Source organism: Lepisosteus oculatus, chromosome 7, assembly GCF_040954835.1.
Source record: "Lepisosteus oculatus isolate fLepOcu1 chromosome 7, fLepOcu1.hap2, whole genome shotgun sequence".
Lineage (NCBI taxonomy): Eukaryota > Metazoa > Chordata > Actinopteri > Semionotiformes > Lepisosteidae > Lepisosteus > Lepisosteus oculatus.
Window position 1 is genome coordinate 29,759,347 of NC_090702.1, and position 288,358 is coordinate 30,047,704.

The following is a 288,358-nucleotide window of genomic DNA, read 5'->3' on the forward strand; positions in this document are numbered from 1 at the left end:
GAGTTTGATTACTAAAGAATGCATCTGAATTGCAGAACGGAGAATTTGTATATCCGACTGCACATTTAAGAAAAAGGAGATGTTATGCCAGTTTAATTCATCTCAAAAGACTCTGCAGTAAAACGGCACTGGGGTTATGCTTACAACCTAACCAAGGACATCCTATACTCCAGAAAGAAGAGCGTAAACCGTTCGGTTCAGCTGTGCTCAGTGGTATATGTGAGAATGAGACACTAACCCGTGATTGGTGCAGCAGACCGGGGGCGTTCCTAGTGTTTGATGTTGGCTGGAGGGGTGCAGGGGTGTTCTATGGATGGCTAAGGAAAAGTTTAGTTGGCACCAGTCCCGTCGTAGCCTAGAAGTAGCTCACACAGTCACTAACTCTTTGGAATGTACAGCAAATAGTAAGTTTTTGCTTAAGGTAGTGGATGCCTTCTTGGTAATGCGATGAGGGGAATGCACTTTGCGAAGCTTGTGCTGCAGAGAGGCTTCACGGACCATACGACCTGTTGGTGCTGACAAGCCGGGAAAGGAGGGGGAGAGACGCCGGGTAGTTTGAGAAGGTACTTTGCCGGAGAATAAATCCCTCGCTTCTTTGCTGTGGAAATCATGCAGTTTACAGTCTGGCTGGCTGGACTACTGTGTCACCTCTCAGCACTTATCTGGAATTCACTGGAATATCGATTGCATCCCAAACAAGGTAAATGTCTTGCTGAGTGAGGGGGGAGTATTTCAGGGGCTTTACAAACTCTAGGAAAAGTTTGCTAGTGGGGCAATGGCGCTGTATAGAAGGTTGAGTATTAAAAATGTGCAATTAAAACAGCCCGAGAGGTGATTTTGTTATCTTTTTATGAGTGCAATGTGCACAACATTCAAAATTAAAATTATGTTAGCCCTGGCATTATAAATCCCAGAGATGATCGAACTTCTGCCAGTATTACTATTATTGTGTAAACACGCAACTACAAACATTTTGTTCCATTTAAACTGCATTTTATTATCATCAACATTTTTCTTTTAGAAAAGTTCGTCAAACAGCTGTCATCCTACGAAATTATCACGCCTCTCCGTGTGAATGATTTCGGAGAAACGTTTCCACACACGCTGCACTACAGGAGGAAAAGAAGTGCGGATGCGAGTCTTTGGGGGTCAAGAGCGCACTACAGAATTGATGCTTTTGGACAACGCTTTCAATTAAATTTAACTGCTGATTCCGGATTTATAGCGCCCTCCTACACCGTGACACATTTAGGAGCAGAACGTAGCAATTCATCAGAAACGCAAGAAGACTCCACTGATATAAGGCATTGCTTTTTCAATGGGCATGTCAACGCCGAAAGTGAATACATCGCTGTCTTCAGTCTATGCACTGGCCTCGTGAGTATTACTTTTTCATCTGTAAGACACAGTCCAAGGTCTCTCATAAATCAGTTTAACTGTAAACCTTTCAAGAAATATGAAAACTCTGCTTTTATATACAGATAATGTTAAAACGAAGTTCATCAATGCCGGTGTATAGCTGTCCATGCTTTTTGACTGCACACGAGCGCATGCGTTTCTAGTTCAGGGTCCATGTAGTCTAGGACAGATTCAATGTACTTTGGCTGCTACAAAATAAATCTATTTAAAGTCGTCCCTTTTTGATCAAGTGAAAACTACTAATACCATTGAAACGTGTAAAAATATTTTACATGAGAAGTACGATTTTCACTATCTTCAGAGAGTGAAAGCTGAGCAGCATGTTACTCCTACCCACTTTCAACACGCCCTATTAGAGTTTAGGCGGCTCACTTAGTTCTAGTTATACTTTTTACCCGAAGTGATAAAAAGCAGCCATTCGACTGTATCCTTTCAATGATTACAAATAAGTAAGGAGGAACCATTAAATAGAGTATTTAAAGATCTCAGGGGTCAGAAATATGCTTTAATTCATAAATTCGGTTACTAGAAAGCAGCTCTAGGCATGATAAATTTCACTTTGGTTACTCCAGTCAGAAACGATACATAATAAGGTGTCCTTTCTAACTGGTGCATTCAATTTGTTAAATTATGGGTACATTATTGTGTTCTTTTTCTAAGAATATAACAATAAACTCAAAAATAATTTACTGTGCAGTGAATTATTATGGAAAGGTCACCAAGTCTGCCCATACCTAAATTAAGTTGGAAAGATCCCCACAAAATCTCAAAGGCTTTTTCAGAGCAAGCTGTAAAATTAGATAGTGTGTTAACATTAATTCCTTATTGATCTTGTGGTCACAGATGGATTTTCTGGCAACTCCTTAAGCACTGAAAACTACCCTCCTGTTTACTGTTTGCCCTCTGGATTTGCACTGTTTACATTTGCTTTTGCCCTTGCATGCTTTCACAGTTTCCTTCCTAATCTTTAGACTGCTTAAGTGCTAGGAAGTAGAAGCTATTATGAATTACACACCAGTAATGTCTTTAAATTAGTATAAAGAGGTGCATAATAAATCATGTACATTTCTGAAATGGTGCTTAAAAAATATGTCAATTTTATGGCATGAAAACCATTTCACAGATTAATTTAACATGTCTTCACAGTAATGTATGAAAAAATCACTGTGAATGTGCATATTAGATCTTGCATTTCAGTATGGATATTTAGGAGGTCAGATATAGCTTTTGACCAAAGGCCAGAACAAGCAGACCTTTGGTGCATGATATTATTATGTAGACATTCACACAGAAATCATTAGAAAAACCTTTGTCTTCGTAAACAGAATATTAAGGAATGGTATTGGGAATAATATGAAATTGGATAAAAATATGTGTGTTATTAGCATAACAATAAATGTGCAGTGTTTTTATATCTTGTTGTAGTCTCTTCATGAATTAATGTATATGAAACATTTACATCAGTGATCTAATGATAATTAGAAAATTGATCACATTACTTTTCATTATGTCATAATAAATCCCAATACTGTACACCTCTGATGTTATGTAAATTCATATTTCCAACAGCATTAAATACATCATTTCAGGGCCTACCAACTAGCATGTCATCATTGTATTGGTGTTAAAAAACATTTTTGGTGCTGAATATGACTGGTATAAGCTCCATGTACAAAAACTATTGTGAATCATAGTTCAACAGAATCTGAAAAAAATAAGATTGTCAGACTTTAGAAGCAGCTGCATTTATGTGCATTTCTACTTCTCAGAGATGTGTGTATTTGTATTCTTATTACAGTCTAACCCTAGTATTCGAAGAGGCATTAAAAATACAACAAGTGCTTTTGGGACTAATAACATTTGTTGTGTTTTTAATTTTTCACAGTACATATAATTAAGTTCTTTGTAAGGTTCCTCAGATTAGTTGTTGGCAGTTCTTCAGCTTCTCTTCTAGTGCACAAGACATCAACCATTATTCAGGTACAGTAGGTTTAAGCATGTACCTTAGAACAGCAGTCATGTGTTAAAAGTTTGGAAAGACTCAGCAGAAATTGGAAAGGTAGGTTATATTTGTCCTGAATGTACTTGTAAGGAAAGTTATCTTTAATGGATAGAAACACCCACTTATTGTGGGATGATGTACAGTGGGAATAATTCTATACAGTAAGTGCATTAATTGGCCTCCTGTATTACAACATATTGTCATGCAGAGGGACGACCAACAGTATGTTATATGGAACAAGTAATAGGTTTATTCCATGCTGAAAAGAGAAGAAAGAAAACACAACGTTTCGGCCATGGAGCCTTCTTCAGGTGTGAGGCTCCACAGCCGAAACGTTGTGTTTTCTTTCTTCTCTTTTCAGAATGGAATAGACCTATTACTTGTTCCTTTGCAGCCTACGCATGCTGACGCAGCTACCCACCTGAATTATGTTATACAGTATGTACAGTTATTTAAGTTAAAACAAAATTTTTGGCTCTTCCATTGAAAACAACTTTTTTTTTCCCTTTGTTTTATTAAAGCTTCCCATGTTAACTATTATGTATAACAGTGTAGCGATTTAATGGTTTGAACTTAGATACAGTAAACAAATAGAAATTGGGACAGCAAATAGGGAGTACCTTACGGCTGCTGGGATTCAATCAAAACAATAGTGACATACACACATGGATTCCTGGAAAACATTCTACAGTTTTATTAATACAATGATAAAGTGTGCCAAACAAACCTTCTCTACAGTAACAGTACAGGCTGAATTTTATGTTTCCTATTTCTATTTTTCAGAGTGGAAGTAACCTTTACATGTTCCTTGTAGCCATTGCATGCTGATGCAGTCAGCTCGCAGCTCCCCAGTCGAACATCGTCAATATACAGTAAAAATATATGCACACCTGTTGTACATTGGGGTTTGCGATCACAAAAGTACAAAGAATTTTGAAATTACTCATAATGGGGAATTTTTCCCATTTTAATAATATTAAATAGGGAGGTTAGTGACATTATCATTATATAGTGCACAGTGTTTTGAAAACATTTTTGATAACCTGTATTATTCTTTTTAATATGTTAGTAATAATTTTATTCCACAAATGTATTCTTAGAGAGCAGAACAGAATATCAATTCTAAATCAATATCAGCATATCAATATAATCAATAATTATATAAAACATTTTACTTGACCAGACTAAGGAGAATGATGTTCTTGAATGGGTTTGAGCATTGTGCTGCAGTGCTAAAAAATGTCTCATAGCATCGGACAGTAACCTCCTTCAGTTTGGAAATGTCATTATTTCATTATATTCATTTTTCTGTTGCTGGAATAGCAACCCTGTTGGGATGTGTCATCATGTCATAACATTCTAAAGTTTGCAGGCTCAACACTACAAGTTCATCATTTCTTAAGGGCATAGAATGTGATTCCAATAACTTTTCATCCTCATCATCATCTACATTCACATTTTCAAAACTATTACTACATCTAACTCTGTAATGGTTGTGGTCAGACTGTGCTGGTTTTAGTCATGTGATTAGTTAGCTGTCACAACTGTGTGTCCAGCAACCTCTAATCCAGATCAGCATGGGTGGTGATTGGTTGTGACATCATCAGGTGTACTGTGGGTCCCTGTTATAACTTTAGGTTATGTTGCTAAATAATACATCTTATAGGGAAACGGCTTTATTACCGTTATGTAATGCTTGCAGGTATGTCCATATTATAATGAAGTTGCAGTGTGTTTAGAACAGTGTGTTTTTTGCATGAGTATATGGATGTTGAATGACTTAATTTATGAAATAAATTAAACAAGTAGCAAACCTGGGTGTCAGGTGCTCATCTACTGTCTACCTGACAGTAGATAGCAACATCTTAGTGAAAATACAGTTTAGAATTTAGAAGCCCATTATCACACTTTAATACAGAATACTGTACCACCATCTCCCTCTGCGTTGCTCTGTCTGTGACACCAATATTATTATGACTTGAAGCAAAAGCACCAATGCCCCCCCCCCACCACAATTGAACCAATAAAAAACAATACAACAGGACAATACATCAGAGAAATAAGGAAAAGAAAACAAATTACCCAATCAAGAATATTCTAGTGAAGAATGCAAAAAAAAATCAGCAGTAAGGGAATAAATATGCATGTAGTTAGTTACCACTGCTGTAAAAAAAAAATACACTTGTGCCTTTTTGAATGAATATTCAGTTAACAAAGGATTGTGAATTTTACATAGACAAGGAAACAAAGGCCAAGAGATGGAAGAATTAAAGGAATATATCTTTCTATTTCCTCCGTCACTGTCAGTATACAGTGCCTTGCGAAAGTATTCGGCCCCCTTGAACTTTTCAACCTTTTGCCACATTTCAGGCTTCAAACATAAAGATATAAATTTTTTATTTTATGTGAAGAATCACCAACAAGTGGGACACAATTGTGAAGTGAAACGAAATCTATTGGATTTTTGAAACTATTTTAACTAATAAAAAAATGAAAAGTGGGGCGTGCAAAATTATTGGGCCCCCTTGCGTTAATACTTTGTAGAGCCAACTTTTGCTGCGATTACAGCTGCAAGTCGCTTGGGGTATGTCTCTATCAGTTTTGCACATCGAGAGACTGAAATTCTTGCCCATTCTTCCTTGCAAAACAGCTCGAGCTCAGTGAGGTTGGATGGAGAGCGTTTGTGAACAGCAGTTTTCAGCTCTTTCCACAGATTCTCGATTGGATTCAGGTCTGGACTTTGACTTGGCCATTCAAACACCTGGATACGTTTATTTGTGAACCATTCCTTTGTAGATTTTGCTGTATGTTTGGGATCATTGTCTTGTTGGAAGATAAATCTCCGTCCCAGTTTCAGGTCTTTTGCAGACTCCAACAGGTTTTCATCCAGAATGGTCCTGTATTTGGCTGCATCCATCTTCCCCTCAATTTTAACCATCTTCCCTGTCCCTGCTGAAGAAAAGCAGGCCCAAACCATGATGCTGCCACCACCATGTTTGACAGTGGGGATGGTGTGTTGAGGGTGATGAGCTGTGTTGCTTTTACGCCAAACATATCGTTTTGCATTGTGGCCAAAAAGTTCGATTTTGGTTTCATCTGACCAGAGCACCTTCTTCCACATGTTTGGGGTGTCTCCCAGGTGGCTTGTGGCAAACTTTAGACGAGACTTTTTATGGATATCTTTGAGAAATGGCTTTCTTCTTGCCACTCTTCCATAAAGGCCAGATTTGTGCAGTGTAAGACTGATTGTTGTCCTATGGACAGGCTCTCCCACCTCAGCTGTAGTTCTCTGCAGTTCATCCAGAGTGATCATGGGCCTCTTGGCTGCATCTCTGATCAGTCTTCTCCTTGTCTGAGCTGAAAGTTTAGAGGGACGGCCAGGTCTTGGTAGATTTGCAGTGGTCTGATACTCCTTCCATTTCAAGATGATCGCTTGCACAGTGCTCCTTGGGATGTTTGAAGCTTGGGAAATCTTTTTGTATCCAAATCCGGCTTTAAACTTCTCCACAACAGTATTACGGACCTGCCTGGTGTGTTCCTTGGTCTTCATGATGCTCTCTGGGCTTTCAACAGAACCTTGAGACTATCACAGAGCAGGTGCATTTATACAGAGACTTGATTACACACAGGTGGATTCTATTTATCACCATCAGTCATTTAGGACAACATTGGATCATTCAGAGATCCTCGCTGAACTTCTGGAGTGAGTTTGCTGCACTGAAAGTAAAGGGGCCGAATAATTTTGCACGCCCCACTTTTCATTTTTTTATTAGTTAAAAAAGTTTCAAAAATCCAATAGATTTCGTTCCACTTCACAATTGTGTCCCACTTGTTGGTGATTCTTCACATAAAATAAAAAATTTATATCTTTATGTTTGAAGCCTGAAATGTGGCAAAAGGTTGAAAAGTTCAAGGGGGCCGAATACTTTCGCAAGGCACTGTATTTCATGCATATGTGTTCATGTTTCATGCAGTTTATGTGAACCATGCACTACAGTGGATTGGGATTTTTCAGCATTAAACACAATACTTTTTACATAAATATAATAAATAATATGTTTAATTTTAGTTACTGAGTAATTCTGTGCTTTACATTTGGAATTCATAGTTTATTTGTTTCAATAAAATAAAAAAATAGGGACAATTAATTAAGTTAAGTACAGTAGTTAAGTCATACTGTACCTTATGATATTAATGGAATTTATACTTTTCTTTTTTACTTCCTTTATGAAAAAATGATGTTGCATTTATCTTATATGGCTTTATAGTCATATACATATACAATATAATTTGTGATGGACTGGCTTCCCATCCAGGGTGTATCTTGCCTTGCACCTGATGCTTGCCAGAGTAGGCTCCAGCTCCCCCATAACCCTCTATTGGGTAAAGTGGTTAGAAAATGGATGGGTGTTGGAACAGGTATCTCCACTCTGTCTTCTCACATGTATACGTCTTATATGTACAATATTGTAGAAACGTAATCTAAACTGAAATAGTAAAATTTTAAATACAGTCATTTCTGCTCTAACATATGTTCCATACCATGAATAGGCCACAACTCGATAGATTTATTGGGGAATGCTTTTCTATAATGCTTTTGCGTGATTCAAGTACTACTAGACAGACGTGTAGAGGAAAAATGGTTGTGTGGCAGCCTTAGCGCAGGGACACATGCTTGGGATGTGTTGATGTGTTCTCTCAAGAATTGGTCTAACATCCCTATGCATTTAAGTTGTGCATTTGAAAACACTGTATATACTGTTGTTGCAATGAATGGCAAGGGTAAGAAGTGTTCTGCTTGTGTGAAAGAAATGAAAAACCATTACTATGTTAAAAAGTTATATGAGAGAAATTAAAGAATGTCATTTGTATACCATTCATGCTACTGGGCTTACTGTAGTGTGCATTTCTAAAAAAAGGTTTCTTACAAAAAAAAATCCTTCACTATAGAATTACTCATCGCTTATTAATGTAAATTCTGATGCATATTATATCTTTATGTTTTCACTGTTTTGTTTCAAATTATAATGAAACACATTACATATTGTGCAAAAGTAATACATTCAAGCTAATAATATGATCAGTTGCTGTAACACAATTTTCCATAATGTGGTGTTTTCCAGGAACACAACTATCACATAATAGCAGAAACGCATATATTAAATTTTGTACAGTGAGATGAGAATCATAGGACTATCTGATACAGGGCAACAAAGAACAGTCAATAGACAGTACCATATTGTTGCTTTTAAATTGAGACAAACTCAAGCAAACAAGCCAATTTTAACGTGTAAAAACTGAAATACTAAATAGTCATTAAAAATCCTTCTGTTATAAATCCTTTTATTTTATGTGATATGTCATTGTTTGTTAAATGATACAGGCTACACATTTTAATGAGCTCATATCTACTTAAAATTGTTAGTGGGGAATTATCTGGAAAACTAGTTTTGCTGTTTTTGTTGTAAATTTTGTCTGTTTGTGTTGTAAATTATTTTGCATTCAGTAAGAGGAGGAGAAAAGTAAACAGGAGATCAGGATATGGATGAGCCACATTTTTCTCATGCTTAGTAGAACCAAAACAGAGGGCATGCTGATTGGAACACCTACTCAGATTGTGACCAGCACATTCACCGTTGTTGGAAATGTTATCCCCCTGTCCTCAGTGGAAAACAATTTGGGAGTAAAGTTTGATGTTTCTCTCAAATCTTCTGGCTAAGGTCTCCTCTCAATTCTGTAAAGGAACAGGTAAAGATTTATTACATGCTGAAAGGAAAAGAAAAAAGACACAATGGGTTGGCCTTCTTCAGGCTCCACAGCTGAAACAATTATTAAGAAGAATAAAAATAGTTGTATCTCTTTTGCTTTCAACACGGAATAAACCTTTACCTGTTTCTTTGCAGCCTACGCATGCTGATGCAGCTACCTGCTTGAACTTTCTCAATTTTGTAGACTCTTAAAATGTAATTCATGCCTTCATTTAATCTCACCTGGATTATTATAATGCTCTCCTTTGTGATTTAGCACATTAATTAAACAATGAATTATTCAGAACAGAATTGCCAAGGTACTCACCAGAGCAAGGAGGTCAGACCATACCACCCCCGTTCTAGCAGAGCTCCATTTGCTTCCTGTCCATCAGAAAGTGGATTTTAAAGAATTGCTTCTGGTTTTTAAGAGTTTAAAAGGCAAAGGCCTTGTCTATCTCGCTGACCTTTTTGTTCAAACATCACCTGGTCCTTTTAGATCAGGTCAAATTAATCTGCTGCACATCTCCAGAACCAAACTATGTACAGTACTATGGGTGACCGTGCCTTTTCAGTCTATGCTCCTTGCTTGTGTAGTAGCCTACCTGATTATCATGAAATTTAAGAGAGAAATTTAAAACCTTCTCTACCAGCAAGCCTATCAATGTCCAGTTTTATAAATTCTAATGATCTAATTCAGTGGTTCTCAAACTTTTTGGACCAAGTACCACCCCTAATCCAACCAAAGCATCCAAGTACCACCTACAAGTCATCATCTCATAGGAACCCCAGAAATTATCAATGACCATGTGCACACACACTCACACATACATATAATAAATATCATAATAATAAACTTTGATATATTAAAATGTGGCTTCTCAAAGTGTTTTACAGAAAAAAAAACAACACATAAAAATAAAAAAGCACCATTTCAGTGAGAGGGGTGAGCCTGTTTAGTCGAGCAAAGCAGATGTGAATTAATTTTTCGAGCCTTGATACAATTCACAACAGTCTAACAGATTTTAAATCGTCAGGCATTTTCTTGACGGCAAAGATCTCGCGGTGGATGTTGCAATGAAACCATTAATTTCTGGAGCAACTTCTCTAATTCGTGCAACTACACAGCTGTGTCGGCTTGTCATTGCTCTAGCACCGTCTGTACAAACTCCGACACATTTTATCCAGTCGATGCCATTCTCTTCGATAAATTAATTCAGAAGCTGAAATACGTACTCTCCTGTAGCTCCTGTTGGTAGCGGCTTACAGACCACAAAGTCCTCACGGGACGTACCCTCAAACTCGTAACTAACGTAAATGAGCAAATTGGCCAAATCGACTATAGACTCATCTAATTGCAGTGAAAAACAGCTGCTTATCTTAACGCGCTCTGTCAGTGTACTTTTGATATAATCCTTCATTTCAATAATTCTATGAATGACTGTGTATTTCGGGGGGGGGGCAGCAGGTCGAGCTATTCAGCAGCTTTTTCTCCACACATAATAGTGTGGGGCTTACCTGCTTTAGCAATCCGCAAGCTTGCATTTTTCCGCGTTTCCTTTTTTATTTCAGTGTTTATTTTAAGTATTTATTTCATGCGCATGGGAGAGAAACACAGAGACGCTCGGTGTATTTTTCTCAAATTAACTTAGAACAGTTCTTAAATATTTTTCTGTTATTTTTCACGCTTTCCTGTGCTCACAAGATTACCAGCGTTTGTAGCACGCATTTCTATGCATTCCTGTGTTTACAACGTTGGCATTGTTCCAAAATCACCCACATTCTCCTTTCTCCCTATTTGCTGGAGATACAGTAGCTTTTTTTAAATACAATTGGTCACTTGCGTCCGTAGCACGCATTCCTATAGAGTGGTATAGAATTACAGAGTATCTCTTGTGCCCACTGAAGTATTAGCGCGCACTGTATCGTAGTACGTAGGCTGCGTATTCGACACGTATAAAAATACAAAATATGAAAACCCGTCCCGATTTTTTCAGCGCACACAACACAGTTCCAGGGTCATTTGGCGTACCACCTGGCGGCCCGCCACGTACCACTGCCGGTACACGTACCACAGTTTGAGAACCACTGATCTAATTAATAAAGTATCTAATTTCCTATCTTTATCCTTCTTTGTAATCTTTATGTTCTTTAGGTTTAAGTAAGTTCTTTAACTTCTTTTAGCTTTTTCCTTTATGTGAAGCACATTGAAATTCACTGTAATTTAATGTAAGTAAATTAATCTATTATTAAATGGGCACTGGTTTTGTTGACATGATTGGTGCAGATTGAGGATATATTTAAGTGTTCACCAATACACTGATGAATCCCTTTAGCTGACAGTTTATTTTCTGCTCTTTCAATCTAATTCTGAATTGATGATTTTGTAGTGGGGCAATGCAAGATGACATAGTACTAGGATTACATGGCAGAAGTTCAAGAAAACAATGTAAAGGTCTTGCTCTTGTATCTCTTGTCCAGAGTCAGAACATCTGTGGGTCCAATTTGCAATTGCCATAGACAGGGGACCATAGTGACAACATATTAGTTATAATTTATGCTCCTTTTATTTTTAACAGTTTGTTTACACTAGGTTTGGTGCTTTTGTTTAAAATATTGGATTGAATACATTAGACCTGGTTTGTTGTATTTGTTTTGTGCTTCAGTACAGATTAAATCATTGTTACATAACTTGCAGACCATCCAATAAGATCCACTTCTGTACTGTGTTGCAAACAGTTTCTTAATTACTGCATTGTTCTTTCTGTTTATCAACTAAATAATTAAACAGCTGGCTATAACAAAATTCAGCATTGGAGCAGTCTGTAGACACCGTCGTTACCTTGGTTTAAATGATTACAGTATTTAAATTGATAATTTTCTAATCAAGGAAACAAATGAATGTTTTAATTTACCAACCCAGGGCCTTGAATAATCTTTGATAATATCTATCGCTATGAGCCTGTGATCACATTAATTGGGAAAAGTTTAAGTTTTATATATCTTTTTCATTGTAACATGATTCATTGATATTTTAAAAGCCTTCAACCATGTTCAACGATTGAAGGTCCTTATTTTGGTTCTATATAAGCAATAGTATCACAAATCAGATAAATGGCTTTTGAGTACTGTCTCAAATATTCTTTCATAAATACATTTTACTTTGTAGTACTGCACTTGTTCACTGTATAAATAGGATCAAGAGCGTCTTATCATTGCCATGCACATGTTCATTTGAATTTTGGGCCTCAGCTTTTTCTTTTGTAAATGACAGCCTGTTGCCTAGTGGTTATGTTTACCTTCAAAGAAAAACATAACATCTTAACAATAGAGTAGATTTGTATTGTACAAATCTGCAGTGGGAAACACTCCAATTTGCAGAAATGGTCTTTTGCTAATTAGGGATTGGGCTTTATACATTTAATTCTTAAGCAGACAGATGTTTTTTTTCTAATTCTCAAGCCCCAGTGTTGTGTCTAAATGTTTTCTTTGAAATCTCTGTTGTACAGCAAAGATAATATAAGATGTATAACTTGACTAGTTAATTAAAAGGGAGAGCTCCACTAAGTACACTGAATAGGGCAGTGAGGATTATGAAAGCATTCGTGGTCTGTGTAGAGTTTTGGAAGAAGATTTCTAGTTAGTCAAGAGCCATTTTGATCCATGTTTGTCTGTCATAAATGTTTAAATTTGCTGTCTGAGGTAGTACAAAGACAGAAATTGAGATACAGTGTTTCTAAATGTGACCATGTCCAATCATAACAGTTTTTGATCACAAAAAAATTTCACTTGGTAAAGGAAGAAAAATAATGAAAAGTCTGAGGAATATCCCAGATATTCTACCTATACTGTAACACAGTGTGTTGCTTAAAGTGATTATATTTTTCAGTCAAAACTGATCCAATTGCTATGCATAAATTGATATGCTAAATATCTGACCAGTATTCACAGAGTACTATGATAGTGTATAAGACACTTCTAGTTACACCTCCAGCATGTTGCAAGATACTGTAAATTATCTGACATGTATGCATTGCATAAAATTACAGTTTTTAACATGCATTACAGGTAATATATCAAATGAAAAATACCTCTATATAAATATATAAATCAAACTTCAAAGATTACAACAAATGAACACAGTGAAATAAAGTCTTAAAATTTTGGTAAGCTTGTTGTATTTAAATTTATTCCCTATATTATTATTATAATATTTAAACAATATTTCTTACACTGCATACAATCAATATGTGAATATCATAGACTACAGTAAACTTCCAAAATGTTTATCTTTATTGTTATAAAGATTTCCAAATTACTTTAGAAGCTAATTGATAATTATCTCATAACAATGTTCCCACTCTTCATGCAGAGTTTACATTTGAACAAATAATGGAAAAATAAAACAAAGAGCTAAAAGAAAGCCTAGCTCTTAGTTCGAGTTCCTCATCAAAATACAAGGGCAACTAACCTGCCACTGTTTTTTTTTATGAAAAAAAAAAAACGTGTGTCCAAAAAAATTAGTCTTTCCAGACTCACACTGTGGACGTCTTTTTCATGTTTGTATTATGTTCAGCATCCTGCTCCATTCCTCAGACTTGGTTCAGATTGCTTCCTTCAGATCTTCTTTATTACAGCCTTTTCTGTCATCTCGAGTCTTAAACTTGTTATGTTGCTCTTTCCTGCCTTGTAGAAAAAATATACAAAATATAATAGCTACAACAAAACAACAGTTAGAGTGTAGCAACCTTCTCTCACTCTGCAGTGCTTCCCAGCTACAGGTGCACCTGCTATCGGCTTGATTTTTTATTCATATAGGATGGAACAAAGCACACAGCTGTTTCCTGTTCAATTGTGCTGCTGGAATTCTGTCATGGCCATTTTAATGCTGGCAAAAGTATTTACAAACTGAGGGACACTTCACAGCAAGTACTGGCCTTCAGGAGTGGCAGCCCTTGCAGCATCACAATATATATGTATTCAAGGCATAAGCATTCAAGCCTAATTTAAATTACAAACACAAAACTTCTTTAACAAGCCATACTGTTTAGTGGCCTCTGCTGGTATGCAATAGAGCAATATTACCTTATTTCAGAATAAATATGACTGTTTCTATTGGTTCCTTCAGTAACCAATGATGAGTAATAAGCTTTTAAAACAACTCAGGGGACAAGAATTTTAGGAAGCCAAGAGAAAGGTAATTTAAAAATTAAAAGAATGTCCCTTAGAGCACAGTGAAGTCAATTGTTAATAAGTAGAAGGTGTATTATACTATCCAGGGAGCCTAAATCAGCGCAAGGAAGGAAGAGGCTAGGAATGCAAAAGAGACAACCAATAGTGACTTTGCAAATGCAAAATAAAATATTTTAAAAATGTGTGCATCATTTTGTAACATCACAAAATCATATGGTATTTGATAGAGTCTGAATACTTTTGCAAAGCGCTTTAAATTTGATGGTGCTATATTCTTTCTGTAAAACAAAAATCACTGTAAATCAGTCCTGGTGTGTGTGTCTGTGTTTTTGTGTTTGTGTCTGTGTGTGCACTGCATACAGACTGATGCTCCATTCAGGGTGTACCTCAACTTGGGCCTGTTGATTGCTGAGGCTCCCCTTTTGAATTGAATGAAGTAGTTAGAAAATGGATGGTTGAAAATGTCACTGTGTAACTTGTATACAATTATAGGATTTGTTATTGAACTTTATAAATGTTTCCGTTGTTGATCTGTCTTCCTAAGCCTAAAACCTTAGATATTTCCTTGTATGAACTCCAACTGATCAGCCTGTGTAAATTGTTACATGTTGAAAGCATACTTCTTTACCCTTCCACAAGCACTATTTATTGTTTTTCAGCCAGGTGAGAATGTGTCAGAGAAAACTAGATTATTAGCTGACCGCATATACTTAAGATCACCCGACTAAATAAGTGTCTTTCATTGAGTGATGCGGTGCTAACAGACATATAATATAATGCAATAATGTTATTTATTGGCCCTGTGTTGTGTCTATGTCCTACAAACTGTGTGCAGTGAGTGATTTTAAGTACTTTCTATTAAATATAATTTTTATAGAGAATTGAAAAGAGTCCTTAAAATTACAATTAGACTGTTCCTTTTTTACACCTTCATGTGCCTGTTCAGAGAACATTCAGTAGCACATCTGATGTGGTGGAGTGTACAGGTAGGTCAATGCAATTACTCAAGGCCCTAGAGCAACCAGAATCCTTAATCAGTGTTCCTCTTTCTCTCAGTCTCTGAATAGGTTAATTTAATTAATTAGTCAGAAATTAAACATTGTATGCTGTGTGTTTGAGAGAGGAGCAAAATCAAGTGTATAGGTTAATTGGATATGTTCAGTTAGCAGATGTAGTGCCATTTTTCTGTTTAATCAGAAGATTTGTGTTTCTCCCCTCAGATTGGAACATTTAGAACCGGAAATGGAGAATATTTTTTAGAACCACTGATGATTTCAGGAGAAGAGTATGAAGATGAGCACAACAAACCTCACCTTATGTACAAACATGAACCTAAGAGGGAGACACCACTGAAAGAAGATGTTAAACCTTGTGCAGTGTCAGGTAAGGTTATTTAACCTGACTTTTTGTGACATGTTTGTTGATGCCATATTTGCTGTTCAAGGTGAGCCCTCTGTATTAGTCAAGAAGTTTCATACTATTGATTACGTTCTATTTAGGAGTTGTATCAGCATGTGATCTGCAAAGAACAAGTACGTGTTAATTCCAAAATGAAAAGTAGAAAGGAAAAAAACACATTGCTTTTTCTGTGGAACTTTCTTCATCTCAATTTAAGGTTCCACATATCTGAATAAGGTTTTACACCTGAGGAGGTGTGCTTCGCATTTTTTCAGCTTTGCAGCATGGACCTTACCTCTACATTAGGCTATTAATTAGTTTTTTTTCAGATGGTTTGCTTTAATTTTTGATAGCATTAGGTAAGTAACACATTACATAATATGCCCATCACTGCTCATCCAGTTTATGGTTGCTAAGTAGCCATCACACGCCAGCAGCCATATCACCCTGCAACTCACAACTGGCAACCCACTGAAGCTAAGCAGGTGTGAGCCTGGTCAGTACCTGGATGGGAGACCTCCTGGGAAAAACTAAGGTTGCTGCTGGAAGAGGTGTTAGTGGGGCCAGCAGGGGGCACTCACCCTGCGGTCCATGTGGGTCCTAATGCCCCAGTTTAGTGATGGGGACACAGGCGCTGCTTACAGTACAGCTGTCCTTCGGATGAGATGTAAAACCGAGGTCCTGACTCTCTGTGGTCATTAAAAATCCCAGGGGATTTCTCGAAAAGAGTAGGGGTGTAACCTTGTAACAAATTTCCAATTGGCCCTTAATAATCCCCATCTATGAATTGGTTTCATTACATTGCTCTCCTCCCCACTGATAGCTGATGTGTGGTGAGCGTTCTGGCGCACTATGGCTGCCGTCGCATCATCCAGGTGGATGCTGCACATTGGTGGAGGGGAGTCCCCATTACCTGTAAAGCGCTTTGAGTGGAGTGTCCAGAAAAGCGCTATATAAGTGTTAGCAATTATTATTATTATTATTATTATTATTATTATTATTATTAAGTGAAGGATGTATGGTAACGACTGTTTGCAAATGCCCTCAGTGACACAGGATCCACAGTATAATTTGACAGTTTGTTCCATTACCATGTGGTATACCATATGTGGAAAGTAATTGAAGTTAATATAAATTAACACCCTAATGTTTTTTTTTTACATTTACAAAATGTATCTAGACACGTCTGAAGCAATAAATTAAAAACAATTGTTAAGGAAAATTACCTAGCACAGTTACCTAGCATGTACATACTGTAACAAGGTCACACTCGCCTTTGCCTTAGGGGTTTTTGCTTCTTGTTAAATTAAAGGTTTTTCAGATGCATACAATTACAGTATATCATGCCTTTTCCTATTGACTGCTAATAAGTTTAGAAAATGCCGTTTGTGATTTTAGGCTAGAACACTTTTATACTTTTAAGGTTAGTGTCTGTGGCTGGAGACTTTTTATAGTAACCACGTCCAGATACCCTCTCTGTACACCAGTGATAAAAGTGATAAAGTAACAGGGACAAACAGATCTATTAGGTGTATCCACTTTTTAAATCTTTTTTTTACAAAGAAAGATTTAAAAACCTTTTTTACTTAAAGCTAATAGAAGGCATTTTAAAATTACATCCAAATTTTTCGCTTAAGTACTTTAAATTTGTTTCTGCTTTGTGATAACTTATATTTTCTTTAGGCAGACATGCATGCATCACTAAAAATGTCAAGTGTGTAAATATAATTTTCTGGTATAAAAAGCCCCATAACATTTTGTAATTAAAACAATATCATATCTTCTCCTTGGAGAAAAAAGTTTAATGTTGAGTGTTTTTGCAGTAATATTTTAGTAGTATCAACACTATAATCTCTGACAGTTATGTGACATCTGATTGAATTCATATTCAATTAAACCTCTAGTTAAAAACAGCTGTTTCTATCTAAATATAATTATGTAGTGAAAATAGTATAATCTTTTGTTGATATTTGATAACCATTTGAGAAAACATAGAGAAGATTAGTTTAGGTGGGTAGCTGCGTCAGCATGCGTAGGCTGCAAAGGAACAAGTAATAGGTTTATTCCATGCTGAAAAGAGAAAAAGAAAACAAAACGTTTCGGCCATGGAGCTTTCTTCAGGTGTGAGAAAGACAGGGCGGTAAGCAAAGGTAATGTAGTGGGAGAACAAAAGCTGGGACAGAGGAGGAGCGGGAGGCGGGAGCAGGGGACAGGCAGAGTGGCCAATCAGGTGGTGTGAAGTCAGGGTAGGTGAAGAGAGGTGTGAAATGAAACTTCCAATGAATGGAGAAAATTAAGAAGAAAATGAGTCTGTCGTTGAGAGAAGGGGAAAGGTTTTTGTAGTCTTTCTGATGTTGGAGTTAGGAAAACCATCTTTGAGAACACAGACGGAGAGATTAGTGTGATCATGGCCATCAGAGGTGAAATGAGAAACAATAGGCTTAGAGAAATCTTGAATCTTCACAGCCCTAACATGTTCTCTGAAGCGGTCTCAGAGTCTCCTTCCTGTTTCTCAAATGTAGATAGCTGGGCATTTACTGCAAGAGATACAGAAAATAAGGTTGCTGAAGGTACAAGATGTCATCTGAGTGATCCGGAATTGTCCTGAGGGCCTTGAATGAGTGTGGTATTAGATATGTACTTGCAGGTGATACAGCGAGCTCTGTTGCAGGGGAAAGTGCCTGATGTGGATGGTGGCTGAGGATGGTCAAGGGAGCTGTGAACAAGAAGGTTACGCAGATTAGGTGGTCGGCGATATGAGATGATGGGGTGGTAAAAAAAAGGGCCCCAATGGAGGGATCATCCTGTAAGATTTGGAATTTGTCATGAATAGTCCTGGGGATAGGAAGTGTGTTGGGGTGGTAGGGAACCAACAAAGGAATATGGTTGTTTAGTTTTATGAAGATTAGTTTTATTTCTAAAGATTTTGAAACTAGTTTTTGTTATACTTTATTTTTGCAATCAAAATTTAAATTAAAAATATTGGATTAGATCTAGCGATTACTTTAGCACAATCAATAATTATAGGATAAATTTGGATTATGTTTTAACCATGTACATGTATTTGAAAAGATCAGGATTAAGTCCAGTATTTTGCAAGATAATCTGATAAAATGACTCATAATGTTTTATTGCTAACAAATCTACAAGTATGTAGCTAATGAAGAACAGAAATGCTTTAGGGCACTGTTTCATTAATGTTTTGAAGCATTTCTATTCTGGTGACGTAAGATGTTTAATATGGTATATCCCAAAAGAGTACCAATTTAAAAAATAATTCCTTTCAAGATTGTGTAAAAAACTTGGGTCCTCTGTTAAACTGACTGTTAGAATTCTGCCTTTTCATTTGACTTTTTTATAGCCTTTCCCTCTGTGTAGAGCAGCAGAGCACAAAAGGAATCCTTACCCTGCAAAGTTCACCATGGCATAAATCTGAAAAGATCACCAGAAGAAATCTTTGTGGGCGGCCTCTTTGTAGACAGCATACATCTTTTATCAGCAGGGAGCTTGATTTGTCGGTTGTCTGAGCTCATTATCATGTATTGTTACCTGGTAATAGCAGAAGTCAGCAATAAGGGTTAGAAGCCTAAAGTGACCCCTGGGTTTTTGAGAGATTTTCACAATTTATGTATTGCTTCTTTTAGGCACAGAATGTCCTAAAAGGGTGTACTCTCATTTAGAGAAAAAGTTATTGACCAACATAACATTATTACCAAATCTGAAAACCATTTAAACCCCAGAAATGCTTCTATGAATGAAGTTTGGATTTATTGAGATGCTCTAAAACTTGTGCCAGAAGAGATGCCTCTGCAGACACTTCTTAAATTCATAGAAGAGGTGGTGATAATGATGAGATAAGGAGTAAAAAAGAAGACACCTGCATCAAGCATCAAAGTACAAAATGCAGACGATGAATCAGAATTTAAAGGGATTTGTTGGAGTAGGTGTCCAAATCGATGGTTCCAAACTCCCATCAGATAGCATCTGTTTTCAGATGTAATGATAAAGAGGCCCTTTGAAGGGTAGGCCTATGTAGTACCCCACTTAACCCTAAGCTATTATGACAAGGCCGTGCGAGAAGGGTTTCTTTCTCCATATGACATGCCAAAAGAGGAATAAAATGCTTGCTTTGTAATATGTTACAAATATGTTGCTGCTTCAGAAATATGGCACTGCTAAGGGATAGGCCAAAACCCCTCAAAAGGAGTGAATCCTTACAGTGTTTTCTAATGTTCAAATATTTGTGTGGTCTACTATGTACAGTTAAAACATTTCAAGTTAAATAACTGAATTTACTATTTCAAAATACTTTGTTGCTGCCATTGACTATGTCATTGTCAGTGTTTTCTGAAAAGTGTAAATTAGCTTTGTGTCCCCAGCACCTATTTTCACTGAACTTGTTTTCACCTTAGAATCAGAGTTCTGTCCTTTCTCAGGAATAAAGTGGTCAAAGCTGTAAACCAGTTCATTTCCTTGCCTGAAGCATTGACCTAATTAGAAGTCAGTGTGCTGACCTACTTAGTTTTCAGCCTTTTAACAGGTCCAGAGCTGGTGAAATACCCTGAAGCAGAATCTCTCAACAGGTACAGTGATATGCTTCAAAACAAGTGTATAAAGACCTCAGCATTGAAGTCATGGAATGCACTTATGGATTCATAGTTAGTTTCTTTCTCATTTGTTCTTGAGACTTCAGGTTGTTGTAGGATTATTTTTACTGACATCTGTTCAGACTATTCGACATTAGTAGTTGTATGCTTCCCTGTGGTCACTCTTTAAGTTAATTTCTTGTCCCAGAAACTGCTTGCCATAGATCTTTTATCATCACTTCTTCTCCTCCAATCCAGACCGCAACCCAAACTTTTTAAACCGTGATGTGAGTAAAGTTCATGACAGGCACCACTGGGATTCTTTGCTCTTTGCCCACATAATTGCTTTAAGACATTACATACATGGCATGACATTACATGACTTACCTGCTTAAATTGACTTAAACAATGAGCTGTTGTGTTTGGCTTTGATTGCTGCGCATCAAAGCAGTTTTTACAGTTTTTGGCCATCATTGTCAGAGCAAAATAGCAGGTTTCTCAGTTGCGAACAGCAGGACGCACTGTGTGATTTCATAAATATTTTATACTTGTTAAAGGTAAAAGCCAGGTCTTGGTCTAGACTGGTGCTTCCTCTGCCACTCTTCAGGCCATGTATTTGGCATAAGTGGGTGCACCCAAAAGCGGGATTTCTCTGGCAGTGTCCTGCCTGTGTGTATCACTCCCTGCTGGATAGACCACCCTGATAGTTGAGAGGGTAATTCAGCCTCCCGCTTATTCAGTTCGGGCACATTTAAGCAAACACTGCCAGTTGGAGGGAACCATGCCAAACTGTGTGAACATTTTTATAATGTGAACCATAGTCTATAAAGGACCACCAAGCTCACTTTGCTAGTTAGGGTAGCAAAGATAGTAATAAGAAAAGTAATTATAATTTAAATGTAATTAAACGTCCTGTGAAGGTTCAGCCTCATACTATCAATTAAAGAAGAATGTGAATTAGGCAAATGGAATTGTTTCCTTGTATTCAGCCAGTTTCCTTCCTGACGAGGTCTAAAGCACTCTTTGTGAAGGTCAGTGATCTCATGGCACTTGCTCTCAACTCTTTATGTTTCCTTGAAAGAAACGTCTTGTCTCACATTGTAGTTTGTAGCTTAAGTTCGTTTGCTAAGGTTGTTGTAGGCAGTCTCATCCGGCGAACTGTCCCAGTTTGTCAGATACATGAGAATGGCAACAGCTAACAATCCCTCAGACAACAAACACTGCAAATTTAAAGGGTGTTTGTTTTGAGTCTTTTTTTCAGTCAAATGGTCTTCTGTGCCTTGTACTTGCTGGAAGCATTTAAAACAAGAAAAGCCATTGGTGTTCTCTGGGAGTTCTCCAAGAGACAGTCAACATATACTATCATCAATTATCTCATTGTACTATAAAGCATTACTTTTATGTGTGTCTGACATAAACTAAACATATCTGTTGCATTGTAACTTCCATGAGGGTTTTTCTGTTGTAAAATAGTGAATATAACCTTTTGTTTTCAGTGTTGTATTATAAAAAATAACAGTGAATAATAATCTGCCTATGTTTTATTAGTAATTAGATTGTTTATATGCTAGGGTAAGAGAGCAGTGGGATCCACCCAACACATGGAAAAGAATAGGAAGTTTGCTTAGCAAGTGTGAACCTCTTGTATCATCTTGTTGCTAAGTAACCTGTGGGCCCTTGCAGTAATGTGTACAGTTCTAGATGTCTTTTGTACAATATTCTTTATTCATATTGGATTGCATTAGCAAGTATAGCTAAAAGAAATGCAACACAACATTTTGGAGGCTGACACACCATTGCACTTTAATTATCGCTCTCAAGATCTTTCTAAATTTGTTCATAGAACAATTTAAAACATTGAAAATATCCATACATTGGTATATGTGAAGCTTGCCATTGCAAGTTCAAATAACAGTTATTGTTACCTTTATTTTGGTGAATCTGTTATTACCTAAGAATATTTTAAGATTGTTTAATTTCTGAATTTGGAACTTACTATATTTGAATGTGGAACTGACTGACTTCTGTGACTATAAATTGCAGTTTTGCCAAAGCTCTTCTTGCATTGAGAACAAATGTGCTTATTCGCATATCTATTCATTTCAAAGACCTTCCAGGAAAATGAAATAAATTACAATGCCGAGAAACCTCACAAGTCACAAAAATCATAGCTGTTGAACAGAGCTCCTCATCACAGTAATGACTAGGAATTGCAAGAACAGATTTAAAGGCAGAGAAGCATATTTTTGTTTTGTCATTGGAACTTTTGTACATTCAAGTAACGACAAACAGTTATTTTGAAATTATGTACTGTGAAACATCAGTAAAGAGTGGTAGAGAAGATCAGCAAAAAGCTGGAAGTGTCATCAGGCATTTAGATCATTTGAATATGAACATCGGCCTTAAAGTGTTTGCCTGGGTAATGCTTTCTTCACCAGTCTAAGTAACTCACGGTGTTATGAAATGTTCTTCCTTTCATTCTTTATTATTGTTATTAAATAGTGGTTAATGACATAACTGATGCCTTGAAAATGTTCACACCTTAAACCGTTATTAGTTGCAAAGTAAAGCAAAGTCAAATAAGTTAAAAAAACAGGGTTATTGCCGTATTAAAGTTAAAAGTACTATACAAGAATTTATATACTCATTGTAAGATCTTACAAAGGGACAGATAATTCAGATGTTTTCTTCTTGCTCAGAACTGTCCTCATGCAGTGCTAGTGAAAATTTTGCTTAAAATCATAAGCGTGTGAAATCTAAATGTTGTGGAGAAAAGTTGCACTCCTATGAAAATGAATGAATTATTATTAATTAACAGAGGAAAGTCATTACAACTTATAAGGTATAAAAAAATCACAAATGAAATGTTTATGGTGTCCATGACAGCTTGAACATTTGTATAAACCAACTTGCTTAAAGGATGTATCACATCTTAATTCTTGGTCTATATTATTGTATTATTGTATTTGGTGATTCCCTGGACTTTTTTATGTGGACTTAGATATTCCTTAGCTTGTATAATGTATAGTGGATGTATTTTATGTGCCTTAAGTACTAGTGCATTATATTTATTTTTTAATCTTTTAAATATTTTTCCATAAATCTCTTTGACATTTGATCACTGAAGTTTGTTATTTTCCAAGGAGGTGCTGAAAGAACAGCATCTAAAATAAAGGCCTTTAAAAAAAATGTTTCGGATCTCAAACCTTTAAATATTTAATTGCTAATTTCTAAACAATATTTGTCACTATGAGGTGATAAGTGCACCATCATGTAACCTTCTCCACAAAGGTCAAAATGTGGACAGGCGAAATCCTACGGTGAAGTTATCCCGAAAAAATTCTGTTTTGAAATCACACTGGTTGTTTGTGAAAGTGAAGTCACTTAGCTTCTTCTTTTTGTGACTAGTGTGTCTGTCTCCAAATACCATTAATCCATCTAAATCACAGATGAGAATCACAGAGGGTCAGGAAGTTTTACAAAATGTACACATTAATGAATTAATGATCCTTTTAGGAATTTCTACTTTTAATTCATTACACAGACTTAACAATTATAAGGACCCCAGATAGCTTTAGGTCTACATGACTCCTAAACAATGATATTCTGAATAAATATATTTGCTTATGTTTAAAATGTTGTATACCTATGAAGCACGCAATGTTTTATGAAATCCAATAGCACAAATGGATGCCCTTTCACTTAGATTGCTCCAGTAAAATATTCCAGTGGTGTAACATGTGCATTACATTTGAGTATAAATATAAGTTGCTGTTGATAAAACAGCCATATATTCCACTTTTCCTTTTTAAGTGCTGAAGGAGTGATAATTATGCAGAATACCAGAAATGTATTACAGTTTTACTTACATGACATAATTGTTGATCTGTGTTGTTATGTCATTCTTTACAAGATACAGTCTTATATAATCAAATGTTTTTTATGCTCTTCTGAATAATAGCAGATAATAATTCACTTCAGTCTTTATATATGGCTGTACCTTGAATGATGTTTCAGAAGTTTAAATAACATAATAGATAGATAACTGCATTAACAACCTTTTTTTAGCTGTCATTGTAATGCCATTACTTAAATCATGCCGGCACCAGAAACTTTCAATCTGCTTACATTCAAATCCCCTTCATAAAGGAATTAGCTGCTACTTACACTGTGAGAATGGCAATAGGGCTTCACAGCCAGATTAACTTGACAAAAATAGTTATTGACCTTTTATACAGCTTTGATGTAATATATGTGTATAGAGTACTTATAGGTTCCTTGACAGATTAAATTAAACAAAATGTACTTGGCATACAAAAGTTTTTTTAATACCTTATTTCCTTTTTATAGCCCATTCCACATGTGCCAAAAAGAACAATAGACAAAATTTATTTATTTATTGAATTAATTAACATTCTTTCACCACCATAGCCTACTGAGAAAAAAAGAGTTGTACCACTAGGGTGCCAATGAAATTGGCAGGACATTTTACATTAAGAAAAGGTAATTCTTACCCAAATAAAACTGCTTCTTATCATAATGTTCATAATGAAAGCATTTAGGAAATTTGTAAAAAGTTTTAACAATATGCATAAATGTGTTCCGTATAAAGACATCTTTTGCCTGCTTAGTGTGGACTTTTTAATACAGAATACATTTGAAGTTGCAGAAAAGAGGTTCACACAGAATATGCAAACATCTGCCTTTTTCAAACCAGTGAAATGTTAGGTTTAAAATGCTTAGTTTCAGTTTATTGCATTCTGTGTCCAGGGACTTCATGAAAAACATGGTTATCTGTTATAAGATAAGTTTTATTTATTTGCATAAACAAACTATTTAAGTTAATTGATTATTTTGAGCTGTCAGTAGAAACATGTGCAAAGTAATACTAGACAAAATCTATCTATCAGTCCTTTTTTTATTGGGTTCATCCAATTCAGGGTCATGGGAGAGCCAAAGCCTATATAGAATGCAACACAACGCAGGGTACATGCTGGATTGGACCCCAGTCCATAGCAGGGCACACACAGCACACAGACACAGGCACTCACACACTGCAGGGACAATTTCCCCAGAAGCCAATTAACCTACTAGTAAATTCTTGGGCTGTGGGAGAAACTGGAGCACGCGGAGGAAACCCACATGAACATAGAGAGAACATACAAGCTCCACACAGATAGTATCACATGTCCAGAACTGAACCCAGAGCCCCAGTCTCTGTGTGCCTGTCCTTCTTCCTTCCTTCTTTTTCCATATCTGAAAAACACAAACTTCACAATATTTCTTTCAACCTCACACAGCAAAGTTGGGTGACAAAATCCAGAATGACTGTCCTTTTATTATACTCTAGACTGTTGGCAAAGTCCTTTGCTTAGCAGTAAATACCATGAGACATTAACCAATAGGTTTTTGTCTGTTCTATTTTGCTTACTTAGTTGGGACACTTAACTGCTGATATGAGAGTAACATACATTTATCTAACCCATTATTAAGGACTTGCTCACTGTACATTAGCAAACTCATCAAGTTTTAAAAAAATAAAAATAAGTGTTACACTCTGACACTTTTTGCCATGTAAAATGCAAATTTAAAAAAGGTACATTCAATATGTTAAAACTGAAAAAAAAAATCAGGTCTTGTACCTGAAGATATTTATAGAGTTAGGTCAAATGTATTTTTAATAACACTTTAAAATGTAAAATAATATTCTTACCATCAAACACCATAGGCCAAATAAAAAAAAAAACCTTTAAGGTACAACTTTGCTTAGAGCTGCTAAATATGTGTTGAGTAAAAAAATAGTTTCCTCAGCATTTCCAATTTATAAAATATAGTTCATTTATCAATCTTACCTGTGTCACACTAAATGATCAATACTTAAAAGAGAACATAGGAAACACATACTAGAATAAATTTCCTGAACAATGGTGTCTCCCAGATTAGTAACCTAACATATTCAGGTTACTAAAAAAAAGGATATTTTTCTAGACTGAGAGTGAGTCAGTGTAGGCAATGATATTAAGACAGCTGAGAAAGCAGTTAAGGATTACTGACACTGCTTTTTACTCTAAACAGCACCTTTGGTGTCCTGTGCTTGTGAAGCAAGCTCTTGTATATGAGCAGTTTCATCCTGTGAGTTAGAATGGCAAACACAGATCACACAAACTTAAAAGAGCTGCTGGACTTATAGAATTTATAAAACATTGGATAACTTACAGTTGCCCATGTGAAGTAATGGAAAAAAAAACATACAGGAAACAATTATTCAAACTATTATATGCTACAAAATATCTAATTTAAAAAATTGATACCTAAAACAAGCCTTTTTCAGTTTACTTCAGAACCGATAGGCACATAGTAAAGAAGGACATCACGAAGGAGGTCTATCCAGGTATGCCCATCTTTCTTATTAGATAAAGAACTAAGTAATTTCTGGTTAAATAATCCTCTCAAAACTGAATTCAAGTGTACTGAACCCCAAATCAACTCCTTGACCACATAGATAATTGAAAGTGTCAACACCTACAGTTCATAAGCTATAGGCCGGTCTTCGGCAACCTATGGCACACATACCTTTAGATATTTTGCACTGAGATTTTTCTATGGCAAGCATAAAGCAGCCATATATTTGGAGCAGATCAGATATGAATTCATTCATTGAGCCTTGATAGAATTCACAGCTTTGACAGCAGAGTCTAACAGATTTTAAATCCTCAGGCATTTTCTTGACTGCCACGGCCTCATGGTGGATGCTGGAGTGCGTTCATTTCATATCTGGAGCAGCCTCTCTAATTTGTGCAACTACACCGCTGTGTCTGCCTGTCTTCGCTCTAGCACCGTCTGTACAAACTCCGACGCATTTTATCCAGTCGATGCCATTCTCTTAGATAAATTCATTCAGAAGCTGAAATATGTGCTCTCCTGTAGTTCTTGTTGGTAGCAGCTTATAGAACTTAAAGGCCTCATGGGACATGCCCCAAACTCGTATCTAACGTAAACAAGCAAATTGGCCAAATCAATGGCATCTGCAGACTCATCTAATTGTAGTGAAAAGCATCTGCTCATCTTAACGTGCTCTATCAGCATACTTTTAAAATCATCGGCCATATCAATAATTCTATGACTGATTGTGTCATTCGAAAGGGGAAGCTGGTCGAGCTGTTTAGCAGCCTTTTCTCCAATTTCTCCAAATATGTGTCAGCTCTTTCACCAATGGTAAACAAAGTTCTTCACAAGTAGTGTGGGGCATACCTGCATGGGAGCAAAACACAGAGATGCTCAGTGTATTATTCTCAAATTAATTTAGAACAGTCCTTACATGTTTTTCTGTTATCTATCATGCTTTCCTGTGCTCACAAGATTGGCATTGTTCCAAAATCACGCACATTCTCCTACCTCCCTATTTGTTGGAGATAACTTTTTTAAAATACAATTGGTCACTTATGTTCGTAGTACATATTCCTATACAATGGTATAGAATTACGTAGTAGCTCTTGTGTCCACTCACATACTAGCACATGCTGTATCGTAGTACGTAGGCTGCGCATGACACAAACTAATTTGATTAAAATAGTAAATATGAAAACCCGTCCCAATTTTTCAGTGCACACAAAGAATTGCCAGGGTTATCTGGTGTACCACCTGGGGGCGCTCCGGGTACCAGCAGTGGTAAGCATACCACAGTTTGAGAACCATGGCTATAAACTATACATAGCTCAGTGTTCAGTGCTTCACTCCACAAATGCCAGGGTTTTTTCAGTCTGAAATAGGAGTGTTTCCGATGTTAAAAAAATGATATTTATTTTCACAAGCAACATTCGGTACAGTATCTTGTACAGAAAATAAAGGAAATTAACATAGTAAAGACAAAATTCTACTGGCTTTTAGAAATGATCTTAATGGTACAGTAATTAAACAGGATTAAAGTTCTCTCTTTTTACTGTTATTTTAAAATATTCCTGACTTCCACTACGGGACACCTCATAACAAAGCATGGCACTGACTGCAACAGATACCTTCACCAGCATAATGAAAAAGTTGACACATTAAGTGGCTGTTAAAACTACACTGTACCAACTTTTAAACACTACAACACTTCTGTATACTTTACATTCTCTATGTTAAGCAAAACAAGTAAAGATTTGTGAAAAGGCTTCCCCTTTCTTATGAAAAACAGAAGTCATTTCAGTACAACTACACTGAACAGAAAGCAAACTACCCTCATCACTGAGCACACACATTCCTTTGGCTGTCTTCAATGCTGTAAAACACAAACATTAACACAGATGCAAAAAGATAACCACTTACCTCATAATTTCAAGCCCCTATGCAGTGACTTGAGTCAGAGATACCTACTTCAAGCACATTACATGTCTAACAACTATAGCTTTACCAATTAAGCAAAGCAGTCAAACAACAAGTCTTGTGTGGCGAGTCCAATATAAATGCATAGGGTTATGAGTCCAGAACAGAAACAAGAAATTCTTAATGCTCCATGTGAAGACTAATAGTCCATCTAAATTTGGTTCTCAACTTTTAAACTACGCCATTAGCAAATGCATACGTTCAAGAATACAGAACTACAAAACAAATTAAACTGCAGTTTCTGTCTCTAAACTAAAGGTGTCAGAAATTTCAAATACATAACATTTACAAGCTAATAGAGTCATAAATACTAGCTGCACACATGAAATAAAAATGTAGTCTTCCTTTGTCTTCATGACTCTCAAGTGGTCACATCTGGAAAATGGCAGAGTGAAACAAAAAACATTTAGGAAATGTCAACAAGTCTCACATATTTAAACATTATATGGGTCTAACCTTTCCCTTACTAAAATATTTCTAGAGGAAATAATATGTATTTCATGGTTGCATGAGAATTATTAATAAATGCAGAAAGTCCAATATGTTGTCTTAGACTTAATTCTAGCTCAGTATCATAACACACTGCTCTGACATACTTATTTGCCTATGTAAGAATCACAGGAAAAGGATGTTTATTCCAGCAGTCCAAAAACATTGCCCTTTTTAGCAAAACAAGTAAATAAACTGGGTTTGAATACTTGCCCTACTGCAGAATCCCATTTGAGGATGGCGGGTGTGTCACACATCAGCATCTGTTCTGGTTGTGTCCTGCGAGTATTGCTTGAATAATCTTGAAGAAATCTTGAAGAATCTTTTAGCTTCCATTCATAGGCATGAAACGGCAAAACTCCATTAAGCTGTTCCATTCCATGATTTTTATACTTTGTATAATAGAGATATCAGATGCAACATTACAAAAGTTGTTGTTTTCTCTTTTCAGTGATTAGTTAAAATATGTAATCACCTTCAGTGCATTTCAGTGCAAATATTCTGTTAAATAGTATAGCATGTTAGCATGTTAAATCTTAAATGCATTATGCTATGAATTGTAATATATTTTAGATTTTTGTGGTGAAGTATATTGAGATATCCCTACACTTTAGAATTGACTGTGAAACATGAACCAGAGGATGAAAGTGGAAACGCAAGTGTGCAAGTACATACAGTACAGAGTAAGTGACAAGAACATGAGGCATTTGTTTTGGAAGTATGGAAAAACCCAGGCATGTTGTTGAAGCAGATACTCTGGCTTATTTGAAGAAATGATAGATGAGATGGTTGGAATAATTATCTTCTAACTACCAAAGATGGGTCAAAAGGCTTCCTCTTGTTTGTAATGATTCTTATGTTCTCTGAATTTATTAATAGAATTATTGTATTCATTATTCTATGGAAGTGCTAAACATAGTTATTTATTGGATTATGAAAGTAGATTATATCCTTTTGAAGCAGTTCAGGTGGGTAGCTGCGTCAGCATGCGTAGGCTGCAAAGGAACAAGTAGTAGGTTTATTCCATGCTGAAAAGAGAAGAAAGAAAACACAACGTTTCGGCTGTGGGTGTGGACCCGAAGAAGGCTCCACAGCCAAAACGTAGTGTGTTCTTTCTTCTCTTTTCAGCATGGAATAAACCTTTTACTTGTTCCTGATATCCTTTTGTTTTTTAACAAAGTATTAAAGATACTTTAAAAGTGATGACTTTAGCAAACAGTTTTCTGATTATCTTACAGTACAGTCACACATCTATAACACTAATGAAGGGTGTTTCAGAAATGCATAATGATAAGATAAAATGAGCTGTAAATTATATTTTGCAGCATGTAATCAAGCTACAGCCTTGACATTAGCCATTTAAAACAGAAAATATTCATAGAATGATTTTGTTCTTAATATGTGTTAAAAACTCCTTTAAATATCTTTGAATATACTCCCTTCTCTCTATCTGCAGGGGAGAACTGTTGCACTCGCTGTTCTCATAAAATAAGCAGTAGTGACATAACCTGGACTTAATACAAACATTTAAAAAATGTGAGTTCTGAACAAACACTAAATTTACTCTTACAAAACTAAGATTGATTAAATAAAAGCAAATCTCTAATATTTTCACAATTCTCCATATTCCAAAAAGTTTCTCCTAGTGTTCCATAATCAGGGATCCAGAAGTAGGTCGATTTGATTTAAGGTTCTTGTTTGCTTAAAATGGGGGGAGGGGTTCCAAGTTGCTATATAAATATGTTGAAGTAGTTCAGGTGGGTAGCTGCGTCAGCATGCGTAGGCTGCAAAGGAACATGTAATAGGTTTATCCCATGCTGAAAAGATAAGAAAGAAAACACACCGTTTCGGCTGTGGAGCCTTCTTCAGGTGTAAGAAGGCTCCCTTACACCCGAAGAAGGCTCCACAGCTGAAATGTTGTGTTTTCTTTCTTCACTTTTCAGCATGTAATGTAAATATATACACATTTGTTGAAACAAACATTATTGGTGGAATACGATTCTTACAAACAAGGTATATTTTCTTTTTTTGTTAGACATTTTAGGTGTTCTTTAAGAATTGGATAGTGGGAAAATAAACTTGAAACAAAATATGACGGAACAAATAGATCATATCACAAAATTATTATTATTTTGGTGATAAAGGTATGAATTCTTCCAGCTTAGTATGACTATAATGAGCTTGCCTGGCAATCAGGCAATCAGCTTTTGTGATTTTATATTTCATATGTTGAGTGGCATAGTGAGTTACAATTTCAAAAGGCTATTCTAAGAATAATACAAATATTTATAATAATAATTGCTTACACTTATATAGCGCTTTTCTGGAGACTCCACTCAAAGCGCTTCACAGGTAATGGGGACTCCCCTCCACCACCACCAATGTGCAGCCCCCACCTGGATGATGCGACGGCAGCCACAGTGCGCCATCAGCTATCAGTGGGGAGGAGAGCAGAGTAATGAAACCAATTCATAGATAGGGATTATTAGGAGGCCATGATTGGTAAGGGCCAATAGGAAATTTGGCCAGGACGCCGGGGTTACATCCCTACTCTTTTCAAGAAACGCCCTGGGACTTTTAATGACCACAGAGAGTCAGGACCTCGGTTTTACGTCTCATCCGAAGGACGGCGCCAGTTCACAGTATAGTGTCCCCATCACTATACTTGGGCATTAGGACCCACATGGATCACAGGGTGAGCGCCCCCCTGTTGTCCCCACTAACACCTCTTCCAGCAGCAACCTTAGTTTTTCCCAGGAGGTCTCCCATCCAGGTACTGACCAGGCTCACACCTGCTTAGTTTCAGTGGGCTTCAGTGGCCTACCAGTTGTGAGTTGCAGGGTGATATGGCTGCTGGCTGGTGATATGGCTGCTGGCTTTTGCAAATGTGACAGAATACAGGCACGTATAGGTAACACATGCATCTTTACAAAGCTAAGTTTTTTTTACCATCATTGTGCACTTAAATTGCGTTTTGACTTTACAACAATGACCGCATTGTAAAAAACCTAACATAATGTGTAAAATATGGATGAAGATTTTGTATTGAGTGCTCAATTTGTTAGGGCAAATGGACTGTAGAGCATTAATCCACTGGTGCATTCTTCCTTGACCTATGATTTTGGATCCATGATTAATGATGCATATTACAAGCTTTATATTAAAGGAGACAAGGCAAGTGTTTTTTTTTTCTTTTTGGATAACTTTTGTGGATATTGCTATTAAATTACATTCTATTAAAGCACTACATGTGTTATTTTTATTAAGTAATGTATTCTGGTAAGGTAGCAGAACAATTTTCAGAACAAAATATCTTAACTATTATTTTTTAAAAATAAAACAATCTCTTTACACAATGGGCATGTTTATTGATGCCAAGTGCAAGTGGGGGAGAATGTAAGAGTGTATTTGTGTTGCAGTCAAGTAGAAAAACCTCACATCTCTCTCTGACATTATGTTGCTGGCATTTGGAGGGAATAAAAATGCTGTTATGCTGTAACTGTCTCAACACATTATCCTGTCTTTCAAAGCTTTTTTCTAAATTCTTTTCAGATAAAAAAATCTGTGAATCATGCTCACTGGAATGAAATCAGTAGTGCAAATCAGAAATTAGAAGTATTTTTGTTAGTTGGAATTAAACTACTGAAACTTGCAATGCAATGCACAAAATTATACATTTTTAGAAGCATTAATATAGTATACCCCATCCATATTACTGCAAATCATCAATAATAATTTTAAAACTTGGTTTGATCTCCTTGACAGCTTTTTTCTTCCGACTGACAACATATTGTTTCACGTTCACAGATAAGCATTTTGAAAACCACATTCACGTAAAAAGAAACCAAGATATTGGAGAAGATCTTCTTTCTGTACATGAAGCCTTGAAGTCAGTTCATCCAGCATTCCATTCCACAGACTATGCTAATGGAACCCATTCACGACGGAAAAGATTTTTATCATACCCACGGTTTGTTGAAGTGATGGTGACCGCCGATTCTAAGATGGTTCAGCACCATGGACGAAATTTGGAACATTACCTATTAACAATTATGTCAGTAGTAAGTAAAATCTTTCTTTACCTTTAAGTAAGATTTACTCGTCTTACTAAATATGCTATATTTATTGTATTATTCTACATGACTTACGTGTAATAATTGACTTGGATCTGTTTAATTAAGATGATGCAGAGTGTTATTATTGAACCAGTACAATTTTCAGTGATGATGCAGTAGATTGATATGACAAAATACTGTAGGTTCTTCAACCAAGAAGTACAGATCTTTTTCTATTACTGCTTTTTAAAATTTATGGCCTCATTTTTTTAGATGTAGTTTGCCGTTGTGCTATGTTTTTTTATTTACACATCGAAACAGTCTTTATACAATGAGTAGTGATCATTTTGATTGACAATGAAACTTAAAGTACATAGTTAATGAAGACTGCATTTTTTTTCAATTTGATGACTAACACTTAAAAGAGGTGTTTTTTTAAAGGCCTAATTAAGAAAATGAAAGACTTTGCAGCTTTAGAAGAGAGTGAGCTGGTTAACAAAGCCATGCCTATCAAACTGTAATTACAGTACCTTTTAATTAAATTTTCTGTATTTTTTATTTTTTATAAATACCAGTGTATTTTGCCTCACATGTTTTTCAGTTAAGGCTATGAAAGTGCCACTTCATGTTTTTGTGAGCTATTACTAAGGGGAAGCCTTTTTCTTGAGCTTAGGTTTGCAGTAAATGACTGGATATAGAGGTACCCATAGCTCTGAGTAACTGATAAGCTGTATTTCCTTTCTGTTTCTCAACATTATGAATTGTTGCACTTTTCTAGAATAGTAAAGATGCTTATTGTTTAATGATTGAGTGCTTTAAGATGGTGATTCAGTAATAACTACCCTTCCACAAGTTAAATTATAGCAGGTGAAGTCATAAAAAAATCTTAATAGGCTCCATTAATATTAGGCATGATAATTTAGGAGGCACCGTAGCTGTCGAAATGACAAATTTCCAAGCTTAGTTAACAACAGGTGTCATGTGCTGTTAACTCAAAGACATCCAGATTGATTTTCAGGGAGGCTTACTCAGGCAGTGAATGTCTAATCGGTGTGCTAAAACTTTAAGTCAGAATTTAATATGTTTTCTTTTAACGTTGCGTAAGCTGAAACACTATTACATATTAGAATCCATTGTAGACATTATGCTGGTGACATGATTTATGTGAGCTTCATTTCCCACACAGGTCCTTTCAAATTGGCCTTTGTAACAGATCTCCCTCAAAGGCATGACAAGCCAAATGTTTATAGTCTGCTAATTAGTTCCTGTCAGGAAGGTTCAAGTGGCTAGGGACACTAACAGAACTGTGTCAAAAAATATTTTGTATTTAAATGTGTTAATTTGTTGTAGCTAGACTATGACTAGCAGTGTTTAGCTCTAATTTTGTATTTTGTTTTTCTTAAAATGTATTTACATGTATTTATTTTAAATCAGTTTAACAGCTAAACAACTAGTGGGTGACTCCTTTGCCTTTCCCTGAAATTGCTGTTTCCTTTCATTTCCTGTAAAAGCAGTTGGTGGCTGTATTTTATTGCTGTGGGGGTATTGTGGGCTCACCTTTTAAAGTGTTATGCCATTTAAGCCAAACTGCTGTTACACCCTCAAACACAATAAAATGGAGCAGGAAGGATTTTAAAACCTTATTCTTCTTATTAAATTAAAGGTTTAATTTCTTCCTTGTAGCACCAAGAACCCCGTGGTATGAACTGGCAAGCTAAGGAAATCCCGCTTTATTAATTTTTTAACAGTATTTCTAAATGTTGAAGGGCTGTGGATTGTTATACAGTAACCTTTTAGTAAATCTTTGCTAACTTATTTCTATAATTAACCATTTCTGCATATACTGAGAAGTAGTTATTTTCCTATAACAGCACATAATAGTCCTGCTTTTTTGTTTGCTTTTGTACAGGTACATTTTTCTGTAACAATTGTGATGTTGCAATTCCAGCATTTCTGAATGAGTTTAAAACCTGTAAAAGATACATTAAACAAAACAAAAAAAAATTCAATAGGTAGCTGGAAACAGTGAATGTAACGATATACTGGATAATATCTACTACAATAAGTAAATATTAGCAATAGACATGCATTGTGGTGGTGATGTTGCACCTTGTGATTTCAGGACAAGCATCTTGTAAAAGCCTTGAATATGTCATTATGCTCATAATGGTTTCATTACTTTTAATAGAAAAGCAAATTCCTTTTTTTCCAAGTTCTGCAACCAGGATTTGGACATCAGGTATTTTCATTCTTTCCACTGCAGAGGTTGTTTCCGGTCTGTAAAATCTTTCTAGATTGATCAAATTTGATTGATTCTAATAAAGCATCTGTGCATTTACAGTGCATCTTTTGCTGCAAAAACAAATTATCAATGCATGTTGTTTAGTAACTGTGAAAACAACTGCATTATTCATCCGCAGATGGTGATAGGTTTGGCATTAATTAGCAGTAAATTTATATGAATTGCAAACCCTAAGTGTACTTGTTGCAGAGCTATTCTCATAAATAAATGGTTGAACAGATGGAAAGACAGTGATTCTGTACAGTAGGTCCTGTCTTAGAAAATGCTTAGAAAAAAGTTTTGTTTCTGGAGTTCTATGAAAAAATATTTTTCTTGATCAAATTTTAATCATAGTGTTATTCATAATTTTGGACTGGTTCAAAGAAACTAAGGGGAAACACTATATAGGAACATGTTTGATGTGTGAGAGGCAAGTAAGAATGAGTGTTTATTTTATAAAAGTGTTTATAGGTACTGTAAATTTCTCATATAATAGTCTCGTTGATTGTACCTGGTTATCTGGTTGTACAGAGTTGAAAGCTTGCATAAGTTAAGTAAAGCTTACTCTTCTGTTTTGGATCTTATCTTTTTAATATAAAAATATTTAATTAATAGTGATATTCTCTGTGCTCTAGAGCTAGTATGTGAATTATGTAGATTTTTAAGTTGAATTCAAAATTGAAATATTAAAAGAGCTGTTAATAGAACTTTTGGAACTTTACAATGACTACAGATTATTTATTTCCCAAAGTTTATTGATAGGATAAACATGAGATGCATCATCTTATTTTCACGAGGGGGGGGTTGAATACATGTACAATACCTGTAAAAAAAGATTAACAAAAAACAGCAAAAATATCACAAAAGAAAACAAAAGCAAAAGTAAATAAACATACAAACTATATAGCTGCTATTAAATTAATCCAGAACAAATACATTCTGAAAATAAGAGTATGTGTTTTAAGAGTTTGTTTTTAAATACATCTATTAAACTCTGTGATCTTAGTTCAGACGATAAGTTGTTCCAAACCATTACAACCTTATAGCTAAAAGCCTTCCTTCCAACCTCATAATATACTTGGAGAACCTTTAAATATCTCTGTTCAGGGTGTCTTAAATAGTAACCTATATTTTGCACTGATAAAAGTTTTGAAATAAGTAGGATTATTGAGTTGAATACATTTAAAAAGAAACTGATACCAGTGCAGCTGTCACCTGTTGGAAAGCAATAACCATTTACATTTTTCATACATTGGCAATGGTGAGTTCTATGATGACATCCAAGAATGAATCAACATCGATTGTTGAAGCCACTTCCAGGGTGTGCATGTAAGTCTTAGATGCATTAATTCCCATAAATTATGTCACCATAGTCTAAGAGAGGCAACAATAACTGTGATACAAATGTTTTTCTAATGTTCACTGTAACATTATTTAGGACTTATTCCAAGTTAATAATTATTTTTTAAGATAATCAATGTGTTACACAAAGTTTAATTAAGTCATACCTAAAACTCAAGTATTTTATGCAATCAACCTTTTTTAAATGCTGTAGCATCAGCTGTATAAATAATAAAAGCATCATTTACAGTTCTCAAACTTTGCCTTTATCCAATTTAAAATCACATTATTTGTAAACAACCACCTGCAATAGTTTGTAAAATAAAACTTGTACAGTAAGATATGTTACAAATTAGAGATAGAAATATAAAACACAATATCATCTGCATGCAAATAAACATTAGAATTTTTTACATAATAAAGGTAAGTCATTTATAAATAAGCAAAGATTAAAGGACCTAAAACTGAGACTTGAGGGACACCTCTTTGTAATTCAAGATTAATTTAGATTCATACCATCTATAATTACACACTGCTGTCTACTACAAAAGTATGCATTAAACCAAGCCAGACATCTCTGGGGATTTTTTTTTAACTTTCTTAAAAGCATATTATGATTAACCAATACAAAAGCTTTTGCAAAATCAATAAAAATAGCTCCAGTTAATTTACCATCATCATAATAAATGTGTTATGGTGGTATCACTGTGAGTAGTGGGAGTGGTGAACCCTATGCGGAGGTTTGTGAACAAGGTATTGTTATTGACTCTAATCGTTTGGTGATTCGGGCGAAGGGAGAGAGTACTTTGTCAAAAGAGTTTTCAAGGAAGAGCCAAGTTCATGTTCCAGAAATCAGAGTCAGTAGAGAAGCCTTAGTCCAAAAACAAGGAAGAGTACGAAAGTATATGGAAATCCAGTGAAGAACCAGAGACATAATCCAGGAATCGTGGTTTAAAGGTAAGCCTTAGTCCAAAAAACAGGAAAAAACTAACAAGGAAGGTACATGCATGAAACAGGAAGTGAAGCTCACCGGGTAACACTAAATACTGAGGAAAGTAGCTATTGTGAGCTGGGCCAAAGTACTCATTTCATCAGTGCTGTTGTGGTTAAATAGTTTGGTCGAAAACCAGACTGAAATGGTGATAATAAATTGAAGTCATTAAAAATAATCAGATGTTTATAACTGTATTAGTTTTTCAAAAATGTTTAGATCATACAGATTATTAATACTTGTCTATAATTATGGAAATCTGAATAGTTACTACCTTTATAAAGTGGGGTCACTCTAGCACATTTCCACATAGATGGAATCTCACCGGTTGTTAATGATACATTAAACAAATCTGTTAAAGAGTATTTCATTATATTAGAATCCCATTTAATAAACTTTGGCTCTAATCTATCTAAACCTGTTCCTTTATTAATTTTAAGTAGTTAAGACTACACCTGTCTTGGTGTATTTTTATTTAACTGAAATGTCTGTCTTACACTATTGCTATTCTGGCGATAAGTATTTTCAACAATAGTATACTTATTATTATTTATTATTATTAAAATTATTTCTTAATTGTGCTATGAATTCAGTTTTAAATGAAGGATATTTACTTATGTAAATTAATGATTTCATGCAACATTTCTGTGTTTCTTTTTAATGTTGCCAAAACAAGGAACAAGCATCTACACATTTTTGCTTTCAAAAAATAAATACGCATTTTTGTCTACATCTTTGTCATAGGTTGCTGCTATTTACAGAGATCCAAGTGTGGGAAATCTGATCAACATAATGGTTGTGAAATTAGTGCTTATCCATCATGAGCAGGTACGAGAGCAGTTAAAGAGATTCACTTCCTTTAAACTCCAAAACCTTCACAAGTTCTTTTCCCTGAACTGCCATCTTCCTATCTACCTTTTTATAGGAAGGACCATCTATCAATTTCAATGCTGCTACTACCCTACACAATTTCTGTGTATGGCAACAGGCACAGAATGTTCAAGATGACAGCCATCCTTCACACCATGATACTGCAGTTCTCATTACAAGGTATTATTTTTATGTTTGTTTTAACATAGTCCAAGGGATTGATTATAAAATGATCAGGAGCAGTTGATGCTAATCGAATGCTGGATGCCTTACAACCAGCAAAGCCCACTAGAGAATAGAGTACAACTTTCCAAAAATAGTGCTCAATTACAACAAATCAACACCTAACAAAGCCTAAAACTCCTCACATCCTCAAAATCCTAAGACTCATGTTCAAACTAAAATTTAACTCATCTTCATTGACAGCTTTGAAAGGCTGATTCGCTGCTTGCTCAGTTAGTCAGAGTCAGGCATGAGCCTACATTCTCATTCTGGTCTAACAGCCAGTTAAGCAGCTGAAGCAAGTCAGAACCCTAGCCACATTAATTAATTACGGTTTGCAGGCCACATTTGTCACAACTGGTTTACATGTTATTGAAACATAGGATTTTTTTTTCTTGAAAATGTAAATCATCTGTGCTAATTGGAGATTTGGGAGGATAGTAAAGACATCTTTAAAGGCATTTGAAAAATACAAGATGTAGTTCAGCAAGGCAAGCTAAGTGAGCACAAAATTAAATTATAATGGAACTGTGGTTTAATCCTGAAAATGCACTAGAAATTTGCAAATGTACATGTCTTTCATTGTAGGGAAGACATCTGTAGAGCGAAGGACAAGTGTGATACTTTGGGTGAGTTATTTAACTATCGGTTAAATGTGTGCCTCTTGTTTGACACAACTATGTTATCACAAAATTAAGGAATTTATAGAGCATGTGAAGCATGTTTGGAAAGTCTTAAAAGAACATGTGGTCAGCTTTAAGAAATTATTCAAGAGTGCTATGCATCATAAACTGTTACTAATTGAGTGTTAGATAAAAATGAGCTGCATTAATTTAAAGATGATACTTCAAGTACTGTACAGACAATAAATAATTTACATATAACATATCACATATAACCTTAACAGATTTTGATTTTAATGGACAAGCTGAATGGAAACATAGCAATGCTTTGAAAAATGAAAACTTTTTTTCTGAAATGCAGTTCTTGACAATGTAAAATTATACTTGGCAGACATTGTTAAATTACAGTCTTACGGCTATCCTGTTGAAATTATATGTGTGAGGTTTTTTTGTTCATTTTAGCAACTGCTTTTTAATACTCTTCCAGGCTTAGCTGAGCTTGGAACCATGTGTGACCCATTCCGTAGCTGTTCAATTAGTGAAGAAAATGGCCTCAGTGCTGCCTTCACCATTGCACATGAGCTGGGGCATGTGTAAGTATTCTTGTGGCTGTGTAAGTTAATAAACAAAATAGTTTTTTATATGAAGTATGTGCAGGTGAAAAATCCATTAACATGCCAGAATCAATATGGGATCCTTCCTCAGTTTTTTTCCCTGTTGAGATAACCCCGTAGTTATTAGAATTCAAGTTTGCTTTAACAATGCAAGTTTGTTTGTCCAAAAGAATGACATTGGGGAGTTGAAAAAGCAGATACAAGTACCAGAGATGATGTTGGATTGCTGGCAGTGACCTTCAATGCTCAGTTCACAGGTGGTAGTGTGGATTAGGTTCAGAGACTTGAGCACAAAACGTTTTCAATATTGTCTTAGATTTTTACTATGTAAACTGAAATAATTTTTACTACTTTCAGCTCTGAAGAGTAGTGAGAGCAGTGTGCTGAAGCTGACAGGCCTCTAGTTTTATTGTAGTCACCTGTGCAAGAACCATATTGTGGTGAATACAGGTGAAAGTGGAATACATGCTAGTCACCATACTAGTCTCTAAATCATAGTGGGCAAGAGTGTATTTCAGTCATGGTTAATGGTGCTGTTTTGAGTTTTAGTTATCAATTTTCTTCCAGTAAAAATGTGACTATTTGAAACTTATTCTATTAATGCAGTCATTTTTGTTACAGAGGGGTCCAGCATGATGATACATTTAGAACCAAGCAGGAATTTTAAAAATAAAGAAATTGTGGGGAAAAAAAACATTTAATTTGTTCTCATTGATTAATTTTTCTAGTCAAGATACATGTAGCCTGGCTGTTGTATCCAGTGAGGTTTTCCCTGTTTGTTATGATGCACGTGCTTGGTTGACATTGTGATGGTGTGGACTGAGGCTGATGATGGTAATTGTAGGAATGGGTGATCTGAGTGGAAACAGTCTCTGTAATTGGCGTTTACAGCACTGCTGTTTGTGAACACTATGGTGGATCACCACTTTTCTATGTATGGGTCTACAGTTCCGACTGATGCTAAGTGTGGGAGAACTGTAGTCAATTAGTCAACAGGGTGTGAAAAGGGGGAAAATTGTTGATTCTAGGATTCTAATTTAAAACACATGCCAAATCAAAACATATGTGAAATATTCCTGAAACAATTATTTGTAAAAGCTCTAATTTGCAATGCTAATGTAAAAGTTCTCTGGAGTAAAATCTGACACAGGTGAAGAACCTGTTGATTACATTTTCTTAGTCCAAAGTGCCTTAAATAAAATAAATCACTTCAAGCTTTATAACTTTAACACATTAATTGTAAATAATAATAGTAGTTTCAGAAGAGGATAATGTGAATTGTCATTACCATTTCTGTAAATATAATTTAAAATGCTTATATAAATAGTACTAATAGTCTTTCTATAGAGTAAATATAGTCTGTATCAGTGAAGACATAAGAATGACAGTTATTCTTTTCACCCTCAGACAGCTGCAACATTCCAGTACAAACTGGAACCCAGCTGTAACATTTATTTGAGCTCGTGCATGGAAACTTCGTAATGTAGGTTGCTAGTTACTGTATGAAGTGGAATGAAAGAAATAAACTTTCAGGGTTTCATAATACATTGCTTTGTTTTCTTTTCAATGGGAAGACATTTGCAAATATTTACATGGAAAAATTTTGTATTGTAACAGAGATTTTGTTAGACCTTTCAAGAAATATAGACATACATAAAGGGTTTATTGGAAATGCAATACTACTGACACATATGGAAATAAAGAAATAGATATACAACTGAAAATATTACAATATTGGAAATAAACACATAATTTTATAGTTGGGCATGATTATGTAATTCTTAATTTTATGGCTTATCTGGGCATTTATAATATTAAGAAAAACAACGCTAGCATTACATTTGTCACTGCGAAGCCACTGTAGGACAAGGTACAGTTTGTTAAGGTTATTTAATCATGCATATGTTGTATTTACAGTACATTCTTAAATTATTTATTCTCCCCCATATTTATTCCATTTGCCCAGAAATAAAAAATCTTCTGGTCAACGTCAGGTCTGTTTTCATGTTATTAATTGACTTTTGTACTTTTGTTACTTCACTTTTTTGATAGCTGAAGTAAATGTATTCTTGTTTTCTATTTATTTCTCTTATTTACACAAGTGATACCAATACGTTAGAAACACAAGACACAATTGACTTCAGAGGCATAACTGAACCTATGTACTGTACTGTACCTGCATCAGGTTTCTTAGTAGTTTAAGGTGTTCTCTGTAAAGACGTTAAAACATACTCAAAATATGAATGCCTCAAAATACACAAACTCTTGGGTCTGGGAAGGGCAATCAAATAAAAGGACAACAAAAATAAATTGCAAAGGAACAAATAATAGGTTTATTCCATGCTGAAAAGAGAAGAAAGAAAATACAATGTTTTGTCCATGGAGCCTTCCTCAGGTGTGAGAAAGACAGGACAGTAAGCAAAGGTAATATAGCATAGGAGAACAAAAGCTGGGAGAGAGGAGGAGCGAGAGGTGGGAGCAGGGGACAGAGTGGCCAATGAGACAGAGTGGCCAATCAGGTAGTGTGAAGTCAGGATAGGTGAAGAGAGGTGTGAAATGAAACATACAATGAATAGAGAGAATTTAGAAGAAAATTAGTCTGTCTTTGAGAGAAGGGAAAGGGCGTGATCCTAGCTGCAGGATAATTTCAGTTTCTGTAGTCTTTCTGATGTTGGAGTTAGGAAAACCAGCTTTGAGAACATAGACGGAGAGATTAGTGTGAACATGGCCGTCAGAGGTGAAACGAGAAACAATACGCTTGGAGAGATCTTTCATCTTCACAGCCCTAACATGTTCTCTGAAGTGGTCTCCGAGTCTCCTTCCTTTTTCCCCAAATGTAAATGGCTGGGCAACTGCTAGAGATACAGTAAATAAGGTTGCTGAAGGTACAAGATGTCATCTGAGTTATCCAGAATTGTCCTGAGGGGCCTTGAATGAGTGTGGTGTTAGATATGTACTTGCAGGTGATACAGCGAGCTCTGTTGCAGGGGAAAGTGCCTGGTGTGGATGGTTGCTGAGGGCGTTCAAGGGAGCTGTGAACAAGAAGGTTACGCAGATTAGGTAGTCGGCGATATGAGATGATGGGGTGGTCAGAATGTAGGGATCATACTGTAGGATTGAAAAGTTGTCATTAATAGTCCTGGGGATAGGAAGTGTGTTGGGGTGGTGGGGAAGCACCAAAGGAATGCAGTTGTTACGGCGGGAGTTCCTGATTGGGTTGATGATCCGAGGGGTGTTTTTGGCACGGGCAAAGGCCCTGTCAATAACACTGCTGGGGTATCCTCTGTTGATGAAAAAAGAGTACATTTTGAGGACTTGGTTCTGGAAATCGATGTCGTCGCTGCAGAATTGTTGTAGCCAAAGGAACTGTGAAAATGGCAGAGGGTTTTTAGTGTGTTTGGGGTGAAATAAACTATACAGGAGATAGTTGTGTGAATCAGTGGGTTTGTAATAGATCAAAGTAGAGAGTTGGGGGTAGTTAATGGAGAAGTTGATCTCTAGAAATGGGAGAGTAGTGGAAGATATGTTAACTGTATATTTGAGGGACGGGTGGAAGTTGCTGAAGTGATGCAGAACGTGCTCCAGCTTGAGAGGATACCCTAGCTGTGTTATTGACAGGGCCCTTTCCCGAGCCAAAAACACCCCTCGGATCATCAACTCGAGCAGGAACTCCCGCCGTAACAACCACATTTCTTTGGTGCTTCCCCAACACCCCAACACACTTTCTATCCATAGGACTATTAACGACAACTTTTCCATCCTACAGGATGATCCCTCCATTGGGGCCCTCTTTTCTGACCACCCCATCATTTCATCTCATCATCTGTGTTTCTCACACCTGAAGAAGGCTCCATGGCCGAAACGTTGTGTTTTCTTTCTTCTCTTTTCAGCATGGAATAAACCTATTACTTGTTCCTTTGCAGCCTACACATACTGACACAGCTACCCACCTGAAAAAATAAATTGGTTTGATTGCTGCAGTGGTGAACACCACAGTAATTTCTCTGGTGCATCAGTAGGTTTCAGCCTCATTTGTCTTAATGCTTTGCAAGGAGGATAGACACACTTCATACTTCGTGGTTACCAGAATGTTCTCGCTAAAGCTAATATTGAGCTCAAGTTTCTGGGAGTCTTTTCCCTCCTAATGACAAATGCCCTTACATTTAATATAAATCAGCACTTGTCCAAGACCACTTGTTATACCAGTCAGCCTGTATTGCAGATGCCCCCTGCTGCACTTATCCTTTGACTTTGCAACCATGGTGTAGTAATGAATGCCATAGTAACAATGACAAGTGTGAATGAGCCTAACTGCAATATATATATTTTAAAAATTTATCAGGATTTATACCTTGGCTTAGCTTTGTCCTGTCCTGGACAACCTCCTTACAGACCACATTTTTGATTCAGTACCAGTAGAATTAAAATCTACTTTCTTTAAAGTGTGGATAATGAAAACACACCCACAGTTTTAAAATAACAGAGGACGTTTGTTTTTTGTCAATATGATACAATGTAGATCTTAAATTAATTGATTAGCTGCCAGCTGGATAAAAAATCTGGGCTTTTAGAAGTTTTCTGAGCCTAGACTTGGCGCATGGACCATAGAGATTAAAGTTACTTTGTATTATGAAGCTCTTTAAAGACAGCAGTATTACTCCATACTGTTTTAACCCACTCTAGACAGTGATATTTGTGCAGTTGAGCCTAGTAACAGATCCTGGATGATTTGTGCAGGTTATACTGTACCCACGTTTTACAATCTGCACTAATGTTCCCTTCATCCCCTGAAATACTCTTTACTTTTCCAGGGGGGTTACAATTTAACCCTTAGACAGGTCCTAAATGTACAAGATCTGTTAATAACCCATTAAAGATTAAAGACCGTAACTTGCATAGCTCATCGATTCATTTATCGGTTTAAGAGGGTATCAACATTTTAATACTAAAATAGAGAACTGACCCAAATATAAAAAAAGCAAGTCCACTGAGGAAACGAGAGTGGGTGTTCAGCACTCACTGCTGCATGATGTGTTCTGTATGGTCCACCAGTCTGACACAAAGAAGACCAGTATTATTTCTTTAATCTCCTTTTTAGTTTTAAAGACCCATTCTGGAAGCTTCAGCTTCACAATTAAGCAATTCTTAACACATTTTGTAATGATAGCTTGGATTCTTAATCTTGATCTACACTTTTTTAAATTGTGTGCACTATTAAAATTATATTTATTATTTAATTCTTTGTGTTAATAAAAAGAGAATATAAATTCTCAAGACAGAATTATACAGTGTTAGGCAGTTAAGAAAGTGAAAAAAATAGGTATATGAAAAAGTCAATGTCTTTAGGAGATTTTTAACTTGTAGCAGTTGATATCTTAATGGCTAAGAGTGTTCCGGACCAGAAGCATTTGAAATGTGAACATGTGAGCTAAATTGTGTTCTGTGGGCTATAGTGAAGGTAAGGAATAGAATGCTCTATTTTAGGAATAGAAGGCAGAATATATCATTGTATTTTTATATGATATATACAGTATGAGATGAATGGAAGTACATACAAAATTGTTTATTTGATTCATGCAGTTGTATTGTTAATCCTAGACAGATGATAAAATGACTTGTAAACTGAACACACCTATTTGTTTGAAGACCTGAAATGTTTCTGAAGCAATATCTTATTTCTTTACAAATGTTATTTTAATAACTTTCTGTTTTTGCTGCAGATTCAACATGCCTCATGATGACAGTTTCAAATGTAAAGAGGCTGGAATGAAACATCAGTACCACGTCATGGCTCCAACCCTCAACTATGACACAAGCCCCTGGTCATGGTCCAAGTGCAGTCGCAAGTATATCACTGAATTTCTTGAGTAGGTATTTTCATCATACATTTAACATTTTGACATTTTATGCTAATAGACAAAACTACACAGTGGATAATCTTTAAGAATGGAAACTAAAAGACATTTTATATTTCTTGTTTCAAAAACCTGCATTGAACCAAATACAGTTGAGAAGTCTATGGTTATTGGTCTTTTGTTATTCTTTATTCAAAATAGCAGGAGGTGTTAATTCAGTGCCCTGTAGCAATTTCAATGTAATAGAAAGATGATTTAAAGATTTAATAGATGAGTTACAATGACTTATAAGATTTCTTGAGTTCATGATTTTGCATCGCAAAATTAAGAAAATTTGAAATGACCAAATTTGTCTAAAACTGTTTTGTCCTTTGTTTTACACTTCTGAAAAACTTGTACAGTAACGTTTCTGATGTTTTTTAAGTTCCATGTCAGATTCTTATTGCCAGGTTAATCAATACATACGTATACTTCCTATGTAAAGAGATATTGGTGATATCTTCTTCCATTCTTCAGTTGTTACTACACTAGGTGGAATGATGGTCAAGCTCCTGGACAGTCATTTAGCTGCTGCATACTTTCCCTTTCAAAAATGGTAACTTAGGCAACCAGAGTCTTTCACTTGTTAGAAGGCCAAGTACTGACCACAGCTTCTCTGAAGGGTTTTCATTTAAGATGGGAAATGTCATTTATAATTAGATTTTCCCTGACGTGACCCTTTGATCCTTTCTCCTGCTTTGTTGATTGTGAACCTTTACAAAAGGCCGCCTTGTTGACTACTGCATCTTGGGATCAGTTAATTCTGAATGCACTATATGGGGTTTAAGGTTATGTAGGCCTGCACATATTTTCCACTGACTGTTCTAACTTGAGTTCTTTGATGAAACATGTTTTATCATATTTATGTAAAACAAATAAAAGCAATAAGCTTTTCTTTTCACTTTCAAATACACAACTCTGGTAAAGGGCAGGAAATGTAAATTGAACAGTAAACTAACCTTTTACACAAGGCTTGGGAATCAAATTTGCCTAACAATGGCAATATTTATAAACATTCAAACCCTAGGAACATACAGTACAGTATTATGGCCTAGTGGGAAAAACTCATAAAAGAGAGCAGCCTACAGCTTTTGAAGCCTGTGTTTGTCTAACAATGAAGTGCATTGATTAAAACTGCACACTTATGCTCTCAAGAGGGGTTACTTGGTCAAGTGCATCAGTGTTTTGACTGGCTGTTCTTCATTAAGAAAAGTCTAATATTTAACTCGCAAGTTCCAAAGTATACTTTTACATTTTTAAATTAAGGTGTAGTCTCTTCATTTTTTGGGTACAACTATGGTATTAGCATAGTTTCTTCACGAAGTAGAAAAGCAAAATAATAGATTGCACATTCAGTTCATAGAAATGCATAAACTGCTCCTATTTTCTGCAGCAAGCAATGTTTGATGAGCGAAATAATTTGCACTTGCAATTTTCAAGAAATAATTGCTGGAAATTGAGAATGTAATAAAAAAACAATAATCATGCCTTTCACTGGCTTTTTGACAAAGTCTAATCTGTTCACATTTTACATTTAAACCATGTAAATGAAGATTATGTGCAAAACATGAGTATGCCACCCACTAGTTTAACTGCACATATGTATTTACTACATAATTACTGCTGTCAAGGCCCTGTAATTTACCTCTTTAACACAATGCATTCAGCAAATTAAAGAAGCCATACAATTCTTCCATACAATCAATGTATTCATTCAATGTCAGAACTTAAATATAACCTTTTTTTCTGACAGTACTTTTGCATTAATACTAAATTTTAAATTACCTAGAATACAAGGAACTACAAAAATATAGGAATACAAGCAAAATTAATATAACTTGAAAAAAATGAAAACAGTTTTGTAGATTCAGGTTTATTCTGAATGTCCTAAACAGAAACAGCAGCAACAAATATGTAAAATGTATTTAATAAATCAATAAAGGGAATAAAAAAATAAATACAGAAATGTTCAAATATGCCATTTTTCCTATATGCCATTGTTTTTAATGCTTTAGGTTCTAGTCCATACATTATCAATATTTTAGCATTTGTTCACCCTATCAATTATTCAGGGATTTCTTACTTACAAAATTCATATTCCTTTTATGTTACAGTTCCAATGTCCATGGCATTATTATCAGTAATATCAGTCTTAGACAAATCTTTCAGCAAATAAAATAATACATTGAGAGCAGAAAACTGAGAATTATTTATTTTCTGTGAAAGGATACTGTACATTATAAAAATCTCATACTATGTCAAGTTGCTGGTTAATGGCATCTTCCTATGTCAGCTCCTTTAATCTTTTTCGTCAATGGTGAAGGACAAAATTTAATGGTACTTATTACAGCATTAGAACACATGTTGAAAGCTGTATGACATTTCAAAGTATTTTTTAGCAAATAAGTTTACTTTATTTTTGCATGCAAACATTGATGACAGCCAGGTGCATGCCTTGGAAGGCAGCCAGGATAGATGGTCTACACTGCTTTTTTAAGTCTTCAGTTATGACCATGCTTCAGGCTACAGTATCATACTGCAGGAGTGCGAAGGAGTTGCTGTCATAGATGTCCTGTTATAATGGACTCATAAAGGTTAGTTAGCATTTGATGAGCTGATGACATCCTTATAGACAATAATAAATATATGGCAAGTGTTAGATTAGTATCAGCTGTATCAGAGTTCAGTTCTTACTGTCTGTTCTTTCATTGCTCCTTCTAAAATAGAACAGTTTTAGAGAGCACAAATCTTTAATGAAAATAGAGATTTTTTAAAATGATTTAGACAAATATTAAAGGTTACAAGTTATACTCCTTGGTGCAAACTTGATGCAGCTGGTGTATAACAGGTATCTTTTGTCTTGGCACCAAAAACTTGAAATGCTACATCAACATGATAGGTAATTATACTGTACATTTTATAAGGTGAAGTTTAGTTTAATGTTTTTTCTCTTCATAAGGGAGTTAACATAAAGTCTTTAAATAGTTATTTGAACTTTAGTGTTTTGTTTTCACTGGTGTTTGGTGTGTTGCAATATTTTTATAAGACTTAATAAAATACAGCGAAAACTGGGGTGGTCTTTTTCTGAAATCCCCGCTATTGTTAGATTTTGAATTTTGATGTGTGTTTCTAGGCTGGGTGTTGTGGACAGCTGAATTTGCTTTAAATAATCCAGCAGACCTAACTTACTGATATGACATTTAAGAAAAATTAAGTTCTATCCAGTTAAATAATTTTCTAGTTTTACTCTTTGAAAAGAGAAAGTTGATCTAAGGGATCAACTGATTACTGATTACTAACTTAGTTTGATTTGTTACTCCTCCATGAACATTACAGCTCTGTCTGTATTCAAGCTCACAGTATTGGGGGGTGTGTAATATTTAGAAAATAGAGTTGCGCATACCTTTCTAAATTTGTTAACAAGCCTCAACAAAAAGCTTGGTTAATTATTCCCTTTTCTTTTCAAGAGAGCCTTTGGAAGGAAATTAAAGACTGAATTATCCATGCATCCATTTTCAGTAACCACTCAGTCACGGTGTGCTGGAGCCCAACCCAGCAGCATAGGGTGTAAGGTGGACCTACATCCTGGGCTTTACTATAGTACATTACAGGGCTCAAATACAAGTGATAAGATGAAACACATACAGTACATTTTCACACATATGAGCACTGGTGGGCATACAGTATGTCCGTAGACAATTAAGTCAATTAGAGATGTCAGTTAGAGATGTCTTCCAGTACCCACAATGACTGTAATACCCACTACATACATACAAGTGAATGTAAGCCGAAATTGTACTTGAAACTGTATTAGTTGTAATATTTATTAATCACCGTACTATTTTTGCACTGTTCCCTGAATTACTTTTGCACTGTTTTTGTCCTGTTGTATTCTTTCTCTGTTTGCGTATTTGCACAGTTTTGATTACACTGTTATGTTATTACACTGTTATTGTTATTGTGTTACTGTCTATTGTCTTATCTTCTGTTCTATTTATATACTGCACCTGAATGACTAATGAGAAACACTTTTCATTATACTATGCGCTTGTGTAAGTATAATGACAAATAAAGCTGAATTGAATTGTTAACTTGGACAGCATGCCTTTGTAAGGTGGAAGGAGACAAAAACAACACCCAAACAACATGAAGGCACCTCTGGTTCAGAATTGAACCCAGGAACCCAAGAATTGTGAGGCAGCAGGTTTTAACTGCCATGTCACTTTGTTGCCAAGTCTGGATTCTTTTATGCAAAAATAAAAATGCACCAGCCGTTCCATTAAAACCATAGAGAAGCTTGTCAGAGCTGCATGGGAGAAAAGTATTGGGAAGCATTGATATTGCACACACAGAAAATCATGATGCTTTACCTTTGTTGTAATGTACTTTCAAAGTACCGGTCCTATTAGTTAACTCTTACAGTTGTACTCGACTATTTTTTTTGTCTGACCTAAAGGGCTCAACTTTAGAATTAAAGAGCATTTCCATCACCATGGAAATTAAATACTATATGAAAATAAATTTGTTGGAATACTATTTATTTCTTATTCCTCATTGAACTTTCATTTAAATCGATTTTAGGAGTTGGTTGTAATACAAATGTTTTTCAATATAACCTAGTTTTTGCCTTGCTGCAATTCACCTATTTTAGCATAGCCAATTTATTGGAGCATTATAAGGAAACTGACAGGACTAAGTATACAAAGTTTTGAGAAAGATAGCTAATTTCCTGAGAATGCAATTCTTCACATTTATAAACCAGTATCCATTTACTTTTGCAAGCTAACTTTCAAAAGCTGCAGACATAACATACAGTATAACATACATATTTCGTTTAAATAATATAAGTAATTTAAATGAAATAAAGTAAGGTCTATTTACTGTGTGTGTTGACTTCCAGCACTGGATATGGAGAGTGCCTTCTTGATGAGCCTATCAGCAGAACATATGAGCTGCCCCCTCAACTTCCCGGTCAGCTCTACAATGCTAACAGCCAGTGTGAGCTCACGTTTGGGCCAGGATCCCAAGTTTGTCCCTATATGGTATGTCTTATCTTTCAATCTAGACCCTTCTGTTTTTACTGTGTCTGCTGTATTTCATCCTCAGGGATTTCTTAGAACACACATACATACTTTCATCTTGTAGTTTATTTGCTGTTACAGCCTTTTCAGTTACATAGATTTTCAAAAATAATAGTTTTTCAGTTCTGCATGGTTCTGCAAATATACTGTAATGCCTTGTCTGTATTTTGCTGTAGTGCTCAATAATAAAACATTGTTGGGAAATAGGCTTATATAGTGTTCTTTATTGGAGCATTTGATGGTAGAAGAGGTAATAATTATCTGGAATAGGCAATCCGATACATACTGCTATACATTTGACAACATTCCTGGAAATCTTCTAGCGGAACATCCTGAGACAGTACAAGGAGTCTGTTCATACCGAGTTCAGCTCTCAATGGAGCTGATTTCTTAGTTCAGGTGCAGACTTCTTTTTGAGATTTTGAGTATAGTTGTTCAGTTGTCAATGAACTGACAATAGAAACAGAGACATCCATGTTAGAGTGTGCTAATATATTTATTGTGCTTGAATTTAACTTCTGTCTTATATTAAACAAATATTCATAGACATTTTATAATGTCAGTTTTAATACTTGTTCATTTTAATGCAAACAACATATTTTCAGTTTAAACCATACTATTATGGTCATAACATTATTTTCACAAATTGATTAAAATTTGAGGGGTAGAAAACATATTGGTGGTGTAGCTGTCACGATCGTTACTCCTCCTCTTAAGGGCGCTCCAGCCCTTCCTCGTTCTGTCCCATTCCCCACATCTGTTCCTTATTCCAGCCCCTCTTTAGTTCCACCTTTAAAGCCAGACGCAGGCGTTTGCCCGGGGCTTCTCATTGAATCCCGTTTCGTGAGAGCCCGGGGTCCTGCTGCGTCTGGCTCCGTTATAGTTTTAGTTTCCTGTTCCCGATTCCCTGTCCAGCCGGTCCCGACCCGGTTCTGGTTTTTTAAATTACTTTGGATGGATCCCCTGGTCTTGGACTCTGCCTCCTATTTTGGATTTCCCTTTTGGATTTATGCTTGGATTGTTTGCCCCGTACTCACTTCCCCTGGACACCTGCTCACCTCGGACACGCCCCCCTGTCTCCTGACCGACTCCTGCATGATATTTTTCCCTATTGTTTCTTCACCTTCCGGATCGTGTCGTCCGCATAGGGCCCGGAAAGAACTGTTCCTGACAGTAGCTGCTTCATATCCTGTAATTTTCTAGGTAGAGATGTTATAAAATGAGAAGAAGCCCTATTTTTCTTTTTCAGTTTGCTTGCAATTCTATATTTGTGGTAGAACAATAGCCTTTAAGCCTATAGTATAAATGGCTGAATTTTATTTTTTTTCCAGTAATGGCATTTCCAGTAACTGCATTTTTTCCTCTAGAATATATTCAACTTACTTTACATGGTTTATACATTCTGCTGTCAATTTCAATTAAAAATAGATTTTTCTTGGATAGAAAAATGAAATCAGCTGTGCTCAATGTGGATGAATTTCCTTTCCTAGTCTTTACCAGCCTGAATAAGGTGGAAAATAACCTGAATGTTGATTCATTTAACATACAGACTGACAAGTCTTTTTCAAACATGTACAAAATCATAAAACATATATACCTGTGACTCGGTTTGTTAAATACCATTGAAGCCCATTTATAACTACCTGCTTGGATAAAGTATGGATAATTAAAGAGGGGAAGGCTGCCAAGTTGGCATTAAAGTTTGTGTTTGATTCCTGGCAGACTTACTGTCCAATTTGATCATGTATTTCAACAGAAAAATACTAAAATAATTACTCAAAGTTTGCTACCTATTCAGTCTTCTTTGACTTTTACCTGAAGTTAGACTGTAAGATCTTTGTTTTTGTTTTTATCCTTGCAATCCTCGGCATTCTTTTTTCAGAAACAGTGCAAGCGCCTGTGGTGCACCAGTGCAGAAGGGGACCTTAAGGGCTGCCGTACACAGCATATGCCACTTGCTGATGGTACGGAGTGCGGACACCGAATGGTAGGACCTACAGGGGAACACAGAGGGGAGCTATGGGGGTCTTGCTGTACAATGCATGACTTTTGGGGAAAAAAACAACATAATGTAACATTAATTAAGGTTACTTCTCTGACAAGAAGTGTTTAAAGTATTTTGAAAAAGTATTATTTAGTATTTAGTATTAAAGTAGTATTTCTATTTTCAATTTCCAAATGACTGGATCTTACCTTTACTGTGTGAAAATAATAACATGGTAATAAAATACAACTTATTCAGCCCCTTATAACTTGTTAAGGGCATTTGATTTAGTCTTTTTTCAATTTCTGATACCGGAGTTTATTGTTTCTTATAGTTTTCTGTGCAATATTATAAGCTTTCTTTTGTTAATACAATATTTAGGTTCAGCTGAAGGTTTTAAGTGATTTCCGTTTCACCAGTTTGCTTTCTTTTAAAGTAATTGCTGTAATGTTTTTACAGGAATGACTGCACTGTTAATGAAATATATGTGCTGTTTTAATGCTTAAGTCTTACTTGAGACAGCTTGTAGTGATGGCATTTGAGGCATTGACCCAATAATGGGGAAGATTTCTTGTAAAGAGAATGTTCTTAAAGAATGTCTTGGAACAAAGTGAGTTAATAAATGTCACATCTATCATTGGGAATGCTCTCATTTTGCTTCAAAGTATGTTCAGTTAACACCAGCAAAGTTCATGTTTTTTAAGTGACTGTGCCTCTTCCCAGACAAAATGGTTATTTTGCTAACCTTCAGTGATGCAGACAAAACAGTGCTTTTTTGGGTGTAGATAGGAAGGAAAGTACGACAGATACACTGTAAAAATATGTTAAAAAAGGAGTATATCTTGGGTATTCCTGGGAAATTATTTTTCTGACTGTCCCCACCGGTTAAATTCAGTCCTTAAGAAACAAAAAACATGCTCTTCTGTCACTTTGAACTTTTTATGTTTTAAAATATGTAATTTAATCTTTGCTACAGAAATAATTTAATACTCCTTTAAGACACTCCAATTTGTCATTGTACAGTAAGAACTACACAGACATTAAAATATGAAACAATTTCTGCTGGGAAATTGTTCATATACCTGGTATTATGGAATATTACTGTAAATGTGATAAGAACTGTTATGTTGATTTATTTTTAATACAGAAAATATACATACACTATTTAACTTTTATGTTCATGGCCTCAGAGGAAAGTGTGATTTGAATAGTGGTTTTGGTGTTGGCTTTTTAAAATTTGCAAATATCACACATAGCTTCTGATGAATGAATAGTAACTAGAATAAATAAACTTAAGAGTCTAATGATACTTTTTTTTAGAAATAATGCATTGAGGTGTTTTACTATCTTTTATTCATAGATATCATATACAGTCCAAGATAATTTAGGACTGTATGAGTGAACTGGGATGGATAGGTGAATAGCATAATAACATCTGCCAAACGTAGATGGTGAAGTTGTTTTTTTCTTTTTTGGGGGATTTGGACTTCAGTTAAAAACTCACAGTTCAGTTCAGAGGCGTTCAGTTATAATCTCACATATGGTGTCTTAAAACCATCTTTTAATATATTTCTTTTAAATTTCTTTTAATATTTAGATGCCAGGTTTTGCTTCTGACAGCAAATAAAAAGAATTCTGAAATCCAACATAACATGAGATTAAAGTGAAGTATTGTTTTTGAAAAAGAAACTCAGTCATTACCTTGTTCTGAACCCTTGACCTGAAACCTCTATAAAAATAAGAGCTTTTGGGTCAATGGTTAGAGAAAGTAATGGAGTTCAAGGCTGAAGCTCACTTACACAAATGTTGCACTCCAGTGATCCAGATGAAAATGGATTCTTTACTTAACTGTTTCATTCCTACCATATATTTTAACATTTTATTAACAACAAGAAAACCCCAAAAGGTAACACTACTGTGTTGGTCGTGCAGTATCAGTATCTTGTTACAACTCTTTCTGAGTCTAAAAAGTTTCAGTTTTTGAGGAAGACTTTCAGAGGCATTTGTGAAAAGAGGAGGATTTAAAATACAGCATTGATGACTAAATGTTATTTGTTGAGAACGAAACTGTTTTTTAACATCCTGCTTTTTATCTGTAGTAGTGCAATTTCAAGGACTGGTTGTTTCACACGGATTATTCTAGACCGTAATTATTGTACTGGGTTATCATTAAATGCTTTTGTATAATAATTTGATTAAAACAGATTTGTCTGTTCATGTACAGAAAAACTCTTTAATATCAAACAAGGTTTACATGTAATAGTACAAATGTAATTGGCTTTTTTTATGTCTTTGGGGAATCTGATACATGGGGAAGACTAATCTACAATTAGGGAATTGGAGGGACCTAAAAGTGCTGTCTGAGGAATGGCTTTGACCTCACCATTAGCTAGAAATTCTATTGAGTGTAACAGTAATATTCGAACACTGAAATTTATTGGTATTGAAAATGTCCAAATAGGAAGAAGAGGCGAGGATATTATTAAAATATTTAAGCATACTGTAGAACTTTCTGGACTCAGCCCCTCAATACTACCTTGTACCTTTTGAAATGAGCATCAGAATATACTGTACAGTGTAGTTCCCATTGGAAAACATCCAATGCTCAAAAAAGGAATCTAGACTCTTATTTCTTGTTTTCTTCTGTCAAGATCACATTTAAACTTGTAACTATGAGTTTCATACCTGCAAACTCTGTTGTACTTAGGCTGATAGTAAGATGAATCTTAACTAACCTCAGTATAACCAGAGATTTGTTTTAAGCAGTCCATTAAATATCTATTGATCTGGAGAACCTGTGATCTAACCTTGAACTGAGCTGTCACTAACTTCAGTTGGCAACACCGCTTCAAAATGACTTTCTACTTTTACCTGTCCCATACTGCCACAGAGATTCTACATCACCTACATCTACATAAAAGCCACTTTTTCAAGTTTGAAATTTGAAACAGAAGTACTGTCAAAATAATGAAATTGTTGAGATTTTGAGAGTTTAGATTTTCTGCAGAAAAAAGCTCCTGATACTTTAATGGAACTGACATTAGATTCAATGCACATCTTCACTTAAGCTGTGCATTGAAAGCGTTAAGCTGTTGAAACATGCATTAAGAACTGCATGCTTACTCCGCTATTCTGTTCCTGATCAGGTCATTTTTCTTTGAGTAGATCTAGATCTACTATTAACTCAAATAAAAGGCAATTGTGCCCTTGAAACTTGAGAGATAAAATTCGTTACTGGCCTCCACAGCTTTTCCTTTGGATGCAGGAATTATATGAACCTAACAGATTTTCTGGCTGAAACTTCCGTTCCTTTGACTTTTCATCTGTATTTCTGCTTTTGCTCAAGTTTTTCAAAGTACAGAGTAGTTGCATTAAGGTGGACTTTTAGTGCAATTAGGCCCATTAATTTTGATGAAACCCATTTACTGTAGCTGACTTTATGTCACTATACCTTTCCAGTTCTGTATCTAATGTTTCACACATTTTCCCTAAGCTGTTGTCTTCTTTTTGGAGAAAAGTATAATTTGAACAAGTTCAAGTAGGTACAGTAGCTGTCAGCATGCGTAAGCTGCAAAGTAACAGGTAAATGTTTATTCCATACTGCAAATAAAACAGCCTCCCCTCTCCCTCACACCTGAAGAAGGCTCCACAGCTAAACGTTGGGTCTCTTTTCTCTTTAGCATGGAATAAACCCTTACCTGTTCCATAATTTGAACAAATTATATTGGTTTTCAAATTTAGCAAGGTAATTAAACAATTTAATTGCATCTAAAATACAGATGCAGCCATCTTGAATGCATTTAAAAACCTGAGTAAGCGTTAAGCTAGGTACAATATAATGCGGTGTGTTTTGGCATGTTGAATTTAGCCCTTCACTGTCCAAACAAGATAGATAGGTGGCACTTATGGTGCATTAGATGTTAATGAAACTGTAGCATCATTTCATTTGTTGTAATGCTTCTTTATATCCAAAATTGAATATCAATATGGAATCATGTAACTAAAGGGAAATTTTGGTAGCCAAAAATAATAACTGAAGTAAAATAATATTTAGGAACATTATTAACAATATTAATTTATTAATATAAACATATTTAACATATTTATATAGCTGGTAGTGGTAGATGAAAATGAAAATAACATTCACAACAGCATTCCACCCTCTTTTCCTTCAACATTTTCTGCATTGAATTATTTAACTCAGTTACTGTGGTTATATTGAGAACGTTTCTATGTGCTTCTTTTGAAACTACATTTCCCACAAACACTTGCAAGGCTCAAATTAAAAGCAATAAACAACATATACTTAAAATTTAAAAAGCTTTTTTGAGTAATTAACGTTAATATTTAGGCTAGAATTTAGTTTTTTACTGTACATTGATACTTTGAATTGATTTTCTGTTACAAAACGGCCTCTCTTGGCACTGTTAATGGATTTTTTAGGATGTCTGTGCGGTCCAGGGCAGCTATTATCACATGAAAATATTATCAGCTATTTCATGAAACCTGTTTGATGATATTCACTAATAGAGTATATGGTTGTGAAACGTTATGAATGCTGACAAGAACTGTTTTAGTGCAAACACTACTTTCCTCATTGCAGGACACGCTGTCACTTAAATGAAGCGCTCTGAGTCACGAACTCATTAAAAAACTACACCAGTCACAAGGAATCTTTCACAGAGTTTGAGATTTTTTTTTTAACACTGAGCCATAACAAGCAGTATTAACAATGTGTGGGCATAAGAGATCATGCATGTAAAGCATACCCTGTCTGCTGAAACAATGTCTTCAAAATCAGCCACCTGTAAAGGGTCTTGACAATCTCTAGACTTTCATTCTCCTGAAAAGCTCTAATGTTTTTTTTTTATTATTTTTAGATTTGTTTGTAAAACTGTAATGTCATCTGGATCCATGAGGAAATATGACATGGTCACATTTTTTGCAGGGGATTGATTGGTTTGTGAGTCTAGTGTGGCATTACATGGGCCCTTTGTAGTCCCAGCTGTCCCGGCTTCTACATGATGAGCCACAGCTGTGCAGATCCTATAAAGGCACACTGGACACCCTTCGATGGGACTAGCAGGGCCACCCCCGGAAGGGGGGAGTTTAAACCGACAGTCCCAGAAGGGATTGCAACCGCATAAGGTTTTCTTTTTCTTTTAAGTTTTGTTTTTGCCTGTCCCATCACACACTTTCACTGGGGCAGGCATACACACGCATTTTTGTTATGCAGTAGTTCTTGTTTTGTTTTTACTTTATGCGCCCTGCTCACCAGACTGGACCCTGCTGAATAGGGTAAGTCCAGTCTGGTCACTGCTGTGCTAGCGGCTCTTTTTTTCCCAGGCTGGACCCTGTTTAATAGGGTAAGCCCAGCCTAGAGGTAGCACAGCACAGTGCTACACTTTCTTTTTGCTTTTCTTGTTTGTTTTTTCCACTCTTTTTGTATTAATTTTGGTCCCTGCTAGCTTCAGTGGTGCTTCCGTCCCCTCACCCAAGGCGAAGACTTTTTACCGCTGCTCGTCACAGTGCCGCCCGCCCACTACACACTGTCACACACGTTCTTAACCACAACATCAGGCTAAGCTGACATACCCTGGAGCAAGTTAAAGATAGAGGATATGTTGCTGTTCTTACCCAGACACAATTCAGTCTTGCTTTGTGAAAAGGAAACTCCAGACTTTTTTTAAAACATGTTTACTAAAGTTATCTGGTTAACTGAGTAATCTTGCTTTGTGAAACGTCCAAAGGGAATTCCCTGCAAAGGGAATTAAGGAGGAATCACTGTAGTATAGTAAACAATGTGTTGATTCCTTCCAATAGATGTTTTGCTATTGTTTTTAAGTACAGAAATGTATGAAAATAGACTAGTTTAAGCAAATGCTAAAGCATGTTCAGATACTGTTTGCACTCTGCTATTTTGGGTTTTTACCAAGGCCCATAAAGATTCAATGAGATGTGGAAATTGTAGAGATTGCCTTTAAGGAGCAGAAACCACACAAAGCCACAATAATCATGACTAAATGTTGTTGATATATAATATGCTGTTTTGGGATTTCTCAGTAATTTTAAGTTTTTTTTTATTTTATTTTTGAAACAGTTCTTTTGGTTTGAGTTCCTCTGACAGCAATTATAATATCAGTAATTTCCATTATTTGTTGTGTTTATATGTAATGTTTACATATATGTTTATATATAATGTTTTTTTGTAGTGTAAAGGAAAATGAAGCTTCCCGTCAAAAAACTCATCCCAGTATCTGATTTGTAGTCATTTGTAATAATAAAACATACAGGTTGTGAGGATAAAAGGCATGTTAATGTTGTTACAGTGAAAGCAGAGCTCCCAGTCACTGGATCACAAGACCGACAATCTCCAGAATGCCTGGAGAGTAAAGGAATTTAAAGATACTCTTAAACAAAATAGCAATTATGGTTTTTACATGTAAATTTGCTTTTAAAAACTGATTTTAAAGCTACTATGTATATTTTTTATCATTAAAATATTTAATATTGTTTTTTTCTGTTTCTGACCATTTTCTTCTTAGTTGTTCATTTAGTTATAGTTTTTATTAATTTGGCTTCACCAAAGATGTTAAAGTGCTTTCTCTGGCAGAGTCTTGTTTCAGCATAACTTTTCTGATGTAATACCGGAGTGTCCCATGCCTTGATGGTTACATTGTCTTCTTGTGTGTGGGGGGGGGGTACTGGGAGTAACCCTTTTATAATCTTTGATGTGTGGAGAAGCATGTACTGAAAGCTTTTTATGCTGTACAACTATATGACTTCGGAGCAGTTTGAAACCATGTTTATTATGTGTATAATACCACTTTGAAGTGTAATGGAATATATTAAAATAATTGTCAATAAAATGACTGCTAGACCATTAGACCACTAGAGAGATGAATTTTAATTAAAATATGTTATTTTCAGTTTAATACTTCATGCACCCCCAATACAAATTGTGATGCAATCGTGTGAAACACTTACGTGAGCTGGGCAGCCGCTAATCGATTGCTGTGCATCTTGTTTGATTTTTGGTAGCAGCTGGTGACAAATATATTTTTTCCTGTATTTCAGAAATTATGTAATAATTTCACACTGATATGCTAATCACTTTTCAAATATGTAACTCTGCCCCCCTCTAGCAATTGGTCCAGGAAAGTAGGGTTCATTCGCATCTAAAAAACAATCTGGTGCAGAAAGACATTTCCCTGCTTTTCACTGTAACAACATAAACATGCTTTTTATCCTCCTGACCTGTATGAGTTATCTATTACAAATAACTACAAATCAAATATTGTGTTAAGTTAAATTATGGAAAATTAATCAATTATTCAAACCAATTGCAAATATGATTCAAATGGTGATTCCGTTTATTTATAATTTAGTAATTACTGGATTCATTATTATTATTTAACATACTGTTTAACATAAAATGAATAAAAATGTCTATATAGTATACTTATTATTTATTATATGTATTCTATTTTTAGACAAATTGAGTCTTTTGTATCCCCAATGATCACTTTGTAAACAAAGTACAGCTTTTGCATTGGCCAGGAATCAAATCCGGGCCTCCCTTGTGGAAGGCAAGAATTCTGCCACTGAACTGCCAATGTGTCACTCTCACTGGATGACTTAGTGTATGGGGGAATGTAAGTTAATGAATGAGAAAGATGAGAAGATGTTGTAATGTATTTGTTCTTTTTCAAATTATAAGTTTATATAATGTTAGAATGAAGCTTCTGGATTTTTGAAAGCAACTGTTATTTAGTTCCCCACTACACACTGTTTCACTCGTACCTCTACATCAGGAAAACATAATTTCTGTGTTATCTCATATACACAATTCCGCACAGGCTAAAATATGGCATAACAGTAGTGTACATCTACTGTGTTCATACTGTGAGATTTTCTGTTCAACAGGTATTTACCCACAATACCTGCATATGACCATATAAAACAGAATACCACAAACTCAAAATAGGTTACAATTATGCATTTTGTGTACAATGCAACTTACAGTAAACAACAGACAAAGTCATTCAAATCTCTACTCAAAACATATTTTAATCTGACCTCTTTTTTGTTATTTTATATGTATACTTGCTTTTAAATATGTTTTTAAGCTACTGTGTATAATATGTTTTTAATAATCAAAATATAAAATGTATCTAATTCCTAATTCACTTTAATACACAATTACTTATAATTCTGTACACTATTTGTAATTAAAAATAATACTTCTGTTTGTGCTATACAGTATTGTGACATACAGTATTGTATCTGGAGTTGTGGTAGCAGTGTGGTAATATTATGTCTCAACAATGAAATCATTGTATTTAATGAAAGTGCACTAATGTTCTAACAAATCTGATACTGTACTGACAAACACACACAGCTGCTTTACTTTAAGGATTCACCGTGCCACCAGGCATAGTAGTGCAGCCCTGTATTGGGTTATTTGAAGAAATAAAAACATTGTGATGCCATGCCTACTGTGGTACTGTATACCTACTGACACCACTCACATTCAAGATGGTTGCATCCCATTCTAGACCCCATCATTACCACAGCTCCATCAAAATGGAACTATTTAAAACTAAATAAGCCCCAATGCTTAGTTTCAAAAATTGATTGTTACTCAGCAGATGAGTTGTTTTAAAAAGACATATCTAACCATGTTTTTCTACCTTAAAATCAATCTGCGTTTTGTGTGCAATACATTGAAAATAAATTTCATACTCACATTTCTTGATAAATAGTTGCTTGTACCCAATGATTTCCTGAACATTGCTTACTAGTTCATAATCAGCGAGACTGGTTTTCTTTGCATCTGTATAACCTAGTGTTAAAAAGATACTGTATCATATATTTATAGTGCAGCCGAAGCACCACTCCATTTATTTTTGTCATAGTCTTTTACATTGTGAGCTATATTCTCTCATTAGGAATTTCACTTGACATGTCTTTCACACTTTTAAATCTGTATGACATCAGTTTTTTTATGCTGCTACTATTTTTCCACATAACCTGTACCTATCATTCGTCAGTACTGTCTCAGTGGATAGTTTTCTGTCAATGTGTCCTTTTCTTTCACCGAACTACTGCTCTGTGTGTGACGTATTTACTACATAAAGCAAAAGTCAGTAAACTGTCAACATAACATACAGTAATGTAATATAATGTAAACATACGAAAGTAGTACAGTTGCTTTTGATTAGGTTGTCTTTCATTATTATTACAATTATGGACTTACATTAATATACAGTAACTTCAAATATCCTGCTATGTGATTTCTGCCGTTATAATTTTGTCATAACTGACAACAGTTCTGAATGTGTTGCATTTTAAGATGATAAAATTAAAACTATTTACTAGACCTATTTCAATGATTGTGTAGACATTATATTATCCTTCTTATGTAGTTAGCCTATGGATACTAATTTATAAATACACAATCAATGAGAAATCTTCAAAAATTATATTGCCAGAACGTCGGATAACTGATTTTTTTCCATTTTCTTTTTATCTTTTTTGGAACATAGTGCTCACATTGAATCTAATGCAAAATGTTTGGTTTTATTCAGACTTGATTATTGTAATGGGTGGCATGGTGTCATGGCAGACAGTGCATGTGTCTTTAAATTGTCTGATTGTCTAAATTGTCATTATGTGTGTGTGTCCTGTGATGAACTCTGCATCTCTTCCAGGGTGTAGTCCTTCCTAGCACCCAATGTCAACTGAGTAAAGCTTAGTAAAGCTCTGGCTCACCATAATCTGGTGACCTGTAACCCGTAACCCAGAGAAGGTGCTATGGGGTTAATGGTAAATATAAACATGATGTTAAGAAGCTGCAGTATGTTCAGAATTCAGCTGCTTAACTCCATAAAAAGCCAATTGTTCTAATGTTTGAGCATCCTTGCACTGCCTTTCTGTGAATTTCAGAATACATTTCTAAATTTTATTCAGCTCACTTTGAAAGGCATGAAAGGTTTGGTATCTGACTACATCTGTGAACAGTTCTCTGAATCTTCCTATAATTCTATCCTGAAAGAGTTTAAGACACAGGAAGGAACCAACTTAATACATCAAGTGAAATACATTCCTGGTTTATGCCATAAATCACGAGTAGCCCCTCTTACACAACAGATCAGAAAAAGTGAGAAATTGCTTCTTCAGCTGAATTAAGGGATAACATTAGGTTCGGAATATTTTCATAACAAGATAATGTACAAAAATAAAGTATTAGTTATTGCAGTAGTATCTTTACCATTCGATCTCTGAATTTATTTCAGAAGCATTTCTAACAGTGAATGTCACTGGGATCACCAGTGGAGAATAGTAATCACTATACTGAAAGGTAATTCAAGGGACCAAAGGAAAATAATTTCTTGAACTATTGATTCTAACATTTTATTTCACCCACAATCTAAAACTTGATCTGATCTTATTAACAGTGAAAATTGAACAGAGTTTCTGTGTTAACTCTGTTAATTTAATAATGATAATATGTTTAAAAACTGTATTTTTTTCACAACTTCATTAGCAACATCCATTATCTTTCACACTGGCTTTATTCTAAATCACTTCACTTGACCTCTTAAGAATAAAGGTTTGAACACTGCATACCCATATTATGAAAAACAACACCATTTTAGTCATGCTCCTATATTTTTCAAGTCATCCAAACGAACAGCCAGTCAGAATAACACCATCAGGAAAGATATGGTTACACAGTATTTTACTGTGTCCTTCAATGCAAGAAAAAAATACAAAGATCAAAAAGTCATGATTTGGGGGAGGGGGTAAAAAATCACTATGATTGTTTTTCATGCTGAGGATTTCACATCATCTTAGCTGAAGCCTTTGAAGTTTAAGAAGTTACAGACAGAAGGGTGCTTGACTGGCTCACCTGCCTATAGAGGACCTTTTATGTGGGTAGGTTTAGTGTGTGTGTGCACAACTTTAAGCTGGAAGTCTGAGCTTCTCAGAGGTGTTTGTGTTTCATTATCATACTTAACATTGTCTGCTCAAAAAGCCAGTTGATTTCAAGGTAGTTTAACTCTCTCAGGTTGAAGAATGAGACTACTCTGGGACTCTGGGATATATGCCTGATTATAAGCAGCTAAGTGTTGGAGTGGGACAATGTGAGTAAGGTATTATTACTATCAATGAAGTAAGACCAATTAAAAGTCTTAACACAAGCCCTGTTTCCTGAAATGTAACTGGTATTGCCTGAGAAAATAGGGCTGCTCTTCACGACCTCAAAACTAAACCTGTCATTACAAACTGCCTGCTGTGTAATTGTAAGTTATTAAAAGGAAAAATCTTCTCCCTTAGCTATTTTTGTTGACTTATCAAAACTTTAATGAGTCACTTTTTATGGATGTCATTCCCAAATGATTTGTTTCTTGAGAAGTATTTTTTTGTCTTTCAGTTTGTTGAGTTCTAATGTTTGTAAGGTATGTTTACAGGTGGTTTTTCGTTAACGTATTTATTTGAAAAAACTAAAAGAAATATCATCCTCGGTGGCTGCACGTAAAAGCACACATCTAAGTACAGGCTGAGCTCTGTGATCATGGGTAAAACCCGCCCAGTTAGACTGGGATTCCCCAAGTGGTGATACACAGTTGGCTGAAAGCAGCTGAGTGTAGGGTGAGATTAGATGCAGCCATTCAAAATGCAAAAATAAAACCAAATCAGTATGAAATTATCTGCAGAGTAGCATGTTAAACCGCAGTACGTGATTGGCTGGCCAAAATGACTGACAGGCGGCACTCTTGGTGCATTGGTTGTTAGTGAAACAATTGCTTAATTTAATCTCTTTACTTTGCATGTTTAAATTCGCTTAATATTGAATATTAATATGGAATTTTACAACTAAAGAGACATTTTACATAACATCTCTGAACATCATAAGTGATATTAATTAAGGAATATAAACATATTTTGTAAACTGTATATGGCTGCTATTGGTAGTTTTAATAAAAAATACACACCAGTATTCCACTTTCTCCATAAACATTTTAAGCATCAAAGTCTTTCATTTCGTTACTTACTGAGGTTATTTTGGAAAAAACTTTACGTGCTCCTTCTGACTATATTAAGTTTATATACTTTATAAAAAGTTATAATGTTTTAACCTTATCTATGAATACTTGCACTTGTTATCGCAGTAAAAAAAGCATTCTTTTTAGAATTTGATTAATAGGGAAAAAAATATGGAATCGCGTATCTAAAGAAATTAATATTTAAGGATTTATTTTCATATAGCTCAAATTATTACCGTAGTCCACTTGCTTTGTAAACATCTGACCTCTGTTTAATTTCTGAAACACCCTCTGTATTTCCTGTTTTTACACAGATAAGAATAAACTACATATGCAAATCTTTTCACAGCCGGAAAGATGTTCTGTGCTCTTACCACAGTATGCATTGTTACATTTTTAATCATCAGTCGAAGCATTCTGAAGTCTGTCAAAATCATAAAGAAATGTTACCAAATAGTATTGGTGAAACTGTTCCCTGTCCTGGATAAAGTGGTTAGAAAATATTTGAATTTACACTTGTAAAAAACTTTAAAATTTAAATGCGATACAGAAGATATTATTAATAATAAATGACCTTCGACGGTTTGTAGAGGAGACACATTGAGTGTTTTCTTTCCAGTTTGGAATTCACTTTTGCCTACTAGTATATTCCATTGCAGCCACTTTTTGTTAACGCAGCTCCATACTTCTCACAAAGGCTAGGAGTGTTAACACCCAACTGTGTAGTGTTATGTAGAATAGACAGTTCTACTGGGGGAGGGGAACTAATTTTCTTACTATTTTTTTCTTAACACTCATTTTTCCATACTGTAGTTTTAAAACTTGAACAAAGACATATAGCGTGATGTTGTATAGTTTTAAAGCCATTACAGTATAGCTTGTGGGAAATACATTTGTTTGTACTGCATCAAAGTTTAACTCGTTCAGAGTGCCCGACATTACAAACTCTGAGCGTTTCATTGTCTATTGCAACAGTATCGACAGCAATGTGGTTAAAAGGAACATCTCAAAACCAGTTTTTTACAGCTTTAAAAGACATGCAATGTAAGGCAGTGTCATGTCATTGTATATTATTTTTGATTTTGTTTTTAAAACATAAAAAAAACACATTTGCCCATTGTGTTGATAGGCTGTTTTCTGATTACTGGCAATTGTAAAAAAATAACCATTCCCCCCTCCCTTGTTTAACTTAAAGATTTCTGTGAAGAAATCCTTAAACACAAAACCATCACATATAATAATTCATCCAGATACACACACCGGAGCCAATTTTGCCAGAAACAACCTCCCAGAGCAAATCAGCCAGCTGGTTCCCCATTGAATGATGCTTTCAGACTGGGTTAAATCCCAATATAGTACAGTTTAAAGTTTTTTTTTTAATTCCAAGTTAAATTGTTGGCTGATTACTGGCTGCTGACGTTTGGATTAAGACAAAATATAGATTTTCTCAATATAGATGTAAACCAGAAAAAGAACACATCATGTTCACAATAAGATATAATAGTGGACTATTTTTATGCATTCAGCTATATAAGAAACAAACTGTAAAAGTAATGCTATGATTGTGCTTTGAACCACCTGGGTGCAGCTCGCTACATTACAGTGTTTATTACAACTTCAAGGACAATAGAAGTTTTTTTTAAAAAAGAAATTGATGTCAAAATGTTTCCAAATCATCCACTTGTGATACTTTAGCTGCTGAGTTACATGATTCCATATTCATATAACTATCAAGTCATGTTAAATCATTACAACATTTATCCTTTTCCAATAACAGCAAGTAGTGTTCTTACTACGTATTCTTAGAAAAGGATAAAACATGATAACTTCTTATGAAGTACAGAATATCAGCTTAATTATGTTAGAACAAGTACTTTAAACCAGAACCCATGTAAGTTATCAAGTTAAAGACTTTGATGCATAAAATATTTATTAAGGTCGAAGGTTGTATACTTTTGTCCAACTGAGCAATCTTGCTTTAAAAAATATACCGACTGTTTAATGTTTAATGATTAACATGCTGTAATACACAGTTTAGAATTATTAAAATTCTAAAGAGTATACAACTTAATTGTAAAAAGATTGTCCCTGAGCAATGACCGGGATTTGAAACCGGGCATTCTCTGATTACAGCTCCAATGCTGTACACGAGACATTAAGCTGTATTAGCTCTACCTGGTGGTTTTACAAGGTACTTCCGGATACTATTTTCTATTTTCAAAAAACATTCGGTATGTTGCGGTATGAGGTGATATGTTGCGCTACGTCCACCTCGTTTTAACGCAGAGTACTTTGCTCATTTTGAATGGCTGGATCTGTAAGACTCTTGGCTTCGAGTGACACAACAGCCCAGCTTTTTGTCCCAGGAGGGATATACCCCTCCTTGATTCAGAGATGGACCTCTGGTACTGGGCTGTGTTGTCTGTGATGTGCTAAAAGACAAGTGGCTTGAAGGTGGGCATGTTGTAGGAGTCAACCTACACTTGCTGATTTTCCCATGTGTGGTCACAGGATTCATAGCTGCAAGCTGAGACCTAAATAACACACAATTGGCTGTTAAAACTCAGGTGACTATAACAAAAATAAGTAGCAATTCCAAAAACAAATAAACTCATTTGTATTATTACTTAGTTGAATTACTGTAGGATTTTGTGAAAACATTTTGTATACCATAGGTCCTGTTCGTGTAAAAAGAGGAATTTCTACAATATTTAAACAAGACACATCTGTTTTCTGCTTGTACCATCTATCTTGAAAGACTCAATGTTAAATGAAGTGGACTAAAGGTGTATTATTTCATGAACTATGTTCTGTTGAGTTATTTTGTTTGAGTAATATAAAAAACATGTAGTTTATAGTTCATATAGTTAAAATCTGTGGTTTATAGGTCACAGGTAAATTCAGTTCAGGCAAATGTGCCTTAACGTTATTTAGTAACGCTTTAGTGATATTTTTTGTTGTTGCCAATATAAATTCTAGAACAGTCCTGTGTATCATTTAAATGTCTTTGATAACATTATGTTTTTTTCTCTTTTATACCTGACACAAACTGTGTACTGTGTTCTGTATAATTTTTTTGAAAACCAAAAAAGCTATTACATATCCATTCCCATGTTTTCTATAATAAGGAGTAATCTGTTCATGCTGAATCAGGTCATTTTAGGCCATAACATTAAACCAAAACTATATGAATTATTATGTTGTCATCAAACAATACTGTGGCAATGTTCTATTTGGGAGTCATTATTTTCTGACATTGGGTGTTTATTATATGAGTTGTGGATACCATAACTAAGAAATTCCTAAGTGTTCTGAGAAAATTCACAATTTTGAGACCAAAAAATTAATCCTCGGCATGTTTAACTTTTACTAAAAAAAATAAGGCAAACTATTATTTACTTACTAAACAGGATAACTGAACAAGACATTCACAGATGAAGAAATGATTGGTGCAGAGTGTTCAGTGTGTGAGGCCCTTCAGCACTTTGCTGTGCCACCAAGTTCTATCATGTGTGGTACTTCCTGGTAAACTGCTCTTCCTGGAGCCGCTGAGTGAGTAACCATGCCATATGGTCAGCGGTGCTTTGTCATCCCACTCACTGAGCTGTGTTTTAATGAGGGCATCCCATCTCTTGTTGTCTACAAATACCTCCGCCTCCCTTCTTTTTCAGTTTTCAAAGCCTTTGTGATACTTTGGGAACAGCGAGGCATGATAAATCTAGCTTCTTTCCTCCCTGCTATTATAGTTGTATCAAAGACAGTTTTGTCCCATTCAGAATGTATGTTTTTTATAAATGTATGTGTAAACGTTTAGACTACAAGAATGTCAACACAAAATTGCTTAATATCTGAATTTGCTGAGAGCTATGACTATTTTTCCACATCTAAAAAGCCATTGCTGTTAATTTAAGATTTTTGCAAATTTATGATCTTTCCAAATATTTTAATTTGCAGATTTTTTGTGCTTTTTTTGGGGAATTTGTTGGTTAAATTTTGATACAGACTCATCCTTTTCCAACATACGCTGAAATGTAATGAGAACCATTCCTTAATACATAACTTTTGCCTTTTTATAATTATTTAATTAAAATTGAAAGCAAAATATATAGTTATTTTTACATGTGCGTAATGCAAATTGTGAAGCTTTAGTATTTTTTTATATAGTAAGTGCTTATATAACCCTGTGTTTTAACTTTTTTCATAGCTATCTGTGGTTGTTGGCTGCAATGTAGCCCTAAAGGAGACAGCGTTCCTTTTTCTAAATGTGAATTTATGTTGTGATATTTCTTTAACAGATTCCAGCAACCAGCAAATTGATTAAATCAATCATGATATCCTCCTTGAAACCTCATTGAAACCATGTTTTTCATTATTATCTATGCTTTAAACTGTATAGACTTGCCTATAAACACTTAACATTTAATTCTATGATATTTGTACTTATAATCTTAAGTGAACTGCATTGAAAATGTTAATTATTCATTTTCAATAAAGTGTACACCCAAAGCAAGCAGATATCAGTCTGAGGCCCAGGTTAGTTAAAAGTTTCAAATGTGTATATCATGGTGTTAGAACACTAAAAGAAGTTTAAAATGGTCTTTGTTAGATGTTCTCAGAGTTAACTAGCATGTTACCCCATTTACCCTTTGTCACCAATTATTGGTAAACAGGTGAGGGTCCACAATTACTGTAAATATAGGGAGTGTGAGCAAAAGTTTGTAATTCCTGAAGGAACATGGCAACATTTGCTCAGCAAGCAAGGATAAAAGACAGTCTATAATTACTTTAAGAAATGAAGGCTAATCTTTAAGACAAATTGCAAGAACTTTGCAAGTGTCAGTAACTGCTGTGGCCAGGACTATCAAACAATATGAAGAAACTGGCACTCATGAGGACCGAAACAATTTAGGCAGGCCAAAGGTGACCTCAGAATCAGACAATATGTTTATTAGAGTCACAAATCTGCAAAACTGGTGACTAACTGCCCCTGAAGTACAAGCTGAGCTCAATGCAAACAGAAGTACAGATGTTTCAACATCAACTGTTCAGAGGAGGTTGCGTGACGCTGGTCTACCAGGAAGAATTGCTGCAAGGAAACCATTGTTAAGAGTGCAGAATAAGAGGAAGAGACTTGCTTGGGCCAAAAAACACAGAAACTGGACCTTTGAGGCCTCATGAGTTCCAGTTTCTTCGTATCGTTTGATAGAATTGGCCACAGCAGTTACTTATACTTGCAGTTTGTCTTAAAGATGTTAATTCATGAATTATAAACTTTTGCCCATGCCATAATTGGTGACAAAAGGCAAATGAGGTAACATGCTAGTTAACTCTGAGAACATCTAACAAATAATTTTAAACTTCTTTTAGTGTTCTAACATCATGTTATACACATTTCTGACTTTTACCTAACCTAGGTTTCAGACTGAAATCTGCTTTCTTTGGGTGCTCATTTTATTGAAAATGAAAAATTATAAGTACACATATCATGTAATTAAATATTAAGTGTTTATACACAGGTTTATACAGTGTAAAGCACTGATAATCATGAAAAACCTGGTTTCAAGCAGATGTACTCAAACTTTTGACTGGTACTGTATGTTCTACTAATATCTGGCATAAAACAACATAGGGTATGAAAGTACTTTTAGAACAAATGCAGTATATCCCGTCAGTTCTTTTGGTGATTGTAAAGACTGGATCCAGTAAGAACATCTGTAACCTTAGTTCATGAATGGATTGATTTCGCAATATTAGATTATCTCCGCACTGTGATAATCCTGCATTTTAGCTACTTACTGCAATTCCTTTTCACATAATTTCTCCCTGTCTCTCTAAAAAGATGATTATGCACTCATTGTGCAACCCTTAAGACACAACATAAAAAATGCTTACTGCTGCAATTTAAGGTTTTGTATGGAGCATTTCTGAGTACACAACACCTGCAGAGTACTGTGTTTACAAATTTGTCCCCTAGTTTTCACTCATTCATAAATACAGGGCCCTGACAGGCAGTTTATACTTTTAGAGCAAGAGAATAATGACAGAATGCTCTCTTGACGAGACTTCTTATTCTTATCAGGGTTTAGTAACCTAATAAGGCTTGTTTTTTCTGTAAAATGAGTGGGTAAGAAGAAGGCTCAGCTGTACAATTACACCTGAACTTCAGAGAGAAGAGTTTGCCTTTGGTGTTTTGAAGTCAAGCATAACATTACATAAATAAGCGTCAGTCTCTGAGGTATTCCATTTGCAGATGGCACTTTATGTTGCATCGCTGCCTTTTCAAGCAACCTCCTCTTATAAATACATTCTTTTCATAGCTCAATGTAACCATTATGTGATTAGTTTTTGTTTGGACACAGGAACAAGTATGAGCATTTTTCTCCTTACATTGTTTGCCCTGATTGCTATTTTTCATCTGCCTTGCAGTTGTCACTCTTGTCATTCTCACTGTAACATTCCTGCTGTATTCCCACATTTGGAGAGTGAAGGTGTGTTTCGCATGTACTGTATAAAGGTGTAATATTTTTGTTTTGATGCGTGCATTCGAGGGAAAGTTTTAACAACCTTTCATATTTTGAGTGTTTCATATGAAAAAACTAATTTATTTTACAAGACCTTAATAACAATGTCATTTAAAAAACAACAAAAAATTACCAAACATAATTGATTCAGTACACTCGGTTTGTTCTGCGGTTGTTGTGGTATCAGACAACTATTTTTGTGTGTCTGTGCCTATAACTTTCAAATGTGATGATGCCTAGATATACACTTTTCCACCATCCAATCAATGCAGTAATTCTGTAATTCATGTCTACTCAGGGTAATACACAACCATTACTTCTCTGTCTACATACAGTAGTAATAAGACAAGTTGCAAAGGAGAGGGTGTCGTTCTGCGTTTCTTGCCAGTTCCCGCAAAACAGACACTCCCATTACCTTGCAACAGCAAAAAGCTGTGATCCTTTTAGGTATACAATTTCAGATATATATTCATGAATAAGATATCACCTTCACATAATGAACTGCTGTAATAAAGCATAACTTTTATATCAGTATCAAATAAAATAAGTAGCACCTGGAAATATAAATTATTTTAGTTCTTATTTTTTCTAAAGAGCCAAACTATTGTTTTTTCAGTCATAGGTTTTCTTTTTAGAATACTGAACAATCTAGCTCTTTGTCCTTGCAACTGAATCAATTTATCATTCAAAAGGTGAATCCAGATACTGCCTGTTTTGGACACCAAGAATTCAAACCCTAGGTCAGGGGTCAGTGACCTTTAAGAAAGGATGTGCCAAGAGTTGGCTCCTTCATGTTTTGTTTATTTGCATGTGATCGATACTTTTTTATCATCAATAAAAGTCCTACTTACATTTTCATTAATAAAAAACAACATTAAAATATGATAATATCTAAATTAATAAATTAATATGCACTTCTCACTATTAAGTGTGAAATTTGCCCTTGCTATTCCTTGCTGAGCTACACGAAAGCAAGTTGTTAACCAGCTATGACAAAGAACCGAATGGTGAAATGGTGCCTGTTCACAGTGGTATGTTGATCCGAAGGCATTGAGCAGTGAAAACGCCACTTTCATACATTCAGATTTGATACATTTAAATTTTACTGGCAGGGACTTACAGCAGGTCAAGACAGAGTCCGTGGTTGCCGTGGTTGCTTTCTGTAGCCTCAACTGTGTTGAGGAGATCCCAGAACTTTGGTTCCACAGAAATTAGTAAAGACGGTGCTTTTTTTCCGGACATTGCTATGGCCCATTTGATAGACTTAGCCTTGTCTGCCTCATCCCTGAAGCATTTGTCTGTCGTGTTTTGTCTGAAAATATCATTGGACACTTGATGTGTGACAAACGATGCTCTCACAACATAGAGCACAAACAGTATGGTCTTTATGTTGAACAAATCCGTCTAACTTTGTTTTCTGAGCATCCTCCATTTTGTCCAAAATGTTTGATTTCACACTTAAGTATGAAAAATGATATAATCATATCATGAATTGTGAGCTTTCCTGTGAAAACAATAAGCTACGTGGCTAAAACAATGCAGTAAATAAAGCAAGTGAATTGTTTTTCTTACACAGAAGAGCTCTCATTGGGTAACATGTTGTAGAGAATTCCAGAACAGTCAAGCAGTTTTATCATTTTTAACTGAATTTCATTGTAGCTTTTCAGAATTTGATTGCACATCCCTCTTTCATTTAACAGTAGAGATTAACTTTGTGTAACAGGTGATGAAAATTTATAGAGAGATTATGTTCTTGTTTCGCATTACAGTATAGATGTTTTCGAGCAGTATAGGTGATGTTTCCCCCTTTTTAAATCTGCTGACACGTTATATAACAACATTTTCAATGACAGAAACCATACATGTTTTTTTTTTACTCAAAACATTAAATAGGAAGCACATGTTAAAAACAGCTGGGGATTTTATTTCACATGTCCTTGAAAAGTCAGAGTGCATTCTTAATTAGGGGGCCTGAGAGTGTTTTCTAGGAAAAAGTTTGGTTTTGTTTTTAATTGAACTCTGAGTTACTTTTCTTTATTTCTTTTAAGTATTTCATTTTTCATTCAGTATTTCTGTTTCCTTTAGAGAATTAATTGGGATTAAACATACATCCAGGTGCACTCATTACAAACACAATTGCTGAACTTATACACATGGCAGATGTTTCTCATTTTTTGACTTTGTTGAATAAAGACATCGTAAACATGAACTAGCAGCAGGGAATAGAATGTAAGCAGAAAGCTTACATCCTGATTCATACAGTTGTCTTTAGATTTTCAGAACATAAAAAGGAAACAACTTTTTGCCTTAACAGACAGCAAGTCACTTGTATTTGACAGTCATTTAGGTCTCACAGAGAAGTGCCCTGGTGGTCTGACAGGAATCAAAATTGTAGGACCACCAATACAGCTAGGTGTCACTACTGGCAGCTGATATAGCTTTCTTAGGACAGCACTAAAGTTTCTAGAAAGTTAGAAGTAAGACAAAAACTGATGTAGGTGAGAGAGTGCTGACATTAAAGAAGTAATGCTGTGTGTTCCTGCTAGGTGCCATTGTCTTGATTCTATAGTGCTGTCAAGTTGTCTGCCTTTTGCCTTTTATATAACTGAAATAAAGTGGAATAAAAGTGTCAATCTATTATGTTATTATGTTAATAACTTGGTGAAATATCGAGAATGCCTATTATGCCTTCTAAAACAGCATTCATTGTTTTCTTTTTGGCTTTATAAAATGCACCTGCATACACTTTTCTCATCCCTCAATCTAGAAATGCACTTCATTAAATCTTTTTGAAATGTACAGGAAAGTTAATCCTATTTGGCACACATGAAGTACCCTAACTCTTTATGTGTTTATTTCTCATAATATAGTTTCAAAACTGTCTTTATTATATTAACAAAATAACATTATTGTTCTTAAAAGTATATATGGAAGATATCCCTGGGTATTAGTGCAGTCATGTAGGTCTGGAAAGGAGGTCTCATTTTCTATTAAAGACATGCTATCTTAGATCAGGCTTTTGTTTTCCTGCTTTCTTCTTTTAATAAAATGACACAAAGTATTTTTTATAGTGGAACAATTACTCATTTATAGTAATACTATGCATAGAATAGTAGTTTTGTTAAAGAATATGTACAGTATGTAATGGAAATACAGTATGTTTGACATACAATAATCCAGAATAATTTATACCACACTGCACTTTATACAGAGGTCATTGCCAAATACTTTATGCTTCAAAACGTCTCTGTAACACCACACATGCTAATCTCACAAATTGGTCCACTCAGTGCTGCCTCTTGTGCCAGAAAAAAGATTTCTTTACTAAGTGCTAGGAGAGGCATTTGTACTACAGTATTGTGCCATATCAGCACATCTGTCACAACACCCATGGACAGATTAAAACGTTCTTGGAGAAATAAGGCTTTAGACAAAGAGCAACACTGGCCAAAAACTCATGCATTACAGCAGGGGTAGCAATATTCCACATTCATCCGTTTAATCTCAGATTCTCCATTCACAGAGCTAAATAATGGGGAACTTCAGCTAAAGAGTAGGTGCATAAATAGTGCATAAATAGAGTATGTGTTTAATGAAGAGTAAAGCCAGATTAATATAACATTGGTAGTTAATTTAGGTAATGCATTGTTTTCATATTGGCAGTGAGGCTTTGTGGAAATGTTTTTAAATATAAATTTATTGTACAAAAACCTATGTTTGGAGCTGCAGATTTGTATGCATTTTTGTTTTAGACTGAATTCACTTTTAAATTAGAAGCTTTGAAGAATAAATGCACTTGCACTAATCATTCCATTTTTTCTTGTTTGGTGTTCCAGAGGGAAAAAAAAAGAAAAGCATTAGATACCCAGCACTGACTTTTTAAATTATCTTACAGTTTAAATAGTATTTAAGATTTAGACAAGTTTGTTTGTAGGAAAGTAAGTAATATACTAGAAATCATGTTTCCTGTACTTTCTTATGGCACATCAATACAAATCAGATTTCTATTTTTCCTGACTAATAATATAAAAGGATCTTTAATGTAAAAAGATTGTTTTGCTTTGAACTGTAAAAACTGGTTTAGTTTAAATTTCGATGGTTGTTTTCTGTACCATTAGAGAACATCTGGACTGTCTATCTTTTAGCCATTAGTGGCTGAATGTGTATGATTTCTCTAGTTTATTGGCAGAAGGTCTAGCAGCTGGAAAATTAGAACTACAGAACTAAAGCTGATTAAATTACAGTGTGTACATTTTGCGGTTAACTGTTGCTATGGTTACAAAGACAAGTGGGGTCTCAAAATAAAGTTTAATTATAAACCATAAAGCATGTTAAATATATAAACTAGCTTGTTCTGCAGCTCTTTTCTGTATCATTCTTATCAACACTAGTATATATACAACTCTGATAGATATGATAGTCCTCAGGCAGATACTCATGTGTTATTGTCCAGCTAGACATTCAGTTGTCATCATCATTGGATCCCATAATTAAACTAGTAATCTGATTTGAAGTCCTTTTAATTTTTTGTTTTAATGTTTTCAAGCAATTTACTGTAAGCATGTTTATAGGTAACATAAAATTTCTGACATTTCCAGAACTGAATACAATTCAGAATGGTCTAATTAGTGAATTAGTCAAGAGAACTAAACAAAAACTCACCAACGCCGAGGTCATGAAGACATGGATTAGAAAGCTCTGTTTTATTGTATTCCAGCAGGGATTTTATGTGTCATTGAAAGGAAAAAAAAATATTCTGAAATCCTAGACATCCAGTAATTTCAAAAAATAATATTTAAAGCATGAAAAAAAAGTTTGCTTCCGATTTTTAAAATATCTGATTATTAGTTCAATTGAAGGCCGAATTCAGCAATTGATATCCAACAAATAGTAGGGTCATCAGGATTAGACTTAAGAAGCCCTAAACTCAGGGGGAAAAAAATGGCTATCAGTTGTTCAAATATAAGTAATCCAAGCTTCCTAGCAAACATATGAGTTCACCCATTGCTCATAGACATAATTCTTTATTTTTGGCCAAATGTGCAATTAGTGTAAATCTTTAACTATTGTAAATACAGCATTTCTGTTCTTCCTCAGGCATTACTTCGTGCTTGTCATTAAATCTATGAAATGAAAAGAGAAACCCTCACTTGGCAGATAGTATGTTTATTTTTCAAAATACTTTGTAATCTAATTTAACTTTTTCTTGGCAATATTTTATCTACATTCTTTCCAGAATTGCAATACAAGTTGAACTCAAATTGAGGTAGGTACAGTATTAGAAAAGCTTTAACATTGAACATCTGTAGAGGATTAACAAATTAGATCCAACAGCAGTGGTTAGGTTTCATATCTAGAAGGTTGTGGGCTCAGATCTTAGGTGGAACACTACAGGTGTGTCCTTGAGAAAGTTGCTTAAACAGAACTGTTTCAGTAAAATACACAGCTGAACTCGCATGAGTTCTTGAAGCAGTTTCCTATGTTGGTGCAATGTGTGGACATCTTTTCAGGGGAAGTCAAACTCCAAAATGCAAGTATCAAAAAATAAAAAGGCATGCATGCTGCAATTATATAGGAACTATAAAATATATTTTAAAGGATTTTTGCTGCATTTTTAATGTTTTATCCATCCATTTTCTAACTGGTTCTTCTAATTCAGGATCATAGGTGATGACACTGTAACTTTGATTCTAAAATTCCCTTCAGTTCCTCGAGTAATGTAACAGACTGTTTTAAAAACATCTCATAAACATGTCTAATAAACTAACACTAACACAAATAACTTCAGTTTACTGTGTATCTATGGATATTTAAAAATATAGATATTAATCCGTCTTGAATAATTAAATTTGAATATTCAGATATTCAGCAATTAATAAGAATCCTTAGTGGTAATGTACTAGTGCTTAACCATATTTCGAAATCTGTTGATTTTCCCTCAAAAGAGTCCTCCACAAGGAAAATGTATGTGTCAAATTTGAAAAAACAATAGAGATGGCCATGACAAAATTGAGCTGATTTCACACAGAATGACCCATTATTATCATTTTAATAGTGACCATTAGAAAAGGACAACTCTTTTGGCACTATGGAAATAGTGACTTTCAAACAACTTCTGATTAATAATATCATTGCCAATCCAAAAGGAATTTAGTTTATAGTTTATAGTATAACCCCAAAGTATTGTGAAGTATTGGTACAATGAAGGCTAAAGTGAGATGTTAATTTAGTCACCAGTTTTGATTAAGTCATAGTCTTAGGCAAATCAAATAAATGTATTTTATTCATAGTCACTTTCTCTGCTTCCACTTTCAATTTAGTCTCATCAACTAAATTTTGACTATGGTTAGTCAACTTAAAGTTATTAGTTTTAATCACAGTTAGAAAACAAAAGAGAAGAGGAGACAAAGTGATACACCCTGATACTTATGAATCTTGCACAGCAGTAGCCCTGAGGCAATATGCAATGCTCACATAGCCACAGCCCTGGGATTGTACCTGTAGCAGCCAGCCTGCTGTTGGCCAGACAGAAAGTAAATGCACAAATGGTGAATCTCATTTGACAAAATTTATTTCAACATGAGTTTAGTCAAAGAATACATTTCATCTCGTCTTAATTCACTCAAAGAAAAATGCAGTACAATTAAGTTTTCGTCATCAGCGTTGTGGATTATTTTCATGAGTGTTTCGTGATTGTTAATTAAAATGAAAAACAGGTCATTGACAAATATTTTCATCAGAATTTGTATTGATGAAATTAACACTGGATTTTAACCATCAAGTCGTATAAGAATCAATTCTCATGAAAAATAATTTTATTTTGAAGACAATTCATTTTGGGTCAGATCAACTAAATGATAGTGTTGAACCTCTTAATTTTGAAGGAGCATAAATATTGGGACAATTGACTAGCAGGAGTATCTTTTAGGTCACATGATTATTGTTAGGCACAAAAGAGGTGTGAGCATATGATCAACCTGTTTCACTTTACCTTTACTCTTTGGATTCCATAATCTAAACAAAAGTGAAATATAATTTTTATTTGAGAAAAAGGGGAATTTTGAAGCTGAAAGCAAAGAAAAATACAATCAGAACCACAACACATAAATTAGGCAAACCAAAATCAACAATTTGGAATATAATAAAGAAAGAAACCACAGGTATAATTACCAATCATCTAATACCAGGCTGGTCAAGAAAAAACATTTAGCTTTCATAAATGTTTATGCTCTCATTGTACAATGTAAATATTATTTTATTATATTTTAATTTCACAGACAATACAGTATTGGTAGGACCATTTATTTGTGTGCAATACTATACACTGTGTATAGAAAGTCACCACCACCTTTCAAAATGTGTACCATTTGTTGTATGACACTTTGAACATAAAAACAAATTAGATTAGGCTTGTTCCATTTTTATTTATACACAGTAACCCACATTAGCCAAGTAAAACAAAAACACCCCCACTTACAATTGCATTTGTAAACTTGCTCAGGTATAACCAATGACTTTACAAACTACACACCAAACTAATTGGCTCACACCTGTGATCAATTGTGGTGATTTCTATTAGTTCAGAATAAAAGCAGCTGTTTCTAGTGGATTCCATTGCTTGAATGTGCATTTCAAAGGAAAGAATCCACTATGGGTGGAAAGGTGCTTTCAAAAGAACTTTTGAGATAAAGTTGTGGATGGGTATAAAAACATTTCAAAGGCTTTAAGTATCCCTTGGAGCACAGTGAAGACCATCCTTATGAAGTGGAAGGCGTATGGTACCACCCAGACCTTGCCTAGATCAGGCCTTCCCTCCAAACTGGATGACCAAGCAAGAAGGAGACTGATCAGAGAGGCTACCAAGAGGCCGATGGCAACTTTGAATGAGCTACAGGCCTTAATGAAAAAGACTGGTCATTGTGTGCATGTGACAACAATATCACAAGCAGTCCACAAATCTGGCCTGTATAGGAGGGTGGCAAGAAAAAAGCCACTCCTTAAAGGTCACATCAAGTCTTGTTTATGTTTTGCTAAAAAGCACCTTAAAGATTCTGTGGCTGAAGCCGAACTTTTTGACCGGATGCAAAACGGTACATCTGGCGAAAACACAATACATCTTACCATCCAAAGAACACCATTCCTACAATAATGCATGGTGGTGGCAGTATCCTGTTGTGGGGGTGTTTTTCTTCAGCTGGGACTGTGGTACTTGTCAGGATAGAAGGGAAGATGGATGGTGCAAAATACAGGCAAATTCTTGAAGAAAACCTGCAGCCAGGAAGTTGAAAATGGGAAGACGGTTCACCTTTCAACATGACAATGACCCAAAGCTCACTGCCAAAGCAACCGTACAGTGTCTGAAGGACAGGAAGGTGAATGTCCTTGAGTGGCCTAGTCAGAGCCCCGACCTAAATCACATCTAAAATCTTTGGAATGACTTGAAGAGGGCAGTCCATCAATGGTCACCACGTAGTTTGACTGAGCTTGAACAATTCTGTAAGGAGGAATGGGCAAATATCCGTGCCTCTAGGTGTGCAAAGTTGGTAGAGATGTATCAAAACAGACTCAAGGTGTCATCCAAGCAAACCACCAAGTATTAACTCAGGGGGGGTTCTCATATTCAAACCAGTTATTCTACTTTTTTTCAGAAGTTTTGCTTTCTTTTTTTAAGATGGATGTTGCAAGGTACAATTTGTAAGTAAAAGTGGGAAAAAGTCTGATTTTATTTGTGTTCTTTTTTGGCTTTAGGTCAACAAAAGGTGAACTTTTTGAAAGGGTGTGGTGACTTTCTATGCCCACTGTAGATATATACTGTAGGTATTAATGGGTGACTTTGCACTGCTACATTCACATATCCTTATTTATTACATGAGGTGTTAAGTTTCTTCAATTTGGATTTGCCTAACATGCCACTTTGGAAATATGTAGCTAATGTGCTGGGCAAGGGTATTCTATACTAACAGCCTTCTCTAATTTATTCATTTATTCAGTTTAGATGCTCAGCTGCATCAAAAGCAACACTGAGGTCAAGAAGGACAAGAATGCATAAAATATTGTTACACTCATCAGTAAATAATTAGTGATTGTAACAAGAACTGTTTCAGTATTATACATCAATCTGACCTCAGAGTAAAATGTCTCATACAGTTTATTTGCAGATAAGTGAACTTGTAGCTGAATGTCAAGAATTTCTAAAAATTTAACAATATGCTAACTTAGCTATTGGTTGATAATTGCTAAAGCTCTGCATTTTTAACAGAGGTATCAAATATGTAAGTTTATGGACTGAGGAATCAATTTCATATCTTCATGACATGTGTGACAATGGGACAGAAAACATAGTAATACCTAACAGACATTCTTTCTCTGTTGTATTTAAGAAAGCAGCACACAGGGATAAAAAATTGGCAGCTGCCAATATCATATGGAGGTACAATGTACTGTAATTGTCTAATGCACAATTCAGTGAAAGTAGGAGAAAAGAACTGTTGCCACATCAGTTTCTATTAAATAATGAGAAATGGCCAAATGCAAATGAGAAAAAAGCAAAGGTAAAGGTAAATATAAATAACAGGAGGAGCTGCAGATGTGAATATGTCATCAGCTTTCATATTTTAAAAAGAACGACAATTGATAAAGTAGACAATGAAAATAAAATTATATACTAAGAACATTTAAAACACCATTTTAGCCTTGTTAAAAAATCATAAACCTGGCTGATTTACCTTAATATATTCCCTAAGATTACACAGACACAATTCATGCATTTTAAGTCGTGAAATTCTTGCATTATTCAAAACCATGGTTTATAATGCGAACAGGAGAGATTACAACATTATTGAACCTTTCTTTGTTTGGTCAATGGTGATGTTAAAATAAGAATGTATTGCTATATTACATATAACTCCTAGAGTGTTTTCTTTGGTTAGTTTGATCCACCTTTTGTTTTTGTTTCTACATTTTGACCACAGTGACAGCCTGTATTGTGAAAATCCCAGTATGTGCACCTCCCAGCTCTTGGCTTATGAAGTTTAAAAACGATCATATGACTTGGCTTGTTGCTTGTGTGTTTTTCTGACAGACAGGAAGCTTCTTCTCACCTTCTGTATTCAACATCTACTGTTGTATCCTATAGCAAAATGTGGTGATTAATATCCAACTGACAGCATTTAATACCCACAATTAAGTGTCAAAAATTCAAAGTGTCAGTGCACTAATTTGTAGCAACGTTCTAGGTTTACATGAGGGCTACTGTTCCTTCATGGCATTTGTCATAATCTTCCCTTTGTGGTAATATGACACAGAATATAGACTTTAAGGACATTGATTTAGAAAGCAGAATGAGTGAAGGACATTTGTAAAATCAGAAGCAGGACTGAATTAAACATATTTATTAGGATGATTGAATTGCCAAAAATGTACTGCAGCTGTGGTGCATTTTTACACTGTTGAAAGAGAATGGAAACTAAATCTAATCAGGTATGTGGAAAATGATGTAATTGTAACTGGAACATCCATCTGCTCTCCGCAGATCAGTGTGATTCTCAGTTTTGTGTTGCGTGTCATAGTTTCAAAAATATATTCCATCTGCTTTTAATGGAGCTTTAACAGTGACTTCATTTTTTAATGCCTGACGATGTGTAACTTTTTTTTACTACAATATATTTTATTAGTCATTTTATATACAGCAAAACTTACAAATTCATTTTTGAATAACCTGAATAACATTTATGTTCATGTGTTTTGTTTAAGTTTTATTTATTTTTTGTGTTTTGTTTGTTTAAGGTAATCTTTCACTGCTTTATTTTTTTGTATTTGTAAATATTAATTTAGTTAACCTTTACCTTTAGAGAGATAACTTACATATATATATATCTATATTTGTCTTATGATATTATGTGGTATTTTAAAACTGGCAATAGAGAGTGTTTATTGCAGAATTATTTCTCAAGAAATGTCATTGGCAGGTCTAGATGGATATGCTGAGGTGGACTTTTTTGCACTCAAAATCAGGTCTGATTATAATTCAGTCTGTAGCTCTTTTCAATAAGGCCTTAAAGTTATTCATGTTATAGCACATAATAACATTCTAATCAGAAGAAAAATGTTCTTTAATACCTGAGCTGCAGAAAGGTCTGTCATTTTTATTTTAATGTCTCCTTATCAATGTTTTACAAGACTTTGCTTCTGTGTCCAGACTCTGTTTTACATCTTACTGTATGCCAATTGCAATTATGTCCTGGATTCCACTGAAGCAGAGATTAAAGTTGTCTTAATAATAGTAGTGTTGAAAAATCCATTAAAAGGATGTATTATAGATATTAATATATAAATGTTATTCATAATATATATATGTACATTTTAATTATACATGAGGATGTGGCACTGAGAATGTAATGCTTATTTTCATACTTTAGTTCAGTGTATGTTTACATTGATGATAGTGTGACATTTTTAAAAGCTACTAAGGCAGTATAAAGTCAAGTATCTACACATGTACTTCTAAAGAGTATTTCTCCATAAATAAAATGTGTGCTATATTTATAAAACTGCTTTTGGCCAAGTGGTAACATCTTTTGTCTTGTGTCTTGAAGCACAATTACTTGATAACAAGAAAGAAAACAATAAATAAAAATGTCTATTTACACGTAAGTCTGACAGGGTTTCTTTTACAACAGGACATTGCAATGCAGAGCTGTTCTTAAACATAATATAGAACAGTGCCACTGCTTCATGAACACTGGCTCTCTAAAGAGATCTCCTGTCATGTTTGCACTTCCTGTCAGTAATTCCCTCACAAACAACAAAAAGCTTTATCTGCAGATAAAAATACACATCCATGTTTCAGGTAGACATTTCATATCTGCTTCATATAAGACTTCTGTGCTATATAAAATCTTGTCACAAGTCTTATGTCTTCTTCCACCCTCTTTTTGGTGACGTCTTCCCTGTCTGTCATCATGCAGTGTATAGACTCAAACTCAAGTTTCCCTTTCTTATCTGGTATCTCACATCATTTTAGAATATATGTCTACGGGTCTCTACTTTTGCAAATTTTACAGTGTGGGATTTAATACAGGCAGATGATTTCCTAAGTATATTCACCATTTGACATTAGAAAAGCAAATCTTGAGGGGATATAAAGAATCTTTTGTTAGTCGACCTTTTCCTGATTTTGACTTCTGTGATGTTACCATTACGGAAAAAAAAAACTGTAACCAATAATCTTGGATTATTGGAACTAGGAATATGTAAACCACATATACAAGAAAACAGAAACAGAAAAGATGATCATGGGAAAGCTTGGAAATGAAATGGATGGATAAGCAGAATTTCAAATCCTATAAAGATAATATCTCCACACAGCCTTCCGAAATGACAACTCTTTCTCAGAGTCACTGTTTTATTACCATACACAGCACTGTCGGCATGGTAAATGTGTGACCAAAGAAATGGAGGTGCGGCCAGTGCATGGAGAGTGGGGGCCATGGGGTCCATACAGCACCTGCTCCAGATCATGTGGAGGAGGAATTAGAAGTGCAGCCAGAGACTGTAATAAACCTGAGTGAGTTCTTTTTTACTGTTCTCTTTTTTGTTGCTTGTGCCTGATGCTTTATACTTTTTTTTACCCAAAGTCATATTGTTCTTTAAAGTCAAGATTGTGGAAGAAAAGAAAAAAAACAGTTTTTGAAAAATATGTTGCTTTTTTCCCTTTGACAAAGGTATTAGGAACTTTGGACAAAGCTTAGCAAGAATAATAAGAACTTAAAATGTCATGCTATCTAATGGAATTCTGATCCATTCATCTCACAAAGTCTGGACAAGCATATGACACACGGATGTCACATATCATAGCATCTCAAATATGGAGAGTAGGGCATCCGTGCCATTCTCACATTTCAGCCTCTCCACAAATCACTGCTGCACAAGCAGCAAGAGGACATTGTCCTGCTGCAATGCTGTCATATATGGATAAGCCTACAGCAATAAGAGCAGCAGGTAAGGTCTTGGAACATTATCATGGTAAACTCAGGTTGTCTTCATCTAATCAGTGCTCTGTGGTGACTAGAGATTCCTGTTTCCATTGCACTTGGACCTCATAATCAGCTAATCTGTAGTACACACCAATTTAGATGACAGAACGTAAAAGGACTTGACTTCATTGCTTTTAAGGATTCTAAGGTTATGTAGTCCAGCCTGCAAAATAAGAATTGCACAAAGGTGTTGTTCATTTGATAAGCAAGTTATGTTGCTCCCCTTTCTGTTTTACTTTCTTGATTTTTTCCTGGCATCACATGCAGCTGGTTAAATATTCTCTTTACCTGTGGCCTATTAACCCACTCACCTTTGAGGTGACTTAGTGTTTATGCAACTCACAGAGTTACACTTAATTTTTCTGAAAACACTGAAATATAATGTTGTAATTCTGTTACTGCTCTGTGTATAAATACACCATTTTTAATAATATATTAAGTTTTGGAGATGATCTTAAAATATGTTTTGCAGGCCACGAAATGGAGGGAAATTCTGTGTTGGGCGGCGTATGAAATTCCGATCGTGTAATACTGAGGCTTGTCCCAAAGGATGGAAGGACTTCCGAGAGGAACAGTGCTCTCAGTTTGATGGCAAACATTTTAATATCAATGGTCTACCTCCCACTGTACGATGGGTTCCAAAATACAGTGGCAGTAAGTAGTACTGAAAATGGCACATTCACAGTGGAGCATATTCAGTTACTCACAATGGAGGAGAGCTTGAATTTTAAAACTTTTGAATTGTTTCCATTTTGTGTTATTCAAGAGTATTCTTTTTCAATTAAGTCTTGTGTTTTTAAAGCTTACGAAATACTGTGAAAACTGGGCTTTGGTTTTCGCTGATAAACATTAGTTCTGCTCAGTGTGTCCCACAGCAATGACTGTGGTTTTTGTTCTTGGTCACTGGTCAGCCCGCATGTCTACTAATGCAGTGGATCTCAGCCCTGGTCTTGGAGGACCCCTGTGTCTTCTTGTTTTCATTCCAAATGAGCTCTTAATCACTGAGGCTAATTGATGCTTTAAATTGTACTTCTTGCTCGATTAGATCTTTTTAAGTTGTCTCTGCACTCACATTGGTTTCAGAAATCTGCTGCTGAAGTGTTTTCACCAAGAAATTTAGCTTTGTTGAGTCTGTTCTCAATTGGCTTATGAAATGGTTGTTTCCTTATTTCGAAAATGGTGGCCAATGAATGATGTCAAAACAGAGGTGGGAATCACATTTTTTTTGCATAGCTTAATTGATATACTTTTCACACATCTGAAAACAGAGAGAATGATTCATGGTTGATGCAAATCACTAACCCTATCCATTGGCTTAAGAGTTTTGGTAATCTTGCAAAGATAAGTTATCATTGTGATAGAGAGTTCAGTTGGAATGGAATGTAAAATTGAAGACAAAGATCACCCAGGATCAGGGAAGAGGACCACTGTACTGGTGTATAACCAGGAAAAGGAAAAAAGCTTTCAGGTAATTTTCAAAGCTCCACATATTCAATAGTCCGAAAATCAGAAGTGAGAATGTACTATTTCTACAAAAGCATTATTTTTATCAGACCGAATAATAAAGAATTTAACATTACACTTACTTGTGCAGCTGGACATGATCACTTTCTGGCAAAGCAAATGACAGTTTGGCACAGTTTTACATCAGAAGAGAAAATGTCGGAAAAACTAAATTTACACTATAAAAATACACTTTAAAACTTTTATTGCTTGACCTTTCCAGAAATACAAGTTATGAAAAAGGAGATCACCTCATGATAAGGGGAGTATAAAGCAGATCATTTTCAAAGATTGTTGTTATTTTGCAATGCATTTTATCATCTTAAAATTCATTTTATTAATAAAATAATGTTATCTCATTCTATATAGATGAACATCTTTAAACCTTTATAAGGTTTAATTTATAACCTTTAAACATTTGATGTAATTAATATTGACAATAAGGCTGAAACACATCCTCCTTAATTGGTAGTGTAACAGGGAGAAAATGCACATCAACCATCCCTATAGTGTGTGTGTTGAGGAGGTGTCTGGAACAAGTTTTCCTTCCCTCCCTACACTTGCCTTACTCCCACTTCACCCAAACACATATCAGTGGAAGTCCCAGCCCAGTCAATTCTGTGTAGGGCAAGTGTGCTCAGTAACTGTCTTCTAGCTGGCAGGACGGCATGGTAATGATCAAGTCTGCTACTCAAACTAAAGAAATGATGATGTCTAATTTTTATCCAAACCAGAATATTTTCCAGGATGTTTACTATAACTGTATTCCTGAGATTTAAGATCTAGCCCTCCAGAGACTTGTGAGGGTCTGATTAGACAACCCCTGTCTATTCTGATTGTCTGTCTATAGGGAACTGTGGCCACAGTGCATGAGAATGTAAACTTTTTGTAACACCCTCTACAGCTAGAGGACGCTCTTACTCTGTCTTGTCCCTAGTTTCCTGTGCTTTGCTTGTTTTTCTGGTGTGTCTCTGTCTGGGGCTATATACTTCCGGGTCACGCTTTCCTCCTCGCTCGTGTCCGTGGCCTGAGGGCATAGGTTTCTATACGGCATTTCCTGAACAGCTGAGCCCGGGCTAACCCCCATCCCGCCTCTATGTATAGGGTCTTTTTTCGCTCTCCTGCCATTCGTTCGTCCTTTCCGATACCCATGACAGAATGCTGAGCCATCTCCTGATCCCGCGAGTGGTGCTTTTTGTTTTTTCTGAAGTGTTTTGGGCCTTTTTTTTCAGTTCTTCTATTCTAATCATGGGATGCTTCTCCCAACATCCGTGCCTGTGAGCGGGACATTCAGCAGTATGCCATCCCGACATCCGCGTATATACCTGGCTTTCCTCAGGTTGTCACTCCTGGCATCCATGATTGAATGTTGAGCTGACTCTCCTATTCTCATTGCGGGATGCCACTTCCAACATCCATGCCTTTTTTCCCCTGCTCTTCTATTCTCATTTCTGGAAATCATCTCCTGACATCCGTGCCTGTGAGCAGGCCTAGTGCCTGGCTTTCCTCGAGTTGTCTACTCCTGATGTCAGTGATAGAATGGTGAGCTTTTTTCGGTTCCTCTATTCTTATTGGTGGATACCATCTCCCGACGTCTGTGCCTGTGAGAGTGCCTGTGGCTCTCTTGCCATTCCATGGTTCATCACTTCCGACATCCATGACACTTTTCCTGCTTTGGGGGTGTCTCAACATCATTCTCAGACAACTCAGCCCCATTTTTATACTTTTCTTTCACTAACTTGTTACATATCCTCCCCATCTGTTCGAATCCTAGGATAGAGTGCTTGCCAGTGCCAGGCAATGTGCTCTGGAGAACCCAATCACATTGGCAGTCTGAGCTCTCACACAGTGCTATATGGGGGAATGAAAGGAATTGAGTTTATATTGCAGTGTTGGCCGATATTTACAGCTGCTACTTTATTTCACATGGGATTTTATGTAGCCCCTTCCAGTCTTATACTCCTGGTAGTTACTGTTATTGCAAATGATTACACCAGAGGGTGTCCCGATATGATTCTTTGCACATACTCAAGATGGCAGTTTTGTGTTCCTGAACTAACCCGAGGCTCCTTTTCCTATTCCTTCTATGTTTTATACACTTGCTTTATTTGCCCTTCTCTTTCTGGTTCTTCCTCGTCTTCCTTATATGGCGACAGTCTGAATCAGCACTGTGATAGCCACCTCCAAAATTAGGGTTTAAGCAGAAAACAAAATCTGCTTTTGAATGTTATTTTGAGCGGTATCCCATCACCGTCACCAGATGTAACAGATCTCACTTAATAGCAGGGAACCTGCTCATAAACAGTCCAAACACGTAGCAGTGGAAATTCCAACCCGGTTGTGACCTGTTTAGGCCTGTCCACTCAATAACCATCTTCTTTCTTAGCCGTGGGTTCGATCGAGTCTCCAATTCAAAGTAAGGTAAGTATTTGTATGTATATGTCTAGTTTTTGTCAAACCTATTTCCCTAATTTGTGAGGGTCTGGTTAGACAACCCATCCCTATTCTTGACTGTCTTTTTATAGGTCTTCCCACATGTGCAGCCAGTTTAATGAATTCCTTGTGAGAGTGTCACAATTTTCTTGTCTTGGGGTTGCCTCAACGACACCCTCTGGTACCTCAGCCCGTTTTTATACTCCCTCTTTGACTCTGTTAATAGGTATAATTTCAGGCAAATGAGTTCTGGCACAGCTCTGGCGAAAGAGTAAACCAGATCAAACATATTAATTAATTATAGCACAACTCACAAACAAAACACCGTTATATTATATATATATATTATTATAAACATTGAGGTATGTAGAAAATTGGAATGACCCTGAAAACAAAGAATGCTAACCATGTAATGTAAAAACCAATACAAAACCTAAACAAATGACAGACCTTGCTTCCATATAAAAAAAATACAACCCAGCATTATATCTCCCTTCCTTCAACCTGGAGGCCCAAAAGTAAAAGGGAATCTATCTCTGTTTTCTAAAATCACCAACTTGTAGAGAACGTCTTTAGCCTGATGATTCCACAGTTAAGGAAATCGGAGTTTCGTAAAATAAAAGGAAGGCAAGCTGTCTTTAGTAAGGTTCAAATTACTTTTAAAACACCTGGGCTCCAAGACTGATCAGCACAAGGGCATCTTGCCTGGCATGAGCTTAGAAGAAGATAAGGTGCTTCTCCCTTCCTTCATCTCTCTCTTTTCTGTGCTGTGTTTTTGGATGATGAACACTCTTAATGATTTACCAAAAAGTTAATTAACTTGAGTAAACCTGAAAATTCCCTTTGATCCTGTGTTTACCTTTAACTGAGTTTAAGTTGCACCAAGGGGTATTTAGCCAGGGCACTGAAGATAACATCCCCACTCTTACAAACAGTACCTTGGGAATTAATCACCAAGCGATTAGGACCTAGGTTTAAGGTCTCATCTAAAAATAGCATCTATAGTGCCCCCAGTCACCACACTGCGGTATTGGCTTGGAAAGCATATACTGATCCACCAACAGTGGCAACCTGACATTCTAACATCTAGAGGTTCAGAATTCCAGTACTGAACATGCCCAGTCTTACTAAGATTATAAGATTATATGTGATCATGCTGCCAGACCATAACACTCATAAATGAAGGTAGCATAATGAAACATTTTGGTAGTTTGCTCCTGGAAAGCTGATGTAATGAGCTGATCCTCAAGATTTCATGCAGAATTAGTGTTTTTTTTTAACACTTCTTACACCCAGGCAAAGGTGTGAGGAATAAGACAGGCCCTGAGCTTAAAGAACATTGGTACACACAGTTTGGTGGTTGAGGCATTTCCCACTCATTACACAGGGAATCTTCACATACAGATAGATCACAAAAACAGTGCTGGCACTATAGTGGGCAACCACATCAGCCACCAATTCTGCTTCTTTTAAAGTCTGGCTACTCGGCTTCAGTGTATTAAGATTGATCTGATTTACTCCATTGGTTTTGCTACTTGTGTTCACTATGTTCCCCAACATAGTATTTACTTGTAATACTGATGTTATCATACAGACAAATAAAACCTTAAGATACTCTCAGTAAATTATTCATAGAAAAGAAGCACGTTTTCTAAGAAAATTTAATTGTTTTATCTATGACCAGTCCAAAATATTTGTTACCATTAACACACTCTGCAGTTTTACAAATTATTATAGTGGGAGACTAAATTATTCCTAAAGTCAATGATAAGTGAATTTGTTTTCAAAACATTTAAAACCAAAGAGAACTCATCACAGCATTCAACAAAATCATTTAGAATGGACCATTCATCATTCTAAAGCTATAGTTTCCCTACTGTTACCTGTTGAAACATAAAAAAATCAAAAGCTGTGTTATGTCCCAGTGTGTGGTCTGTGTGTGTTTTTTTTATGTTCCACACTGCTGACCCTTGATTGTTCTCCCTCCCCCATTGGCCAACCATCACACCACTGTTTCAGTATGATGTCATCATCAATTAGCACTCAGCCAATCAGAGTGCATCTTATTCAGCATATAACATGGAGGTTTTCTGAAACAAGAGGCCTTTTGTTTGACTTCGGCCCCATTTGGTTTTGGTTATTGCTTCGCTTCGCTTCGCTTTTGGTTATTGCTTCGGCTTTGTTGTTTTGTTGGTTTTCTTTTAGTTTCTTTGTACTTTCACTTGTTTGTGTGTTTATCCTTGTTTTGCCTTTACCCTGCCCCTGATGTGTTACATGTTCAACCTTTGTGTTCTTTTGTACCCTGCTCCTGTTGATTTCTCTTGTTTTCCCTTATTTGTTTTCCTAGTTTACTTGTGTTTTTGTGTGAACTTTGGTGTATAAGGTTAGTTTAGGTTATTGGGTACACTTTACACACTTAGTTGATTCTGTATTAGTAACACTAGTTTACTACAAAATAACCAGTTTACTATTTAATCAGAAAATAAGAAAAAAACAACATTCTAAAACAAGACTTTGCTTGATTAAGATGTTTATAAACTGTACTGTATGTAACAAAGTGATGATTGCATCATCTACCCTTTCCCTATATGAAAACAGCAGGGAATCAGTAATGTTCTGTGTTTCCTTTATAATATGTTGCTTCAGTATTATCTCCAAACTTTTTGGTAGAAAGCAATGTGAGAACCACATTAACTCATGTGACCTGGCAGTTTTTGTGATGGGAATAATAACACATTTCCTCCACAGAGATTTAAAGAAATCTAAAAAAGCAGACAAAAAATATCATATTGATCCACACAAAAAGTAAGAACTCTGCCAGACACAGTATCTGGCATGCACTCTTCTTAACATTGACTCTCCTAAACTGCCTATGCACCTACTACATCTACCGTGTCATTCTTATTGACGTCCTCATATCCAGTAAAGTCAGTACTGTTATCTGCAGTTATATTCAAATTCAAAAAGGGTATAAAACACATTTAGGTCATTTACTAGATGTTGACTATACATGTCACTTAATACTTATTAAATATTAGTTATTCTCAGTCATTCTGAGAAATATTGGCCATGGATTTAATGCAAGGTATCAACCATGGTCATGATTATACTGTACAGTACTATTTTTGTACTGTACCGAACATTAGCTTTCCTTATTTCCTGATCTCCCTTTTCATAGCTTTCTGACACTTTTATGATACATTTTCTGTCATTTTTGTTTTGCAAAACTTTTCAAGACAAGTCTCCATGAAGCCTTTTGTACATAGGCTTATAGTCAGTGATGCTTACAGTACGAACAATATCATTTAAGATGCACTGACTAGGAATGTCGACTTTTTAGTTCTGCACTTACATTACATGTGTAGCTATACTAATGATTTCCATTGGGCGTGCTTACATTAGGGGTACACACCTTTGTGATTACTACCTATTATACCTGTCTTTTTTAGACATTTACAAAATCTTTGTGAATGAGCCTAGGGAGTTTTGTAGATCACACAATTTGTATTTTATTTTTGTAAATAGATAATAGTTTTAATGAGCACTGTGCATTTTCTTTCAGTTCTCATGAAGGATCGCTGCAAGCTGTTCTGCAGAGTTGCTGGAACAACTGCCTACTATCAACTGAAAGATCGCGTCATTGATGGAACCCAGTGTGGACCAGACACACATGACATCTGTGTACAAGGATTATGCAGGGTATTGATAAGGCCTCCTAATGCTATGAGCAATAAAATACTTTGTACTAATATAATAGAATCTTTTGCATTTCTCTGAATATCCAGCTTGAGTTAAATAATATCCTTTTAAAAAATAAAACATTTGGTTTCTCAAGTATTGCATTTGAAGAGATGAAAACACTCTTCTATACAAAAGTATTTTGGAGAAGTATTTATCTAATACCTTTGCTCATTCATGCATCAATTTCTTCTCTCACTTATAGCAAGCTGGATGTGACCATGTGTTGAACTCCAAAGCAAGGAGAGACAAATGTGGAGTGTGCGGTGGTGATAACTCATCATGCAAAACTTTAGCTGGGACCTTCAATAGTGCTCAATATGGTAAGCCTGATTATGACAAACTATAATAGATTTTTTTACATTTACCCTAAAACTGAAGATAAGTTAATAATATTAAATTACGAGAACACACGTATATTTTTCTTATATTACAATTTTTAAATATCTATAGATGCACATGAACAGTAAGCTAACATACATTGAACATACAGTACACCTATATTTTGTTCTGGAGGTTTTAAGATAAAATCATATATTCATGGTAATTGTATATGAAAAACTGAGCCTCACTTTAATGAAAATACAGATGCAGCCATTCAAAGTGCGCGGTACAGACACGTACCGGAGGTAATTGGCTACGGTGTCGCGCATTGTGACGCACGATGACGCGCGGTACGCGGTACGTGATTGGTTGACCGACAGGGGCACTCGTGGTCCGTTGGTCTGTCGTAGAAAGATTTACAGTAAAGGTCTTTACTGTGCCCGTTGTAGTAATGAATATTTATATGGAATTTTACCACTGAAGGGAAATCTTAGTAGCTGAGCATAAAAGAATAGGAGCATATGTCCGTTGCAGTTTTTTTTAAACTGAATCAGCGCTGAACTTGTTTGAATTGACTGAGTTCTGCACCACACAATGATCCCCCCATTGTTATAGAGAAACATGATAAGATTTTCCCCGGTTCAGAAAAAAAGATCTAAAATACTGTATACTTGTTTGTCACTCTTCTCATCCCCTCTTTGCTAAATGGCATTTGAATAGAGTCACATGAAGAGAGAGGTGAAACAGCCCTACACAGCCCTGTCGCAGTACACGAATATAATTATTTCTTATTAATTTCTTTAGATACACGATTCTTTTAATACAGTTTTTGCTGTGCTTTAGAGGACCCTTGTGATATTTCGAGCTCTGGTTGAATGATAAGTGTCACAGTTTAAATAATTTCCGTAGTTAGAAATTTAACAGAACGCTCTGTTAAAAGCAAGGGAGTTTTTATGTCCGTTGCAGTTTTTTTGCAACATGAATATAATTATATCGTTATTAATTTCTTTAGATACGCGATTCCATATTATATTCCCTTTTAATCAAATTCTAAAAGTATGCTTGTTGACTCCGGTATCACGTTAGTTAAAGACTTCGATGCTTAAAATGTTTAGGTAGAAATGGAATACTGGTGTGTATTTTTTCTTTAAAGTACCGAGACCAGCCATATACTGTATGTTTAAGTTCCAAAATTAATATCGTTTATGGCCTTCACACGCATTACAGTATGCTCCTATTCTTTTTATGCTCAGGTACTAAGATTTTCCTTCAGTGGTAAAATTCCATATAAATATTCAATACTTAAACGGGCACAGTTAAGACATTAAATATACATATACATACTGTATACAGTACAGTTTGCATATGTTAATATGTTTATGTTCCTAAATCAATCTCTTTTATGAGCATGTGAAAGGCATGGTGAATCACTTTACTTTGCATGATTGGAAACAAATGCGTGATTGCGAAATGCTGTGGTGTTACTTTTACAAAGACGGTCAATGAAAAAAATAATGTGGACCAGGGCAATACTTTGAGTTTACAGCTTGTCCAAGGTCATTCATTATTAATACTATTAGTAATATCTTCGTTAAAAATTTTGATGGCAACAGCTCAAACATGAGAGGTTGAGCTTTATTAGCTCCACCTTGCGCAATTCCAGATATTATTATTTTGCTTGCGGTATTATAGGAGAATTTACGGTAACTAGCGGTATTTACCGGTAACTCGCGGTAGACTGCATAAAGCGCACCGGAAAATAATGTGGTATCGCCCGCGCATTTTGAATGGCTGCATCTGTAATGACATGTACTTAAAACCACTTGTATGCACTGTGATCTGTGTCCCTTTAGTACATACATGTTGGGAAAGTCAGGGGTTGTGCTCTATTTGTCCCGGGCCTATGTGTTTCTTGAGTAAAGCCCAGAACCATCCCAGCCCCACATACCAATTGAAACATTAGCTTTACTCTTAAATGTCATGAACACATGCCTGTAGCAAAACAACAGCTCAATGTTTTAGAGTAGTTCTGCACACATATTAATTTATGGCTTCTCTTCTCCAAAGTACACTTTACATTTGTAGGTGTTAGCTGTTACAACTATCATGTGCTGTAAAAAAGCTGTTGGAATTAATGGAATACAAACTAATGTAGTTTTTACTAGGCAAACACACTAGTGAGGGACCGTGTTAGCCTTCACTGCTTTGGTCTCTTTCCTTCTCACTTTTGATCAAATCAAAGTATTTTAGCAGATTTTGTTTTTGTGGAGCAAACCACATTTTTGGAAGAGTAACCAGATAAGGCAAGCAGTTACATTTTACTAACAGTGCAAATAAATTGTCAGGTCCTTTGTAAATGATTAGGTGTGCCCCTGAGGCTTAAATGTAAATTGCTTCACTAATCCAGTTATTTTGCAGCAACTGCAAAGTATCTCTTTTTCCCATTTGAGGTAGCCTCTAAAATCCCTGAATGCCAAGCTTGATTGAAACAAGATCTTAAGAGTCTTTTAGGAAGTAACTCTCAAAGACTATTGTGTTATTATTTGTGGTTGTGGTAAATGATGTGTGTGGTCATTGAAAAGAATTGTGTGGTCATTGACAAGAACTGGAGTTTGAAATCCTTCTGGAGCCTAAGTGTATAATGTGGGTGATTATTGCTGTGGCTTTATAGTTCACTTATTACATGTACTTATGTACTTATACTGTTAGTTGAAAGCATTTGACATTGTATTTATAAAGTCCTTTACTAGGCTTTCAAATTTGGTTAATTACCTATGTTATCAATTGTTACTTGAGTAGTAGGGAAAAGAGGGACTTTTCATGATATTTAGTTTACATTTAGGAGTATTAGAAAGGAATGTGGGAGCACAAGAAAACTTAAGCTGTACCTGTTTGTTCTGAAAGGTTATAACACTGTGAAGAATATTGACAAAGTAAAGTTTTTCTTCGAGGTGTGTGTTTTTTTTTCCACAAAACAATCTAGCATTTTCCTCTGGCATAACAAAAGTCTGGAAGTCTGGAATTCTGAACAGCTGTTGCAATTTGTTAAGATACTTGCTTAATGCGAGGTTCTTTTCTCATTGTTTTTTCTGCTTCCAGTGTCACCCTGCTATTAGTGGAGTTACTAAATAAAGTGTTAGCTAAGTTAAACATAAAAACCTGTTGTGAAATTTAATCTAGTCATGTTTGCTGCAATTAAAATTCTTGTCCGTCTTGTTAAAACAGCTTAGGTTGTAATGCATCTATTTTCAGATGTATGAGTAAAAGCTAAAACAATTATATGTAATGACTTCAAAGGCTGACTCTACGGCAGCATTTTAAAAATCTTTGCTGACTTGCAAATGGAGCCACCCACCTGATGTAAAAATGAGATCTTAGAAAAAAATTGATTTTACATTTTTTATTCGATTCACGGTGTGCATGAGACATAACCTTTACAGATGCTGCCCCCGAGTGGTGGAATTCGTTTAATATCTTTACTCTTGAGCAGTCCATTAAGGATATTTTTTATTTACATTTTTAATATAATTTAAAGATCTTAGATTTGTTTAGTCTAATGCTTGTCTTTGTGATTACAGTTATTACCAGTTTACTTCTCGTCCTATGTTTTAATTCTTATATTGTTCTATCTTGGAACATGCATCAACGTAAAGTAATCAGTTACTTGACAGTTTAATTCTGAATACTCCTTAGGTTGTTAAGCAAGTAATGCATATTATCTGTACAATACCTGTAAAACTGCATTTAAGACATCTTTAATCATAACAAATACATATTATTACATTTTTTTTAATGTACTTTTATTCAATGTCCATTTTAGGTTATAATGTGGTTGTACATATTCCAGCGGGAGCAACTAATATCGATATAAGACAGCACAGCTACTCTGGTAAGCCAGAGGATGACAACTACCTCGGTAAGTGTTGCTTACAAAATAAGAGACATTACCTTTTTTGCAATCTATTTCACCTGGCATATTGACATTTATTGGTATTTTAATGTAACCTTGATACAATTTCACAATATAAATATCTCTAGTGATTATTGTTACTAAAAGAAGAAAAGAAAATTATATTAACATTAACATTATATTTACAAACCTTGACACGCAGGCTTGACCCTGTGCTCTGACCCTAAGCTTCACTCTCCCAGTCTATGTTCCTGTGTGTCTCATTGAGAGCAAGCTGGGGTATGCAAAAAGACAAATTCCTAATGCAAGAAATTGTATATGGCTAATAAAGTGATATTATCTTATCTGTTCATATTTATATAAAACAGTTTTCAATAAAAATATGATCACAGAGCACACTTGCTTGTGATTATTCTTTTAGAATTAGTTCATGAATGACCCATCTAGGTGGTTTGGAATGTCTTCCAACATTACATATTCTTTCATCTAAAACTTCCTTTCATTGTTTTAATATGGTAGCAGTCATGTCTGTTTTTATTTATCTAAGGTATTACATTACATTTAGTAATACGTTAACCAGGTTTTCTCTGGTACAGTAAACTATCCAGAAATTAGGATTTTGTCAGTATGACTTCATTAATATAAACTGTAATGCATATAGCATTTCGGGGAAACAAAGCATATACAATTATATAGCTCCTGAAACCATATTATTATATGTATGTATGGTTTCATCTCTTAAAATAACAAGTAAACAGCGTTTACCAAGAATAAAATGGTACATTACAGAATACTTTGAATTAATTAAAACAATCAACCCACTTACTCAATCACAAAATATAATGTTATACTTCTAAATAATTTTCTAATTGATATATTATTTCACATTTCATATCTACCAAATAGAATCATCTACCTGATATCAGTTTTGGGTCTTGTAATGAGTGAATGAGTGGGTAGAAATTGATTTCTTCTGAGCTCAAACCCCTTTATAACTTTAAAGAATACATTTAGAACAATATCTTCTTATTTATTATAGTAACAACCAAATTATTATTTTTTGTCCGTTATGGTTTTAAATTGCACAATGCCATATGAAGACAGATACAATTTTTGTTGCGTTGTTTTGTTATTTAAATGTGTGATTTTCACAGTCCACATAGTTCAGTGCTAGATGAAGGAGACTGAATGAGACCAAGATCTGTGTGGTTATGAGAAAACAAATAGGTTAGATAAGCAAACCAAGTGTCACTTGCTAAGAAAGATGAATGAGTCTAAAATAGGTGATAATTAGAGACATGTGTTCCTGACAGAGATGAAAGGGGACAAGGGCCAAATAAGATGTGTGATGATAAACACCCTGGTGTGGAAATTTGTAAGCAGTGGCAATTGAACACATAATGTTCGCTTTTTGCTCTAAAGGTCTTGCTTTGCACTATAAATAAGCTTAGGACATTTTATTTTTTAAACACATTTAAAATAAACTTTGCCACTGCATGAATTATGCTTTCATAATAAAATACCATTTGGGGTTTGGGTCTTAAAAGTACATTTTTAAACAATTCACAGTTAAAGATGGTAATGACTTTCTAGTATTGAACATTTTGTATTAAAAGCACTGTTTTTAACTGTAGCTTTATAAGGTAGTATCTGAAAAAGCATGTTGTAGAAACTGTTTTCCTATTCCAAATCTTTTGTTTAATTTACATTTAAATTTAACCAATCTTTTAACAGTATAGTATTTTGAAGGAACAGTTAGTGTTCATGTCTGACTGACCTAATACATCAGCAGAAAATGACACAATGACAGTGGTATTTCAAAGTCCATGCCATTTTCTCCCATAATGGTTTGTTTTTCAACATTCCCAACCCTTAGTGTAGTGAAGGCCCATCAGAGGCATTATATTCCCTACTACACCAATAGGTAAGAATCCTAAAAAAACAAATTAAATAATTGTGTATAAATGACAATGATAAAAACTCCATATTATAAAACCAAGATACCGAAATATTTGTATGTACTTACACTTTTTTTGTTTGTGTCTTTTTTAACAGCATTATCTGATAGCCAGTCCAATTTCATTTTAAACGGTAACTTTGTGGTGGCCATGTTTAAAAGGGAAATCACTTTTCAGGGAACTGTTGTTGAGTACAGTGGATCGGACACCAACGTGGAGCGTATTAACTGCACTGACAAAATTGAAGGAGAACTTGTTCTACAGGCAAGAACTCTTTTCCACTTCTTGCCAAGTAAACCTTGAACATTAACCATTAGTTTCCACTCCCTGCACTAAGGTGCATTTTACTTTCTTTCAGATGTTTTATGTTAAATAAGTTTGTTTCCTTGTGTTCTGCTCATGTTTATAGAACACATCTAAAGAAGAAGCTACTTTTTCTGTGGAAGACTGTTTACATTCCCCAAAAGCAATTTCAACTATTAGGATGCCTATCTGTCTTGCTTGTCTTGACTGATCATCCAGAATAGTTAAACCAAAGACAAAGGGTAGCAGATGTTGTCACAGAGATAGAGCAGATAGTATAATGAGGAAGTGCTTTTTTATTAGCATTTCTCATTAAAAATACAATCTACAACTTGATTAATGTATGACTGTTTCTTTTCTTTGACATTTTCTGTGTGGGAAAATTATTTTTATTTATTTTTTCCTTCAACATTTTTTTCTTAGCTTTTCTAATCCCTTTGTTGTTATGGTTGTATGGGGAGCATTATTTCACTTCTGACATGGACGGAGTCTAAGTAAATAATTGAATTTATGATTACTGACAAGAACAATAACATTTTTATATGGACCATTTATGCATAATGCTTCCACAGATGTTATGATATAGACAGTAGGCTAGGTTTATAAAAGTAAATTAAAATAAAAAATAGGAAAAAGTTTTAAGTGCATAATGAACTTCTTTCTTTATAATTAGGTCTTGTGTGTTGGAAATTTATACAACCCTGATGTCCGTTACTCCTTTAACATTCCCATTGAGGACCGCAAAGAACAGTTTGTCTGGGATCCCTATGGATCATGGCAAGAATGCAACAGAATTTGTCAAGGTAAACAAATTTAGAGAGTATTTATACTGTTTGGGGTATTTATACCATTGAAAGATATAATAATAATAATAATAATAATAATAATAATAGTTGCTTACACTTATATAGTGCTTTTCTGGACACTCCACTCAAAGCGCTTTACTGGTCTTGGGGACTCCCCTCCACCACCACCAATGTGCAGCATCCACCTGGATGATGTTATTAGTGGGGAGGAGAACAGAGTAATGAAGCCAATTCATAGATGGGAATTATTAGGAGGCCATGATTGGTAAGGGCCAATGGAAAATTTTGGCCAGGACCACAGAGTAACACCCCTACACCCCTCGTTTTCGAGAAGCGCCCTGGGATTTTTAATGACCACAGAGAGTCAGGACCTCGGTTTTACAGCTCATCCGAAGGATGGTGCCTTTCTATTTTTATAGTATAGTGTCCCGGTAACTATACTGGGGCATTAGGACCCACACAGACCACGGGGTGAGCACCCCTTGCTGGCCCCATTAACAGCTCTTCCAGCAGCAACCTTAGTTTTGCTCAGGAGGTCTCCCATCTAGGTACTGACAAGGCTCACACCTGCTTTGCTTCAGTGAGTTGCAGGGTGATATGACTGCTGGCATACATCCTACAGTATGAACAAAACTCCACATTAATAGTTTTTAAAAGTTTGCATTGGTGACTTGTTGAGTTAATTTTAGTATGTTCAAGTGTAAAATACTTTTTATGTATTTTGAAAGATGACATATTCCACATTCTTTGCCTGTAAATATGAATTTGACATTATAACAGTCAGTATTACAGTAGTCATTAAGGATGTTTCTCAGTGTAAAAATAATTCAACACATGATGATGATTTTCGTATAATGAAAGCTTCTGTCTAATCCAATGTGTTAAACACTAAACAGTATCCTGACTATTGGCTATGAATGTGAACAAAATATTATATTGAGGTCCTTGTGTACCATTAAATATTTCCTGTACAGCACATTACAGCAATACTAATATAAAACCATTTTTAGTCTAACCTGTAGCATGTGGTGTTCTTGCATTCAGTACATATGAGCATGGGATAGTAATGAGAAGCACTTGCTACTTAATGCGGTGAGAACGTTTCTTCATCGTAATTCTATACTTACTGGTTTCCTAACCAGTAGCATATTACACATACAGTACTGTACATGTACAGTACGTTATTAACCAGCAGATGTGTGATTGATTTAACTATTATTACCCTTTAAGAAATTACAATGAAGAAGCGTTCTCACCGCATTTATTAGAAAGTGGTTCTCATCACTGTCCCATGCTCATATGTACTGAATGCAAGATATTATAAATATAAAAATAAGAGCATTAAAATGCCAGTGGATGGTTTACTTTTTTATGTATCAAACATTGGTGCATTCTTCTGCTCCGATTCTGAAGGTATCTCTTGAAAAGCTAGTAGTGGTCTTCATTTCACTTACAATGCAAACTCAGTATCCTTTGTATTGTTCAAACATGAGAGGGAGCTTCCCTTCTGATCCAGGAACGCCACATGCTGCAACAGTAAGTTTACTGGAGTGCAACTAAGTCACAAGGTTCAGTCTTTGCTGAGGTTACAACACCAAGGCAGTTAGAAATCCAAGGTTTTTGGTTGAATTTTGCTAGCTCACAAATCATAGTTACGATTTGGGTGAAAATAGTGGTTTTGTTTAATATGTTCTCTGAAGTAGAAATAGGTTCCCCCAAAATATGCAGATCGAGTTCTGTCTAGTTTAAGATGTTTTAGAAACCAGAAAAGGGCAGACAGTTGTATTAAGTATAAAACAATGTAAAGGTAAACTGTGGTAGTCCTACATGTTAATTTTCAGACTCAGTTTTGCATTTTCTATTTCAAGGTGAGCGAAAGCGCAAAGCTGCATGTGTGCGGAAGAGCGATCACCTGGTGGTATCCGATCAGCGTTGTGAACATTTGCCTCTCCCAAATATTGCTTCTGAGCCCTGTAACACTGACTGTGAATTAAGGTAAATCAAAGGGTTCCTGACTCAGCTTGTAACTAAACAATGAAAAAATATATCAATGAAAATAATTTTTGATTTACAAATGCACACTTTTGTTTTTAATATGATTTATATGTCCTTGTTACCAACTAACATGGGTGCAGAATGAAGGAAGAACTACTGTAATTGACAGACACATTTCTACATCAGTTTTACAAATGGCATTTCTTAATTGAAAAAGAATGTGAAAGCAAATGTGTTATAAAAAATAGTGGACTGTACTTATGTCTTTGGTTTGAACTGGGTTACAATTCACTCCTCAAGTGTTTTTCAAATTTCACTTCCCAACTTGAAGAACGTTTTCCCACGATGCTTCAGTTTGTTGCTTTTACTTTCTGCATGCATTTATATAATTTGACTGTTATCCTTCCGTTTGCTTTAAGCATTGTCTAATGATTCTCATTTATATTCATTGACAATATTCCAAGTTTTGTATTTAATTAGGAGGTTCTGAGTTCCTTTAGCTTTTAGAGGTAGTCATATTTTTCACAACCAATGAAAATCACCTTTATACATTCTTTAGATGACTGATAAAATAATCTGTGATACAAGTATGATGTAAAGGATCTTAAATATCCTTGTAAGAGTATGACAGATTTTACCACAGCTTTTTTGAGTTTGCAGACATACTCAAAGGAAGGTTTACTGGGCATACAGTGCCCAGAAAAAGTTGAACCATTCTATATTCTCATGCAGCAGTTAAATCTTCATGAAAGCAATGATTGTGACAAGACTTTTCCTGTAATTGTTTATCAGTCTCTTGCATCAGAGTTTATGAATTTTGGCCTATTCTCTTTTTCACAACTGCTTCAGGCTGATAATATTTGAGGGCTATTTCCTTGCTGTCTTCCCTTTAAAATCATTCACAGTCTTTTCCTGATAGCTGAGACTATAATATGACATATGAAATTTGCCATAATTAGACTGGATTACAAAATCCTCAGATATTACTTTGTGCTTCTTTGTGACTTCCTGGTGTTTTACGGGTTGCTCTTGGTAAGGTCTCTGGGGCGGTGCGGTGGCTCTGTGGTTAAGGATGTTTGCCCGTTTGTATCCCGTGGCTCGCAGAGGAATCCTACTCCATTTGGCCCCTGAGCAAGGCCCTTAATCCCAATTGCTCCAGGGGTGCCATATAAATGGCTGACCCTGTGCTCTGACCCCAAGCTTCTCTCCCTGTCTCTATGTCTCATGGAGAGCAAGTTTTATCTGAAAAGACAAATTCCTAATACAAGAAATTGTGTGATCTTAGAAGGATTGCTAGTCTTGGGTAGAGACATCATGGTTTTGTATATTTTTATTTGAGGACTTGATAAAAGTCTTTTCAGAAATGGTTTTGTAACTCTTTCCAGCCTGATGAGCATACACCACTCTTTTCTGCAGTTCTCTGAAATCTTTGCTTGACATGTTTCCACTAACCCTGTAAGGTGAAGATCATAATAACATATTTTCTGGCCAGAAGGTATAACTTGGTCTTTGTTTAGGTGTTATCCAATTATTTAACCACCTGATTCAAATTGTCCCCTTACATGTTATTGGTGGTTAATTATGTTTAAGGTGGTTAAATATTTAATAAGTAAAACTGGATATCAATTATTTGTTCACACATTTTAATTATTTTTTCTTCTACTTCATATGTCATTGTGTTTAATAAACACTGATTTGGGAAATGCTTTGATTATTTAAGAAAAGGCTAGCTTAATTTTAAACAAAAATATTTTTGTAAGACATTGTGATTCCAAAAATTGTATTGGATGTTCACATTTTCTATACACTGTAGATTGCATGTCTCTCATTTATTTCAGAGAAAGAATATTCTCATCTACTGTAACCAAATAAAATCTCCCCTGCAAGTTCTACTTGTAAATATTTTCTATTTTACATTGTTTCAGGTTATTATGGATATTATTCCCATTATTGCTTCTTTCAGTGTTTTCAGCAAATAAAATACAAACAGACACCTTTGCCTTTTCAAGACTATTTTGCAAACATCTGAATTTGGTGAACTAGAAACAGATTGCTCTGCTCAGTTTTATCTGCTGGCTAAGTTGTGATATGAGTAAATGTTTCCTTAGCTTTGAAAAAAGGAAACACTCACTCAAAAGAAACAAACAGAAAATCAACATTACAGTCTCCCATTGTATTGCATGACCGAAAACACTATTGGCTGTTTCAAATGGTCTTTTATCCTGATTTATTCTTCTATTTTCCTTTGTTTTATTTTATCCATATGTTCTGACTTATTTGACACTCATCAACTTTTAATTTGTCCTGAATTGTCATGTGTATGTATTCTGTTTTTCAGTCAAATCATTCCCAAGTTCTTTCAAGGACCCATCTGTAGGTCATTGATCTTTTGTAATACAGTAAAGAATGATGATTGTTTTTTTTAGATAATTTCCTCAACATCTTGCTAGAAGTTGTAAAATAAACATATTTTTCCCTTAATATTTATTTAAAAAGCCATTCTGACATTTGGCATTTCTTTTTTGTTATTTTGGTATGCCATTGTTTTGTATTAACTGCATTCACAGCAACTGCTGCATGCCTTTATTAACAATACCTTTGCCTGTCATTTCATGATTTCACTACACTGTATGGTACATGAAATACAGTAGTTATCATCACAATATGACATAAACTGTTTATTCATTACAATGAAAACTCTTTTTTTGCATTGTGGTACTTTTTCTTTCTTTATAGAGAAATACAATTCTAAAGTGATTTTTAAAAAATATATAATTATTTGGGTTTACCTGCTAACTCTAATGGAGTTTTATACAAAAATAACCTTTTTGCTTTAAGGGTGGAGATAGGAACAAATTATGTCAATGATGAGCAAAGCCAAACATTTGGTTATGTTAGTTTGTTTGGTAAATGTAATCGTTTTGCTACTACAATATTTAATATTGACTGCTCATATACTTCATACTTCAATCTTACATTGAACTTAACAGAAAGCTAAAGTAGGTGATGAATGGGCATGCATTTTAATTTTACTTGGGATCCAAGCATGTGAGGTGAATATGCTGTACCCTTGAACGTGGCACAAGTACCAGTAGAAAGTTTAAGGCATATACAATATGCATGCTTAACCTAGTAGTTGAGCTAACTTCAGCAAAGTACAGGATGTGATTCATTTGAGGTGAGGGAAAAAATGTAAATCGTTATATTTTTAAAATTTGTTCTTCGAGACTGTGGCACGCATAACCTCTCCCTGGTTTGGATTTAACTGTATAATATCTTAGGGTTTTTTCCAGTTCCGAGCCTAACAGTGCCCTCCAGCAGAAATGAATTCCGCTATGTAAAAAGGGCAGCTTCTTGCTGTTAAAGCATAAAACGCTACTGGAAGTTCTTGGAGTTTGCTTAACCATAGCAGGGTCATCCCACAATGAGAACTTTTATACTCCACGACTAAATTATTAGGGCCACAGCCTCCAACAGTTGTGAACTATGCTATGCCCAAAGGCCAAACTTCCACTGTGACAGAATTCAACACTCAGGAGTCCTGGGAGGTTTTGTCACCAGAACAGTCTCATCATAAAAAGGAACTTCAGCGAATAGCAACTACCGTATACCCTAGCTATATTGTTGCTGATATTTGCTTGTTCTGGAGACAATGAGAAGTCTTCGTCTGTCATTTACAGATTGTCCTGGGTATGTTTTTTATTTCTAGATGGCATGTGGCTGGAAAGAGTGAATGTTCAGCTAAATGTGGTCCAGGCTATAGAACTCTGGACGTCTACTGCATGAAGTACAGCAGATTAAAGACACAGAGCGACCGAGTTGAAAGCAGGTTCTGCAGTGACCAGCCAAAGCCCCAAGTCAGAGAGACCTGCCATGGAGACTGCCTTTTAAAAAGCTGGCACTATTCCTCCTGGTCAGAGGTGAGAGTGCAGCTGTTGTTCATGGATATGATAAGTTAAATGATAATAAATTGAATAGTGGACAACAGGATCTAAGTTGTTTTCTGATGTTGTTATGCTTTAGAGATGTTGTGAGGTTAAAGGATGAGTGTCTTCAAGAACCTAGAAAATCTCAACATCCTGAAACTGCATCCAGCTTGAGCTGTCATAGAGATCCAATGCAATCTGTGCATTAAGTCATTTCTATGATAAAACAATGTTTTAAGTATTTTAAATGAAAAAATATTGGTATCATTGTGCAATACAAATTAGTATTTCATAGCTTTGTCAATGACCTCACAATATCCCATGGTTTGGAATTGCATGCCTTCTTATTATTCATAAAAGTATCACTACCACTTGGGTGTGTTTGTCCTCTGGGATGTACTAAAATGAGCTGTATCCCTCTGCTTATTGGCTTTACTGTCAGTTTTCTTTTCATTAAAAACACATCTGTGCAAATTGCATCAGTGTTTTTAAATTAGAACAGTACAAAACTGTAATACAAATAACACATTCAATGGCATATGTTATCAATAAATATCATCACTTCTTGGACATGCTTTTTAGTCACATATATGAATGGATAAATAGTCATGGTTTTACCTTATATGCTAATTTGTTTGCCTACCAATGTGGATCATTAGCAGGAAAAAAAGAACAATGTTCTTTGTTATAATAAGATTGAATACCAATATAGAGTTAGCTAACTAGATCCAGCTACTTGGCTGTGGTGGTCTTTTGTTTGCTGAAAGAACATCTTTTTTACAGTAACTATGAACATTGTGCTTATTTCAACCTCATGAATGCAACTTCAGTACTTATGCCTTTTTTTTACAATAAGTAAGAACACTGTGTTGATTGTCAGTGCTCAAAGACATGTGGAAGGGGTACCAGATCCAGGGATTCATATTGCATGAACAACCTGGGTCGGCGTCTTGTTGACAGAGAGTGTCATGAAAACCAGAGAGTGGTGACAGAGATCTGTAATGATGTCTCCTGTCCAGAGTGGGCATCTAGTGAATGGAGTGAGGTAAGATGTTATTGGTTAAACTTGTTAAAGTCTGCTTTTCTGCAGCTTTAAATGCATACGCTTTAACAGCAAAAAGTAAAGTAAAAGTTTCTTAGGTACAAAATGTCAACAATTTTTAAATGTTTTAGTATAGCACTATTGCAACCCACACTTAAATTGTGTTATTTTAGTGATTTCAGAGTAATATAAAAAGCATTTTCTCTGGCTCATTCAGAAGTTAACAGAAAAAAGCAGATGATAAAGTCTCACAGTTGAAGAAAGTAGGGTTGAGAAACAAATAGGTGTTCCACAATTCTTTGAATATCTTAAAGCACTTTTGGGAATAAAATTGATTTATTAAATTGGATGTACCAATTCCCTGAAGTTTGAGTCATGTAGATTTTATTGTCTTAAAAGTTTAGATATTTTATTACACATCAAAAGCACTGGGCTGCAGAGCTTTATCAGCTATACAGTATACTGTATTTTGGTTTATGCTCAGTCTTCATTAACATACTTTTGTTCACACTATGAAGACATTCATTATGAAGAAGGGAGTGCATTCAGCTCCAGTGTCCCCATGCTCTTACAGTTTATATTTTTCTTTCTGTGCATGCGCTCAGTGCCTTGTAACATGTGGGAAGGGGACAAGACATCGGCAGGTCTGGTGTCAACTTAATGAAGAACGAATGAGTGATAATTTCTGTAACCCGAACACCAAGCCTCAAGCAGTAGGAGCCTGTGAGCTTCCTGAGTGTGCCTCCTGGCAGGTTGGCGTCTGGGGAATGGTGAGTCCATAAGCAATCATTGTCTGCATATTAGAGCACCTAGAGTAACATGGGTCATTTGAGATGGAAGGCCTGGCTGATAGCATCTAACAACACTTCAGACGCTAATACAGTATGTTGTATTTTAAGTCTTTGTGAGTTAAGTCCAGAGTTTAGCAATAAGTAGAAGCATACCTAAGGTGTATATTATCTTATCACCCTAAGAAACAGTTATACAAACAATGGAATTATGTTTTATTGAGATAGAGGACCATTTTTAATGAGTATGAATAGTACTTTTTATTAAAAGGTTATATATTTATTAAATATATTTATTTAATGAAATGTTACAAATACATTTGTTGATAAACTGTAGAACATATACTTTCAAAACTATTTAGATTAGTGAATTAAAAATACTCAAGGACTATACAGTATTTAATAAAATGACTCTAGGTTTGTGGTTTATGATAAGGTTAAAACACTTCATAAAATATTTCATAAAGCATCTTCACCTCACGTGCATGAATACCATGTGCAAAATGGTGCTAAACCATTGTTTTTGTATCCTGTTAAAAATAATTTTGAATTTACTTAACTCAGTTAACATTAATGATTAACATTCTTTTAAGCAATTAGCTGTGTGTGCATTAAAAAATGGAAGTTTTCTGTATTGTAGTGTGCTGTGACCTGTGGCCATGGCTATCAGATGCGGGCTGTAAGGTGTGTAGCAGGGACATATGGGGAAACTTTAGATGACCGAGAGTGCAATGCAGCTGCTAGACCAAGAGACAGTCAGGTAAATGTTATGTTTAATATTCAAATTTCTTTGTTTCTATATAGTTTAACATCAAATCTGTGTTAATTTGAAAGCAAGTCTGCTTAAATTTACTGCCACAGAACCAAACAAAATATAATTCAGCCTTATAAAATTAATATAATTGGTGTTATTGGAATTACATGTGAATGATATAGTGTGGTGAAAGATAAATGGTCATTAAATGTGCTGTGAAGATGAAAAGGAATCACACTTTAATACATAAATAAATTATAGAAGCAGATTCAGTCCCTACTTCAACTTAGTATCAGGTAACAGGCCAGAGCTTCTTCTGGTTTCTGTATCTTTAAGCAGACTAAGAGTACTTGACTATGTTCACCTTGGGATGCTACACTAATAGGATGCATCTAACATTGCTGATTACCATTTATACAGCTTGGCAGGCTGGGGCAATCAGTATAAAAGTGTAGCACTATAAAACAACAGCAGTGTCTGCGGTGGAGACTTTAACCCACAGTTAGTTAATCCAGAGCCCCAGCTACTACTCTGAAAATAAGTCATAGACAGAGGTATGGACAAATAGTCCAAACAAACTGAGGCTGGTTAAGTTAATCAAAGGCATTTGTCATGAGGCTTTTTTAAAAACAGGGTCATGATTGGCATTTGTTTAGTTTTCCAGTTTTTCTTCTGACTAGTTCATAGTAATTGCTGACTTACAATTTCAGCAGATTGAGTGTAAGGTACTGAGGCAGAGGTCTCTTGCTCTTATGTGAACAGGAATGTGAGATGCCTGCTTGCCCTGAGTCCCCTGCAGCATTCAGCACAGTCCACACTATTGTTCAGAGGGAATTCATGACACAGTGGAGATATGGCTCCTGGACTCCTGTAAGTATCAAATACAATTCAGAAATGACCAAAGTTGATTATAGTTCTTGACTGTCTTTAATACTTTTAGTGTACTTACTGTTTTTAAAAATAATCACAATGACAAGATTTTATGATCTCCTGAAAATACAATAAGGAGGGGCTTCAATCTGTATTTTATCTGCAAAAATGGAAAATCAGTCTGCCAAAGTAAATTGGAATAATACTGTACAACCAGAGTGTGTGTAGTGTCTTCATGATTGGCTAAATAATCAACTCCTTTGACTATAATATAATGGATTTAAGTATTTAAGCTACTCAAATTATACAATACCACAGACCTCATGCAGTTATTGCCTTAAATGAATATGTAATCAAACACTGAAATCTGAAATTTACTTCAGGTGAATTATACTGATCCAGTACTTATGGGCACTTGAAATGTCTTAGTTGAAAACAAATGATGTTTATATTCTCACAATTCGCATTCATTCCGTTAAGGTATATTATACCAACCTTTATTCAGGGAACAAAGAACCTTTTAGAACCTTTGACATGAGGACAATAATAATGGCTGAAGACCCCATAAACCATGTTACATCTCTTTGAGCTTTAGGTGTTTTAACAGCAATATAAGTACAAAAAGGTTATTAAAGACAATTGGATTAGAGAATTCAAAGTAAATGATTAAAGGACCTTTGTACATAGCCAATACTATGGGTTTTGGTCTTATACAGAAAATTATTTCAATTATTCTTCATAGTATATCAGAGAAGGTATTGTCTACAAAACCTTTTATTACTGATAAAGGGAAATTCCAGGAGAAGACCTTTGAAATGAACAGGGACTGAATAGTAGCTATAGTTTACCTGACCTTACTTTGTAGAATTATCAGTTTTGGAATTCCTGTTATTACTGCCACAGAACTGATGGGGCCCTTCTTATTTGTTAATAGACTGTGTAAATGGCTTTTCCAAAGTTAATATAAACATATTCTCCTTTTATCTAAAACAAACAGATACTGAGAATTTCTGCTATAGATCTTCATAACAATGCAGGAACCTTTTATGTTATGTGGACTATTCCATGTTTTAAAACACAATAAGAGGGAAATACGTTATATAAATAAACTGATTTTCTTATATTTTGTGGTTTTAATGCAGAAGTGGTTTGATTAAAAATGTTTGAAACTGGTATAATCTCTGAACCTAACATGTTGTACCTATTAAGTGTAAATCGGGTTGGTGTGAAACATATTTAGAAAAAATGTAAGCAAAGCAAACTAGGAGAAAAATAGAATGACTTAGATGACAACAGTGAATATGGATTTTAACGGTTCCCTATAAATGGGAGTGATGGCAACTAAGTAAAAATCATCTGACATAATGTATTTTTACTTTCCCTCCATCCATCTATTTTCTAAGCACTTAATCCAACTCAGGGTCATGGGTGAGCCAAAGTCTATCCCAGCAAACTAAGCAGGGTACACCCTGGACAGGATGCCAGTTCATTGCAAGGCACACAGAGACATAAACGTGCACACACACACACCAGTTATCCCAGAAGCTAATTCAGTTACCAGTATGTCTTTGGACAGAACACATGCAGGAAATTCCTGCGAGGGAGAACATACACATTCTATCCAGATAGTGCCCCAGAAATTGAACGAGGGCCCCAGCGCTGCGAAACTCCCTTACTTTCTTTGGTTACAACTGATACCACTCCAATGAATAGTAGCACAACAGGGCTGCTTTGAATAATTAATGTAATGTACAGTAGCATTTGTGACTTCACTCTGTAAACAGAATTCAATTGCTGTCTGTCCAGCCATGGAGACCCAGTAAGTTTGGAATGCCCTTCAGGTTCTAGAGGATTACATGTAGCTTTATAACCGGCTCATAATGCTTTCAGTGATCCCTGTGGCATAAACAATATAGCACATCTTTAAGACTGATGAACTACAAACTCATGAAGAAATGTTACATTATTAAAGTATTTCAATGCATTTAATTTAATCAGATTTTTTATTTAGGATTACACTTTTGGGATTATACTGTTTGTGACGATTACTCTACAGTATGTGTTGATCAGATCAACAACCTAGGGTAATCAATTCTAAACTGTAACAAACTCTGTCTGTCCTAGATTGACTCAGCTATCTCTGGACTCACAGATAGAACAATTGAGAAGCACAATTATCCCTGACTATGAGGGATGCCAGAAGAGATGTCTATCAATTCATATCTTTGCTAAACCTTTGGTTGGGCTAAGTGTGAGAGGTCTGAGTCCTAAAAGTCCATAGGTGTTTGTATGATTTTCAGTATAAACATTATCCTGTAATATTACTGTACTTTATAATATAAAGTAGTGATGCGAGGCTTAAGCCTGGATCCAGATGTAGGCAAGGGTAAGTGGTCAGCCAAGCGAGAAGCACACAGCAGGAGGTGAGTTGCAGTGATTCAGAGAGAAGCAGGTGAAAACAAAACAAATGCCAGAACCATTATCTAAAGGTAGACAACAGGTCAAAACTGCAGGGTACTGTCAAAAGTATAAAAGGATGATCAATAGACCAAACCTAGTAAGTTCAAGCAAGTCCAAGGCCTGGGAAACACCCCAAGCAAAGCAGGGAAATTCAGGAATCATACTTCAAATAAACACGGTCGGAGCACAGAGGTGAGTACAATGAGAACACCAAGACAAACTATGACAGAGCATCACACAGGCAGACATAAAATAGCCCCGAGCTAAACACGTGTCAGCAGGACAGATCTTCCACCACAGCAGGTGGTAATAGGTTGATTAGTGTGTCCACCTGCAGCGCAAGGGTTGCAATGCCGAGGGCTTTGATTCGAACAGGTATGAGAATTTGGATGTGTTTGTGTCACAGTGCTCTGTCACGTGCGGGAAGGGGAAGCAGGCTCGCTATGTCAGCTGCAGAGATAGCCAAGGCGGAGTAGCAGATGAGTCGTACTGCGCACACTTACCTCGCCCCCCAGAAACCACCGGCTGCTTTATTCCTTGTGGGCAATGGCATGCTGGAGAATGGTCTCCTGTATGTATTACAGTTTTTTTTAATTCTTTTTTTCTTTTTTGCAGAGCAGATTTTTTTCTTTTAAAAAGTTTCTTATCTCTTAAAAGATTATACATTTTCGTGATTATCAGTTTTCTGAGAAATACATGAAGCCTTGCAACAATGTTAGTTCCGGGCTAAAAAGTAGAAAGAAAGGGCACATTGTTTCTGCTGCTGCATACAGCAATATGGATATAGTTGGCATATTTTAAGTCAGGAAGTCCACAGCATTTACTTCTTTCCCCTCTTGAAATAAAGTTTTTTGTTTTCACTCCTTTCATTCCTTTCAGTTGAGGTATTATTAAGTGGCTGTAATACAAAAGATCCTGGAAAGTGTGTTTTTAAAATTAATTTGTCAATTATATGCCATCTACTCCAAAAAAACAAGCTATGAAAATGTATCAAGCTAGACTAAAATATCTTATATAACAGTTGTATTCTGTTGTATTAGTTATATCAGTCTTAAACCTGTTATTTATATTTTAATGTTGGTATTCATTTTGTTTTGCCAGTGTTCAGTTTCCTGTGGCATTGGGAGATCAACACGCCAGGTTGTTTGTGGAAACTACCACCACCAGGTGGATGACAGTCTTTGTGATCCAGATGATCATCCCAGCACAGAACAGGAATGCACAACAGTGCCCTGCCCATCAGTGTATCATCTTCGACCCAATAACCAACCAAACACCCCCTTTGTAGACTACCAGAACCCGCATCTAAATTACAACCCCCCTAGCCATCCAGGACACAGTGACTGGAATGTGCCATCTGCAGACAACCAGTGGAGGACGGGGCCTTGGGGCGCAGTACGTGTATCTAGTTTAAGACATGCAGTAATAATTCAGGTTTTTCATGCATTATGGTGTAACATAAATTTTTCTTAAACATCAATTTAATGTTTATCTTTGCAGAAGGTACATGCCGCCTTTCAGTTTTGCATTATAAGTGTTCTCACGTCACAGCTGTTAAATGGCAGTCTTTGCAGGGTTTTTTTTTGGTTGAAAAAAACATTATAAAACGTATCTGATATAGTGAGCTTACAAGAATGTTCCTTTATTCATAGTGTGTTACAGCTCCACGTAATTCCTCTGCGGTCCCCTTAAGAGGGCATAGACCTCACTCTGACAGTTAACCAATCACCTCACCTGTTTTGCACCACACCTCCGGCCTTCTCTTATTTCAGAAAATTCTGTCTCTTCACTCACTGCTCATTATTGCGTTTACCTTCTCCGAGCTACCTGTGTATTTACTACTTGGTACTTCCTTTTCTGGCTTCTGAATCACCCTTTTGACTATGGCCTCTGGATTTCGGCTTCTGGTTTTGGCTTTTGTTTTTTGGTACTAGAAGTTTTGGCTTGGATTTTCTACTACGACTTTTGGACTTCGATTTCTGGTTATGGCGTTTGTGTTTCGCTATTGTTTTTTGTGCACTTGATTCTCTTGAATTGGACTCTATTACGATTTCTGGATTCTGGTTTCTGGCTTCGCCATTTTGTCTCCTTTTGGCATAAGAACCCCCGAATCGGAGTCTTGACTTCAACTTGTGGAAATCGGCTACTGGTAATTACTCTCTTTTCCTCTACAGTTTCTCTATTGTTTGGGTACTCCGCAGAGCGTAACAGAATACTGAACCCTAAATATGGATCCCGCGGAGTTAGACTCTATGTGTATACTCCTTAATCAACATTCTCAAGCCCTCATTCAACTACAGGCAACATTATGCCAGATCTCAGGAAAGTTGTTGGACTTGCAATTGGATTCAACCCCACAGGACCCCCTCCCACCTCTCCCCCTCCTACCACTACCTGCCCTCCTTCTAATACTCCTCCTACAGCCTGTCCCACCTCCAGACCTATGACTTTTGGCATCCCGGAAAGATTTAACGGAGATCCGTCTAAATAATAATAATAATTGTTTACACTTCTATATATATAGCGCTTTTCTGGACACTCCACTCAAAGCGCTTTACAGGTAATGGGGACTCCCCTCCACCACCGCCAATGTGCTGCATCCACCTGGATGATGTCATGGCTTTTTGACATAATGTACTTAGTTTTTTCAACTCAACTCTGAAAACTTTCCAACCTCTCGAGAAAGGGTCGCCTTTATCGTTTCATTACTTACCGGTCGGGCACTGAAGTGGGCTACTGCCTTAATTGAGCAAGATTCACTTGTAACTTATGATTTTGACCTTTATCAAGAACACCTTAGATCCGTCTTTGATCGATCAGTTTCCAGCTCACTTTCAGCCACTTGCCTAGCTTCTCTCTGTCAAGGCAGATGCACTGCTCAAGATTGTTCAATTGAATTTCGCATTCTAGCAGCTGAGACGTCTTGGAATCAGGACGCCCTTATTTTTTTATACCGACAAGGCCTCTCAGAAGAATTAAAGGATCTTTTGACTATCTTGCCTCCCGCTGGTAAAACCCTTGAAGAAACAATTACTCAGGTCATTGATTTGGATAACAGGCTCTGCGAAAGGTGACTGGAAACGTCTAGTTCACGGAATTCCTCACCACCACGGAACTTTTCTTCTATTCATGTGTCCCCGGATCAACTGATGGAAATAGCCCATCTTACACTAACCACTGAAGAGAGGACCAGACGTCACTTGGAGGGTCGTTGACTTTATTGTGGTCAATTTGGCAACTTCCGGCCTCTTGTCCTGTCAGACCTCCAAGAAGACAACATTCCCAGCCTACCTCTCAATCAGTGTTGAGTATATTGACAGTTCTTACCTAAACCCCAACTGCACTCCATCTTCCTGCCACTCTCTCCTAGAAAAGTAAACATCTGCCCCTTTCTGCTTTTTTAGACTCTGGAGCCGCCAGGAACTTCATAGACTCTTCCCTCGCTAAGTCCTGGAATATCCCCTTACTCTTTGTAAACCCACTTCTCCGAGTCCAGACTATTGACAGCTCTTCTATTCCTTCAGGCCTTATTTCCTGGCAGACCGTCCCACTCACCCTACAGATTGATGACACTCATCTTGAGCATATTCAACTTTTTCTCCTGGAGTCCCTTTACATCCCCTTTCTTGGCTACACCTACATGACCCCCACATTTCCTGGTCTCATAATGAACTAGTAGCTTGGGGTGCTAATTGTCTTTCCCGCTGCTGCCATCTGCCTATAAAGTTAGGCTTCACAGACCTCTCTCAAACTGATGTTTCCAGACTTCCACATCAGTACAGCATCTTGTTGGAGGCCTTTAACAAACAAAAAGCCCTAACCTCCCCCCCTTATGACTGTTCAATTGACCTCCTACCCAACACTAATTCTCGAAGGGGGCAAGATCTATCCTCTGTCTATTACGGAATCTCAGGCATTAGAAGAACACATCCAGGAATCACTCAAAGCTGGCTTTATTCTCCCCTCAACATCTCGCTAGCTTCTTTTTTGTTGAGAAAAAAGATAGGATGTCTCAGACCTTGTATGGATTACCGCGGTTTCAATGATATTACCATCAGGAATCGATATCCATTACAATGAATTACTACTGCTCTGGAATCTATACACGGCGCCACCATCTTCACTGAATGACATTTACGTGGTGCAAACAATCTCATTCGTATCAGGGAGGGTGACGAATGGAAAACGGCCTTCATTACAAACCATGCACATTATGAATATCTAATTATGTCTTTTGGCTTGGTTAAGGCCCCTGCTGGTTTTCAGAATTTTATTAATGTTTTCTGAGATATCCTACAAAGATTTGTCTTAATTTATTTAGATGACATTTTAATTTTTTGGAAAAATGTCATTTGAAAAAAAATGTCATGTATCTACAGTCCACTTCTTAGGGTATTTTCTTTCTTCTTAAGGAATACAAATGGATCCAAGTAAATTAGCGGCCATCAAAGACTGGCCATCACCAAAAAATCTGAAACAAATCCAGCGTTTTCTGGGGTATTCCAAATTTTATAGACGTTTTATTAGGGGTTTCAGTTCGGTCGTCGCTCCCATAACTGCGCTTACCTGCAAGAATCCGAAACAAGGCAAATGGATCCCACAGGCAGAAACTGCATTTACCCACCTTAAACATATTTTTACAACAGCTCCTCTACTATGACAACCAGATCCCTCTCAGCTCTTTGTTTTGGAGGTAGATGCATCAGCCTATGGACTGGGGACAGTTCTTTCTCAGCGCCATGGTCTAAAAGCAATTCTTCATCCCTGTGCTTATTTTTCCAGAAGACTTTTGCCTGCTGAGTCCAATTATGATGTTGGCAATCAGGATCTTCTACCCATTAAACTAGCTCTGGAAGAGTGGAGACATTGGCCGGAGGGGGCTCAACACCCTTTTGTCATTTACACCGAACATAAAAATCTGCAATATTTACAATCCGCAAAATGACTGAGTCCCTGTCAAGCCAGATGGTCATTATTTTTCTACCGTTTTCACTTCTTTATTACATATACCCCTGGCTCAAAGAATGTCAAGGCGGATGCTCTCTCTTGGCTTTATCACCCTCCTGAAATGAATAAGGATCCAGAGACCATCATCCCCCTGTATAGGTTTATAATGGCTATTAGATGGGACATCGAAGAAGAGGTCAAATGTGTTCTGTCTGACCACCCGATTCCTTCACAATGTCCCCCTGACAAGCTCTTCTTTGTCAACCCGGTCTGATCCGTAGTCCTCCGTTGGGGTCATGACTCCCACTTTGCTGCACACTCCGGAGTCCTCAGAAACCTTGAAATTATTTCCAGAGACCTCTGGTGGCCTAGAAGGATACGACAGATTACGTTTGCGCGTGCCCTGTTTGTGCCCAAATTTAATCCCCCCCCGCCAGACGTCTGCCAGACTCCTACAACCTCTTTCAATTCCTAAACGTCCTTCGTCCCACATCTCAGTGGATTTTATTACAGATCTTCCGGAGAGTCAAGGACACACTACCATGCTAGTCATCATGGATTGCAGTGCATTTCATCCCCCTTCCCTCTCTTCCTTTGGCTCAAGAACTGGCGGACCTGTTTATCCAACATGTTTTTAGACTTCATGACGTAGTCATTGACCGGGGCCCACAATTTACTTCTAGGTTTTGGAGGGCGCTTTTTGCAAATCCCTCGGAGCCTTAGTTTCTTTGATCTCAGCCTATCATCCACACGCCAATGGCCAAACAGACCGAATGAATCAAGATCTGCAGACTTTCCTTTGAGCTTATGATAAAGTTACAGCTCCTCGTCCCATTTAGGGGGCATAGACCTCGTTCTGACAGTTAACCAATCACCTCACCGGTTTTGCACCACATCTCCAGCCTTTTCTTATTTCAGGAAATTCCGGCTCTTCACTCTCTGCTTAGTATTGAGTTTACCTTCTCCGGTAAATTCAGGCTTCTGGTTTTGGCTTTTGTGTTAGATTGCTGTTTTGTGGTACTAGACGTTTCCTCTTGGATTTTCTACTACGACTTTTGGACTTCTGGTTACGGCATTCGTGTTTCGCTATTGTTTTTTGTGCTCTTGATTCTCTCAGATTGGACTCTCTTGCGATTTCTGGATTCCAGTTTTCTGGTTTCTGCCTTTTGTCTCACTCTTCCTTTTGGCATAAGAACCCCTGCATCAGACTCTCGACTAAGGCTTGTGGATACCGGCTACTGGTAATTACTCTCACCCTCTACAGTTTGTCTATTTTTTGGGTGCTTTGCATAGGAACCTCTTAAATATTTTGCACACGCATTCATCAGAGCGTAACACAGTTATTATGATCTTTGCGAGGCTGAGCCTATAAACTAGGCCTTGTGACTGTATCATGTCACTAGCTGAGTGTGACCAGGATACCCCAGGCAGTAATAGACAATTGGCTGAGTATATTAAAAGAGTGTGATTATTTGCCAGGAGATCTCTTTGCTCTAAGTAGCACAATGACTTGGCTTCCCAGGTCCTTGGAGACTGGTGGGGCTGTCATTTAAGAGATGCACATCTCCTCCATTTAGCGCTGAACATCATATAAGTGGCTGTGTTGCCTGTGATAGTGTCAAAATGGTGAGCGGGGTGGAGGTCTGTGCTTCTTAATTCTCTTATTGATTTTAATTCCAAATATGTTCAAAATACTTATCTAAGGCAAAATTGTTCTGCTGCTGTCAAGAAAAGTGACAAGTATAGAAACGCATGGTCTTTTGTTAAAAAGGTCTTTTGAAGGGTGCAGTGTGCCATGATTGTCACGATTGTGATAATCGTGTTCTTTTGAAACAGTGCTCCAGTACCTGCGCAGGGGGTTTTCAGCGGCGTGTGGTGGTCTGTCAGGATGGAGAGGGCCACACTGCCAACTACTGTGAAGAGAGACTGAAGCCTGCCGAGTCGAGAAGCTGTGACTCAGGACCATGTCCTCGCTGGAATTATGGGATCTGGGGAGAGGTGCGTCCTGTGACAAGCTGAACCAAAAAGAAGAAACTAATATTTTTTTTTTACTTTAATATTTTACTTTAAGTACTTGCAGCATTTGCTCTTTCATCACCATTCCTGAGTTTTTCGGAGTAAATGTAAATTTACTACATTTTCAAAGGAGTTACACACTGAATAAGATAACTGTTTGCATTTGTATTAAGCATGATTTTAATAGACTATTAAGAAAGAAGGAAGAGATATGTAAAAATAGTGTCTCAGAAAAGGTGGTTCATATCAACAAGTCAGGGATGTATACTGCACAGTACAGGTCTGGGAAAAGGAAGCTAACTGTTTTTAAATAAACAATTACCAAGTAACCAAGAGCCTAGATGAAGTAAAAAGCATGTGACAATATGATACATAAGGACAGGGGCTGCTCACCAATGTTAAGTTACAAATATTGTATGAAATTATCTAACAGACATGTTACAGTTTGTTTAGATATGGTTTGAGAAATTAAGACAAATAACATGCAGTACTAAATTGACTGTTTTGTACAAACAGTCAAGTTGAAAACATTTTTTCTTTTCTCAGTGCACCCAGACATGTGGAGGTGGGACAAGGACAAGACTAGTTGTTTGCCAGCTTTCTAATGGCCAAAGATTAAATGACCATAACTGTGACATTTTGGAAAAACCACCTGACATGGAGCAGTGTAACATGCAGCCGTGTCCAGGTAGTGTTTCATGGCAACGAGGACCATGGAAACCGGTACGATAGTATTATTTTTTTACTTTATTGTTGTGTTGTTGTGAATAAATATCAATTGTGCTTCATTACAGGGAGCTTATTTCAGGTTAACCTGACTAATATGTTTCAGCAGATCTCTGGGACATTAAATTGGATTCTGGGGTTCACTGTAGCTGCAGCCCACCCAGGCTGTGTTCTCAATTACATGGAGCTGATTAAAACGGTGCTCATAATTTGACATTATTACAAACATATGTATCAAATTATAAGTAAAGGCTTGAAATTTCAAACTATGAATTAGAATAGTAATGATGTCTGTGAATGCATTGTATTGAGAAGCAAACAGATAATTAAAATTATATTTATTTAATATGTGAAACATGCTTGCTATACTATTTCCCTGTAATCAAAGTACACAAATGTATATTTGTGTATAAGAGTTTTAATATTTTTTTCTTTACAAACAGCAACAAATGTTTTTGTATATTGTATGTGTATCTTTGTACAGTTTTAATTACATTCAGTTTTAAATATAATATTATGTTTATATTTTAACTGTTTTGCTGGTGCATTAAGTCAGACCTCTTTCTTATCTTAATAAATGACCAAACTTGTACAGAGGAATATATTTTAAAACTAACTGCATTTTTGCTACATACGGTAGTTGTTTTTTTGTTGTTTTCAGATATCTTAAGACCATGAAGTTTTTATCCCATTTATTGTTTGCAGAATGTAGTATTACCATTTAACATAATATTTTTTCCATAAAACCAAGGATTTAGGATTGCAATGTGTAGTAGACTAATTAGCAGTTTTCAGCCGTCATTAAAAAGGTTAAGATTAATTAAAATTTGTCACTAGAAAGTGCATATTACAACATAAAATTAACCATATTATAATTACATGCTGTTTTCTTAAAAGAAAATAATAATTTGGTTTAATTAATAACCATATTACTAAAGTTCATAGCTGTTTCAGTGGTGTATTTTATTTTTATTTAAAACTACGGAGTATGGAGTTAATAAAGTAGGGAAATTTGTTTCACTCACTCAAAAACTATTAAAATATTAAAATAGTTACAATAATCATTTAACATTATTAAACTAATTACAAGCCATACATATAGAGAACAAAATTAATAGAATATCTGTGCACTTAAGTTTTAATAAGTATACTAACTTTGATTGAACAGAACCTGCCATTGCATAGAATATTAGTAGTTCAGGTGGGTAGCTGCGTCAGCATGCGTAGGCTGCAAAGGAACAAGTAATAGGTTTATTCCATGCTGAAAAAAAAGAAGAAAGAAAACACAACGTTTTGGCCGTGGAGCCTTCTTCAGGTGTGAAGGCTGAAGAAGGCTCCACAGCCGAAACTTGTTTTCTTTCTTCTTTTTTTCAGCATGGAATAAACCTATTACTTGTTCCTTTGTAGAATATTAGTGGTGTTTTTGCTATCAATGTGCTAATGCAAATTAGATATGGAATTTGCTAATCTTAATCTTTCTTTGGTTCAAAAGGGAAAACATGAGCTACAAATATTTGTAAAAATGTAGATATTAAAAGTGATATTATGATGTATACCTAAGGATAATGCATGTATTTAACTTTCAGTTAATTGCACAGAACACATTAATAATATAGAGAGAAACTATAGCATAGGTTAACCAAGTTACTGCTGGACTTCCAATGTTGGTTATCTAGAAAAATACATTCCCGGAGCTCAATACATGCCTTAAAGTAAAAATGCAGGAAACTGTGGTGCAGGTAGGTAGTTCCCAGAAATGGCAGTGATTTGAGTATTTCGAGGTGAAGTAGGGAAAACAGCAGGGGCTGCATCTCTTGCTGAGTAGCATTGCCTCCTTGACTGTCTAGCAGTTTGGAGCATTGGTCAGTACATGTTCAGAAAGCTGGTGTCCTCTCATTGTTGCCTTGCACTGATTCTGTACTTATTCACAGTGCAAAAAGGCATTCAAACAAATAGCAAACTTCTTTCCCCAGAACCAGTTTTGGGGTACATCAGTAAACATGAAGTTCATAAGGCAAAGGCACAACTCGAATTGACGTCTAAGCTGTTCTTCAGTCCGTATAGTGACAGAGGATTTATTAACATATTTTGAGAGTCATTGAAAAAAGTGCATTAATAAATGTAGTACAGAAAAAAGTATTTATACCTAACATTTTGAAATTATAAAAATATATTGATGCACAAAAGAAGTACAACACAAATATACTGGTATACAACTAATATATTTAATCAAATATTATAAACATAGATATCAAAGAAAAAAATGTGATCAAAGAAAAATATTGTCTTAAGAATAAAACGTAGCACACTATAGAAAATCTCTAGAAAGATAATCAGCATTGACACAGACCACATCAGACTCTAGATGGATTACTGTTGGATTGTTTCAACATACAAACTGTAAAGCTGCTGCTGCTAGTGAGGTGTCTACTCACAGCTGTTCCCTGGTGATAACATTGGTGATTTGATTCCATAGATTTTGTACTGAACTCACATCAGCTGCCAATAACAAGATCTCAGCATTGGTTTCTTGAAGTTGTGTCATTGTGATCCTAGTAATGCACGTTCTTGCATTGTCATTTGAAACATTAACACTTTCAGACAGGCTTGAATGAAAAGAACAAATATTGGTTTAAAGATGTCATCAGTAAGCCATAAAGTTTCCCTCAACCTCAGCCAAGGCATTCTTGCATTAAAGGAGATTTCTGCCTACTTCTCGCATCACATCACAATTCCATTGCTCTGACAGTTTGTTGAAATACATAGCAGTGAACCTAATGCTCACTACATTTCCACACATGTCTTAGTCACTAAAAGTCACATTTGCCGAATGTCAATTCTGCAAAGGGCAAATAGAGAGTAAAACACACCTCCACTCTCCCTCATATCTCAATGCTTTCTGGCTCACAATTACCAATGTAGTTAGAAAATAATTATGTAAACGGTTCAGACATATACTGTACGGTACAGATGTGGAACACTGTGGATCTTTCCTTCTCAGATCCATGCCAAAGACATGGTCTCTCTAACAAAGCCCATTTATTGGTTTCTTTCGGCTAGTATGATGATGGTTGAAGCTTTTCATTCTCTTAGCAGCTCCTTGCATATATAGTTTCAATGATACTAATAGCAACTTGGACATCTTTTTTAATGATGTTTTATTTACATTCATAACCACCTCCTTTTGGCAATTTTAATTTACCAAGAAATACACTAAGCTCACAATGATTTTTCTGAAAATCAAATTAATTCATGAATGTGTATGCTCATTGAAAATATAAATTGCATTATGTAGGTGCCTAATGAGTTATAGGTGTAAAATGTAAACTGTTGTGTTTTCATTGTGCATCAGTATAAATAATTTAAGTGATTTTTTTGTCTAGTGCTAGTCTTATATGCCAGTAAGATCCTTAAGTTAATTGTTGCACACTTGCATTGGAGAAGTATTTTATCTGAGCTGTCTTTTAGTGACTAAGCTAAACTAAATTGATTAGATTAGGTTTAGATTAGATTTTGATTAGGTGCAGCACCTTCCTAAGTCATTCATACCCCCAATGAAAGAGGAACAGAAATTATATGACATAAAGCTTTACAGACTGAGTAATGTATAATCTGAAAAAATAAAAAAATATATACTATTATCTATATAACATTGCTTCATGTAAAATCATGTTTGGCATAATTTAAATCCAGAAAACACAAGGGTCACATTTATTCATAATCCTTTAGTTTGTATTTTGTAATTCCTCCTCTGGAATTGACTATATTGTGACATGACACCTCCTGTAGTGTGCTTTGACGTTCTGACACTTCTGATGGGGAATATTTGACCATTCATCCAGGAAGGATTGCTTTTAATATGGAGATGCACGGCCAAGATCATGTATTTTTCGTGCAGTTAATCATTTACTTGTTGATTTAAGATGTATGCTTTAGAATATACAGTATTTTTTTCATTCTGGATTTTCCATTTTCACCAAAACATGAGAGAACCAGGTATTTGGCCAAAAGTTTGTATTATGTGTAGGAAATTTTTATAAGAATGCATCAAGATCCATTAATGCAAAAATCTGCCATATTTCACATTGGGGGTGAGTGTAGAGCGTGGGCATGTTAAAAAATCATTTTTTTGGCTTGAGGCTTATTCCTTCAGACCCGGCCTTTGGATTCATGGTTGCCTCTTCAACCACTTGTCTTACATCCCAAGGTGATAAGATACGCTGTACTTCCAAGGAACCTAACGTTATTGTACTGCATGTTTGTTTTTGCTGGATTTTATTTAAAAGATTTGAATGAATATGACCCTTGTCTTTGGTCTAATTCAGTTATTTTTTGACAAATGCTTTCTGCATTTATAATATACTGTAATTATAGCTTAATATTTTTAGGATTTTTATTCAAGACCCATTATCTAATATGGAAATATTTCTGTTATATTATTTTCCTCTTTCTTCAGGGGTGTAAATACATACTGGGGAGCTCTATAAGTAACAGCTGCTCAACAGCATGAGAATGAATCTTTGTCCTCTTGTGTTAGATACAATTATGCACCACTTTAGGACCATAAACACTGCAGTAAAGAGGTCATCCTGATTAGGTCAAGCAAGGTTGTGCTGATATTTGGGTGGTGCTATACCAAACAACTCATTTTTAAAAAACAGATAATTTAACATTTCATGTGAAACACAAGACAGCTCAGTGTTTGCTTTGATTATGCAAATTTAAATTTACTAATTCAGTATCTCATGTGTTTTTTGTATGAATTGTTAGCTCCATGTGGTGTTTTTTGGGGGGATTCATTTTTCAATAATCTTGATACCTTTATACACTAGAGATAATTATGATCAAAATTACATGGACTGGACCAAAAGTTCTGTTTTGATCTTTAATCAGAACTACCTTATTCAAATGTAACACACAAATACCTCTTCTTTTGACATTATTGTAATTTGTTGCTGTATCAAATACATGTGACTTTGTAGGCCATGTTTTATACTGTATATCTGAAGGATTTTTCTATATAGAACTTCTGTTTACAGCAGTTGATTTTTGAAAAGCCTCTAATTTATGGTTGCCATGTACATTTTTTCCTCTGTTCTTGTCAGTCCTCTGTCTTCTGTGTCTCAGGATTCAGGTTTATCAGTTGGAAACTTCATAGTTTCTTTGTTTCTGTTATTTGCCAGCTCAATGTTTATCTGTCCACATTCCAGGACTCGCAGTCAAAGCATCTCAACTTTTATGTTTGTAGCAGTCATTGTTCATATTTTGTTTGAAGGTGCTTTTTGAAGGTGAAGGTCCCCCATAAATGTGGGGGAATATTGCTTTAGTTTAAAAGGAGATTTTGTAAACTTTATATTTATTTTCAATTTCTTCTGGTGGTTTTATATATTTATTTCATGGAAAAACAAAACTATTAAATGTTGGAATAGCCCAGTGTGTAATATTAAAGAAATGTAAAGGTTATGTAATTTGTGTTGTTTTTCATGTTGTGCCACACTGTGAAATTTGGCACAGAATCCTTTCTTGGTACTGTATCTCCTTTCCTATATTATTTTTCTTATATGCAAATATAAATGTAAAATTGCATACACATCATACATGCATAGAATACATCATACATAGAATAAAATATTTCATGGTTTATTATTTTAAAGCCCTTTATGTATCTAAGTGCATAATGTATAGCTTCATGCAGCTTTAATGCACATTCCAAATGTAAGGAAAGATATGACACAACAAATACTGTACATGTTAGTTTTGGTTTTCTCATTCTAAGTCATACTTTATTTAAACAAACATGAAAAAGCTCAGGGTGACTCAGAAATCAATTAGAGGAATAAGGAAAGTAGTATAGGAAAGATATAACCCTGGAATGATAACACAATGAATTGGGGCAATGTATGGAGATGATTAGGGGGTTATGTCATCCTCAGTAAAAAGTCAAATTCAGATGTTTCATTTTTAGCTTTTCTGGATTCCGTACTACATTGCATGGACTTTCACACAGCCAGATATTATCTCGTTAAATATGTTCTGGGAGATATACCAGTGCTCCCCTAAATTTACTCCATATTTAATTTCTACTGTAAGATAAGAAGTAATTTAATTTGTCAGCTTCTTGACACTTGCACCATAGCTAATGTACAGTAGGGTCACATTCATTTACTTTAAGGTACATACTGTGGGTCTGCTGACACACTCAGTTTAATTTTGTTTATTTATTAAGTGTTGTTTAATACAACCTTTAATACTTTAATTGACACCTTTGTGATGTTTTTGCATGAAATAAGAACTAAGAAAGAAACAAAAGAGAGGGGAGCAATCAAACCACTGCTTGGTATTTAGATGGTAATTCATCTGAGAACCTCATTCAGATGTTATTAACTTCAAAAACATGACTTGGTAGCTTTTTCCATACTCTCACAATTGTTTGTTAAGTTTGGGAAATAAAATGTATTAATGGAATGAGATTAGGACAATTGAAGTAATAACAGGACAATTGTTAAAGAGAAACAACAGTTTTAACTGTATTTTAAAAAGTAAATCTAACAATACTATCTGTACATTTAAAATCCACACAGTTCCATTGATAGGGACTTTTCAAAGTTGGAAATTGTAAAAACTTAAGAAGTATTGTAGTAGTTTGAATCTTATAAGTAAGGTTATAAAACAAAACAATGATTCATTTTACAAGGCATTATAAGTTTCTCCTTATCTAGGCTGTTAGCAGGCTAAGCAGGCCTTGTATAGGCAAGTTAAATGTCAATGTTGACAGAATCCATGAAACAAAATATCATAAAATATCAGTCACAAAAGACTCTGAACTCCACAACTGAATAATTATTGTGCAAAATATGCCATTCTTGACAAGGAAACTGTAACAGATGTCTTATTGGAAGTGCAGAAAATCACAAACTTTGACTCAACTGTGACAAAAAGTAAAGCACAAAATCCATAATACGATTTAATTAAAACTTTGACCCAACCACCAGACACTGTTTATAGTAATCACACCTATCATTTTAAATAATTATGGGTAAAAAAGAGAAAAAATCCCAGTTCTCAGAAACCAATTAATAGGTTTTGACAAACTGGGATATAATGAATACATGATGACCTTTAAAGGGAAGCATGTTGTTGTAAAATAAACACAGGAAGTGCATAACACAATTCACAATTAATCTGTACGTGAATAATCCAAACAAAGTAGAAAACACACCACCCTGTTTGGAGATTATTTATAACATATATATATATAGCAGGCTTTTAACATAAAATACAAATATTTTCCCTTATGTTCAGGTTAAAATCTATATTCTATAAAAGTATTTGTTTATTTTGTCAACCTCTTGAGAATGCATACCTTTACAAAATCGGAATTTGGCATAGAATCCTACATCTGTTTACAATTTTATTAATAAGCTAAATTGTTATGCACTTGGCAGGCAACTTAAAAACTGTTGTTTTAACAACAAAAATAAACGGACATTAAACTGTATTGGCAAAGTCTTATAGGGTTTCAAGGTGCAAAGAAATAAAATTACTTTAAATCCGGTGTTCAAAAATCCTTTCACATTTTTTTCTTGATATGAAAAAATGTTTCCCAAATTTGTGGCTATATAGAATTAGCAAATACATTGTTTTCTTCTATAGTTTATTTAGGTAAAAAATGATTTTTTTTACTTAGCTTTATTGCTGTAGCAGTCCAGTTGTTCATGTCACAGACTTTGTCTGCAAATGGCAGAAATAACAATTGCTTACCTTTGACTTTTCTTAAGCTTACCCACATTACTACGTGGGAACATAGTATCCATCTTTGCAGATTGTGTGTGATGTCTCCACTTTAGCTGGTTTTTACCAGTAGCTAATCTGCAGCTAAATGATGCTGTATTTTATAAAATTTAGGTATTTTAACCTATTCTTATTATTTACTTTCACTTAAGTCATTAATGTTTGACCACTTTCATACTTTATAGTGCACCACCTCAAAGTGGTCTATTATAAATCATGTATCGTGTTACGCACCATCTCCCTGGATAACACAAGGCTTATGCAAGTTTATAAAAACCTCCCATGTCAAATAATATCTTTTGTGGTCAGGAGAGTTTGTTACATGCATAAAGAGAAGATAGTGCATTAAATTTCTTCTGCATATGAATAACGTAGAATAAGCGTTTTGCGGTCTTCACCAGGGCTTTGTTCTTTCATGCAAAGCAGCCCTGTGGCAGCATGGCTGCAGTAAACATGCAAATTTCAGGCAAATTTCATTCCTCTTTTCTTGTGGTTACCTTCAGAAAGGGCTTCTTCCTTGAAACCTTGCTATGAATGCTATATCCATGCATTCGGTGTCAAATGGTAGTTTTTGACAGTTCAGATTCTGAAGATGCCAGTTTGGTTTTGATTGTCTGCTGATCTCCATGTCTCATAGCCCATGGTGACAAGCTATACTTGAATTTTCTACCTAGACCAACTGACTCTAGTTAAAGAACACTAAAGAGGAAAGTGAAAGTTTCAGCTTTTTATGTATTTTTTGTAGCTTTTTTCCAGCTTGTCAATGACCATTTGGCTGCAATCTTAAGACATTGATGGTTACTGCTGTATGTCTTCCATATGTTACCTCATTTTATACCCCTGGAAAATAGGGAACCTTTGGTAGCTTCTATATACTGTTTCTGGTCTGAGGTATGTCTGAGGTTTCTAACATGCAGAATTTTATTACAGATTTGTTTTTGTTGGATTTTATTGAAAGCAATACTTCAAAGTGTGAATAAAGGTGACTTTTGTGATTTCTGGAATTCAATGAATTATATATGGCCAAAATTAATAGGCACTATGCAATGGTAATATGATTACAGCGTGGCATTTTGTCACTTTTTTTACTTTAAGGTTTTTTAATAGGACATTCCTATTTCACTAGGTTTATGAATATATCTGGAAGGCACATAATACATACATACAAAATGTTATTGTGGAGTTTTTAACCATTTGTCATATATGAGAAGATTATTTAGTATTAATTCACTAGGAATGACAACAGCCAAGAATTAGGCATATTAAAAGGTTTATTGAGTATTTAAAGTTAAAATACTTTTACTAAACGCACCTGGCTGAGGGTTAACCTCCTGGCCATAGGAAGAGGAGGCTAGAACCCCCATGCAGAGAGAGGAGTGGCCAAGGGGCAGGTGCAGAGGTGGAGAAGGGGTGGAGGAAGGATGCAAAAGATGATCATGGGTAATGTACGGTATTTATAATGTTAAAGTGAGGAATTTACGTCATGATTAATTACAAATTACAGACAGCTGAGGATGATTGAACTTGGCTGTTGCCATCCCTACTTTAACTTTCATTATAAACTCAGTTTTTTACAATTTCATCAGTTATACCCAATAGGTATCAAAGTTCTGGAAGTTGAAAACAATGATCATTCATTGCAGTGTAGAATATATGAAGGAAGGAAAAGGCTTCTTTATTTAGCATATGGTAAAAAAGCAGTAAAACAACCTGTACAACAGGAACCCTTCAATAAAATCAGTATCAGTAAAATACGAAAGTGTAATTACCATAAAAACCTATGAAAACAGCCTTTTACATTTTACATTTTAACCGAATTATATCCTTGGACCTTTAGCTATAAATATTATATGGGCTTTATACATCCCTACGTTATTATGCCAGTTTATATTTGACATTAAATCTATTACAAGATGGCAGTTTTGGAGTGCTGATGAAAAGATTGAATGAACAGGTGTCTCATGAAAATGAAGGGATTTTTGTTCTAGCAACATTTTCTTTTAAGACATGTTAGGCCTTCACCTGTTGGTGAACCAGACAGCACCTAAATAAATATAAATAGATCTAAGGTTAAAAGAAGGGTTTGTCAGAGGGCCTAGACTGAGTAACATGCTGTAGGGAACAACAATATTGAAGAGTAAGTCAAGTCTCATGAATAATATATAGATTCTGAAGTGAGGTTTTTGATCTGTCTGTAAAGTTCTGTCAACTTCCTTAAATTATACAAATGATTTTTGTTGTCTAATGCCATTGTTCTATCCTAGAAATGTTTGAGGTTATTGTTATTTATTTAAACTAACTGTGCAGTAATGTATCTTTATTATTTCTGTACTTAATTCAACAATGTTGTTAGAAAGAGTGACACTTGCAATTTTTGTTTGTTGCTGTCTATGTATTTTGTAATATGGTAAAAAAAACATTTTGGAAATCTCACGAGCAATGTAGTAAGAGAAGCAAATGATTGTACTGCATTGGAAGAGGTGACTTTCTGTCACTGTATTCAAGACATGCATCGAAATTCAGAGTTACAGAAGAAGTTGTATGGTAATAATTATAACAATTTCACGACATCGCATGTGAATATAAATAAAAATGGAATTGGTGATAGAAACTGCCCTGACTTTATGAAATCAAATCACAGCTACTATTTCCATGCAATGCTTTAATTTGCATCAATTGCTCATCTCAAGACAAAAGTCTCTCGTAACATAATGCTGTACAGCTGCAGTACTGACTTTGCTATTAAAACACTGCCCAAGGCATGCAGTTTCAGAACTGAATCACCAATGACAGGGCAAAGTAAGTAGTGAGCCCCTTAATGCTTTCTGCTGGACTAATAAATCAGTAGGGCCCTGTTTTTTCTGGAAACTGATGGTCTTACCATGAGTTGTTTTCTTTACATGTGTCGAATGTGTATAACCCCAAAGATTATGTCAAATCTGTAAAAGGTAATAATACATCCCTGGAATATTTCACTCTTCCATCTCTGACAGTGCTCCTTACTTTCCTCTTTTTGTTTCTTAACAGTAGTAATTTACCTAATAGAAGCTTAAGGGTTGTAAATCACTTATGCTTTCCCAATGCAGAGCACAGTATATAAGACAAATTTTTATACAAAACTGATTAATTATAGTTTTTTTTGTATTACTCAATTATGTATGCACTGAAACTTGTTATAGACAAATAGATTTTTTCTAAATCTTGCAGATTTCACAAAACAACCCAAAAGCTGTTTACAACATTTTGGCAAATATTTACAAGGAACAACAGAATCACATCAACACAAGGAAAATGTTTGCGAAGTCTACATTAGCCGATTTTCTTAATGCATTATCTCTGAGAACATGACGAAACCCTCCCAGAAAGGATGCTGATTTATACTTTGTAAAGGCAAACATGTTTTTGGTTTCTAGGCTCTCATTGCATCCTAGATGCACAGTACTTGTTTTCTGTAATCACAAAATTCTCACTTGTTGTTGCACATCTTCCAAAAAGAGCCATGACACACCATTGTTGTCAAGTGTTAGTTATCAGTCATTTTAACAATACCAGGAGAATCAATTAAGAAATCCCTTAAAACATCAAAAATAAGGTAAAAAAATATTAACATTACCTCAAAGTGTTGTAAGAAGAGCCTCCTCAAAAAATCAAAAGCAGATAAAATGCAGCAGTTTTCACTGAGTAATATTAAAAATTATTTGAATTAAGTTATTAGAATATATAAAAATATTACTACAACTTTACAACATTCTTCAGCACATTAATGAACTCACCTGCAAGTTGCTTGATTTTAAGTCACTTTAGCTTGCCGTCCGATTGTACACCACAACCGCACTGCTTTTCATTTACAACTATGAAGACAGAATAATTCCACCTTTTTCTTTCAACACCAGGGTTAAGCTGTGTTCTAGGTGGTTATTAAGAAAATGAATGTCTTAAGAATATGAATGTTAAAGTATTGCATTTTACATGACATTGTTGTTTGGACTTAAGTTTCAGTAAATATAAAATGGAGTGGGATTTTAATTCATATGCAGAAGGATCATTAACTTTTACTACTGATTTATTTTTCTTAATACATTAATAAATGTATTTTAATATATACAGTAAATATTTAACTAACGGAAAACATTTGCGATTAAGAGCAGTAAACAATTTTTTTTTTATGTTAAGCCCAAATTATTCTGTTAGTATGAGGTGGTTATGAACAGTGAATGTCTTCAGGCAACCAGACCATGTTGTTAGTAAATCTGATTCATGCTGAGAAAGATTTGAGGTATGTCTGAAAATCTCCAAAGCTTTCCCTAATATGATGCATTTGCTCAAATAAGATCCACATGCATACACATACATATGCTTGATATACTTGAGGCACAGTTATGCCTTTAGCCAGTCAGACTAAAGTTTTCAACATGTTCAATCATTTGAAGTTCATTTGATTGGAACATCATTGAGCTAGTGTTCTGTGTTCTATTTCATGTTCCAAAATATAAAATAATCTCTGAAGTTATTATTTTACTGAAAGATTTTAAAAGATGCATATTTATCACACATCTAAAGAAGATATGTATCTTTGAAGAAGATATGTAAACAAAGTCTAGCGTTTTTTTCTTTTGACCTTCAGTGTTTATTAAACTTTCATTCTTGTGTGTCTTTTGTGCATTTAGCCAAGGTTATTAGGTATATTTTGGCATATTTTTATGCACAGCTTGGGCACTTTAAAAAAAAATGAAGCATAAGAGGGTCTCAGAATAATGACTATTGAAATGTTAATGTTCAAGGGTGGACATTTTTTTCTTGAAGGCAAATTAATTATAAATCCTTATGTGCTATAAACTGTTAACTAGTGTATGTTGATCTATTTATAATACTCTCTTTAAGGGTATATTCATTGCAGGAATCTTTAGATCAAATTGTTGTATGAATGAAATACAATTTATGAAGGTATCTGTGTTTTATAGATTTACCTGAAATGTACTAATGTTTATGAATTTTTAAATGAATAACAGAGGAAAAAAATGAATAACAAGAAAAATATAAATAATTGTGCATGTATGTGATTATTATAAATCACCTTATATTCTGTTAAATATAAAATGTATACATTTTAACCAGTTAGATATTATGTAGTTACATGCATATTTCACAACTTTATGACTTTATAACATTGTGTAATCTTAATTTATTTTTTATTAAAAAGAATAAAACTGACAAAAACATGTTAAAAATAAAAAAGGAGACCCTCCATTAAAAAAAAAAAGATGGGAACAAAAACTCTCAATTTAGGCAGATATTTGTTCACAGGCAATCCAGCTGTGAGTAGATGTCTGGCTTAAAATCTAAAAAGACATTGAGTGCAATCTGGAAACACTTACCCATGTTTTTCTTTAGCCTGTGGAAGATCAGAAAAGTGCATTATTAAAGACAGGCCATGTTACTTACTTTTTTAGCCGATAGTGTTATTTAAGTATTATGTAGAACATTATATCTAAATATTTTTTTCTTTAAAGTGAATATTCGTGTTGCTACTTGTAACTGACATTTTTGTCAAAGCAATAACATATCTGACCAACTGGAATGATGAAATATTCAGTCATTAATTTTAATGTGTATGAATCTTGATATGGAATGCAAAGCCTTATTATTTTAATGGCACAACCAACAACAATAAAGTGCAATATTGCTGGGAATACTGACTGAATCCTATAATCCAGAAATCAGTGTTTCAAATCTGATTTCCCCTGGGAAAAGTGCACAGTTAGGACATTGTTGTCGGGCTTTGGGATGCTTACATCAGCCGGTGTGTGCTTTGCTTGTAATAGACAAATTAGCAAAGTAAAAAGTAAATCTTATGAGATTGTGGTTTTGTGAGTGAGAACCACAAAGCTCTTGCAGTGAATAATAGTTCTCCAGTACTTTAGGTACACAACTTTTTGTGCAGTAGGTCACTCTGGAATTACCAATTTCTAAAGACTTGGAACAATTTCATCTGGTAAATAATGTGATAAAATTTTGATTACCCTTAAACTCTCGTAAAGCAGAATTCTTTTAATTATACATTATTACCTGCCTAATTCATCGATAATTTACAGGTGTTCCAGTTATGTTCCAGTTATTAGAAACAACTGACATAAAACTGTATTGGGGCTCCTTATGACCAGAGTTGGGGATATCTGATTTAAAAACTAAGAAGATTATAATGTATGAAAATAGTATTACCAAGGATTCAAAAGTATAGAAAAGGGGACATAACTTGTAAATTGCTAATATTCTTCATCCTCTTCATTACTGCTTGAGGATTTTTGAAGAAACAAGACTGCAATAAAGTGAATTTATTGTTGTGATTCTAAACATGCTGAACCCTGGTTGTGGGGTTTTGTTGGGGTGTAAATATTCTTATTGTTCAATTATCCAATTAGTAAGGACATAATTAATTTTAAGTAAAATAATTATAAGTAAAATAATCAAAATTATTTAACATGAATTTGAATCTGAGCAATATTTAGACATAGTTTGTTTCTATTAAGGAAGTACTTTACAGTATATTCATGTTCAAGCCACTGTTGGGGAGAAACACTAGTTCTTTGTTGTGATAGATTGCTGGTGTTTTACACTGTAAAACTGTGTTTTACATTAATTTCCTAAGATTATTTAGGTGCAAAAAAATGTAACACGTTAGTAATGAAAAATCCCTTATCTTTATGTAGCTTTTCATCCCAAAGGCTCTATGTATGACCAGATTGTACAAGCTCAAAGTGAAATCAGTGCCATGTGGTCTTTAAAGATTGCGTAGTCATGACCTTGGTTTAATGTGGCACCTGAAGGGAAGCACCTTCTACAGCGCAGTTATAATGCTGATGTATTGGGATTGAAGTTTTGATGCAAAAGGAAGAATGCCGCCTACTGGCCTACCAATATTACATAACATAAAACCAGAGAAAGTTGGTTTTCCTTAAAGGTCTGCTTCTGATATTGATCAGGCTCAGCCTTGTTTAGACGTGAAAGATTAGGTTTAAAGGTGGTAATACAACTGTGAGCTCTCAGGTGACCTCAGATAAGTTTAATTTTAATATGGGAAGATTTGTCATGTATTTATAAAGTCCATAAAGCTCACCAAAGGGGAGCAGAGATGTTGTGCACTGACACCTAATATTTATTTTCTGCTGTCAGACAAACACCTCCATTCTTTTCATGGAGTGGCAGCTGGCAGTTCCAGACAATGATTGGAAAGGTCCATAACTGCCAGCTGTAAATATTTGGCCAGACACCCTGTATAAAAGGAAACTGGTGTCTAGATCATTCCTTTCTGACTCTATGTCAGAACCCATGATGGTTCACTTGACCTTTTCTGAACAACCACACATTCCTAAGGGAATTATGTTGACAAGATGTAGTGAAAATTGTAAATTGCATCTCAAGTGTGTATGCACAACTTGTTTATGTTATACAGATGGCAGGGCTAGCAGAACTGTTTTGCTGGTGATTATTTTTTAAACATCTTAATTTCACATTGTCCCTATAAGATATATGACCTGCTCCTCTGATATTAATGGTGCCATAGCTGCACTCATAAATATGCATATATAAAAAATATTTGAAAATTAAAACATGAACATTTTAATGGTTTATTGAATATGAATTACATTCTATATCCAGCTGGTGAATGGAGTTAAATCAAGTTTTGCAATTCTGTGATGTAGCAAAATTACAAAATGCCCTTAATATGTTTTAAGGACCAGGTAGATTTATATCTAAGCTGCTAATTTCATTTTTGATCATGGACATAAAAAATCACTGACTGTACATCCAATGGATGTAAACTCAACCCTAACAGGGGACACCAGAAAAAAAGGGTTAGAATTTCTAAAACAATCATTCTAAAAATTGCTTTGTATTAAATAAAAATCATTATAGACATCTTTTACTGTATTGTTTCATTACTGTATTTGTTTGATATACTGTATATATATATGTTCTATGCCCTGAATTAATGTCCCCTAAAAGCAAAGTACCCTAACAAAGAAGTTCCAATAAATATCACGAAGCACAAGCAGATAACTTATTTCTAGATAAGTTCAAATAGTTTAAATATATAATTTTACTTGATACAGTGTAAGATGTTCTTATTTATCATAGGTATACTGTAGTATTTAGTGTAAATGTATGCAATATTATACTATACATAAAAGTTTAATTTAAAAATATTTAATCTTTGTGTGTTCTGTACATACACGATACACTACACCTCTCATGTGCTGTTACAACAGAATGTTCTGTTTATTCACACAAAATGTTGCCTTTTTACGCTCCCCATTAAGGACCTTAAACAAGGACCACCTGTGTTTCTTCTCCTTTAGATGTAGACCTCTGTTCAGTTTACAACTCTGAGTAAAACTGTGTCAGTATGTTTAAATCCATACGCACTTGTCTTATCTTAATCTTGTGTAAAATTGTGTTACATCTCGCAAATTAACAGTATTTCTGCAGAAAACATTGTTCTGTGTATCTGAGCATTTCACCTACCAGCAGTTCCCACAGTGTTATGACTCCTTTTCTTCTTGGAAATTCCTACAAACAGAACCTTGAATATCACAGGCCACTAAGGCCTTCAATAAAGTCACACATTGGTATGATTTCCAGGCTTTTATCTACATTGGTTTAAACACGTCTCAGATAATGAGAATTTTTCAACCACAAGCAAAATGCAACACTGAACATTTTGATACTTGATATTGACTTAATATAACTTTACATGGTTCCTTTAGTTTGACCAAGCTAACCCTTAAAGCTACAGTACTTTATACCTGTCAAGCCTTAAAACAGCAGAAAGGGCATACTGTATGCAAGTAGTACTATCTGTAGATTGTAGACTCCTGTTTTTATCTTAAGGAGTATTTATACTTACTGCAACATACTGTATAGGACATTGTAGTTTCTATTGTATTACGTGAAAATATAAACTTGTGTTGGATAATAAAAAACACCTCTGTATTGTAATATAAGAGGTATCTTAAAAATGTTAATGACCATTAATAACTAAATCCATGAAGCACATTCTAAGGGGGAAATACTTATTAGATTTTTCTGTGTTTTATATGTGTACCAGTTATTTATATGAGTGCCTATTGTTTGCATAGCATTGATCTGAGAGGACATATTGCTGTTTTGCATTAAATATTTTAATTTAATGAGAACTTAACTTGAAAGGTCTGAATTGGCTAGCTTTAATCCTATCACTTTACATCACTGTAAAATAATGAAGTGATGGTCAAACAACAAATCGTACTACTTTTATCACAAGAATCCAGACAAGTAGATTTGTCTACAGACAACTTCATCTGGAATGAATATCATTTTTATGATTTATTATGATTTAGAGTTGAAAATTTTCTTTAACTGTATAAATCTCTTAGATCTCTTAAATCAATAGCTGCACTATTGATTATATTAGACAGCATGGTGAAATAATAAGTACACAAAAAACATATACATTGTCATTATTTATTTAAATTCAGCCAGCATTTAATATCTGTGTATGACAAAGTAAGTGCAAACCTTGATTTAGTAACTTGTGCCTTTAGCAGCAATAACTAAAATTCAACATTTTAAGAGTAAGAGTTGCTCAGTCTCTCACTCTGGCACAGCTCTCTTTAGGTCTCACTACAGCAGCTCTGGTCTGAACTTTGACTTGGCTATTCCAAAAATCCTGATTTTCTTCTTCATATTGTCATAGATTTACTTGTGTGTTGTGGATCATTATCCTGTTGCATGATCCACTTTTATTTCAGCTTTACACTTCAGATGGTCTCACACTTTCCCCTAGAATACTCTGGTACAGTACTGTATATTGTGGAATTCTTGGTAATCAATGAGGCATCAAGGTCCTGAGGCAGTAAAGCAGGCCCAAACAATCACCCCCCATCACCATGCTTGATGGCTGGTATAAGGTTGTTCTGGTCAAAGGCAGCATTTGGTTTTTGCCAAACATGACACTTTGCATTATGGCCAAATTTTAATTCATTTGTCTAGAGCACATTGTTCTGGAGGTCTTGTTTTTCATTTAAGTGCTGTTTTACAAACTTAAGCCATGCAACAATATTCTTCTTTGAAAGCAGGGTTTTCCACCTGGCTATCCTTCTATGAAAGTCTTTCTAATTTAAGCTTTTCCTGATTGTAAATTCTTGAATTTACGACATTTACGATAGCTACAAGATTCTACATACCCTCTTAATTAATAGGACAGAACTTACTTTTTCACACAAAGATGTTGGAAGCTGGAAGAACTTTCTTTCAAAATAATGACAAATAGATGTGTATTTGTTACATGCGGTAAATTTAACTATTGGGACTCAGTGTGGACAAGGTGAAGGTCAAATGCGTTAAACCATAAAATCTTAAGGCAATGAACATACTTTTCTAACCACACTGTATATATTTGACTATACACAAATCCACTCATCAAAACTTTTTAAGTGTATTTTTTGTGTGAACACCTTAAATATCAAAGTATTTCTGTACAACATGTATATATCTAAATAATACATTTCAGACATACTGTACAGTAGTGATCTAAAAAATATGATTATCAAAAATATACTGCTTCTTTTAAACATCAAACGTATCTTTCAATAAGCTTTTAAACTTATAATTCTACAATTTGTAAGACTGACTTTGATTGTGCAAGCGCTATGTAAGAATAAGAGAACATATGCTTAATATTACCATCACGTTTCTTTTTCAATGTAGAGTAATGCGATTGGAATTCCAAGTTGGCAACCTGCAGGTCCTAAGATATGGAATCTGTTAGGTTATATCAATCAAGAAAAACTGTATACTGTAGTATGTGCTTTCTAACATGGTAAAACTAATGTTATACTGTTGTTTTTCCCTAAATCCTGAATAAAACAAGACTTTCAAGTATGGACCAATTACTCTCAATGGAAATAAATAAGGAAAGTTTGGGACATAATTTTAGAAGGTCTATAGCTAAGAGACCCTTTCTGCTAGAACTTATAAATGTAACATTTATTGAAAAGCTGGAATACATATATGTTTATTTTTGAGAGAAAGCCATTTACTTAAATGGTTGAGGCACTTCTGACATTCAAGCTAAGAGAAACATGATCTCCAGTTGAACATTTACTAGACTCACATAAGAATGCCTTGGCTGAACTTAAAAGATTGTGATTTTCATGCATTCAGTCTGAAAGAGCCAAACCTGCTGCTGCCATAAAAGTGCACTGAGCCTCCCTTGTATTCAGTGGAGTTGTTGTTTTTACATTTTCGAACCTTTTCTTCTCTTTTACTTACCTGTCTGTAGTAGTAGGAAGGCAAATACGGCCAGCTCTGTAAGTTTAAAGACTGCCTCTAGCATCTGTGGATGGTTTGTCTTGTGCCAGATTTTAATATACTGTTGAAAGCACAAAACACTTGTTAATACTGTGAGTAAAAATGAAACCCCCAAATCTCCAGAGTGCTTGAACAGAATTCCATGGCTCTTGTCAGTGTGTTTTTCATTTGCCTTCGTGACCTCATGTTTTTTTGCAGGTGTTATACCTGCTTTAAATTACCAATTGGTGTATAAATGCAGTACACCAGGGAAGAGTACCAAAGGGATCTGTACTAGGTCCACTGCTCTGTCTAATTTATATAAATGATTTAGATTCTGTTATAGATAACTAGCCAAGTTTGCAGATGACACTGAAATAGGATTAACAAACATTTGGAAGTCTCAAATCAAGACAGATAAAATAAGAGATAGATTAGTAAGTTCAAGACTGGGCATAAGGCAACCAGATGCATTCTAAAATTTGAATGTCCTACAATGACAGACTGAAAAAAGAACCTTTTTAGTCTTGAATAAAGAAAACTATGATGGTACCTGACATAAGTATTCAGAATATCTTCCCAACCATGTCATTGAAGCCTATACCCAAGCTTCTTGCAAGAAAAAGTTGGATGAGATCCTTGGGCCATATGGTATCAAATGAGCTAGATGAGTTGAATGGCCTCTTCATGTTTGTAACTCTTGTTCTGAATTGAAATTTGATATCCTCTGAAAATGAATGTACTCTCTTATGATGACAGGAAAAAGAATTAACACTTCTTTACACAAATGGTTGTAGAAGTGCAGTATGTAAGACGCTACAGTACCCAACCATGTTGTTGAAGTGTACAAAGTATCTTTAGAAAATGGCTGTCTGAAAATCCTTGGATCCCTAATTACTACCCAATGGGCTAGTTGGGCCAAATGGCGTTGTCTGTAACTGTTCTTATGTTTTTACAGTCTGTTTTTCAAAAACAGTTGAGAACATGTTGCATGTCACACACATTTAGTACTTATATATTTTTAGTTAGAGTAAATAAAGAGTTTTAGGCCTCAAGTAAATTTAGAGAATTTCCCAGGGAAGTTTGCAATATTAATATGGGAGGAAGTATATCACCGCCATTTACTTTTGTTTTATTTTTGTTATATACTGGTTGTTATTGTATACTGGTTGAAAGTAGTAAAACAAACAGTTGTGAATTTCTTTACATTTAATGACAGATTATGCCTTGTTTTGTTTTCCTTAACATGTTTATTCACACGAGTTCATTCTATAAGTGTTGTTTAACCATAGTGCATATTATATCCAGATGAGTATTTGCAGTTTACACTAGGCTTAACCTGGCCAGTCATGTGGGATAAATTGTAACTACAACTTGGGAGGGCCATGTACTAAGGAGGGAACTGTTTGCAGTATGTATTTATTTATTTTCCCTCATCTTCTGTATATCATAAAGTTGTTTTTTTATTAATAGCCTTCTGGTGACATTTTTGCATGATAATAGAAAATTGCTATTTCTATTTACTGTACTGTCAAGAACATTATGTGGAATTACTCACCTTAGAATGAGAGACTAAAAATGTGTTAGTTGTTTATAATTCATGAGTAAAGTGCTGTGCAGAGGGGCTTACAAGGTACAAAATACTCTTTATACTTTAAATAATTACACTTGTATGTATACTAAATATTTAAAGTTATGAGCGCTTATTCAGACAGTACTTTACAGAACACATAATACTTATTTAGTTTAGTTTCTTTTTGACTTGTAGCTTCCATAGTCTATACAACTATAATGTAATTAAACCAGTTAATAAAATATTTAATGCACTGGATTAAAAATATTAAATTTCCACAGTATTAGTTATAAAAATTAAATTGGACATTTGAAACTACAGATTAGTTACACAGATTAGTTACACATACTCTATAGCAGTCATATTGCAGTTCTTTTAAAGTAATCTAATCTAGAGAATTTGTCAATCTTATACTCAGGTTTTCTTTTTTTCATTAGCTATTTTGGGAAGATTTCAGGTATTAAAGTTTATTTTTACCAGCATAAGAATATCATTTACAAACATTTTATACTAAACACTCTATAATACTTATAATACTGCTTATACTAATAGTAACAACCATAAAAGGAGGATAAAAAGATATGTAAAAATAAATATAGCATTGCATTACTGTCTGCTCAGTCTTGTGTGTAGCCAAATATCATTCAAGTCTTACCTTGCTTGATGGAGAGTCCGGTGTTGAATAAAAGCAAGCTTCCCAAGAAGCTGATCTAACAGCTATACACCATCCTTGAAACAAAGCTGTCCTTTGAGCCCATTTGCTGTGCTGGTCTTCTGCTCTAGAGATTAACAGCTTTGATTAAGTAATGGCTGACAGATGACTATGTTTTGAGAGAGGGAGGAGCATGTTTCCATATAATGTCTTCTCCCACTATTAGCAGCAAACATAGTACAGTGAACGAGTACCAGGCATGTGGCTATGATTTTCTTTTTAAACAGGAAAAAATATTTTTTTTTCAAATAACAAGGAGGAGTTTGCTTTGCCTTTATAATTTTGTCTGAAGTGGAATGACCTAAGTGTTATCATTTGTTTGAGTGCAGGAGACTTTTAGTATCTGCACCTTTGTAAGATCAGACGTTATCAGAGGATTGCTTTGATGTTGTCTGTCTTTTGACCTCAACCCTGTGTTTAAAATGCCTGAATAATTACAATGTTTCTGAAATATATATGGAGTGTCAAACTAAGCCAAGTCCATTGATGAAAGTGCCTGCAATTGTGTGCCTTGGGATAAAAATAACACCTTTGTGTTAAGAATCCAAATGCTTACTCTTTCAAAATCATTTTATGCATTTTTGTAATTAAGGAATGTCTTAGTATGTTTTTCATTAAATGTAATTAAAACGTCTTGGGTTAAGAAAAATAAATCAAGTATACATATGATCAAAACCTTAGATTATGAAGGGGAACTGCACATTTGAACCTAGAACTTTTAGGTGTAAGAAAAGCCACGTTCTCTTTATGTCATGGGTAATCTAAAATGAGCCATCAATGCAACAAGAACTAAAAAGTCCAACTGTTGAACTGTATACTCTTTCCAAAGAAACTGCGATACTATGTTTATCATCTGAACTGGAAACTGATTTAACAAAACAGACTTTAAATTTAATGTATATTTTCTATGAATAACCTATTTAAAACCCACACATGGGTCTGACAAGCTTATGTGTGGGGCCCTTCTGAAAAGTTGCTGCCTTGACAAAGAAATTTCTGAAGAATCAGGGCATTACTGCTAAACCTATTCTGACATAAAAAAGAACCATAGAATGTTTAGACGTTTCTCAGCAGGTTTTCTGTTTTTGTTCATTATATTTTGCTCTTTAACTTTCTTAAAGTATTATACACAATGTATTGAGTCCAGATGATTCTCAGTCCCATGCATAGACTGATGATAATAGGAGTTTTATTTCTCAGAACCCCTCTCACTGCCTGTCTTTCTCAAAGCCATACATAAAGGCTTAGCTGTACACTCTCTGTTAATCGGATCTGGATGGGATTGAAACCACATTGTATTTCAACTTGTATACAGTGTGAAAAAAAGACTTGACAGTTATTATTCTAACACAATTAAGCTGATGTTGGTTGTGGTGGCAACAGGTTTGTTGTGCTGTAAAACATATGTGGTTATAACCTAGTTTGGAAATAATTTAATGACAAAGGCTTAATACTGTACATATCGCTTTCATATACCTTGTGGCATGGCCTCTTTTTAAAGCTTTCTAATGTTTAAAGTGTAAGAACTGCTGTGCATTTTACAATGTATTTTAAGACTGGGGTAATAAATGATCATGGAAATAATACTTTCTTTATTGAAATGGGAAATATTTCTTCTAAATGTTTCCCATTGTATGATATTTACCAAGGCAGGTTGATTGAAAATGGATGGATTGAAATAATGCATCTAAAAATTCCTTCAAAGAATTTCTGTGACCATTTTCCCTTGCCATGTTGTTGGTAAAAATAGTTAATTCCTCAGAAAGTTTTGAGACAAGATTTGAATTTTTGTATGACAAAAAAATACATTCCTATTATTTTACATGCAAAAAAAATTGCCTTGCTCCCAAGGTCTAGAGAGTCACCCAATATTTCTTGTAATTACCTTAACAGAGTACTGAATTTTCAAAATAAATTAACTATTAGCCCAGAAAATAAAATGTGTAAATTAATCTTTCTGCTTCCTTGAAATAAATGTTTGAATTTTGACATTCTCTTCCAAAATGTGCAAATCCTTGAAGGTTAACATGTTTCATGTGCCTTTTTAAAGCATCATCTTCTCCTTTTTCTTGATGATTTATATTGATACAGTGATTTCAGATTTAACTGAATGGCAATTTGAGAGTATAGAACATTTTCGTAGGATGTACATACAGTAATAACATTCAAATCCAAAGAAAATATGCACTACATTAAAATTAAGTGTAACTCTTTTTTTCCCTCAGTGTTCAGTGAGCTGTGGGAAAGGAAGAAAGCACCGTGACATTGTCTGTGTTGACCTAGACCAAAACCAAGTGGGAGAAGAACACTGTATTAATTTGCCCAGGCCTCGGATACACAAGCCTTGTAGGTCTACTCGATGCCCCAGCTGGAAAGCAAACAAGTGGAAGGAGGTATGCATTCTGATGTCAGTTACCACAAGTGGAAGGACAATGAAATCATTCTTATATTTTCAAAAGTTCATAAACATTCAAAACTATAGATCTCATTACATATACTCTTCAACTAAGATGGTTTTGACTAACAAAGATTCGGTTTAACACAATTCTAGAAATAAGAATAGGCCCCCACTAACACCCTGTTTTAATAATTTCCACCTGATCATGCTGTGCTCTAGAAAAGGCAAGGTAGGTCAATCATTGGCTTGAATAAAGTAATGCAATCTAAATTGTGCAAATGCAGATCAAATGAAGCCAAACTTTACTAGTGCTACTTATTCATTGAGTCAAGGGAATCAATAGATTCATCTTCTGATAGTGCCAGCCCTGCTGAGGGTGAGTTATCTCAAACTTTTACATCTCTTCTGCAGTCTTTTCAGTGACTCTAACTCCACCACCCTCACTTCCACCATCACTGGAACAATTCATTGACCACTCTGGTGGAGTTTTATCCTGTTTTCCTTCCTGTTTTATGACTACAATGTATCATCTACAAGTCATGAAATGTTTACATTTTTGTCATTTATGTAAAAATGTGTTAGAATTGTGTAACAAACAGTTCTTTCCGGACCCTATGCGGATGACACAATCCAGAATTGTGAGGAAACACTGGGGAAAAGGCTAACAATCCAAAGAATAAATCCAAGGGAGAATCCAAAAAACAAGCAAAATCCATGGCCGGGTAATCCATCCAAAACAAGAGATTAAAAACAGGTGACGGGTCGGGACTGGAGGAGGGAACAGGAGCAGGAGCAGGAGCAGGAGCAGGAGCAGGAGCAGGAAGCTAAAAGCATAACGGAGCCAGGCGCAGCCAGGTCCCGGGCTCGCTCGATGTGGAAATCAGATGCAGAGCCACGATTGGCGATTGCGTCTGGCCTTTAAAGGGGGACAGGAAGGAGGCTGGACCAAGGGACAGGTGTGGGGAATAAGGCAAACGAGGAAGAGCAAGAGCGCCCTTAAGAGGGGGAGGAGCGATCGTGACAAATTGGCTAAAACGTTTAATGTTTTACAGTAAAATACATCTGCGCTAAGCCATTTCTTTTTCCACAGTATCGCCTAGTTTCTCTTCCACACTTGAACTTTAGCCTGCCTCTATTATTATTTTTTTCTAGAAAATCATATTTAAACCCACATTATACATAACAGAAATACGAAATAAAAGCATTTACCAAAATGTTGTCATAATAAGATAGTAATTTTTACTACCTTTTTTAAATGTGTAGATTTTGAGTTCAGATTTTAATTTGAAACAGTACTGACTTTTAGCACAAGAGTGTGCAGCTTAAAAATGTAAACATGTATTGTACGTACTCTTTGATGAAAATTTATAATGAAAATTTTGCCAACTGCTGCAATTCGGCAGTTTTGCCTTTCTGATTCTCTTTATGGGTCAAATTAAATAAGTGTTGCATTACAGTTTCTAGTGGTTTTAAACTTTAGAAAGCAATAGCTTGCTTCAGTTTCATTTAGTTTATCATTTTCTTTTAGTGACAAGACTGTAGTACGTCGGCAATAGATTAAGAAGAAAAACACGCAGTGCTTGTGGTCACCACAGCTGTGTTTTATATGAAAGGAATTCCCCCAAAAAATCTGCAATTGCATATATTATGTCACAATAGTGAAAAAATGTGTGGCAAAAATGTGCTACGTTTCACCTTCTGAATAACCGAGCAGATTGACATATTTATGCAGTGATCAGAAACTCTCCACAAGTCATACAGTATGCAAATATTCTGCCTGACCCTGATATCTCTTTTATACTGTATCTTCAAAGACCTATTCATGTGACTGTTAGAAAAGAAAAGAGGTAACTTGCACTTGCCTCTTCATAATGTGTGAAGCACTATGGAGAAAAGTTGAATGTTACTCTTTCTTACCAGTTCATTGCTAAAACAATTAGCTCCAGATGTGAGAGAGCTTACTTTGAGACGTGTAACACGTTTCTTCTGTACTGTTGAATCACGTAACAGTAAGACGAAGTTCCTGTCTTTGGGGCATCTGGGACTTTTTTACTACAACATTTGGAAAGCAATTCCTCTCAGGTTGCACCTGTACCATATTTGTGTTATCTATTCTAGAAATATACACATGTAGTGCATCTCTACCTGTGCCTTTTGCTAGATGCTTTGTGCCAAGCAACATTTCTTGGAAATTTGATTTTTTTTTCAGTCACAACAAAATGCACTTAATTCATGTAGAATTCCTATTTCCATAGTCACCACACTGTATTCCATACAAATGTATACTCTTTATATAAAAAAGGGAAGAATAGTACCAGTGATCTTTGCCTATTACCACAGTACCATCCCTCATTACTGAATTATTTACATCTCTTTGCAGAATAGGGAAATTAAAATGCATGTTTCGTCTCTTATTTTTGTTTAGACTTGCCATGAAGGTCAGATTAAGACTGATGCCTTTTTTTGTATTAAAACTAAATAGCAGTTCCTTAAACAGCTGACTAAAACAGTAGATGGAAGCCTGTGAATGGTTTGAAAAAGACTTTCAATGCATATACAAAGGAATTCACATGTACAGCTTTAGCTGTTCCTGAGATATGTTTTAAAAGAAAAAAATAAACAAAAATAACTCCCTCTGTTTGATCAGGAAGAAAGGATTTCTTTCTTATGCAGGTAAGAAGATTAAAAAAACAACTTCAAAGAAAGATGAAAGATTTGATTCCCTTGTACAAGATATGAAAACATTGGTCATTAACAACTACATACAAAGGTTTAAGAAGACAGATTTCAGTTACATTTCCATAAATACATCAAAGCATAAATGTTTCTGACAAAGACTAAACTGTAAATCCAAGGTTTACAAAGACGTTTTTAAATATATTGCACAGTACAAATAAAGACCAGGGAGAGTGGTCAGTGAGCACAGGCTTGACAGACATGAAGACTAATAAAAGATAATTTAACAATAACCACAAATTTTGTGTTTAAATAAGTGCCTTCTATAAATATATAAGTGGTCACCAGGCTTTCTGTGTCTCATTTCAATGTTTTAGATCATCTGTGGAAATAAATTACATAAGAAATATAACAATTGGGAAATGGTCATCCGGTCCATCTAGGTTATTTGGTTGGATCCATCCATTTCCTAGAAGAAGCCTGGTAATCATCTTCATCAACATTATTTCGTAACTAATTCCAGAAGCTCTCAAACTATATTGTGTTAAAAAAGGACCTTCTGTTTGCAGCTTTAAATGCGCTCCCTCTGTAGTTTCCATTTTTGTACTCTGGTACGTTTCAGTTGATTCTAAACTGGCCTGTGCCTTTGAATGCTTTTATCAGGTCCCCTCATAGTTTCCTTTGTTCAGTACTACAAATGTTAACTTCTTTCTGCCTGTCAGTGTTGGATATTCCTTTCAGTATGTGATGGTTGCTCTTCTATGGGCACATTCCGGACTAGCACTTTCTTTTTTGTAATGTGGTGGCTAAAATTGTACACAGTATTCTGTTTCAGATCTCACTAATGCATTGTACAATTTTAGCATAATATTATTTTATTGAATTATGTGTTACAATTAATTGCTTCCCCATATTGTTTAGATGTGGAAAATGATGTGTTAATATAAACATCTAATTCTTGTTCCTAGGTTCTCATAACTTCTTAAAGTTGTTAGTTTCCCATTTTGTACAGTATGTGTAGTTTATGGTTTCACTAACAAATGAAAATGAAGAGAAGCGAAGCTGAAGCAAAATGAAAGCAATGCAAAACAAAACTGAAGCTGAGCTGAGCAAAACCGAAGTCGAGCGAAAGGCCCCTTCATTCAGAAAACCTCCAAGTTTAAAACTGAAGATGTTGACTTCTGATTGGTCGAGAGTTGATTGAAAATGATGTCATAATGGCAAATATGGTGTAGTGATGGACCCGTGGTGGGGGGGTGTAGCCTAATACAGGAAGTGATAAAAAAACCAAAACATACGGACACACAAGGGGACGTAACAGTGTCTATATTTTGTGTTCTCAGTTCAAATGTATGTACTAACATGGATGCCTACCACATTAAATTTAAGTATTAATCTTGTGTGTAACCAAAAATAAATAGAGGAATTCTCTATTATATGTGCATAGACAGACTAAGTTAGAAATCAATTGTTAGCCGTATCTACAGTTTAAATTTTAGCTGGCCATGTAGGTTTTTCCCTGATTAAGATAGAGGAAATTAAAGTCCCCCATAAAAAACACTTCTTCCTTTTTATATAAATTCTTGATGCGATCAGATAAAACTACATTGTAAATAATACTGGAATTTGGTGATGTGTGGCACACATCATCAATTACAAGTCTGAAATTTTGTCAAACAGGTTTTGATAACTTAGTGATTTTGTGACGTGTAATGCTATGCCTCCAACTTTCCTTTGTCTTCAAAATACTGAATTCTTCACCTTTTACTTTCTGATAACTATGGTTTTTTGTGTTAGTGGTTACAGGATAGGCAAATGCTAATGCATTAGCTTCAATTTATGGACATTATTTCCATAACACTCATTGCATTTAGGTATGCACATATTGCCTGATCTTTTTATTTTTACTTCCCTTTCTCTCTTTGTCTCTACTCATCTCTACTACCTTTGTCTCTACTTTAATTTATATTCTCCACATTCACATTCTAATTTCACTGTTGTTGATTTTTTCCCCCTAGATTCTTGGCCAATGTTAATTAGTACACTTTTGTTTCAGACAGACGTATGTACATCTGTAGATCTGTAGATCTTTTGTTTCAGACATGCTTATGTACCTCTGTAAATAGGTCTGTACAGATAGTCCTTCCCGGTAGCTGAGAAAACAGAAAGCTTTTTAAAAAATGACTTGCAGTTGTTTGCTTACTGTAGCATGGTGCAGCCAGGATCCTCAAAATCACCATTTTGTTGCTTTTCTTTAGCTTACTCAAAGTAATACTGATAATAATTATGTTCGACACAATAAATCTGCAGTAAAGTGTTTGTCTCTTATGGTACAAACCTTCATGTAGAATTTCAGCTACACATAAGCATTTTTCTTCTTGTTAAGTGTCGAGGAAGTCATGTCTAGTCAACCAAAAAGTAATATTTTTAACAACTCTGAGACTTGGAGGAAGTTAAGTTTTAGTCCTATAATGTCTCAATTCACACTCCTGTTATGTGAATGTAACATAAGCCATTATGTCAGTGTTGGCAGCAGTGTATTGTACATTAACTGAAAGGAATAAAACATAAATTCTACGATTTTGGATCAATTAAAAAAACTGATAGGGTTAAACCTGTTTATTTTACAGAAAACACAGTACTAGGTCATTTGGTTGACAAATGTGTCATGTTGGCCATGGGGTTTTGTGAGGTTTTCAGAGCTGTGACCATCCTTTTGACCTGTCTCCTTTGACTTCAGTACAGAAATTAGGATACTGAAAATGTACCAAAAAAGAAAGAAACCACAAGTATAATCTTGTAGTCGTAAGACTGAGCTGGACAGAAAAAAGGATAACCCTGAAACAACTGTAAGTGATATCAGTCTCCAGAATGCTGGGCTGACACAGCAGAAGGCAGGAGACAGCAGAAGAATTGCAAAGGCTACATCAAAAGATGTAAACCGCTTATCATGGAATGCAGGGAAGCACTGATAACAGATGAAACAGATTAAGATATGTTTCAATGTACAAAAATGAGCCAGGATAGCTTTAGAGCAAGTTTTAGATGAGACCAAGATCATGTTTTCCGAAGTGATAGAAAGGTTAAAGTGTGAAGAAAGAAACTACAGATGCTCCTAAGAATACCACCGCATCTGTGAAGCATGATGTGTGCAAATGATTACTGTAAGTGTTTGGTTAGCTCAATGGATTGCAGATTAGTTATTGCCTCAAAAAGATAAGCAACCAAATATTGATTTTTAAATCTGAATTTTAACTTAAAGACAATGTGTCCCAACATTTATTGTCACTTAAAATATCTGGGATGGACACCATGTTTTTTTGATCAAATGCGATCAAATGTATGCATGGCATTACCACAAAATATAACTATCATATTGTATTGTTATTTAATTCTTAATATTTATTTAGGATTCTTTAGTTTTCTTATTCTTATATACTATAAATCAATTATTCAAAGATTAATCACTGGAAATGTCTTGTATTTCCAGTACTAATTTTTGATTTTTTTTTTCACTGATCAGTATGATATTGAGAATTATTCAGTAGTTTCTACATCAACTTGTGGTTAACATCAAACTGATGTATCACAAACTTTTAACTCAGGAAAGCATCATCAATGTAGCATGCACTTTGTATCTTGAATGCTTCCTGTTCTTTAAGTGCAACAGTCTATACCATGTCTTTACCATGCTGTACATCACATGAATACACTGCAACCCCATGTTATTGTCTGAATGTTTCAAATGTTGCAGCATTTAAATTTAAAAAGTACATTATGAGAATCAAAAAAGAACCAATCCATAATGTCAATAATATGAGCTAGATACTGTATGTGCACATACATTATACAAGATTTCTTGTAGCAGAAATGCTCATGATGTGGCTTTGGTTGCTAATATGTTTCAGTGTTCAGTGACCTGTGGTGTTGGGATTCAGCAAAGAGAAGTCTACTGCAGAATGAAAGGCACAGGCTGGGTAAATGAAGAGTTTTGTAACCCCATCTTGCGGCCCACCAGCACACAGCAGTGTCTTTCCTCTGCCTGTCTTCATTATGAATGGATAAAAGACGAGTGGCAAGATGTAAGTAATGACTGGTATGACTTGAACTCAGAACATTTGTATTTAATTGCATCCAAACCTTTGTTGGGGTTTCTCTCAGCAGACTTCAAAAAGCACCTTGCCTGCAACACAGTAGGTCTCATCTTGCAGGGTTTTGAGCTTTGCCAAAATCATACATGTAAATTTCATAGTTAAAAAATGCTTGCGACCGATTACACAAAGTATGCAATTTATTAATTGCAATATAGTGGTAAAAAGAAAATAGTTTTATTCTCTTATTACTCATTTGTAATCAAGCTTTATAAAGCAAATGTTGTGTAATATATATTATTTCTTATTATATAATCTTAAAAGCACTGCTAAATTGAACTTAATTCTTTTAGTTTAGTATCAGGTACTGTAGTTGTTTAATTAAACATTAGGGTTAAATTTGATAATTGAGTGGAGTTCAGAGCTTATTTGTTCTGTGTTTTTTGGACATACTGTATGATGAGGAAAGAGGAAATTAGAAATTCTGGTTGTAACAGGAAAGGCTGGCAGGAGGATATGGAGACCATGGAGGATAGAGGTTGACTGTCTATACAGATGAATATGTCAGCACTGGAAATTCACTGTGTCTCTGAGGGTGGTGACACAACATCGTCACAAATGTTCTATTGGAGAGAGTTGGATAGGTGATTCTTAACTAACTGAACAAGAATGAAAAATGTGGCTTGCTGCAAATGCAGGGGTCTAGCAAATAATTTGGTTGCGCCTACTACACCTCTACATCAGGCTTCACTGTTTACAATTTAGGATTTAAAGAAAAGCAGCCAATTTAAAACACAGCTAAAAGAATAAAGTGTGGCCGTTGGTTCATCTTTCATTGTGTGAGATTGATGTAGTTTTGCAGTTTAAAAATTGAGTACAAAGGGATAAAATGTAGATGAGAATTACCATTAAAGAAAAATATGCTCTGGTGGCAACTCACGGTTACTTTAATGAAGCAATAGCAGTTTGACTCTGTCAGTGGCAGTGCTGAACAAAGAAGATTTGCAATCATCGTATTATAAATTCTGTTGGAAAATATGTCTATGTTTCTTCACGGGGTAGATTAACCACACTGACAATAAAATAAAAATATCTTATATACAGTTAGAAGATATAAGCCACAGTTTACTGTGGTACCGTATATGTTTTTTATGTATGGTAATATATGAATATATAATTTTATTGTAATATTAGGAGCTAATAATATATGTAATATTATAATTGTATCATCTAAAAAGGAAATTTGCCATTTTAAAAGTTATGTGTGTATTATTTATCATTCACAACATTATTTTGCAGTGCAATGTGACCTGTGGTAATGGAACAATGAAACGAAAGGTTTCCTGTGTGGATCACATGATGAAACCAGTGCATGAGAGCCTTTGCAACTCTTCATCCAAACCTACATCTTCACAGATGTGCAAAACTGTATCTTGCAAATACATCTGGATTACAGGAGACTGGTCACAGGTATCTTGTCAAAGATATGGATGTGAATGTAAAATATTTATAATGTCAATACAGTACAAGTTACACCAGTGAATGCATTTCACCTCAGTGAAACATTATTTTCCGTGAAACTCTGTGTATAAGCATGATATCCATTCAAACACATTCTGAAACTCTTGTACAGGTATGTGTTTGAGCATGAATTGACATACTCTATCCAAAAAAATGAGATACCAGTTGACAATGTTTTTCATATACAATAGCTGTGAAGAATGTCCAAGACATATATATATATATGCTGTACATTTAAATTAAGAAAATGTTTAAGTGCATTATACTAACATTGCTCAAATTCTTCTCTTTTCCTAGTAATCCAGGCATGCAATAACAATACCAATAAATTTGCATTCTTAATTGAATGTTTCTTTTTAAACATGTTCTGAAATATTGAAGGTCAAACACACAAGACTTATTTTCCTTTCAATTTGATTAAAAAATGCTAATTCTTCTTGAAACCATGATATTACATATTTTTAAGTTTGTTTAAAAGTTTTTTTCTGTAAAGTGTAAATAGTAGCTGGAAGTGGGTTGACACAGTGGCACAGAGGGAGGTATTGGTGTCTTGCAGTACTGTGGCTCTGAGTTCACTTCTAGAAATGTGGTGCTATCTGCTTGGAGTTTTTTATGTTCTCCCCGTGTTTGCATGGGTTTCCTCTGGGTGCTGGGTTTTTCCCACAGTCCAAAAACATACTGGTAGGTTAGCTGCCTCCTGGAAAATGTGTCCTAGGTTTATGTGCGTGTCTGTGTTTGTGTCTGTCTCTCTGTGATGGTCTGATGTCCAGGGTGTCAGGATGTAACCTGACTTTCACCCATTGCTTGCCAGGATAGGCTCCAGCTCGCCTGTGATCCTGAATTGGAAAAAGAGGTTAGAAAATGGATGAAAACAAGTGAGTGACAAGTGGGTGTTTATTCTGTGTATTTGCAGTGCTCAGCAAGCTGTGGACATGGATTTCAACAACGAATGATTTCCTGTTCAGAGGTACACTCATCCCAGGATATTTACTCCTATGACCCTCAGTCTTTGCCTCATGCTGACTGTCCAAAGCCATATCCCCCCGACAAACAGGAATGTAATTTAAGACAGTGTCCTCCTGCAGCCTCCTGGAAAGCTGGTCCTTGGAGTAAGGTGAGTATATTTCTCAGACACTGATTTCTTGTGAGGGTTTCATCAACCAAAACAAAGCAGAAGGCTAAGGGTTTTTTTTCAGAAGTTCAGTCAAATTCTAATCATGATTATACATGCTGGTGAATAAAAAGGATAGCGTAGTTAATACTTTAGTGCTGATCGCCTAGCTGAGGAAATGGTAGTGCTGGTCAGAGATTACATCCCCAATCACTTATGAAGGAAGTTGTGTGCAGAGCTCTGTGCAGCCAGGGAGCATTAATGCAAAGAAGAATGGAAGTGTAACATTCGAGTTTGACGTCCACTTAAACATTTGTTAAATTCAACAATTAACACTTAATTATATTGCCGTTTTTATCTAAACACTTAAGTGTGAGAAAGTACGCTCTTATATTGAAGGGTTTCCACTTGGAGAATGTATGTCACTTAAAGACTTTGTTTTTTGTCAATGTTTGACATTTGAAACCTGTGTGCCACATATTTATACTCCTTTTAGACTAACTTCACCCAAGTCTTGACATGGGATATATATTACTGTACATTTCATTATGTGTCAGATATTAGTCACTACATACCTTTTAAGACTAATGTGGATTTGATTGTTGTGTTTCACAGTGCTCTATGACTTGTGGAGCAGGTGTAATGGAAAGAAGAGTGGAGTGCCTTACCACTAAAGGTTTACCTTCTGAAAGCTGTGACCAAAACCAGAAGCCTGAATCCAGGGCTACCTGTCAAGAGCGAGAGTGTAAGACCTAATAGATACCTACCTACTAGATAGCTAATAGATAGCTACCTACTTGAATTACTTCGACCTAATAGATGCCTTGCCTTTATTGTGTTAAATTGTCATTAGAAGATAATGTAACATCAATTTGCAAAATAAATCATTAAAAAACAGCAAATTATATTACAACATAAAATGATGACACTTAAACCTACAATAGATGGTGTCTTTGTTTTGACAACAAAATAGAACCAAATAATAATACGTTTAGTTTTAGTAATAAGGTCAAATAAATGTGGGACTCAAAATATATTTTGAGATTAGGCTGTGCTTAATATGTCAGAATAAGTAATGCATGCAACCACTAAAGTTTTTTTTTCCTAGAACGTGAATTCTGTGAAACCTTTATTGGATATTTTCAGATTTCTTAGAAAATGTAACAGTAACCTTCACTTTTAACCTGAAACACAATACAGCTGTTGAGCCAAGAATTGCAAATTTCCTTTCTGGATGATAAAGTCCAAATGTTCTGAGATACTGCCATTTTCTGTAGGACGGAATGCTTTAATTCTCATAGCCAAGTTTGGTTAATGTAAATGAAAATTATATGTCAACCGTACAGATGAAAGCAACTGCACATGAGAAAAAAATTCTAATCAGCAAACCATAACCACCTTTCCACTTCACAAGGAATGTCCCCACAAACGATATGGAGAACAAGAGTAAAAATTAAAAGTCTTTCTTTTAAAGAATCATGTATTCTTATTATGATAAAAATAATAACGTACCATACATACAATAACACATCCAAAGAAGGCTTCACAGCCGAAACATTGTTTCATTTCTTTTCTTTTCAGCATGGAATAAACCTTTACTTGTTACTTCTTATTATGATGTTCAGTTATTATCAATATTTTATATTATTATTATAGATATTGGTGAAATCATGGTGAAAGTAATAGAATAAGATAAATAAACAGCCTTTTCTATGTGAACAAAAGCATAGTTTGCACTGCATAAATTAGGAACAAGTAAAGGTTTCTTCCATGCTGAAAAGAGAAGAAAAGAAGCACAATATTTCAGTTGTGGGGCCTTCTTCTGGTGTGAAGAAGCATAAATTAAACATTATCATCTCCTGTTGAACAGGTTAAAAAATATCGAAATTGTGTTTACTAATTGTTATTATTGTAGTGTTGCAGTGATCTAGATTATTTCTTCTTCCTTCTCATTGCATGTTTTCAAACATATATTAAGGACTGTTTAGCAACACATTTAATGTTAATTGACATGATTATTTTGCATATGGTTATTTGTTTTTAACATTTCAGGTGAATTGTTCACGAGCTGTAAAGACGTACAACTTAAAGAAGGGTCTCGAAAAGAAGGGGAATATTTTCTCCGTTTTAAAAACAAAATTCTCCAGGTAGGTGATATGAAAATAAGTATTTTACTTTCACCTGACAGGTACTGTATGTTTGTGGCTGTCTTTGCATTTTAAGAAAGTGTTTCAATTACGCTTTTTTTCAGGTCTACTGTGCCGACATGCAGTCTAGTGATCCAAAAGAGTATGTGACTTTACGCAGTGGTCAGACAGACAACTTCTCTGAAGTATATGGATACAGGTATGTCTTCTGGGTGAGAAAATAGACTTTTTACAATATTAAATAATCTTAAAGTTGAGGTGGCATGGATAGGGCTTCCAAGTAGCTTATCTGGAGAAGAACACAGAAACCCTGGTGGTTCGCAGGACCCTCTGATGGTGCCAAATTGAAAGAGCACAACCAGGAAGCTGCTGTATGTCATTAACAGAGGAAGTCTGTCCAAAATCTCGTGCATCTCATGGATGACTTCTACTACTAACACTACTACTACTAATTCAAACAGAATTACATTTTAGTGAGCCTGAATTAGTAACTTTTTTCTCATTGATAGGTTGCAGAACCCATTTGAATGCCCTTTCAATGGAAGCCGGAGTCAAGATTGCTTTTGCAGAAATGACTACCCTGCAGCTGGATACACACTTTTTCATAAGGTTCGACTGGATATCAGTACCATGCGGATAATAAGTACGTAATTATCAGGCAATGGGAAGTAGTAGTCATGAGTTTTAAAGTGTTGGTTCATATAATCTTTTTGTTCCGGTTTGATTTCTTAGTGATTTTGGTGTGCCGTATTGCTTGTTCTTAATATGTTTTATTGCTTAAAAGGTTCTTCCAGGATTCATATTAGCAAAAATTACTTTCAAATTAGTCTGTCACCATATACTGTATAACTGATACCCAGGTGCAATATTACAGATAGGTCAGGTTTCAATAGAGGATGAATGGCAGTGAGTAAAAGCTGTCATCTCAACAAATGACAACTCACAACTCACAATTGTTTAAAAAAATCTAAAAATAATGCTCAGTAGTGTTTTAATCACTGTTTAAAAATATTTTTAGTATACCTAAAGCCTTGCTCTTCTAGGAGGACACCAGTGGTGAATATAATTAAAATAAGTGGTGTTCCTTTCCAGAGACACCTCAGTTACGTCAGTCAAAATAAAAACTAATAGCTATGTGCACATTGTACTTGTTTACACTGGCAAAATTACAATTTTGCACCTTCTGCTTAGATTCAGTAATGTGGTAATATATAGTCACCAGCAGGCCTCAATAAACACCATGGAGTCATGTTTAAATGCCCTTTAGAACCTCTTATATGAAATATTCCTCATTTTCACAGTTGAGGACTCAGTGTGACTCTCCTAAAGCTGAACTAAAACCTCAAGGAACTCTTTTACCCAAACACATTTTATAAATTTTTTAGTTAGATATTTTTATCCACGATTTCCAATATGACTACTAAGCTGCTCTGCTGATGCTGGTTTTAAGTAAAACCAATGTGGAAAATAAATAGGTGCTTAACCTCCTGTTGTTTTTTGGGGAGGTTACTTTGCTGCATTTGGTTTGCCACAGGGATTCTGAAAATGTTTGAAAGCAAGGCTATAGACGTGCGTGAAGTTAAAGTAATTTCAGAAAGTGCAGCATATCTCAACTATAATACAGTAGATGTTGGTTCAAGGCTATATTTCAGCACATTTTCAAAAGTTGTTCAGATAAGTTTCATGAATAACTGTACTTTACTGCTTAAAGACCTTGTAATCTTTGTCTCTCTCAAGAGATTTGATAGGAGGTAGTTCAGACATAATTACCACAGAGAGTCCAATCAAGTAGGGTATAGCTCATAATTTTGATTGCTTTTAAATCTGATATATCTATATTGGGGTTACAATAATTAATTATACATGCACATGACAACATATCTTCATGAATTGCGTAGTCTGAGTGGTATTCTTGAGTTGTTCCAGGAAGAATGAAAACATAACTTTTCTTGCAGCAGGGCAGTCAGTTCTCTGCCATATGTTCATTTGGGGCAACATATGTTTGTAGCAGAGAAACACTCAGAGAGCATGTTACTCATTTGTTTTGTGCTTTTTTTTGTAGGTAGAAAAAATAATGAGTTCAAGATGCTTTGAAGATTATATAGTTGAAACATTCCAGGAAAATTTTTGAACACTCTAATTTACTTGGAAGGCATTCTAGTTATTAAAAAAAGAAAGATTAGTGTTTCCTGCCTGAAACATAGTAACCTCCACTTCTTATAATATCTTAAGGGTCTTGAGCTTTTTGGTATGAATCTATAATTAAGCTTTAAATGTATTTTTTGTCTTTCATTCAGTTTTCTTTATTGTTTGCAATAGTATGCACAAAGATTAATCTTCCTTTAAAAGCAGCTCTTTTTTGTGTCTTAAAAATTAACCACAACATAAGTAGTTTGTTGTTGGTCTACCAGAATTATAAATTCATTGTAAAACTGAAAAATACAAGTTGCCAGTTTTACAATGAAACAGAGTAAAAAGTTATTAAATTTATAGTATCTACAATGTCAACTGTTTTAGTTCTTAACTGACCATATTTCTTAAAATAAACTTCAGAATTGTAGTTCTCTCATGTACTGTATATTCTCTTGTAGCCACAGACCTCCTCTTCTCCCAGACACCACTGGGAAGACCAGTTCCTTTTGCCACAGCAGGGGACTGCTACAGTGCTGCTAGGTGCCCACAGGTATGAAACTGAAGTTTCTCAAAAGTACATCTTGAAAGTTTTTGTCCTTCTTTCAAAAAGAAAAAAATGTTATTTTGTTCTGCATTTTTGCATTAAGTTTCATCCAGAAACCCTTAAGAAAAATTAACATTGTACAGGTTTTTGTATAAAATAGCATTGTGAAGATACAGGGGGTGGTCAAAATAATGGAAACACCTATTGAAAAATTATAATATTTTGGAGTATCTAAATTACAATTAAAAAGGATTCTACACATTAATTATATGTTAATTTCAGTACTAATTAGCATAATGTTTCCATTAAAAAAGATGTCTTGAAATCAACACTTTAATATGTGAGTTTCTAAAGCAACATAAGAGATTAACACATAGTTGGTGCCCTAATTGCAGGTTTGTCAATCACAGAAGCCGCAAAATTATTTAATGTGTCAAGGGGAACAGTATCATGATGAAAATCAAGACGACATATGTCAAACAAGGGAAAACAGCTTCAGGAAAGAGGATCAGTGGTAGGAAGAAAGCTCACTGACAGAGATGGACGGACACATACAAGAATAGTCACTAAAAACCACAAAACAAAACACTCGACTCAAAAATTACCACAGAAATGAATCTACACCTCCATGGCCCAGTCTCAACACAAAACTGTATGTCATGAGCTTGACAAAGATTATATTTATTATAAGCCATTGGGTATCCATTGTAACCAAGGCCAATGCACAGCATTGTACCAAACCTGGTGTAATGATCACCAAACCTGGACTTCTGAGCAGTAAAAGAAAGTGATATGGTCTGATGAATCATCTTTTACTGTTTTACCTACATCTGGATAGGTTTATGTTTGGAGAAAGCCAAAGGAAGCCTTAAACCCACACTGCCTGTTTCCAACTGTTAAACATAGTCGTGGATCTGTTATGTTATGGGCAGCAATCTGGTTGGAGCCATTGAGCACAATTATTACTCCGCATGGTAGAATTCCAGCCAAGGAATACAAAACCAATTTATTGGTGCACTCTATAGTGCAAACACTGTTTCCTCAAGATGTTCCAGTATTCCAAGACAATAACACCCCCATACAGATTGCTAAGAGAAGTTTCATGAACGTCGGTCTTAAGTCAAACACTTCCCTTGGCCTCCTCAATTACCATGTCTAAAAATAATTGAACCTTTATGGGAAGTTCTTGAATGAGTTATTGAGTAAAGAGTGAATCTCCACCTCCTTCATTTTTCAAAGAACTGTAGGCTTTGTTTCTTCAATAATGGATCAGTACAGTACTATCAGAAGGATTGAAGCTGTTCTGAAGGCAAAGGGCTGGCCGAATCCTATCATTTAATAAATATGATGTTTCCATTGAGGTTCTCACATTCTATATATAATATGTACTGTATATTAACAAGTAATAGGTTTATTCCATACTGAAAAAAAGAAGAAAGAGAACACAATGTTTCGGCCGTGGAGGCTTCTTCAGGTGACACCTCCATGCTGAAAAAAAGAAGAAAGAGAACACAACGTTTCGGGCGTGGAGGCTTCTTCAGGTGACACCTGAAGAAGGCTCCACGGCGGAAACGTTGTGTTCTCTTTCTTCTTTTTTTCAGCATGGAATAAACCTATTACTTGTTCCTTTGCAGCCTACGCATGCTGACGCAGCTACCCACCTGAACATGTACTGTATATACGGTATATGTGTGTGTGGGTGGTTTAATCTATTAGTGAAAATTTAATAAATTAAATATGTCTAAAACAGCATTAATACCACATTGCAAATGTTACAAAACAATTACAATCATGTTACATAATTCTTGAAGAAAATGAAAAAAAAGTGTTGGCAAACACCAATTTAGTTATGACATTAAAAAATATATATCCTTACAAAAAGTCCCTTTTTAAAAGGATGTGAAATGGGAAACCTCATGTGTTACCAATTTCCTCAGATCATTGGATAAACAAGTTTGACTTTTGAAATGTAGGGCAGCTTGTTTCTGGCACCACCTAGGTTTTGTTGCTAGAAGGTAAATCGTTTTCATAACCCTCTGACCATTAACATGGGTTTATAATATCTAAACATATCAAAATTATTGCACCAATATTTAGTCCTTCCAAGGTATAGATTAGTGTTAAGAGCTAGCACATTATTTGCTGTAATTGTCACATAAATTGTACATATCATATAACACAAGAAAGAAAATATCTGGATTAAAATGTATGGAATGTCCTCATCTGCATATTGAATTGCAGATATTACATTCCTGCTGTGTAATTATTTTGTTCAAGTATAGTAATTGGAGTTTTATTTACAGGGCCAGTTCAGCATCAACCTGACAGGAACCGGATTTAAGGTGGCTGAATCAACAAAGTGGATATCACAGGGTAACTATGCAACAGTCAAAGTTCACAGATCACAGGTAAATTTGAAGGTTATTGATTTATACTGATTAATTAAATTATTTATACTTATTTATATAGGAACAGAAGAAACAACTCATACATAAATGTGAACATTAAGTCTTAATATATGAAAATATATATATAAAATATATATAATATTTTTTTCCTTTTACTGTTTGTTTCTGGGGTGGCCAGAATCTGCATAGGAAGAAGTGTATATACTGTAGCAGCAAGTGCTCAAGTAGATAGTATGAACTAAGCTCATTAAGTACTTTTTAAGATAAATAAAATTTTAAAAACATTTTGAAACTTTACTGGAAGCCAGTAATGTATGTACAATTAATCAACTGACAAGCTGAATCATGAACATGTTGTAAGTAGGATACAAACGTGCTTTGGTAGTCTAATTGGGCCAATGGGCTAGTTAATAATGTAACAAGGCATGTGTTTCTGGTCCATGGCATGTTAAGGAATATTACCATGGATATAATGTTGAAACAACTGAAATTACATTTAAATAAAAAACATCTGGCATTATGCAATCAACAGTGTTCCGTTCTAAACTTAAATGGAACCATACAGTATATAAATAATGGAACCAAATGGATATTGTAGAAGTGTCTACGATACATAAATACATCATTCACTATCTTAAAGATGGAAGTCTTTGTACTTCGACCAGAAAGGTTTTCAAAGATTTGTTTTTCAAGAAAAATATTGATTTGACTATCTACCACTCTTCTACAGTATATAAGTTTTATTATTTTTATTGTTATATAAATAATTTTTGACTCTTGTTCATTAGTATCATTAGTATTATTCCATTAGTATTTTAGTGTTGTTGCATTTTTCAGTTACTACAGTATGTCTGATGAATGTAATTTTGCATGTTTTGAATACACATTTGAATACACAATCAAAATAAATTTTGTAAATTTTCTATAAATGAATACTTGACTTTTCCTCTTAAGCTTTAATAGTTGTGCATGCTGCTGGAAAGACACATTGAGTAAACAATTGATGACAGTATTCTGTTGTATTTAAATGATATAGAGGAGCAGGCTGGGGACAAAATTACAACAGATTAAAAATGTAATGGAACATTATATCTGGTTGATATTTTGAAGTGTTTTTGCCAGATTTGTTAGTGAAGAAGTTGTCTATGCATACAATACAAATCCAATGTTTTTTTGCTTATGTCTGTAGGACGGGACCAGAATCTATGGAAGATGTGGAGGATACTGTGGAAAATGTATTCCTCAGACTACCACTGGTCTTCTTCTCCAAGTGCTATGAACAAGAAGCTAAAGCTGAAGTGAAACAAATCAAATGCATCTACTGGGAATGTAATCACATTTGTCTGTGAATTCATTTGCCTGCTTATACTGCATCATCATGCTTTCTGGCATCTCTAGACTGAGGAGTGCTTTGTCTGTCTGTGAAAGCAGCCATAGCATAAATGATTTTAGATGGGCCCATATGCTGTGCCAGCTTTCTGGTATGCTTAACATTTGCCAGATGCACAGGTACTGCATATTGGTACGTAAATATTGCACTTCAATTTTATATAAGGTGTCATACTTAGTATACCAATTGAGTTTATCTTTTAATGCAAAGGGACTCACAGAGACTACAGATAAATTCAAAATTTATAACAGATTTTCCACAAAGTTCACTTTCTTAAACCAGATATCTTTTTTGTAACACATGAAGTTACAAGTCCCCTGTACAGTTTTACATATACATGTGGGAATTATGTCAGTGCCATAATTGAATGCTGGTCATTTCTAATATATTTCCAAAAGAACAAATAATTAATTTATTATTATGTATATTTATAAAATACATTAAAATGAAAAAAAAAACATTATAGGATGACAACAATAGTGAAATGTCACAGAACTGTGTGCTACTGAATTACGTCCTTTCAAACAGGGTCAGGGAAGTGGCAGCACAGACAAATGGTCTCTGAAACAGTCAAACTATATGAAAATAAGAACATAAATATTACCTGCAAGCTCCAAGTGCTTCTACTCTGTTACACTATTAAAATATAGTAATGCATCATGTGTATTGTTTCAACAGAGAATAATAAGTAGTTCTTCTACAACAGAAGACATAAAATGTTAACTTTAATGGTAAGATGCTCAAACACCTCACATTGATCCACAAGACACTGTTAAGTAAACAAATACATTTGCGCTGACATTTCTCATGACATTTTTACCATATACAGTATATTAACATTTTATCAAATGGTCGTTTCATTACATGATTCAGCATCTTACAGTGGTTTATTTAATACTGGTATTTACGTAATTACTGTGTCTCTAAGTTGTCCCTGTGTGCTTGTGAACTAGCATCCTTTCCAGGGTGAAGACACTCCTTGCACTCTATGCTTCAGGCACAGGATCTGGGTTGCTACAAACCTTTACAAAGTTTAGTGGTATGATTAGAGTCCAGAGACATCTTGAGTGGCTCAACTAGTAAAGTCGCTCACTTAAAAAGAAGGTTGAGCTCAATGTTCACAGGTTCGCTAGCCGACTGACTGGGATTCCTCAAGTAGCGGAGGATAGGTGCTGGCACACGCAGAGGGCTATTAGTTAGCCAGGGTTCTCCCAGCTCCCAGTTTACAATCCAACTCTACAGGTTTATGGTGCTGTCAGTGAGAGACGTGACTCTCCTGCAATCAGTTCTCGGCCTCTGGAACAGGGCACGAGTGTCCCTGTCATGTTAAAAGACAAATGGATTGGCGGAAACTTTCTCCACTTCCTTATTCTCTCCCAAAGTGTGGTTGCGGGGATGTTGCTCCAATATAGAAAAACACACACTTTGTAACTGTATGACTGCGAGATCTCTTTAAAACCAATTTTTGAGAAAGCAAATACTGTATAACAATTGTGAAAGAGCAAATATAGAGGCAAATCATGCTGTGTGGGACTGAATTGATTTACTTTGTGTAAGAAAACGGTAACTGAACTAGAATTTTCAAGATTAGTATAGTATGCCAAGTTACGTGAAGAGTTTTCTAAATAACCTAGTACGTTATTCAAACCACAGAAAAATACCGCTTTGTAATAGTGTTGACCAATGCTGTTTGTGTAGAAAGTTTATATTTTTAAATCATCACTCATAAAATATATTGGTAGGTAATTAAATCCATGAAATAAATTAAATACTTTATTAAGAGTTTGGAACTAAAATCATAATACTTGCTTTTGAGGTGCTTTCCAGGACTAACAATGGCCACCCCTGCTGTATTGTATGTTGTTAAAACTATTCTACGTTTTAAGAAAACCTTGTAGGAATTGCTGTAAAAACTGGCATCTGAACTAATTCCTTTGTTACTGATATCATAAAAAAGGTTTTGTCTAGCAGGTTATTTCTGGGCTAATAGAGAACCTGTTTTAGCAGTGAAACCATCAAAATCCTCTTTCCTATTGTATTGTGTTCATCCAGGTGTGATGTAAAAAATTAGTGTGGGAGATCCCAGATTAATCATGTTAATTTTATCTTTTCTAGATTTGCAAGCACCATGTTCAGCATTTATGTTTACAAGAACATAAATGTTCTTGTTTCTTAAAGGTTAAGGTACTTTAAAGGGAGTTTAAAACTCAGTCATAAGAGGAGAGAAATAAACAAATGACTGTCTTGATTTTGACATTTTGAACATTTAATGAAAGGAAGAGGTAAAGTATTTTGTGCTTAAAAGTTTTGTAATGTCATCTCAGCATATTTATGAATTTTATGACAGCTGAGTTTGAATTGAGCACAAAGATAATTCTAATCAAATTCATAAATATACATTTGTTAGTAGTTTTGTGGAAGGCCTATTCACCCAAACTGCATTAAACTCTATAGTGCAGTGTTAGAAAAAAAAAGTGTTGATCAATGAAACTTATTACAAGAGTTACTTCTGAGTTACTGTACTTGTTTTGAGTAATAGACGATAGAATTTTAGGCCACAAAATAACAGAATGAAGGAAACACATGGGATCTTTCATGTGCTGCCCAAGTACAATTGACAAATTCCTTCTGTGTTACAAATGAATTATAAACGAACATTTGTTACCTATGTCCAGAGGACTGGAATCTTGTTGACTTGTATTGTTTTCAGTTTTTTTCCCCAAATTTGAAAGGATCTGTTACTACAAGCTTTTCATTCCATGTTTTTTTTTAAACATTACAGCTTTGTCACACAAAAACTAAAATATGCCATTATAATGCTAAAATATAGAGGTTTTGTCATATGCCAAACATGTGGTGTGTGGAAAGGCCTTCTACATGCGTTAACTCTCGACAGAACTTTTAAAAGTTGACCTGAAGGACTAAATAAATACGTTTTATTACCTTAAAGAAATATAAAGTTTAGGTCCTCTGAATTTCCATTTGTTTCCTTAGTTGTTACCTGTGATATGTCATGTATTATTTGTGGTTTTCTGATGTAACTGTCACTTTTTTAGCACACACAGCTTTTGAGCACACTATTGAATGAGGGGAAGTGACATTACACCATAACAAACAAAAAAGGTCACAAGTACTTTTTTGTGCCTTGCAGTACAGTTTTATACATCTTCAGAGAAGATATGTTTGCTGGAGTGTTTATAGTTTATATCAAATCCCAGCACTCATGTATAATTGGCATTTAAGACATACTAGGTTTTCTATGGCTAAATGTATGCACTTGTTCTTATTCAATGATCACTCATGATAAAATCAGCATTTAATCAGTATGTGAGATATTTGATTTTGGAGCCAGCTCTTGTGCTTTTTTTCTTTTTTAATAACACTGGATTAATATGATAAACTTAGTTTTTCCTGCCTATAGAAGCTTTGTAGATCATAAACAATACACTGCTGGGTTCCCGTTGCATAACACCCCTACCTCTCACAGGCATGTATGTACACAAATGTACAGTATACTACTATGGTGTACAATATTTATGTTTGATTGTATTTATTCTGTGCTATTATGTATATACATTTAATGTTGAACACTGCCAGCTAAGAAGCCATTATTTTAAGTTGCTTAAAAAGTATTACTTTTTATAGAATGATTGTAACCACTGAACAGAAAAGATTATATTTGCTACGATATATGGTGCTTTTAACTACTGTAATTACCTCTCATTGACAAAAGAATATGAACATTAATCTTAACACATGAAGTTACTGAGTCAAAGTTACTATTCACAAATTCACTCTTCTATCTGTGCTTAACACGTATTCCTCAGATTTCAGCATATAGTAGAATATACATAACACCAAATGTTCTTACTGAACAAGGTGCTTTGCAGTGTTCCACTTAAACTACATGGAATGTTTAGCTTTAACCAAAGTGTCCAGGTTGCAACTTAGAAAGCTTGTGTCTGACAATGCACCTCCTTTTTAAGCAATACTAAAGGATCCCTGATTAAATTCAGTGAGCAGCTATATGAACTTTGGCTATCATCATTTTTGTGATAGACAGTTCTACCTAGGAGATCTGTATCAGAAATTAAAGAAGAACTTAATGCACTATGTGCCTTAAATTTTGTAATAAAATGAACTAGGAAGTCTGAACTAGGAAAACTCTTTGTATACATTTTTATAATTATTAACAATATGGTTTTGTAACTTATGAGATATTTATGTTTTTTTTATAATTCATACTTGAAGATTATACTGTGTTTTTAAATATTAAATGGACATTTTATATATGAAGTAAGGTGCTTTTTTGCTTTGTTTTTTCCAAAGAAAACATAATTGTTTAAAATGAATCACGCATTCTAATGTATGTAATATATGTGAAAAGGAATCCCTTTGGTGCTGAGATGACAATTGCTGTGAGGATATTTGCAGATGTTTTAGTTATTTTTGCTGTACTAACTGTACTTTACAAGAAATAAAATGTCTTTATCCCAATAATAGCTTGAGTTCTCATTTGCTTCTGCTTCACCAATAAATTATTTCAGTAGTATTAATAATATGAAGGATTGTCAGATTGTCAGAGTGTCTCCTGCCTTCAATTGTGGAGAGAAGGCTCATGTTTGTTACTTGTAAAATGAAGATACCTGTCACAGAATTGGAATTGGAACCTGTCTGGAATTTTGTCATTTTTTTATTCAGTATCATTTTTAATTATGTGCAAACTATCTTTTGAGAACTGTAACTTTCATTGCTGTTAATACAAATTATTTTTCAAGTTACAATTCAAAAGGGACAACAAACAGTCTTTAAAATATCACCGCTTGAGGAATGTGCTTTTCCTTTTTCATGACTCAATGTATGCGATACTGGCAGTTTTTGATAGTATGTAAAACCAGACATTGGAAATCTTTCAAAGTATGAATAAAGTATAGCAGATTCATAATGTATGGTAATAAAGTGATGTTTAATGCATATATTGTACTTTTGTGGTATTGAGAATAATGAAAAATAATATTTAAATATATTATTATATGAATTGTTCCAAATACATCCATTGGCTAGTATCTAAATATATTAAAACAAATATTGATACATTCTAACAATCAATCTTTAATGCTTTATTAATATGTAATGCCCTTTTGGAATAGATTTGTATTTATATGTTTGTTTTTACCATTTTATCATTGTTAAAACATTAAAAATCTAAACATCATTATAACCTACTGTAATGTGAAGATGTCATTATGATAATACAAAAACAGAAAAAACTTTTTTAGCTCAGTAAGAAAGAAATTGATGATGGTTAAAAAAATGAGCTTTTTGAAAAAAGTAATCAGAAATAAAATTATTTTTAGAAATCCACATTTAGAAGCAGCTGTGGGACATTTTTAATATGCTTTCAATAAAAACTGTACTGTCCAAATAAAAGGTGATCTAGTTAAACAGATTTGGAAAGATTTTCAAGACAAAACCACATTTTGATAGCACAGAAGCTTTTTTTGACATTCCTTGGTCTTATGAAACCAAGAGTGCATTGGAACGTAGAACCCAGTGTCATTGTAAAATGTGCAAGGCTTTAAAAAGCCTCGCTCCTATCAGCATGGGGGTGGTTCCATAATAATCTGATCTTGTTTATATCAAAAGGAAAACAATGATTCCATAATCTTGCAGGCTGAGTTGCTGAATTTGCATTAAACCATGACAACAAAACAACTGGAAAAATATACTTTTTAATTATTTCTTTACAAGCCTTCTCGAAATCAAATGATTCAGTAGCTCCAGCTGAAAGTCCATATACCTACTGTATATAATATACTGAGAATTGACTGCGAAGTACCTCAGTCATCTGCATGTCTATACTTCTTAATATGCATCTATTTTTCTTAATAGGTGGAAATTACAACATACAGTACATAAATACAACGTATTATAAAACAGCATAATTGGTTTCAACTTATTGCAATAACGCTTATATTGATGAAAATCAGTATCAACACTAAGAAATATAAACCTTTTATGTTATTATTAATAGTAACATAAATACCCATTAAAACAAAGTTAAAAGTGGTACTTTAAATGCTTCGTGTTCTGCTTTCAAAACTTTAAATTTCAGAAAGTTTATTGCGGGTGCTTCAACATTCCTGAATTATGGTGTTATTACAACACTTAATAAGTTACAGTAATTTGAGATTTTCTCTACCTCAATGTTCTTGAATGAATCATGATTGCCAAATGTAACTTCTGGGTTCAATAAAATACCCCCCCAGTCTAAGATATTCTCATCCACGGGAATTTGTATTGTCTTGCTGCATTCTTTTGTCAGCCAAAGAGCCTTTTTGCTGAGGTTGTGCAGTTTTTAGCAATCTGCTGGAAATCTTAGTGACTCCCAAGAATCATGTGGAAGTGATACATACTGTAGGTCACTCATTGCAAGAATAAACCTTTATTCCTGTCAAAGCAGTACAAAAGCCTTTCTTTTGAGTTAGTGCAGTTTTAAGCAATCTTCTATACATTTTAGTGACTCCCAAGAATCATGTGGAAGTTATGCATATGTTTTCGAAGCCTTTTGAAGGACAGAACTCAGAATGCAGTGAACAATGCCCTCTGCTGGATACAAGTGTGCTTTTACTCATCTGTTCACTATAGTGCCAGTGACATATGACAGAAAATGTCATGTCACTATGAAAGAAAAGCTTATTCAACGAAATATAAAGATATCTAAAATGCCTGATAACATAAAAATTACTCTATAACTATGTAAAGACCAAAAATAATGTTATTCAGTTTCTTAATTTAATTGCAGTAAATAATGTATTGCATCACGACAACTAAATATCACTGTTTTTCTTGAAATCAAATGCGACAATATGGTGGGCGACACAGTGGCATTGCTGCCTCAGTGCTGGGGCCTCGAGCTCAGTTCTGGACCTGGAGTGCTATGTGCATGGTCTTGTTTATCCCTGTGTTAGGGTGGGTTTTCTCTGGGTGCTCCAGTCTCCTCCCACAGTCCAAAAACATTCTGGCAGGGTAACTAGCTTCTGAGAAAATTGTGGTCCTAGGTGTGAGCGTGTGCACGTCTGTGTTTGTCTGTGTGTTTGCCCAGAATTGGACTGATGTCCCATCCAGGGTGTACCTTGCCCTGCTCCATTGCTTGCCAGGTAAGGCTCTGGTTCCCCCCACCACAACCCTGGATCAGAAGAAGCGATTCCACACAACCACACACAAACACACCTGGGCCTCCCAGCACTGCAAGGCAACAATGCTAACCACTGCACCACTATTCCCCCCATGGCTTACTATATTCAGACATATTTTACCTACACCTAGTCATCACAAAGAGTTAGATCAAACTAAGCTCATTTAACAAATAGCACACACACAAATTCTACTTTGTCATCATTTAGAAAATAATTCAATATAATTCAGTATGGAAAAGTAAGTGCACCCTTAGTTCTCCCATCACAGTTAAGAAAGAATATTGAAAAAGGTGCACATGATCAATGATGTTGATCATCATAAAGTGATAAAATCAGAAACTTTGTCAATTTGGTCTTAAGGGGTGCACTTATTTTTTCACACAAAGGTATTGAATGTTGGCTGATTACTTTAAAAAATAATTACACGGCAGACTTTTGTGTATTTATCAAATTGGGTTAGTTTTATCTACTATTACAATTTAGTTATTATTACAAAGCAATGCATTATTGTATTTTACAGTATGTGTTTTAATTGTATTTATACAATATATCTTTCTTCTCTGGGGTAACAGATCCCTGCTTCATATCCATGTGAAATGGCATGGATGTAACGAACAGTTCTTTCCGGACCCTATGCGGACTACACAATCTGAAGAAGTGGGGAAACACTAGGAAAACGTCATGCAGGAATACGGGGCTGAAAAAAGGGGAACGTGTCCAAAGTGCACTGGTGCACGGGGGAAGTGTGGCCGAGGCAAACAATCCAAAAGTAATCCATAGAGGGAATCCAAAAACACAAGAATAAGTCCAAAGCCAGGTGATCCATCCAAACTAGGAATTAAAACCATGAACCGGGTCGGAACCGGCGGACAGGGAACGGGAACAGAGATTACAACCTTAACAGGACCAGGCGCTTCCAGGTCCCGGACTCGCACGGTGCGGAAACCAGATGCAGAGCCAGGATGAACGTCAGCGCCTGGCTTTTAAGGTGGGCTGGGAAAAGGGGTCAGGTGCACAGAATTAAATCTAAAGTGAAAGGGCTGGAGCACCCCTAAGGAGGGGGGACTATAATCGTGACAATGGAGTAGGGTAATGTATTTAGAAAGCTAATTGCATTCAACTATTCTGTTTGTATCCATGAGAGGATAAATGCATCTGTTGTTAAAGATATATGATACAGTATGTAGGCTTATTGACATTACCAAGAAGAAGTTAATTAAAAATAGTATTTGAAATTTTGAAAATATGAGCTCAGATAAAAAAAAAAACATGAACACATACTGTAAGATTTCTACAACAAGTTTCTTCACATGTAGATGGCTCTTTGTTTCCAGAACAATACAGAATTTTATAGAATGTTGCGGTTGCAAGTACATCTGAAGAAGGTGCTAGTTTTATCACCATCTTCTAATACCATAACAATTTTTGAAACAAGAAAGTTACATCATGCATTTAAATGAATGGGAACAAACAAAATAATGAGAAGCAGCTCTTTAAAGAAATGAGAGGCAGCTGAGAAAAAAAAGGTAAAAACAGAGAAAGATGTCTGTGGACTGGGTAAAAGTGGTGGAAAGGGGGTCGCCACCCAGACTGACCCTCATGTTGAAGCCTCTTCTCCTTCTTCCCCTCTTAGATCTACTGTAGGAGACCTGAGGCTTCTTCATCCCACATAGACCTCCTTGACAGCTGGGAAATGGGAATCCTAAAAGCTGAAATCCCCTGAGAACAAGCGGAAGATCCTACCAATGCCAGAGCCCAGGTAGTAGAACTGAACAGGCAACCTGACGAAAGCCGCCAAAGCAATCAACTTCCTTTATCATCAAGAATGACCTCTTATATCAATGTAATGGGCTGGACCAGGATAGGGTTCTGGTCCCTATGAAGCACCGACAGTTCATACTCTGCCTGGCTCATTCACATCTGCTGGGAAGACATCTCGATCTGTGGCAGGGTCTTAAAAAAGGTTCTTTTGGCAAGGCATATACTGTACACTGACGTCAGGCATTACAGTACAACTCGCCTTGACTGTCAGCTCAATTCGCCAAAGCCCCACCTACGTGCACCATTGCAGCCCCTCCCTGTGATTGAAGAGCCCTTCATCTGTATTGCCATGAATATCTTAGGTCCTTTACCAAAAACTGCCAGGGGGCACGAATGCATATTAGTGATCGTTGACTATGCCTCCCGATATCCAGAGGCTATAACCCTTCGGAGGGCTCTCAGCAAAAAATATCACCAGGGAGATGGTAAATCTGTTCACCAGAGTCGGTCATCCTGAAGAAATACTAACTGGCCAGGGAACTCCATTTACCTCTCATCTGATGCAGAAGGTCACAGATCACTTAAAAGTAAAATTTTTAAGGACTTCAGTATATCACCCCCAGACTGATTGCTGGGTGGAGAGGTTTAATAAGACTCTAAAACAGATCTTAAAGAAAGTCTCAAACTGAAAAAAGGACTGGGATCTTCTTCTACCCGTGCTAATGTTTGCCATCCCGGAAGTGCCCCAGACCTTGATGGGATTCTCCTTGTTTGAGTTACTTTATGGAAGGCAACACTGAGGGGTCCTCGACATTGCCTGAGCACCCTGGGAGACTCAACCGTTGAAATCCAATAACATCCTGGATTATGTAAATGCATTTCAGGAGAGGTTAAAACCGTTAGTAGACCAACATCTCAGAGAGTCACAGTACAGACAAAAAAAATATTATAGCTCTCTACCTCAACCCGAGGTATCAAACTCCTGCCAGTTAAAAGGCAGCCCAGAAAACCACACTGTTACCAATTCAATTAAATTAGTAGTGTTTCTGAGTCACGTCATACACATTTTTACTTTGAATTGGCCTCTATATTTATAAAACATACAAATCCTTCTCCACAGCATTGTTAGCTTTTCTATTTTCTGTAGAAAAGTGGTTTCTCCACTGAAGATCCAAAAGATGATTACGAGTAGAAATTCCTTTTACACTTAAAATTCTGTTTGATTTGCAGTCAATACAATATTTCCAAAAGGTGTTTTTCTGGGTTTTCTGGGTTACAGAATTCTTAGCAGATTTGTCGTGGAAAATCACTAACCTACTGCATGAAATAAAGAGGGCTAATTTGAATACAGGTAAAGCTTTGATTACAGGCAAACAACATTCCATAGTATATACATTACTAAGTAAAGCAATATGACCAAATCTGATGCCTGAAAATTTTAAAAATACTGTTTATACAATACTTGAAAGCTTACCAATGATTTTGAAAAAACACAGGCTTACCGCCAGATGGCGCCAATTGATTAGCTAAATAAACATGACATTATTTAGGAACAAGTAATAGGTTTATTCCATACTGAAAAGAGAAAGAAAACACAACATTTTGGCCGTAGAGCCTTCTTCAGGTGTGAGGGTGAGGGTGTTTCACCTTCTTCAGACGAGAGTTTCCTTTTCCGTTGTGTTTTCTCTCTTCTCAGTATGGAATAAACCTATTACTTGTTCCTTTGCAGCCTATGCATGCTGATGCAGCTACCCACCTGAACATATTATTTAGCTTGCTGGGTTAGATTCCCGTGACCCTGTATTGTATGAAAGCAGTAGGAAAATTGATTATGTTTGGAATACTTTATTTAGCATTCAGTATGACACTCACTTCTAATGCTTCTAAGTAAATCTGTTTCCTTTTGTAATACATTTGTGTATAAAATATTGTTTCAGATGAACCAGGTGGATTAAAATGGAATAAGGTAATAAAATTAGATAAGGTAAAAGTTAAAATGAGCCAGACACAAGCTGATGATATTTGGATATTTAATCAACAGTACAGCACTGAACAGGTCTATACACCATAACATTGTACACACTAAATAGCAATTATGAAAGATATAATAAAATGTTGTACTTTTTAATTTCATAAAACTTTTTAGTGCCTTAATTTATAAAACTAATAGTTTATTGAAGTATGACAGTACATTGTTCAACAATCCTATAGCATAAATAAATAGAATTCAGCTTATAAATCATAATTTTATGGCAAACTATTCATACTATATTCTTACTATTCAAATTTAAGAAATGTGCAAGCTTACATATAATATAATTTTCGACGTCTAGAATAACATCATCATGCTTGAGATTATTGCTTTTATGAGATAAATTCCCTAAATCACATTCACGTTTTATTAATTTTACCCACTGAACGGTGCAGAGAACTTTAGTTTTTTTCCTCCCATCTTCTGAACAACAGGGCATTATAGCCTGAATCAGATAATCCACATATTTTTGTTTGTCTATGGTTTAGGTCTATTCAATCTTTTTATTTTTATGTAGTCTGTGAGTTATTGATACATAAACTACACTTTATTTTTTTCTAAGTTAATTACACACTATGAAGTAAAAGACTCAGAAAGAATGTTTGGCTGGTTTGACCAAAACCATAACCTCTCATGTGGTTGTTCACAGACTTACAGAATGACTGTACTTTGGTTGGGTGCTAAATGTTGGGTTAGGGTTGAGTAGTAATATTTATCAGGCGATCATGGGTTCAGTTCTCATTACACTATTATTTTCATGTTCATAAAGAACATGCTGGTCACTATCTGAACTCTCCATTGACCAGGAAAATCATTGCCACTTCAAATGAGTATTTTGCTTTTGAAAGTTGCTTTTTGCCATGGGTTTCTCTTTTCTGTGTGGTAATGAGATTAAATCCTTTAATTTTAGAGCCCATCAAGTGTGTCACTCAGCTATAATTTACCTAAATTCTCATTTTTTGACTGGCAGAAAGTTTGCCCCAGTATAATTCATAGTGACAGCAAGGGACTCTGCATATCTGCATACTGTACAGTGAACGTGTTCAGAAATGAGGAACATACTAAGATTTAGTGCTGTCCAGTCCTAGAGACCTCATGAAAATGACAGTGCCTCGGATCTACTCTTTTTCTGTCCTAGCAAATGAACAGTGTAAGGGAAAGTATAATGTTGGAATAAGTGTTGCTACATTTTCATGCAAATGGTCTCGGAAGCAGTACTCAAAACCCACGTTTAGAGGAAAAACAGTGAATAATAAATTAAAATCCTAATAAATTACTTGCACAGTTAAAGTTTTAATCTACTGTATATACAAATGTAAACTACAACACCACTTGAAACTTGAAACCACCACTGTTAGCTATTCCAATGTCAGCAATTATAAAATACCAACAAAAGATTTCAGCATCTTTGAGATTCTGAGTGTAATTATAATCCACAAATCTTCAGCTTCGAGTGCCTTTTAGGATATATTCATAAAATGTATAATGATTACAGTATGTATAAGACCTGTTGAGTGATACACATGCTGTAAATTATTACATACAGTATAGAAAACTTGTAGCAATAAGATTATTGATATTCAAATCAAACAGAAATATAAATCTAGTGGCCGAAGTGTTTTTCAATTACTTTTAAGCACTTCCTCAAAATCCCAAAGCATGTATTGCTGTTTACAATCTTTTGTAGAAAACTATAACTACAAACATCAAAACTAAGATGCTGCCCTGATACTTGTACAGAATCTTCTGAGAAGCGAAAGAATTTGTATATACTGTAGTTGTTCATTTTGCAATTTGAACATTAAGTCTTTGCAGAGAACACTGAGCTCAATTTAATGTTGCATCACATCTAAACTAACATTTTAAATGCTTGTGTATTCCTACATTACAAGAAACAAAGCTGTTTTTCAGTAAGGGAAGTATTTTTATACTTAGCAATTCGGGTAACAAATGCCACTTGAAATATCATAATTTACAACAACAAAGCTGCTTATAACTTTTACAGAAAATTTTAAATACCATGCATTTTATTTCATGAATAAATATAATGTCAAATGAGATAATAAGCATCGTATTTATCTGCAAGGCTTGAATTCCAGATGAATTTATTTTAAGCCAGGCAACATTCAAACTGTGGAATGCTGAAGAGGTTTAGTAATTGTAATAATTATAGGGTGTATAAACAGTGGTAGCCTTTAAATGATGATTTTTTTTTTCTGCAAAGAGAGAGGTTAGGAAATATCTTATAGAATGACAGCATCTAACATCACTCCTAAACTGTACTTCTTCTTAAAATAAACTGTTATTTGTGACTTAGTTTTATTTTAGTCAGTAGATATAAAGTGAATCAGAATATGCATAAGCAAAAAGAGAGTTTCAGTAAGATCTAATATACAGTACTTTGTTGCCACAGGGGTTGTGGCCACCATCTTGGGCATGGTCAGGCTCCCATTCACATCTGTCACACCCCTTTTTAGCCTCTTTTGGGTTCCTTATCTTCTTCTGAACACTCACTCTCTTCCGAGAATGGTGATCACACTGGCCCCTTATCGGGGTAACAGGACACATGACTCCACATTCTGTTATTTCTGGGCCCTTTGCCTGCAGAGTCCCAGGCTCACCAAGTTTCATTCTGTTGTCCTTACTGCTAGGAACCTCCTGTTCCCAGACACCAACATGGAGCCACCTCCTCCTACTCCATTAGGCCACTGTTTCCTACACAACCAGTGCCTTGGACTCCCAGGTCCGCCTCCAGCCCTGATGTCCACCCTTGCCATCACTGGGTTGAGTTACACAAACACACGCTACCTACATCACAGAGTCCCTTCTGCACTACACACTGTGCTGAGACCCAACGCACTGTCGCTCTCTAACACATACTCACAACCTCTCTGGTGCCTCACTCTCACATCTCTAGGTTATAAGCTCACAACTGCCAGCACACCATTCCCAGCCCCCACTGCATTACACAATGCAGCTGCCAGCACACCTCACACTGTGCCCAGCCACCACTGCAATACCTCCCAGAAGGTTGTAGTTAGATAGACCCCACTCACTTCCCAAATACCTTGTATTGCCAGGGAGAGGGTCCATCTGCCACAGAACCCACTATGGTCCACATACACTAACTCACTAATCAAAATCACAACTCACTCATACAGAGGAGCGACAGCCCTGCTCTCACACCCTAGAAAGATACTGTCCATTTAAACCTTCTGTTGATCTCATTAAGCTCCGTTTCTTCCGTCTGTCAGTCTCCGCCGAGACTGACATTCTCACTTCCCTTCCTCGCAGGCTATTCCTCTCACAATCCCCACCGGGGTTGTTGATATTCTCCACCCCCTCATGGGGTTTACTACAGTGGCTAGTCACTCTTTCTTCACTCATATACAGCGGCGCACTCTTCCAACATCACGCTGTCTAGTAGCGTCTCACACCCGCTTCTGTAAGGAGAACTATTCTCCCATGTCCTCTCACCACTGCAGCCACAGCAAGACTGAGGTCCTACTAGATTTTCCCCTCTTTCAGGAAGTATTTAGGCTGGTTTTAAACCACTCCCACAATTGTCGTTCATTCCACTTATTCACATCAGGTGTGTTTTCCATGACAACATTAAGGGATTAAGGGAGACGTCCCTTAATCCGTGGCTCTGTCCCCCACACCAAACACTCCCTGCATTACACCACAATATGTTCTCAGGAAATTTAATATAGAAGTCTTTATAATATGTGGATGGAACTTGTGGCAAGAGGCAACTGGTGTAACAGACACAACTTTAAATTTCAAAGCTGGTGCTTGCATTCCCCGGTGAAGAATATAGCCGCTAAATTACAATATTTGCAGAATGTGTCCTGAGTCTTTGCCATTTTCCAGTTCCTTCATGGGGACTTTCATTGAATGCCAGAACAGTAAAAATGTTCTGATTTCTAGCAAAGACTAATTGATCTTTTTCACTGGGCCAAAGTGGCCCTGACTAAGCAGAGGCTGGAGGAGCCTACAGAGAAATTGTATTTAACTTGTTTCTAATAATTTACTAGGCCATCAATACCAGCAAAACACAGTTTTTAATTCAGATGTGAATCTGGCTTGTCAGGAATATCAAAACTTTATCAGTGATCTGAAATTTAAGGCAGAGAGGCCACTCAGGAAGTGCAAAGTGGAGAGAGGTGAAGAAAGGTGTGAAATCAAAACTGGCATGAGAATAGAGAAAATTACACGAAAATAATAGACTAAGTTAGAGAGTCATGGATGGTTAATAGATAAATCTATGTCTAGAAACGGAAGAGTGGTGGAAGATATGTTAACTGTATATTTAAGGGACAGGTGAGAGTAAATTGATGCAGGAAGTGTACTAGCTGGTCATTAGAGCATCCACACACTCAAACAAATCACTGCAACAATTAATTCATCCATTCATTTTCTAACCACTTTATCCAATACAGGGTTGCATCTATTCCCATAAGCAAGGCAGGATACACTCTGGATGGGAAGCCAGTCCATTGCAAAGGACACACAGACAAAAGCACACACACTCACACCAGGGCCAATTATTCCATAAGCCAATTAACCTACCAGAATGTTTTTGGACTGTGGGAGGAAGCTGGAGAACCCGGAGCAAACACATGCAAACAGGGGAAGAATATACAAATGCCTTGCAGAGAGCATTCCAGGTCTCGAATTGAACCCAGTGCCCCAGCACTGCAAGGCTGCAAAGCTAACCACTCCAACAATTAATACCAAAGTTAAATACACTTTTTAAAAATATAATGTGCCAGTGGATCCAACAAACTATATATTGGTAGAGATTGGGATTTAGTGGCGGGATAAAGAAGATAATGTGCAGACCCAGAAATAGTAGCTTGAGGTAATCTGCTCCAGCTTGGAAGAAGAATAGGAGCTAGTAGTATGTAAACCCACTTGCTGACCTTTGTCAGTAAGCCGGCAGAAGGGCTGAGTGACAAACAAGGCAAGTTATAAGAAACATAAGGCTAATAATGGAATCCAGCTTGATAAACTTAAAGTGAATGCCCTCTTTGGTCCGTTTCATACAACTTAAAGATGAGGAACTCTCTGAACCCACATAAGAAGAAGAAATAGCTGCTAAGTGATGTTCTCAACGTGAAGGTCCTAACCAAGAATAACAGCAAAGCCATTGGTCCTGAGGACAAATTTCTGGTGTTCTTAAGAGAATTCTATGGGAAGTTCAATGGGTGGAAACCTTGAATGGGAAGAGTTGACAGCTCACTAATTGGATTTCAGCTGGGGCTGTGAGTTGAGACTGATACCATGTGCTCTTACACTTAAAGCAGAGTGCACATCAGAGACCAGAGGTGCTCCCACAGGTAAAAGGTAAAAAGAAGACTGGGAAAGGGGAATAGATGAATTAATGAAGATAAGCTGAGGTCATCAGTGGGTGGGATCAACGCTTGACCAGGAATTGAGAGAAAAAAGTACCTGTAGAAAGATTTCGGAAAAGAAAAGGGGAAAGGGATCCAGGGTGGTGTGACATCATCAGGGATTTGAAGTAATGAGAGGAAATCATGGCAGGTACAAGGAGCTGGTTGTTTTCCACTGACAAGTAGAGATCTAAGAGCTGCTTGTTCCAGATGGTGAGTAAGGTATCCTCTCCTGCACTGGAGAAGGCAAGTTGTTGTCAGATTTCTAATTTAGATTCATATGGCCTTATCAAAAAAGGCTATAGGAGATGTTAAGATATGCACAAAGGGATGCACAGCATGTAAAATATTTATATATAAGAGAGTGCGAGAGAAGTGTGAGATTGTAATTTGACCTCCTCCAAAATTTCTGTTTAACAACTCCATTTGTTGTTTCACATCAAGAAGCAAGTCTGTCTAAACAGTCTTCTAAATCCTTTTGAAGTTCACAGCCAAAACCAGCTGTTTCACCATTGGTCATCAGTGTGACATAGCTCGGCCAGTGAAATATATTTGTCAGGGGATATATGATTGTATCTTTGAAGATTAAAAGTTCTGCTTTTGAGCATTGTGAAATGATGAGAGCTAAATAATAGCCATTCCCATAATTCATAGTAACTTCTTGCTCTTTAAAGGATATCATAACACTGAAAGATGTTCCTTGTTGGAGTCAGAGAATGCTACGCAGTCAAAGCATACTGTTGAGGAAAAACTATTCGTAAATGTCAATTCAAAGGCTCCCCAAAAGTACCTTAATATCTATGACTCCTACAGTGTGCACACCAGCTGTGCTTTAGGTTTACTATAAATGTTATTGTTAAGATTTGTGTGCAGAGTTGAGACAAAAGGAAAACTGTATTTTTTCAAAATTAGCCTTCTTGACTGATGCCTTATTTTCTCAATTAATGAATTGGAAAATGTACTTTTAAGGTGGAATTGTACGAAGAATTAAGGAATGTGGTTTCTCTGAGTTCAAGAGAAAAAACAAAGATTATAATTCCATTCTGGACTGATACTGAAGAGAGAATAGAACAAAATAAGCCATAATGTAAAAAATGTTAATAATAAGGGAGTAACCAGAACAGAAAGCTCATTATTTTTAATGACTTTACTTTCCAACAGAGTGCCCATATCTCACCACTTTAACACGCTGTTTTATTTCAGTTCATTATGGCACATTAAACTGTTCAGTAGAATGATGTCTTTGTTCTGCAGCAATGAATCTAACAAGAGGCCCACAGCCATGGCCTGTTTAGACTGTTAATCACAACTTCTGAGCCAAGGTGATGATACAAAGAAGAACTTGGTAAACTGTCAGCTTTCACAAAAGAAGAAGAATGGTGCTACCTCTGAGTGCCTTACAGTGCTTTGTTGAAAAACTAATTAAGGCATGTGATGCTTGAAAGGGCAGCTTTTTTTTTCCATTGGCTTTAAATTATTTTTTCCATTTTAAAAATTTTGAGTCCGGCCTTTCAACCTGATATTTACAGATTTGTTCAAAGCAAGTGCTTGTATGTATATACTGTACATGTTTTATCATTAAAAGACTTTTATATAATTATTATTGAACCCTTGGTTAAGTATTATTATAGCACAATGTCTCATTTCACAACTAAAATTCACTTTTGGGTCTCACTCAGACAAAGGTTTGACTGAAATTAAATTCATACATTGGTGTTCCTCCAAGCAGTAATTTGGTTTACTAAAGCTAAAGGAAAGACTCCTCCTAGAGTGAGGTGTACAACTTTATTGGAAGACTTAAAATATCAAAGCCTCTGTGGTAAGGGAATGACAGGATGTACCTCCTAACAAAAACACACAGACAGGAACATCAGACTCACAGCAAATCTCTCAAGATGAGATTTTGAAGTTGCTAATTTATTCAGCTACTTACTACTGACTCACTGTGACAGTAATTTGTATGCAGATCTCAGTTAATTCATAATGACTCTTAAGTTGAAAGAACACTCGGGTAACTGAGATGATTAGTTTTGTTTGTTTTATTTATTTCTCCCTATCATTCTTTTTGATTGCCATTCACAAATATTCCTGAAGTGCTTATACAGTGGGATTCAAAATGCAACTTGTTTTATCTCAGATTATTAAGCAAAACAGCAGCCCCTTTTAGATAAATTAGCTGACATTTTCAGGTATATTGAAGAACAGCATTAGACACTGTTTGACACTATTTCCATACAGCACGAGCTTTGTTTATCCCTCCAGACTTTCTACTATGGATTCTGATGTCAGTGTGGCTAGCATTCAACAATTCCCTTGTAAAGGTGACCCTTTACGGTTACTGAGTTACAGAATCTGTGAATTTCCTAGAAAATTCAAACCTGTTTCCTTGTTTTTTTTATTTTATCCAAGGTTAGAATGAGCGTGCTAGCTTTCTATGTTATTCTAATTTCCCTACCATCACTTACACTTACTGTTTAATAATACTTTTATTGCACTTTTCTGTGTTTTTTAGTTTTAACCAAAATATTGTTATCTTGAACTTATTTGCATTTTTATATTCGTAACTTATCCATCTTCATCAATTTCCTTTCTATAATCTGCCATTTAGTTGTAAAAGAAAATGTATGACTACAAAAAATGGATGCCATGAATCTATTGCTAATTGCTGATGTTCTAATAATTAAATATATTATCAATATTATTCATATAGCTCGTAGTAGTTTAAAACAGTTCCTGTTTAAATAGTGCACCATATATAAGTGACAAACACGTGGTATCGGTCCAGTTTATCACTGCATTATTGATCATGGTGGCAGTCCAATAGTCAACAAAATATATGAGAAATCTACCTCAACCAATAAGTTCCCTTATGCACGTAGAAAATGCACACCTTCAAGATCATTAGTGTAAAAAGGCCCCTCAGAAAGTTTCAACAAGTTGATACACAGATCACTCCTTTCAACTCTGTTTTTTTTCTGAATGTGACAGCTCATATAGTAGTGAGCAGGGCTTTCCAGTTCTAAAAAAATGAGTTTTTATTTACATACAGTATACAAGTGCTTTGCTTCTATTGTTACTAGGCCGAAACAAGGTAAAAGCAAACAAAAATCTAAGCACAGTGGAATCACTTTGTACAGTACATGATAAAAACACAAAAAAAGTAAAAGTTGTTGTGTTATTCGTTCTAATATACAGTACCAGCTTCTGCTTCAGCTTCAGGGAAATTTTGATAGACTGTTTAATGTTGATTGAGCAACAGAGGGCACTATTGTATACTTCCGATTCTGCTTTAAACAGAAAAGTTGTGCTCATTTTAATGAAAGAAATTTATATATTTTTTAAAAAAATGCATCATTACAAAATAAAAATTAACAGCCTGTTTAAAAAATAATATATATTTTTTGCTCTTATACATTTCATTTTTAGATAATTTTAAAACTGAAAACAAAAATCACTTTTTTCAATTTCAATTGAAACCGTAATTTCAAAAACAATAGTGAAGGGGTCGGAATATTAAGTTGTTTCTACCTATATGGAACGTGCAATTAATTTCACATCAAATCTGTTTCAAATATTGAATTATTTTTTCATGGAACACATTCTCCCTGCATAGACCTGGCAATGTCTATGTTTTATATACATCACCTTGAGAAATGGGTGATAAAACATCTGGTAACATCAAGCCAGTCTGCAAGTTAAATTTAATAGCATCAGGAAATAGTTTCTGTACTTTAACATCAATCCATAACCTTTTGACAAGCAACAGATCCATCCATCACTGTTTTGACTGGGGCACAACACACATCCATTGACTTCACTTTTCATCGTTGTGACAAGGTTGTAACAGCGAGATAAAATAAAACTCACATTTGTCTCTATGCTTGTAAAGCTGGATTTTATTTTTCTAAACCTCAATGTAATTATCATCTGACTATTCTGAGTTCTCTTTAAAATCTAAACTTTTGAAAAACAAATGTATACTTTGACCTTTTTAAGGCAAAGAAAGATAAATCAAGGGTACTATTGTTTGTTAATGTAGGTTTATGTGTACAAAAAGCATAGGTAAACATTTTACTTTATTCATCCTTCAGCAAAACACTCATCCTTAACCAAAGAGATCCTGAAAGTGAACTGTTGGAATTTAAAGAGATCTAAAGATAGCAGTTTATTTTTTTATTCTCTGATGAGAAAGTTATAAATTTGTATCTGTTTCAGGACATTTCCAAAATAACTAAAAATTGAATCTTGTATTAAAGACACAAAACAAAGTTATGAAAGATTACTTTCATAAGTGATATCCTTTTATGATCCAAAGTCTTTTTCCTTTTCTAAAAAAACTTTAAGAACAAAAATACACCCAATACAAGCATTATTTACTTATAGTTCAATATAGTAATTGCTATACCTTAGTAAACAGAAAGAAGACTTAATAACATATATTTCATAAGTAAAGTCTGACTCAACACATTTTGCACACTTAATATTTGAAACTGGAAACTATTTCTGTAGTCTTCTATTTACAAAAAATGTGCAATCTACAGCTATTATGACTACATGGATCTAAATCGATCTGTTCATTTTACACAATAAACTGCTATGAAGAAGCTGCTTGGTGCCATGGGCGTTTAAGATTCCTTCATCATTCAAAGCTTTTCACTGCTGAAGGCTCAGACCAGACGTGAAATAAGTTAGGTGGACTGTAGCTGATTCCACCCACTCACCCCCCCCATGAAGAAACTATTTCACATCACACAAGTGCCACACTATTCATCAGTCTCCCAGCGGGGGGCCCAGGACTGAATGACAGAGGGTGCTCTCGTCAGGGTTGAAGTGTGCTTGCAGAACATTGAGCGGAAGCTCTCATGGCAGTCTGCTGGCAGTGTGTCAAGCTCCTTGTCCTTTATCTTCCATGGGTGCTTAATTCAAAAACACTTCAAAAATATCAAAAAAGCTCTGATTTCAGTCTTACTTTCTTTAGTCTGTTCCAGGTTTTCTGCAGCTGCTCTTGTACAGTCCTTTGAGTTAATGTTAGGCACAGAGAATCACTGTTCTTTTACAGTTCTTAATCTACAGTATGTAGATTTTAAAAGAGGTTCATTTCATGAACGGGACGTTGTCTTGGATCTCATTTACTTAGCTTTGTCTTCCATCAGGGATGCATTGCTTATCGGACATGGTTTGCGTGTTTGCTTTAAGCAAGGATTAAACATTTTAGTCAATATAGTGAGCAAAATATTGTTTGTGTGAAAGGGCACTTAAACTGAGGAGAACAAGTGTAATTGCTCTTTCAAGTGATGCTTAATAGGAGGTTTACTGCCACAGCACAGTTTCAAAGAAAAACAACATCTTGAAAGGTGGGAGGTGATTTTAAAAGTGATAATGTTATTCATATTCACAACATTATAATTTCAATTGCATGATGTCCTTCATATCATCCTTATATTAGATTGCATTTGAAGGAATCTTTGTCATTTATCATTATTATTTGTAAACCATTTGAGCAATAAAATGTTTTCTTCTACTTTGTATAAATCCAAGATGTTTGCTTTTCCATTTCTAATTATAATTTTCCTTTTCAATCTCCTTACACTGATGTCATTATTGAGAAAGATACAGTATATTTCCATAATTAAACAAAGGTTATAATGTTAGAAACACATTACATCAAGAATTAGATGCCCTTCAATGCACTTCTCAGGATTTGGAAAGTAAAACATTTCCCTCTGTCTCCCTCTGATTATCACTGGTATTTCCAAACTGACTTATTTACAGACTGACTTATTTTCATCCTGCTAAAATATGTGTTTTCTATTGTCAGGGATGGCGCAGTGGTGTAGTGGTTAGCATTGCTGAGGGCCTGGGTTCAGTTCCATACCTTGAGTGCTAACCCCCCCCCCCCCCCCCCCCGTCACCCTGAATTAGATAAAGTGGTTAGAAAATGGATAGAAGGATTCCATTGTCAGAGGATGACTTTGAAAAACAATGTGTCTAATTAAAGCAGTAATGTTCAGTAATAGATAAGGCAATAATAGACAGCTGAGGATTGACACATGTGGCAAGCCCTCTGTCATGGTTCAGCCTTCCACATATTCCTAGACAACCCTAGAACAACTGTTGACTTTGGGCCCAAGTCATTATTTGCCTCTACCATAGACTGAAACAGTCTGAAGAGTAATGATGGTTGAAACTTTCCACCTTTGTATTTGAGGGCATTTCGGCAGTATACATACATCTTTTTCACCTGAGACTTGCCCTTGTCACTTTTATTGATTATTCTCATTCCTTCATTGCTTTGTTTTCTGAGCAACAATGGTAGAAGCCTCTTGGTCAGGTCATTATAAAGGAGAATAAGTTCTCAATTGATGTAAATAATGGGTGATTTTGCAATATGAGAATATGGTGTTGGAATGGGTGGAATAAAAGCTCAGGCATCCAAACTGACTAACATAATTACAGATATTTCACACATATTACTGCTAGTAAGGTATGTAGACTACAAATACTAATAAATCACCTATAACCAAAGCACAGAAGTCTTTCTGAAAATCCTCAAAATCACAAGAGATTTAAGTTTTTGTTACTAATGACATATAATTTTAACATAATTTTTTGAGAATGGCTATAGTTGTTTCAGTTGTGATTGATATTGGACAGTCTGATCAAATAGCTCAATAAGATTAAAGGCTTTTTTTGTAAATTTATCTTCAATTCTCTTTTTATCCCCTAATGTACATCTTGGATTCACATAAAAAAGAAAACTGAATATCAAACACTGAATGTTTCACCACGGAAGACCAGGGACTGAGGCGCACAGATTTCAGAGACGTCTGCTCTTTATTGTGCATAACTCATAACTGACACAGAATGGCAAAAACCCACCAAGGCATGTAAGTACTGTTAAGCGGTTACCCCCAAACCCCAAAACGCAGCAGTGTCGTAAACCCCAAACGGACGCTGTGGGCAATACAACTATACTTCTGGCTTAATAATGTTAAACTTTGATGCCCATAAAAGATTTGAAATAACAAATTGAAGTAAAAAACATTGAGCCAGCATAGATTAAAATTTTAAAAGGGTATATGCAAAGAAATGACAAACAGTTATTTTTATTAAAGGCTGGCAAGTCTTTAGAGAATTTAGAGAATTATCTTAATGACCCTTTTTCAACATCCCATCTCATATTGAAGGTAAAATTACAATTGCCTCTGTGCCAAATAAATACTAGAATCACTGGAAAGGAAACAATATAAAAACTTCACCAATTGCCTTTTACATGTTACATTTATTAAAGCTTCAGGTTCCCCAAAGAACATTGATTTTGTCTTGAATGCATCTGAAGAATGTACTTATTTTCAGTGCATTGAATGGAACTAAAATTCAAAATATTAAACAATATAGCTGTGTCTGACAGCAGAATTAGCTCTAGACTCAGTACTATTGACTTTATTGACCTGTCTGATTTATGCTGAAGAAAGTCTGTGAACAAGTTTAATGTTTGGATTGATTTTCCTATTTCCCATTAATTAACATTACCATTACCATTTGAATGTTTTTAAAGAATGTTGTTTTTTATAATTATTTAGTTGAAGAAGATATGCAATTAAAACAATTATGATCCTTCCTGCTGTAATTCAGGTCTAACATAATTTTGACAGTGGTGAGTTTTCAATTAAATAATTACCATTAGTTTCATTTGATGCTAAACTTAAGCTTAATTTAAAACTTTCCTTTTCAAATATTGTTGCTGATCATTTCTCATTAAATATAGCTAACAGGGAAACAGATATTTAAATGTAATTAGTGATATTGTATTGAAGTCCAATAGAATTTGTTACATTTTAAATACCTCTGAGTATAAAAGAGGTCTGAGGAATTTGTAGTGTGGTACTGTATAAGATTAGGATAGCCAAGAACAACACATGTGACAGTAGGTTCTGTAACGAACAGTTCTTTCCGGACCCTATGCGGACGACATAGTCCGACGAAGTGGGGAAACAATAGGAAAACGTCATGCAGGAATATGGGGCAGAAGACAGGGGGGCGTGTCCAAGGTGCGCTGGTGCACGGGGGAGGTGTGGCCGAGGCGAACAATCCAAAAGAGTAGTCCTAGGGAATATCCAAAAACACACGAGAAAGTCCAAAACCAGAAGATCCATCAGAACAAGTTAAAAACCACGAAGGCCAGGTCGGAACCGGACGGGGAACAGGAACGGGAACAGAGGTGAAAACCTTAACGGGACCTGGTGCTTCCAGGTCCCGGACTCGCACGATATGGAAATCAGAGCAGAGCCCGGATGAGCGTCAGCGCCTGGCTTTTAAGGTGGGCTGGGAATGGGAAACAGGTGCAGAGAATAAAGTCTAAGTGAAAGGGCTGGAGCACCATTAAGGAGGGGGGACTATAATCGTGACAGGTTCCCCCCAATAAAATCGTATCTGGCCATTACAAGTAACATCAGGAATGAGTTCTTAACCTAGAATCTCTTTATTAATGATAATTTAACTTTCCAAGTAAAAAAAAAACACATTATGTTTATATTCAGTATATCTGCAGTCTGTGGGTGGCATGTTAGTGTTGTGGTCAGTATGTCTCAGTATTCAGAGCACTTGGGTTCTGCATATGATTCCTGACTGTGATGCTTTTCTGTGTGGAACGTGTGTTTGTTAGGCTGTTCTTTGTGTGCTCCAGTTTCCTTCCACCTCCCAAATATCCAGTATGTTCGCTACTTTAAACAGTATCTATAAATTATCCATTTGTGTTCCCTGTGATGCATCCTGTCCAAGGCCTGCCTTCCACCTTATGTTTCCTGGATAGACACTGTGTTCCTGCACCCTCTACCTGGAATAAGCGGTTTTCTGCAAATTGATGTGTATACTGTATACTGTATATTTATCTTTGCAGTCTTTGAACAAACTTCAGGTTCTAGTTGTAAGGAGTGTCAAGCATCAGCGTATGAGAGGGGACCTGCATCAACAATACACAAATATTCAGTTGTACAGCAAAGTCGCCATGTGTTCATGTGAAGCACAAGCATTATTGTTTCAGGAAGAGGGATGTTAACAATACCACATAGTGCTGCTTTGTAAATAGCAAAATCCTTTTGCACAATCCTGTCTTTCGTCTGTTTCCATGCTTCAGGCATTCTCCACTGGTTGGTGCCAGTTACATCTCAGGAATCCCTACTGAGCCAGTGACTGATGAGGTCAGGTGGACATCTACATGATCGTTATTGTTCAGGGGTAAACAGCTCATTGACATTAGCTGAATAAGTTTACTCAGTACAGACAGACTTGGCTGTCAGGAATACATCTTTAGTCTATACACGAAGAATATATTATATAATATGTTTGAATTTATCATCTTATATTAGAGAGAAACAGAAAATTTGTCCATCTTTATTATTCTTATTTTGGTCTTGTGAGAAATAAAGTAAATGTACTGACTATACATTCCAAAGACCAGAAATAGTTATGGATAATGACTGATTATTTTATTGTTATTTAACAAAACGTATTGCAGTATTATATTATTTTCTGAAATTTGCAGGTCACAAGAATTTTCCTTACAAGCTTACAAACTCAGCACAGAGTGATTGAATGATTCTTGATGATTGTATACAGAAATACTCTAGGGTATTACTTAATGTAAAAAGGGGGTAAATTGTATACATAACTCTGTGGTGAAATAAATTAAAAATGCAATTCAAAACAGTTATTTGGCTTGGCAATAACGTGTTCTACTTTGGCACTGCTGACAGCTAAACCCTAGCCTTTTCCTCTATATTTAGATTCCAGCTGTTGCGTCTTGTATAAAGGGGGTAATTATGTTGTTGGATATAACAGTGTCTCACATCAAGCGTTTTTTTTAATGCAGCACTGAAGTTCTATATCTCTTAGTGATTTAGTGCTACACTTTTTCAGAGGGAGTATAAAGGAAGAAGTTTTGAATGTGTGCCACATCAAATGTTTAACAGGATTTCACTAGTGTTTCCAAAAACACAGTACTCCAAACACAATGATAACAATTTCTCATCTTAAGGATTAAACATCACTTTATTAGCCCTTTACATTTTTTTGCATTAGGAATTCATCTTTTAACATACACCCACTCACTCTCTATGAGACACAGACAGGGAGAGAAGCTTGGGGTCAGAGCAAAGGGACAGCCATTGTATAGCACCCCTGGAGCAGTTGGGGTTAAGGGCCTTGCTCAGGGGCCCAACAGAATAGGATTCCTCTGCCAGCTGTAGGATTTGAACAGCAACCTTCCAGGCATAGGCACAGATCCTTAGCCACAGAGCCACTGCTCCACTTCGATTTCCAACATATTCTTGACAGTATCCCACACAACAGCATTTTCTCTTTCCCTTACCATAGTATTGACAACGTATAAATGGACTATGTGGTCGTGCCAAAATGTAAATTTATTACAATATAAATTCCTTCATAAATTGCAGAAAACCAGCTGCATTCAGCTATGTTCTTTTTTTACAAACAGCAGTATTAAAAGATCTAATGATTTGAACCAATTGAAAAAAAAAGTAGGATAAGTTTGGATTTTCACATATCTGTGTGTTGTTTTTTTCACACCATTATAACACTCCTACTCTTCTCTGCACCTAAACAAGCATTATCAGGATAGGTGTCATATGTTCAGATTTAATTAATGTCATGTTTTAGACAAAAATGTATGTAACTGAGAAAATCATCTCCGTTTTACATTTTTCTTTGCTCTTGTCTCTGCTGAGATTGTTCTGTAATAATGCAATGAGATACAATATCTTAACTATTAAAAAAAGCAATTCCACCAAGAACACTCCACATAAAGGTCTTGTTTATATTTTTTTTCCTCTGTCTCTGTCTCTCTGTCTCTCAAAACGCCTACCGTGTTTTGACACAGCGTACTTCGCGCATTTTGAATGGCTGGATCTTTACATCACTGCTCTGCTGTTAAATTTATTTGTCACATTCTGGGAAAAAAACTTTTATTCGAACCCAACTTTAATTTTAATCTTATCAACCAAACATCTCAGTGGAAAACATCTGTAGACACCAATGTCTACTGTTGCTTTATCTTTAAGGTATTCAGCTAAGCCATTTTGTTGGAATATTAAAAATATAACCATCGTCATGTTCCTTATACAGTATATAATTCTATTTGAGAAGTTTGGCAAAACTCTAATGATGAAACAAGTCAGTGAATATAAAGGGATACTATAGCACTCTTAAGATTTTAGCCTTAACTTACCCGGCTGAGGAAATGGCAGTGCTGGTTAGATATTCCCCCTCACTTATAAAATCAGGGAGAAAATATCGCAACAGTGAAGTTGGGCTGAAGGGAGGGATGCTAGAAAAGATGCACGCATTGCCATGTTCAGCCAGCAAGCTTATACACACAGAAAACAAAAGTACAAGATTAGACTTTGACCTCCTCCCAAAATCCTGTTTAACTAAACACAAATTTAGTAGTTTGGCCAATGTCTAGTGATGAAATGGAAGATATGATGGATTACCATGCATAATACTTCGTATTTTCACAGTAATTGAGCAGAATATGCGTGTAGTGTGGAATGAGTGAGTAGATTTGGAAATTCAGTGATTTCGAGGAACAAAGATGATGAGTGAATTGAATGAAAAGCATGAGTTGTGCAAGTGATACAAAATGGGTCAGTGAACAAGTGATAGAACCAGCAGCTACTGTAGCAGCGCTTGCTAGACCTGCTAGCTTGAGACTGGAACTCTGTGGTGGGCAGTGGCAGAGAGCAACCTGTTGCTCCTTCAGGGACAGCAAAAAGGATTGGGGAGAGAAGAGAGAGGAATCAGCATATACAGTATAGGATGGGGCAGTAGGTGTGGTGGGTTGGGTGCTTGACCTGAAAGAAAAGGAGAAAGGAGGGAAAGTCGAGTGAGTGGGATGAGAAAGAGAGAGAAGGGAAGGGACAAAGGAAGCCAAAATTCCCGCAGTTGTTTGGAGTTTCTGGAAGGTTTGACAACATCAGAAGGAAAAGCACAGATGGCATGCCAGTAGCAGAGCTGCTTGTTCTTGGTGGAAGGATGAGGTTGACAAGGCAAGATAGTCAGTCTGGTTCTTGCTTGTAGGATATGAAGGCGATAAAAGTAAGGTTCTAGCAAAGCTGAGTGTGGAACATGCCCATCTGCCACAAAGTGAAACCCCAAAAACAGTACTAGAAAAAATGTGCCTTGTGTCATGTTCAGCCAGGGAGCCTTAATGAATAGGAAAATGAATGTGTGAGACTAGAATTTGACCTCCTCCCAAATTTCTGTTTAAACAAACACTGTTTATTGTATTAACTACAGTATATAGAAATTGTCAATATGTCTAACATTTATAAACTGTATCGTATGTTCAATAAGAGGTGGTATGACAGTTAGCACTGGTGCCTCAGACATCTGTTTGCATTTGCTTCCTGTTCTCAGTCTTGAGAAGACCTGAGTCTTTGCCAGGTGCTGGTTTCCCTGACTTAATAATTAGATTGGATACTCTAATTCATCTCTGTCTGAATGGTACTGATTTGAACTGGCATCCAGTCTAGGGCAAGAGTTGTCTTGTGTTCGCAGTTCTTTTGCTTTTCATCTTACACATCAAGGATAGGCTCTGACTTCCCACAACCTTCAGTGGGATAAACCACTTGCTCATAATGGATGTATGGATAATCATATTGCCTCTTCCAACACAGGGTCACAGGGTACCTGAACCCTATTCTGTCAAGCAATGGGCACAAGGCAGGATACACCCTGGACGGGATGCCAGTTCATCACATGGCAGAAAGACAAACACATACACACACATACTCACACAACTGCCATTTATCCCAGAAGTCAATTAACCAAATAGTATATTTTTGGACCGTGATAGAAACCAGAACATATATGAATATATTAAATACATTTTATTATCAAAAGAAAGTAACAGTCATCATGAGGAAGTTTGTATGTGGTTTTATTTGCTGTCCATAGAGAAAGAGAGTACTAAAATTAACTGAGGCAAACTTTGTGAAATCATGGAACCTGAATCTAAAAATTGTATCTAAGGTACTTAGAAGAAATAATTAATTATATTAATTGTAATAAATTCAGTTAAAGAACAATTCAAGTAAATTAAAAAAAAGTGATTAAAGTGATTTTAAAATTTAAAAACAAGTGTCAAACCTGAAGAGGATTTGCTAATTAAGGCTTTTAGGTATTTAGGTCTTTTTTTTAAATCTGTCAAAACCATTCCATAAAGGAGTAGACTTTAATTTGTTCTCAGATAAAAATATAATACCACTACAGCATAAAATAATGGACACAGAACGGCCAGCTAGTTGGAAGGTTAATGTTAGTTTGCCATCTGTAGATTCATTCAATTCTCTGCTCCATGGGAGATACAAAGTCAGTTCACTCATATTAACTGTCTCAAGCACAGACATCTGGAAAAGCGAGACTGAAGATTACAACAACAAAAAAAAGAAATTCAAGTGATACAATTCCGATCATGAATTGTTGACAAACATTTTTTTTAAATTAGAAAAATAGTGTTACAGTGATATGAAAGTATTACTGACCATTAAAACATGAGGTCAAACTCATGAATTAACTCCAAATAAATAACCAGCTTTATATTGTCATTGTCTCCAAAATGTATTGGTAAACGTGCTTTATTGGAAAACATATTACCTGTTTATACTTGAACAAAAGTATCTGCCAAGTTAAGTTTTAGTTGAATGAAATGCAATGAATTCTTACTTGAAAAAAGTCTTAAAGGGTAAGATAAACTATTCATGTGTCTACCATCATCTCATAATACACTCCATAGTTTCTTGGCCAGGTGAACATGAATCCCACATATATCAAATTTGGCAGGTTATGTAAACAAAAGCCTTTTGACTTTTGATGCACAGGTGTCAAGTATTTTCACAATTACTCCAGGAACTCTGTTGCAAACTCCCTTTTCATGGATTTAATGATATAGAAATAGTTTTTTGTTTTTGACAGGGTATAAGCCCTATGCATTGTTAAGATCAAGTGAGAATCATGTGTTGAGATTTTCATGCATTTATTCTTACCTGGTTGCATAGTCGTAATCACTTGTTCCTTTTTTTCCTTCAACATGAAATTGTTTTCTGTTTAACTCTTTGTCAAGTATTCTAAAGATAAGAAAGCATTATTACAGAAATCAAGAACTAAAATTGTGGAATGTATTATGAAATATTTATGTATTCACTTAATTTCCTAATGAAAAAAATACAGTATGTCTTCCTTATTAGATTAAAAATAATCTAGTATTATAATTGTAATTGTAGGAATATACTTCTCTGATCATGGGTTGGTTTTGGCTCGGCAACTGCTGTGAAAATATAATTTTCTACGTCATACAGATTTGTCTTGGAAAAGGTCTGAAAATGTATGCATGTACTGTCTTTTTATAGCTTCTATTTGAGTAAGTTGGTCAAATTCTAATTACTATGAAATGAGACAACAAATAAAAAGAATAGAATACTTAGTACTGTAGCTTTTGGTGTTAACTCACCTTGTTGAGGAACCATCTGACTTACAAAGGATGAACTAAGGAGGCTGTTACAAGGGTGCAAATATGGTGTAGGGAGGGGTGCTAGAAAAGATGCACAGCAGGGAAATATTTACTGTATACGTAAGATAGCAGAAGTGCTAGATTTCAATTCAACCCCCTCCTGAACTTCTGTCTAACACCATTTCAGTAGGTCAATAAAATTCTAATTATGATTAAATGAGCACATGAAATGAGGAAATGTCAACCTTGGCTGAAGGTCAGTGCTGTCACAACCGCACAGGGAGGAACCCATCTCTGTGGCAGCCTATACCACAACAAGGGCAACTCAGGGGTCCTGGCCCAGTGCAGACTGATGATGTGTACTTGCATCCTCAGGACAGAGTGGATATCAGCAACCTAAGAGGGACACCGAAAGGAGAATCTGAAAAAGGAGAGAGACGAAACAATGAAGATAGGCTGGAGCTATAATTGCAGTGGGTTGGACGGTCAGTCAGAATGAAGAGAAACGAGGGTGAGGAAGAGCGTAGAGTGAGTAAGGTTAGCAGAAGAAAGTGAAGGGTGGAAGAAGCAGCAATGACATCAGAGGAACAGGAAGAAAAGCAAGGAAATAATGGCAGGTGAAGGGATCCACTTGCCTTTAGTTGAGAAAATGTGGTTGAAGAGCTGCCTGATCAAGAAGAAGCAAGGAAGTGACTCCTGTCCTGGCTTGGAAAATGAGAATGTGACAAGGTCTAGCAAAGTCAAGTGCAAAAGACTTCTGACTCGACGAGTACTAGGAAAAGATACATGCTGAGTTGTGGACAGCAGCTGAGTCCAATTTGATCTCCTCCTGAAACTTTGTTTAACAACACCATTAAAACTCATTGCATTTAATAGTTAAATACTATTTGATGGTACTTTACAATATATATTATGTTCAGTAGGAGATTATTATATTGTAGTAGTAAGTTGAGACTGGAACCTGAGGGACAATTGTGGCTATGTGGCTGGGAATGCTGTACGGGCTGTGATCTGTAAAAGATGGTGTGAAAGAACCTTCTTTACGGAAATAAAATTCACTCACTCTCTCACTGTTTTGGTATCCAGGTCTTGCCAGAAGACACTTTTATTATAATCTTATACAAAACAGTCTATATAAGTTGTGACCCTGAAAGGCTTTTAGGAGAAGAACCCTTTAAAAGTGGCCTTCATGGTTATGCATGTCTGTTAAAGTGCTTTGTTTTCTGCCACAGTTATTTATTTTCTCTCCAGTACTAAATGTGTTTTAAAGCCAGCTGTTGAAATTTCTGCTTTCACCACAATGTCTTAGTACAATTTGTTGCAGATGTCAACTGTAATACTGTACTTCACAACTTCACTTTATTTTGAATTTTATAGAATTACAGCAATGGATTTGTACTATATGATGCATTTGTAATAAAAATAAGATTTACAACCCCACGTGGTGTTCAAAAACAAGGGTATGGTACAGGACAAAATTATTTTTTATCTCAACTAAGAAAGACAAGACTGATGAACAATTTACAGAACAATCACCACAGTCAGGCAAGCACCAGCATATGAACAACTTTATCAAATGTTGTTTTGTTTTTTTCCCTACTATAAACATAGAGATCAAAGCTTTATGGTGAAAAAAGGGTGTACATGCTATTTATTCCTTTAAGCCAATTTGTTAAAGATCTGTAACTGGCATTAAAATGACTGTAATGCATTATGTAAACATAAATAATGGAAAGCTTTACTTATATTTCAGAGACATTCATTTTAACAAATTAATACTTTTCTTGATTTAATTAAAATTAAGATATGAAGAAGTGAAAATGAAGAAGGCTGCTCTTCCTGTGCTGTAACAGGGCAGTGTTTGTATTAAGAAACTTCATATTTTATCATTAATGACTACAAATTGGAATGTAAAGTAATAATAATAAATCGACCTAACCACTTTATCTTTTTAGTAGTGTTTTCTGAAATTACCTTTCCAATGCCATTTTGTTTTAGAAATTTTATTTGAAGATAGGAGATACAGACTATTGTTTCTTCCAGAGAGAAAAAAAACATTTTAAAATGGATGTTGTAAAATGTGCTGCAAATGCCAAATGACAGGTCCTAAATAAACTGATATGAACAGAAAATATGTTCATCTTGTATAATGCAGTGTACCAGCTGTGGATGACCCATTGTGTTATCAAATCAAACATTTTAATAAAACAAGGAGACAAAAACTGGACAAAAGAAGGAAGAGAAAACTGAACCCTTATAGACAGATAGAAACATTTGTTCTCACTGTGCATGTTCCAAAAGATAACAGTGACAGAGCCATAGCAATACTGTATGTTACGCAATTCATTTCAGCTACACCTTTACACCTTTCTCATCTGCTATTGTTAAACACTATCAGTGACATGCTATAATCCCTCTATGAATTAGCTTTCACAACAAACCTCAGCCGCTTTTCACTTAACAATGAAGAAGGCCTTTCGACTTTCACAAGGAGTTCCTAAACTATCTAAATTATCTATGCTGGATTTTCTTCAAAGAATATTATATCTGTTTGAAAATTGATCTTAAAATTGTTCTACTAAACACCAAAGCAAATTTATTTTATTACAAATATAAAAAACACATCATAAGTAAAACACAGGGTGGCATGTTTAGCTTTATTGTGTACTTAATTTTATGTTGGCACGAATGTGGATATTAAGAGGAATGTAGGGGGAATGTTTGATGTTCATATGGTGTGGCGTTTAAGAAGAGTAAAATAATTATTATAGCTTGGATTGGAATTTCTAACATCTGATTTAAATCAGGTGCAAGAATTTAAATAGGTAATTTAATGCTTCAAGCTCTTTATTAAAGAGGACTTGCAATGTCAAAATAATAGTTCTGGTTATTTGTTTACTGAAGTCTGCTGTGTCTTTGTCTAGATTCTGCATGAAGAATGTTTTTTTTAAACTCTGGCCAAGCACAAGAGTTTCACCTGGAATTTACAGCTAGGACCCAAATTAAAATGAGTAGAGATACAGTACAGTATGTAGAAAAACATAAAACGACTACACTAAAAGTTAAAGTTAAAGTTACTATTCTATAAAATGAATTTGAGCACTCCATTGAGTACTGATATATTAGTCATTTTCATTTAAATTCTAGTGGACTCCTTAATCCATTTTGATTGGATCTGCCCAACTAATTTCACTAATTACACTAATTGTGTACATTATATTTCATCTAACAGAATGTCACAACTGAAACATTAGTCTGTTCTAAATTCATTTAAAGATTGTTTTATAATGGTTTTCTAAACAGATAACTGACTAAAACAAACAACTTTAAAACTATCAAGATTACCTTTATAATAGTTTTAGGCTTCCACATCTTGGAGGCAAAGGAAGAAATGTCTTTAAATAAATACAAATAATAACAAATGATATACAGTATTTGGGATAATATCCCAAATTGCGGGATTCTTCATAGTCAACTACACCTCCTAGCAATTTCTTAGGTGCTAGGAGCCTTCTTCACACACAGGCTGTTGGATCTCCAGTGTACCTACAGAATCAGTAAAAGACAGATTCAATATGGTAAATTTATTATGTCTCACATTCTGTATTCACATATTGCAAAGTCCAATCTTCCTAATCTCCGCCTCGGCCAGGCTATACTGGAAATCCTCCCAAAGACCCCACTCTGTTTCCCATCTGACCATTGGCTCAGTACCAGCCCTCCTGGGCAGTTTTTTAGTGTCCCTTGCCCTCAGGAAAATAAAGTCCCAGCACAGTTCTCGGTGGGAGGTAAAGAGCACCTGTACAGAATTTTTATATCCTTTTGGCCAGCCAATACCGCTCTGTGGGAGCTTGCTTTTCTGTCAGTCAGTCAGGGGTAGGTATGTACAGGTGATTACAGGACGAAGCTCCACATAAACAGTCTTTTGTTCCCTAATTTCTTTTTTGGCCCCTTTCAGTCTGAATTGGTTCAGCACCACCTCACACACCAACATGCCATTCATTAACTGCCATGGGAGTTTACATGTGCCATCTTTGTTATTGCTTACATTCTTCCTACAGCAAATGCAGAGGCAGCGTGTGACGTCATACACAGTCACAGCTAGGCTACAAACACAACACCCTAGTGCTTTCCTGGCTATTTCAGGAGACTTTTATCATTTTTTTTATTTCCATCACTCTACGTACTTTCCACCAGTTTATTAAGAAACACTAGAGAAAATAAAACACTAGACTTACTATATGTGTCACGGAACCTATACGTGGAATAGGAGGATCCTTATGCGTGACCGGAATCCCACAGGACGCAGAGTAGCGACAATCCAAAAGACAAAATCCAAAGGCTGGGTCGATAAGGGAGGCAGAGGGTCTGGTAACAAGAGATATTCAAAAACAATTCAAAAGACAAAATCCAGAAGGTGAGGTCAAGAGGCGGAAGCAGAAGATTCGTAACGGGAGATCAGTCGAAAGGTTTGGAAACGCGCACTGGAGAATACTAAGAAAGGCTTCTCAATAGTGAGCGTGGGAAGTGGTGCGAAGGGGGTTTAAATACTGAAAGGAAAGGGGTGTGATTGGATGATTGGTTAGGGAGTGAGAATTTGAGGAATCTGATGCATGTGAGAATGTGCTGGGTTCAATCAGGGATGAGATTGGGAAGCAGAGGTTCCGGGAATGTAACATTGTTTGCGAGGGAGAGTGTGGGGCGTGACAGTACCCCCCCCCTTTAGGGTTGGCTCCTGACGACCCCAGAGAGCGAGTACGAACAAAGTCATTGATGAGGCTGCGATCCAAAATATCTTTCTCACAGACCCAGGAACGTTCCTCAGGACCATAGCCCTCACAGTCGACTAAAAATTGTCGGCGACCTCGGAGCCAGCGGGCATCCAAGATCTTATTGACAGTGTAGGAAGGTAGACCGTCAATGAGTCGTGGTGGGGATGGAGGTGGCCGAGGCCGGGAGAGGGGGAATCTGTGGTAGGGTTTCAGGAGAGAGACATGGAAGGAGGGGTGCACCCTGAGAGTTGGAGGAAGAGCAAGACGATAGGTTACAGGGGTGAGCTGGGAGAGGATGCGAAAAGGTCCAATATAACGGGGTCCCAACTTATGTGAAGGCTGTCTAAGGGGTAAGTTTCTAGTAGACAGCCAGACAAACTGTCCTCGTCGTAGTCTGGGCACAGGTCGTCGATGACGGTCAGCGGTGGTCTTCTGCCGCAAGGAGGTCTTCAGGAGGGCGGATCTGGCTTGTCTCCAAATCCTCTTGAGGAAAGTGAGGCGCGTCTGGAGGCAGGGAGTATCCAAATCAGGGATAGAGTCCGGGAGAAGAGAGGGTTGGTATCCTAGAGAGCAATAGAAGGGAGACTTCCCAGTGGTGGAGGAAGAGAGAGAGTTATGGGTATACTCAGCCCAGGGGAGGAGAGAGACCCAGTCATCTTGAGAAGCAGAGACGTAAGATCGAAGGTAAGTAAGAAGGTCCTGGTTGGTTCTTTCTGTCAGTCCATTGGATTCAGGATGATAGCCAGACGTGAGAGATGTGGAAGTCCCAAGAGATTTGCAAAAAGTTCTCCAGAATCTTGAAATGAATTGAGGTCCTCGATCTGATACAATATCCTCAGGAATGCCGTGAAGTCTGAAGACATGAAGAATGAAGAGGTCAGCCATGTCTTGAGCAGATGGAAGGGCAGGAAGAGGAATGAAATGAGCCGACTTCGAGAATCTATCTACCATGACCATAATGGTAGTTTTGCCTTGACTCTCAGGAAGATCCGTAAGAAAGTCCACTGAGATGTGGGACCAAGGTCTTCTAGGGATTGGGAGTGGTTGGAGTAAACCGGGCTTCTTAAGACGGGAGGATTTGGACATGGCACAGATGGGACAGGCCTGCACGTACCCAGTAACATCAGTCCTCATAGAAGGCCACCAGAAATGTCTAGAGATGAATTCCAAGGTACGTTTGACACCGGGGTGACCTGCAAATAGTGAGTCATGACCCCAGCGAAGAACAGTGGAGCGTATGGTATCGGGAACAAAGAGTCTGTCTGGAGGACATTGGGGGGGAACGGTTTGGTTGTGAAGTGCACGTTTGATTTGGTTCTCCAGGTCCCATCTAATAGCAGCCACAATTCTCTCAGGGGGTATAATAGGTTCAGGAGGGTCCAAAAAGCCAGGAGGATCATGGAGGCAAGATAGGGCGTCAGCCTTTATGTTCTTGGATCCCGGTGTATAAGTAATGAAAAAATGGAACCTAGAAAAGAAAAGTGACCAGCGGGCCTGGCGTGGATTCAAACGTTTGGCAGTTTGTAGGTAAGAGAGATTTTTATGATCCGTAAGAATAGTAAAAGGGTGTAGGGCCCCCTCCAACCAGTGTCTCCATTCCTCCAGGGCGAGTTTGATAGCCAGTAGTTCTCGGTCTCCAACATCATAATTAGTCTCGGCCTGGGACAATATTTTGGAGAAAAAGGCGCAGGGGTGGAGGATACCCTCCTCTCCATGATGTTGAGATAATATGGCACCGACTCCGTTGGCTGAGGCATCCACCTCGAGAATGAAAGGAAGGTTGGGGTCTGGGTGACGGAGGAGGGGGGCTGTGGTGAACAGTCTCTTGAGATGAAGGAAAGCTTGGTCTGCCTCAGGAGTCCATTTCCCTTGATCAGGACCTTTTTGGGTCAGGGCTGTAATGGGGGAGACGACAGAGCTGAAATTCCTAATAAAATGGTGGTAAAAATTGGAAAATCCCAGGAAGCGTTGAATTTGTTTTAAATTCTGGGGGGTTGGCCAGTTCTGTATGGATTCAGTCTTGGCAGGGTCAATTTCAATGCCCAGGGGTGAGAGGATGTAGCCAAGGAAGTGGATTCTGGTAACATGGAAAGTACACTTTTCCAATTTGGCGTAGAGTTTGTTCTGAATCAAACGATGAAGAACCTCACGCACATGAGAGACATGCTCCTGGGGACTACGGGAAAAGATTAGAATATCATCCAGGTATACCAGGGCATATTTGTGCAAGATATCCCTAAAGATGTCATTCATGAACCCCTGAAAGACAGCAGAAGCATTAACCAGTCCAAACGGCATTACTTGGTATTCATAATGACCGTGGGTAGTAATGAATGCCGTCTTCCATTCGTCACCCTCCCGAATGCGGATCAAATTATAAGCACCGCGGAGATCCAATTTAGAAAAAATAGTGGCGCCCCGGAGTGATTCCAAAGCCGATGAAATCAGAGGAAGGGGATAACTGTTCTTGATAGTTATGTTATTCAGACCGCAATAATCAATGCAGGGTCTGAGAGAGCCATCTTTCTTTTTAACGGCGCAGGCAGGTGAGGAAGAGGGGCGGATGAAACCAGATTCCAAGGACTCCTGGATATAATCTTCCATAGCCTGAGTCTCCTCGTTGGAGAGTGAATAGACATGGCCCTTAGGGGGTAGAACCCCTGGAATTAGGTCTATAGGACAGTCAGATGGGCAATGAGGCGGGAGGGATAGGGCCTTCTGTTTACTGAAGGTTAGGTGTAGATCCGAGTACTGGTCCGAGTACTGGTAAGGGATATTGGGGAGGTTATCTTGAGATATGCAAGAGACGGAAACTTTCTGAGGAAGCTGACAACAATGCGAAAGGCAATGGGAACCCCGGGCTGTGAGTTCCCTTTGTGACCAGGAGATATGTGGGTTGTGAATCTGTAACCAAGGGAAACCAAGAACCAATGGGTGAGAAGGGGATTGAATGAGAAAGAACCGAATGACTTCCTGGTGGGTGGCGAATGGGCTGGGTGACTGGCAACCGGGGAATATTCCAGGACGAAGCGAGTCCAGAGTCTAGGAAGTTCTCTTCGGAGCCCGAATAAACAAAAGCAGAGAGAGAGGTCTGTCCAGTAGTCCATGACAGGGTGGCTGGGAGAAAGAGTCCGGATCTGGGAGAGGAAGAAGTGACACTGGCCATAACAGCGGGTGGATAGGAGCGAGGAGGGCGACCGGGGCAGGCGGCTCGGAGGTGATCAGGGGAACCGCAGTAAAGGCATCGCCCCTCACGAAGTCGGCAATCTCTCTCCTCAGAGGTCAGTCTATGGAAGGAATGCACTTGGGAGGGTGTGGGAGGGGTTCGATTATCCGACCTTCGCTGTTGAAGCCTGAGCTCTAGTTCAAAAACTCGAGAAATGAAGGAGTCAAGTGATGGGAAGTCCAGAGGCAGGTGCACAACGTGATCCTTGAGTTCATCAGATAATCCGAGGCGGAAGTAGTGAATCAGGGCATTGTGATCCCAAGCGAGTTGAGCAGCCAGAAAATGGAATTCGGAAGAGTAGTCCTGAAAAGAGCGAGATCCTTGGGTAAGGGAAGTGAGGCGTGCAACAATGAGGTGGTGAGAGTGCAACTGCCCAAAGGCAGATTGTAGAGCTGTCTGAAAAAGGTGGAAGTTGGCAGTCTCAGGAGCGTTTCGAGAGAGGAGATGTCCAGCCCATTCCAGAGCTCGTCCAGAGAGGCAAGATACCATAAAAGCAATTCTCTCTCCATCGTTGGGGAAGCAGTCTGGGCGGATGTGGAAAGCCATCTGACATTGAGTCAGAAAGCCCTGACAGCTGGAGGAGTCGCCATCAAATTTTTCCGGGAGGGGAGGGGGTAGAAGATTAATTTGTGTTTGAACCGGGGGTGCAGGAGCAGGAGCTGCAGGTGGGGGAGACGGTGGAAGTGCAAAGTGGTCAGCTAGTTGCTGGACTCCCGTAGTTAGCAGGTCCAGGTTCTGGGAGTGTTCGAGGAGAATAGAAAGTTGACTCTGGTCCGCTGGATCCATTTTAATATGGCTCACTATTCTGTCACGGAACCTATACGTGGAATAGGAGGATCCTTATGCGTGACCGGAATCCCACAGGACGCAGAGTAGCAAAGGGACAATCCAAAAGACAAAATCCAAAGGCTGGGTCGATAAGGGAGGCTGAGGGTCTGGTAACAAGAGATATTCAAAAACAATTCAAAAGACAAAATCCAGAAGGTGTGGTCAAGAGGTGGAAGCAGAAGATTCGTAATGGGAGATCAGTCAAAAGGTTTGGAAACGCTCACTGGAGAATACTAAGAAAGGCTTCTCAATAGTGAGCGTGGGAAGTGGTGCGAAGGGGGTTTAAATACTGAAAGGAAAGGGGTGTGATTGGATGATTGGTTAGGGAGTGAGAATTTGAGGAATCTGATGCATGTGAGAATGTGCTGGGTTCAATCAGGGATGAGATTGGGAAGCAGAGGTTCCGGGAATGTAACGTCGTTTGCGAGGGAGAGTGTGGGGCGTGACAGTACCACCCCCCTTTAGGGTCGGCTCCTGACGACCCCAGAGAGCGAGTACGAACGAAGTCATCGATGAGGCGGAGAGTGTGGGGCGTGACAATATGCCAATGCTAAGGACACATACAGCCCCACTGCCCATCTCCCCCTTGGCAGATCAGATCACAACCATGTCCTGCTTACACCACTATACAAGCCTATTGTCCAGCGCCAACCTGTGACCATGAGGACTGTGAGGAGATGTTCTCAGAAGGCTATGGAGGCTATGGAGGTGCTCTGGAAGTTACCGACTGGGATGTGCTGTGTGAGCCACATGGGGACGACATAGACAACATGGTGGACTGTGTTAATGATTACATTAACTTCTGTGTGGACAACACCATTCCCACAAAATACATACACTGTTTTCCCAATAACAAACCCTGGATCACCAGGGTAAGGCCACAGTTCATCACTGAACAACCTGCAGTTCGCCTACAAGCCCAATGTTGGTGTGGAAGATGCAATTATATACATTCTGCAAAGGGCCTACTCCCACCTGAACAAGATTGGCAGCACTGTGAGGATTACGTTTTTTGGCTTCTCCAGTGCCTTCAACACTATCCAGCCCCTATTGCTAGGAAGGAAGCTGGAGGAGATGCAAGTGGGTGCCTCCATGATCTCATGGATCATCAACTATCTCACAGGCAGATCACAGTTTGTGAGACTGCAGAATTGTGTGTCTGTTCAGGTAGTGAGTAATGCAGAGGCTCCTTAGGGGACAGTTCTTTCTTCGTTCCTCTTCACCCTCTATACTTCGGACTTTAAGTACAACTCAAAGTCGTGCCACCTCCAGAAGTTCTCAGACAACTCTGCAATTGTGGGATGTATTGAGGGTGGGCAGGTGGAAGAGTACAGAGAAATGATTAACAGCTTTGTGGAGTGGTCTGGGGAGAACCACCTGCAATTGAACATGGCAAAGATGAAGGAATTGGTGATAGACTTTAGGAGGAAGAGGGTCCAACCTGCATCTGCATCCATGGGAGTGGCGTGTAGATAATTGAGTCATTCAAGTACCTTGGCGTTTACTTCGATGATAGACTGGAATGAACTAAGAACACTGAGGCCATCTACATGAAGGGCCAGAGCCAACTTTACTTCATGAGGAGGCTCAGGTCCTTCAATGTGTGTAGTAAGATGCTTCATATGTTCTATCAGTCAGTTGTAGCGCATACCATTTTTTACACGGTGGTGTACAGGAGCTCTGGGATTAGAGCAGGGGATGCTAACAGGCTGAATAAGCTCATCAAAAGAGCATGTTCTGTCAATGGGTCTGATCTAAACCCCTTGGATCTAGTGGCTGAGAGGAAAATGGTGTCCAAATTAATGGCCGTCATGGACAACATCTCCCAACTCCTCTATGACATGCTTGTAAAAATGAAGAGCCCGTTCAACAATAGGCTGATCCAACCACGGTGCGACAGGGAGCGCTACAGAAGGTCATTCTTGCCTTCTGCAATAAGACTTTACAACTCATCCACTGTGTATCTTTGGCAGGGGCAACATTAACCTGTTTTTGGACTAAACATTAATTCTCTGTTTACAGCTGGTTTTCTTGTTTAGAACTGATTTTTGTGCAATATATACTAGGGATTTGTGCAATATATTTATAATGTGCAAATACATCGTTTTGTGTCCTTTACATTCTTACTTTTTACTGCACTTCTGACTGACTGTACTTAATCAATCAATCAAAGTTTATTTATCAAATGCACAACAATACAGTGTGCAGCAGTAATTGCTGGCAATGAAATGTATTTTCTATGAGCTCACCGGGAGGGGTGGGTGGAGGGGAGGGGGGGTTAAAAATCACACAATTAAAGTTACAAAATAAGGTTACATAATAATAGATAATAATGCAATAGAAATTTAATAAAATAAACTCAGAAAAACACAATACAAATAGAGCTGCTATGTGTCCAGGGTGTATGCAATATATTATGTCCAAGTAGTGCAGTATGCCGAATACAATGAAAACTATTTCCATGTAGCCATTACGGGTGATTTGTTGAAGAAGTTGCAGGTTGGCTATTTAGCAGTCTTATTGCCTGGAGATCGAAGCTGTTGCTAAACTGTTGGACTTTGACCAAATGCTTCTGTACCATTTACAGACGGTAGGCTAGAAAACGGTTTGTGAGTGGGATGACTGGAGTCCTTGAGAATGGACCTAGACTTCTTAAGACATCTAGCTAAATAGATATTCTGGATGTTTGGTAGCTCACAGAGCTGTGTTGACTTCACCACTCTCTGCAGTACTTTGCAATCCCGGGCAGAGCAGTTCCCGTACCAGGCAGTGATGGAGCTAGTCAGTATACTCTCTGTAATGCACCTTTAGAAACTGGCCTGGATATGTGATGGCTTGCCAAACTTCTTTAGCCCGCAGAAAAAGAATAGGCGCTGCCGTGCTGTTTTGACCACGACGTTGGTGTGGTGGGTCCAGGTTAAGTCCTCTGTGATGTTAACTCCCTGGAACTTAAAGACACTGGAGATTATACTACATTATTATACTACAATACCTAGACTGACTCATCCATTAAATTGTCTGTGAAGATGAAGTAATCCATGCACCAAAAGCAGCAGTATGGTCCAATAGAACTAGGAGGAAAGAAAAAAAAATCAATTATCATTCAACAATCAATTTGTCTAATGTTTACACTTAATAGGGATGTCTGTGTGCTGCGATTGGAATATTGAAATATTGCTGGGATTCAGAAATGTATTTAACTATATAAACAAATAATTTTGAAAATGTGTAAAATGTTACTCAGAAATTCCCACGTACAATGAGCAATTTATAACTGTAAGAATATGGGTGAAAATCACATAGGAACATTGATGGATTAGGATCTCATGAACTAGTTGAAAAGGTTATCTACTGTACATAAGATTAAGACAAGATCATGTGGATTAAATATGAGTATTACAGTGTATTTTGTTGTTGAAAAAAATCTCCCTGCTTTTATTTTTATTTCAGTAGGGCGAAAATGCATCATTTCTCTGTAGCTAAAAATGTCTTAGCTTCCATATGTTTGGGAGAACTTTTTATCACCTACAGTATATCAGCAACATGACATCCTCAAAGTGAGTATAGATAAAGATGCTTCTCCCTAGACAAACAGTATTGAATGGTTACGTTTGAGACTTGAGTTTAACCTGATTGAAGAGTAGGTGTTTCTACTAATCCCTTTTGGTAGGTATTTTACCCAAAGATGTTATTCAGCCATTTCTTTAAAGAAGCCAGGGTGTTGACTTCAACAATGATGATACCTTATTCCATACTCCTACAACAGTTTGGATAAAGAAGTGCACCCCATTTCATGTTTTAAATGAAATGAAATCCATATACAGTACTTTCAAATTGAGTCCTCTGGTTTGTGTTCCATAATAAAGTTAATAAATCTGCAGGTAGGTTTCTTTTCAGAAATAAGAGGAAAAGGGTTTTGTTGGCAAGGAATGCAGCATTGTATTAGTGTATCAAATAGTGCTTTAAGTATTTTAAGCTCTACTTTCTCTGTCTTTCTTTTAAGCCATCTGCCTGAGCCAAAATACACATTTCTATGTCATGCTGGCTTACTCATTCCAAATATTTACAGAAGATTATCTTACCAACTAAAATATCATGCTTAAAGGGACTGGAAGTAACTTCCCCTACAAGGAATTGCATCCTCTGTGCTTGTGTCTGTCATCACAGTGACATATTAATTGCATCTTATCAGAGGTGAGTTATGAAGTCAGTGGCTGATTATGTGGTAGAAAGAAAAATGTACCAAAAAACTTTCATGTTTATAGGACTGTGAATGGGGGTTGTCTTTGTGCTAATAGAAAGCAGATCAAGTACATTAAGATAACCACAAGTTGTTGCTGACACAGCTGAAATCATATTTTTTTTATAAAGAGGATGCTGAGTAAGTTCAATTTGATTGATTCTGGATTTCCGGACAGCCTGTCACAAAGTTTAAGCGTCTCAGAGATTTTTGTTTTTTTTTGTTGTCTAGAACAAAATATGACTAGGAAGACTGGGAAAGGAATTTTAATGCTGCTGGTAAACAATCATTGTACTTTGTGAAACCACACAAAGTGTCTCACTCCATGCCTATGCAATTATGGAATAAAGAGTCCTCATTAATTTAAATCTTTTTACAGGATTCTGCAGTCTAGCTAGCACTAAAGATTATGCTGACTGTTTTCACTATTTATTGTGAAGATGTGGATAACACAAAAGTCCTGCTTTTAGACATAGCAGACTGCTATAGTTATGTTAAATTAATCTTAATACTGTTACAGTTGACATCCCTCCTCTAGAGGGCACTCATTTTACTCATGTGAATAGTTCCCTGTGATCATTTATATAGGTTCCAGGTGTGCCTTGCTGTGTCTCCTTAGCTCCTCCAGTGCTCAGGGCTCAACATTATGTCTCTACTGCTAGAGGGCGCTCCTACTCTGTCCTGCTCCTAGTTTCCTGCACTTTGCTTGTCCTTCCGGTGCGTCTCTGTCTGGAGCTATATATTTCCAGGTCACTCTTTCCTCTTTGCTCAACATTGAGGTTTGGATGTCCTGAGACCCGCCTAGCACCAGGTTGCCCCACATCCGTGGCCTGAGGGCATAGGTTTCTATACGGCATTTCCTGAACAGCTGAGCCTGGGCTAACCCCCATTCCGCCGCTACGCATAGGGTCTTTTTTCGCTCACCTGCCATTCCACGGTTTGTCCCTTCCGACATCTGTGACACATTAAGGTACAGATGTCGCGAGGCCCGCTTAGTACCAGGATACCCTACGTCCACTCTTTGTCTCCCTCGCTCACTGTTTCACAGACTGTCACTATTATTTTGTGCACCATTAAACCCCTGTGTGTTTTCCCATTCCACGCCAACTGTTTTCTCCAGCTCTTACTGCATCGCATGTAGTCTACTACAAAACACGACACGGACCAAGACCCTGTCCGTAACAAATACACCACAAACTCAGCTTGTACTGTACATACAGTATGTACTTCACTGTCCATCCTTATCTGGTCTTTGAATGCCTTAGTCAGTTAATCTGTAATCTTGTTATCTGATATAGAATTTACAGGAGCTCAAATGGCACGATATAATTTGAGCACACAAAGACATACCTTTGTCTCTAATAATTCTTTACTACAGTAGTTTACAATCATTTTGAAAATACAAGGATTTAATCCATAAACAGCTATTTTACTTCAGTCCTGTTTAGTGCATGGATAAAAAAGTGAGGAAGTCTATGTTTCATATTTTAACAGAAAAATACACATTAAATATTGTGAGAGATGACATCCCACTATTAAGAAATATTGTCACTGGTTTTATGTCAGATATTTTGAGGTAAACCATGATCTTAGGAGAAGAAAACCCCGGCATGAAAGAAGAGGCTAATATCTGTGTGAACCCACTAAACCTCACTGTATTTAAACAGTGCAATATAAGAGGTTCTTTAACCACAGCTCTTAAGGTCTGAGAAAAACCATGGAAAAAAACCATAAGGCCAAAGTCTTATGATAATGTAACAGAACTGTATAAGACTACATGGAGCTATAGTTTAACCTGTCAATAAATTATATAGAGTGATCTACGTAGGGTTACTATACACAACCCGCAGTAGTATTTTGGAGTGGATAATAGTGTGTTTTAACCAGTTAAATAGTTTCTAATGTTTTGTGCAACTTAAGCATGCTGCTGCAGAATTGAAGGACATATTGGTTCAGCCACTGCAGTTCCAATATACAACTCTTCAGTAGGTGTTATTGAAAAGTTCTGGACATTTGAATATATTTCACCAAGATTTGTCTACATTTGTAAGGACTGCCTACAGTACATTTAAAAAAAAGATATTCATTTCTTTAAATATCACCTTAAACATTACTGTTCATACAAATTTGTTTCATTTTTTATCTAAATCTAAAAATGTATTAACAGTACATATATTAGTGTCTTTGTTGAGATTTAATATCATCATACAGTATGTTTGGAAGTCTTTTTGCTGTTTATGTACAGTATTATTTTCAGTGAGTGGTAGACTATAAATAACTTTGTATTGTTGATATACATAGTAAAGCTAGCCTTAATCTGTGCATCAATTAAAATATTAATGAAGTCATACAGATAAAATATGACTTAAATGGCAAGGTATGTTACACTTTTACTGGATCGATACCACTAAGCTATTGTTCACTTTATATTCATGATGCCACTAATGGAAAAGTTCCTATGGCTGTGTAGTTTGTAGTGTGAAGTTTTTGACTGTATTACCAGAGAACTACTTCTAAATGTTGCCCTCACTATATACAGTAATAATATTTTTGTATCATCAGTGGGAAGACCTACTTACACACCAGTGCTATGCTAATGATTAGGTTTATACTTATTGAAAACCAAGCAGTTAATTTGAGCATTTGCAGAGAATATGTTTTGTCAGCAAATTACAGTATGTCCCACATTTAGCACTACTGGTAAGAAATGCTAGATTGGGTGCTGTTGTCCAAACTCTTGGGCTATTTCAATTACATACTCCAATGTTGGTGGATTATCCCATTGTACCACACAACTGGCAAGTTTTACCAAATGTGGATGTGTTTGAATTGTGCAGGGTTTTCTTGACTTTTATCATCATACAAAGCAAACATTCTCTGTCCACAGGGGCAAACAGGATGTAAAGTTAGCAGAAATAATGTTTGCCTTGACAACTTGAAGTAGTAAATTATAGCACACTATTTTTTAATCTGAGATTGCCAGACTTTGTTGTTTTTATGGTAGAGTTACTGTGCCATGGAAGGAAAAGTTCCTAATATAATGAAAAAAGTCTAAAATTACTTAAAACGACTTTCCATAAACGGAAAAGTCTAATATAATGATTTAACAATAGTGGTAGAATAGTGGGAGTAGATAGTTTTGGTATATGCAGTGTCAGAATTTCGTGGCATACTCTATGACTCAGAGATGTTGATTTCAATGGACGAGAGTCAAGGTGAGGATTAAAATGTGTTATCGGAAGCAACAGATAAAAGCAGCAATTGGGTTAGCCTGACGTAGAAGGAAGCTGTGGTTGGCTGGTTTGGGAAACAGATGGAAGTGATATGACATCAGCACCACTGTCAAGCCTCCTGAGCTGTTGTGAATAGTCAACAAAAGAGGAGAAAGGAGGTTCCCACTTGATTACCCTTGTGAAGTGTTCCATCCTCTTCAATCCAGACAGCTGCCATGCTGATGCAGAGGGGTCTTGGCTCATTCTTGGAGCCAGGTTCGTATCAGAGTGTATGATGATACAAGCAGTGAGGGCACTTCAGACTGATTCCTGGAGCATTACACCTCAGGCAACAACACCAGTCAAGAGGAAAGCACCTGGGGCAAATTTAACTGCAAATATCAATTTTGGTATTTGCCTTTACTCTAATTGTTGTTGACAAGATCCAAGGATTATATGACTTCATATATTGCCTTCACCTTTTTATTCCTTGAAATAAAGGAATAATCAGTATATTGTAACGCAACGGGGGCTCAGGCGGGCGCTCTTGCCGCATCTGGTCGGCCCCATCCCGACTGAGGCTCGAACCCGGAACTCCCGCGTCTCTCTGCAGCGACCTAGCCCCGTGAGCTAAAGAGAGATCTCTCCACAGCCCAGTAGCTGTGGTCCTGCTATCACAGGGATGGGCGGTGACATCACCTGCTCTGGTACGCCGGCTCTTACACAGTGCCTGTCGGCCGTAAGCGTTACACTCTCCCCCGCTTAAATCGCCGTCCCCGGCGAAGGGCTATCCCACCCCGCTTCTGATACCAATGTAACGCAACGGGGGCTCAGGCTGGCGCCCTTGCCACATCTGGTCAGCCCCATCCCGACTGAGGCTTGAACCCGGGACTCCCGCGTCTCTCTGCAGCGACTTAGCCCCGTGAGCTAAAGAGAGATCTCTCCACAGCCCAGTAGCTGTGGTCCTGCTATCACAGGGAAGGGCGGTGACATCACATGCTCTGGTACGCCAGCTCTTACACAGTGCCTGTCGGCCGTAAGCGTTACAATATTAAGAATTGTACTGTGCTGTATATGTGTATGGTGTGTATAGTATACAGTATGTGCTTTTCAATTACAATTACAAATGATTTTCAATTACAAAATCCAAAAGGAAACAAATGAGTCATCTTCATGGAATTACAGACAGTGTGCAGACTGTGTGAGCATTTTTTGATTTATAGTCTGTTTTTTGTGTCTAGTATTTTTGGAATGAAGGCCAGAGAGTGTCGCTGTACTTCCTTAACTGCTATCTAATTTAAAAAAAGCTCTTAGAATGAATAATCTTTTCTGTTAATTTTTTTATTAGCTTTACATACTACATATTAAGCCATACATTTGTGCTGCCACTAAATTATCTTCCTCATGGTCCTAGCCTTTTTACTGTATTCTTTAACTATTGATAATTTGAACATACTGTAACACGTCACTTAAACAGTTGCATAAGATATAACATTATCAATTCTCTCTATATACAGTACACACATACATATGTCACATATACTACACATTCATCCATTTTCTAACCACTTTATCCAACACAGTGTCGCAGGCTAGCCAGAGCACACAGTTTTTACTTGTTGATATGTTATATTCATGGCTCTGGAACAGGAGAGAGGAGTTAAACTGGAGGCCAGAAAGAGATGAGCAGTGACTGGCTATCACTGTTGACCTGGCGACAGGAGGGCATTATGAATAAGTTTCGAAACACCTGATGAAAAATGGGTTCCATCTGATGCCATTAATTCCTGACCAGAAACAATGGTTAATGCAACTACTGACTAAGGAGAACACCAATAGATGTACACAAAAAGGTGTTTGTTCTGCAACAAAGGTGGAGCAGTTACAATTCTTTGGGACACTTTATTCTCAGTTGTAAAATCCTTAGCAGTCAGGACAATGCTACACTGCGTTAGTGAGCTCCAGTCACTGTGTAGTTCTTTAAATCCTAAATGTTTTAACTGCTAGCTTATTAATGAGTCTGCTGTTTATAAATGAGGCTGTTAATAATTTGTGTATTCACTTTGACAGAAGTCAACTTTCATGGTTAGTTCTGAGTTATAGGTCATTTTACACTTCTCTTTCAGAGGGTTGGGAAATACAAAGCATGGAAAACTAATCTCTGCTGTTTAAATTTAGTAAATTTTCTGTAAGGCTTGATGCTTTATAGATGCCTTAAGTTATCAAAACAATATAATTATGTGTTTTTCTCCATAATCTTTTTTGTTGAAATGTAAACCAGCTTGTTATATATTGACAGTCAAGCCTCAGGATAGCCTAATGCCAAGAACTTTAGAAGCAAATGTCCTTTTGGCCTGTTTATTATTGAATGATGCAGCACTAATATGTTTGAGTCATTTCCGAAGTTAAACTTTGAGAAGTATTTCAGCTTCCAGACTCAGTTTAATGTTGCTATAAGAAATTTGCAAAACAAATCATCTTCAAAGAAACAGCAGCAGCAATTATTATAGAACACCATATGAGAGAAATGTAACAGGAAAACAACAAAAAAGCAGATGATGTGCTGTAAACTCCTTGAGCACACCCTCCCACACAAGGTTTCTATGGCAACAGTCATTGGAACATGACTCAGAATGACTCCAATACCAGCAACCATATTCTTGTTTATATTATCAGTAGAATAATATCTTTTACCTATTCACATTCAAGTTCACAGAAATAGAACATAAAACAAAATCCACCAACAAACCTAATTAAAGTTATTTAAATATACATAAAAGTTAAACCAGGTTAGTTTTTCAGTTTAGGTTATGCTTGCCAAGGTATAAAAAGTATAAAGGTACTAAAGCAAAGCACTGTTAACTGTCATGTACTTTATACATTCAACAATAAAACACAATTACAAATAATTCATTTTGCATTATTTTCCCCATGTCTTATCAAATGCAACATATTCAGAAGGTAATGCATAAAAGAAAAATTACAGGTAGTTGTCACGGAAAGCAGGGGCTAGCTGTGGAGAGAGACCAGTGAGACAGGAGGACCCTATGCGTAGCGGCAGGAACGGCGCAAACACGGGGGTTTGGTCCGGGCTCAAGGTATCAGGCAGAGTCGGAACGAGACATAAGCCCTCAGGTAGCAGATGATCCCGATGCCGAGCGAGGAGGATAGGGAGACCCGGAAATATAAAGCCCCAGACAACAAGACACACCGGAAGAACAAGTAAAGCACAGGGAAACTAGGAACAGGACAGAGCTGGAGCACCCTCTAGATGTAGAGGGTGTGACAGTATTGAACAAAAAAAATTGAAACACCTGTGTAAATAAGATACTAATTATATTGAAAGCAAGAGCTTCCATATGGATATGGCTAATGTTAATTAAGCACATAAAAAACCAGCATGCTTAGTGTCAGGATGTCTTCCACAATATCAATGCCCTCATCCACAGAGCAGTTTTTGCCACTCAGTGGTTTGTTGAGCACAACATTTATGTTATCTGTAGAGTGTATGGATTTTTAAAACTATTATTTTTGTGTTTTTTATCAAATAAGTCATTTTTTTAAACTATTAGAAATTGGTGAGGACTTGGTGAAGGTCAAATCTGTACAGGTGAATGTCTTTTTTTGAAGTTTATATCCATATTAAAATGATCTATACGTAAAAAACACAAAAGACACGCACTGCTTTTTAAATAATTTGTGTACTGTATACAATTATTAATTATTATTATGTACATATAGTAATTATCAAACTAGTAATTTTGTTTAATTTTGTAACTACTGCATATTAGCTTTATTTCAGAGGTAAAATATACCATATATTTTAATACAATGACAATATGTAATTGTGATCGTACTGTTTGCCACCTAATATTGTAAGCCATACATTCACGTTGTACAGTAATGTGGTTGTAGTAGTACAGCCTTTTGCCAGCTGCTGGCAATGTTTTAAGTGTTTGTGAAAATTTAAAAATGGTAGTTCTCTTCAGAATACCCCCTACTCCATCATGAGTTCCCTTGCCTTGACTCAAAGACGTTCCTGCTGTCACCTTTCTTAAGGTATCCAGAAATACAATTGGTTTAATTTAGTAAAGTTAAACTTTCATTTTGGAAATATTTATAGATTGGATTCCCCAATAAAATATAAAATAAAAATGATGAGCAGCAAACTAGACAACTCTATGGCTCTAACAGACACAAATTAGCCAGACAACTTTCATGAAATGGTTAAAAATTTAGGATCAGCAAACAGGTTTTATTCTAATTTATCCACACATATTGTTTCCATTAATTTCAGTATATACAGAATAAAATTACTTTTATAAATTAAAATTAACATATATTAACATATAGCTACACTTGTGTCTTGTGCCACCATAACAGTTTGTCAAGAAAAGTCTGCCACATTATTTCTCATTTCTTTCAGCTTCCAATTAACATAAATCTTGATAGCCCAGTCTTTCAACTGCCTATGAAAGCTACACTTCCCCGAAATCTATGGTTCTGTTTCCTTGCCGACCTTTTCCAGCCTTGGTGTTTTATAATTACTTATATGATGAATGTGTATTCAAACATATGTTATATAGTATTTTTTATTTTGAACCTTGCAAGTGTTCATGGTAAATGTAGTTAAACACATCAAAACTTTTCAAAAATAATGACAGCAAGTGACGCAGTTAAAAAAAATGATGCAGAAAAAATTTATGAAGAAGGTGGAATACTGTTTTATGCTCTGTTTTTATTTTCTGCTAACATATTTATATTAATAAATTGTAATATTGTCAATCACATTCAGAAACATTATATTTTGGTTAATTTTATTTTCAGCTACCCAACTTTCCCTTTAGTTACATGATTCTATATAAAGTGGAATTAAAGAAGTAAGCTTCCAGTACATGAATGTTACAGTACTTTGAAGTACCACACATAGTGGTCTAATGCGGAAGCATTATCCAGGATACATTCATGGCATCTAATATCCCTTTCAGAATAAAAAAGTACAGCCACAATACATTTTAACACTGTAGCTTGGCTATGTACAGTATTGTACATACTTATATAATATATAAAATGTTATAATAAAAAAAAGATTATCCAAATAAGAAAAAAAACAGAAAAACAAATGAAGTCACTGTTTCAGTAACATAACACAACACAAGAGCCACCTATCAGTCTGCTTTCAGCAGTGAAGGACTGAAAATGACACACTGAACAGTACTGTAGTATACCACGGTATGCTTTCCACTGGTGCAAATTATAAGGTGAGTTTGAGATGGCTGTATCTGTATCCTTCATTAACACAGACTTATTTTCTTATTTACTGGGTTTGGTCAATTTATATTAGAATGTGAAAGGAACAAACCTTATTAGCTAAAGCTTGCATTAGTTTTGTTACAGGAAATCACATTAATATTCACTTTTGTATCTCTCACAACTCTAGGTAATGAATAATTATTTTTATTATTTAAAAGAGTCAAAATATTTCAGTGTTGTCAATTTGTTTTCCATTTTGTGGTATCAAAGTATACTATTGTTACTTTGTTTCTCTCTCTTTATGGTCCAGTCTGTAGCTCAGTACAGACTGGTGTGGTATTAAAATTAAATTAGCAGAATATTTGTTCTCTCTTCTGTAAATATGGTCTTACTATTGATTGTATCCATCCTGTACAACCTCTGACTTTAATTTCCTGGACACAGGATATAGTATCAAAGTGTTTTACTGAAGCATTCCAAACCCACTATACTTTCCAAATTTCAGTAACAAACTCCAGCAGCCAGTTTTGCTGAACATACCTACACATGTTCAGGTTTTTGTATTATTCATTTCAGATGTGGAGAACATTCACTCAAAAACTTAAATCTTTGAGATCAAAGCATTCTCACTTTGGCTCAGTGTTTCACACCTTGAGTCATATCCTTTTCATTCTAATAATAAAAGCTCCAGCTTTATTTTAACAGGTGAATGTTGCTGACAGCACCCTTTTTCACAATTCTCCATTGTCTGTATATATACTCCTCTTCTGCTGCATCTGTGAGTGAAGTTATTACAAAGCCAAGAAACTGTGGAATCCCAAGAGAGACTACACCCAATTCTGCATTGAAATGCCAAAATTGGGCAAGATGATAAAGGCTAAATGTGATTAAAAAAATTATATGTAAAGGCAAAGTATCAATACAAATACATTTTAATGAGGCAGTAAATTGTAGATTGTGTTTAGTAGAAATAGTATTGAAGATATAACTACTGTATATGCCTTAATAAACTGAATTATAAACTGAATGCAGTTAATTCACCTAGAATCTTTACTACCACTAGTGTAACTCAACATGCAATACATGCTGAAGAGATATCTTTAAAAATAAGCACAGTTTATAATCAATATTTATAATAAATCAATTACTGAAAACATTGTTTCAGAAAAGTACTATTTCAAACAGTGTTTTAATTTATAATATTGAATGTAATTACAGAAACTCAACACCTGGTTTTTAATGTTTAATTCATGAGGAGCAAGATATGTCATGTAAAAGGCCCATGAATAAATCATGAATAAAAGTGCATTTCATATTAATTTTCTCATTAAATCTTGTATTGCTTTAAATGTAATTACATTAAAAATACAGACTCCTATTGCAAAATATTACCAAGCAAGGCATACAAGGATCACAGATAACAACTAAGACAATAAATTTAATATATTGTAGTGGTATGTGATTTTTTTTGCTTCAGATGGAGCTCAAGACTTTGTTTACAGTTTATCAGTAAAGGACTGTAGAATATTGTTCCATGAATTGTGTAGATATTCAATACAAAAGTGACAGGTTATTGCTTCACTGTATCTGTATATACAGTAACTGTGTGTAACTCCTAAAACCTCAGTGACTTCTATATTTGGATTTTGTGTTGGCAAATGCATTTTCATGGATCTTCAGCACCTTTCACAATTCACTGTAGATGTGATACGTATCATCACTCTTGGAGATTTTGGACCTTAATTACTTATGTTATCAGCAGCAGTACATTCAACAGAGCCTTGCTTACAGCTTCTGCTGCAATGTGCAATTTCAGGCTGAAAATCATTATGGATGTTGTCACTTTTTCATTGGATGTAGCATTCATCTGGTTAAGCAATCCATATTGACCCAAAACATGACAAACATAACTTAGTGAAATCGTTTTCTTAAGCAGAAAAATCTATTTAAATGGATTTCAGAACGTGCTCATCTAGTTTTGCTCAATAGATGTTGAGCAAATCTGGTTTTCCCATGTAAAACATTTAAGTCTACTTTTGTATGTTTACACACTCCCTTGCTAGGCTCAAATTCACCCTGAGATGTGATCATTAGGCTGCAGGTTTCCAAGGGTGTCCCGGATTACCTGTTGTAGGTTCTTCAGCAACATCTTGGAAAAGGCAGGACACCAGTGCTGGGCTGGGAGAGGCTCATAGCTTGTCTTTGCCATGGGATCTTGGGACATTCCCACAGACACTCACCTGTCCATTGGGTACTAGGGCTGTCTCTCCATTCCTCCTTTAATCTTTCAATCAGACAGCCAATCTAACCTTCGAGGATTTGATTGATGTCACGCTCCCACATAATCAAACACCTAACCTACCTAAAAGCTGGCACATTCCCATGACCTCAGATAATCAGAAACCAGTCTGATCCAAGTCTTGGAAACAACAGCACGCGAAATAATCGTCCTATCATGTCTCTCGCTGTTCACCGCACCTTCTATTTATACTTTCCTCAAAACGCACTTCATTGTTTGGTATTAAATAGCCTGCTGTTTCTCCTAGCTCTTCCTTCATTTCAAACCCTTGCAAAGCAAATCTTCTCTTCTCTGCCTTTTGAATACCGACTCAGCCTGCCTCTTCGACGCCGATCTTGTAACCCCTTTGGATTTGATGAAAGCCTTTTTCTGCCTTTTTGAATTCTGACACTCAGCCTGCCTCACCGACACCGACCTTGCTTTATCCTATTGAATTTGTTTATTACTTGCACAGGGTTCTTCTAATGTGACAATTGATCAGCCTATTTAAGACATAATTTCCAGCTAGTCCAATGCACCAACATTGAGCTGTGTAGCACAGTCAGATCACATGTTCCGCATTACCTCTTGACCACAAACTATAAACATTTCAGCATCAATCAAGTGGAAACTTTTTTTTGCTACAGCCGCCCCTGAGTAGCTTCTCTGCTGTCTGCTCTACAGGACAGCCCTTGCTCAGCAGCATCACTGCCAGTTACTTTTTTCTTTTCTCTTTCTTATCTCTGTGACCCAGCTACTGTACCTGCCAACCAAACAGCCCCTGCTCAGTGGCTCCATTGCCTGACTTTACCCCACAATGTCATTTTTCAGCCATCTGCCTTTTCCATCAACTATCAGCCTGCGTCCAACATTATATTAACCTGCCCTCAATATCACTCAGCCAGTCTCCTGAAGATCGCCGTGGTTGGCTTTCCAAAACCCCACAGAAAACCTCCTGCACTTGTATCCCAACCTGTCAGCTCACCACAGCACTGCCCTGTACCACCAAACATACTTATAATAATAATAATAATAATAATAATAATAATAATTGCTTATACTTATATAGCGCTTTTTCTGGACACTCCACTCAAAGCGCTTTACGGGTAATGGGGACTCCCCTCCACTACCACCAATGTGCATCATCCACCTGGATGATGCAACGGCAGCCATAACGCTCACCACACATCAGCATCATCAGGAGAGCAGAGTAATGAAGCCAATTCATAGAGGGGGATTGTTAGGAGGCCATGATTGATAAAGGCCGATTGGAAATTTGGCCAGGACGCTGGGGTACACCCCTACTCTTTTCGAGAAACGCCCTGGGATTTTTAATGACCACAGAGAGTCAGGACCTCGGTTTTACGTCTCATCTGAAGGATGGCGCCTGTTTACAGTTTAGTGTCCCTGTCACTACACTGGGGCATTAGGACCCACATGAGTCGCAGGGTGAGCGCCCCCTGCTGGCCCCACTAACACCTCTTCCAGCAGCAACCTTAGTTTTTCCCAGGAGGTCTCCTATCCAGGTACTGACCAGGCTCACACCTGCTTAGCTTCAGTGGGTTGCCAGTTGCGAGTTGCAGGGTGATATGGCTGAATGACAGAAGTTTAAGAAAAACAGCTTAGAGGCCATGATCAATGAAAGTTGCATAAAATAGCAAGTGTTTTGTTAGGTATTCTTTTCTGTTCTCATTCTCTTCTGTGCAAACAATACAGCAAACAGCAATCTTTTAGAATGGAGTGATAGCGGGATAGTGAGTGATTGTGTGACAAGATGGCCATTAACTATCATACAGCAAGGGACAGCACACTGAGTAGTGGGTTGGCATTGAACCTGTGTGGAACCATACCTGGAACAAGGAGACAAAGGAAACAGAGGAGAGAGGAAGGAAGAAATAGAGCTCTACGACACCTGGGAATCAACATACAGATGGCTCTCAAACAACCCTGATTGCTAACATCCAATTTCCTCTGTCATCACTCCTGCCCCTAATTTTGAATCCTGAACTTATGTCCAGGAAGGGACTTTGTAAGCCTTAATTAGGAGGACTCGTAAGGAGAATTTCAAGAGCAGGAAGGGAGGACACAGACTGCATCACTAGAAACAGGAGGATGCAGACATCAGAAGGCTTTTCAGAGAGCGGAAGAGGAAGGCTCAGGCATCTAAAGGATACCTTGCCCTGTGTTGGACTCACAGAAACAGGTTGGGGGGAGCATAATGGACCGCATTGATCAGGACAGCTGGGACTGAAGAGGATGCCTAGGAATCTTAAAGGACTACCATCATTCATGGGATGTGATGACTTGAGTCCTGCTGTTGCCAGGATCAACCAAAACTTTCCTCCAATCAAATGCTAATGAGATCTGGATGGCTTTCTACTAGACCTTCCAATAAGGTGGCAAACAACTCAAACAGTTCTCAATCAGCTCATTAGGTTGCCTATTTAAGGCTGCTTTCTCCAATGATCAGTGCTCTGACATCGAACTACCTTAGCGACACCTCCATTTCATCTAGCCAAAATTATAAGCCTTTTTCCAGTACTTTTAAGAGCACTGATCCAGCAGAAGCTCTTTCACACTGGCTAGCATTTACAAGCTGTAACGAATCCCAATGATGAGATATGAGGATCCTATGCAGACAAAGGAGCGGGTAGATATCGAATCAGGTGTAAAATCCAAAACGTCAGACGAGTTCGTAGTCGAAAGGCAAAAGTTAGTTCGAAAGCCAGAAGATACAGAGACAGGCATACAATCCTAAACAACAGGCGAGGTTCAAGGTCGAAGGGCAAAAGGGAAGTTCAGAAGCCAGGAGAAGTATCACAAGCGAGGTACAAACAAAGGCAAGGTAGACTCAATACTGAGCAGCGGGAAGCGGGTTAGGATGGTTTGAACTGCACTGCCTGCCGGACGGTAGGGCGTGAGCTGATGGATTAACACGTGCGGCGGCACTTGTTATCAACCCGTTGCTGGCACTGGTTAGCTTTTTTGTGGGTTGATCTCTGCTGGCTGGCGGTCGTGACATCAGCCCCCTGAAGACACAATCCACCCATTTCCTCCTTTTTCTCCAGCTGGCTTCACTGTCTTTTCTCTTAAGGCTCCTCCCTTCTAGCTTATTTACTGCCGCTAGCTAGGCAGCTATTTACTGCTGAAATTCAGCCTAGTTTTTACAGACAGCACTCACACAGCTATCTCACTTCTTCAGTCACCTACTTAAATCAGTCTGTCTGCTTCCTCTATCTCAGCAGACTTGCAGCCACACTCTCTGCTGAAGCCTCTCCAGAAAAACCTGTCTCTAAGTCCCGTGCTTAGGCTTCAGCAGCTGCTGTTGCAGAATAACCACTACATAGAGGTCTCCTCTTCCTTAGCTGCTGTGTAAGTACTGTAGGTACACCAGGATACAAGACAGAGCTATGTCATGAGAATGGTATTCTTAGACTTTTTTTCTACTTTGAGACTTCTGCTATAGGTTACTGGAGACAATGCATCTTGGTTTTTACATAAAACACAAAACATTTTTGTGAAACAGGTTCACTGTCTGTTCCTTAGGCTATGACAGTAGTTCACATATTAAGACTGCTACAGTAAGTCTATTGAGCTTCCTCTCCCTCTCTCCCAGTAAGATTGGAAGCTGTTCTGATTCTGGCAGGTGTGGGAATTCTGGGATTGTATTTGTTTTTTGGGGAAAATGTGTGTCTAATCCCAGAACATTTCTTGCAGTGCAACAGAATGTGGATCTCTGTCTCTGCATCTGTTTGCTGGCAGTGGGAGCACAGCCTCTATGGAAGGCAGGTCTGATGGTGTCACCCAGTTTTTTGGGCCAATCTGTGGTCACTGAAGCTTTAGTTCATCATGATCTATTTCTCCTCGCTGTCTCTTAGCCTGCTCAAATGCTCAATTTGTGTATATTGTCTTTTTAAGGGTCCTGTGGTTTGTGTTGTTTCACCCTTTCTAGCCCTCCAGAGGTTTTTGGAATTGGAGAAGGATATGACAGTATGTTCTTAATATACTTCTAAGCTTTATTACCCACCACAAAAAGTCCCTCTGTAAGTGCCTCCAAGGATATGCAAAGTAAGATAAGTGATGTGTGCACTTTTCAGATGACTAAGCAAATACAGTAAATTAATAGCCAGTAGTAACTGACCTACAGTAAAAATGACAGAGAAGAAGCAACACATGATAACAATGACACACCTGGGAGGGATGTTAAGTTTACATCTTTAAATCATGTTGCTTTAGTACCTGTGTCAAGAAAAGACAAGCATACTTCTGTCAGACACCAAGGATCACTTTCCATCCAATTAGCATTTATTGAATCAGCTAAATTACTTCTACCTAATTTTAGCATTGTGGTTGGTTAAAAATAATCTTCCAGCTATCAGCTATCAGCTATTAGCATGTGGTATTATTAAACTAACAGAACAAAGGCAATAAAATATAAGATTCAATTATTTTCTGTATTGCTGCAAGATGATTTCCAATCTACTTTTGATATGTTTAATTTTCAAATAACAAACCTCATGTTAACCTCATGTGAAAAATAACACACAAAATTTACTCTTTGTCATTATTTTATAAACATCAACTAGCAATATCTTTTAATATCTTTGTGTGAAAAGTAAGTGCACCTTTAGTTCTACCAACTCAAGAAGGTATGTAATGTAGACTCAAGTGCACAACATGTGCAAATGATTTGTTGATCATCAGGAAATGATTCCACCTGTATATAAAATCCGAAACTTTGTCTGGCTAAGAGAGGGGTGGAGTGGTGGCTAAGGATCTGTGCTTATGGCTGGAAGGTTGCTGGTTCAAATCCTGTGGCTGGCAGAGGAATCCTACTCCATTAGGCCCCTGAGCAAGGCCCTTAACCCCACCTGCTCCAGGGGTGCTGTGCAATGGCTGACCCAAATCTTCTCTCCCTGTGTTTCTGTGACTCTTATGGAGAGCAAGCTGGGGTATGTGGAAAAGATTAATTCCTAATGCAAGGAATTGTATATGGCTAATAAAGTGATCTAATCTTATCTTATCCGTTTGTAAAAATCATCTGGGAATCAGTCTGGGAAGGGTTATAAAACTATTTTCAAACAATTTAAAGTTCATCATTCCATGATAATAAATATAATCTACAAATTAGAAAAAATTCAGTTTGGCTTTTAATGAAGAATAGCCAGAAGGAAATCCCTGCTCTCTAAGGAGAACAATGCTTCACAATATATGCTTGCAAAACAGCATTTGAATGAAAAACAAGACTTCTGGAACTATGTGCTCTGGACAGATGGGCTAAAAGTGGAGTTGTTTGGCCATAATGCAAATTGCCATCTTTAGCTAAAAACAAAATCTGTCTTTGATCATAAGAGCTTCATACCAGCCATCAAGCAAAATAATGGGCCTGCTTTGTTGCCTCAGCACCTGGATGAATTGCTTTCATTGAGCCTTCCAAACATTCCACAGTATACCAGGGTACTCTAGAGGAAAACATGAGATCATGTGTCCTGTAGCTAAAGATAAATCCAAAGTGGATCATGCAACAGGATGGTCCAACACGCACAAGCAAATGTATGATAATGATTTTGCAATGGCCAAGTCCAAGTCCAGACTAAAACCCAACTGAGATGCTGTTGAGAGACCTAAAGAGACCTGTGCATACAAGAAAGCCCTCAAACACCATAGAGTTGAAGCAGTACTGTAAGGATGAGTGGGACAGAATTCCCTTGATGGAAAAAAGAGGGAAATCTATCCATGTAGTGTGGACTAAGGTTATCAATATTTTATGGGTAGATTTCAGAGGATTTAGACATGCAAATGTAGTACTTATCAAAGTCAGCTTTGAGAAGCATGATTAAAAGCTATTATTGTTGAAAAATTACTGTGACAAATAATAATGTGGATAAAGTAAATCAACACAGAATACACACAACTTGTATAACCACTAACCTACTGAGACTTTAAAAAATAAGGAAAAGAATAAGGATATTATTGTTTAATAAAATGATCAGAATAAATCATCTGAATATGTTAAAGCCACTTTATATTAGAGTGGCATGGAAAAAACAATTTAAATGTTTGAGACTACAGCAGTGGAAAGAAGGTCATTTTTTGTAATTTGGATGAAAGAGTTATTTCTTTCCTAAAGCAGATTAAAAATCTTAGATTTTTTTTCTGGACTTGGATACATCTGATGGAAATAGGCTATTTCCCAGGCTCTGAAGTTTGATGTAATGAATTGCTTTTTTAGACATTTCCCTTCTTGGCAGCTTCAGAGGGTAAGAAATAGCATAGGAATTATCCTACTTAAAGTATATTTAGTTTAGAAGAATTATTGAGACTCTTCCTCTGTGCAAGCTGAGTGAGATCAGAAATGTTCTACATATCTTCAAAAGTCATACAGAGACTGATCACACAAATTAAAGAAGACCTTTGTTTTATTTCTTGGGCATTCTTATGAGTGCCAATTTACTAAATGTTATTGAAGTTCAACAACAGAGTGAAGGCCTTGTATAAACAGTGTAGCTGGATGCCAAGTTAATCTTGGTCTTTCAAGACAAATGGATGGCTTTGTTCCAGGACCAGCTTTGCCTTCAAATCCCTGAAGCTGCACTGAAATTTTAGCCGTGTAAAGAGAATCTTAGCAGAGCAGGATTTGACAAAAGATGACATTGGCTTGTAAGTTTTTTGGTGATGACGCTCTAGGGAATCCATTATATGCCTGTCACAGTATGTTAGCAGAGACACCAAGCACTTTCATGTGTGGATTAACTTTTGCTCATCACAGATAATAGATCATTGGATTCACTAATCCATTCCCTCCATTGATTTTTTTCTTTTAATAACTTTATGCAAGTAAAGCAAATTTTAATAACATGAAGTTGCTGACATCCAAGAAAAAGGTTTTGTTTAGCAGAGCTGATCTAAATATTTCCCTATAACTCTGATATGATCTCAGAAAATTATAATTGTTTTTTTAATTACTGAGTAGCAGGTATTAATAAGTGAACCAGCAAACAAGTTATAAAAATGTTTTGATAGAAATTGTATTTTACACTGTTTTGCACTCTAACGTTACAGATACTACATTCTTTCTCCTGCATTTTAAGCATGTTTAATGTAAAGTGTTCATCATAAATACCTTGTTGTTTATTATACAGCATTAGAGTCCACATTTAGAAATACCTTTTAAAAAATTCTCAAACCATGTGATTGAATGTTTTCATTCCATAATCTCAAAATATTAATCTAACCAGGTACACAAAATTGACCTAAACGATTACCAAGATGCCAACATATTAGCTAATGGCTGATTCTATATTGTTATAGCTAAGCTTCCATTCCATTGGATTCAAAGAGACAATTAAGATATGTACAACAGTTGAACCATTATTTACGAATACTCTAAGTGAAAGGAAAGAAGTATTATTTTTAATCTCTCCAAGCCCATTGTTTCTCATTTCACCTCTCACGGCCACGACCACACTAATCTCTCCGTCTGTGTTCTCAAAGACGGTTTTCCGAACTCATACATCAGAAAGACCACCGAAACTAAAATTATTCTGCAGTTAGGATCACACATTCTCCCTTCCCTTAACGACAGATTACTGTTCTTTTAAATTTTCTCCATTCATTGGAAGTTTCATTTCACACCTCTCTGCACCCATTCTGACTTCACACCTCTTGATTGGCCTCTCTTTCTGTCCCCTGCTCCCGCCTCTCACTCCTCCTCTCTCCCAACCTTTGTTCTCCCGCTACTTTACCTTTGCCTACTGCCCTGTCTCTCTCACACCTGAAGAAGGCTCCACGGCCGAAACGTTGTGTTCTCTTTCTTCTTTTTTTCAGCATGGAATAAACCTATTACTTGTTCCTTTGCAGCCTACGCATGCTGACGCAGCTACCCACCTGAACTACTTATTTTTAATCTGCCATGTAAAAGAAAACCCACTTAATAAAAATGTTTTAACTGCGTTAGCAAGATTTTAGGGGACCACACTAGAGCAACGATTAGCACTTCCTCCACACTCTTTTGTCTTGACTTCCAGACTGGAGGACCTTGTGTATGAAAATTTCTCCCAGTGTCAAACTGGGTTTTCTCTCATTCCTAAAACATACTAGCTAGAGAAATGTGTTTGGGGTGGAGTACCTACTTGCATCTTACACATCAAGGAGAGGTTCCAGATTGCCATGAACCTTTGCCAACAATGAGCAGCTTTCTAATAATTGAATGATGAATCAATAGACAGATTATGGAATTTGTGGTACAATTAATAGAATGTACAGGTAGTGGACAAAAATAAGGAAATAACTGCGCAAATAAGGAACACCAAATATACTGAAAGCAAAGGTTTTCAAACAGGTGTGACTCATTTATTAATTTGGCAAATAGCACCCCAGCATGATTGGGTAAAGTATAAAAAATTAGACCATGCCATGCTATGGTTAGCATGGCTGCAAAAAGAATACCTCAATGACCTTGAAAAAAATAGAATAATAAAATACTTTCCCATCAATTGTCTACATTTGTTCCCACAAAACACATTTAAGATAATTATCATTTAAAATTGTAAAGTTTTAAACCCATTCATGCTGTTTAAATGAAATATTCACTTGGCAAGGGATTTCAGAGAGTCTTGAGTCTCAATAAAGAAAAACAGCATGGCTTCACCTTGTTAAAATTGCTTGCACGCTGATTGTGATGGAGCAAGCTGAGGTTTGGTTGTAGGTTCCTCCTAGAGAGTAAATTGGACACACCTGCCTTGATTGAATTGAATCAAGGCATTGAATGCATTGAATGACATCAGCTGGCAGCATTACTCCATTATAGGTTTGAAAGTTTAGAAAAAGATAATGAAGACTTGCAAGGTTTTGTTATGGATTGGATTTTAAAAAAGATAGATGGCTTCACAGTGAATTTAGCATTTGTTTTTCTTAATATGTGTTCCAGGATTAATTTGAGTTATCTATTGAGTAGAAGGTTAATGTTGTTTATAGTTGGAGACTGGGTGCCGGTGATTAAGGCAGGTAAGGTGTACCAGTAGGTCTCTGATACAGAGAATGTATATCTTTCTGTGAAGGGAAGACTGGTTGAGTGCTCCAGGTGCTCAGCAAACTCACAGTGACAGACCACCCAAAGGTGCCATCCTGTTTCAGGACTACAGCTTGCAGCTCAGTCCTCAGCATTCTCACACTTTTTAAGTAAAATAAATATAGTATTCCTGTTGATTTGTGCCCCTGTTATAGATTTGACTTGTGCCATTAGAATTCTCACATGTGTCCCCAGTTATTGTTTTTGGTTTCCCAACAAGGGAGGCAGGTACAGTATGGTCATTTTAGGAATATGGCAGTAACAACTATATAGCCATTGCTTTTGCATAAAGCTAGGGGAGACCTGTATTCTGGAGACTCGTACATCAGTGCTGAAAAAAGAGTGTGGTCAACTCAACTTTTGTGCTTGCCAGTGAACAGGAGCAGCAATGACTATTGCTGGCTCAGCTGATAAAGATCATTTTCAGCTGTAAAAATACAATCATCACACTGCCTCATTTCTCAGAAGATGTTTTTGTGTCCATAGTTCTAAATATTCACATCTAAAAGGTCCCAAGACAAATGCCAGGCTTTTGTTTATAACTTAAAGTTTTCTGATGACTCTCATTTTTCATCAGAAAACCCCTTCCTTAAACTTAATGTGTCAAAATCCACAAACATTATCATAAATTCTAGAAAGCAACAACTTTCATTGAATCTTTCTTAATATTTATTGTGATAGCCTGGTTTGGTAACCCTAATACACACTATAAAAACAGACTGAGCAGGACTGCGAAGGTATCCAGCAAACATCTCCAAGTTTCAAATACTCTATTTACATCAAACAAATAGGGCAGAAGGTCAATATAATCATGGACTGTCATGACCACTTCTTGCACAGTGAATTTGAGCTCCGTCCATCTGGGCATCAATTTAGGCTACCTAGGTTCAAATGCAATAGAACCAAGTTATATTTTATTTCCATGGCTATTAACCTGCTGAATTTGGACAATTCATTGTGTATTTTAGTTATATATTTATAGATTTTTCTTTCTTATCCTACATGTATGTCTCTTATTTGTTAAAAGATTCATGTTGTGTTCAATTTATTGTGTTATGTCCTTTACCTGTGTCCAAAGTAAATTTCCCATCTGGGACAATACAAGTAAGTTGTCCTAGGTTAGCTGAGTTGTGAGGTCTTTTTTTTTAGTAAATAGCAACTGAAGTGAAATTGAAAGTAACTGGTGATTCAAAGGTTTATTTTTAAATGTGTTCCCTTGACTCTGCCTTTATAAGGATTTTCAAACAATTAATTCATGTTTTAATGCCAGCCTTAGTTTGCCAGACAATAAGCAGTTTTGAAATGTATGTATTGTGGAAGAGCTCCTTATGTTATTACAGCTGTATCAGTGAGTTATGTTGACTGTGTTCAGTGTCAACTGATAACCACCTTCTACCAATGTGCAGGATGTTAAGCAGACCATAGTTTATCTCTTGGCTTGATACATATGCTATGAATTGCCCTGAGAAATGATGACCATTTGTGTTGGTTTGTAATTTTGTATTGTGCCTATTTTCACTGCATAATTTCCAACAATCTGGAGATAGAACTGGTAAAAATCTCGAATGCGTTTTAAGATTAAAACATAATTTGTGAAGTGAAAGCTTCTAATAACATTATTATTTTTAAGTCATTTTGTATAAACAAAAGCACATGGATGAAAAGATATTTAATTAGTTCTTTTTGGAATATAACCAATTGATATGAATTATTGTAATTTTCTTTTTGATTTTCATGTATATCAGTACTGTTTTAAAAATCCATATTTCTGTATAATGTCGCAGAATTGAATTGAAATCATGCATAATAGTACAAACTTGGCTCCTAATATTATCAAGGATTCCTGTTATCAGCTGTTTAGGATATTTTGATTTCAGAAAACTGTAAATTCAGAAATGGAAAGGAAGTGTATGGAGCTTCCTGAAGATGATAAGAAACAGACACATATTCATTAATATGCTAAAGGACTTCTTTCTTCTAGAATGATGCTGGGTCAGCACTTTAAAAGCTGGGATTCTGGCTCTTTGTCTTTGGATAGCCTTTGTGGAGTTGAATTTAATATCTGAGTTTCACTTAAAATTGTTTCCACTTATTGTAACCATCTGTCCCGTGAAGAATGGCTGTATAAAGTACTACTGACATCTTTTTTTTTTTGGAAGCTTTCAGAGTTCATAGTATAGGTCTATAGCATAACATTAGATATAATGTATTAGGAATAGTGTTCCAATAATTGAAACAAATTATATTGTCTAATGTTTTTTAATGCTTTAGACTTTGGATTGAATAACTTATGAGGAATCTTCTACTGCTATGCCCATGTGTTTTTGGTAATGGTTTTGGTTAGTTTAATGACTGTTTAAAAGCACAATCTCAGATTTGCGATGAAGCAATACTTACATAGTTCTGGAAAATAACCAGAAAAGTTCAGAGGCTGTGTTTGACAGGTTCAGTTTTGTATTAGAGTTAAGTTGTACCTTATAAAATAATAAACTGCAAATGGTCATCATGACTTTAGAACAAAACATAAATGTTTGGCAGAGTACACAAAGTTTTCTAGGGATCGTTTTTGTATCAGAGCCCAGTCATTTTTCTCAAGCAATTGGCCAGAAGCCATGATTCTATTGAGAGCAGACACATTAGAGATTAAAAACACAACTCCATATTATCACTGTTTTCAACTTTTGTCACCATTACACCAATTTTCAGCATGAGCATACCTGCAAAAGATTATTTTAGGTGGGTAGAGAATAGCCAATATAGACACTATTTGGCCAAGACTCTACACTCCAGGTACCTGTTACTCTCACGAGAATCTTTCACTGTAATAGATTGTGTTTTTGAGATGCAGAAAATGTGAACCCAGGAACTAGGGAATTAATTGAACATGAATCATGTTTCTCTTTCCATTTCTCTGTCTTTGTCTGCTTCATTTTCTTAATACAGAAAAATGTGGTTTTCAAACAATGGCATTTGGAGTCTTTCATTTAAAGAACAAACAGCTTTTTGAACAAAATGCATTTCTCAAGTTTGCAATTGTGTCATTTTTCATCGATTTTTTTCTGTTTTAATTTTCCAAATTTCAAAATCTTTGTGATGACACACCAAAAAACCTAGCTCTAGGCATTAACAATCTTATTGTTGCTTTTTTTTGTAATTGTTGCTGAGTTGGCTTTATAATGCCTTCATAACTGCTACACAAGATGATAAAATCCTATATGTATTGCTTTACAGAGGTGCAAGTGATAACCTGTGCTAAGAGGTCATGAAATTTGTTTTAGCATCATTTATAGTACTTGGCATGATACAATTCTTGACTTCCTATGCACACTTTATTCCATTTGCACATGTCCCTGAAAAGCATTATGCTTGTATGCATTATGAAGGGATTATTAAGACATAATCCAGAAACATTCAAATAAAGCATTTCTACATTTTTCTCCTTTTCATCTGCATCTCTCTTTATTCTTCTTTCGTCTGCTATTGAAACAAACTGCAAAGAGCTGCGACATGAAAATAAGAAGGTTTGCAAGTGAGAGGAGCACATTCAGGCCATCTAGCTATTTTACTAGTAGCTGATTGATCCTAAGACCTCTTCCAGCCATTTCTTGAAAGAAATACAGATATTGGCTTCCAAAGTATGGCTGCTAACTTGTTCCAGATTCCTATAACCTTTGAAAACAAAGACAGCAGCTTATTCATTGCAGTCTATTACCTTCAGACATTCAATATGCTAGATGGGCTGCAAAGCTTCCTCTCATTTGAAACCTAATATTTTTATGACAGTACACAAAAAGTGCATATGAATTATAGAGAAGTGTGATGTACATGCAATTTTCAAAGATGTTTATTTTATAATGACTTAGTCTTAATTCAAAATTCCAGAAATTAGACATTTAGTAATTAGTAATTGCCTTGAACAGAACAGAAACAAAGATAATGAAACTCCCTTAACTGAAATGAAAAGTCAGTTAGGGGAGTGAAGCATCACTGAAGACACAAGAAGAGAATAGACAAAGAAATGTGGTTTAAGGCACCAGAAGCTAATGAATGCCTACAGTTTATGTGCACCTGTCTAAGAGAACCAGAATCAGAATGGTAGAAATCAGTTCTCTCGAAAATGAAATCATACATTTGGTGAGCATAAAAAGTGACACTACCTTGTCAGATAAATGTAAATTGTATTTTTTTCTTGATCTATGTTACTTATAATGATGTAGTAAAAGTGAAACCCAGATTAAAAGGAGTTGTTAAACCGAATTCTGGGAGGAGGCCAAATTGTAATTGTGCTCTTCCTCTCTCTTATGTATAAATACAGTGCTTCAGCTGCTGATTACTCCTTTGTGTAAATCTTTTCTAGCACCCATCACATTGTCACCCTTGCAGCAGCCTCCCTGGTTTATTCCTTACAAGTGAAGAGGCTGTGTCATTTCTACAGCAAGGCAAGTTAATACCAAACACTGAAAAGTATGCTGTCTTTATATTTATTGTATCGTTCTGTTAACTTTGATCAATCTAATCAAATTATATTGGGGTCAGCTGTAATGAAGACATTCTACTCTGAGAAGACTAGATATGTTTGGTATGTCTAACTGTGTTTAAGTGCATTTTGATGTAATTCCATGTTTAGTTAAATGCAGAGAAAGCATATATCAGTTATTCATTAGAGATTTTCCATGGAAATAAACCATAGGGCACTAATTAAATTAAAGGCACCATTACATTGCTGGAAGCCTTATCAGTATGGTAAAGATGGGACAGGGTGTCTTAGATAAGGAACTGATATTGCACAAATTTATGTCAATCAGTGTTCACAGAATTAACATTAAACTCCATTGCTAGCAGGGCTATTCTTAACAATTTTAATATGTTTAAAATGCCTCACTGTGTAGAAATTGAATATACTGTACAACTGGGTTTATTATAGGGACAAGTAATAGGTTTATTCCATGCTGAAAAGAGAAGAAAGAAAACACAAAGTTTCGGCCATAGCGCCTTCTTCAGGTGCAAGCAGTGAGCAGTGTGGGTTTATTATATGTCACTTGGCACAGGAAGTGCTAAAGAACATTATGTTAACTGTGAAATGCTGTTAAAAATAACATACAGTAATACACTATATAACTATACAATAATAATACTACATAGTGTGAAATAACACTGTAGGATGTGCATAATGTTTCAGTTCACTTATTTAATATAAGAATACTGCATTGCTCATTTTAATGCATAATACTGTACAGTACATGAAGTATAAAGCAAGAAAATTAGATTTGACAAATTTTGGATTAATATCAAAATTGCCTACTTTTGATTTTTTAGTTTTAGCAAAACAAACTATATTTACTGGACTGAAGGGTGATCAGCATGGTTCTAATTTTATTCCCCCATGTATGGACTTTTCATGGGGAAAAAAGCCTTCTTACACTACATTTCCATTTGATTTAGATTTATTGTTGTAATTCATCATGCAGGCTGCCTAATCCACTGAAAATCTTTCTCCCAGTTGCAAGAAAATCATACTAGCACCATGCTGGAACATTCAGTGAAGATGTGTTGTGTGCTCCCCTGATATATTTCCTCATTACATTTCCCCTGTTTTGGCTTTGGAAATCCTTTTCAGTAGCTGTTCAGCAGAAATTGTTATCCTAAACTGAATAAAAATGTAAGAATCACATAGAATGCAAACAATTGGATATACAATGAGTAAGAACTGAAAGAGATGCAGATGACATATAATTTTTCTTTAAAGGCAAATGCCAGGATGACTAAACTGAATTAGTTTTCACAGAACAATAGCACAAATCTTCACACAGCAACAGAGAAAAGGCTTATGTTCCTATTGCCTGTTGTAATTTAGTTTTCATTGGCTGAACTTGTAAATAGATTGGGGTCTTTTGAACCATCTCATTTTGTCTGGTTGGTGAATTAATTAAGTGTGAGTAACCAAATACAAATGTCACTAAGTGGCTATTTTGACGTACATCAATCAGCATGTGACAATCAGGTGGGAAGAGTCGAGGCTTATCTTGCCTCTGAAGTCTGTGTATGTGAGTCCTACTTATATCTGAAGCATGGTGTTATTTTCATGGGCTAAAGAGGATTAGAAAAACAATGATTTCTCTGAAAGCTGAGAAAGAGCTGCATGCAATGAATTTTAAGACTGGAGAAGGTTGAAGGATTTCAGTTCTCAGGCTTCTTAGAACACATGATAGGAGAACACAAATCATAAAAAGGTAAATTCATTGAGTGACGGTTGAAGTTTACAATGGTCAGCAAAGAAAATCATTGCTTAATCCCTGATACTTTGATGTTTGTGAACATAATATATAACACATATTTTAACAAATTAGCTATGTGCAATTGTTAAGTAGGAAGGGCTGGTCCTAGCTTTTTGTGGGCCATAAACAAGACTTTGGAAAGCAGCACCTCCAGAACACGAATTTGCACATACTGTACACTACTGTTACCATCTCCTAACACAGCCTTATTTTACTACTTAGAACAATAAAATTATATAACTACTTGTAGAAAACTTTAATTCACCAGATTTGAAGAACACATAATGAATAACGTATAAACAAGATTGTGAGGCATACAGTACATTTTACAGAGATTATGTATTTTAACATTGAAAATATTAAACAATTAAAAACAAATAATGATAAACTGGATCTCTGTTACTTCCAAATTTTAGTAAATCATAACTTAAAAATTACTGCATTGAAACCTACAGTATGTAAAAATGAATTGCAGAAATAAAAAATTAAATTAAATAAAGCATCAAAAACAAGTGCACTCGGTAACAAGGGAGGTGAGCTAGGTAAGGCTTAGCAGATGGTAAAGTTTTATTTTAAAAAAAGATCGGTAAATCAATTTGTCTATATTTTCAAGCTCAGCTATGTTTTAATCATACCTGAAAAGTTCCTCTCTCCTGCGGCTCCTGCCGCTGTCACTTGGAGAGAGATTGCAATCCAAAGTTTAGAAAACCCCCTTTAATGAAATACAGGAGAAACCAGAAGGAAAACAATGCATTTTAATACCAATTACATCTAATCGTCTTTTGTACTGTACATTCACTTTCGCAATTTCGATTGGTCAGGCAGCACCAATATTTAGCCTGACGCAACTTGTGTACACTTGTGGAAAGCATGAATCTGTTAATGTCTAAGACCGTGTCTCAAATCTCGCACTGCGCCCTAAGCCTTTCCTTCAAGTCTGCATTTCTGTGATGTAGCGCAAGAGTGGACTTAAAGGGTGCGAGAATTTGTAGGGGCACCATTACAAAAAGGTAAGGGACATCCTCACGTGATGTCACTCGTTGGTTACATGGCTCACTGTCAAGATGCTTTCTGTTGATGATGCTTCTTTTACAGTGGCTATGTGCATGTTGGCCGATATTTTTTTAAAATATATTTTTTAGTTCTTCGCTCGCAATTTGATGATGTTGAATGTCATCTCGTCTATCCCTGCACAAAAGTAGTGACACATCGTTGAGCAAGCTCGGCTCAAAGCAGTCGAAGTAAACTAAAGAAACCTTGGCATTATTGTTGTTTATTCAAAGCTTTGTACTGCTAAACACATTTTATCCCGTCTATCTGGTACAAAAATGACAGTACGAGGAACATAATGTGTGAGGTCATAACTAAACGAGGTCAACTTGGCAATACCGCAAAGCTTTGTACTATTAAATATGTGTACTATTAAATATTCTATGAACAAAATATATCGCAGGTAAACAAATATTCATCCGTCGAAATGAGGTAATGAACTTTACGCCAAACTTCGTAGCTAGAATACCTAAAGTATGAATCTTAAATAGTCAAATAAATCTTTTTTACATCAAATGAGGTTTAAAACTGTAAAAAAGTTAATTTTACTAATACGTGAATGTTATATTCTCCATGGCAGCTTCTCTCCTCTTTGATAGCCTATAACATGAAACGTCACCATTCTGCAAAGAACTGGGGGTGATTCCCTTTAGCGGAGTCTGCTCCAATGCAGAGAATGGTGCATTAAGGATGCTATGGGGGCACTCGTGAGCACACTTATGACACACAAATTTAGAAATGGGACACCCAAGCCCTTGGAGACTTCAGCAGGATTGCACATATGGAAGGTGCAATTCCACAAGTGTGCATATTGGGACACAGCCTAATAAAACACCTCAAGCAGTCTGCATGTCAAGCTTGTCTACAATTTGCTAGTTACATGGATCTGACAGACTCAAAACCAAATTAAATACAAATGATTACATGATTGCACATATTGTGCATATTGTGTATTATTACAATGACCTGATGTAGCATACCTCAGTTTTGAGTTTGCTTATCCTGCTCTTCTTTTCTGTGCTTCAAAAACATGTACTTGATTATGACTGGTCATTGACACAGCTTCCATTAGGATAATCCACAGCTGCAACAGTAAGAGCTACTACTGTATAATCGCTCTTACTGTATAAAGTTCCTCAGTCAGCAAGTTGCATTCACATGGACTGAAAGCTGAGTCTTACAATCCAGAGTGACATTGACTGGGTGCATACCCTGCTGTTGTGCAATACGAATAGAATAATAGTGAAGGTAGGCAGCAAAGTTAACGGTGCACAACAACTACAGATGGCAGACGCCTGTACATAACAAGTAAGGCTAGTATAATTATTAACTGTCATGCCACCCATTTCACAGTGAACATGAGCTCCTTCCATTAGGGCATTGAATTGGACTAGAGTATGTACATGTATATTTAAGTGCAATAGAAATATGTTATGTTTTATTCTCATGATTATTAACCTGCTCAATTGGGACAAGTTACAATTAGTTATATTTTATTTTCATGTACTGTACAGTATGTATCTTCTGCAATGGACTGAATCACCTCCAGGGTGCATTGTGTCTTTTCTCATTGCTTGCCGCGATAGGCTCCAGCTCCCCTGCAACCCTCAGTTAGAAGAAGGTCCAAAATGTACACTGTAAATGATGTGTCTATTTTACTGCATGTACCATACCGTAAGAGCCAAGCAGGTTTAGGCAAGATAGCAGCCTTGTCTGAATCACGTTCCCCAAGAAGCTCTGGTGGAATGACCTACTGCTCTTAGAACCATTGTTGGATGACTATAGGTAAGGTGACAATTTAAAAACCAGGAAGTGACGGCTTTCTGGGCCAGTGAAAAAGTTTTGTTTTGAAGAGTCTCAGGGAGACTGAGCTGTGTAAAGGGTCTTGGTGAGACTGAATTGTTTTGAAGTCGGTAGGCAGCTTAGCTGCTAATATGCTAGAGAGGGACTTGAAGAAGTTGAATCAGTAGTTGAAGAGGGGCTTAGGTTTTTGTTTTGGTGTTTGTGGTGTTTTTGGATTGTTCCCTGCACTGTAAATACATAGCTGTTTTAGCCTTCCAGCTCTATATGCGTGTCTGTTGTTCTGGACCAACCTATTTTAAAGATCCTGTTACAACATGACCAATAGACTGTCACAGTATACAGTATATGCATATAGTACTTCATCAGCCTCAGATTTTTGTTTATTTAATAGAAATACTGTAGTCTCACCATCACTGACATCATAAATCATACACAGAAAATCTTTTAAAACTGTAATCATTCTCATAAACTAACTTCACATGACAATACAACATTTTCTGTTTTGATCTGAATAAAAATAAAACATGCAATGACCTCTTTCATAATTTAGCAATAATGAATGTGAACTCCAGGAAAATATCAAATTAATGGCATCCAGTAGCCCCCCTTATTACCTTACCTTATGACCTTATTACCCTTTAATTAATAAACCATAACATTCACAGCAGAGATTCAGGAGATTCTTCATAGATAAAAAAATGATGCCTTTGAATGCTTTTATTTTCAAAACTGTTTCATGAGACTACTGATTGCTCAGGTGTTGATACAGATCAGTTACAGTGATAATTCAAAATTCACAAAAAAAGTATAAATATTAATATCTATGAGACTTAAATAGTAAGTGTTCTATTCAGTATTACAACAACCTATCATTATACTGGTTCTTTATCCCGTCTATAACTTTATCATTTATTTTATACTATGATATAATACAAATTCATAATGCCATTAAAAGATGCTGAAGGGCATAAAAGAAACAAATGAGTTGAATAACACAAAGCCTCTTTAGAACTAGCAATATAACAGTCAAGCCTGGCATTTTGACTTGTCCATTACTCACACTTAGAAAATGTTGCTGGTTTTTGTTGCCAGGAAACAAATCACTCTTCCTGTGTATGGCCTAAAAACATTTACTTTTTTCTTGCAGTAGGTCAAGGATGACCTAACTACATTAATTAGACCATCTCTGCATAATAAGTAGGTTTTCAGGCAGACATGTTATGATTTAATTATACACTTTTATTTCCTCTCTAAGAAGTATTATGTGATTTAAAGCATTATTTTGCTGAAATGTGGGTATTTCAGTTACAGAACAAAATGTAGAAAAATAGTTTATTTCTGAATAATAATGGAACTCACTTAACTATAATAAGTACAATAATAATTGCTACTGTACAATATATTATCATCACTATTGTTGATGTAATAATACAAATAAAAGAAAATGAAGAAACATAAAAAGTTTAAGTTTTATTGCTATTGGGTCGCAGACAAAGTTTGTTCTTGTTGAGGTACTTTCAGAAATATTTTCTGTGCATTTGGACTACTGTATTTATAAATTACTAAAAGAGAAACAGGTTTTTCATTTTTTAATCATAAGAGGAATTCAGTAGTGAACAAGGAATATTTGTTGCCATGACAATAACTAGTACTATTAGAATTCCAGCATTGAAAAAAGAAATAGGCAGGGAACTGTAACTTAAGAAGTTTCAAAAGTAATAGTAATTAAGTACAATATTAAGTGATGAAAGAAGTCAATTTCTGCTTTACATATTTGGGTCATGCATCTGTGTAAAAGTCTGATTTCTTGAAATTAAAAGATTAGTTTTTAATATAATCACATTTTGAGCACTAAAACAGTCTGTGTGCCATTTTCATAACTGGTGTCTGATGGTTTATGAGTATTTGCTAATATTACTCTTGTTACTGTATCTTTTAACAATTCGTGGAGAGTTTAGAAGAGTCCTGCCACAAATGTCAGGTAATGTAAATTTGTTGATTCCAGCTGCCTTTCTGCTTTACAATTTCCTTGTGGTTTTATGCTTACTTGTGGATTAATTGATAGATAAAATTAATTAAGAAAAAAGCTACAGTATGTAAAACAAAATTTGAATGCTTATAAATTAGGAACATTTTGGAAAATGTGTCAGTTTCTCATATATGTCTGTAAATTAACATCATTAGTAGTCAGCTATTTTATAACTATATATGAAATACTGTTGGTGCATATTCCTTTCATAGTTTCCATTGAACATCATTCTTGGTGGGTTTCACGGCCCCAAGTGTCTAATGGTAAAGGGGTGTAACGTTTAGGATGATTTGGATGCAGGTGAGTTTCTGGTGAGAGACAGGAAGTGTGACAACAAGTTTTGGTGCAAAAGTGATTTTAAAGTGAATAAATGACTGGTACGTGAATAGGACACTAACACATAGGGAAAGGGAACTAGAACGGTGCCAAAGAAAAGAATATAAACAAAATGGAGCTGGCTAATAAAGTGAGGGAAAGCTGACCTATGTACAAAAACAAAACCTGAAACACTCGGTCTTCGGCGTCTTCTAACACCCTGGCTAACCTTCACTAACTACCCAAAACCATACAAGACAAAAGGCACTCACCCGTCCTAAACTAGTGTTACCAACACAAATATCAACTACGTGTGTAGAATGTACCCTTAACAAACCCTTAACACAAAAGTTCGCACAAATACACAAGTGAACTACGAATACAAATAAGAGAAAATGAGAGTAGACACAAGGAATAGGGTACAAAAGGGCACTTACTGTAGGCTGATATAATATGTTTGGGCAAGGTAATGGCAAAATACAGGATAATACCTACAAACAAAAGTACAAGGAGACGAACACAAACCAACAACGCTGAAGCTATATGGAAACACACACGAAGCGAAGCGAACAAAAACGGAGTGAAATGAAGCCTTAGCAAAACGCAAGTGAAACGAACCTGAGCCGAGCAGAACAGAAGTCAAGCAAAAGGCTCCCTCATTCTGAAAACCTCCAAGTTAAATACTGAATAAGCTGATTTCTGACTGGTCGAGAGTTGATTGAAGATGATATAATCCGAAAACAATGGTGTAATGATGGACCAATGGAGGAGGGAGAACAATCAAAGTCAGGATGTGTGGAACATAGCAACAAAAAGACACATGGACCACACACCTATCCAGTTAATAGTTATTGGAAATCTGCACACATACTGTAGACTCATAGCTATGGTTTACTCATTGTCATGTTTAGAAACTGGCCCAGTGAAGGCCTCAGTTTAATGAAATTTTAGGGGCAATTACGAGTGATAATAAAGTTTACACATAATTTTACAAACTCTGAAAATATTGCTGGTAGGTCTCAAAAGATTTATTGATTTTACTTATTCTTCCTGTGAAAGACAAAATTGATTTAACAGCTGGAAAACCAACATACAGTTATTCTGTCCCCCCTGTCCACCTACCATGTTGTATTGTTATCTTACCGCTTTCAAGCACTTTCAAAATCCAATCTAAAGTAGCAAATAGATGTCCCAGAATAATACCTTATCTCCTTGATATTACCTCTTTGTAACTTATTAATGTTTACCTGACAGTAATGGTGGGTTGGTGTTTTTTTGCTGTCTTAGGCCCACAAGATAAAAACAAAATAATAAAATATGGGAAAAGAACAATACTGCAATGAACATGTTCTGATATACAACATCACCAATATCGTCTGAGTTGTTATTGTTAATTTCTTGAAAACAGATTTTAATCAGCATTGGACTGCTCAAGTTGTTTAACCAAATTCCTAGAGAGATTCTAAAGAAGTGGTTGCTATCAATGAAGTCTATTGTTCAAGATGAAAAATCAGTTACATTTTCAATGTCCTCTACTATGTCTTTTTTGAAAAATAGTTTATTTCATTTTCCATCAAAGAAAAAAGCATACTATACATATTGAGCTAATGTTACAAGTCTGGTCTTTTATTTGATAGAAAAATAACATTATAGATTTTTGTACTATGTCATTTCCATTTTTAAGTATAGATGTGCAGATGTTTAGTTTTATTGCCAATGGATAATTTCTTTTTGTGTTTTGACATTAAGACCAACAATGATAACTGAACTTTGTTAGCTTTAATTACATATACTGTACTGTAGCAGGTGCTGTTGTTCTTTTTAGAAGTCATTCCAAAACATTTTAGATAACATTATGCATTGTCTGTAATATGAAATAAAGTACAGATGCAACCACTCAGAATGTGTGGTATTTCTTCCTAATATGGCAAAAGTAGTGCAGTGCGTTTTGGTACGCAATTCACTGGCCAAAGACAATCAATAGGTGGCACGTGTGGTGCATTAGATGTTAGTGAAACAAATTGCTTCATTTAATCTGTTTTCTACTGTTCATGTTTATATCCACTTTGGAATATTAATATGGAGTTTTACAACTAAAGGGAAATTTCGGTAGCAGAAAACAAAAACAGAAGTATAACATAATATATACCTAATTAATGTAATGTTCCAATATAACCACCATTAATTAGTTAAGGACTTTGATCCATAAAATGTTTATGAAGACGGTGGAATACGGTGTGTACTTTGTTTTTTATATTTAGTTACCACTACCATCTACCGTGTTTACATTAATTATATATTATGAATGAGACAATATGACTTTAATGCCACTACAGTACAGTATGTGTGAAATATATTTATCATAGTCAAAATTTAAAGTTAAATTATCCCGATTACTCGTGCTGAACTTTTCATTAATACACAATATAGATTATCTCAATGCAAATGTAAACCTTAAAGAAGCACATCTGTTCACATAAGCCACAGCGGAATAATAAACTATATTTCACACGTGGAAATAAGTAAGGTTGCTTTTTTGAAATAGCACTACTTTCTTTTTTAAATTAATCTAATATTTAACATAATATAATACATTGTTTAAAATAAGTAAAAGTCTATTCAGTATACAACTGAAATTGTATAACTGTAAAAACATTGTCCGTCAGAACTGACTGGGATTCGAAACCAGATGTTTTCTAGTGACAGTCAAACTGCTTTTACATGCCATGTTAAACATTCAGTGCTCCATCTGGTGGTTTTACAAAGTAGTGCAGTCCCACAACAGAATATTTTATTAAATGTGCAGTGGTCTGTGGTGCCTGAGGAACGCACAGCGCAATGCACTGCATTATCTGGCATGCATTCTGAATGGTAGGATCTGTATGTGTAAGTCATCAGACACATTTATCTAATTTTGTTAATTTGCATAGAAGCCCACCAAGGGAAATGGGCTCTCAGGTTCCCAAATGCAAGCGTTACTTAGCTACAACAGCTTTCTACAAACAACTGTTGTTGTTTGTATTTTAACTGTCAACTGTTGTTGTTGTACATGTATTTTTTTAAAATGTATTTTACCTACACTGTGTATGTATTCAATTTTGGTTTACCTATTGTTATCTATTTATTCAAACAATTTTCGGTGCAACAATTATTTTTCAAGTCAGTTCATATTTTACAGTACACTGGTTGATAGAAGGACAGCTGTTGTAGCTGTTTTAGGTTTTTCTGTCCAGCTATTTCTTTTCATACTACAACTGGTTTGAAAAACATGGGTGTTACGTTTAATTTTTGTTTATCAAGTGCATCTGTGTCTGGGTGTGCCCTTCGATGGGTTGATGTCCCTACCAGGGTGTATCCTCCCTTGCGCCCATTGCTTTCTGGGATAGGCTCTGTCACCTCTATGTCCATGTATTGGATAAAGCAGTTAGAAAATGGATGGATTGAATAAGACAGATAGATATATATATCTACAGTATATGAATAAATGGCAACTGTTAAAGAGATTCTGCTTGAAGCACAGAACAAGAACATGTTGAAGAAAGGTTACAAAAGAGAGGAGACCATTCAGAACATTTGGTGGTCAATAGCTACAGTAATTAATCCCAGGCTGTCAATGATTTGTGTCAAAGTATTGGCTTCAACTACAAAAAATATTTGACTCCTTCTAAAAGAAACATATGTTGACATATCACTTACATTTTCTAGATAATGGGGGCAAGTAATCAAAAGGCAAATGCTAGGAAATGCAGTGTAGTGTCATAATTTCAAGAGGAGTTACATTTCAAATGAAAACAATTGTGGCTACTGTAAAATATATTTCTGCCCATGAATCTGTCCATCGGAAAGCAGCCAGATACTATCTTAGTTATTTGAGTGGACTTCTTCATATTCAACAGTGAGGCACAAAACCAGGGGATAGGTGTGAAAACTATATGGAAGTGCATTTAAAATCAAGAACAAGGGGCATTTCTTTATACCTACCAAATGGGTTAGATGGGCTGAATATCAAATCTGATCTGTAACCATTTTTAACTATGTTCTTTATATTTAGGGTTGAATAGATCCCATCTGTTTAATATTGTATACAGTACAGTAGAAAAATTGGGACATTGTGATTTTCTTCACATTTAGTTTACTGTTGTCACAGATAAAAAAGTAGTGGAGTGGAGTGGGGCAAACAAGTTATATTTATGTGAATATTGAAAGACTTTACAATTAACTTAATCATGAAAAACATACTGTACCTGCTACAACTATGCTGTTATCATTTATAAGCATTGTAAAGCCACTTAGCACTGTATTATAGGTACATGTACAGATGGCATAGTGCCACAATGAGAAGCATAGTTGCTTGGTTCAAATCTGGTTCTATTTGTGCAGAGTCTGGATGTTCTTATTACGTTTTCAAGGGTTTTGTTTTGGTAATCTTCCTCCCACAGTCCAAAGGCATGATGTCTAGACTAAGTGACATCTTTACATTACCTCTATCTCTAAATTGTTTGTCTGTTTTGCTATGCACTTGCGTCCTGCCCTGTGCAAGCCTGCTTAGGCTTGCTCTAGCTTTGGCCCTTAGTTGATAAAGCTTTCACTGAAGATGGATGGAGGAGAGGAACATGTACTACATTTTTAATAATTAGTAAATGATTATTTATCATAATGACTACCTTATTTCCAGATACTATACAATTGTTCACCCATGAATGCTTCAATGGAGAAACAGATTTGCCTTTAAGGTACATTTTAAAGCATTTTACAAACAGTTTTCCTGTTTGTAGAAAGGGATCACAGGAAGACTGATAGGACTGATGTATTTTTGTAACTCTGTGATTTCTGTATTTTCTTTTTTGTTAGAAAACAAATTTAAAATAATCCTTTCGAATTTTTAACCAATTTTCCAATATTTCAATTCTCAAAATAGAAATGAAAAATTATACCATAAATTATAAGTTAAAAGTAGGGAATATTAAACAATTAACTGATAAATATTACATAAATAGTGTACAGTTTAGTGTGCTTAAGTGGAATAATTGGGATCAATTTTCAAGAGGAAAGGCTTTGTAAGATTTCTTATCCTGCTTGAATACCTTAAAAATGCCTTTGACCAGCACACAGAAGTCCTTGCTTCTGAAATACATCCCCTGTATATACATTTTTAACTTCCAAATTTGAGATCATGAACAATATAATGAGGATAAACTACACCATCTACTCTTGTCCCATTGAGTATAGTTCCAAGAGTTCAAAAAACCTTCCACAAGCAGAAAGTATCTGAACAGTTTAAACAATCAATAAAGTTTATGATCAATACATTATTTACCATGTTGTCATTTTTCTTATATATGACTCTGACATTGTTGTTGAAGTTGTTTCAAGCAGTACCTTGGAGAACACTGTAGGTGTCTTTATTCAGTGTCTCAAAGTTTTAAATTTCTGTCTTCACTGACAGTTGTGAACCTTTAATAACCACTGAGAAATACTGCACTCATACATGGGTTGTATACTGGGAAACACTGGCAAATTAAAATGACAAATGAAAATATCATCATTACCAGAACCTATTTTTGTATTTGTAGTATTGAACACAGGAAAAGCCTATTGAATTATATGGTGTAGCATTTACATTGGTCAAAACATATTTGTTAATAGGTACAGTATGACTGTATGCATTTCTCATAAATAGAAGGTATTATAGTGGATAACAGTTAACATAATTATGTGGAATTGTACCTTGTTTATTACAGAGTAAAATAACAAGGGTATTTGCTGCCACTGAAGCCAAATTCTTTGACAGAACTATTTTTAATACTGAGAATGGTTTGTACTGCTGAACATCATTAATTAAATTTATCAGGAAAAGCGACAGGAGCAAGATATGACAAACAAATCTAAAGTCTTTAACTTTTGGGGAATTTTTAACATTTTGTCTGCAAACAGTTTAAATACAGAGGTTGCTTTTTTAATGTATTTAAGAGAATGGCGATAGCAGGATAAATCCTTATTGATTGGCAATTTAAACAGAAAGCACAGATAGCAGTTTACAAGCAGCAACAGGCAATGAAGGCAGAGTCTATCTCCTTAATACTATACTTATTATGAATATATCCTTCACACTATGCAGTATTTAAATATTCAGTTATTTTGAAAGTGTGGGACTGGATCTTTACAAAGCTGGCTATTTTTACAGTACTTCTCAATCATTTTAGCTCTAAATTTATGTTTTACTTCTTTATCCACACCTGATCTGCTGTCAGATCTCCCAGGGTAAGGTTTTACCTTGAAGATATGAAATGCTATACTCGGAGAACTACTATATGGAATAAAAGAGAATAAAGCAGATATTTAATTACAAAGGGCAGGGCCTCACTTAGACCACTTAAATACTTGTACACTACTGGAATATCCATTTCCTAAAACAAGTAACCTTAAACATGTTCCAGGACCTAATTTTTATAAATTAACATTTATCTAAATCATCTGAGAGTTTAACTAAATCCAAAATACATTGTCTTGAATGAATCCAATAAATGCCTTCAGATTGTGAAAGATGGCATGTTGGTTCAAATTCACTCACTGGAAATCTTCAACGTAGAACAAAAACTGAAGAATGTTGGCCTAGCAGTTCAAGAACAAATGTCTAGCTTTTGGACCTAAGAGTCCACAGATGTCAGTACAGTTCAGACTGATTCCTGTTTTGGCACCTTAACCCTGCTGTTACTGGTTTACTTGCCCTCGTTAGAAGTAAGGTCATGTGTCTGATCTTTTTATTCTAAAATTTAGTGTGCAAGTACAAAGGGAAAACACACTTGAATAATTTTCCAGTGATAAATGTCCTGAATAAGTGTGCAAAAAAGTTTACGATTTTCAGTGCATTTTTAAAAATTAACCCCGTTATAGGTCTAATTAGGTCTAATGAGCTTACATTGACACTGTGAATTAATTATATACAGTATATAATTTATTAAATAAACTGGAAAAAAACTTTTTGCAATTTGCCTAGTTTGTGGCCACAATTATAACCATGAAATCTTCATTTTTCAGAAAAGCCAAACATTCTTCTGATAACTCCCAACATAATTTATTAATTGACTTTGGCAGTTTAGTTTTCTTTTACTGAGTGTTCGCCACCTCAGTTTCAGTAAACACCAAGAAACAGGGAAGATAAAATACTATGTATAATTCATACATTTATTCCAATATTCTGAAAGAAAAAATAAGGAAAGCTTAAAATTAGTTTACCATGTTATATTTGAGTAATTACATGCTTTTCTAATGTAAATTAAAGTTGAATATCTTCTGAGCACCGTATTATGCCTTTGGGCTTTGCGTAATAAATCAAATTTGCCCTCCTGCCATTTTCATTTCACAATTTATATGGTTAGGGACCATACCATGCTGATTTATGAAATTTTGCCACTCTATGAATTTTAACACTCTCAGTCTGTTAGCATAGTAAATGCATTTTACATTTCTGAAATGTTTCAGTAGTATAGTTTTCATACATATGTTTTTTTTCCTTGTATTTTCTGACCATGGTGTCGCATTGAGATTAGGATCTACTTTGCAATGTGCACCAAGCAGTTGGGGAAGAGCAGGAACTAGATTTAAGTCTAAGGAAGGGGAACAATAGGTCAGAATTTAAAACGGTTTCTAGAAGACTACAGCAACAAGGCCAGATTTTTTGAATTTTTAATATCACAGTCTGTCTTAGGATGTTCTAGGTGCCCTACTACATGCACAGTCCCTTCCAAATTACAAATGATGTACACACTATTTTTTAAAGTACATATTTTTAATAATAAATATTATTTAATAATTTTAAAAACTGAACTCTTTTTAGTTAGTAAAATAAGTAAAATGTCATCTAAAACAATAAAGGAAATTTAATTTAATTAAATTTTAAAATATATTAATTTCATAAGTATTTACTCCCCTAAATCCATTACTTAATGGAAGGATCCATGGTAACAATTACAGCTGGAAGAATTTTTGGATAAATCTCTACTGACCTTTTACACTTGGGTGGTGGAATTTGCCCTCATTCTTCTTTATTGACTTGGAAAGCAAATTTGAAGTCCTGACACAGATCAGATTCAGACTGTGCCAGTCAAGGACATTTATTTTCTTCTTTTAAGCCAGTCCATCTTAATGTTAGCTTTGTGCATTGTTGCTGAAAGGTGATTTTTCATCCATGTTTTTTTATTAGGCAGAGGCAGATATCCCACAAACCTTCACTGGTACTTTTCCCCTCAAATTAATAATAATAATAATAATAATAATAATAATAATAATAATAATTGCTTACACTTATATAGCGCTTTTCTGGACACTCCACTCAAAGCACTTTACAGGTAATGGGGACTCCCCTCCACCACCACCAATGTGCAGCATCCACCTGGATGATGAAATTCACTCCATGATAAAAAGCTGCCCCATAACCTAATTCTGCTATAGACAGCTTTGACAGTAGTGACAGCCTTCACTGGGTTATGCACTTTTGCCACTATTACTTTCTTTCCAGGACACCCTCTTTCCTTCTCTTTTCATAATCCTTTTGTCTCTCCCTTCTAGCCTGTTTTATTGTTGGGCATCCAACTCAAGAATAAGTCTTTCCCACTAGGAACAGCTGGGCCTATAGTTGGTGCCAGTCTATCTCCAGTGTTTTATCTCTCACCCTTTTGTTACAAGTTGGTGGAATCATGAAATGGATCCTAAGCAGAGTTTAGAGGGAGCGTATTCTAAGCCCAAGGTGAAATGTCCAGGTATAGGCGCCAAAGACGAAAACCGAGAATCACAGTCGTACAGGAAAGCTAAGTCCAAAAGCCAACAAGTACATGAATCAGGAAAAACACAAAGTCAAACAGGAGGTTGAGCTCAACGCCAGGAAAAACCCAAATACTGAGCAGTGATGTAAGTGCGTAAGACTGGAGGTATGGTGGTGAACAGGGACGATGAGTGGTTAGGTAATAAGCAGGGAAGAATGCCTTCTTAAAGGGGCTGTGGTCGAATTACGGGAAAACCTTTCCCAATCCTTCTTTCCTGCTGACCCTGTAGGAACCCCCCCCCCCCCCCCCCCAGCCCATGAATCTCCTCACAGTGGATACAAATGCACAGTTACACTATGCTGGACTCAATCAATACACCTGCTGCCCCTGGTGCCTGCTACTCACTCACAGCCTGGCAGAGAGGCTCCCTCTTCTCCCCTGATGTGGTGTCTACCGCCAACTCTCCCTCTTCCCAACCATGTTTTCACCCATGATCTCTCTCCTATTTAAGGACCTTCACTTTATTTTCTGTTTTTTATGGTTCTGACAGTAATCTGTCTTTAGTTGTTTAGTGTAGCCAAATGGATCAGACTGGCCATTGCACCTACATTCAGTTTTTCAAGCATGAATCTGCTATTAGTCCTATGAGTCTCTTATTCTTATTTCTTAATTGGCTTTTCTCAGCCAGCTCTTCTTTACATTCACTGTAAGAGAAACAAAGCTGTAATTCTCTGCTAGTTCTTGCACCACATTAGCATCAGGTTACCTACTATAGCCAACTTCAGTGTTGATATACTCCTTCTGGGTTGGCACAGTATCTTTCACAACCCTGTGGTGCACCCCCAGTCCTAGACCAGTGTACCTCCAAAGATTTCCATGTATCCAAACCTCATGCACCACAAGCTCTATCATTGTAGGTAAGGGTAAAGAATATGCATTATTATTATTTAATCTCTTTTGGGTGTACAGCAAGCCTCAAGCTGTTCAGCCAGGAGAGTTACACCACATAAACTAATAATATGTTTAAATTTATCAGTATGTCTTGTCATTAATTAGGATTTGGAAAATGCTATATTATTTTTTTGATAGAAGGCACAAAGATTGTAAACACTATATATATTTAGTATGCACATATAATAATAATAATAATAATAATAATTATTATTATTATTATTATTATTATTATTATTATTATTATTATTATTATTATTGTTGCTGTTGTTGTTGTTGTTGTTATTTATTACAGGCTCGAGTGCTGGAATGAATGGGCTTTTCAAAAAGACCAAGCCACCATGTGATTCAATATTTTTTATTTATTATTTAGCATAGTTTTACTAAACATGTTTTGTTCAGGAGCACTTTTCTTGTTTTCATTTTGACTCCACATTATTTAACTAGAGAATACTTTCCAAAGAAGATCACGTGTGTCTAACACGGGAATTTCATATGCTGCAAGTTAAGTGTTTTTTGCTAGTGTTCAAAAGTATCCATCTTTTCCCATATAAAACATAGTAAACTAATAACTAATAGGTTTATCCCATGCTGAAAAAAGAAGAGAAAAAAAAAAACAACGTTTCGGCCGTGGAGCCATCTTCAGGCGTGAGTAAACTAATACTGTCCGTCTTTGGCTTAAATAATTTAAAAATGATAATTTAAAAATGAAAACCACTTGATTGCAGTTTTCAGACTTTAGTAACAAATTTCTGGATTTTATTTGTAAATTTGGTTGCAAAAGTTGCATTGTTAGTTATTGAGTTGTATTTCATATTTTGAGATGTCTGGTTGACTTTCACTGGATTCATATCTTGCTTTCCCTTTATAAACCACACATTCACTCTGTTGAGACCAGCAATCCGTCTTCTAGCTGTAGTTCACAAAGCATTACCCCTTTTCCATACTTTGACCACAGATGTACTCTATACAAATCTCGTCTGCTGTTTTAAAATCTGACACATGTATTTTCTATGTCCACATGTCTGTCTTCATAAACTTCATTGAATGCAAGTAGAAAGTAAAAAAGCAATTGTTCGTTTTCAGAAATTCATAATTGATAAGTAATTCCAAAAATGAAACAGCTTTTATTTTAATTTGACAATCAGGCAATTTATGACTAATGTTTTTGCCTTGAAAGAAGTAATATTCTCAATATGGTGTATTGCCAAATTTTCCTCATTATTAAAATAAAAGTGGTAACAATGTTTTCATGAAAATAATGTTAGTTTTTTCAGTTTTCCCAGTTTTTGCATGTGTTTTAAATTGCAAAAAATTGAAGCCTCAACGACATGCAAAAAAGTATAGAGAAAATTGTAGCTAATAAATAAGATTGACCCTTTTGTGTTTGAATTTGTTACATCACACGGTTTTCTAATAATCTGCTTGTACTGTACAAGCATCATATTCTTAATTTCAACAATTTTAGTAAATATGATGCTCTTGATAGAAAATAACACTGAAAATACTGAATTCAAGAAAATGTTTGATAATACTGTATACTGTACCAGGCGTATTTTCCATACTGTAGTTGGAGAACAATCTGATTGAATTTCAACACCACAGGACTGTTATTTAATGCTAAGCCATTTATACTTTCTTCGAACTATAGAAAGATCACTCTGCCCCATTTGGGGCTTAGAGTCAACATACAAACTGCCTTTCTGAGTTTATAAACATTGCCTGAAGGTACAATAAGGTTTTCCCACTAGGAACAGCTGGGCCTACAGTATCTGCAGACCAAGAAACTTAATGAACACAATGGGATTGGGGAATCCCTGTAGCATGTTCCAGAAAAACAACTCTCTTTCCATTTATTTTAGAATGCAAAGTTCTGTACTGTATACCAAATAATGATTGTTTTGTTATGCAAGAAAACATTTGCAGAGAAATTGAGTTAGACCCCAATTTAACCAAATCCCTTTCTACTTCATTTGGAATTTTAGTTATACAGTATATTAAACAGAGAATCACACCATAAAACAATGGCTTTGAAAATCATAGCATATTAAGCTGTAGATATGATCTTTTTGTATTAAATTCTTTCAGAGTTTGTCCAAAATGTTATTTTATAGCTCCCATTGTTTACAACATTTAATTTTTAAATGTAGACAACACTAATAGGTGGGATTGGGTTCCACCATGTATTACTGTTGGGCTTCTGAACAATGATTCCTGTTCAATATCAGGTGTGTGACAAAAGGAGATTGTGCAAAAGGTTAGGTGGAATACATCAACCACAAAAAAGGGATTCACTTTTTACAATCCAGTGCTTAAAGGTAATTGGCACCACTCTGCCCATATAATTTTTCCACTCCAGAGATACTTAAATTAGAAGCATATTATTAGCCCTCTAAAAATATGTATTGGCAACATCAACCAACATAATATAGCAGCCCTGTGAATCTGTTTCTACATAAAATTTTCAGGTTTAAAGTCTTAAAATATTGGTATTATTATACTTTTGACACAATGAACTGTAATTTGTCATTAAATTAAAATATTATTGGTTTTCTTTAAACATGAACCAAACATGCTCTGTCCCCTTTGGTTGTAAGCTCAATGACCGTTCCATAATTGTTGTTTGTTCATAACTTCCATCGTAGCATAAAATATGTATCATTGTTGTCTTATGCTTTAAAATAACATTTGAATGATCAAATCAGCATGCATTAATAACCCCTAGGCCTAGTGCTTCTTCAAAGAAAATAAGGAAAGAAAAAAGAAAGAGAAAAAAATATTTTCTTGCAATGTTTCCTGGATGTTGTGACCTGCTCTGTAAAAGTCACACTTCTGTAATAATGAAAAAATTAAAGTGTTAAAAAAATTAAAGTTTTCTGAAATGAGAGAAAGATTGTTGTCCAGACTAGCAAATTCCAATGGTGTGAAAGAGAATGGGATTTGATTATAAGCTTCGTTATGGCTGTCAGTAATGTCAATGACTAAAAACCATCTTTAAAAGAGATTCCAGCAAAACAATAGTGCCATTTTCAACCAAAACCTTTGTTGATGGCAGCTATACTTGCCATGAAGCAGTAAAAATTACTAACCATTTTGTAAACAGTTTTAAAGTAGTTACCATTTGTTTACCGTTGTAAAAGACACTTGTAACTGCAGCAGATAACAATGAAGATTGTTAAAATTGCAATCCAAACATAGCATGTTAATGCAATGCAAAGGCCTCTTGTGACACCATAAAGTAGCTGACCTTTAAACTGCATTTCTCTCTGTCCAGTTACACTGAAACAGTCTTGTTTCAAAACACAATTGGCTATCAAATAGAGATATTTCTGAGCTTTAAAAGTGCAATTGTTCACGTTTCTTCCAAAAAGTTTATTGCCAATAATGATACAGTATTAAACATTCTACCTCAAAAACAACTAATGTAAAAAAAATATATTTATTTCTTTATATATGAACATATAAAACATTTCTATAAACATCCATATAAAAACAACTAAAAACATTTTTTGTGGCAAAGTCTGAGATTGCTTGGCTTGGTCACTGTTTAAATTTGAGTTGAAGTTTTAGTTATCTTACATCATATTTATATAAGAGAGAAGAAATTGCAATCTCAAGGAGGATTTACAGCTCCAGTTGTAGTTATCAGGGAGGAAGAGAAGTGGATAAGGTCAAGGAAAATCAAAGATTCTATTTGCATAAAGCTCTATCATGGGACATGAGAGTGGGCCTTGGAGAAACTTGCAGTTTCCCGAGGTTGTACAAACATCACTAAGGCCAGATGTGGTGGTGAGGTCCCCCGAAGTGAGAAAGTTCATCTTCACTGAGCTGATGGTGCCATGGGAGGAAGGGTGTGAGGAGACCTTTGAGAGGAAAAGTGCCAGATCTGAAGATCTGCTGCAAGACTGTTAAGGGAAAGGGTGGCAGACGTGGTTATTCCTGGTAGAGGTTAGATTCAGCCTATTCCCTACACAATCAGTGTGGAGAATGCTGACTGCTGTTGGGTTGACTGGGAGGGACAGAAAGACAGCAGTTTTAAGGTTGGGAGAGGGAGCAGAGAGAGCCTCATGCTGGTTCTGGAACAGGAGAGAAGAGTTAAACTGGAGGCCAGAAAGAGATGAGCAGTGACTGGCTATCACTGCTGACCTGGTGGCAGGAGGGCATTATGGATAAGGGTTGAAACACCTGATGAAAGCTGGGTTCCATCTGATAACATTGATTCCTGGCCAACAACAAGAGCCAATGCAACTATTGACTAAGGAGAGCATCAGAAGATGTACAGTATATGAAAAGTACATACACAGTATACTTTACACGTAATATTTATTTACCAAATGCAAAGTACCTGAGCCAAGGAATAGCTTCTGGTCCAGTGTGTTGAGGATGAGTAATCCTCCACTGAGTCTATGGATTGTACTGTAGTCCTCTACGATGCATTTCATAGTTTTCTTCAACTCAATGGCACAAAGAGCACAAAAAAGGCTTGCATCTATAGAAGTTGGCAAGACATGGAATGTGAGCACTCCTGAAGTGAATGATGAGGTGCTTGATTGTTGTCCAGTGATTCCTATTCTTGTGCCCAGATGGAGTTTGTTTTGAAGTCCTGCCAGTGAGGGTTTTTCTCCCCAGACAAATGCTTTCAGTCTCCTTCAGAGAGGAATAGTGTTTTTGGTGAATTTATATATTATATATATGTCCTCATGTAGAGGCAGATTTACCTTTTTGAGTGTATTATTGGTGGTTGTGAGTACTCAAATATGTGTAGATATGAGAGAGCCAGGGGAGTAGGGTGGAGTGTAGGGTTCCATTAATGATGCACATGATGGCATTCAGCTGGGTGTTTGCTTGGTGTGTATGTGATGAACTTGACCACACAGGGGCACATTGTTCTGCTACTGAGAATGGCAGTGCAAGGGCTGGGGTCTGGAGGATGGTAATGGCAGTGCTCTATGATATACCAGTAAATTTGGAAATCAAATTGTTCCTTGTTTGGAGCTTGGTTACTGTACTGCTCCCTATAGGTCAGCATCCTGTCTAGGATCGCTCCAAGGTATGTTGGAGTAGAAATGTTCTGCAATTTATCCTTGTTCATCTGGAAGTTAAGCTCTTTTGAAGATTTTGTGTATTGGAGGTGAAATAGATATGAAATTGTACTGTTATAAAATTATACTGTTTTTGTATGAGTCATCATGTCTTGCAAGTGTATTGCTGTTCAAGTTTGATATGTCTTCGTTTAAGTCCTGGTCCATGGTGTCAAAACTAAGTGTTGGGTTGCCAGACAAATGTCATCATCATGTGTACACTTTTGGGATGTGGTTTTTGGGAGGAGGGTCAGGACAGAAGCCTCATAGAATCCTAGTAGAAGTCCCAAATCCAAGAATATATACTTAATAATGTAGTGCCTTTCTGATTTCAAGTGATTGCAAATTTTGTCACATCTTGCTAACAATTGACCAAAAAGAGAATGAATTACATATATTTTAGTTTGAAGCAGTCCAGCAGTGGAAGAATTACTAACACCCATTGCCAATTACTAACGACCAAAGGGGTAAACAGCCTAAACCATTCAAAATCTCTTGCGATTTTTATTTGCTGGGGATCAGTGCACCTTAAATAGTTAACAATTGTTCATAGATTACAAGGTGCAGTCTGTTCAACTAACTGTAGATCGTGAAACATGCAAGATATTGTTTATACTTTATATTTGTGTTATTTATTTCCATTGCACCAATGTCATAGATATAGTATACTTTATCTGGTAGTATATCTGGTATATACCATATCAGGTACTTGGAAGATACTTGGAAAATAATATAGGAATAAGGGCAGTACTTGACAAAATCTTTACTGTGTGCCAGTATACCACAAATAGGACCAGTCATAACTGGAATATTGTAATTGACCTTTCCATAAGGCAACTGAAACAGATTTCTATTTATTATATTGGCAGGAATAAGTAGTTCACTTTGCAGATGAACATACAGTAGGAATTGATAAAACATAGAAAATCTGGCTATCTTAAAGAAAGCACCACCTGGGGGAAATCAGAAGCAGGCCTCAATACAAAGTCCTCTGATCTTCCTTATGTGTGTAAATGGGACTTATCATGCCATAAACAGTATATGTGTCTAATTTGCTTATAATACAAAGATGGGAATAACAGAAAAGAGGCTAATAAGGTTGAAAAACACAGGCTTTCTAGGCTATATAAAGAAATTATAGTATACAACAATACAATAGAGTAAGTACAGTCAGTGAGAACTGCAGTAAAAAATGGAGTATACAGAATTGCTCACAGAAGGTAGAAAACAAACCAGAATGTACAGTACACGAAAAGATGTATTGCACACATTATAAATATATTGCAAAAATCCCCAGCATATATTGCACAAAAACCAGCTGTAAACAGAGAATTCACGTTTAGTCCAAAAACAGGTCAATGTTGTCCCTGCCCAGACACACAGTGGATGAGTTGTAAAGTCTTATGGCAGAAGGCAAGAATGACCTCCTGTAGCACTCCCTCAGCCTATTGCTGAACATGTTCTTCATTCTCACAAGCATATCATAGAGGGGATGGGAGATGTTGTCCATGATGGTCATTAATGTGGACATCCTTCTCCTCTCAGCCACTATCTCCAAGGGATCCAGATCAGACCCAATGACAGAACTTGCTCTTCTGATGAGCTTGTTCAGCCTGTTAGCATTCTCTGCTCTAATCCCAGAGCCCCAGTACACCACCGCATAGAAAATGGCACTCGCCACAACCGACTGATAGAACATATGAAGCATCTTACTACACACATTGAAGGACATGAGCCTCCTCAAAAAGTAAAGTCAGCTCTGGTCCTTGAACTTGAACTTGAACTTTATTGCCATATGTAACCGGTACTGGTACAATGGAATTCTTACTTACAGAAAGTCTCTCGATTGTAAAACAAGTGTAAAAAACAAAACAAAGTGCAAACAGTGCATCAAGACAATATACAAACAAACAATAGACAATGTGCAAGTAAACATGTAGACAGTTTGAATGTTAACAATACAGACGTGTAAACAATGACTGGAGATGTGCAATAGATAAGAAATCATAAAGAGGTAGATGGTGATGGTGTAGGTGTGGTCCGAGGGGGATGGCTAAATGTGTTCACCAGTCTCACTGCTTGCGGATAGGAGCTATTGAAGAATCTTGTGGTAAGTGTCCGTATGCTCTTATATCTCTTGCCTGAGGGCAGTGGGGTGAAGAGCTCATGCCCGGGGTGGTGACTTTCCTCTGTGATGGCCAGAGTTCTACCACGGCAGCGGTCCTCATAGAGCTGTTTAATCTCGGTGAGACCGCAGCCGATGATCTTCTGGGCCATATTGACTATTCTCATGTAGATGACCTCAGTGTTCTTAGTTCATTCCAGTCTATCATCGATGTGAATGCCAAGGTACTTGTATGAGTCAACTATCTCCACGTCACTCCCATGGATGCAGACAGGAGTAGGTTGGACCCTCTTCCTCCTGATGTCTATCACCAACTCCTTTGTCTTTGCAACGTTCAATTGCAGGTGGTTCTCCCCACACCAATACACAAAGCTGTTAATCAGTCTGTACTCTTCCTCCTGCCTACCCTCAATACATCTCACAATTGCAGAGTCATCTGAGAACTTCTGCAGGTGGCACGACTTCGAGTTGTACTTAAAGTCTGAAGTATAAAGGGTGAAGAGAAAAGGATAAATAATAATAATAAATGCAAAATGTTTCATGTGAGGAGTAGAAATATGAAATATAATAATAAAATAATGTTGTGGAAGATGGGTACAAACCTGAGAAAAGGGAGATTTACGTGATTTCGTGAATTCATTGATGTCATCATTGACACATTAGGACAGAAAATACTAAAATTTTAAAAATGCTAAATCTGTAATGAAGTGATGTGATAAATGCTACTGCTAGATCATGGCTTGTATCATAAAAGATAACAGATGATTTACAAAGGAAAGGAAATTCTCTATTTATACTGCCTAATAATTTAATCTGAAGTATTTTTTTACCCTTTTATGTTGATTAAGTTCTAGATGTTCAATTATTAAAAACACAACTGTTATTTAGGGATGTGAAAAAATGTTATTCATCATTACTAAAGATAAGTAGACCATTCACGTGGTTAAGCTGTTGAACAAATTTCCTGTATGCAATGTTAACATGCAATGTTTATTAAGAGAAAACAACAATATTACTGAGCTATTTACTATTTGGATCCAGATAGGATTTTGAATTCTTAAAACAGTAAATATACTGTATAAAATAGTCATCCTTTCAGGAACCCTTAAGGCCAAAATAGAATACTTGAAAGATAAACTTGAGGCAAAAAAATCTTCATGTCCCTTGTAAAAAATATTTGAAAGAAGGAAAATAAAAAATGTTTTTAGAAATGCAAACTAATTTATCTATTTTTTTTTCTTTCAAAGGTTTTAGGTCAAACTGTAATTTCCTTAAGTATAAAATATGGTTATGTAAAAAATTTCCAATAAACCTAGTAGACAAGTAGACTCTGGTGTTGAATATACTGTATTTATAGGTGTGTGTAAATAGCTTTCTGAATTACTTTATTGACACATAGCCAAAGGCCAAAGCATCTCTAAATAATGTGTGTGTGTGTGCTAGGAGTTGCAAGCTATGCTTTATAGCAAGGTAATTTTGCACTGTAGTATAATTTTGTGTAATTAACAGAGCTGCACAGAGTTTTTCCATATCCTTCAATGCGTTCAAAGACATCATTAAGAACACCTGTTTTGGTTGTTTTCACTAATTTTAGTCCTGTATATGCCTCCAGGAACAACTGAATGCAGAATGTTTTACTTTTTTGTTTTTCAAAAAGTGAACTTGCCAGCCAGCTGCCATGAATTCCCCTTTAAATACCACTATAAAGATTCTCAAGTTTGGAATTTGCTGTATGAAAGGAATATCTAAATACTTCATTCTGTCTTAGAGGCTTGTTCAGTGCTGGTGTCATAAGATGTGCATAGGCAAAACTGCACCTGGGCTTGGTTTTTGGGTGGGTAGTGGAGGGGGTAGTGGTGCATTTTTAGATAATTACATGTGAATTAAATTGCTGTAAATCTCCTCCTTTCCACAATGAAACCCTGAACACCAAGTAGGGTTTGTCAGTAATACCACGGATTCACATTTGACTGCTTCTAAAGCGTTAGACAATGGCAGTAGTGTTTTAAGCAATAATACAGTAATATAATGTATAGTTCATCTGCTTGAGCTTACAAATCTGTCTGACACACTAATGAAAAAGTTCTCCTTTTTCACCCTTTTTATGGAGCTCATTAAGCTTAACATCAAAATGTATTTGTTAACTTTTACGGGTACAAGAGGGATTTTTTATTCTTTATGATAGAAAACCCAAAAAGAGCCACTGGCATCTATACAATTAATGTAATTGCAAACCTTCATTTACAGTGAACCACAGGGACCCAAGTAAATGTATCTTGTGCTTCCAGAGAGATTGAATTCCATTTGCTTACTTTATTACCAGTATTAATGCTAGAGGTCATCATGAGGTTATAGTGGTGTAATACTGAGTCACGTATAAGCTGAATATGTTCTTCTTTCATGCCATGATGATACAGTTTATTGCTGAAAAGTCATACTAAGCTTCAAACAGTATTTGCCATTGTACAGTTTTATTTTAATGACTGTTGCTTAAATGGTATATATCAGTCTTATGAATGTCTAGAAATATGCAAGACTAACAGAATTATCACATATCAATTATATGATTGCCCCTCTCCTACAAAAATCTATTTCATATACTGAATCACATAAGAAAAGGTTCTAGAGAGAATAGACCATTTGACCCCCCTGCTCATTTCAGAGCTATTATTGAACTAAGAACCTCATGACATGTTTTGAATTGACCTCAATAACTGGCCCTTGCAGAAGCAGTTTGTAGTTGGTGTTAGAGCTCTTTCAAATAAACATTACTGTTCAGGACTGAAATTTTCATTGAGAATTGTATCTGTGGAAAGTACAACACATTCGCAGGTAAGGATGCCTTTGATTTTAGCTATGATCTGAAGATATGACTCCAAATGTCTGAGGAAATATATTGTACAACTCTTCTTTGATTTTGTATTTCTCCGAGTTCTCTTCAGACAAGTTGTTTGCTTTGTTTGCTTGTTTCTGATGTTAACCAGACAGATGGTAGTAATAAGCTCCAATGGAAAGCCTTGTTCTTTTTCAGTCTTCAGTCTGTAAAATTTTATATTCCCCAGTGAAATAACTCTAAGTCTTCCCTCCAGGCTATTAACTTCTCAGGTTATCATTGCTCTACAGTATGTTCAGTTCCCACTTGCAGATAATCTCCAGCAAGAAGAACAGTTTTCTGTCGTAATCTTTTCCGTGAGCAGACGAATATTGTGAGTGTTTCTTGGCAACATCATGAACTTTATTTCCTATGGTTTCTGTGGCTTTTGGAGTACAATGACTCTTTTCACAATAAAATATAAACTAAAATCAGATGACATAGTGGGATGGTGGTTAGTGCTTGTTAGTGCTTGTTAGTGATTTTAAAGCTTTGGTTCTTAGTTTGATTCTGGACTATAACTCCTTATACTATATGTGGAGTTTGCATTGTATTCTCCTGGTTCCCATCCACCTTACAAAGACATGATGTCTAGGTTAATACTTCTCTCTCAATTGTCCCTGGACGTGTACCCCATAACAGACTGGCACCAAAGATTAGTCCCGCCTTTCTCCATTTTGCTTCCAGGATAGACTTTAGGTTGGTACAACCTTTACCAGGAAAAAGCTGCTCTCTGATAATGTAAACCTTAGTTTTTCCGAGGACATCTCCCATCCAGGTACTGACCAGGCTCACACCTGCTTAGCTTCAGTGGGTTGCCAGTTGAGAGTTGCAGGGTGATACAGTATGGCTGCTTGGCTACATAAGATGTTAAGGTTAGAGACTGCCCTGGTCAAGAAGTACAGATTCTTCTCTCTTTAGTTCCAGCTGAACCTTATTTTTGACTCTCCTGACTTCACATTTGTTTTTTTTGGATAGTTTAATTGTGATATTTACATGTGTTTGTGCTCAGACGTCTTAAATTTAAATGCCTTAATGGTATTTCAGTGCTAAATTTGGCTTGTTCAAATTGTGTTTGCATATTCTCTGAATATTTTCATGTTATTTTTCAGGTTTAGAAAATCTGCTAACAGAGTTTGGGGTGCAAATTTGGAGAAAAAATATTCTCTTTAAAAGTACACATACAGACATTGAAAAAGTTCTCTTATTTATATGACGGCAACCTAATTTGTGCCCCTATACATATAAATGTGGTAACTGGGGACAGAGTGGGTATTTCCTGAAAAAACATGTTTGATCTAATGCTTAAATTTTAAGAATACTTTGTCTCTAGATAAAGACTATTAAAAAGCTGGCAATAGAAATTGGTAACATTAAATTAAGAATACTTTATATTCTAACAAGTTAATATCGGTCTTAACCCAGCTCACTCATAGAAAAAAAAAAACTTTATGATCAAAATATTTTTAATAAACGTTTTGCACATACAAAATTGGTTTAAAATATAAAACACAGAAATTAGAAATGGGAAAAGTGCATGTTTATTTCAGATCCATTTTAATTTAAACAAAGGTGTTTGTATTTTATGAGGTATATGCTAATACAGTTAGCTTTAGGAACTTCAAGTAATTTCCAAATTAAGGTCAAACATAATATGGGGCATCATTTGAATACCTTTGATAGTGCATATTTTCAAGGGAATATATTTAGGAAATTATCATTTCAAGGTAAAAAGCCTTTCTTAACTTCTGTGATTATAAATGTCTGAGCCTCATTGGCATTAATAGCTCAGCTTTGAATTCATTAATAATACTTGGAATGTGAAACACAGCCTGAAAGGGTTTTACTGTTCTCTGCTTCTGTTGTTTTAACTTCTAAATCCCTGTAAATGAAAAACAAGTTAGCTCTTAAGCAATCTTAACATGTGCTAAAATTGAAAGCATTACTAGCTGTTGTCTGTGGAGGGTGGGGTTAATGATCTTTAAATGATGCCGTTCCCAAGATGACATTTTTATCATACTGGCAGAATGCCTTCTTGTCTGATGTTTTATTCATTCCCCCAGATGTAAGAGTTTACTTTAGCCTTAAAGAGGCCTTACAAAAGAGGACAAAATCTAAAATTCATACTGCTGTGATACTAAATGAGTGGTCAAGGTTCATGCATCAAGTCTGTTTCAAAACGCTGTACTCCAGATTGTTAGCTTCTTAAACCAGTCAAGCAATCTCATTCAGGATGACTTTAATGTGAGGTTTATTATGATGATAAAGTAAGGAAAGCCTCTCACAATCCAGAAAAAAAGACTTTTTGGCACTTTATACAACTTGCAACACTGCTTTTATCTTAGTTTAGATTGTGAAACATTTAATTGAGATAGGGACAGTTGGCTTGAGGTAAGGATCACCAGAGAAAACCAGAAACATCTAAACAAGAAGAAACATTTTGAAGTGGGGGTATTGTACATACAGTACACTGTAAGGAGCTGAGACAAAAAAAGTAATTGCTCCCTTACTCTGTTATATAAAGCATCTACTGTACAAAAGGGAATGTCTGTATTGGAAAACAGACGTAAGAGACCATTAGAGAACTTAGATAATGACATAGTATATTGTAAACCATATTTTGAAACATTATTCTTTAGGTAGGGTTGAAATCAAAGGCTTATTTATAACCTTGGGAGAGCAGGCTACTATATTAAGGAATAAGACTAGAGAGACTATGAAAGAATTAGAATTTGAGACAAACAGTAATAAAATAGGGTAAGAGATTCTGCCTGAAACAGTTCATCCCAAAAATAAATAAATCAAAAGCAAGTAAGCAGTGGCTTAAATGGATTGTTTAATTGGGAAAAAATAACGATACAAAATAGCATTTTATAAAGTGTTTTAAGAACCAAATCCAGATAAGGAATTAGAGTTCAATGAGTTGTTTGAAAGCATACGTAAAAAAGGATATTACAGTGGCCAAGAGAAACAAAAAATGAGATTGTTTTTAGAATTATTAAAGCAAAAGAACAGTAAAGAACAATGTGAAGTTTCTCAGATAATACTGAGACTTTTTGAAGGGAAATGGCGCAATCATTTTTTACCAATTGTACTTAAGGAATCAAGAGTTGTAACTTATTTTCACTGTTAGAAAAACACAAAACTCTTCCAACAGTCATTCAAGACAGGGGTGTGAGTAGTGAGATGTCTTTTTGAGAAAGCCACCATCTTGGCTCAAAACTCAGGCCGTTTTCATCAGGTCTTGAGCCAAGATGGCTGCTTGTTAATCAGGAAAACCTGCACAATAAGCCACAGCTGGTCTGAGTTAGTAGCTGGCACTCAGAGGGAGTGAGATTCTATGTGAGGGAAAGGAGCTGTGAGGAAAGGCTCTGTGTGGAATTAGCCACTCCGCTGGGTTACTTAAGAGTCTCCAAAACCATTTGTGAGAGAAGGGGTTTCAGTGTGTGTCTAGCCTCCAGCCTGGAAGGAGTCACAGTGAGAACTCCAGGAAGATTTTATGCTAGTAATGAGCATGGGCTGTCTTAAAGGCCTGTGGGACTGAAGGATACAGGGAGGCTTGAGGTAATAATTGCTGGACAGGCAGGCCACATGCTAGCACATTTTCCGGTCATGATAGTGATGATGCGCACTACCGGAGAACAGGGTTGGCCTGCTAAACTAGGGCTAATAGAGACGTTAGTCCCTGAAGGATCCATCTGTAAAAAGTGTGACAAATGTTAACCTAGTAATTACGGATTAATGAGCCTTCTATAACATGTAGTACTACAGAAACCATAATTATAAACTAGAGAATCATCTGGATGGCAATAGGCCATGATATGATATACATTTCTACCTCATATAGTGCTTAGAATGTGTTCTTGCAGAAAAGAGAAAAAAAACAGCATAAAAGATGATTTGTGGGTGCAGTTTCCATAAATACTACTTTACTGTATTTCATATAGTACTTTATGAAAAAATAACACATTAATACTATATTGATAAAAATACATACATTAATAATAAATGTAGTAGTATAGTCAGTTATGGAAGTGATCTAGACCCCACGGTTGTTATGAAAGCACATAAACTCAAATGAGAGGCATTATGTAGGTTATGACTGTAAGAGAAGAAAGTCCACCTCTTCATTACAGGCAGAAGCAGAAAAGGCAGCACATAACTTGTAAGAAGACAGCAGTGGTTATCAGGGGGGTGATGCTGGCTTGGAATGTACAAGTACTGTAATGTATTCATTGGTCTTACTGGCTGAGCAAGCGTAAACAAAGATGTCGGATGACAGTAAGATGTGAGCATTTCGTAACTTATGACTATCTTGAGGCTTTGTGCGCTCCTAGAAGATAATAAAGTAAATGTAGCACTGCTAAACTGTTACTCAGCATTATATGGGGTAGTGCTCAGCAGGGTGTGACTGCATTTAGATTTTCATAATGTTCGGTAAATGAAGGTGTTTGATACATATTCTCTTAAATTATCAGAATGTAGGTGGATTACTTCTAAGATTACTCAAGTTTAAGGTGTATTTCAACAAAGAACTGGTTAATGGACAGGAAAAAAGTACAGATAAGGAATGGATGTGCTGATTTAATAGTGGAGTACCACAGGGATCTGTATAAATATCGTTGTTCTTTATACGTGATATACTGTACACTTTCTAGAATCTGGTACAGTAAGTAAATTAGTCCGGTTTGCAGATAACTAACTATAAATGTTAGTTTTTGAAGGAATATCAAAAAGATCTAGATTCTAAGACTGGGAAACATTTGCAGATAACTAGTAATGTAGACAAGTGCAGAATATTACAGATAGATAGAAAAATACAAATATTAAATTGGTACACTGGTATTTATGTTGACATTATGTCTTCACCATAAAGGCAGTGATAAAAAGAAAATGGAATGTTGTGATATATAAACATACACAAGTTTTATCAAGAGATTATATGTTAAAATTGTTCCAATAAAAGAACAATGTCTTATTTGTATTTGTTTAGCAGAGAATGCAGTAGTAAATCCTTGAGAATATTATATAATTTATATTTCACCACACTACAAAAAAAGATATTTCTGTTCTATCCAAGGAAGAGCAGCTAAGTATATTCTAGGGCAATGCTCTACATCTACTGTACACTGAAAGGATAAAGGAAACTTTTCTTTTTTAAACTGAATGCAGAACTATAAGAAGACATTAATCAAGTATTCAAAATCCTCAAAGACAGTGACAATGTCAATCTAGTGGATTACTTTAGGAACAGTATGGTTGTTACTGATGATAGTGGGCGCTGGGTTCAGTTTTGGGTAGAGGTGTCTATTGTGTACCATTCAGGTGATATTCTCTGGCTATGGGGAACAAATACATGAATATACTACAATTGCCAATCCTATTTTCCTCATTGAGGGGATTAACCATCATACACCATGTTGACCCACTAGTTGGTGAACATGGTCTATCAGGGATTGAATAACTTACCTTTGCTTTACTAAATTAGTGCAGTGAGTGTGTGGTTGGATGCTAGTTCTAAATTGCAATCTCTCTGGTGCAAAAGCCTGTTTGAAAAACCAACACAAGCAATGGACAAATCCATTATCCATCCCCCATATCATGAGGGTTTGTGTACTCCTAAAAAACTGAGATAGTAACAGTGATTATTTAAATTTAACCTCGGAAATGTATTCACAGATCTTTAAAGAAACCGTAATCAATGAGTTCACACTGCAATATTGCCATACCTCTTATAGTGTTTTTCTGGAGTGTGCTTTTTCAGGGGAAAGAATAACACTTATTATATAAAATATAGACTTTTTATTTCTTTCTAAATATTTAATAATTTCACAGTTAAACAGAGCAGCGGCGGAACATTTTCATGCCACACCTACTGTATATGCATTGCCAAAGTAATAATGTTATTTATACTGAAATGTCCCAATTTTATGGGAAAAAAACAACCTCTGCAAAAACAAATCAAGAGGATGTATATAAAGGTGGAAATAATAAGAACTAATCCTTAGTTTATCAATATATCTTAGCACAAATTGAGGACAGTGTAGCAATGTACAATGGAATCATAGTTCACCAAGCTTATACTATTGTATTAACTCTGATGACAAGGTAACACACTTCTTTCTCAAGACATGGTGAGTGAGATCCTCAGATAACTATACTGCTAGCACCCAGACAAGCTACATGTTCCAAGTGGCCTCCAATCATTAGTAACCTTATTTTCCTATGTTCATAAATGTATGGTATGACGTAGAGTGTAGGAATCCATGGCAAAAAAAAATAAAAAAAGATGTGATATATGCATTGTAAAATTATTTAAGAATCACTTAGCAAAGTTTTAAAGGCTTGCTTTACTGATAGCATGCCTGAAGGAAAATCTGGTAAAGTTCCTCTTAAAACCCTGGGCTAAAAGCTAAATGACTGCCTAATACAGTATATACCTTTCAAACTAAAATGCATATTAAGACCATATATGTTCATGTTTGGAATAACATACTGTATGTACAGCATATTCAATGTACATTTATGTAATTGCATTTATAAATTAATTCTTTCAAGAAAAGGAATGTGCTGTTTTCACTTTGGATATCAGAAGCATACAGACATTTTGAGTAAACCACCTGCCCTTGACCTTTTGAGGAGACTGAAGGCTTTCTCTGAATACCCCAGTGGACTTCTAAACCGCATGCAGAAGAGGATAAGATTGATTGCTCACAGTCTCTAATCTGGTATAGGTTCTTTTTACCCAGCTGCCTGGTGTGACAGCAGGATATCCAAGTCTGGGAAACCTTTTTAGGTCAGGGTATAATCAATTTCATTTGGTGTATTTCACCTATTTAGTGTCACTTTAAGCAAATTTGTCTATTGCCAGTGTAGACCCATCCAATTTCTAAATTTAAAAAGTAATGCATAAAATGATGTAATTTACCTGGGGAAATAGAAAAGCTCTTACTAAGAAAAAATAAAAACAATTGATATAGTTACACATGTGATACAAAATTTATTTTGAGTACCAATGGATAAAACTAAGAGCTTAAGTACCATTGACAATATTTTTAAATGCATTCCTATTTAAACATTTTGTTAAATAAACAATATTGATGATTGTCATGTTGCTTTCAATTACTTTAGTGTGATACAAATCCTATTCAACTGAGGTCAGTTAGGTGGAATTTAAGATTAACTTTTGTCAATTAATATTGACTCAATTGCCAACACATGGGAGAACCCAAAAAAATCATACATTTTTCAGATGCATACTTAAAAAATGAGATATATGTATACATGCATAAATGAACATATAAATGACTTGTAAATGATTTTAGATGGTTATAATCCTTGGTAGATTTAAGCTGCATTGCAAGCACTATTATGTATTTCTAAAAGTAACCATATAATATACTTTATATACTGTAGCTAATGTATGATTATTACTCATTTTGACATATTTATTGTTTATGTATTTCATACCCACTCTGAACATCAGTTCTTGCTCCTCAAATTTTTTTCTTTCTCCACTAGAAATAGATTTAGATCCCAGTAAGTATGTACTGTTTTCTTGCCTCTCACATCACAGTTATAAACCACTACTTTGAAGTGAGTTTGCTGGCTGTTCTACTTTATAAAAGTGGAGGGGTGGCACAATGGCATGATGGATTGCACTGCTGCCTCACAGCTTCTACAGTAGGTCCTAGTTTGATTCTGGCGTGGTGTACCATCTGTGCGAAGTTTCATCACCACTTGGTTTATTGCTGATTTATCCAGTTTTCTCTAACCCTTCAAAGACATACAGTACTGGCTATTGTCAATTGATATGTCACGATTATCTGTGTATACTGTATCTGCAACACTGGACTGGGGTCCAATCTAGGGTGAAGTCCTGCTTCTGGTATAGACTTTGGATTGCAGTAACTCTTACCTGGAATAAGATATTTTCAGATAATATCTTGATGAATGTACTTTCTTTTTGTTTTGCTCAAAATGTAGCTTATTGAAGAACTGTTGAAGCACTGCATGTAATTACTATTAACTTGTTTCTGCCATGTACTGTATGAACAGTTTTGTTCATGAGGGTAAGCAGAGATCTGCTGACTTAAAATGGCTTTGATGTGTGGTTGCTCCATGATGCTAAAACCGGGGATTATTTTGGCACATCAACAGGCCTCTGTCAACCATAGATCTGTTGACCCCTAACTTTATCTGAAATCAAGCAGTTTGAATTAAACTTTAAACAGATGTGCAACATTTTTTCTCTCAACTTTGGATTCCAAAAACACATCTGTTTTTTTTTTACAATACAGCCAAGAAAGGATGTTTTCTTTCTGCTGCAATTTCGGCAGTGAGTTTCCTGTACTATAGATGGGTGAGTGCTGGTTTCTGAAACAAGAGGACAGCTTGGCTGAATGGATTGAAAACACAGCTTTCTCAGCCATGAGAAATGTCTCTTTGCTAGAAATAACTCAAAGGACTTGACAAGCACACCTTACCAGACATTACTTACTAATTGCAGAGGAATAAAAGAGTTTGGTGTGCTTTACAGCATGATCTGACAGACATTGCGTGAACACATGTACAGTAATGTCAAAATACTTAATTTGACAATGTAAGTCAAATTAATTGCTATTAATACCAGGTATTTAATTAAGTCTACTCATTAATTCCTACATTAGACAAGTTGAAGCTTTCCCATGTTCTTAATAAGCTGAAGATTTAAAGAAACCTATAAAACCTTCTGGACAGTGGCCCTTGAGGACTAGACTTGGGCACTTTGTTTTAGAGTTTTAAGTGGATCCACGATTTGCTCAAACATATATAAATCTGTCCTGCTTAGCCTTGTAAAGTCTTGAGCCTTGAGAAGGTTCTCCTCATATAGCCAATTGCAGGGGCATCTGAGTGCCTTTAAAACCTGATAATCATTGCAATGAAAACAATGATTTATGGAATATGCATTAGCTGGTGTTTATTAAATTTGTTAATTTAATGATATTGACTTTACTCTCCAGAACATATTTAAATGAGTGGTACTGAAATGTGAATCCTGACCAACAGCTACAATCCATAAAAGAACTTGCATTCTATCCAAATAAGCAGACCGACAACTTCCTAATATGTGACCATAAAATTAAAAGAAGAAAAAGGAAAATATCTTATATTTGGTACATACCGTATAAATCTTTTCCTTTAATATTTATTTCCTATGTTGATTTGAAGAGTCAAAGTGAAACACCGATTTAAAACAAGACTTAAAAAGTTGCCTTACGAACATCAGTTCAGTTATTTTCAAGAACTCTCTTTAACTGTACCCACAGGAGATAAAAGTATACATTCTATGAATAATAAGGGATCATATATGACACACAATATGTTAAATCACTGATTATATTATCACTGTGTTTCTTTTATATAGCTTATTGCTGTGGAATTTGATGTAAATTGTAGATTTTCTGTTAAAGTACATTTCACTGAGCATTTAGCATTTATGTATTGAATACATAATTTTGCTTTCATTAGCTTCTGCTGTTTAAATCTTTCCTTTTTATTTGCACACAGAGAAGAAAATCTTTAGTGCCAGTTAAAAAATAATTGCTGTTTATTAGAATCCAAATCATTTTGATGGCTCTGATAAATTAGCGAGGGAAAATCTTTATCAGGTTAAGCCACAATGCTTCTTTTGTACTGTATATTGCTCGATCAAGTGGTTACATATTGATTTTCATAAATTAAATGTTAGTATTTTTTTGCACAGCTTTTAAATGGGAAAGTAAAGCCACATACATGCAATCCAATACTGTGTTTTTTCAAGAAAGTGTTTTCATTGCACATACAGTACAGTATATTGCCATTTTTTATTTAGCTTTAGTCTCTGCACTCAAATAAGAAAACTGATTGCATCACATGGTATTAAACGATAAAGAAAAACATTTTCACCGAAAACAGATTTTCTTTTATTAAGGAAAAAGACAGTCTGAAAATAGAAACTGGGGTTCAATTGATAAAGCTATCAATGGAGCATAACAGGAACACGTGATTGGATTTCAGCCAAAGCCACTTGTTTAACACCAACTCATTTCAATAGGACTTCTGACACTGACACAACATTCTGCTATGAATAGAGGTTGACAATAATCTTATAATCATAACGTTTAAGATCTGTACTGAGACCCAAACACAAAAATATGAGTGAAAACAAAACACTGTCAAGACCTAGGCATTACTAAACACTTTCACAAGTCAAGTCTAAACTAAGGATAAACTCAAATTCAGATCCAAAATTGACAAAAAAATCATATTTAAAAAAGCCCATAACTGTTAAAACACACCACCCCAAAAAATAAAACAATTTTATGATACAGTTTGATGTTCCCGTGATTATTATTACATAAACATTACATTAACATCACTTTGACCTTCCAAGGATGACCTCCAAAAGCATTTACCAGTCATTCCTGGCAAAGCTGCGAATACTTAAATATACACTTAACAGCAGGATCATTCATCACCTTTGTTTTTCTTCATTACTGAGATGGATTAGCAAGCTGGAACAACAAATTTCTCATTGTTTTAGAAGTGTTCCATTTGTTTTTACATTTTTTCCATTGTTTCAAGAAATCCTGAGTTGTCATGAAAGTTAAAAAGTATTTATCCTGAGGTGTAATAATAATAAAATATCAATCATTTAATATACATAATATAACAGTGGTTGTCATAAATGACCATTCAATATGTTTCATATAGTTTATGAGCTTATTCTCTTGCCATAATGTGGTGATTCATATGCATACTATTCCTTTTAATGGGTTGGAATTACTCATACAACCGGTGATGAGTAGTACAGGTGAACAGGTTGAAAACAAAAATGTGCAAAAAAGAGAATACAAATAAATATTTCTAGTGAAAAAAACAACAATTGTTTAATTATTTGATTTTTAACCCAGATAAACATTTCTGCACATTCTCATTATGTAATCAGTTTTTGTCTATGTTCAGGGTGTATCAGTTTTTGTCTATGTTCAGGGTGTATCACTGCAAGGCCCTTGAATAAAATACATATCTTGTCATTTAGTAATGCTGCTCTCATTTATTGATCGTTTTCTTAATACTAGCAAAGTGGTATTTAGCACACTTTGAAATACATATCTGAACGTGCTGATCAATGGAGTTCAAATGAAACTTGATTCATTGATCAAACGCTGATTTGCTCAGTTCCACCCACCAACTTATAAATATCACAGTTCTAGTTTACCTACACACTTTTAATTTTGGGACTTCTGGCCTCTGTCGCATCTTCACCTTTGCAGCAGCTCTCTGGCTCATTCCTCAAGGTTCCAACAATCACGTCCTCATGGACAGTTCGTTGTCCTTTCAGCCAAGCAAGTTAAAACCAGTGAGACAAACTATTTCAAATCTCTATCCTAATTAGGGTATAAATGAACTACTGAAATTTCATTATCAAAAATCAAACCTTTACATGAAACTTCTTATGAGCCACGCAAGGATGCATTTCAATGTAAAATAATTCAAAGTTGTATCTTTAAAAAAATCTTTTGCTTTTCTGTAATTTGAAAAGCAATTTAAAATTTAATTTCTGTATAATTTACAAATGTTCATCTGCTTATGTTACACAATGTAAAGTAATCTACCAGATTAATCTACCATTTTTCCATTTAAATTTAATGTTCAAAACTCAGACAGTTTGGGAAACACGATTATTACTGTTGGTTCCTTATTTGCTGAGAGTGCTCAAGAATTCCTACTATTATAATGACCAAATCTATGGCAGAGCTATCTTGGTTTAAATTTGCCCCAGGATATGTTAGATAATTTGATGTCGATGTTTAGCTAAACACATCTGACACACAAAAAAGATAAAATTAGAATGAATCCAAACAGTATGCTTTTGAATTTTATTATCATAACGCAAGAAGACAAACTGCATGAAATGACCAAAAACATGCCCCTATTTTGTTCCTATATTTTCATGTTGAAAATGTAATTTAAAGTTTGATGTGCATACCATATTTTATTCCTCTTGGCAGTAGCTTTCTAAAATACTTTTCATAGCAATTTTCAGATAGTGCCATTCCATAACAAAATAAGCACACAAATGTTGTAATATATACAGTATATTGAGTTTTAGCTAAACCATAATTAAGTGGACAGCACATGTTAGCATTAGACAGTGCTCAAACCCACAAAGATTCTGAAATTCAAAATTCTGTTTTACAACATGAACCAGATTATAACAAAAGTGAAGACATTTTAATTGTAAGTCTTATGTAATACTTAGAAAAGATTACATTTTATGCAACACTCAGTTCTCATTCTCTCTCATTCTATAACCGGCTAGCGATAGTTGCAGGGAGAGCAATACGCATCATACAGTATGTACTGTATAAAATGGGCTTTGTAGAGAACTGAGATGTACAGTATGTGAGTAAATTATGCACACACATTCTCCTACAGTAGACATGCCTAGCAGCACACTTTTCACATGTGAAATGACTTCGTGGAAAGATTGAGAAAACGCATGTGAGAAAATGGATAAACACACATTTTCATATCTGAGTAAAATCATGTGCTATATACTAATGTGTACAGCATTATCAGAGTAATTACAAAATTCAACTTCTCACAGAACAGCCATGAAACATGGCCATGAAACTTAAAGTTAGGTTGCAAGCAATCTGCAACCAAAGGGTTCAGAGATCTTAGACTCCACTCAAATTGAGCGAGACTGGTAACTACAAGAAGCTTTCTTAGTGGGGAATATGGTACCTCAATATCCAAGTATCAGCAGTTGCTGGGAGTTTCACAGAAGAGGGGAAACTATAACACCATACTACTTTCAGAGGAGAGTGTGCCCAGTAACATCAAGCAGGTTCCTGCCGCCAAGAACATTCCCTAAATTTAGGGGATGTAGGGTTACCAATCTTTTGGGATTACCCTGAGAAGACACCTCATATAGTATGTTATAAGGTTCCGATACTTCTGACAGAGAAGTATTAACCATTACTGTAGACAGAATTGCTCCCTGAGAGCCTATTAATTTTCATTCTGAATTCTTGAGTTTGAACCACAAATATTTTACAAATTGATTGTATTGAGGTCTGAAGAGTAAAACCACTACAGAACATTTATCTTGTATGAAGGCCACAACTTCTTTATCAACTCTTATGTAAACTTTGGACCATGCTGGTATGGTGGGAAAGCCTGAGCTTCTTGGCAGAGGAAACAAGATGTTTGGTCAAAATTGTCCAGTACATGTTAGAATTCATGATTTATGATCTTAACAGGGACTCCAGGAGCTGTATTTACAAAACAACCCCAGATATATTTCTCAATGGTATGGCTATTCTCTCAACATGAGTTTCACCTTTTTTACACCAAACATAATGTTGAATACCATGTCCAAAAGGCTCAATTTCCATTTCATCTGCCAGTAAACCTTGGTTCCAACTGTCTTTCAGATTTAGTGTGACAAATTCAAGATGCCTTTTTTACTGGTTTGCTTTCTGAGGAGGCTTCTTTCTTTCTGACAACATCAAATGGTACTTTTGCATACTTCCTGTCCTAAAGATGCTAGTTTCTGTTGGGGATTTTCCACTGTTGCCTTTGGATTTAAGGTGGTTCTCTCAAACCACCATCCCACAGTGGCAAAATAACCTGGTATCTTGTTCCTGGCTGGGTTGCCTACCTGTAGTCTACATTTTTTTCAATAATGAACACTACTTTGTAAGGTGGTGGATTGTGTGTCGTATTCTTTCATTGACATCCTATAAACGGTGGAGGTCAATGCTGATTTGCCTGAAGTGGGAACAGTCCTCTAACCTTTTTCACAATGATGGATGCTGCTACTGAATGTATTCCATGTGTTCTTTTATACCCCAGGAAAACAGGAATTCTTCTGAGGCTTCTACCTAGTTGTAAGTATTTTCTTTACACTTCAAAAGAATGTGCATTGTTATTGATCTCATATGATTTGTTTTTGTTTGATTTTATTTGAAGGAATACTAAGAGGAGTGGATAAAAGTGATGTTTAAGTTATCTGGAACTAAATTATGAGAAATATGACTTTCCTGTGAGCAAATGGATTATACCTAATATAACATTTTTAGAATTGTTTTAAACAAGATATTTTAACTATAAGTATTTCTGCCAAATTATGTTTTTGGTCCTCTTTCATCAGGATATGAATAAATATGGAGGGCATTTATGTTAAAAATACTATATAAATAATGCTCTAGGGATAGAGAAAAGCATTGGAATGTAAATTAAAACACAGCAATGTACTTTTTAACGCTTTCCATATATTTTGAATCAGTTACTAAGCAGTTGGCTAGCTAAATCCAATTTGTTTTTTTTCCAAATATCTTGATGTAATGTTTTCATGAGAAGATTGGTAAATACAAACATCTATAGACTCATGAGACTGCTAGACTTCATGAAAATTAAACATCACACAGATTATTATTAAAAATAGTGTCAATCATCAAATACTATGATGTGTAACATCATTAAAATTTCAGTTTTTGTGGGATTAGACATAAAATAAAGCCATCTATTAATAAGGAACACAGTGAAAAGATGCAAACTCAAAACTGAAGATAGCATTGTCCACAATTGAATCCAAAATTCAAACATTGTGCTGCCTACAAAATACTTTTTATTCCATACAGTAGTTTTTTTTTGTTAAATGTCACAAAATTGAAAACTGGCAAGGTGAAAACTAATTAATAAACTAATAATAGATTATAGCATCTGCCCACCTATATTTTTGTAAATACATTTTTAAAATGATTGACAATAAAGTGTTAACTGAACAAGTGCTCAAGATAACTGCCTCAAAAACTGCAACTCAAAGCACTACAGTGAAACAGTGGCCTGGAATTAATCATTGTCTAAACAGTACCTTTTCTTTTCCTTTCTTTTGTAGACTTATCATTTCTATGTGACCTGTGCAGTCACAGCCTTGTTTTTGTTTCAAAGCAAGGACAGTCAGCTGGATAAAGTCTGCAGCATCTGTCTAGCTGCATGGGGATTTTAATTACGTACAAACATGAGCTTATTTTATCTTCTTATGATTTTTTGTAAAAGCAGATGTCTATCTCAACAATATGCCTGGAAAAAAGTCTGTTTTCAGTACGATTTCTTTGTTTATTATCTTTCAATGATAAGATAGCTGTTCAGAAAGAAATTAGCCAAATTTTCCTTTTCTTTTATTGCTTTTATAGGTAGTTTCCCAGGACTTTCCAAACACCAATGTCATGTTTATAAAAAGGGTACATGCTGAAAAATGATCTCTTCATTCCTGTGCCAAGGATAGTCTTTCATGCTTTTTCAACATCTCCTGATATAGCTGTTAGAGAATTCTTCTCTAATCTTATAAATCACAAGTAAACATTCCCCTGGTGAGAATAACATGGCTATATTGTGACACACATATGTTCAAGGCATGTCAATGGCCTTTCACTGTCTGAGTTTGCAGTGATGAGTTAAATAATATTTATTTCCTTTCCTGGAACATAAATCATACTTAATTCCACAATGACATTTATGCCTATGAAATCAGTAAATGGTTTTCCATGCTCTGGATGTGACCCGAGCATTCCCAAGGAATGCACTTTGTTCATACTGGTTTCAAATTTGTGCCAATTCCCTCTTTTTTCTGTCACAGAAAACATAGGTTTGATAACCACAACTTGAGGCCCCTCCTGGTGAAATTTTAAGTTTAATTTCTTGCCATTCCTGTTGGGGTTTCCTTCCAATATGTTTTGTTTACAAGACAGCACACAGCAATGTACAGAGGGAAGAGGTTTGTCCAGTCCAGCTAGACCTGAAGTCTATTCAATCTCATAGTACTCAGTATTACATTCAGAAAAAAAATTGCTCTGAATGTAATTGCATCATTTGTGTATTTGTTTAAGAGCACTCATAATTTCTCATGGACATTTTGTTAACACTGCAGAAACAGACTACCAAGCATACAGTATTTCAATACTCGTTCCCTTCTTCAGTGCCATAAAGTCAAGCAGAGTCTTATCACCAAACCTGAACCTGAAATAATGACTGCCTTGTGTATTTAAATTTTAAAACACTATATTTTTATTTTTAATAACAATACATATTTTATTATATTTATTTACAGTAATATTTGTTTGTTTTAGAGAGTGTTTTTTTTGGTGAATTGTTTCATTTCCTATAAGCCTGCAAGAGTGAAGTGCATGTACTGTACGTTAAGTGAAAGTTATGAGCAAAACTTTTTTATAGTTGAAATTTAACTACAGTTGTTTGTGCTTGTATAGGTAGGCTGTAATTATAATAATTAAGATAATTTTATAAAGTATGCAAAATTACAACTATTGTAAACAGAAAAGGTTTTTCATGGAAAAAAACAGGCCTACACTAGGTGTCCTTATTTCAATAAATTAATCATAGAATATTTTCTTACAAAAAATATAGCTTTTTCTCTCTAAATTAACATCTTTAGGAACTTTCAGAGATGTGGCTAGTTTGTCATAACCGACAAGCTGTGGTTTCTTTTCTGCACTTTTCATTATTGGATGGTTTTTTTTGTCATTTCCGACTTAACTACAAAATGGAACGTGCTTCTTTCAAAGCATATGTTTTGTGTTAGAAATGTGATGATATTCAGGTCTAGGGGTTTCCGCCTTTACAATTTAAAAAATGGCTTTTCTTGGAGGTCTCACAGCTTTGTTTGATTTTGCAGGGATTTCACTCTGCAAAAGTATTCACTCTGCAATACGTTCCTGACACTCTGCTCCTCTAGCACAACTAATATAATAGCTTTTACCTGTCATCTAAAATCTGAAATATTATTTGTTTTTATTATTTCATTTTTATTCTTAAAACTATTTTCATTGGCAAATGGCACACACACAGAGCAAATGGCCTAGCCAATTGGAAAAGATGTCAACAGTTTTTGGATTGAGTTAGGTACTGTATGAAAACTTTTCAAATGTTCTGGACTTGGTCGCTTTATCATATTGACTGTTGTCAGGTCATATTTTAAATGTAGGCCTCATCAGACCTCTAAGGACAAGGATTCACAACTTTTTAACATCTACATTGTCTGAGCCTTTCAACAACTTAGACAGATATGTACATCAATACATAACTTGAATAACTTGTGAACTCCAATAACTTGGAGGCACTGCATAAACCTCTCTATTTATAATTGTAGTTCTTTAAATTGGGTCATCTTCCTAATTATCACAATCACTCTCAAGTTTATTTGAAATATTAGTAATGATAAAAATAATATAGTTTTATTACAATAAACTAGTAATTGCAGCAGTAGGACTTATAAATTGGAAATCTATAGTTAGCAGGCAGCTCTGAGCTCTTAAGTTCAATTCTGGGTCTGGGATGCTATCTGCATGGAGCAGATAGCTCTCCATTTTCACATGTGTTTCCTCCGGGTGGGTTTCCTCCCTCAGTCCAAATACATAATGGTAGGTTAATTGACTTCTGGAAAAATGACCCTAGGTGTGAGTGTGTTTGTGTCTGTGTGTCCTATCTTGCACCAATTGCTTGCCAGGATAGGATTCAGCTGCCCTGAAACCCTATGATGTGAATCAGCTTGCCAGGCTAAGGAGAACAACAGCTGGTCTAAGAGGGCAAGGATATCAAAACTTTTAAAAGAAGCGAGTGAAATCCCATAATGCGAAAAGCAGCAAATTCTTTAATGATGAAGACTGTAATAGAATAAAAATGACCGTATAGTTAGCAGCTTGCCTCAATATGAAGAAAGATATTCTTTCTATATAATCAGCCTAACAGTGACGGTGGAGAGTTGTGGGCGCAATGCTCTAAATTGTATTGTTTTGAATGAAGTTGATGAAAGGGATACTTGAGTAACTTGTGAACGAAGAGTCAGCATCAGCACGATATCACTTCCAGAGCTTGGCTCGAGATGTAGACCCCCCCAAAAAGCAATGATAAAGACCAAAAAATGTGGAACAGAGGTCCAAAAGGGAAGTTGTGGACATTTTAAAAATTCAATAGGCTGCAAGGGGCTACAAATCACTTAATTTCTTACAGGTAAGAAACAAGGACACTGGGCAAGTGAACCAGTGTGTGCAGAAAAGGTTAGATAAGAAGCAGAAATACGATGTGAGTGCTGGGGCAGAGAGGTTGGTGAATTATGAACAAGGACTGAGCTGGGCAATAAGGCCATCAGGAGGGGCAGAGCAAGCATCAGCATACACATGAGCTACTGCAGGACAGTGTAAAGGGGTGAATGGGGGAAGGGAAAGAGAGAAATGTGGTAGACATTGCTGGGGATGAGGATGTTAGGGGGGGTCAGGACTCCAAAAGATGAAAAAGGAGAAAAGAGATGTGGAATAAAGAACCAGATATGGACTGTGGTAGGGGTGAGAGCGAATAGAGATTGGTAGAGAGGGTGGGACAATGGGGGCCCAGGGAATTTGTTTGCACTCAGTGGTGGTGTGATGTCCTCAGAATTGGTCAAGAAAGAAGGGAGAGCAGCATGGTGACTCTGGTGAGTAGGTTCTTTTCCTTGGTGTGGGAAAGTTGAACTAGTGTCGCAAGACATGCTTGGAGCAGACACAGGTTGAATATTAAACACTGAATGCTATCATACAAAAAAACCCATCAAATCCCCATGCTAAAGTATGAAATTAAAATATTCAATATAAAAATCTTGATATATAAAAAGTAGGTACATATAAAATAGCTTACATTTTGAGACTGTGTGTTTAATTACAATCCAAGTCAGTGCAGGAAACTTTATTGGAAGCTTTCTACTATCTTACAAAATGCAATGTTTAAAAAAAAACATTAGCATCGTTCGCGCCTTTTTATACCACACAAAAACCACTAATTACACCCATGTGTATTTCTGTACCGATCAACAATAATCTTGTTATTAAATGGCTGACACCCAGTGTAACTATTTCCAACGATTAGAGGCACTATAGTAGCAACAGGTGGCAAGTCGATTCTAATTGTGACCTCTTCTTAAGAAGACCTGGTACACTGATATTTTCTATGTGGGTAGGCAGAAGTGTAAAAGATTAATATTTGGGTATTATGTTTAAAACCCCATTGATTTTCACCTGAATCTGACTCTCCTGAATTAGATAAAATTAAATTTTCAAACTGGCTAACTGCTTGTTAAAACTGAGAAGGCAGTAATAAATTAATGTATTGTTGTGATAACAATCCAGACCTAAATGCACAAAGAACTATTATGTAATTGGTTTCAAAGTGGGACTTTGTTATAGAAATAGTGGAATAGAAAAACTTAATACTCATATAGGGAGTTTGGAACTACAGAAACATATGGATTTTTTTTTTGTTAATAAGAATTCAACAAAAATCTTGATTTAGATGATGTTGTAACAGTATTTCCATAGTGCATCCTCCAAAAAATATTTATGTTGACTGCTCTTCCATAGGCCATGACAAACCCCAGGTTACAGTATGTTTTCAGAATTCTTTTCTACACTGACAACAGTTTCTGAAATAAAACAGGTGGTCATACCTGGTATTTGTTCTGATGAGTGATCTAGGCTAAGATTTTTTGTGGATTAGAGTCTAGTGACAATTGAGATAAGACATGGCTTTTCAGGAATAGGAATACTACTGAGGCTGGCACCCTGTCTGTTTTGTTTTCTGCAGTGTCAAAGTCCATGCTTGAGGGCAGCAGTGTCTATTTACTTAAGCTCAGGAAACAGAGGAGTTCATTAGATCTGAAGGGCTCACCTCCTCAGATCAGATCAGCAACATTTTTTTCAAGGATATGGTTCTCTATATTTCTTTTGTATAACTTTGTGGTTAAGAACAGACTGGGGTGTGTTTTTGTGTGTATATCACATTAGTATTAACTTGTAGTAGCACAGGGTAATGGAAGCTCACAGTGATTGGATTTGTTGGAAACTGACATCTTGTAGGCCTTGATTTGTCATCCACAGTAATATCTAACCCACTTCCACTCTTTATCTGATATTGTTTACAAGAGGCATCTAGAATTATTTTTAAGCACTTTTAAAAAGTGAGATTTTATTTTTTTACATTTGTTAACTAAGGTGAAAACCAGTTTATCTATATGAATGTGGCCTTTTGTTTCTTTTCTAACTGTAGGGAAACTTTTTTTGCTGTGATGCATTTTGACTGCAATGTAAGAGGAGGACATCCACTTTTTGGCTCATGTCATAGCTGTATAGGTATCACAGAATCAACAAGGGGAAGGGAATGCATGCTGAGTGGTTCCAGTTACAGGAACTTCTCTGCCCTTAGGGCTTTTTTGAGGAGCATTTCCTGTTCTTATTGCTGTTTGGGATGAGGAGAGTGGAGTGGTACCCTGTTTAGGAGCAAGGTTAAGGATTTCGCCTTTGTTATTCCGTTGCATGATTTTCATTTGGCAGCTGTTATTTATACTTTATTCCTTCAAAATATTATTTATTCCTCTTTGAAACTGGGTGTAGCCCATGATTAAGTCTATATTTTGTTCTGGAATATATACTGGCTACATGCTGATAGTGTCCGCTATTTAGGTACATTACAAAGGGAAAATTAGACATTTTCATGATATGGGTTTCTCATCTAAAATTCCACAATATTTATAGTATATGTGGCAGCATTCTCTTGTGCAGAGAACAAAAAAAAATATTAAAAATTATATTATGAAAGAAATTTCTGACTTTTATATTGGAAACAGAAGGCAATACACCAGGGAGACTGGCTTTTACAAAAACAAATGTTTTGTGTAAGAATTTAGCTTTTTTTCAGTTAATGTCCTGGGCAAAGTTTGGCACAGATGCTGCCACAATCAATGTCCAATCATCTATAATGTAGTTTCTTAAAACTGCTAACACACAACAGAATAGAAAAACAGATATTAGAAACCAAAATATAACAATTGTATTTATTCACAGTTGTTTGTGCCACCTCAGGAAGAGCAGTCGATGTTATACACCAACACGCTGCTTCGGTAACTTGAAATAAAAACAACATGAAAAAGGAAGAACCATGAAGGTGAAATACCCACCAAATCTCACAAGAACAGTAAATATGAAGAGTACTGATAAAATATTTCCACACTACCACTGTCTAAGGAGAGTAGACTACGCGCCTTGGATGAATGGAGCTTTTAAAAATTTATGAGTGGTTCAAGACAGTAAACCCCTTCTGGAATGGAATCTATCCCTGAGGAATAATGAGACAAAGAAGAAAATTCTGTAAACCATTCACTAGTATCCGGCTGAGATTTCACACTGAAAATCAGAAAATTCTTAACATGATGTAAAGACTTAAGCTTCCTTGGCTGTGTTCTGTTTTCAGTCAGGTTGCTGTATTTCACATGTAATACCATTTTGAATATCAATATTTTTTTAATTCAAATTTAAAATCAAGATTTAGAAAAAGACATCCAATATAGCACTTTGTTCAATAAAGCAACGGGTATTAGATATTTTGAAATTGGTAGGTTTTAATGGTTTTACTTTAACATGAAGTTTGCCTGTTATCTTAAATCATGTATCATTGTGGTGTTAAAAAATCCAAAGTATTTCTAACACTTTTAAGAACATTCAATTTTTGACTGAGATTCTGAGACTCTGAAAACCTTGCAGACCTCTTCTTTAACATATTTGAAGAATATCACATTCATACAGGTTTTCCTGAATGTTAAACAAACACTTCTAGAAAAAGAATTATGTAGAAAAGAATTCTGTTTACAGATTAGAATAACAATTTTGGTGACAGCACATTTTAAATTGACAACTCATGTCGGTCCCCACTCTAAATTCTCTGTACAAAGTGCTTCACTGCCTGGTTTTGAATATCATTGGTAGTTTTTTGGTTTTAAATAGTACATTTTCATAAGTGATTGAAGGAGATGCTTGATACCCTAAGTTAAAAAACCAATGACCAAAAACCAAAAACCAATGAAAAAATTATGAAAATAATTTTGGTTCATAATGCATAAACATGGAAAAACTATATCCAGTATACAGTATAGTATATGTAGTTGTGGTATATTCAAAAAACTATATTGTAGAAAGTGCATTATAGCACTACATTTGCTATACATCTTTCTTCATTTCCTCTTAACGACAGCAGCATTAGCACCTGCCTTCATGTATCAAGTTGATCTCATCAGATTTCAGACGAGCCTGCTCAGTACTGAGATGGAAGACATCCAAGGAATAACAGGTTTCCTTGAATTTCCAGAATATGAATTTCCAAACCAGTAAGGACTAGTAAGGTGACAAGGGACACAGTACTGTAGAAAGTCTCATCATTCTGATAAGATGTTAAACACAAGTGCTGACTAATTGGGCATTAAAGAGCCCATAGTATTTTTCATGTGCATAGTGGTGTTAACCCCAATGTCATGAGTGAGCTCTAGTGTGGGCTTTTGCAATCTGGCCAATCAAAGGAAAGTTACACTTTAATTCAATTAGTGAAGCAATTTTTCACTTCTCTGCTCGGTCTGCTGTGTTGCTCCTTGTGCATAATGGCTGCCACATGTGCCAGGTGGGTGCTGTATTTCAGTGGTGGATGAAATGGGCCCCATATATAAAGTGTATAATGTGCTTTAGGATTCTTTGGTATGAAAAGTAAGGAACTATTATTATAATAATTCACATTTAAGATCCATTAAACTAAATCCCCCTTTACAAAAATGCTGCCACCACATTTTACAGAAGGAATCAGACTTCCTAGTTTTCCTTTAAACATCTTATCAAGAGTACTGGAAAAGTTAACTGGATTCTTTTCTACAAATGGTCTGATGAAACTATTCATGTTTGACTGATGACAGAAAAAGTATTTTATATGGATAGGCTAACACAATTACAGTAAAATTAATAAAACAATTATTTCAGTTGTATTTTTTCCTACACCTCTTTGGCCCACATAAATTATCATGATGCCAGCACTGAACCGAGTAATGCTGAATCCCCTCCTAGGAATAAAATGTCAAAAAACATCAGGTAGTTTTCCCCTGGTACAGTTGACAGATAATAGTCTCTGTCAATCATGATTTTGAAGAATATACATCTAAAACACATAGAGGAAAACATGTCAAAAGACCAAATCAAAAAGCATGTCAACTACCCCAGGATATCCAAGATACGTGAAAGTGACATGTACTGTAAATAGAGAACTCTCCTTTAATACTTTAAAGCAGGAGTGTAAATCAGCTCTGTACTGTGCTTTAGAGACTTGCTTCACAGCCTATTATTATTCTGTGTGATTCTTGTATTTTTGTTCTGCATTAGAGTTTATTTTCTCATACTAGTTCCTGCTTTCCAAGCAGCTTTTGACAGTCTTTTCAAATCTCATAGTCAAGAAGTGTCCACGGCACATTTAACATTGCAGAACAATAATTAGAATTCAGACAGTGACGCATCTTCAGCTGGTAGAATACTCTTATACTCTTGTAGTCCATTTCCTGTTTTTTTTTTTATTTTGTTAAACTGTTCGTTTGACTTCTTTTAAACTTTCTCTGTATATCCAATGGTGGTCACCTTAGACAAGAAAGAATTTAAAATGGAATCTCTTTATCTCTGCAAATATTCCACTGTAATGAGAAACCATAACAGACCATCACCAACACACATAAAACTAGATGTGCAACAAAAAATTAAATAGTGGAAGTGACGTATCATGACAATCTCTGAGATGTCTACATTTGTAATTTTGAGAGTGGTCATGAAATGCGAGATCAACAATCTCTTTTTCTGGCAGTATATCATTAAAAAAAACGATAAAAATACCGAACAAAGTATCTGTTTTAGTGCAAATTATTTTTTCCTGCAATTAAAGTGTAATAATTTGTGTTATTTTACATTGCCCATGATTTTTTGTTTTCTGTAACAGACACTAACAAAGAGTGAGAAAGATTCTGTACATTTTTAACAGAATTAATGTTCATGTCAGGCAGTCCCTGAAGGATGATGAACCTTTATGAATCACCAATGCCTTAAGTTGCAGCATTCCAAGAATACAACCGATGACCTTGTTAAGTCACTTGGCCTGGTCTAGCCCAGTGCCTCGAATGTTAATTCTAGGTGAGATGCTTACCTTAGGCTTGAGTTAGGTAAAGATAATATAGTAAGTCATTTTTCCAATGTAATATAACCACTGAATTAATGCAGATGCCAGTGGCAGCTTTATATGTCAAGAGCATAGTCTCTCGTCTGTTGAATTTTGTGTTTATGAAGTTTTGAAACAGAAATGACAATGTTAAAGGCAGGATATGTGGATTTGACTTTGTGTAACTTTCATTCTTTCTATGAGTTACATTCTAACGGAAAACAGAATAAGTGATTAAATACATCAAATTCCATACACCTTTGTGTATGCTCTTCCCATGAACAATAGTAAATAAGGCAATCTGATGTTTTGGGGAATGATTTAAGAGGTAGGTGACTCAAAACAGAAATTTGGTAACTTTACAGATCAGTTCTGCATACTGTATTTTTCATTACTTGTACTTCAAAAATAATATATTGCATTTTAGTACCTCTTAGAATTCTACAACTGAATTATTTCTTGAGTTCATTTACAAAAATTCACATTTTTATTTTTTTTTACTAATGTAAATGTAACTACAACATGTACAATACAGTATGTTTTCAGCTGATTTGGACAAAATCAAGTTCAAGAAAAATTATCTGTCCTCACTTATCCAGTTGCATTTTGTTTTTATGGTTTTTGCACGCTTCATTAATACAGGACAAATGGATGAATGTGACGTCGTTTACTCTCATTCCTTCCTTTCCCTGATTACTGTATGTTGTTATGGATGGTAATTTCAAACTATTTTCAAATTCCTGACCTTTGAATTTTCTTATAACATGGAACATCTACTATAATTGCTTTCTCTTATTCGTGTAATCTTTGATGACCAACAGGTGATTCATACTATTAAAGACATTTATGAGCACACTCTGAAAGTGCACCATACCATTAAAAATTCAATGATTTGGTATTTCAGAATCCATGATGTCTAACTGCAAATCAAAAAGCACAGACCAGGAGCAAGAAAAGCAGGAAAATTGATTCTTGGCTATTTGATGTTACTCAATATCCAGTCAAGTCAGTCCAACAGTAATCTAAATGGGTATTTCTTATACTGTATTTCAACTTCAGCCCTTTTTCATAACTAAACCTGTCACATAATATTCACTAAATAAACTGCACTACCCATGAAACCCCTCTGGAATATAATGTCTCTGCTTTATCCTCCAGTTTGTATCCACAATGAACTTGAGTTCTAAATTTCAACTTTCTTTCTCTCTTGAATAGATAGATACATTTATTAATCCCGAGAGGGAAATTGCAATTGAATGAATGGGATCTTTTTCTTGAATATGTTAATGTTTAGTAATACTGAGCACAGTAAATTTTATCCATTGCCTCCAGACCAATGGAACACAATCCTCGTATATTGGTATAAAGAAAAGGTTGATATATGAAAATCCACTATTGTCATTTATTGTTACGTAATTAAATTATATTTAATACACCAGCATGTCTTTTGACTTACACTCAGTATCATGGTTTCCTTACACTTGTCATATCTGGAAAATGGATCGAAGCCTTGGTCAAAAACTGATGTAAAAATGTGTTAGGAAGTGTATAGAATTTTGGAAAGAGAAATAGAATGTTATGCATTTTTTTCTTCTAATAAAGAATGATGGATACTTAGAATCAGTAGAAAACTATCACTTTTAACAGGCAGATTTGCAAAGCTAATATCAGTAAAGTAAATCTTTTTTGCAGTAGGTGCAATGGGATTGTATTGAATAGACAGCACATAGATAAAATATACACATTGAACAATATTTATTATCAACATGCTTAGTCCACATAATGGAACAAGTTATAGGTTTATTCCATGCTGAAAAAAAGAAGAAAGAGAACACAACGTTTTGGCCATGGAGCCTTCTTCAGGTGTCAGGTGAAGAAGGCTCCACGGCCGAAACGTTGTGTTCTCTTTCTTCTTTTTTTCAGCATGGAATAAACCTATAACTTGTTCCTTTGCAGCCTACGCATGCTGACGCAGCTACCCACCTGAACAAGTCCACATAATGTCTGTTAGGAACGTTACAGGTTAGAAGCGTGTAGCCACCATAGTAAACAATAGACAATACACCTGTGCTGCATGCTTTGAAGCAAGATGCAAGTGTTATCTTGCAGGATCCTGTCCCATTCATCCTACATAGCTTGGACAAGTATGTGCCAATTCACTGTGTCTGGTCGTTCCAGATCATCAATGTTCAACAGGGCTCGAGCATGACAGGTAGGGCATCAACATGTTACTGTAACATTCTTGCATGAAAGCCATTTCCATACAGCAGAATGAAAACATGTGTTGTCCTGTGGAATGTTGTCATGTCAGGATGAACCCACAGAAAGTGAGGACTTGATCAATGTAGTGGCGTGCAGTCAAAGTGCTATCAAAAACTTGTTGTGACCTGGTGTTTCTGATGCAGTGGAACACAAAGTGCTTAATTGTCATGAAAATAAAGAATTATGATATGCTGATCTTACTGAGACATTGTGAATCATGTTCTCTCAGATCACGGACTATTATCAATTAACTGAATTTGGCTGTAACATCTTGCCAGGACTGCTGACTGTGAGTAACATTTTAGTGAGTTCAACCCCAAGTTACCAATGACATAAGGTATTGTTCTCTTGATAAGCATAGTATATTGGTTCCTTTCTGTATTTTTCTGTCTTGATTTTCATCTGGCTTGATATTAAACTAGTTAAATCACCTCATCATCTGTTTTCAAACAACTCCCTAAATAGTGAGTGAGTTGGCATTTCCACAAAAGTCATGTAAGTGTATTGTTGTCAGTTATGAATGATCAATTAATAAAAATGATACCAAAAACATTTAATTAAATGTATGAATTATTTTTTTTCTAAAACCATACACACATAAAACAATATATTTCTTCTGATGCTCATTATATGAAGAGCAGGAGTTTATAAATTAATTTTATATACTGTACAATAATTCTGGGTGAGAAACTCAGGGTAGTCTGAGGAATAAAATGGCTATTTCATATGTAATGAAGCTTTTTAGCACATTGCAAAGTATTCTTGGACTGTAGTACATTCATGGGTCACCAATAAGGTGTCCATAAATGCTCACACCGCTAAATGTGGATTTTGCATTTACTTACATGGATTTTATTTTTTTCAGTCTAAATTTCAAATGGTACAGCATAGCAAAAATCATCATTCATTTTATTTTTTCAAAGGTTTTTATGCACAATTCAGAAAGATAAATTGGCAAATGCTACAACTTTAAGCAGAAGATTTATAAGACTAAAATGTATACCATTTGGAATTTAAAGAAAAAAGTAATTTGTTCCATATTAATCTTGTAAGCAATGGACAGATATATTACTTGTATTTTTAAAAACTCAATTTCCTTTTTGTGTGTTTTCTTTGTGTGTTGAGATTCAGATCCCATTCCTTGAAGGTATTGATTCCTTGGCTTTTCATGTATGCAGATTCCCTTGAAATTACTTTAAGCATAACACACACCTCGTTATAAGTCCAGACATCCAAAACAAGTATTATTGTAGGAGTTGAAAATGGAAGGATAAAGTGCATTTCTTTATATTTGTCTGGCTGAAAGCTACATTTAGCTTCTAAAATTTGGCACCACATTGAAAACAGGAGGACTGTGGCCTGTCATTTATTCTGTCTTAAACATGATGCCAACAGCTGCCTGTTCCTGTTTGGAAACTGCCCATGATTGAAACTAGGTCCAAGAAAAGCCATTATCTGAGTCTCACAACCTTTAAAAAGCATAAAGTATCTCTACACACGCTCAAACACACATAGAAAAAAAGAGTACTTTAAAGTCTTTATTTCCTTAGGGCATTAACTTTTGACCCTTAGGTGTATGTTACTAAGTTTTGTGCAGCAGACTTAATCTCCTCTCTGTACAAATATACTGCAAATTCTTGGCAGTAATATCCAGCTTGCATGGGTCAAGGTGACTGGCATTCACTCTTACAAGAGTGATGAGATATTGGCCATGGGTCATCTGTTGTTTCTTTCAGCACTTTACAGACAGTTAAGACCGTGATGAAAACTTAAAAAAAAATCATTTGACTCCCATTATGATATATTTAGAGGGAATAAAATGGAAAACAAAGTGGAAAATGAGAACACAGCTATCTGTGATCTGTGCAGTAATGCAGAACCAAGATATGAGGTTTTAGGACTGCTAATCCTGTTGTTCATGGGCCATAAATTGTGCTGCTCAAGCTGTGGCTTCCACCTTGTTCAAAATTCCTTGCATACCAGACTGCAGCTATAACTGAACAGTGGAGTCACAAGACAGGACACAGGACCTTCTGACAGGCTCAAGGGTGAGTCAGAGGAGAGCTGTTGCTCATTCCTTAAGGTGGCAGTGCATTAGGGTAGCACATGACATACTGGAATTTGAGAGGTTTAACTGAGAGGATTCACAAATCTAATTAAATAAAAAATTACCCCCTTGTCCCACCACACACATAAATGCAGAACAATTTAACCATTTTATTGCTTAAGAATCTGAGAAATGTGTGGCCTGTAGTTTACAACACACTGTTTCATTGTTCTTTTCAGGTCATTCTTAAGAATATGGAGACAGAATCCTTTACATATTATGATTTTCAGATAACTTACTTTTACTGCAATCATAGGTAAAAATGTTAAAAAGTCTGCCAATAGATGGAAAGAAATATTGCAATAGAGGTTCAAATAAAAAATAAAAAGTTATTTCAGCGTTAAGAGATGTGTATCCAGGACAAAAGTGGGTAATTTAGACTAATGACTCTCAAGACAAGACATTCAAGACAAGAGGAACAACTAAAATACAAGTCCAAAAAAGCACGCAGTTTTTAGTTAAGTCTTCATTTAGTACTTGAGACTTAGAGGTCAGTCAGAATACAAAACTAGGAGACACAGTGTTCCTCTAGGACTAGGTTTGGGAACCTGACATGAGGAAATTACTAATGTACTATCTGGGTATTTTACTTAAGTGTCCAACAAGGACGATTTTAAAAACATGTCTCATGCAGTGGATACAAAAATGATGCAAGCATAGAAGAAGCAGGAGTGTTTTGGGTACTAGAAGTACTAAAGATTAATTGGGGGAAATTTTGTTTATGGCAGATAAATAAATATTTCCAACAGAGAAGACTGTACAATAGTGTTAAAGGATGGAAAGAAATGGATGGAAAGGAGATAAGATAATTACTTTACATTTTTTGAGAGTGATACTGCAGTGGGAAAGAAAGATGTCCTGAGTCTATTACATTTGGACACACCTATCAAATGAGAGTAGTGTAAATTCACAATGGAAGGCAAACACTACATAATGCTCTTGGCTCTTCTTTACAACCTTTTGTTTGTAGAGGATATGTAAGTTGATTTGATTTGCTTTTTATTTTCACTAATTTTCCAACCTGTTATAATTAGTGGTACTGAGGTTGCTAAACCAACAAATGAGACAGTATGTTAAGATACTTTCAATACATGACTTATAGAAAAGTATTAAAATAGTTATATCTACCTCAAAATAGCTGAATTTCTAAGATAAAAAGGTCTCTGCCTTTTTTAAAAATGGTGTCACAAAATTTGGCTAGTCCCAAATACTATTAGTCATTAACAATTTCTACAGTCTAACTGCTAATTACAGTAGGTTGGAAGGGGTTTGCATTTTTCCTAAAATCCATGACCAGATCCTTTGTTTTCAAGACATTTTACTTCAAAGAGGACTCAAGTAAAGTTGTTTAGAATGGGCATTTGGGGCATTTATGATGATTTTCTGGGCCCTTTAATAAACTGATTAGGGCTGTGATTAGCAATCTTAATGAAATTTCTAGCTGTGCATTTGCTCTTATAACCGTTAGTGTAAAAGATGTATAGTAGGGGAAACAAGACACGGCCCTTTGATGATCCAGTGAAAGTGTAGTGGATGTCAGATAACCATTTTCCATACCATTCTGGTATCAACCACAGTCATGGTGTTCTCTTTTTTTTCCCTGAACTGATCCTTAGCTTTCCTGATCTACCTTTTTGCCACTTTCTGCACTGCCCTCCTGAGCTCTGTGCCCTCTTGAGAAGAAGCAATTTTTGTTTAGAGTATGTTTCAGACTCCTGGGAAAGTTATTGGGAATAAAACTTAAAGTTTTTGGTAGGAATGTTGAAGTGTACATAGAAAGAAATGTAATCCAATCTTCAGGCTACATCTGATTGCGAATATCGTGATTATCCATTATTGTGTCTTTAAAGACCACATTGCGTGAATTCGAAACAACCCTGTAGCTATTTAGCACTTTGTTCCAGATTTTTACTGTCCTTGTCTCTGGTTTGCTTCTCTTGAACAATGACTGATAGATTGGCCTGAAAAGTACTTTGTTGTGATCAAAGTTGAACAGTGAGGGATGAGTAGGCATTTGAAATTGCCCTGTAGCAATAGGACCAGCCCTACCTTTTGGGGGGCCTTAAGCAAGATATTGGAAAGGGGAGTATGGAAAATAAATCTTGTAAAGATTGTGGGAACATGGAACATGATACCCAGTTATGTTGTTGAAGAAAATACCCTGATTTCTTTCAATAAATACCTGGATGAGATCCTTGGATCAATTAGCTACTTACTACCAAATGGTCTAAGTTGTTGATTAATAAAATACCTCTCTGCTGCCACATCAGATGTTCTCTGACCTATGCAAAGTGGCAGTTTATTTTCCCAGCTGTCTATCTCCTGAAGCCTCTAAGTATGCAAGTCATTTTCTAACTATGACAATTTTGCCGATGCACTGATTATTTTTTTCTGTAACCACTTTAGTCTGACAACGATTACGTTGTAGATGGATTAGAATGATGTATTGCTCCTGGGTTGTTGTGGTAACCCTTTGCCTTTCTGAGTATAGCCTGTTCTTTACAGATCCATTTTGTTGTTGTTTCTGAACTTGTCTTCTGATTGTTGAATTATAATATTTCTTTCTCTGGGCAATTTCTATCACAGGCAGAATTTAATTCCTGTTTACACCAATCTGGCAATCTTAATTACTCATGTGGGATATAGTCATATCTTTGGCTGGTCTTGTATCAGTTCTTTTTTTTAACTTCTGTTACCTATTTTAATGCAAGTTAACTCAAATACCAAACACTGAACATCTGTTTTTTTATTGAATTGCATTGAGATGAATCACATTGAAATGACTTGAGCAAAGAATTATATTATCTCCAGGAACAACTGTACTCAACATGTCTATCTGTGTGCAATGAAACTTTAAGAATTATTACGTACTGTATATGCCTAATCAGCTGTTAATGTAAATTTTGGACTGCCTGAACTTGTTTGCCATCACCACGCCCCCTGAGCACCGGATCACCGTAGTCATGACCCCCTGTCTGTCAACCCGTCCTGATCCTCTTCGTCTCCTCCCCCTGTTGTCCTTCTCCACTTACTTCCAGATTATACCGTCTGCATAGGGTCCTGAACTACGCTTCGCGACAGCCTGCACTGGCTCCCATTACAATTTCAGAAAGCCTTAAATTCACATTTATAAATACTATAATTTATTAACAATATATGGCAGTATTGCCTTTTAGTGTTACTTTTGCTGTTTGGACAAACCCTAATTAAGCAGAGCAGGCACATAATTTGAATTAATTTGCTTTATTGAGTTATCTCACCTGGTTGAGAGAAAGATAGCCTGTCTGTGAGGATAAGACTTTTAGAACCCCCCTTTTTGTGAAGGATGAGCTGCTGTAGAGGTGGGGTTGTAGAAAATTTGCAACTAAATGAGTGATTTATTGTAATTTTAATATACCAGTAGATTACTGGAATGTAACATAGTCAAAATCAAAATCATACCAAAAACATTTAATCAACAAATTATGCTATTTATGATACATTATTTTTTTTAAATACAGTAGTATAATGATAAGTTTCTTTTGATGCCCAATACAGTACACTGACTTCCCATAATCTAGTAACAGTTGGTTTTAGTGCTTGAAAACTACTGAAAATTATAACAATTTGTATGGACATACAACTATAATAAGACATAAGTGAACAAAAGAAACTCTACATTAGGCAAGATGTTGCCTTTCCACCAAATGAGAACAGCTTTGTAACAAATATAATGTCAGAAAGACAAAAAATAAACTTCATATTGTCTTGCATAATGTATCTCT

The 288,358-nt window shown here is 35.8% G+C and overlaps 1 protein-coding gene across 1 annotated transcript; it reads left to right on the forward strand.

Annotated features, from left to right (window-relative positions):
- Window positions 1–294: 294 nt before the first annotated feature.
- Window positions 295–165,562, forward strand: LOC102692726 (A disintegrin and metalloproteinase with thrombospondin motifs 20). The gene is made up of 39 exons (XM_006642906.3): window positions 295–700; window positions 1,022–1,377; window positions 15,582–15,744; window positions 33,006–33,259; window positions 38,611–38,694; window positions 38,792–38,916; window positions 39,547–39,587; window positions 40,069–40,174; window positions 45,916–46,062; window positions 50,990–51,131; window positions 53,053–53,157; window positions 84,148–84,293; window positions 85,235–85,416; window positions 92,261–92,397; window positions 92,642–92,759; window positions 96,581–96,676; window positions 98,726–98,892; window positions 99,605–99,734; window positions 101,606–101,732; window positions 105,442–105,652; window positions 106,539–106,703; window positions 107,306–107,470; window positions 108,129–108,248; window positions 109,005–109,112; window positions 111,979–112,143; window positions 112,674–112,967; window positions 118,356–118,517; window positions 119,082–119,258; window positions 142,891–143,058; window positions 149,648–149,821; window positions 151,130–151,300; window positions 152,265–152,465; window positions 153,078–153,207; window positions 154,515–154,609; window positions 154,714–154,808; window positions 155,119–155,252; window positions 157,201–157,292; window positions 159,590–159,694; window positions 160,884–165,562. The coding sequence occupies exons 1-39, from the start codon at window positions 610–612 to the stop codon at window positions 160,971–160,973; spliced, it is 5,739 nt and encodes a 1,912-aa protein (XP_006642969.1). The 5' UTR covers window positions 295–609; the 3' UTR covers window positions 160,974–165,562.
- Window positions 165,563–288,358: the final 122,796 nt, after the last annotated feature.

What these genes read in the sequence shown, in the direction of transcription:
- LOC102692726 (XM_006642906.3), top strand. Translation starts at nt 610, where the DNA reads ATGCAGTTTACAGTCTGGCTGGCTGGACTACTGTGTCACCTCTCAGCA. An exon ending in TATTAACAATTATGTCAGTA is followed by an intron (nt 33,260 to 38,610) that starts GTAAGTAAAATC and finishes TCTTTGTCATAG; the next exon opens with GTTGCTGCTATTTACAGAGA. An exon ending in CTTCAATAGTGCTCAATATG is followed by an intron (nt 92,760 to 96,580) that starts GTAAGCCTGATT and finishes TGTCCATTTTAG; the next exon opens with GTTATAATGTGGTTGTACAT.